Below are 269,399 nucleotides of genomic sequence, written 5' to 3'. Positions count from 1 at the left end.
CCCAACCTTTAGAACCCGTGAGCAACATTCAGAAGTAAAAGGAGTTGGGGAGCAACACAAGCATGAAAAATGTTCTTGGGGTGCCAAATAAGGGCTGTGATTGGCCATTTAGTAGCCCCTATGTGAATTGTCAACCTACATTGAGGCTCTGGCAGTTGGTTTTTATGCAACCAAACCTTGCCTCCAAGCCTGGAATTCAAAAATAAGCTCCTGCTTTGAGGCCACTGGGAGCAACATCCAAGGGGTTGGAGAGCAACATGTTGCTCACGAGCTACTGGTTGGGTCTATGGTCACTGCAGCACAACATCATTGTCATTTAATTCAATGGTCAGCAGACTTTTGAATTTATAGAACATTTGTGAAAAATGTTAGTGGCTCTGAAACTGCCTTCCAAGACAACTACAGTTCACTGGCTAAGTATAATGGCAATGATATCTCGCCTCTGATCAGTAATGCATTTAGATACAGTGGGTATAGAAACCCAGACAAGTGTGTAGCCATGCAATGAGAGGAGCTGTGTATGTTCTGCTGCATTCTCTGGTTAAATGTGGAGGTGAAACATAACCATAAAGTTGCTTAAAACTAGAGTACATACCCGAAATCTGCTCAAATCCACCCAGCTTTACTTGCATTCATTTGGCCACTCACGGGCAGATCTTAAATGCTGATTTGGCCCCATCAGAGAGAGCCTGCAGTGCAAGGGGCAAGCCGACTCATAAATGGCCAAAAATCGCTCCAGTCTGGAAATCCATCCAAGGAGTACATCGGCAAGATGATACAGTCCCTGTCCAACGGGTTTGGCTGAGCTGATAGTTGACCTTAGGCTTGACCAATGGATCAGCCCAATTTATGCCAGAATGTGAATGTCCATATCAGGCTCAGACGGTGTTTACTGATTCTATGGTCACCTTTTCTCTAATTAATGTAATACAAATTATCCATGCGACCATGCCCTTACAGCTGGCACATTGTATTAACAAAAATTATGGAGTTTTTCTCTGGTGGCACCACTCTAAATCGATGTATGGTAATAAATATAATGAAAAAAATAATAAAGGTGAGGAGATATACTCACAGTTCACCCCAGTCCATGGCTACATAGTAGAAATCAAAAAGTTGTAAGTAATTTCTCCAAAATATATTTAAAAGTTCAATCCATTTATTGGGACATACTAAAAAGGCCTGACACGTTTCGTGCCTGTTGGAGCACTTGCTCATAGGCTATTGCCCAACAGGCACGAAATGCATCAGGTTTTTTTTTTTGTGTGTCCCAATAAATGGATTTAACTTTTAATTATATTTTGGTTTGGTTTTTATATTCTTTGGAGAAATTACTCACAACTTTTTGTTTTCTACATGGTCATATGGAGCTGTCGGCAATTTTTGTAGCATGAGAGAAGCAGATCCATGCCCTGCTCCATTGATTTAAGCTTGATCACAAGTTGCCCAGTGCTCCAGACTATTGTGAAGATACACAAGTGAAACCTACAACCACCCAGAGATTTCCCTTTTGCATCACACAAGTTTTTTCCCCATTGCAACACGTCATTGTACCAATAAACAAAAAGCCAATTGATACGTTGCATTGTAGCCTTGTATTTAGGCAAGTGATCTTGAAATCTGACATGGGGCTAGACATATTGTCAGTTTCCCAGCTGCCCCAGTCATGTAACTATTATGCAAACTGTCATTTTATCTTTCTATAGAAAAAGGAATATAGGCATGTGACGGGTAGAACCTGGCCCAGAGACTACCAATCATAACAGTGATCACAACAAGGCCTTTGTGATGGCATATTACCATGTCATGTGATTAGATATATAGATAGATTCCGACTGATTAGATATATAGATAGATTCCGACTGACGTGCATTTCAGGGGGAGCCCACATGCCAATTACATATAGTGCAGCGCACAAATTTAGTTTGAGGAAAGTGCAAAAATCTGACCAAATTGTGTCTTTTTTTCATTTACTTTGCCCCATTTTAGCAAATGAACCAATTTATCACTTCCCAAAGGCCCCTGATAACACTCCAGTCTCCATACAAATACACACGCGGTGGGGGCGAGGCCAGGTTTAGTGATGGGTGAATTTATTTGCCAGGCGTGAATTCGCAGTGAATTCCCATGATTCGGCACCGGCGAATAAATTTGCGAAACCGCTGCGAAAATTCGCCGGCATCAAAAAAAAATGGACGCCAGCAAAAAACGTGACACCGACCCCGTTTCGTGAATTTTTCGCCGTTTCGCAGGAAATTCGTGAATTTTTTGGCGAAGCCTCCCAAATTTGCCCATCACTAGCCATGTTATCTAAATGGAATTCTTCAGGTTTAGTAGGAACAGCCTGTATAATGAGGTACCATAAAACTCTATTGCCTTCGCTTTTGTTATAAATACAAATATTTTCGATATCTAATAAACATTGTATTTCATACAGAGAGCAAAGGCCACTCTCTGGGGGGGGGGGGGGTATGTGTTCCTGAGAAGCCTTTTTTTCCAGAATAGCAAGTATGCCATACAAGTAAAACTTTAAAAGAACTTTATTAGAACTTTTTTTTTTTGCTGAAAGCCGCCACAGTTGTTCTGGGACATGACAGTAGACTAATGCCATTGTAGGGGCTTTAGCCTCACAGTGTGTACCTTTATCTAATACTATTAATGGGGAAGTAAACCATATAGGGTAAACATATAGAAATGCTGGTATTTTGAAATCATTTTTTACACAAATGGTGGCAGCCCAACTACAGGACTCTACCTTGTAGCTGTGAACTAATACCCCTCCCCAATTCCCTTTTTGAGGTGATATCACAATTACTAACTACACAACCCTATAGTGTTGGCTCTCTTTAATCTTCTCTCACTATGTCGCCGGTAATCACAGGGCATGGCACAGAAAAATGGAGAAAATGAACATATAATATAAGCTTCCTCATACTGAAGTAAAAAAACTCTCTACAGACAATCGATTAAATATTCTGCATTGTTTCTGAAATAATCAAGTTTATCTTCACTATCCCCCTCTCAGCATCTGTTTCTCTTCATTCTGTCTTCATGCAGCAGTTGGGTGTCAGATGAATGATCCAATGTATATTATAGGGGGGCTTCTTTTCCTAGCAGATGTATTAGAGCTCACTCAAATAACGGATTCCAGTACAAACAAAATAACTGCCTTTTGCACAAATCCTGCATGTAGAGAGACGTGATGTCTGGTGATTTTAATAGAGTGAGCTCTAATACATCTTGTAGGCAAAAGGAGCCCCCCTATAAGACACATTGGATCTAACTGTCAATAAATATCTGACACCCAGCTCCTGCATGAAGACAGAATGAAGAGAAACAGATGCTGAGGGAAGAATAGTGAAGATAAACGTGATTATTTCAGAAATGATTCAGAATATTTAATTGATTGTATTTAGAAAGTTTCTTATTTCAGTATGATGAAGCTTATATAAAATGTTTATTTTCACCATAGTTTCCCTTTAAAGGGAATAATGTGACACACTCCTGCAATTCACTTCTACTGCACTGGTGGTGCTGGCCCTCCGTTGACCCAGCTAGGTCCCTTAGCAACAGCAAACAATTTTTACGGATCTGCACACAATTCTCTGCAGTTGGGGAGCGTACCCCTTTTATTGTATCATCAACAGTATCAACGTTTCATGGTGGTACACCCTCCATTCATCAAAATGTTTTTCTTACAGATTAAAAGAGAAACCAGAAATGTAGAATCTGCTACTCCGGCACAATTCAGCTATGTCACTTTAAGGGTTAAATCGCAATCCTCCTCCAAAGTCACATGATGTTTGGGGGCAGCAGGAGGTGTGTTCAGGTCATGGCTGGAATGTACACTCCCAGGAGGTCACTTTCTTTTGCTCATTAGTGGCTGACCCAATCTGAAGTGCTTGAGACAAGTGGGACTCTGCTTACCCTGGAGCATTTGCTATTCTCACGTCCCCTATTGTGTCCTGCCTTAATGATGGTTGTGTCCCAGGTCAGACATCGTCACCTTGTTCCTCTCTGTGAATTCACCTCACTCAGCCCAAAGCTGTTTATGAGGGACACTGCAGGGGCTGGCAGCAAGGTCAGGGGCTGCCGTCAGGTCCTTTCCTCTCCAGCAAATTAAGAATCCATGGATGGCTGCCAAATCTCCAATCAAGAATTAACTCTAAAATTCTCTGTGGCACATTTCCACCCCCTGAGAGGAGAACAGATGGACAGATGGGTAAGCCACTGGCGGATCAAGAGAGATTTCTGCAGCACATTGCACAACATTGTCATATCATGCAGAGCGATATGATAACCTGCAGAGCGATATAATAATATAGAAAGTGATATAATAAGGCCTACGCTGCTATTGGGACAGTCAGGATTTGCTGCTTTTATGGACATCATATAACATTAAACCACCAACGAAAGAGGGGCACAGGACACAAAATATGTTGATCACTCAACACGTAGAACAGGTTGTCCAGGTGCACCAGCCCAAGACCCTCAGCTTAGGAAACGGATAAAGCAGCGGCATTCAAAAAAAGGGGTATCGGGCACAAATTCCACAAGAGCTGCCAAAATTAAAGTTAAAATATAATATTTAGTGTAGATTCATTAAAAAAAGGAACAATATCTCCATTGGCCCGACGCGTTTCGTGCCCCATAGGTCACTTAATCATGGGCTTTATGGACATCATACTAACAAGTTGAATGGGGATTCTTTTATTAATTTTTGCACTCGGCTGAATACGGAACCCTTCACAGAACATTTGGGCAGATACTAAACCAGATCCGAATCATCTGTTTTTATATTTAAATTTAAAAAAAAGAAAGAAATGACATCACCTGTGATCAACATTTAGTCGTGCGGATCTTTATAGTGACGTGCCTGTCCAACAGGGTTGGAGAGCGTAGAATAGCCAGTGGACAGGCAAAGGTCAGATTGGAGAAGTCAGAGTAGTCATAGGCAGGCTAGGATCAGGATTGGAGAGATCAGAGTAGTCACAGGCAGGCTAGGATCAGGATTGGAGAGATCAGAGTAGTCACAGGCAGGCTAGGATCAGGATTGGAGAGATCAGAGTAGTCACAGGCAGGCTAGGATCAGGATTGGAGAGATCAGAGTAGTCACAGGCAGGCTAGGATCAGGATTGGAGAGATCAGAGTAGTCACAGGCAGGCTAGGATCAGGATTGGAGAGATCAGAGTAGTCAAGAAGGCAAGCAAGGATCAGTAACCAAAGATCAATCAGGAACCACAAAGATTAAACACCCAGGAACTCTACTAATAGAACCTAACAATGGGCAAAGCACTGTAACCTGCAATCCCCTTTTATAGTTTGAATTTCGCGCCATGCGTGATGACGTCATCACGCCAGCGCATAAACCTGGAAGCGCGCCTCCGGCAGAACGCGCACAGGAGGAGAAGGAGCAACACGGCAGGCGTCCACGCCGAAGGAGCAACGGAGGACCCCACTAGACCACCACCAGTTTTTTGCTCCAGCAATTGTGAATGCTACACTGGCATGTGCAAATTGTGCATTTACAGTTACTCACTGTAGCATATCGCTCACAACGCAACACTTCGGCAGGCGTAGATTCGCCAGGACAACGCTAATTCACTAAAATCGAAAGTTGCATCCAGGGTACTGAACGCTGGCAAAATTCTGCTAGCGTTACTGCGGCAAGCGAATTGAAGTTGCACTAGCGTTGGTTAATTTGCATACAGTGGGAAGTTAAAGTTGAATGGACGTATATGTTGCAGCAAATACATTACACTACACAAGCCCAGGAAACCTTAATAATATAAAATAGAGTTATTATATTGCCCTACACATGAGCCCAGTGTATAGTTTATGTGCCATATGTTAGGAAATGTAGGGGGGGAAGCCGATTACCCCCCTCTCTTTTTCAGCCTATCCCCCTGAAAAAGGAAAAGACGCTAGCATTTTTTGGGAAAAATTTCCAACTATTTTTTGAGGAAGTCCTATCTACTCTATTGCACTTCGCATGGTCCGAGGTGGCGAAGGCAAGTCTGGCGCAAGAGGTAACGTTCAGTAAAATCTTAGTGAATTTGCGTAGTTACGTCCATTCGCCAGAGCGCAAATTCCCAGGCGTTAGGGAGCGAAGTACACCAACGGGCAGCGACCAAAATTTCGCCCGCGTTAGTCACTTCGCACTTTATAAAATTTGCCCCATGGTCTTGCCTGACTGTAGTCAGTCTAATTGACCAGCAGGTTACGCTCTTGTTTCAAACTCATTATATTAGCCAACTGATAATATCTTGAAAACTACAAAAAAAAAAACCTCAATGACAAAATTGTTTAGAGCAGCAATCAGAGCATTTTTTTTTTTAAATTACAGGTTTTACATTTCCATTAAGAGAACCCTGATCTAGCTCTATGGGACGCATGGAACCAGAGATTTGGTTTGTGAGAAGGCCGTATCCCAGGACTTTCTAAAGGACTTGGATTTAGCTGAATCGATGGTATTTAACCAACCCAAATCCAAAAAATAAAAACTGAATGAACTGAAAGCAGCAGACAACATTAACAAGAACACCTTTCAAACATAAGCAGGTCAGAATCACAGGGCCCGGTATGACAACATTTTCTGGGGCCCCTAGGCCCCACCTACCCTACCATAGGCCCCACCCCAAACCCATTGCTGGCCAGGGTCCCCCCTACAAGTAGGGTTGCTATTTTCTGGAAAAAAATACTGGCCTTCCTATATATTTAAATTTTTTCCCTATTAATAACATTGGGATCAGCCATAATTTTTACAGGCCAGGCTGGTAAAATACAGGCCAGGTGACAACCCTACCTGCAAGTTAAAAAAAACATTGGTGGTCAGGGGCCCCATGAAATATAAAAAAAAAGCATTGGTGGTCAGGGCCCTGTAGAAGATTGAAAAAGTGGAACTTAAAGGAGAAGTAAACCCCTTATTAAAAAATACACTACCCTACATAGACCCCCCTCCCTTGTCCCCCCCAGCCTAGCTGCTACCTCAGGCAAATGCCCCATACCTTTTACCTACCCCTAGGTGCAGATCCACGGCATCGAAAAACACGGAAGCCATCTTCTTCTTTTTCGGTCTTCATCTGGTCTTCTTCTGCATTTTTCGTGACTTTCGGCACATGCGCAGTTGACAAAAACGAGAAGACTGCTCCAACTGCGCATGCGCCAATACGAATGCGCAGTTGAAGACAGAAGAGATGAAGATGAAGACAGAAGAGAAGAAGATGAAGACAGAAGAGAAGAAGATGAAGACAGAAGAGAAGAAGATGGCTGCTGTGAACTCCGATGCCGTGAATCTGCACCGAGGGGTAAGTAAAAGGTTAGGGGCATTTGCCCAGGGTAGCAGCTAGGCTGGGGGGGTCTATGTAGGGCAGGGGGTAGGGTTTTTTTTAAATAAGGGTTTCACTTCTCCTTTAAGTTCGTATGTGAACTTCTTCTTTCTCTTCAGCAATGGCAGCTTCTTCGGCAGCTTCCTCAACAGCTTTGGCTCCTTTCAGCAGCTTTGGGTCTTTAGCTGCTTTGGTTCTTCGGACCTTTAGTTCTTCTTCAGTGATGATGCCTTCATTCCAAGGGGGCCTGGCTGATTTTGTAAGGGAAGCACAGCTGGGCCCAGCTTTAAACTCTAAATCTACCGGGTCCGGGACAATTGTACCCCAAGTTCCCCCCTGATGGTGGCCCTGAGGTTGACTCATCAATTACTTCTTAGCTTATGAAATGTACAGTAAGGCTTGTAGTGCAGTTTCTGACTGTGACCACCAGAGGGAACCAATAAACCATAGTAGAAACCATAATAGTGGCATTCAGACCTTTGACTAAAAAGGGACCAGGTTGTTCATTTCTTAACCAAAGGGATAATACAAGTATGAGATCCATTATCATGAAACTCATTATCCAAAAAGCTCTGAATTACAGAATGGCCATCCCTCATAGACTCAATTTTATTCAAATAATCCATTTTTTTTTTTTAAAACTATTTCCTTTTTCTCTGTAATAATAAAACAGTGCCTTGTAATCACATCTGTGGCACAAAAGCACTAGAATTTCAAAAATTGGAATTTCAGCTCTTGACGGGTAATTTAATGACATTTCTTTAACATGGCTATTCTATTTCTAAGAGTAGTTATATCTCCCTTAAGCTTGTTCATATTTTCACTGGTTGGTTATTATTCTGCTATGTGATGGTCTTACTGGGTTCCCCTGTTAATTCAGAGGACTAATAGCGTGTCTGAGGTGCTAGTCAGTAATCCCAAGCGCAGTAAAGCAGTGCAGCCTGGGAAAGTGCTACATTTGTGCTGCCCTATTTAACATTTCCATAAGGGTATAGTGATTAGAAATGAATGTTTTCCCAAAAGGCTTAGGGTTATGCATTAGGGCAAATGGCAATGGTTTTCCTGTGGAATCAAAAAAGTTTATGAAACCAGGTAGCAGCACATAACAGATTTGAGTATATTATTGGACTGAATGAAGCAGTTTTAAGATAAAGTTCACCATATTACCGTGATGCCCACCTTCCGCTAGGAAATATCAGGCAGCTCCAATCGGTTGGACCTTGGGCCAATGAACAGATAATAATTGCTGCTAGGCTGGCAGTTGGATTGAGGACGCTCAATTGGCTCCTAGCGGTGAAGTACAGACCAAGGAGGAAGCTTAGGGGTTAAGTCCAAGTTTGTGGTATCCAAAGGGGTCAGATGTAAGCGTAGTCAAGTTCAGGCAAGAGTTATATAAGGCAGGCAACAAGGATCAGAATCTGGGTCTAGCAGAGGGTCAGGAATCAACAATTTAGGAATTCAGGAAACCCAGGAACACAAGTCAGCAATTCCTATAATCGGGCATTGAACCTGACCTGGAAGTCCTTTTATTTTCGCGCCGGGCGTGTGACGTCCTGCTGGAGATGGGAGCACCATCGGGTATTCCTGACAGACGCACAGATATCGACCTTGATCCGTCAAAGACATCGAACCTGCCTGATTGACACCTGATTGATTTTTGTCGAGATTTCAGTTGGGTGGGCTGTCAGAGGGCCCTTACATGGGCAGATAAGCTGCTGAATCGCTCTGACGGGCCTGAATTGGCGGCATAAATCAGTTCATGTATGGCCACCTTCAGGAAGATTTCTCAAGTCTACCAGTTCAGCTTTGCCTTTTGGATAACACTTCAATGGAAGCTAAGGGGTGAATGTTTACACACGCCCACTAGTGACTTTCCTGCAATGAACAATGGAATAAAGGGGTGGTTCTAGAAAGGCCAATTCTAAGTTACCTTTCGACTGGTTTTCAATTTTCTTCAGGAAAGACACATTACTGATTTCTGTAATTGCAGTGTAGGGATGGATTCACGGGCCACCAGGAAACCTTGGAGCAGTGGTTGTCAAACTCTTTCAGTTTAATCTTCTATTTGAAGGTTCAACATTTGGTTTGTAAACTGGGTACATAAACAGGAAAATCAGTCATTCAGCCCATTATTAGTTTCAAAAATATCCAGGATTACAAATATATATTCACCTTAAAGCTCAGCCTAATTGATCTTCAAGCTTGACTTTCAGGTGTATCTAGGAAACCAAATATCCATTCTCCCCAATTCACATCCTGACATTTAAACCCCTCTTGCCAAGTTCGAAGCCTCCCTTCCCGGGGGGGGGGGGGTGTCAGTCCTTTAGTTTTGGAACCACTGCATTAAAGACCCATCAAGAAAGGAAATAATTCCAAAGAATCATTTAGACTTATATGGTCTCCTTACTTTGAGTTCTGTGACTCCAATACCAGAAGTCAAATATCTCAGTTTCTTTAATTGTAAAATGTTCATAGGGGGGATTATCTGACATTCCCAAGACAATGGGCTTTTTCTTACTTCTTTTTCTTTTAAGAATGTCTATGTGTCCCCTGGCTTAGTTAGTGATCGTTAGTTCTTGTTAGTTTCTATTTTATTTTACATATTCTTACATATTACTTCATTGTAAGTTATGCATTCTGTATAATATGTCATTGTATTAATCTTCTTATTCTGCATACTATTTGTTATCATATTGATTATTATGGTTTATTGTGAAAACCAAATAAAATATTTTAAATTAAAAAAAAAAGAGACCCATCAAGATGTTCCTCTTTGCCTCTTTATTTACCTATATTATTTACTGCCTTGTCCTGACCCACTCATATTTCTCACCTCCTATCCATTTTCCTACTGATTTTCTCCTCTTTTTACACTCCCCATTTTTGTTTCCTTACCTGTGTATTTCCTTCAGGGGCATTTGGCCTTGGAGCGATTCTACTGCACAGTAAAACTGTCATATTATCCCCGTATTGGTCCATGAAAAGCAATAGGGCAAAGTGCAGTATTATCCTAGTTATAGAAAATGTATTTCCAACAGGACTGAAGTGATATATTACATTCACATTAAGCACATAAAGCAGAGTAATGAGAACAGCACAGGATGCACTGCAAATAAGACTAAACAGTTTGCCTTAAATTAAAGATTATAAAAATAGCCCACTGTCAGACACAATGTGAAAACCATTAAATAGGCATTTGGCTTGTGAGAGCAGCTGAGCTGAGTATTTAATATCTGTCTCTCGGTTGTGTTGTACAGCAGTGGAACAGACGTATCAGTGGATGTACCAGACTCTCGCACAATAATGGGTATTTTGAGGGCCCTACTATCCTATTATTAATTGGGAACCTTTCCATTTCTATATATTATCTCCCAGTCTCTCTTTCTCTAATAGTAATAAACCACAGATAGATTTGGGGATACATAGAGGTAGATGAAATGATTGAAGTAGTGCTCATAATGTGAAGTGCAGCAGTGGTAGGAGCTCCGGGATGTTGTTGTTAAAGCAGATATATCGGAGTTACATGAAAAATATACACTATTTCTAACTAGAGCTGCCATTTTTACCTAAGACCACAGTATGTTTGAGGGCATAGATTATCAGGCAAGAAGTAACATTTGTGTGCCTTGGGTTAGTGCTCTCTAATATTTAAATTGAAGGAGGAACTTTCAGTAAGGAAGGAGTTTGCCCCTTTGGGTAAGGACAGTTGGCAAGCATAGGGCATAGCAGCACAGGAGAACTTGTAAGAAATATTTTGGTGCAACATCATGGGATCATTTTCCAGTTCTTCCAGGGACTATGATCTCCTTGGCCCAAATTATATCAGAAGAAGCCTATGGCATTTAGTAGTAAGAGGAAGATACAATCCAGTTTATATTTTCTTGTGAGGAAATAAAATAACAAGCTTATACAATCAATATGGAATTGAGCTGCTATGCTGCCTACTATATCAAGCAGTCCCGTGCCATAAAATACAGTGTTTGTACATCTTTTGGCTAAACAGGTGACTCTAACCTTTGTTACGTAGGGCTGTTGGTCAGTTTCCCCTACAAATATTACCCCCCAAATTCAAATTTGCTTTCTGTGACTATGAACTGAGCTAGAGTCCTGCGCGATTCCATATTTTGGGACCCGTACCCGCAACCTGCCATCCGCAACCTGGACCCGCTTGGAACCACTACCCAACCCTACCTGCAAGTACCTTATCCGCAACCCGGACCCGCGACCCACTGATCATCAACAATTGGGAAGTGCCGATTGTAAACCGGAAGTGAGGTCATCAGAACTTGCCGTGACCAGAAAAAGGGAGTAAATATCGATATAGAGAACCTCCGACCCGCGTCTTTACCCGCACCCAGAACTTCTCCCCTCAACCCGCAAGGTACTGCAGTTTTTTGCGGGTAACCCGCGGGTACCCGACCCACTGCAGGACTCTAAACTGAGCTTATCATTAAACAGGTGCAAGATTGGGCTCTTAAAATAAAATAATATTCAGCTCATTTATTGTTATGGTTTGCTATTTCTTACCAAATCATTTTATTTTAGTTGATTTGGCTTGTTGTTAAATAGATTCTCAGTGGGAGCACCTGGTTGGACAGTAAACCCAACTTATTCCCCAGCTGAACTACAATTCCCAGCATGCTTGGCTGTCTTAAGAACACAGATGGCTGTTGTATAAGGTCTATTGTCAAGATCTATGGTTTAATATTGTTCCTATCATCAACAAAGCTGGAGTGAAAAAATGTTCCCCTCTTGTCCTCTCTCTTGTCTCATTTTGGCCCCTAATTCTGAGGTGCAATGACCTTAAAAATCAACTACTAACAAATGAGCATCGGTATCAAAACAAACCTCACCCCCACTACCCCCTTATATTCTCTAAATCTCCTACTTCTCCTTCTCACTGTATCCACTGCTAGCGATGCTCCCACCCCCTCTGCACAATTATTCTTTCATTTCCCCCCCCCTCAGGGCCTCATCATGCAAGTTAAGTTCTGCTCTCTGCCCCCCGCAGTGAGTTGGCAGCCCAAGCGCCGCTGACAGATGAGCCGCACTGCTGTCTGTAGATAGGACCTGTGTGATGGATACTTTCCCTGTGAATATTATTGTTGCAAATTAGCATGTTTATGGAGGTAGAAGTGTCTGCTGTACTCTCCCAGTCCCTATGTGAGAAGGACCAGCTCCATCTGCACGAGGGAACGTAGCGGGAGAATGATCGTCTCACTCATGGAGTTTGATCGGTGCCTGGGCCCTTCCCTTACGTTCCCTCATTTGCCTTGTGCAAACATTATTTTATCGCAGTTATTTATAGCCTTTGCCTTTAATAAAGGCTTGTGCTTAGCTCTGCAGAAATAAGGGGGGGGGGAGTTTACCAAAATATTTGCTGTGCTACTATTTGTATGTATGACAGCCCATAATCAATGGACAGCACTGGGCCTTTTGGTGAGAGATCAGGTCCATTACTATAGGCAGGTCTGGACTGGGAGTCAAAATAGGCCCTGGCATTTTAGGTACACAGAGGCCCAATCAGCTCCCAACCAGCCCACTAAATAGTGACTTTCTATGGAATCTTATGGCAGCCCCTCTGGCCTTTGCCAGAATTCAAAGATGGCCAGTCCGGGCCTGACTATAGGGGAGCAGGGCTTGTAGGTCTTGAACTGAAGTGGATCCTATGGATAAGCCAGGGGTCCCCAACTTTTTTTTACCTGCGAGCCACATTCAGATGTTAAAAGATATAGTAAGACTGTTATGTTTTGGTAGTCGAGGATGAGTAGAGTATAACAATGCTTTATGAGCAGGTTCATGCAGCCATTACACTTCAACAGTAACTTCAACTCTAACACTTTAAGCAGTATAGAAAGTACTATGTATACACAGTATAACTCTTGTGCACAGTGACACCTACAGGTCATTTGTATAAACACCACAAAGATAAGTATGGAAATAGTTCTAGGTGGTGTCAAATAAGGTTGTGGTTGGCTATTTGGTAACCCCCATGTGGTCTGGCAGCCTACAGCCTATGGTACAGCTGGTTTTTATGCAATCAAAATGTGCTTCCAAGTCAAAAAATGCAAAAATAAACACCTGTTTGGAGGCCACTTGGAGCAACATCCATGGGGTTGGTTGTTGCACAAGCAACATGAGAAACATGTTGCTTGTGAACCACTAGTTTGGGACCACTGCCATAAACAATGACCCTGTAACTGTTCAATGTCCCTGTCTGTGTTACCCAGAAATATTGGTGCAGTTTATTTTTTTCCTTATCCTCTAATTCTTTGTGCACCTTGTTCCCTGCCCTTGGTGCATTTCCAGTCACCCTTTAGTTACATCCCTATGTTTGAGGACATGATTGTTTCTCAATCAATAAGGAGAGGGTATCATATAGCACCAGAGAGAATGTATTTCTAGTTAGGCCACTCCAAGATGTCCAACCTCTGGCTCTTCAGAGGGTAAGGCCATTTCTCAGCATCCTTGTGTAGCCTCAGAGCTGGGTTGTTTAGATGGAGTTTCCCATGCCTCTATTGGGTGCTTTGGCGTATTGGTAAGAAATTGTGGTGACAGGCCAGTAGGCCTTGCCACTTCACATATTGCCTCTCAGTAATAGTGAACATTATTACTAATGTATTTAGTACTAATGTAAATCTTTTTAATTACCTACTTGTAAGGAAGTAAATGGACGAATTAGTACCCTCTAAACTGAGGTTTATATCTTTCATTGAACCAACCTTAACCCTCTCCCAGCACCCCTCGAGCACAGAGCAACCCTTCCTTTCCCTGCCCCACCAAGCCTCACATCAACACGTCTTTACTTGGACCTTGGCAGTCTCCCATCTATAAAACCACTCACTGTGAGACAACCAATGGTGACAATTACTGATGGTAACTGAACTGCTGAGTGCCGGAGGCCTTGCAGCAACATTGCATCTTTGCGATGATGAAAGTTAACTGCTTGGATACGAGCACTTTCCCATGTCTGCTTCACTGAACCAGGAGTAAAGGGCTATCCAAAGGGACACAACATAAACACCCGAGTGAAAAGAGGGTGCAACAGAGAAGGAAGGCTTGTTACATGGAACCAAATAAAGGATGTTGTTTCTGGATCACCAGCTGGAATACGCTTCAAATTTTGTGATTGTGTGACACTGATTCTGCGTTAGTTACATCAGCAAACTGTGGGATTTTCATATTTGTCCTTCTAAACAAATCAAATTGAATCTCCGTGAAATACATGATGGGACACACCTGCACGGCTGTTTGTGCCTCTATGGCGTGGCTTTTTGTGTCAGAAGAAGAATTCGCATGGAAACTAACATATTAACTGTATTGGGTCATTACGTTTAACACTGAAAAATGGCGTTTCATTTTTCAAGGATGACTTTGCATGGTAACATTAACTTCCTGTCTATCCTCTGATTATAACAAAGGGTAATTTGTTGCTGCATTTCTGTAAAGGCCTATGACCTGTGAGTGCAGAAGTATAAGGGAAACAGAAATGTAAAGAAAAGATACAGTATGATTTAATGATATCCCTGTGTTTTCCCCATTTCTGTTGGGTTTCCTTTGGTTCTTCTTGTTTCCTCCCACACTCCAAAATCATACATAATTGCCACCTGTCTGGTTTTTGGATGGGTTGTCCTGGTCAAAACTGGGTGGATTGACTCAACGATCGACCAATTGCAGATTGGCATGTCATAGCCCACCCCCTAATAGCACTGGCCCGCCCATACAATGTCACCACCCTGTATCATCACTGCCCTTCCCCATGATGTCACCGGCAGGTTAAAAAGATACCGTAATGGGAAAACATGTTTTTTTCAAAATGCCTCAGTTAAAAGTGCTGCTCCAGCAGTCTTCTGCACTGAATTCCATTTTTTTAAAAGATTTAATTTTGAAATATGGCATGGGGCTAAACATATTGTCAGCTTCCCAGGTGCCCTCAGGTCATGTGACTTGTGCTCTGATAAACTTCAGTCACTTTTAACTTAACTGCTGTACTGCAATTTGGAGTGATATCACCCCCTCCCTTCCCCCCTCCTCAACAGCCCATCAGCCCATCAGCAGAACAATGGGCAGGTAACTAGATAGCAGGTATCTAACACCTCTGTTGAAGAATTTGTTTTCATTGCTAGCCTCACCTAGTGGTAGACAAGAGAAAAGCACCCAAGCAGGAAAAAGCAGGGGTTTTCCTGCTTGGGTGATATTCTCATGTCTACCACTAGGGTTTATCCTGCTTGTGTGCTATCATGTCTACCAGTAGGTGGGGCTAGGGAGCATGACCTAGGTCATGGTAAAATACAATGGGAAGGGGAGAAACAATAGCCATCTCAAAGCAGTGTCATCCTGAAGTGATGGCTCCTTCTCAAAGCTCAGAATCAGGCACAAAACACTGTGCCTCCACCCCAATATTACAGCTAAAAAAATAAATTTGTTGGTTCAAGAATAACATTTTAAGTGGTGGAGTCAATTATTTGCAATGTAAACAGTGTATTTTAGAAATAAAAAGTAAACCATAAAAATCCCTATAATTGGCTCCTGATAAAATTAACCCTACTGTGTATGAATGAAAGGAATCTAAGCTCCATTGGTAAAGGGTCTGATATGAATAATGTGTAGTCTTTGTAAAGTGCTGGGGAAATGTGTTGGCTCTATAGAAATAAGGTCTGGACTAGGATTCATAATAGGCCTAGGCACTATAAGTACACAAAGGCACAAACAGCCCCCAAATGGGTGCAAACCACCATGTTTGGAGTGTGCAAACTGTACACATGCAGCTCTTTCCGTACCTTCAGCCTATGGCAGGTGGTAAGGACAGCCTCTCAAGGATTCTGAGAGTTGTAGTTTAGCAGCAGTTGGAGTGCTGCAGGTTGGGCATGCACGGGTTAAATCTAGCACAGTATGGCATTAACCCCTTCACTTGCAAATATATCAACAAGTTCTGTATAAACACCTGCAGGACAAGCTGCGGGTTACACATCTTTCCTTTCATTATAGCCTTTCTAATAAATGCCTTGGGGTGAGGCTTTTAATAAAAATCCTGCAGAGGGAGGGGGACCTTCTTTATGGCAGCCTGTTTTAGGGCCGGCAATATGGTAATCTGCAATGTCTTTGCTATTTTATGCAGAGCATTAGCCGAAGCAATTTCATGCATATGGATATAATGCATTAGGTAGAGTCATTTAAATATAGTGAAACTAATTTTATCATGATTAGTTGTAGGATGTGCCGGCACCATCTCATCCATAGAGCAGCCAATTTGCATGAAAATGCCCATGGTTGCTGTAGTAACGGGCACAGCGCTGACGGTCGGGGTCGGCACCAGGAGGGGAGTTTGTATTAAAAATCGGTCTCCAAAGTCCCCCCGCCTTTTAATTCATTACGGGCTGCAAGTAAAACAAATGAATAGCTAAAACACTCATTAGTGTGACGCTTCCCCTCCTGCAGAATGCAACAGATTTGGAAAGAAGGAGAAACAAGGGAGACGAAATAGAGAGGAAGTGAGGGAGAAGTTAGAAACAGAAAGGACTAGTATGCCTGAGAGATTGTCAGGGTAGTAGGCAGATTTATAAGGAGTCCTAATTAAAGACAGTGGGGGCAGAGCTAAAAGGTGGGAGTAAAAGTTAATATAAGAGAAAAATGCAAAATAGAATTAGAAACAGTAAGGTGTATAATGTGAAAGAAAGCTTAGAAGTACTTGGAGAGAAGGAATGATAGGATAGATATGACTGCAGAAGACTGAAGATAGACATTTAAAGATAGACATTTAATAAGCCTGAGAGATAGGGAGGGAGAATACAGAGATCTAGGGATTATTATAGGAGGTTGAGTGAAGTTAGAGAGAAGACAGGAAAGTCTAAGAAAGGAGGAAGAAGGCAGAGGTCCAAGATTGACTCCAAGAGAAAATAAATATCTTAAGATGAGTTTAAGCAAGGGAAAGGGAGTGAAAAGATGGTTATAAAACTAAAAGTATAGAAGCCAAAGATCCAAGGATGAATCTAAGTGTAATGACACATGGGACATTTTGACGCTATTGCAAATAGACAGGAAACACTGGCGGCCCCCTAATCTGCCTATTACCTAGGGCACTCAGAGACGAATGAAATGTGTATCACAAGGGAATGCCTTGTTTCACAATAACTAGTGTTTCATGTTCCTCATTAGGGATGTCGCGGACTGTTCGCCAGCGAACTTGTTCGCGCGAACATCGGCTGTTCGCGTCCGCCGCAAGTTCGCGAACGTCGCGCGACGTTCGCCATTTTGGGTTCGCCTTACCTGGCGCTTTTTTTTGACCTCTCACCCCAGACCAGCAGATACATGGCAGCCAATCAGGAAGCTCTCCCTCCTGGACCACCCCCACACCCCCTGGACCACTCCCCTTCCATATATAAACTGAAGCCCTGCAGCGTTTTTTCATTCTGCCTGTGTGTGCTTGGAAGAGCTAGTGTAGGGAGAGAGCTGCTAGTGATTTCACTGATTTGAGGGACAGTTGATAGTAAGTTTGCTGGCTAGTAATCTACTTGATACTGCTCTGTATTGGAGGGACAGAAGTCTGCAGGGATTTGAGGGACATTTTAGGGTAGCTTTGCTGGCTAGTAATCTACCTTCTACTGCAGTGCTCTGTATGTAGCTGCCTGCTGTGGGCACTGATCTCTTCTGATCTCATCTGCTGACTGCTGTAATAACCCAATAGTCCTTGTAAGGACTGCTTTTATTTTCTTTTTTGTTGTTTTACTTTGCTACTTTAACAGCCAAGTGCTATTAGTCTAGCAGTGTTGGGGAGTGGGACTGGTGTGCTACTGTGCTGCTCCTAGTAGTTCAGCAGCACCAACCCGAGAATATTTTTTTTTTTTAATATACATATAATTTTTTTTTTATTTTACTTATCTTACTGTTCTTTAAGGTGTCCAGTGCTGTTTGCTGTTCTTCATAGTAGTGCACCAATAGTAGTGCACTTGCAGGCATTATTTGCCCAGTGGCCATCTAGCTGTGTGAGCTTGTTCACATTCTGTCTAAATATCAATAATAATACCGTCTCTAGAAACACCACCCGAGTGACGTTTTTCAAGCAGCAATATTATATATTCCGTATCCACTGCTGTAGTAGTGTATACGTTGACCTTGTAGGCATTGTTTGCCCAGTGTGTTCTTCATTTTCAAACAACGGCCATCTAGCTGTGTGAGCTTTTTCACATTCTGTCTAAATATCAATAATAATACCGTCTCCAGAAACACCACCTGAGTGACGTAGTGTGATTTCTGCCCTTTACAGCACAAAACGCAGCGCTGTGTCAACAATGGATTTTTCAGATACATTTTTGCCCTTGATCCCCCTCTGGCATGCCACTGTCCAGGTCGTTGCACCCTTTAAACAACTTTAAAATCATTTTTCTGGCCAGAAATGTCTTTTCTAGCTTTTAAAATTCGCCTTCCCATTGAAGTCTATGGGGTTCGCGACGTTCGCGAACCGTTCGCATTTTTGACGCAAGTTCGCGAATATGTTCGCGAACTTTTTTTCCGACGTTCGCTACATCCCTATTCCTCATGGCAAGTCAGCCCAGCTCCAACACACTATAATGGAAGGTGACTGCTAGTGGCTGATTTTGATCACCACTTGAGAAAGCCAGTTGTATGACTGGTGAAACGTCTTCAATAAAAACACAGCAAGTCCAGTTGAGTTGACTTATTTCTACGGATGACCTGGATGAATGAGAATCTTCACAAACATCACCACTGTTTATCCTGAGCGGAGCTAAATAAAATTGCAGCTAGTACCATTGACCTAAAAGAGCACGAGGAATGGAGAAGAGGCTAAGGATGAGTCTGGCTTTGGAGGAAATAACTGAGCAAAGAGAATTACCAAAGCAGACATCTGAAATAGAAGGAGAATGGAAAGAAGAAGAGATGAAAGAAGACAGAGATCAATGGCTCAATGTAAGAGAGAGTAAGTAAGGGAGAAGACATGGATCAACGGATTAAAAATAAAGGTAAATGAGTAAAATTAAATAAAACTGGCAGTTGAAGAATGGACAATGGAGGGTAGGGATAGGAGGACAACCAAGTTAAAGGGGCGATTCACCTTTAAGTTAATGGATTGAATGGATAATTCTAAGCAATGTATTTTATTTTGTATAATTTTTGAATTTTTTGCATTCTTCTTTTGTCTGTTTCAAATGGGGGTCGCTGAATCCCATCTAAAAACAAATGCTCTGTAAGGCTACACATTTACTGATATTGATACTTTTCATGACTCTTATTTCTATGTTGGCCTTCTCCTATTCATATTACAGTCTATTATTTAAACCAATGCATGGTTGCTAGGGTAAGTTGGACCCTAGCAACCAGATTGCTGAAATTGTAGCTAGGATAAATAATAAAAAAATGAAAACCAGTTGTAAATTGTCTCTGTACATCATGCTAAAAGTTTATTTAAAGGTGAACAACCCCTTTAAAAATATAAAATGCCAAAGCCTAGCCACTGATTTACTTAATAGAAACCTGATGTAAAAGAAAGTAAATTAAAGCAAAGTAAATTACTTTTTTTTTCACAATACTAGGAATTACTACACTTCTGCCCACTGTACCCACCGATGGCTTCCAAGAGTTGTGTAACATGAGGAAATCATGAGTTGGACTGGTTTGCCAGATTGGCTATTCATATAGAGAGAGCTACAAAGATTAGTGGTGCCTATAGTGTCTATAAAGGGTTATTTCCACCCCGGAGTGCATGGGGCAAAATAAATAGGACACCCCCTCTCTTGGCAGAAGAACAGCAGCTTTTCTCCACTCTGTAGTGCCGCTTACAATCTGCAGTAATTAAAACTATCTTCCATTCACTCTCACTCACCATCTGCTGTTTTTTAAAGAAGCGTCGGCATGAAAAGAGTTCTGTGTTTCTGTGTTGAAACTCAGAAACAACAGATTAGGGATGTGTTTACAGAACTGCCTTTCACTAGGTACAAAGAGGGGTTCAACCTATAGTGTAGCACCCACAAAACAGCAGTTGTAACATGGAAGCGTGTAAAAGCTACTGCATGTAGCACACACATCATCTCTTGACTCTTGGATATAATAATAAGAGTTGCTGCCTTTAGTAGCAGTGGGATAATAGTCTCTGGGAAGGAGGTGTGGCTGTGGGATAGCAGGTATAGTAGGGAGAGATGGTGTCTATGGTAGCAGTGGGGATAATAGTCTCTGGGAAGGGAGTGTGACTGTGGGATAGCAGGTATAGTAGGGAGAGATGGTGCCTATAGTAGCAGTGGGAATAATAGTCACTGGGAAGGGACTGTGGCTGTGGGATAGCAGGTATAGTAGGGAGAGATGGTGTCTATAGTAGCAGTGGGGATAATAGTCTCTGGGAAGGGAGTGTGACTGTGGGATAGCAGGTATACTAGGGAGAGATGGTGCCTATAGTAGCAGTGGGAATAATAGTCACTGGGAAGGGACTGTGGCTGTGGGATAGCAGGTATAGTAGGGAGAGATGGTGTCTATAGTAGCAGTGGGATAATAGTCTCTGGCAAGGGAGTGTGGCTGTGGGATAGCAGGTATAGTAGGGAGAGATGGTGCCTATAGTAGCAGTGGGAATAATAGTCACTGGGAAGGGACTGTGGCTGTGGGATAGCAGGTATAGTAGGGAGAGATGGTGTCTATAGTAGCAGTGGGGATAATAGTCTCTGGGAAGGGAGTGTGACTGTGGGATAGCAGGTATACTAGGGAGAGATGGTGCCTATAGTAGCAGTGGGAATAATAGTCACTGGGAAGGGACTGTGGCTGTGGGATAGCAGGTATAGTAGGGAGAGATGGTGTCTATAGTAGCAGTGGGATAATAGTCTCTGGCAAGGGAGTGTGGCTGTGGGATAGCAGGTATAGTAGGGAGAGATGGTGCCTATAGTAGCAGTGGGATAATAGTCTCTGGGAAGGAAGTGTGACTGTGAGATAATAGGTATAGTAGGGAGAGATGGTGCCTATAGTAGCAGTGGACTACAAATCCTAGCATACTCCATACCATAAATTAACTCCTCCACTGAGTGAAAGCATGCTAGGTGCAATAACCCAGCAATATATTCTTAAAACAATATCATCATAATCTGATCTGTGTAAATCTAGTGCAGTTGGCTTTGAAACATTAAATAGAGTTTATCTTGCACAGAACTAAACAGTAGTATTCACTCCTGTCTGAAGTTTGATTAAAGGGTAATATTGGGATGTGAAAATTGTTCAGTAATCACCATTTGTTTCATAATGGCAAGATGATGTTGCTCCGGCATGTAGGATTTTCATTGGTGAATCCTTTTTCATCTGTAATTAGGTTTGTTCTAACTGCTTTGGTGTGCTAGGTGGTGCAGTGGTACAATTTTATGGAGAATTTAGCTACCTTTTAATTTAAAGGCGGATAGGAACTTTGCTATAAACCAGGACTTTGACTTGCTCCAAGAACCTACAAATAAGTTATGCTGGGTTGTTTTGTGACCACTAGATTCAGCCCTAGTTAAATTGTTTGATATCAACACACTTTTGGATTATAACACAGGTATGGGACCTGTAATCTAGAATGCTTGAAACCTGGGATTTTCCAGTTCTTAATTTGGATCTTCTTACTTTGGCTACTAGAAAATCATGGATAATAAATAAAACCCAAAATGCTGGTTTTGCTTCCAATAAAAATGAATAATATATTGGCTAGGATTGAGTAGAAGGAAAGTCTTCTTGCACTTGGGGTACCAAATGTTAGGCACCCCCAAGTGACTGTATTTACTTACCTGAAACCCCGGGCCTGTGCTCCTATCATCAGAAAACTGCACCGGCCTGAGGGTTCTTTCAGTGAGCTCCACGGAGCGATCCTCTTCCTGCTTCCTCTTCATTCTCGCGGCTGTGCATGCAGAGTAGAGCAGAAAGCCAATCTTTAAAAATTCCGCTATTTCGTTCTACTGCACATGCGTCTGCCCCGGGAAATTTGAATAAAGCAGAAGACGGAAGAGGATCGATCCATGGTGCTCACTGGTATAACCCCGGCTCGGGGGTTTCAGGAAAGTCAATACAATCACTTGGGGGTGCCTAACATTTGGCATCCCCAAGTGCAAGACGACATTCATTCTCCTTTAATGGTATCCTGCTCCATGGAAGCCTCGCGTTCACTGGTAGATTCTTTGGTTTCACCACTGCATAACATTAAAGGAACAGTAACACCAAAAAATGAAAGTGTTTTAAAGTAATAAAAATATCATATAGTGTTGCCCTGCACTGGTAAAACTGATCTGTTTGCTTCAGAGACACAACTATAGTTCATATAAACAAGATGCAGTGTAGAAATGTGGAAATTGAAAAAAAGTCTATATGGCACAGATTAAATAGTGGATAACAGATAACACCATTATGTTCTACAGAGCTTATCTGATATCTGCTGTGTAACCTGAGCCTTTTCTCCTTTGAATGGCTGCCCCCATGGCTAAACAGCAGCTTATTTATATAAACAATAGTAGTGTTTCTGAAGCAAACACAGCAGTTTTACCAGTGCAGGGCAACACTGCATTATATTTTTATTACTTTAAAACAATTACATTTTTTGATGTTACTGTTCCTTTTAATGGGAGATTCCAGTGTATCAGCCTTGATGCAAAACCTGAGGTGTTGGTCCAGTGAGAAGATGTGTTCCACTTCCTGTCCATTGCAAGAATGAAAGAGTTAAAAAGGAGATACAAAACCAGTTTTTACACAATCCCCTCAAAGCCACCCTCCTCAAAGCACCCACAGACCGTCTTTCTTTTTATCTCTTTTAGCTCTTTGATGTAAAGCCGTTGTTTGGTTTATTGCTTGGCAAATTAAAGCTGCCATAAGTTGATTGAACTAAATTAATCGGAGAGTTGTCAGTGAGCACAGCCAAGTTCTGAGCTCTTCACATTTGGCGGCAGAGCACAACACAATTATTTCATTTTAGTTAACGTCCCAATTTTATCTCTTTCGCTATGTCTGTACAACTGCATCGCTCCTGCTGAAGCTCATTCCCTCGGATCAGAGGCTTTGTGTGCATGCTGATGAGACAGGGCCGCCATATCTTGCTGCATAGCAATGTAGCAATTCAATAGTGGCTGTTTGAAAGAGCAACTGATCAGCAATGCGATCAAGCTTTGCTTTTAATGCAGAGACCCATTAGTGTAATGGGGCTGAACTTTTGTCTCTACCTTTTTTTGTCAAATCCATCTCCTTACAATGTAAGTCGGAGCTCAGAAGAGCTTGGGATGTGACATGGGTCTTGATAGACTAGTGTCCTAACTACAGTCCCCACCATACACCTTGCTTTACTTTTTAAAGGAATTGTTCCGTTTAAAAATAAAAACTGGATAAAAAGATAGGCTGTGCAAAATAAAAAAATGTTTCTAACATACTTAGTTAGGCAAAAATGTAATCTATAAAGGCTGGAGTGACTGGATGTGTAACATAATAGCCAGAACACTACTTCCTGCTTTTCAGCTCTCTAACTCTGAGTTAGTCAGCGACTTTAAGGGGGGCCACATGGGACATATCTGTTCAGTGAGTTTGCAATTGATCCTCAGCTTTCAGCTCAGATTCAAAAGAAACAGTTATGACCCATGTGCCCCCCCCCAAGTCACTGATTGGTTACTGCCTGGTAAAAAATCAGCAGAAACCAAGAGAGCTGCAAAGCAGGAAGTAGTGTTCTGGCTATTATGTTAGACATCTGTTCACTCCAGCCTTTATACATTACATTTTTGGCTAACTAACTATATTAGAATTTTTTTTTTATCTTGCACTACCTATCTATTTACACAGTTTTTAATCTTATCTGAACAATTCCTGTAAGCACTTTTTTGTAGCACTGGTATATGCATTTTGTCGCAGTGATCTTGGGGTGGAAAGGGTCCTTTTGGGTTCTGCCCCATGCTCCAGTTCCCTCTGTGAAGCTTTGGCAGAACCCAGGGGTTAAGGGTCTCTCCTTAGCCATGAGGTAAAAGAAGAGTCTGAAGTCCCTTGCGGTGCCTTTTGGCTGGGATGTCAGGGAATGGAGCTCACCTGAGCCTTCAGGTGATGGTGAGCCCACTGACTCGGGTCACCTTTAGTGGCTTTTAGCTTGGGGACTTCTGAAATTTGGGAGCCTTTAGGTAGGACTCACAGATGCACCCTTGCACTGTGCACTTAAAGGGCGATGAAAGCACAACCTCATGCTTTAAAAAAACAAGTTCTCCTTACAGCATTGCTCCTGTGCTGACAACCACCTTGCGGGCCCCATGGTAAGTGGGTCCTGTTGCACTTGCACCCCCCAGGATTTATATTCATTTTTATTTGACTTGATATGTGCTTGGTTTGATCTGAAAGTATAACGTATTTCACAGTAATGTAAGCATATGTACAGTATATACACAAGAATACAAATGCCTATAGTCAAAATCATGCAGTAATAAACCATTCAACCTGCATGCCCACTAGTTACTAACTTTTAAGTTTGCCAGTATTTGTGGCCTTTGGCCTCCATAAATAAAAACAATCTCCGCCTATGGTCAGTGTTCCCAAAAGATACCAGTCCAACAAATACTGTCATAAGCAGTGTACTTGGGCTTGGGCTTTATGATCCTTATGGCTCACCAATTATAGTGTTGTGTACCATTGACTTTATTTTTCTAGTTGCAGCAGACTGTATCTTTAATAGGTCATAACTACATGCAAGTATGAGCCAATTCTGTTAGATCCAACTATAGAACTGGAGCTCTATGGCAATGGTGCAGCCAGTGATTTTGGGTGCATGTAGGTGATTCGCATAGAAGTCAACAGGATGTGAAGCCAAGCATGGGGCAAAGTTTTGGCATGTTTGGGCCACCAAAATAAAAAATCTAGCAGCAAAATGGTCCTGTATGACAATGCCCTTCAAGGTACTGCCAAACTTTTTCAACGCTGATGGGAAGACTCTGTGGATTGATAAGAGGAAGAAAAGCAATTCCCGTTTGCTAGTGATGTTTGAAAGTGTCGCAGAGACAATAATGCATGCTACCATAGGCCACGTTTACTGCAGGAAATAAAATGTTTCAGGCCAAGGAATATAAATACAAAGGAATAAACATTAGGGTGAAAATCATTTTACTGCAGCATTATTAGTTACATTAAAATAACCCAAAACATTATAGCAAGCAGCAATCTGATTCTCATTTTATTCCTATATTTATGTGTATTATTACTGTCAAAATGGGTAAAATCACTGCTTCGGAATGCTAATTTCAGCAAGTTTCGACTTTTTTTTTTTATGCTAGCTTTTGTGCTGCAGTAAGTATTGTTTTTATGCTAAAATATATGGATCTGGCTTCCTAACAAATCACAAACAGACCAGAAGGCCCTTGCCTGTGGAAAATTAACCATCCTTATAAATGTGTTCGTTTGAAAATCACCTTCCATAATTACAATTAACCCTGAAGACGTTTTGGAACTACAAGTCGAGTTACGTATCATCAGCTGTCTTTGGATTATGGCAGCAAGGATCATATGGACTATTTATACTGTAGGTGAACTGTTTGCACACACAATGCACGTGGCATGCCATTCAGTACACTAGGAACTTTGTGCCAGATGCTTCAGTTCAAGGGCCAAGTGGAAAACAATAATAAAAATGAGGTGCGTCCTTGCAAAAAAGAAAGCTGGACACCCAGTTGAAGAAAAAAGTCTTATATAATAGATGATGACCCTTTGGCACTCTGACTGTTACAGCACTATGACCATAGCACTGTTGCCTATTATGGCCCCTGGTTTGAAATCTGATGTTAATAATTCCTAATATTTAGAAGAATCAATCAACATTAAAAAAATGCTAATCACGCTTTTTACCAAGGTCAAATTAATCCTCTTCTCCTACTATGTGTGGATATTATCATCAATTACGTAGGGATGCACCGAATCCACTATTTTCCGATTCCACCGTATCCTTGGTGAAATATTCGGCCAAATACCGAACATTTGCAAATCAGGACAAGGAAGAGTTAACGAGACGTGTGGTTAAAAATGTTTGAACTTCCTTGTATGTGTGATGAAAAGCCATGTGATTTTTAGAATTTGGATTAGGTTCAGCCAGCCACTTGGATTCTGCTGAAAAAGGCCAAATCCTGGGGAATCCCAAACCAAATCCTGGATACATCCGTATCAATTAGTGAAGCCAAGCATGGGCCGATTGTTTGTTTGGCAATGTTAGAGACACTAAAGGAAAGTTTATAGGTAAATGGGGAATGAAGACCCCATTATGCTTTCTTGTTGTTCATGATAATTGGGCTACTCTACACTACATTGGCAATGGCAAGTGCCCTGGGGCCTCAAACAGTTTCATAAGCCGGCTGAGTACTAAAAGTGGAAAAAGATTTCCCATAATCTTCTGTTAATATGCTCTTGGACTGAACCATTGTGTAGAGGTATATTGTACATACACACAGCCCTTGGGTAGAGGTATTGGACACCAAGCCTTGGGCTGAGGTACCATACATACACATACAGTTATCATACACACACACGTGGATTATAGTAAGAGGTATCAGGTCCAGAGTGAGGTCCAAACAGCCCCCCATGGGCCCAATAAATAGTGACTGTCTATGACATTTCATTTCAGCCTCTTTGACATTGCCATATGCCCTTATACATACATACATTCAGTCACTGGACAGAGATATCATACACAAAGCCCCTGGGCCGAGCTATCATACATAGAGTTGCTGGGCAGAATTATCATACATACAGCCCCTCTACAGAGCTATCATACATAAAGCCCCTTAGCAGAGTTATCATATATACAGTTGCTGGGCAGAATTATCATACATACAGCCCCTTTACAGAGCTATCATACATACATGTCCAGGGGATGTACATACAGTACATCCCCTGGACAGATCTATCATACATACAGTTGCTGTGCAGAGCAATCATACATAAATACATTAATTCACTGGGCAGAGGTATTACACATACAGTCGCTGGGCAGAGCTATCATACATAGGGTCGGTAGGCAGAGCTATAATACATACATACATACAGCCCCAGGGCAGAGATATGATACATACATGCAGTCACTGGGCAGAGCCATCATACATACAAAGAGGCCCTGGGCAGAGGTACCATGCAACATGCAGACCACAGACGTATTCACTCATGTGACTTATAGTAAGAGTGTTTCATTTCAGACTGAGGTCCAAACAAGCCCCCATGGGCCCAATAATTAGTGTCTGTATATAGCATTTTATATCAGCCTCTCTGAAATTAGCCAGAATTCACAGATTGCCAGTAAAGGTCTGGTATCATCTATACTTGCAGCCCCTGGGCAGAGGTATCATACGTACACACAGTCCCTAAGCACAGATATTATACTCCAACCCACCATCATCAGTAAAACAATGCCGTTGCCTTCCAATAATATCAAAACCGTCCACTTCATTTACTGTTATTGTTAAAATAAACATGAGGCCGTATGAAAGCCCTGTTCCAATTTCGCAGGAATCTTTGATGTTTTTCTTCTCTAGTCACATAATTAAAGGAAAAACGGCTAATGACGTTAACTTTGTGCTGCGTTAATGACAGAGGGAACAGCGCCACAAATTGCTGCCATTAATAAGAAAAATAAAATATTTAAAAGGGAAGATCCATGAGTGTAATTTTAATAAACCAAAATGAGGAGAATGAATTCCTGGGCGTTTGCGGCCATTTAACTCTCTGCTGATATCTTACATAGGGTGTCTGGGTTATTTATAACGGGGCTAAGATTAAAAGGGAACAAAAAAAAACCCAAAGCAACACAAACTATGGTACAAGTTAAACATTGAGCTTTCGTCTTGCCTCGCTCCAGCAGTATTTATTTGGCCTATTAGTCTGTTCTCCCTGCTGTCCTACAGTATATTACACATTAATACGATAGTATATATCTCCCAGCCCTGACACCGCTCAGTATTCCAGATTCATCCCGAGCAGCACCCTATTTCTTCACACAACAGGTACCCGAAGTGGGGTTATTTATTCACTGCCTTGTATTTATTAAGTAATAATTGTTATTCATATTGCTTCCTATACTCTGTATTGTCTAACTTTAAATTATACCAAACCCCAACCCTCTCTCTTATTATGAACTACAGTTCCTAGCACCCTAATACATCAAAAGTTTGTTAGGGTGACGCTGGAAATAGGGTATCAAAAGTCCAGTAACATACACGTTTCATGGGAGAGCAAAGAAAGCCCTGGGGCCCCTGATAAAAAAATAGAACATATCTGATTGGTTGCTATAGGTAAATCATTTTTTTCAATTTAGTACCTATTTGGGTAAACCAGCTCCACCAACTGAACATTATTCATTAGATTAGATTTCCTATACAGGTATGGGATCTGTTATCCAGAACCTGTTATCCAGAAGGCTCTGAATTATGGGAAGGCCGTCTCCCATAGACTTCATTTTAATCAAAATATTCACATTTTAAAAACGATTTTTCTCTGTAATGATAAAACAGTAACTTGTACTTGATCCAAACTAAGATATAATGAATCCTTATTAGAAGGAATACAATCCTATTGAGTTTAATTCATGTTTTATTTTTTTTAGTAGACTTAAGGTATGGAGAGCCAAATTATGGAAAGATTCCTTATCTGGAAAAATCCAGGACCAGCACATTCTGGTTAACAGTAGGGATGCACCGAATCCAGGATTCGGCCTTTTTCAGCAGGATTCGGCCGAATCCTTTTACCTGGCTGAACCCAAACCCTAATTTGCATATGCAAATTAGGGGCAGGAGGGAAATTGCATGACTTTTTGTCACAAAACAAGGAAGTAAAAAATGTTTTCCCCTTCACACCCCTAATTTGCATATGCAAATTAGGATTCGGTTCGGTATTTGGCCGAATCTTTCGCGAAGGATTCGGGGGTTCGACCGAATCCAAAATAGTGGATTCGGTGCATCCCTAGTTAACAGGTCCCATACCTGCACTCCTTATATAAAACAGATATAAACTGTAGTGCATTTCCCTAATGTTGCCACCAGAATGCCCCCTATGGCTTACTCAATAGAATATGGGGTACATTCCAGACCCCTATGGCTTACTAATAGAAAATTGGGTACATTCCAGACCCCTATGGCTTACTAAATAGAATATGGGGTACATTCCAGACCCCTATGGCTTACTAAATAGAATATGGGGTACATTCCAGACCCCTATGGCTTACTAAATAGAATATGGGGTACATTCCAGACCCCTATGGCTTACTCAATAGAATATGGGGTACATTCCAGACCCCTATGGCTTACTCAATAGAATACGGGGTACTTTCCAGACCCCTATGGCTTACTAATAGAAAATGGGGTACATTCCAGACCCCTATGGCTTACTAAATAGAATATGGGGTACATTCCAGACACCTATGGCTTACTCAATAGAATATGGGGTACATTCCAGACCCCTATGGCTTACTAATAGAAAATGGGGTACATTCCAGACCCCTATGGCTTACTAAATAGAATATGGGGTACATTCCAGACCCCTATGGCTTACTCAATAGAATATGGGGTACATTCCAGACCCCTATGGCTTATGAATAGAAAATGGGGTACATTCCAGACCCCTATGGCTTACTCAATAGAATATGGGGTACATTCCAGACCCCTATGGCTTACTCAATAGAATATGGGGTACATTCCAGACCCCTATGGCTTACTCAATAGAATATAGGGTACATTCCAGACCCCTATGGCTTACTCAATAGAATATGGGGTACATTCCAGGCCACTATGGCTTACTCAATAGAATATGGGGTACATTCCAGACCCCTGTGGCTTACTAATAGAAAATGGGGTACATTCCAGACCCCTATGGCTTACTCAATAGAATATGGGGTACATTCCAGACCCCTATGGCTTACTCAATAGAATATAGGGTACATTCCAGACCCCTATGGCTTACTCAATAGAATATGAGGTACATTCCAGACCCCTATGGCTTACTCAATAGAAAATGGGGTACATTCCAGACCCCTATGGCTTACTAAATAGAATATGGGAACCTCTAGACTAGAGTTTTTCCAAACTAGATGGGATAGGTTTGGGTTGGCCCAGCCTTAAAGGGCATGTAAAGTCTAAAATAGAATAAGGCTAGAAATGCTGTATTTTGTATACTAAACATAAACATGAACTTACTGCACCACAAGCCTAATCAAACAAATAATTTATGCTTTCAAAGTTGGCTACAGGGGGTCACCATCTTGTAACTTTGTTAAACATCTTTGCAAGACTAAGACTGTGCACATGCTCAGTGTGGTCTGGGCTGCTTAGGGATCGTCATAAACAAAGCTGCTTGAGTTCTGCATGGCTGGGAAGTAAGGCGGGGGCTCCCCCTGCTGTTCATAAGTATGATTGTTTCCCTGCTCAGCAGTTAGGGACCATCTGACAATTCCTATCCACAGCAGTAAATGAAGGGAGAATTTTACTGCATACAGTCAGGTTTCTTATACAAACGGTACACATTTTTTAATTAAAGTATATTGGAGTTAGGTTTCTTTTTCAATAAATAAAGTAAAAATGGGATTTTATTTTTTGCCTTTACATGCCCTTTAAGGGTATTCATGGTTAATGGTGATTGCCTGTTTGCTGTATTATACATTAGCAGCCTGAATATGAATAAAGTGTTATCTTTGAAAATTCTTGCAGATATAACAGGATGGCTGGTACAAACTGATAAGAAAGTCTCTGATCATAAAGGAGGGCTTGTGTCAGAATTGTGTCAGTAGTCCCTTACACTCAAACAGAACCCTTGCATATGGTGGAGGTTTGTGTATGTACTACCACCAGTGTGGGGCTCTTAACAAACCAGTGACAAATTATTGATCAGACTGGGCCAAATTCTGCGGAAACAGGTTGCTCGCAATAGAATGGGTTGCACAGACACAGTTGCACAGACACAGTCCTTGGTCCCAAGGCCATTGTTGTCACCACCCTTTGTCTTTTAACAAGACAAAACACTCCTCACTTTCGATGTGATACCAAAATCACTGTCTAGCCCTCCTGGAAGGGGGGGGGGGTACAGCAGTGACTGGGGCAAGCTTAGAAGCTAGTTGGGTAAAATTTGGGCAGAATTTTCTCTATCAGATGGTCTTGAAAGTCAAGCTTGGGACATGAACACTTATGTACCCTACTTGCTTCACAACTGTAATGATTCACAACTGTTACCTTGATATGAGTTAAGAATGGCCCGTGACCAAATGCTGGACATGGAGTGCACTTTTAGACACAATCTGTATCTTAATTACTCGCAATGCAGTGTTCCCCCCAAAAAATTCCAGATTATCTGTGGTCACAAGGGAGAAATAGGCCTGGTGCAAACTGTAAGAAAATGGTATTGCACGTTGCCACATATGTGCAGGTAGATGCAAATCTTTGGTGGTGGAGGTAGTTCCAGGGTTCCCCTAGGCAAACTGTCTTCAATTTGGAACAAGAGACAGGACAAACAAGGGAAAGTTGTGCTCACCACTATTTTTCAAAACCATTAGGCGGGGGTGCAATGAGGCTGTGACCACAAAATACATATAGACAAATACAAGAGTCCTCTGCACTCAACCCATTATCAATATATTTAAGACAGCGACATTTTGTGCATACTGCTACTGAAAAATGCCTTACCCTTTAAACAAAACAGGGATTGTTTGTCCATATATTGCAATATATTTAAGCTGGCCAACTACGTCAAAGTCATCCCATATCTGGCCAGTCCTATGCTCAATTTTATCTGATTCATTAAGAATTCTATTGCTTTATTATACATTTTACAAAGGGACTAGGTTTTACCTGCAACTTACTAGCTGCTTTCAAAGTAAAACTCCCAAACTTGGCTGCCCTTTTATTAGACACCAGTGGGATCACCTGACTATAGCTGGGAAGGGTGGGAGCTACAACATGGAGCTGGTCACTGCTCCTGTATAACTATAACAAACAAGGGAAAGTTGTGCTCACCACTATTTTTTAAAACCATTAGGCGGGGGTGCAATGAGGGTGTGACCACAAAATACATATAGTCAACTACAAGAGTCTTCTGCACTCAACCCATTATCAATATATTTAAGACAGCGACATTTGTGCATACTGCTACTGAAAAATGTGGTGAGCACAACTTTCCCTTGTTTGTTATAGTTATACAGGAGCAGTGACCAGCTCCATGTTATATATATATATATATATATATATATATATATATATATATATATATATATATATATATATATATATATATATATATATATATATATATATATAAAGGCATATACATGTCTGTCCTACTGTCCTGTGCTGCATGTGGACTCTCACAGTTGCATATGACCCTATGCTGTATAATGCAGCCTCTATCAGTGAAAGGGTGCGCTACCAGTGACATTACAGTAAAATAAAGTCTATATTATGCCACACTATTCCTGATGCTGATCAGCGGCTGCTGTTTAATGGCCTTTGTTGAATAAAACTTTCCAAGATAACTAAAGATTTATTGGGATGTTTTCTTTACTGTATTTGTATCTTTTTTAATTAAATGCCATTTAACATAACATTAGATTAATTGGATAGAACAAAATGTTATTTCACTGTAGCTAAAATCATAAAAGGGCTGCCTGTGGGATTAGTTTGGGGCAGGGTGCAGAATGTGTTTAACTCATTCAGAGCCAGCTCTGGCAGCACAGACTCATTGCCTATCCTATCATCAGGAGATGTTGGTATATTCGATAGTAAGCTCAGCAGGACAGATACATTAGTCAGTGCTCCTAGATGTTAGTACTGTATGTGCTTCAGAAAGAATAGTCTTACTATATAATAAAACACATTATGTGCTTAACTAAGCAGCAGGGCACTGAAGGAGAAATGCACATTATTAGTAAGGTTTATTTATTTCCTATAAACGCACAGTGAAATATCAAAGCATGGTTTCTTATGGGTCAGAGCAGTCTTTGACTTGGAAACGGTTTGTAGAGAGAGACATTATTCTATATAGTACTCATGAACAGTGCTGGTCTTCTATTATGTACAGAAACAAATAGTATGACAGCACCTACCCATATGGCAATTATATCTGTGTATACAATAAACTGCATTTTCATACATATACAGTTTTATTAGTGGAGAGTATTTGAAGGAAAAGCTCATACATTATGACAACAAAAATGAGCATGTGACAATTACAAATGCACGGAATACATCAATTTCGAGCATGTCACCGTGTTTTTTTACCCACAATGCATCATTTTCCCCATAATTCAAGCACCATTGACCTAACAGGGCAGAAATGCTGTTAAAAAAATGCTGTGCTTGCTCTCTGACATAGATCAAACACAATTGTCGAGGAAATTTTCATTGTTGGGATGTTATTTTCAGCTGGTTTCCTTGCCATGCGTGTGATGTCTACGTGTGATTCTTTAGGCATAAGTACTAGTGATGTGCCAGTCCAGAAAAACTCTACCTGACCCTAACCCGCGCACCCCTGATCCGCACCTGCCCGCACCCGCCTTCCTTTTATAGACCTGCGCTGACCTGCCCTCACCAATTAAATCACAAAAGGGGCGGGGCAGACAGGTGTGCACCTATAAAGCCGGAAATCGGAAGTGTAAGGTCACAAATTGGTCTTCAATTTTTCTTTTCTTATAATTTTTTAATTATTTGCTTTTTTCTTTGGACTCAAAAATGCTCTGTAAGGCCACACATTTGTTGTTATTACCACATTTATAACTCACCTTTTTATTTAGGCCCTTTCCTATTCATATTCCAGCTGCTTATTTAAATCAATGCATAGTTGCTAGGGTAATTTAGACCTAGGGTTGCCACTTGTCTGGATTTGACCTGGACAGCCCAGTTTTCAGAAGGGCTGCCTGGGTCAAGACAGTAAGACAGTCTGACCGGTTTTCCAAAAAAGTAAAATCAGACAGGATCTTCCCAGATTGACATGGCGATCAGCCAATCACTGTTCGCCCTATCCATGTGACATAGCAAGCCCCGTCTGCAATGTCACTGACCCACTATGGTGATGCCATGGCCCCCACCGGTCGGATCTTGAGCCGCACAAAGGTGGCAACTCTATTTGGACCCTAGCAACCAGATTGCTGAAATTGCAAATCACAAATTTGTCTCAGATTATCACTCTTTACATGATACTAAAAGTTTATTCAAAGTTGAACAACCCCTTTAATACAACTTACCATGGGAACTCTGGAATTACAGCCATGTCCAGACTGAGTGGGTTCGTTGGTGCTCAGCGCTCTTAAGCAGAAGTGTTTGGACAATTTTAATCAATAGCATGAATACATGTTCAACTTTGCATTTGTTGACAAAACACTTGGAGGTAGAACTCCAGCAGGCGAGTAGGCAATCACTGACCAACCTAGGCTGTTTGGCATTGGTATGGTTGTCATACTGTATCTGTACAGACAAGCCAGTCATATATAACCATAACGGAATTCCAGTCACGTTACTGTATACAGTACATATACGTTTCAGAAAAACATTCCCTTCCAAAAATATGCAATTAGACAGGGTTTCTTTTAAAACCCATGGCAATATTTTAATTGGGCCACACGAGGGAGCTCCTACATCTGTTAAATAGATATGAATTCAAAGTTGTCTCGGTACCAAAATAATAGTGGAACCCTATTAATCAATGCAGGCAAACTATAGGTGGAATACAATCAATCTATACAATAAGCATTGCTTCATTGGGCCTTTTGTTATTATTGCTTTGCATGATGAAACAACTCAGTTTAGATGCGCAGAAATTAGGAATGCACCGATTCCACTATTTTGGATTCGGCCAAACCCCCGAAACCTTCACGAAAGACTCCAATTCCAAGACAAATCCGAATCCTATTTTGATATGCAAATTAAGGGTTGGAAGGGGAAAACATTTTTTACTTCCTTGTTTTGTGACAAAAAGTCACGCGATTTGCATATGAAAATTAGGATTCAGATTGAGTTCAGTCGGGCAGAAGGAATCGGCCAAATCTGAATCGTGGTGAAAAAGGCAGAATCCTGGCCGAATCCCAAACCAAATCCTGGATTCAATGCATCCCTAGCAGCAATGGATTTTGGTCCCTTTTAATGAACATGCTAGGTATGCAAATGCAGTAGAACCCAATTCCTGGAATTCCTGGAAAAACATTAAAATCTGGCATAGACAAAAAGTCAGTTCGCCTCTATTGGACAGAGAAAAAATGTCATCAGTATTAAGGAAAATGTAAAATTTGCAGGTGTAAAATTGGGGTTAGATTATATATATAGATAAAGATAAAGATAAAGATAATATATATATATATATATATATATATATATATATATATATATATATATATATATATATATATATATATATATATATATATATATATTAGAACCTATAGGGACCACTGGAACCTGAGAGTTGGTGTCATGTTTTTTTTAAACCTAGAGGTTTGGTCGTAGACACACTCCCAGACACATCTCCCAGGATCCTTAGCTCAACACCTGACAGCCTGATATCTCATTTAAAAATGACAAAACGAATAAAATTCACACAGCCACTTTGGGCCTGGACCAAATACAATACTACTGCACTGAACAGCCACAAAAAGATACAACTTTTCTAACCTAATTGGCTTTTGGTAGACAACCCATAACAGCCACCAGGTGCACTTTTGTAACAATTTAAGATAAACAAATAAGTAATTGTAACAATTGGGCAAACTGTGACTAGCAGCTTAAAGGGCAATTTCCCCCTCTGAGGCAAATTGGAGAGGCTTCAGATGGGTTTTTTTGCCTTCCTCTGGCAGTTAGGCAGGTTAAAAAAAGAGTCAAAATGTTGAACTTGATGGACGTGTGTCTTTTTTCAATTTAACTTACTACGTTACCTTCATTAGCAAAACTGTAATAACACATAAAAACCACAGAAATGTGTTCAAACTTTTCATAACCTAATCCTGCATGTAGAAGTCAGATGTCAGATGTCCCGAAGAGATCCTGATTTGTGCAGGGTTCCGAAAAAGTCACGGTATTCAGGCGTCAAATCCGATTTGTTTACGATCTTATCAAGGCTTTTCCCGCACAAGAAATTTGCAGGAAAATTTATGATAAATAGGAGGGGAAAGTCTGTGTGGATTTGGTTGGATTGGCTTTCCAAAAATATTGATATAAATCAGATTTTGATGTATAAGCCCCTATGTGTCCCCCTATACCTCCTGGGCATCTACCTCCTCTATAGTTACACCCCTTGTGTGTGAACCCAAATGGTCAATGACCCCCATGTTCATAGGCAGGTACATACCCAGCTTTTAATGGGATGAAGGGGGAGACCCCAGAATGAATCTGAGTTTGGGAGGGAATTTTACTAGCTCACAGGGTCCTAGAGGTTGCTACAGAGCATATATTACAAGATGATATTACAAATAAGAGCAAGCTGTCAGCACCGCAGGAATGAGGCAGGTTTACATTCAGTAGGGTTATTATATATATCAGGTACCATTCTGATGATTGACCTCTTTTCCTGAATTCGGGCGAGATGATTTAAAACGGAAACAGACTTCTTCTTTCCCTCTGTAGCAATCTGATCATATTACAGCCATAGAGGAACATATTTTACTGTGGGGTTTAATGGTGCCGTTGATCAGTCAGCGATGACTTCATCCTGCCTGGAGCTTAATGAAATCTCCAGGAGTTAATTCAGGAATAGTTGGCAACTCCAGACGGAATATTTAATATCAGAATTTGCAGTTTGTTAGTGATTGTTGCAACCCCATTGGGGGCAATCATATTTCTCATATATTAAAACGAAGCCTTTTTTTTTTAATGTTTCATTTGTAAACTACTTGTGTTTACACCCCTTCACTGCCAGCTGTTAATAGGCCAGGGAGGTCCATCCTTTGCTTGTGATGATCATAAGCTCATGGTGTTGTACAGGGATTGGAAGCTTGCATGGGGCTTGCCATGATAGTGCCGACAAGGACAGTGCACTTCTATGTTCTCCACCAGCCTTGTTATGCTTTCACTCTTCTATTGGACTTTAAATACCACAGGCCATTGTACTGTACATTTTGCAAAGTTTGCAACGTTCTAGTAACCCACAGTGACCTCAAATGTTTGTTTCATTATTCTAACGGCAGGTGAGAAGTGGGGCAAATTTCCCCACCAGGTTTTGCATCATTTTCACTGGAGGCAAAACTGCACTATTGTAAGGCTATTCTGGACTATATTACACCATGATAGGTTATGTCCAGCTATTTACAGTTGAGCAAGGGTTACACTTGACCCTAACACACAAGGCTGTGTGTTAGAAGGTCAGAAGGAAAGGTATAGCTTAACTACAACTCATCTAGGATACTGTGTATAAAAATAAAATAAGGACGCTGGGAGGTTCTTGCAAATTTTATTGTCAAAGACAATGATCCATAGGGTTACATACTCACATATCCACAGAGGCAAAGAATTAATTGCAAGATGTTAAAATGCCAGGACAGTTAAGCAGAGACAACACATTGTGGCACCATGTGGAGACAGCTAGGGAAGTTTAAGGTCCAACTCTAGGTTGTAAATGTCGTGGTCCAGATCCCATACAGCAAAATGGATCAGGCAGAAGACTGTGCCTGAATTACTCTTCAAAGTGCAGAAGCTTTGCTGTAGCCAAATCAGAGCCTAGGGGAGAACTACTCCCTGCCATCAATCCTTGTTGGAGAACAGGCTGCTCGTTCTATCCAACCGTCCTTTCTCACTGTCCTAGAAAGTGCTATTACAATAATTAATTTGTCACTGGCTAAGGCTCTTTTGTGGAGCCCCTGCTCCCCCAACTTTCACTAGAGGTACAGGTCCCTGTAGGGCAGAACAACTGTACTGGGGCCTTGTTGATCCCAGGCTCCATGGAGCACATCTAGCAGGATCAGCAACCAAAGGCCAAAGAAAAAGAGCCCCCCCCTAATCAAACACTACATTAAAGTGTGGCAGGAAGTGGTCATAATCCTAAGGGGCAATGATAAAAGTATGTAAATTAGGTAACTAGATACATGGGCAGCTGCCCAGCAACTATGGATATAAGAAAGTGTATGGATTTAAAGCCATAGGGGCTTACTGAATATATGGGTCCCTACACCAAGAGGCACATTTATCAAAGGTCAAATTTCAAATTCATGTTTTTAAAAAAATTTGAATTTTTCAAAGTCAGTTGAGTAAAATCGACCGGAAAACTCAAATCAAATTCGAATCATATTCGATTCAAATGTAAAAGACTCGATTAGAGTTTTTTCTCCGAAAAAAAAACGTGAATGTCAGGAAGCCTGCAAACAACTCCAAATTGATTCCTGGACGTCTCCCAGTGACTTAAACAGCAATTCGGCAAGTTTTAGGTGGCGAATAGTTGAATTTGAGTTCTTAGAGTGCCAGAGTATGATACATCTCAAAAATCAAATTAAAATTTTTGTAAAAACTCAAATCTAATTTGAATAACTCCCTAGTCGAATATGACAGTTTTGACCAGGAAAAAAAAATCTGCCCCTAATTTAAGAAAAGCACATGAAACATGAAACCAATTTCCACATTTAAGTCTGTGCCCCCAAGTCCCTAATTGTCCTACAGCCCCACAGAATAGACCACCCATGTCTAGATTATTAAGAAAATATATCTGCTGGTGAGTAACAATGTTTGGAAATGTAATATGATGTAACTGTGTAACTGATGTGTTGTTGGCCTGTGTGTAAGGAGTGAAACTGGTGCTATTCTACGTATGAGTCAGGGTGCAGAGCAGATAAGGATCCAGATCATCCTGACACACACGCATGAAGCAAATCCTTTTCAGAAAAAAGATAAACAAAGACTAGAGAACAAGATAGGAACCCAATGACTCACGCAGCTTTCCTTTCCCTGTCTGCGGTCACACCTCAATTCGTGTTGGTTTTTACCCTATGCTTTATATTTAGTGATGGGCGACTTGACTTCAGCCTTTTTCATCAGGGTTTGGATTCAACCGAATCCTTCTGCCCGACCGAATCCAAATCCTAATTCGCATATGCAAATTATGAAAGGGGAGGGAAATCGCATGACTTTTTTTTATCATAAAACAAGGAAGTAAAAAATATTTCCCCCTTCCCACCCCTAATTTGCATATGCAAATTAGGATCTGGATTCGGTTCGGTATTCGGCCGAATCTTTCGCAAAGGATTAGCGGGTTCCACTGAATCCAAAATAGTGGATTCGGTGCATCCCTAACCAGTGTTGGACTGGCCCAGCGGGAAACCGGGAAAGAACCCTCTTCCAATATAGGAATGGCACCAAAAAAAAAAATTATTTCGGTGCTGCGCAGCGCTGTCTGCGCATGCGCACAGCTGTTCGCGCACGCGCGCCTGGGGGCGCATTCATGCATTTTGTCCTGAGCAGTGCCTCACAGTAGGGGGGTGGGGGGCCGGAGGGGCCCCTGGACAGCGGTCCCGGTGGGCCCCGGGGGCCCCAGTCGGACCCTGTCCCTAACCCATATATACACCTTTGCAATTTATGGTCAGTACCAATTGGTCCCATTCAGTCGGCTCAGATGAATGACGCATGTGTATTCACTGACACACGGAAACGCTGGAGTTCTTTCCTGTATAACCCTGGTGGTAATTAGTAATTAGTGGGTCAAGTCAAAAAAGGACTGAAACCCAGTAAATCAGCTGATACAGTGAGGGCATTCCAACAAAAATGCAGGGGTAAAATGACAATAATATGCTTCCATTAAAGGGATAGTTAACCTTTAGGCTAACCTTAAGTATGTTATAGAATGCCTTATTCCTAGCAACTTTTACAATTGGTCTTAATTGGTCTCATTATTTTATTAGTTTTGGAATTATTTATTCTCTTCTAGCTCCTCCAGCTTTCAAATGGGGGTCACTGATCCTGGCAGTCGAAAATGACAGCGATATAAAGCTACTATTGTATTGTTGTACTTTTTAGTTTATTTCCTATTCATATTTCAAACTGGAAAGCTGCTGAACAGAAAGCTAAATTACTGAAAAAAACACAAAAAAATAAAAATGAATACCAGTTGCACATTGCCTCAGAATACCAATGTCTACATCACACACAGGGGGTTATTTATCAAAGTCCGAATTTATCTCAATATTTTCTGCTACAAACTCCGATCAAATCTGCTCGTTTTTTTGCGCTTATTTATTATTAAATTTTCCCGAAAATCTGCTTTGCGGAAAAAAAAATACGGTTTTCAAGTTTTTTCGCATTTTTCATCTGATTTTCACGATTTTTTGGGATTTTTCACTCGAAAACTACAATCTTTGAACGAAAACTCTGAAAACTTCCGGGTATTGCACAAACCCAGCGCACGTCAAAAAATTATTGGGACTTCTCCCATTGACTAATAGGTAACCTAGGCAGGTCTGAGATGCCGGATTTTCTGATTCAGACTTTTCCATCCTCTGAGTTTAATAAATTCCAAAAAAAAATTGATTTTTTTAAAAGTCCGATGTTATATATAAAAAAAAATCATAAATTTTTTGTGATTTTTACATTCAGAGTTTAGTAAATAACCCCCTTAAAGTTAATTTAAAGGTGAATTACCCCTTAAAGGTGCTACATTGCACAAGTTAAGATGGATACAGGTAAGCAAGTGATTGCAATTGTGCTTGAACTCTGCATTATGGGTAAACATTTTGAGTTTTTGCACTGCAATATCCACACATTCTAACCCTACATTGTTACTGTATAACATGGCTGAAGCTTCACCGCCTACTCAGTAACGGCAGAATAGCCATTTTCGCCCCAAAAACAGCATTCCAGTATCCCTCTTCCAATAATCATTAATCATTAAGAAAGTATACATAAAGCTAAGCAAAGGCAGATATGTCATGCACAAGAGGAACATTACAGGTATTGTCACTTGTCTTATCACGTCCATTCCTTTCTCAGTTTCATTACAGGAGAATGACACGCAGTGGAGCAGTAGCTTCAGGTCTGTAACCTGTATAAGGGCCAGTCAGTGGGGGGCTATAGTGCTGGAATATTTTTGGGTCCCTACTAAGCAGAATATTGTTGGAAAATGTTTATATTTCCATATTTAAATTTCAAAGGGCCCCTTGAAGTCATTGGACCCCAGTGCACCTGCGGTACCATTTTTGAGAACACGCAAATAATTTTAAAATACATGTTCACCAGAAAATAAAGGAAGTCTGCTGGTGGCAAATTACAATAACACATGAATTAGACGAGGGATAAGAGGAGGGGTTAAGAATCAGGTATTTACTTGGGATATCGTTTTTGGGGGGAAGGGGATGGGGCCCTGAACCAAAGTATGCACCAGGCCCATTTGATGAGCTAAAGGTGATTTACTCCCCAATTTATTGAAGCCAGAAGTTGACTGTTTGGGGTTGTGACAATGCATGATACCCTTTTGTAAGCGCTATTGGCTTCATTACAGTACCTGGCACCCTATAACCATGTGCAGCAGAAATTGGGAGGTGACGCCACATGGTACCCCCATCCCTTTCAAAATGGATATTCTAGACCAATGATCCACAACCAGTGTCTCATGAGCAACACATTACTCTCCAACTCCTTGGTTGTTGCTCCCAGTGGCCTCAAAGCAGGTGCTTATTTTTGAATTCCAGGCTTGGGGGCAAGTTTTGGTTGTAAAAAAAAAAAACAGGTGCACTGCCAAACAGAACCTCCTGTAGGCTACCAGTCCACAAAGGGGCTGCCAAATAGCCCATCACAGCTCATATTTGGCACCCCCAAAAACTGTTGCATGGTTATGTTGCTCTTCAGCTTTTTTTTTACAATTTAATGTGGCTCACAGGTAAAAAAGGTTGTGGATGACTGTTCTAGGATAACAGCTTGTTTTACTTTCATCCCACCACACACACACACCATCCCTTAACCACATACTAGATGTAGTAAGGGAAGAACAACAGAAGAAAGCAGGGACTGGGTGCACAAGGTCTCACAGGTGTGGCAGTTTGATGCCACTGGTGAATCAATAGGAATACAGTAGGTGGATGATGTCAGGCACCCAAAATTCCACCTCACTATACAGCAGTCATGTCTTAGTCAACATGCAATTACATTTATTTTTATTTACAGCATTTATGGTGAATTTTCAGATGATCCTTTAGTGAAGATATAATACTAATAGACAACTAATACTAAATACAGCCCTTGCATATACAGTATACACACATACTCTGGCGGTTTACATTAGCACATATCAGCTCACAGCTTTCTGTATGTTCAAGCTTAGCAGTATGCCTGGGTCTGTCTATTGTAGACCGTACTTTTTATCTGCCTCTGTGTATTTGAGGATTTAAAGATTTTTTCATCCTTAACAGACCTTTTCAAGATAAGGTAGTCGAAAAACAAGTTGCAGGAATTGAGGCGGCTCCCCAGTATCGAATGTTTATGAAGATCCTGGCCCATCGATCATTAACGTTGTCAGAATCTTGGAACCAAACACTGCGGAAAAATTCTGTACGTTTTATATATCTCACTTTTTACCTAATGGGAACCATATGTGTTTCAAGCTAGAAGCCAGCCTGCCCTTTTGTTTAGCTGCCCCTCTCTTGGGTAACATTTACTCCTTCTGTTTCTTTGGAAACTCATGGAACGTTACCTGAACCCTATCAGGGGCCCTGTATGGTGTGACATGCACAGTATTGGGCAATCTCTGTCTCCAGCTGTATATGTTCCCTTGGGCATGAAGTAGTTAAATTATACCAAACAAGAGTTTTCCATTTCATTTTGCTGGTAAGTGATAAGGGTACAAATAATGAACCTCCAGAAAGAGACAGGATAAGAAGGGAACTATTCATTCTGTTTCCTTGCAGCCAAGCTTACCCACATTGCCAACATATTCCCTGAAAATCAGCATGTGAGTAGTGATAGGCGAATTTATACCGTTTCGCTTCGACAAAAAATTTGGGAAAAATTTGCGAAAGGCATTGAAGTCAATGGACGTCAAAATAATTTTGACGCTCGTCAATTTCGACGCCCGTGACCATTTTTATACGCATGCCTATTTTGTCCAAATGCATCTGAATAATTTTGACGTGCGTCAATTTTTATGCGCGCAACTATTCTGACGCACGCCCACATTTTTTTGACACAGCGGATCTTTTGCCGATTAATTTTTGCTGCAGTTTCGCAAATTTATTCGCCAGAGCCAAAACTTGGAAATTAACGCCTGCCGAATTTATTCACCCATCACTACATGTGAGCTATTACTACAGCTTATATACTGTATACCTGCAACGGGCCCTACTGGATAGACCAGTCACCAAACTATTAAGATAAATTATGGACCTTGAACATGGGCTATCAAGTATGAACCAAAGCCATAAGTTTACAACATACTTTACACTCAGTCCAGTATTTAAGACACCCCCTCCCATGGGCCCAGGTTGGACTCAAAGGTTCACAGTGATCTCTGTCGTGGGTGGTTCACCTTTAAGTTAACTTTTAGTATGTCATAAATTGGCTAATTCCAGGCAACTGTTTAATTGACCTTCTTTTTTCGTCTTTCCAACTTTCCAATGAGGGTCACTGACCCCATCTAAAATAAAACACTCTGTAAGGGCAGGGGCACACGGGCAGATTCGGGGAGATTTAGTCGCCTGGCGACTAATCGCCTCTTCTGCGGGATGACAATCTCCCCGAACTGGCTCACGAGGAAACTTCGGGCGACTTCGCGAGATTGTCGTCCCGAAGAAGAGGCGATTAGTCGCCAGGCGACTAAATCTCCCCGAATCTGCCCGTCTGCCCCTAGCCCCTTAGGCTACAAATATATTATTATTGCTACTTTGTATTACTCAACTTTCTATTGAGGTCCTCTCCTATTCAGATTCCAATCTCCCTAGCAACCATATTGCTGAAATTGCAAATTGCAGAGCTGCAGAATAAAAAAGCTAAATGACTAAAAAACTACAAATAATTACAAATGAAAATCAACTGCAAATTGTCTCAGCATTTCACTCTCTACATCATACAGTACTATAAGGTCATTTAAAAGTTAAGAAACCCCTTTAAAATAACATGGAATGTGAGCTTGCATATTTTGGGGGTGGTTCACCTTTAAGTCAACTTTTAGTATGTAAGAGAATGGCAAATGCTAAGCAATTTTCCCATTGGTTTTCATTTATTTTTTATAGTTTTATAATTATTTTGCTTTTCCTTCTGACTCTTTCCATCTTTTTCATCTTTCTAGTAAGGCCCTCTCCTATTCATATTCCAGTCTCTTATTCAAACCAATGCATGGTTGCTAGGGGAATTTGGACCCTAGCTACCAGATTTTATAACACATTTTGTTTTTAATGCAAATCGAAGAGCTGCTAAATAACTCAAAAACCTTAAATAATAAAAAATGACAACCAATTGCAAATTGTCTCAGGATTTAAATCATATTAAAAGTTAACTCAAAGGTGAACAACTCCTTTAAAGGGTAGAGGGCACCGGCGGGCACGTAAGAGAGAGAAGGAAAAAGAGATGGATGAGGTGGGTATATTAAAGAGTTAAGTGACTGAAATCTCTCAACAATTACACTTTTTTTTTTCAATCAAAATCTAAAAATTAAAAGGGCTTAAATACTCACATGGATCATTAAGTAAAATAAAGAATAAAGGAGATGATTAAAAATGTGCTGTTAGTTATTGCGGAATAAGCACACTTGGCTACAAACAATGAGAAGGATATTTTAGCTGTTGGGCTTATGACTCTTTCATACCCAGAAAGAATACACTATCTAGTTTATTGGGCTTATTTATGAAGTGCCAGAATGGCTTACTGACGACTATTCCCTGCTCGTTACCTTACTATAATAGCCCAACGGCTATTTATTAAAGGGCCACTCCATCGTAGAGACATGACTTTATGCCTCACTATAATTTCTTCTAGTGCAGGTGTAAAATAAATGGAATTGATGCCCTCTGGCTGAAGATCAAGGAGCATGGTTAGATTTCACAGCTTATTTCCTTCAGAATGTTTCAGCAACTAAAACCTGATATAATGCATTGATTCCTATTAGTCCTAATGTGCCCCCTGATCTACCTACACCCTCAACCTTTATAGCAACAAGGTGGGGATATTAATAAAGCAAATAGTGCACCCATTCACTGCTATAGGCAACCAAACCTTGCTTTCTAAGGGTGTGCTATATTCAAATATAAAAATATGGTCACCAGTCCTATGACTTTTCCCTTACTTGGTAGTCCTAAGGCAAGGGTCTACAAGTTCAGTGTATATGGCTAAATATACAAATTATACATACTTTTTTTAACCTCCTATTTCTAAAGCTAGCAATCCTGTCTTACAAACTTTATCAAGGGTCAAAGTGGAAATTTTAATAAAAAAAATTCGAATTTTGAGCTATTTTTTGTGTACTTGACTAGGGAATAGTCCAAATTCGATTCGAATTTGAAGAAAAATAGAAATTTTGACTTCGACCATTCGCCATCTAAAACCTGCCGAATTGCTGTTTTAGCCTATGGGGAACCTCCTAGAACCTACTTGCAGTCAATTGGTGGACTTTGAAAAATGGGAAAAAAAAATTTGTGAAGAAGTTCGAATTGTACGTTTTGAATGCGGTATTAATTTGATTTTTACAATTCGAATTTGATCAAAAACTGACCTATTCGATCGAAAACGAACCTGTTCAGCCAAAAAAAAAGCTTTGATTTAATTTCGGTTGGTCTTTTTGAATTCGAATTTCTAATTCTTTCAAATTCGAAATTCGACCCTTGATAAATCTGCCCCTTAAAGTGTGAATGCTCTGGAATTAATCTTGAAAAGCGACAGCAAAAAAATGTCTTAAAGTCCCATTATATGAAAAATCCAATTTATTACATTACTGCACAATAGTACTTATATGGGTGCCCACTTTTGTTTGGCTACCCGCGCACCCTTTCTGCCTTACTCCAGCAGGCCAGGGTTTCTATAAAGGTTGTTTATATTCATTTAAATCCATGTGAAGTGATTGAAGAGCAGCAGCAAAATAGATGCTAAAACATTTGGTGAACTGAAAAGGGAACTCTGCTACCTTGCAGCACATGCAGTGATTACAATTATTAAGGGTTGTATTACACGTTCTTTAGTCTGGAAGAGCTACTTAATAGATGCTTAATACAAAGCACTATCATAGCCATTGACGTTTGGCCGTAGCATCTTTATCCTGATTCACTGCTTAGGGGTTATGGGCAACACCAAGTCATACATAACTTATTCAGTGCCATAAATTAAATTATTATTCACTTCTGCTTGTTCTGAATTGTAACTTTTAGCCAGAGTTCTGATTTTATGTTAACAAGGCTGACAGTGAATCATACAGAATGGGAGTTCCCAACCTTTATTACCCATGAGGCACATTCAGATGTTAATAGAGTTGGGGAACAACACAAACATGAAAAATGTTCCTGGTTGGTGCAAAATAAGGGCTGTGATTGGCTTTTTGATAGCCCCAATGTGGACGGGTAGCTACAGGAGGCTCTGTTTGGCAGTACATCTGGTTTTATGCAACCAATATTTTCCTTCAAAAAAAATCCCTGCTTTGAAGCAACAGGGAGCAACATCCAATGGGTTGGTAAGCAACATGTTGCCCACAAGCCACTGGTTAGGGACCACTGATGTAGAGGAACAAACAAACACGTTTACTGACAAAGAGAGGACTTACAATCTATTTGAGGCTAAGATTCAGCCAATCACATGGCTTATTTTGCAACCTCAAGAACATTATATACATTAGTTTTCTCCGACTAGATTAGAATTTGGCTAATGGGTACAAAAGATTGGGGACATTGGATGTAGATAGTCACACCTCTGTAGTGCATTCCAGTCCATGGTAAAATAATTTCAGGACACAGATGGAAGGAATATAGCAAGGCTCCTTAGGTACATTGGGTCAACTGGTCCTTCTTCATACAGGGATTGCCTTGCAATCAATATATACAAAGTTTTTAAATCAGATAAACTTATCAGAAAAAACAACATACCTCTTGTTTAACCTACACCACAGGGGTTTCACCATTCCCAGACCTTGGTCCCTTATTTTCAAAGAATTCATTAGATCCCCTTTAAGTTCAAAAGAAGGTTAGACATATTGCTTTGATTTACTATATTGCATCAGCACAGTTGCCTATAAAAGCCAATATGAGGTCTTCTCTCATTTTCCAGCTTGTAGCAGTGTTTTCAAGACTTTGGAGTTTTTTCAACTAATCACATTTTTTTGCACTAAAACTTGTGAATTAGAGAAACCTGTATGTACCATATACAGTATACTAAAATTTTTGTAAAAATGAGTAAAGCTCAAATGTAAAACTTTGCCATCTAAAAGTTGCTGAGGTCATGTAGAAGTCAATGGGAGCTCATTATGGCAATTTAAAAACATTTTTCATAATGCAAGTTTTTTGAATATTGCAACCCATTGAAAATAATAAGCAGCATATTCAATTAATTTATTATTATTTATTTAACAATTTTTTTGTAATCTGATTTGCATCCCCCTTTCTTGCCGCAGGTATGACAGCAGCTGGGGGGGAGGGGGTTATCTATTAGCTATAGAGGAAGCAGACCCCACAGTCCGGGCCCTTCTGTTCCCCGCCCCCCCCCTGCGACTGCGGGGTCTGCTTCCTCTACAGTTACTCAACTGGGAAAATTTATTTTTTTACAGCCTGGGCAAGGGGGCAATCCTGGCCCCTTTGCCACCTGAGGCAGCTTGCTAATGCAGCTCCACTTCCCTCCTCGTACTCACCTTTTTGTTGCTGGGCGGTCCAGGGGCAATTTCACTTTCCGTGCTAGAAGACATTAATTTCCAGTTAGAAAACCTGACATTCAGCTCATAAAGTTACCAGGAGTGGGCATTTTTGCCGCCCCTGGTAACCAGCAGGGTGCTGCCACCTGAGGCGAGTTTTTCAGGTACGCTGTCAACATAAACACCTGATGAAGGATCTTTAATCCGGAAAATGTTGTGCAATTTCACAATAAAAGGATGACCTGCTGATTGACAAGGTGATATCATACTGATTTGTATGGTCTAGCGCAGGGATCCCCAACCTTATGAACCCGTGAGCAACATTCAGAAGTAAAAGAAGTTGGGGAGCAACACTAGCATGAAAAATGTTCTTGGGGTGCCAAATAAGTGCTGTGATTGGCCATTTGGTAGCCCCATCTGGATTGTCAACATATATTGAGGCTCTGATTGGCAGTGCAACTGCACCTGGTCTTTATACAACCAAAACTTGCCTCCAAACCAGGAATTCAAAAATAAGCAGCTGCTTTGAGGCCACTGGGAGCAACATCCAAGGGGTTGGAGAGGAACATGTTGCTCACAAGCTACTGGTTGATGACCACTGGTCTAGCAGGATCTTCTCTGTATTAGGAACCTAGTTACATGTAAAATTAGGGAAATTATGATCTACATCCTGCTGAGATCATTGAGTTTCTCAGCCTGCCTCATTGACACAGCCCCCCTGTTTACCATATAGGCATCCGAGGGCCACCCCTTAAAGCTGCTGCCCTTGGCACAGGCCCTCAAGTTTCTATATGGTAAATACGGCCCTGTTGTCATCCTACTATATTCTTATCCATGTCAGCAACTTGTATTCAGTGGAGTAACTAGATGTTACTGGGCCCCACAGAAATTTAAAGTCAACATATCCAGAGGTTGCCTTGTTTTATCAATGTATATTACAATTGCTCGTTAATTAGGGCCCCCATACCTCCTGGACCCCCTGCAGCTGCAGGGTCTGCTTCCAGGGTCGGACTGGGGGGGCCCAGGGGGGCTGTTACCCCAGGGCCCCCCTCCAACACTTGTGCTGCACCGGCTTGACGTGTATGTGCGCATGCACCGGTGTGCCATGTGTGCGCGCGCATATGATAGTGCGGTCAATGTTTTTGCGCCATTGTGTAGCTAATATGGGTGTGGATCTGGGTCGGTGGGGCCCACAAGAGCTGGGGCCCACCGGGCTGGCCCGGTCTGACCCTGTCTGCTTCCACTGTAGTTATGCCTCTGCTTTTATTATTCTACCCTGACATTTGTCCAACCTCTGGGAACAGTCTGTGTCGGCACTTGAGTCTTTTTCTTTCACAAATATAAACACCAAACATATAAAGAAGTACAGTTATGTCTTTCTATTCTGTGGGGCTACAAACCAGTAAAAGGCCAACTTATAAATATTTTGGGGCCCTAAATTGAATTTGCTATGGGGCCCAGTAACAACTAGTTACGCCACTGAAGAAGGAACTAAATGACCAGATCTGCTCCTATTATTTGTATGTAAACCAAGTTACAAAGCGCAGAACACCTACAAAGATTGGCTAGGTCAGGAATAGCCTGGGTCAGACTGGACCATTGGGGGCCCACTGGGTTACAAACTTCGGGGGCCCGCTCGTGCATGTGTGCATTGCATAACAATGTATGCAATCATTGTTATAGATCAGGGGAGTGGGTCTGGGGCCCAGATTTTTTACCGGTTTCCCCCAGTCTGACCCTGGGAATAGCCATGGACAGCATGTGGAGACATCACAGTAGGAATCAGCAGCAAAGGGGATCATTTTTAAAACTCTATCTGTGGGTATGAAATTAATGATGCAACAAAACCACAGCTTTAACATGAAATAACATCTGAAGTATTGGGCTGAAGCTAATTACATTCTGTGCTGTTGTTGGCATGAGATGGATAAAGACAACTGGGAATAATCCTAAAATGGATTCATTCAAACACAAAAATAGCTTTTTATTCCCCATCCCTGTTGCACATCCTAAAGACTGTATTCTGGCAGCTAACAGTAATATTTGAACTCCCTTGAATTATTTTGTATTGAAGTTGTTTTGGGAGAGTGTGTATTTCTTCTGGTGCCATTTTATGCAGACTCATATGCTCATATACCCCTTTTTTCTCAGGCAGGGCCTTTGTGTGGAGCTCTGTGCTGAAATGGGCTCAAACTGTAAATACACTTTGGGAAGTGGCAGACCATTTGCCAGCCCTATGTGTTCATGTAAGCAAAACTATGGTCAATGTATGTAACCAGACTTGGACTGGGCTGGAGTGACACCAGGAAAAAATCCAGACTCACTCCCTGCCCAAATCTGTTGTTCCTGCCCTGACATCCCTCTCCGGCCCGGTGAGGGGGTTGCTGAAGGTGGGTTATGGCTGGGGTGGGGGGCTTGGCTTTAATGCAGGGGCAGGGGGCCCAGAGGGGGACCCTTGAGACAGGAGCCCTGGTGGGTCCCAGGCTTTCCAGTCTGACCTGTATGTACATCTAGGTTAGGCTACATGGGGGTTACATTTGACCCTCTCTTCACAGAATGGGCCTTTGCTACTTTAAAAAAGGGTGAAGGAATGGTGTTGTGAATCTACACCTCACTTGTGCTGCATGACTAAATAAAAGAATTTTGACAGCAGAAGGTTCTCGAACAACAGTATTCATTCTCTTAAAGCACAAATCAGGGTTTTCAAACTGACAATTATTTGAGGTTTATTACATACATGTCAGGTAACATCACAGCAATTTGGAGCCAGCACCTTGTGGCATCGCTGTGAAGATAGCCTACCACACTGGATAGATGCACCCTCAGGATCTCTGCACCGTGACCTGGATCCCCACACATTGGATCAGAAGGATCACTAAACCTGAATTCCTATTAGGATCAGTCTTTTCTGAGGGGCAAGCTTCCTCCTTCCTATTCCTCCTAGTCGGAGCACAGACCGCTCTTGCTAAACTAGTTCTATCTGCCTGACTTTCCAGAGAAACTACACCTCAATCACAGGGTCCCTGTATTCCCGACTTCACCAAGGGCCTTACCACCCTTTGGGCTTCCCCCATTACTGGGACAAAGTCCCATGCCCCCAGCAGCATCCACACCCTCCTGAAGCGGAAGGCAAAAAAGGAAGATCAACCCTTTGCCCAACACTACATTACAAGTATTGCAGGAAGTGGCCATCAGCCGCTGGGCTAATCATAATAAGAAAAAGTTGATACATAGACTTTTTGGCCAGCAACCAGAGAAAAAGGAAGTGTAGGTATTTAAAGACATAGGGGGGCCTTACCCTATGGGTCCCTACATGTGTTATTCCTTTAGTTTGCCTTTTACATTAAAAAAACAGCAGCAGATGATGATACACTATTGACCTCATTTACAAATTGGAAGCAAAGTGTAAAAATAGGTTGAAAGCACCTTGCCCCATGGAATTTTCTTGTACAGCCTATAGGTGCAACACTTTACACATGGGTGTTTACTGGTACTCCCCTAAATTGCCTATAATTTATAACATCTGCCAAGAAGTTCTAGGTGATAAAAGCACTTAAAGGGATGCTGTCATTGGAAAACATGTTTTTTTCAAAACGCATCAGTTAATAGTGCTACTCCAGCAGAATTCTGCACTGAAATCCATTTCTCAAAAGAGCAAACAGATTTTTTTATATTAAATTTTGAAATCTGACATGGGGCTAGACATATTGTCAGTTTCACATCTGCCCCCAGGCATCTGACTTGTGCCTGCACTTTAGGATGGAACTACTTTCTGGCAGGTTGTTATCCCTCCTACTTAATGTAACTGAAGGAGTCTCAGTGGGACTTGGCTTTTACTATTGAGTGTTCTTGGAGCTGTTATCTTGTGCTAGAGAGCTGCTATTTGGTTACCTTCTCATTGTTCTTTTGTTAGGCTGCTGGGAGTGGAGGGGTTGATATCACTCCAACTTGCAGTACAGCAGTGAAGAGTGATTGAAGTTTATCAGAGCACAAGTCACATGACTGGGGGAAGCTGGGAAACTGACAAAATGTCTAGCCCCATGTCAGATTTCAAAATTGAATATAAAAAAATCTGTTTGCTCTTTTGAAAAACGGATTTCAATGCAAAATTCTGCTGGAGCAGCACTATTAACTGATGTGTTTTGAAAAAAACATGTTTTCCCATGACAGTATCCCTAAACACACGCTTAGGGACTTCATTAAGTGCAGGTATGTGATACGTTACCCGGAAACCTGTTATCCAGAAAGCTCCAAATTACGGGAAGGCTATTTCACACAGACTACATTTAATCAAATAATTAAAATTGTAAAAAATAATTAGCATTTTCCTTGTAATAATAAAACAGTAGCTTGTACTTGGTCCCAGCTAAGATATAATTCATACTTATTGAAGGCAAAACCAATCCTGTTGGGTTTAATTAATGTTTAAATGATTTTTCACTAGACCAAAGGAAATCCCTTATCTGGAAAACCTCAGGCCCCGAGCATTTTGTATAAAATGTCCCAGACCTCCATTTAAACTCTATGCCTTACACCAAAATGCATAGCAAGCCTTTGCTTTAAGGCTCTGATTTGGAGAATAACTCACCAGGAATGTATGTTTTGCAAATGGTAACACAGGTTTATTATACAGAAATGTGGAGCTACAGCAAAAATCTGCAAAGATTAAATTAGTGTAGTGTCCTAGGCCTCTTCTCGTGTTTAACGATTTACATTTTAAAGCAGCAGAAAATGGTTAACGGAACTACAAAAACAATCCCCATAAAGCTATTGTGTGCAAATGTTACAAATAGATGCATTCTTAATAAAACCTGTTTTCAGCCACTTTGCTCCTTCCCTAGGGAGAAAGAACAGCTTGCTGACGCCATCTGAGTTATAAAAAAAGAGATTTCTCTCCGGTTTTCCAGAAATTACTTTAATTTTAGCTAACAGAATAGTGTGTTGCTCATAGTTCATTGACCTGATGCTGTAGCTGCTCCATCTGTAGATTCCTGGGGTTCAATGGGACACCTATGGAGCTGCTTGTGTAATGCAAGGATGAAAAGATCCACTGCACAGCCTTCATATAAAAAACACTGGCAAACGCTCTCCTCGTCGTTACAGCTCTGCACTCATCTGGCCTTTCAGTTGTAAACACAGCGCACAAACGGAATAACTCAGCTCCCGGTCAGAGGCAGAACGATAGAAAGAGAGCAATAAAGGTTTTATATCTTCATTTCTCAGGTACGTTTAACCTTTTTATTTTGCCAGAGAGCAGCTCAGTGACATGTCCGCTCCTTAAACAACAAATATGTGCAGTTCCCAAGCTGGGCACAAAATAAAGTGAGACAATTACCAAGCAAGAGCTGAAGTCCCGAAGCCCTTTGCCAGGTTAATTTACTTTCCATCCCTGTGTTCATTCTTGTTTTCTAAAGAGCGACAGAGTTGGCACTAAATGCAAACACAGATGCAGCCCAAGGGCTAATATTGTACTCAGTGGCGTAACTAGAAGTAACTGAGCCCCACTGAAAAATTCTTTTGGGGGCCACCCTAACCTTGGGGAGGATTAACTGATTTGTACACACAGTGAAGTTGCTTGTCCTACAGGCACTTTATACTCCAGGGCACACTGAAGTAGGCACTAGGTTGGCTTACTCGCATGAGGTTTTCTTTGGGCAGTTATAGTACAACAGAACTTGTCCCATTGTGTGGCACAGCTAAAATATTGGTGTTGCTACTGGAATACTACTGGATTGTGGTTGAACTTCAGCACGATCAGCTAACCATATAGATAAGCTCTACAATAAACCCTTTGTTCCATAACCATACAGATTGTATAATATGGAAAATTACAAATTAACGTCTGACATAATGCTTATAACTAGTGACGGGCGGATTTATTCGCCACACATGGATTTGCGTTGAATTTTCATGTTTCGCTGCCCTTAAAATGTTTTGTTGCGGAACTGCTGCAAAAATTCGCTGGTTAAAAAATTTTTCCTGGCAAAACAAAAACATTGTCGCGCACAGAAAATTGACGCACGTTAAAATTTTCAGACGGCCATTGCATTTGGACAAAATAGTCGCACATATAAAAATTGTCGCTTATGTAAAAACTGCCATGTGTCAAAATAATTTTGATGCCCATTGACTTCAATGCGTTTTCGAAAAATTTTCACCGTTTCACAAATTTTTTTGTGAAACGGGACAGATTCGCCCATCACTATTTATAACATATTTTTCCGATTTTAAACCTGTCTTGAAATTTCAACTTCTAATGCAGTGCTGCGTATATGAATGAATTACTGTACTCAATAATAGACTTTTATTGTCAATGACTGGCATGTATTTCATGTCTATATAGAAGAGATTAAAGGAGAAGGAAAGTTACCAAAGCAGTTTATTGTTAATAGATTAGCCACAATAGTGCAAGCTATAACACTTGTTATTCTGCGGAATACTTTACCATACCTGAGTAAACGGCTCTAGACACTCTCTCTGTTTGTTTAGGATAGCAGCTGCCATATTCAGTTGGTGTGACATCACTTCCTGCCTGAGTTTCCCTGCTCACTCATAGCTCTGGGCTCAGATTACAGCAGAGAGGGGAGGAGGGAGAGGAGCACACTGAGCATGCTCAAGCCCTGCCCTGGAGGTTTATGCTGAAAACAAGAAGTCTGATACAGAAGTCACAATAGAAGGAAAAGAAATACTGTGTTTCTTTTGACAGAGGACTCAGAGCAGCATTACTTTGAGGGGTTACTGGTGTATTTATATAGACCTTTCTGATAAAGCTTACTTAATTCTAGCCTTTCCTTCTGCTTTAAGGAGATTAAACCCAAGTTATTTTTGTAGAAACAGGCATATTCCAGTAGGTTAGAATCCACAACACAGCATGAATTATCAATACAGCAGGATTAGGATTTTCTTTAAAAAAGGGTTTTTAAAGCAACGGCATGGTGACAAAATGATAATGTTTTATTCAGTTTCCTGCTGATTAAATTTAGCATTCTCCTATTTCTGAGAGATATTTGGTTCCAAATCTGCTTCATAGACTCGCGCCAGCATTTTTGTTATAACTAGTTGGCGGCTACTCATGAGAATGAGTTGCGCAGTTACAGAAAAAACAAGTAATAGCATACCTTAAAACAGCAAGTGTAATTTTACATTTTTTCTCTTTATGGAAACAAAATGTCCGATCTCCTTTAAGTACTGTTTGAGATAATATATGATTTGAAAACAATGGATTACCCAAAAACAACTGGAAATGTATACAAAAAAAGTCACAAATAGTGACAAATAAATTCCCATTGTCTACTTTTATCATTTCCCTTAGTGATCCTGTTGCTGTACAGGTATGGGATCCCTTATCAGGAAAGCTCTGAATTACAGAAAGGCCATCTCCCCTAGACTCCATTCTATACAAATCATCCATATTTTTAAATATCATTTCCTTTTTCTCTCTAATAATAAAACAGTTCATTGTACTTGATCCAAACTAAGATTTAATTGATCCTTATTGGAAGAAACCCAGCCTATTAGGTTTATTTTCTAGTAGGCTTAAGGCATGAACATTACGAAAAGGAACTGGAAAACCCCAGGTCCCAATCATTCTGTATAACAGATTCTCCTTAAGCCACAGAAACAGAGCTGAACATGCGCACATCGCTCTGCTGATGCGTGCGCACATTGAATTTTTGCCGGCAAATCGTGAAAAATCGTCAGAAATCGGGAGAATGTGTCAATTTAAATATGGAGGGTACATAAAGGTTATGTGTACGTATTATTATTTATTGCTGGAAGTGGCCACTTATTATTAAAAATGTCCAAAAAAGCAAAATGAAGACAAAAGAGATCCTCTATTATCCTAGACATGAGCCCACCCTAAAACAAATGTGGCATGAGCTTCAAATGGTTAAAAAAGTGTAAATAACAGTTACAATTTGTAAACATAATCCCAAATCAATATATGAAAAAACGTCAGGTTTCGTCTTTTTTTTATAACTTTTTTGGGGTACAGGATATGATGTCACTGACATAATAATGTTGAGGATGTAGCTTCATCTTGTCAAATGACCAGCCAGAACCTGGCTAAAAGGGTAACTTATAGAAACGTTCACTCTTTGATACATTTGGGTATTAACAGAATTTACAGAAAAATCCATGTTATTATTCATAGCAAGAATAACACGGTCTTTTTTAAAAATGTCCCTCAAGGCCAATGAGGGGGTAAGTTTACCACATGCTGAGAATCATTAAAACATAATTTTTAACAAGAATCTTTTGCTATATTTTATGTAATGCAATTATACAAATATTACCTTTACAATTACTGGAAATTAGGTGGCTGCTTAAGGAAGCGGCAGCTCATTAGCTCTATGGCAGGGGCTCATTAATATTTACATTTCCAGTTAACTCCAACTATTCCTGTGGCGGTGGAAAAGTGGGCCTTCTAATTAATATAAATGTGTATCTCAAATTAATATAAATGTGTTTCTGATCTTAGTGTGTAATGATGAAGGTAAAAAAAAAACAACAATTTCACCCGTTTGTAAATTCAAGACCTTTTAACAAATGGCATAAAGATGGTAACCTGATCGGAAATATTCTGCACCTTTAGGGTCAGAGCACAAGCTCAGATTCGGGGAGATTAGTCACCCGGCGACAAATCTCCACCGAACTGCCTCCCGCAGGCTAAAATATAAATCACCGGCGGGATGGCATTTGGAGCACTTAGTTTTCCGAAGTTGCCCAAAGTTTCCTCGTGAGGCAAACAAATCACTCCGAGTGCTACCCTGCCACCGATTTACATTCTAGCCGGCAGGAGGCAGTTCGGGGAGATTAGTCGCCCCAAAGAAGAAGAGATTTGTTGCCGCCCCGAATCTGAGCGTGTGCCCTGACCCTTACACACCCTGACAGGCAAAAGCTGTGCAAACTCTAGGTAAGTGCTCAGTGTGATAGGTAATATTTTTCTTATTTGATCTACTCAGCTGTATTAATATGATGTTTGGTTTGGGGGCTTAGCCACCCTAAAGGTGGCCATACATGGAGAGATCCGCTCGTTTGGCGATGTCGTCAAACAAGCGGATCTCCCTCCGATATGCCCACCTTGAGGTGGGCAATATCGGGCTGATCCGAATGTGGGCCCTAGGGCCCAACAATCGAATCCTAACGATGCCTAACAGGCGGTCGGATCGTGGGACCGCATCAACGAATAGATGTGGCCGCGATCCGACGGGATTTTCTGTCCCGTCCGATCGAGATCTGGCCAACTTTCGGCCAGATCTCGATCGGTGAAGCCCGATCACGGGCCAATACAGCTGCCGACACGGTCTGTCGTCAGCTTTTATCGGCCCGTGTATGGCCACCTTCATGAAACGTATTATGCCTTTGATAGTAAGTCACATGCACATAATAGCATGAAATCCCCACTGACACAATGTCATTTTTAAACACACAAAGAGAATGACAAACCAGACGACTTAGTCATATCATTGCTACATTTCAGGCACTTTCTTATCAAGTGTTTCTGGTGCAGAGCAAAAAGACTTCAGGGCTCATTTATGTCCAATACGTTAGTTGCATTCATGCAAATTTACCGGCGGACAGTTGCGTGTAAAATCCCATCCATAAATGGTTCTTGTGTCAAAGGCTGCTCCTCACACTTCATATAGTGCCATTCAGTCCTTCCTTCCTCCTGTTCTGAATTGAGTTGCACCTATTAACACAGAGGAACCCTACAGTTACTGCCACCTCTGGACCGGGCAATAGCTCCAAGCTTCCCTCAGCACCCTGCATTAATATGCACAGCACACTTGCATTTAAAGAATCACCCGTGCAAGTGCCACTCTCATGCTGAGAACTGGAAATGATGCCAAAAGGACATGGAAAACTTTCAAACTGTCATCTGGTCCCCCTTATTATCAAAAATATTCACAGTTATAAACGATAAATCCCTATAAAGGAAAACTATACCCCCAAACAATGTAGGTCTGTATAAAAATATATTGCACAAAACAGCTCATATGTAAAACCCTGCTTCATGTAAATAAACCATTTTCATCATAATATGCTTTTTTAGTAGTATGTGCCATTGGGAAATCACATACAGTGTTGGACTGGCACATCAGGATACCAGGGAAACTCCCGGTGGGCCCAGGTGTCAGTGAGCCTTTATGTTTCTAAACATTTGGCCTATTTCATGGCCATTCCCTATTTCTATGAGAAAAAGAGGATAAATAGATTGAATTATAGATTGTAGTATTATAGTATGTAAAGAAAAGAGACTAGGAGAATAGAAGTTGAGTGAGGCGATATATAGTACTGAGAGTGGGCCCCTGGTCTAAGGTTTCTGGGTGGGCCCCTGTTGTCCCAGTCCAACACTCATCACATACTTCCCAACTGTCCTGTTTTGAGCAATTTTAACAGCTCAACCCACAGTCCCGGGTCTGTTACTGAAATGTCCTGGCTTTCTCTTTGATCTCCTGCACTGAACAGCCGGAAAAAGATACAAGGTTTCTAAAACATAATTGGCTTGTGGCAGAGAGCCTGAATATGTGACAAGTGCACTTATATACATTTGTAACAATTTAAGATAAGCAAAGAAACAATTGTAACAATTTAAGATAAGCAGGTCTCTTGTGAAAGTTGTGACTTGCATCTTAAAGGACAATTCACTTTCAAAACTGTAATAACACATAAAAAAACTACAGACGTGTTCAAACTTTCATATTTTATAATTTGTAAAATGAACATGGGGGTGTGACCACGAAATGGGCGTGTCAAAAATGTCATCACGCTATGGGCATCAAAAATGTTTGTCCTTCTTTCTATTTCCAACATTTTGGGAGGTATGGAATCGTTAATAGAAAATTGCCATTATAACAAATAAGGGTAATACTCTCTGGGATCCTATGATTCACGTTGCACACAAACAAGCAAACCACATATATTAGGTCACAAGAGCCAATTAACGGGCAAAATTCTGTCTTTTACTCCCACACTTCTTCCTTTTAGGGCTGAACTCCATGGAACGATGAGGAAAGATTAGTCGTGCAGTGATGAAACGCATTTGACGTGTCTTCATCCAACAGTCATTTCTTGATCAGTCCCATTATATTCGGCTCGTCTGACATGTCGCATGCGTTTCATCGACATGTGACAAATCTTTTCCCATCGTTCCGTGGCGTTCAGCCTTAACAGTAAGCGCTGTAGTATTTCTGGTCAGGTGATCTCTGAGGCAGCACAAAGACCATCACAAAATGGGGCTCAAGGTAAAAGATGTAAAGATTTACTTAAATATATATTTCAGTTTAAAGGAGTGGTTCATCACCTTCGATATAAAATGTATTCTATCATGCGATTTAGTGTAATAAAACTTTGCTCAGCACACTCTTGACCATATTTAAAAATAATTTTTAAAATGATGTATTACCCGGTGTATGGCTTGTTCAGCTGCTCTCCTTTTCCCGTGGCAAAATCAGTAGGCGTGATTAAAAACAGTTTTCGCACCTTTCCCACTCTCAGTGTCACAATGTCCGTCCCTGATCTGTTGCCCTTACTGCTCTGCTATTCGTTGGCGTTGTAAAGGGTCTCTGAGCATGGGGGCAAATTTACTAAAAGGCGAAGTGACTAACGCAGGCGAAGATTCGCCAGCGTGACGTCATTTTGGTACTTCGCTGATTTAATAACAGTCGTTGGCGTAACTTCGCTAGCAAAGGAGATAGACTCTAGCAGTATTTCGCTCCCTAACGCCTGGCGAATTTGCACTCTGGCGAATGGATGTAGCTACGCAAATTCACTAAGATGCAGATTTTATTGAACGCCAGACTTGCCTTCACCACCTCAGTCCAGGCAAAGTGCAATAGAGTAGATAGGACTTCCTCAACAAATAGTTGAAATTTTTTCTAAGTCCCAAAAAACGCTGGCGCCTTTTTCAGGGTGATAGGCTGCAAAAGAGCATAACCAGCTTCCGCCCTACATTTCCTAACATATGCCACATAAACTATACACTGGGATCATGTGTAGGGCAATATAACAACTTTATTTTATTTTATTAAGGTTTCTCTGGGCTAGTGTAGTGTAATGTATTTGCTGCAAAATATACGTCCATTCAACTTTAACTTCGGTATGCAAATGAGGCAACGCTAGCACAACTTCGCTTGCCGCAGTAAGGCTAGTGCAACTTCGCCAGCATTCTGCGTCCTGGATGCAACTTCGGATTTTAGTGTATTAGCGTTGTCCTGGAGAATCTACACCTGTGAAGTGTTGCGATGTGTGCGAAGCCGTCGCTGGCGAATTTTTGGAGTTTAGTAAATTTGCCCCATGGTCTTTTTAATAGTGTCGCCGATCCCATCTGAATGAGCCAGCCTGAGCAGATTTTAATGCAGTGGGGTCACATTTTGTCTGCAACCAAGGATTTTAGGTAATGAATGTAAATTTGTAAAATGCTTCATATGTGCCCAGAAATTACATAACGAGTTTTGTTATAAAGGAGAACCACCCCTTTAATATGCCACAATAATAAATTATTTGTTGCTTAAGTGTTCATTTTGGGGGTTTTGTTTTCCTTTAATATATTTATGGACCAGGAAAAATGCATTAAGGGCCCTATGCAAGAAGCCACATGTGTCTCGGAATCAATAGTAAATAATTTTAAATACAACAGTTAGAAGTATATTAAGCTGTTGCCACATGTTCACATAAACGCTACGTCCTTAGAATATTAATAATGGATGAGTGCAGAGGACCTCTTGTTTTTGTCTGTATGAATGTTGTGGTCACAGCCTCACTGCACCCCTTTCTAATGGTTTAAATATTTGTGGTGAATACAATCACCCCCTCCCCCTTTTCTTAATCATATCCTCCATGCTAATATTCTACATCTGTCACTGCTTTAGAGTGTTCATTCTGCAGCCAATTGTATGGGAAAATTATGATGGCATTATCACAATGCACATTACGCTCACAGTGGCAAAATTATGGTTTTAAGCAAATACACAATATTGCCGCAAATATATCCCGGACATATCAACATGGTCTTTGTTGGAGTTAGACAAACTTTAGTTAATATGCTGCAATAACCCATAATTTGCAGGAAAAGCTCTAATAGTCTGATGAACTACCAATTCGAAAAAGCGGAATTCAGAAGAGTGGGTTACACTGAAATTAGAGTAAGAAATAGAATTAAACTGGAGTTAAAAGAATGTCAAATTCACAAAAGCTTTGCCCCATTTTGTGACTACAGCCCCCCCCCACGCTCACCTTTTTGGTGCCAGAGAGGGTCCAGGGAGAGTCTGGGGGGGCCAGGAAACTAGCGCAGAAGAGCTGAAATTCTGGTTCGAAAATCAGAAATTCAGCTCTTAAAAGAGAAGCAAACCCTAAAGTATAAAAAACCCTACCCCCCTACCCTACATAGACCCCATTCCCTCCTCCCCCCCGCCTAGGTGCTACCCCGGGCATATGCCCCCAAATCTTTACTTACCCCTCTGTGCAGATTCTGTCTCTTCGGTTATCTTCGGGAAGTAAGTACCGTATCACCGCATGCGCAGTTGGAGCAATTTTCTGTCTCGCGATGAAACTCGCGGAAATTTCCGAAGCGCCGGGAAAAGACCAGAAGATTTCCGAAGCGGCTGAAGATGGTGCCTGTGAACTCCGCTGGACAGAATCTGCACCGAAGGGTAAGTAACATTTAGGGTAACATCTAGGCTGGGGGGCAGGAGGGAGGGGGGTCTATGTAGGGTAGGATTTTTTTACTTTAGGGTTTGCTTCTCCTTTAAAGTTACAAGGAGCAGCATTTTTGTTAACCAGTGATGCGCTGTCCCCTGAGGTGAGTTACTCAACTTGCCTCATTGTTAAATTGTTAGGTGGCTTCAGAATTTAAAATTTGTGACTAATACACCCTGTTTTAGTGTAACTGTATTTAATTGCAAGAAATAACCTCTCCTAAACTCTGTTTTTTTATATTAAGGATACTCATAGGAAGGGAGGGAGCATGGAGAGGGACCAATGGAGGGGGCCTGGAGTTGGGGTGTGGGTTTTGTTCTCCTAGAGCAACAATCATTTCAGATTTGTAAATAAGGCAGGAGCATGGACAATACAGTTTGGAAGAATAGAGCTGAAATATATAATAATCAGACATTGAGGTTGCCCATGAGTGAGGTGCACAAGGAGTCCGCTTTCCTAAAAGGAGTAGATTTTACACACATTGTATTTTTTAGCTTCCATGGCACCACGCAAGAAAACAAACAAAGTGTCACTGCACTGGGAAACTTGACGTTAGAAATACTGCAGAGAAGTGACAAACCAGTGGCTTTAGTAACCTAGACAAAGGCTTCGCTTTACTGTAACACCTGAACAAGGGGCATCATTTGACTCTGGTTCCACCCTCCAGGCCTCTAGCGTTACCCTGGCAAAAATTCGCCAGCAAAGTGGATAGCCTAGTGCAACTTCGGACCCTAATGCAGGGAAGTTGCACTGTGGCGAAGGGAGCGAAACTACGCAAATTTACTAAGATTTTTTTTTTTGTGAACGTTACCTCCTTCGCCAGAGTTTACTTCGCCAGGTCAGAGCAGGCGAAGTTCAATAGAATAGATAGGAGTTTGTAAATAAATAGTTGAAAAATTTTCTAAGTCCCAAAAAATGTTGAAATTTTGGCGTTTTTTGGGAGATAGGCTGAAAAAGTGCGATTTTTTTTAAGGTGCCCATCTTCCCCCCAAAATCTGTTAACATATGGCACCTTACATATGCTGTGGGCACATGTGTAGGGCATTAGAACACCTATATAAACTTTAATTAAAGGGATACTGTCATGGGAAAAAAACATTTTTCAAAATGAATCCGTTAATAGTGCTACTCCAGCAGAATTCTGCACTGAAATCCATTTCTCAAAAGATCAAACAGATTTTTTTTATATTTGATTTTGAAATCTGACATGGGGCTAGACATATTGTCAATTTCCCAGCTGCCCCATGTCATGTGACTTGTGCTCTGATAAACTTCAATCACTCTTTACTGCTGTACTGCAAGTTGGAGTGATATCACCCCCTCCCTTTCCCCCCCCAGCAGCCAAACAAAAGAACAATGGGAAGGTAACCAGATAACAGCTCCCTAACACAAGATAACAGCTGCCTGGTAAGATCTAAGAACAACACTCAATAGTAAAAACCCATGTCTCACTGAGACACATTCAGTTACATTGAGAAGGAAAAACAGCAGCCTGCCAGAAAGCATTTCTCTCCTAAAGTGCAGGCACAAGTCACATGACCTGGGACAGCTGGGAAATTTACAAAATGTCAAGCCCCATGTCAGATTTCAAAATTGAATATAAAAAAATCTGTTTGCTCTTTTGAGAAATGGATTTCAGTGCCGAATTCTGCTGGAGCAGCACTATTAACTGATGCATTTTGAAAAAAACATCTTTTCCGATGACAGGATCCCTTTAAGTTTTACGGGCTTGTGTAGTGTTCTGTATGTGCTGCAGCATACGCGTCCATTCAAATTTAAATTTGGCGCCATAAGCGCAACTTCGCTTAGCCTGACGAATTATCGCTAGCGCAACTTCGCTACCTTTCGCCTCCTGAGCGCAACTGCGGATTTTAGTGAATTATCGGCAGCCTGGCTGCGCTAGCGCAACTCTGCAGGTTAGTGAATTTGCCCCCTTGATCCTAGGTAATAGTGAGGTTTGTGTTTGTGCCAATGCCAAAAAATATATATGTATATAAATAGGTACTACTCCAAAATAATTGATAATTCAGAAACAAATATTGAAGTTAATCATGGAGGATAAACTCACAATTCACCCCAGTCCCAGGGTGTAAGTCCAAGACAACATTTCAAGAGAGAGAGGTGTGAGTACCTCCAACAATAATGAATCAATCAGTTAAAAAATTTAAAAATTTATTAGGACATAAGAGCAAGACCTAACGCGTTTCGTGCCTGCTCATAGGTAAGTGATTCATTATTATTGGAGGTACTCACACCTCTCTCTTGAAATGTTGCCCTTGATCCTAGGGTCTCACATAGTGACCATGAGGCACATCACGATGGTAGTTAGAATAATTGTAAATTAATAATTTACCAAACACAGAATTTATTATTGATTAATACACTTAAAAAAGGATTTTTTCTTTTGTGCTCTCTAAATCACTCTTCAACAATTAAAGATCTTCATTTATTTGCACGGAAATGACTTTGTTAGTTAAATGGTCCAAAAATAAGAATAGCAACAATTGTTAAATTAACTACTGTTTCCTTTTTTTGTGAACTATAAGGGTTAGTCCACACGAGGAGATTCACGCACTCGCAGCGATGCGTTTTCCGTAGTCGCCCGAAGTTGCCTCACGGAGGACAAGATCTCCCCGAATCTCCTCGTGTGAACTAACCCATACTCACACTATTATGTTATCTAATACAATCTGGATATAATAACCATAATTGGGTTATACCATGCCAGCTCATTTAAGCACTGTATATGATATGATATGCTCTATTCTACTTTAGTTGTGTTTGATTAGATTATTTACTAATCTGAATAGTATAAAGTAATGTGGGTTATTTGACCTTTATCTGATTTACTCAAGCTAATTTGGGTTACCACAGTAACCAACATGACATCACAGTGCTTCCCTTTTAAGTAATTGTCACTTCCTCCACTTTGGTCTCTTGACAAAGCTACACTGGGTAGTGAAACAGCTGAGAAGTGAAGACTCAACTCTGATCCTGTGCACAGAAGTCTCCCAGGAATTTTAAGAAATTGTATTTATTTGTGGTGGACTTTAGTTCAATGTTAACAGCAGTTATTATTTATAGTATTGTGATATTATTACTTTGCAATATAATAATTTTGTGTCACGGGAGGGAGGGGCCCCTCCTCTTTTAGGAGTCTTAGGGGCAGATTCACTAAAGGACGAAGTGGCTAACGCTAGCGACAATTCACCAGCGTTACCATCCGCAGGGACATCGCCTATTCACTAACAGGTGCTGGCGTCAATTCTCTAGCGAAAGAGACCGTCTATATCGTTCGTTCGCACTCTATTGCCAGGTGACTTTTCAACCTGGCGAAAGGTCGTTACTCAGCAAATTCAGTAAAGTGTGGGTTTTACTGAACCTTACCTTTTTCACCATCTCAAACCAGGGGAAGTGCTTAAAAGCAGCTAGATCTTCCTCAATCTTACACTTACATCATATTCTGTGTGCCAAAAATGCATTAAAGTTCAAAAAACGCTGGCGACTTTTCCCTGTTTTTAAGCAGGATTGCCTGCAAAAGTCCTGACTTGAACTTTTTTGGGTAACCGGTTTTCTCCAGACATTTCATAACATATGCATTCATTTTACAGTGGGCTCATGTGTAGGACATAGTATTAACTCTCTTGTCTTTATTAAAGGAGAAGGAAAGTCTTCTTCCACTTGGGGGTGCCAAATGATAAGCACCCCCAAGTTATTGTATTTACTTACCTGAAACCCCGGCCAGTGCTCCTATTAGCAGAAAACTGCACCGGCCCGGGGATATTCCAGCGAGCACCACGGAGCGATCCGCTTCGCATGCGCAGTGGAATGAAATAGCTGTGTTTTTAGTTAAATTTCGGCTTTTCACTCTACTGCGCACGCACAGCCGTGAGAAGAAAGAAGGAGCCGGAAGAGGATCGCTTTGTGGTGCCAAACCCAATCGTTTGAAGGTAAACCAAGGGTAAACATGTTCCTGTATATGAACTGTAATTGTTGCAGTTCCATCATTAAAGGAATAAACAGCATCCTCTAAGCAGAGCTGAGATTCCATTGATAGTGTATGCCACCTGTAAAAGTAAGTATGTGGTATACACGCTTAAAATGTCCTTGTGCAATGCATTAAATGGGAAAACATTAAAAGTCAATACATACATTAAAAAACAGAGAAACAATAGCTGCAATTTTTTGAAAAATGTTAAGATCCTTACACAGATACCTCAGTGTCTAGGCACTTCTTTTCTACCAGATACAGTGTTTGTCAAGTCAGACAGGAGGTGCTACAGACTGTACAGAAGCCAAAGAGGGGGTGATTGGAACAATCTACAGTTACATACAGGGATTTTCCCCTGAGGACGCTTGGACCCTTTAAAATCATTGTAAACTTATCTCTCTAACTCAAAGACAAATGAGGTTACTAAACAAAGAAAATAAATTTATATACAACTTCATGGAAATTAACACGATGCTTAGGTTTAACATTACACATCATCATCTAATCCTGTATTTAAATATAAGTAGCAGTATAAAAATATATGTATATATTTTTATCTATCTGCTTGTAAGCACCCAAAGTGAAATTACTCATCAAAATAACTTTAATAACCATTAACTTTCAAATGTGCAGTCTCCAAAGCAATTCTCTATAGATGATTTTTAAATAATACACAATATCTAAATGATTTTTATGTGAAACTGTTGCTGGGGCATTGTTTCCTGCACTTGCCTGCCCATGGAGATATTCAATACTTGGGTGGAAATATGTCCTGAATCACATTGTATGCCATTGCCCTTAGGCATGAGATTTTGCATTTATTTGCCAAAATCCACGTGTGCCTGCACCTGGGTGAATGTACTTGTTCGAGGTGCAGGCAGTAGAGAAGGCTTGAGCTTGAGGTTGCTCCTTACCAAGAATCCCTTCGCCCCCCGGTGGGCCCCTGGTACCTTTCCTGTGTTTGAGGGGTCGAGGGGGCCACATCACTAGTGCGGAGAGCACAGTTGCACTCTCTTGCACTATAAGAGCTTGATTTCTGGTTTCAAAAATGGAATTTGCCTATTAAAGGTACCAGGAGCACCTTTTTATGATGAGACAGTTTTGGATATTAGTAAATAACCCCCATAATCTGCTTAAAGGAAGAGTAACATCAAAAAAATTAAAGTGTTTTTATAGACTGAATAGATAATTTAGTGTTGTCCTGGACTGGTAAAACTGGTGTGTTTGCTTCAGAAAAACGACTATAGTTTATATAAACAAGCTGCTGTGTAGCCGTGGGGGCAGCCATTCAAGAACAAGACACATGGTAGATAACAGATAAGCCATGTAGAATTACATTGTATACTACTACTGTGTAACCTGAGCCTTTTCTCCTTTTGCAGCTTTAAATGGCTGCCGCACATGGCTACACAGCGGCTTGGTTATATAAACTATAGTAGTCATTCTCTAGCAAACACACTACTTTTACCAGTGCAGGGCAACACCAGGGCCGCCATCAGGGGGGGACAGGGGGCACTGTTGTCGCAGGCCAAGGTGGTTTGGGGAGCTAAGGGGGGCCCGGCTGTGCTGCACTTACTTCCATAGCCGGGCCCCTGCCATCAGTGAGCTGCAGACTTCTGAAGGGAGGGCTGGGTGGAGTTTCGATGGCTGCTTCTAGCTTTTTGCGCTCTGATTGCGCTCTGAGTGCCCTGGCCAATTGTTTTTTTTTTTTTAAATAACTTGTAGGGGCCCTAGCCAATTGTTTTTTTTTTTTATTCAAGTTAAAAGTTTTAACAATATAGAAAAAGAGAAGCATTTACAATCAGGATGACATATCATATGCAAAATATAAGATACTGTATTTCACATACTATCTTTTGTATTTACAAAACAAATAAGTCTTATGTGTATGTGATGATATCATCCATATACGATATGCCCGTATTGGCCTAGTGTTGTGATGTTATAGCAGGTAATTGCAGGTTTAAATGTTCATTTGGGATCTCGACATCTGTTCAATTGTTTTTTTTTTTTTAAATAACTTGTAGGGGCCCTGGCAATTGTTTTTTTTTTTTTTTTTAAATATCTTGTAGGGGCTCTGACCACTAATGCTTTTTAAAATAACTTGTAAGGGGCCCTGTCCACATATGTTTATTTTTAAAAAACTTGTAGGGGGTCGTTGGCCACCAAGGTTTTTTCTCTTTAACTTGTAGGATGGCCATGGGCACCAAAGTTCCATTTTTAACTTGTAGGGGGGGTACTTAATGTTTTAACATTTGTGTCTTGTGTGGCCTTCATACTGATAGGTGAGGGGGGGGCCCAGAAAATGTTGTTGTGCGGGGCCCCATGATTTCAGATGGCAGCCCTGGGCAACACTGCATCATTTCTTTATGTTACCGTTCCTTTAATGAAAGGAAATTCATTCTAAGTACCTTTCCAATATGTGTGTGTTATTAAAGATTGCTGGAACTACAAACTGGAGAGCTGCTGAATAAAAAAGCTATAATAACTCAAAAACTACAACTGATAAAAAAATGAATGAAACCAATTGCAAATTGTATCAGAATATCACTCTCTAACTAAATGTTAACTCAAAGGTGAACAACCCCTTTAAGAATAATGCTCCATTAAAATGTGTGGATACTAGTTAAAGGAAGATATATTTTGGATTTTAATTTATACTTATATACAATGATGACAAAATTGCCTTGCATTGTAATTGTACATTAGGATTAATACTAAATCAATATAAAAGCCCCAACTAACACTTACCTTTATCTACCTTCTTTTTGATCTTTGGCCAACCACCCTGTCCAGCGTGTCCAGACCAGTAGCCCTCTAAATAGTGTCTATGGCATTTTACAGCAGTCCCTGCTAATCCACAGATTCAGAGCTGTCAACTTTGGCTGATGCTTTCCCGGGGGAATCTACGTGGCGCGTGCAGCGCATTGATGACAATTTTCCAGAGACCCAGAAGTGACATCACACACATGCAGATCTCTACTTGCTCATGTGCACTTTCCCCAAAATACATCCTACATCCTGAATAATTACTGCACATGTACAGTTGGATTTTAAAGAGAACCTGATGAAAAATCAGGGGAATGCTTAAAATTTGGGAGAACATGGTAGGATGATGGGAGAACTACAGGCAGCCCTATGAGTTTCACATTGTGGAGGTCATTTTCTAAGACTAATTGATCGACCATGTCCAGGATTTTTGTGGTGTGTGGGGGGGTTATCAAATAGGGTAGTCCCTGTTGTTTCAGTAATTAACTTTGCTTCAAACTGCATTGCAAAAAAGCCACATTTCTCTAATATTACAATTTGAAAACTAGATAACAAAGTAATTTTGACTACTAAAACGGGGTGCCCAAACACTGGACAGCCTAGTCCTGACTTGCCTCTGAGGGGTTTCACTGTTTCACCAAATGACTAAAGTCACTCCAAACGATATTAAACCTTATGTAGTACGAAAACAACAAATCGCCTCTTCTTCAGGCGACTAATCCCCCCAAACTGCCTTCCCGCCGGCTAGAATCTAAATCGCCAACGGGATGGCGCTCAGAGCGCTTCGTTTTCTGAAGTCGCCCAAAGTTGCCTCATGAGGAAACTTCGGGTTGACTTCGGAAAACAAAACATTCCGAGTGCCATCCCGCCGGAGATTTAGATTCTAGCCGGCTGGGAGATTAGTTGCCCAATTTGTTGCCAGGCGTCTAATCTCCCCGAATCTCCATGTGCGTCTCTGCCCTTAATGTTTTTAAAGTGCTTAATGGTTTGTTTAACTACCTTTTATCTAAACTAGAATATACAGTAGAGCGCTACAGCAATTCCAAAAGGAGCAAAATTGTGATACCTTTTATGGTGTCAAGCAGTCAACGTTCACTTTTATTATATCATGTGATCATGTTTATACAAATAGGTAGCCATATTATCTAATACATTCTGTTTATCTTTCAGGAGCAGTGCTTCCATTTACTATGACATTATTCCAATAACAGCCATGTCGGATTCAGTATCTCTTTTTTGCAGGCTTTCTAGACAGAATGTCATCCTACAAGGAAAGGGGGACTCTCTAATGAGTCTCTGTTTCTTTTATCTATAGCACTTCCTGTGGCTATCGTCCTGATTTTTGAAGCAGACCCTAATGAACGGCTCTAATGATTTTGATCAGCATTGTGTCTCAATTTGACAGCCAGCCATGGTTAGTTCAGTGCAGATTATGTGCACACAATTTCCATGGATTCTCTTGGATTGAGCTGGCCAACTTGAGTTCTGGATTTGTATAAAAGCCACTCAGGTCACACAGAATCAAAATATTACTCATGTCTATAAATGTAGAACTGGTTCAGGTCGGTGCACACCAATTAGGCGTCACCAATTAAGTTCTGTAAACTGGTTTAAAAGACAATATCACAAACATTGCAACAAAAATGTTTTCTTTTTCCACACGCTACGTATACCTGTATACTATAAGTTAAAGTTTTAAAAATGTGTTTTGACTTTAAGGGGGTTAGTTATCAAATGTGATGTGATTTATTTTTAAATTCGAATAAATTTGATTTTATTCACAAGTCGAATGGTATGTTATTGATGAAAAAATGAGAACATCGGAAAATTCGATCGAATAGTCCCGACCCAAAAACTCGAATACAATTTTTCCTCCAAAAAAATTGTGACTTTTGCGTGTCAAATGTTTTTTGACTCGCAACATTTTTTTTGCCCATTGGAATTCATGGGAAACACAGCGAAACTTTGCAAAAATTTGGCTTATCACTGAATGTTCGCCGTGCTACTCTCAGCAAAACTTTTTGTCCCTCTTTCTATTTCAAAAATGTTGGATGGTATGTTATATACAGTACAGTGCATAGCACTGAAAAAAAGAAAAGGTGCCCTTTAGGCAAGCATTTAGTATGTAACATGTGTCTGCTGGTAACTTGTGTGCATACTCCCGATGAAGGTCCCTGTATAGGGCAAAAACGAGTATTCTGCATGTTTTTTTCTGTTTAAATAAATCTTTTTTGTTATTTTTCAAATCCTGAGAGTGCAGCAGCTTTGTTTGTTTTTATATGTTTTTGTTGCTGTAGCAGCCAGGCATAGATATATATTATATACAATATCCCCTGTTGGTGGCACCCCCCCATGCCATTGATTAGGTACTCAATAAATCATTCATATGTTATAGAGAGGACCAACAACCCTGGTGGAACAACAATACAACAAAAGTGTTTATTGTAACATGAAGAACAGCTGTTCATGCTACAATAAACGTCTATGGAGTTTTTCATTTGTCCAGGTCATGATGATATACAGTATCTAGTAGAATAAAGTCAAATGCAACTGGACTTTTACAGTTTTCTTAAAAAAAGCAACAAAAACACTGTTTTGTGCCAGGCTTACTCGAATGGGTTAATACACATACTTATGAAGTTCATTGAGACCTGCCAGCCTGAATTAATTTGCATGGTGGAAGGTTCTTAGTAGAATAAACAGCATCCACAATGTAACTAAAGTACATGAGCTAGGCTGATCTGCAAGGTTGTATACAAAGTAACAATTTAAATAGAAACAATGGGGTTGGAGCCGTGCACCCAGCTAGCCGAGTGCATCAGGTCCCGCCCCCCAGCAACCCAGTTCAGAACACCTGCTGCAGTTTAGTGCACTGACAAAGCTTTCTAAAATGTAACTTTTAATAATTCCATTTAAAATTCTATAGACGCATCAAGCGTGAACCACATGACACCCCACCGCCACACTGACACATTCACTGCGTGTAGGTACACAGTGCTGGACCATGTCCATAAAAAACACTCAATTAAAACACCGCAAAGGTGGACAGATGGAAAGAGCTATGTTTAAATCAAAAAGTTAGGTTTAAGTAGTACTATACATGATGGTTAAGTAAGTAGCCAGCAGTACTGGTCTGCCCCCCTCCTCCCTTCCAGTCCCATTCAGAGCACCTGCCTGTCTACGTTGGGAGTGATAGGAGCTGCTCTCACCATCATCCACCTATGCCGCCTTGCCCTACGCGTTTCGCCGCGTCACCGGCTTCCTCAGGGGCATAAGTGAGTTGCGGTCGTGGAGTTACCGTTTAAATACCATCTTGCCGGTATCTCCTAGAGGCACTTCCGCTGTGTTGCGTCATTTGCGGAAGTGTATTGGATTAGTGCGGTTCAGCTTGGTTGCGGTCCTACTGCGCATGCGTGTACTGCGCCAGACTCCTCTATGATTCGCCGTATTACAGGTTCTACTGCGCATGCGTATTTCTGCGCGAATCCACCCGAAAACTATTGCTGGGGGGCGGGACCTGATGCACTCGGCTAGCTGGGTGCACGGCTCCAACCCCATTGTTTCTATTTAAATGGTGGAAGGTTCACCCATTGGATTCTTGAATCCTTACCACTTGTTATCTATGTTGACTTTTACAAGCAGCAGCTTGGCATGAAGATAGTGGGTGTGGCCTACTGAACGATGACAACATCAAGGCTGATTTTATTGGATCTCTTTAGTAAGGAATTTACTTACCAGTCCTCTAACACTCTCAAACAGTCTGCTTTATCTGAGCACAGCAAACACACACAGTGACTCACAGACTAGTCACAACACTCGTCACCCTGCAGACACAATGAGAAAAAAAGAAAGTCGGGTACAGAGTCACTTGTTTATAGAGGAATAATCGACTTAACGGGAAATGCCTTTATTTAAATAAGTATTACCTACTTGCGACACCTCAGATTGTTAATCACACACATTTCTAAACAAAGAAAGCATCATCAGCAAGTTTGCTATATGCTTCAGCCACTGTAGAGGTGTAAAAAGATCTGGGGCACCAACAAGCAAAAGCCAAAAACATTTAGCTGCTGTTATTGAATAAATTAAGAGGATTAGACTGATTTACATAGAGTATTTGTGGGCAAGCAGGTATTTTTTTCCACTTTAATTCGGGGTTGCTGGTCCTCTCTATAACAAATTAATAATTTATTGTGTACCCAAACCTAATCAATGGACTGGGGGTGTGCCACCAACAGGAGGTATATTTTATATACGGTATATATATATATATATATCAGAGGGAAGCTCACACTCACAGGTCTTACAAAGAAATAACGTTATTTATTAGTCAAAAATAAGAACTAACTTTTCGGCTAGCACTCTAGCCTTTCTCGGAGAACCTTTAGTTCTTATTTTTGAATAATAAACACCGTTATTTCTTTGTTAGACCTGTGAGTGCGAGAATCCTTCTGCTATATACCTATCTTTTTGGGTTTTATTTGCACCCAGGCAACTTACACCTCTACATGAGTTGTAGCAGCATCCAGACAGCCATATATATATACATATACAGTGTCGGACAGGGACACCAGGGGCCCACCAAAAACCCTTGGACCAGGGGCCCACCCAAACACCTTTAGACCAGGGGCCCATTCTAAGTATTATTTTCTTCCTTTCCTTACTCAACCTCTATTCTCTTATTCTCTTTTCTTTAATTACTATAACCTATTATTCCATCTATTTAGCCTCTTTATTCTCATAGAAATAGGTAATGGCCATGACATAAGCCAAATGTTTAGAAGCAAGAGGGCCCACTGACACCTTGGCCCACCGGGTGTTTTCCTGGTATCCCGGTGGGCCAGTCCGACACTGTGTGTGTGTGTGTGTGTGTGTGTGTGTGTGTGTGTGTGTGTATATATATATATATATATATATATATATATATATATATATATATATATATATATATATAGTGAAACCTTATGTGATTGATGCTTACTTCTAAACTGCATATAAGTCATGTTTGGATAGGTAAACTCTCAGCTAACAAATGACCGCACCGTGTGCAATTGCACACTGGGTATTTTGATCACTTGTACCGGTTTAGGATCCGTTATCCAGAAACCCATTATCCAGAATTACAGAAAGGCCATCTCCTATAGGGTGGAACTCCACGGACAATTTTAGAGCGATCCGACGCTCTGTGCAAAAATGCAGGTGTCAAATCGGATGCAACGGAAAAAAGGCAAGTGAACGCATTGTCGGATGGTGTCGCAGCATTGATCCAACGCAACACGACTGTCTGCATCCGACAGTCGCGTCGCTTTGGATCAACACTGTGACTTCATCCGACATTTCCATTACTTACCTTATTTTTGTCACATCCGACGTGACTCCTGCGTTTTTGCGCATCGCGACGGATTGCGCGGAAATCGTCGGTGAAGTTCCTCCCTTAGACTCCATTTTATTCAAATAATCCAGAAAAAATGTTTTTGTCAGGGCCGGAAATAGGGGTAGGCAGAAGAGGCACCTGCCTAGGGCGTAAAGATGTGGGGTGCTGGGCAGGTACTTATTCAAAGGTTTTCTGCCTACCCCTAGTCCAGGTCGCTTGCTCCCCTGCTGCTCTCCTCCCCTCTAGCACTCTTTCCTCCCTCTGTCACTCCCCCTACCTACCTCCCTCCCCTGCCCTTCCCCTTCATTACCCTGCCTTATCTTCTTATTGTGCGTGCACACCCGTGCACGCTTGCACTTGTGATCGCGCGTGCATGCAAGCGGGGGAGGGGGCTTGGTAGCCGAGGGCACACTGTCGGCACGGCCCGCCCCTGGTTGTTCTGCACGGCCCCATGATTTCTGATGGCAGCCCTGTGCAGGGCCAGAACCAGGGGTAGGCAGAAGAGGCAGCTGCCTAGGGCGCAACGATTAGGGGGCGCTGGGCAGCTACCTCTTCTGCCTACCCCTAGACAGGACTCACCTGGAACTTCGTGTATGCAATGCGCCCCAAACGTTACTGCGCATGCGCACCAGCACGTGTGACGGGGGAAGGGAGGGGGCGAGCTGGCTTGACTGGCCCGCCTCTGGCCCTGTGTGTAGCTACACAGAGCCAAGGGGAGCAGAGTTTTTCAGGCTCTTGCTTCTGCTCTGTGTAGACCTACAGGCTGAAACTGTACCTTTAAATGCAGATACAGAACATGGTATTAGTGCATTACTCTTTCTTCTCAGAGTGAAGTACTCAATACGCTATGATTAAGTGCCCGCTTTTCTCAGGCACGAAACGTGAAAGGCTTTCTGTGAAGTATTTTACTTAAATTTTAAAATTAAATTGAAATTGTGCCCGCCTGCTGTAGGAGAAGTTCAAAGTTTCTGCAACCTCCTCCAAGCTGAAGGTCTGGGGCAATGAGCTTCTGGGCTCCACATATCTATTGGTGAGTGCACTCCCAAATAGGGTTGCCACTCGGCTGGTATTTTACTGATCTGCTGCACTGAACAGCCTGAAAAAGATACAAAGTTTCTAACTTAAATGTCTCTTGGCAGAGAGCCCAGAACACATACTTAACATACTTTTGTAACCATTTTAGATAAGAACCAAGACTCACAGCTTAAAGGGCAATTCACCTTCGTTAGCAAAACTGTAACACCATATAAAAACCATAGAAATACTTTCATAACCTACCAAATTTTGTAAAATGGACATGGTAATTAGAGGGAGTGGTCAAAAACATTTAGCTGCGCGCCAAATCGTTTTGTCCCTCTTTCTGTTTACAAAATGTTGGGAGTTATGGTTATTGAGATCCCAGCAAACGTTGAGTACAAACCCCAAGTTCCTCAAGCACACTTTTTGTGCAATGTTTTAAAGGAGACATATCGGATAAATGAAAAAAAAAAACCCTAATTTTGTAGGCAATTATAAGTAATATATGGTGTTGCTTTTACATGGTGCTAAACATTAATCTTATCTTTAAAAATAGCCCCTTTATTGGAGCTCCCTATAGATGTTCTCTGGTCCCTGTCTGTGTTTCAAATGTGGGGTGGGCGTGTCCTAACGGTTCCTGCCAGAAACACCGTAGCAGGGGGGCAGCCAATCACAGCCCTGCAGTCACACATGCAAAGACAGGCTTCAGTTTCCTATCAGGTCCTGCTAGCTGCTGATTGGTTCCTGTCCTACAGTACAGTGAGCTGAGAGCCGCTGGCTCCCCTGCACAGCCTGGGAATTCAGGGAGCAGGACAGGAAGGGAGGGATTATTAGGGTTTTTGCAGAAATATTCACTTAATCAGCCTGAAACACTTTTTTTAAGCACAATTCTTCTATATCTAAATGAGTTCAAAGCACTGGTACGTTCTTATTTTTTACACAAAATGTCATAAAATTCAGACTGAATGGTGATGACTGAAAAAAACCCTAAACATTCCGGATAGCAGGTCCCTGTGCACTGCTTGTATTTTGCAGTGACTTTCTCCAGAGTTCATTTCTCCAGAAACATTTATTGACCTCCATTTTTAAATTTTATTAATAAATTATAATAATAGTAATAATAAAAGAAATGAGCGCTGACTGAATTCTCCCGCTCCCAGGCTGTCTCTACCGACAGAGAGCAAACATCGCGAGAGGATGTCGTCATAGGGTCCCTTTAAAGGCTTACGTCCTCCGCAGGAGGAGACATTTGGGGCGTGGTCAGATTCATTCGTCGCATGACGAGGTGTCAGTGAAATTGGGTGGGCGTGGCCTTGTGGAGAGGAGGGATACTTGTCTGAGAAGGGGGTGAGTCGGCGAAGTGAGTGCTTAGAAAGTTAGAGGCGATGAGAAGGGATTGAAGCACAGTGAGGCCAGAGGACGGGCAGAGTGTGCAGAGTAAGAAGAAGAAGAAGAGAGAGAGAAAAGTGTGTAGGAGTCTGGGTGACAATAGGAGCGTGACAGTGTCTGTCCTCTTCTCTGCCCCGCGTCCCCCCCAACTCTTTTTACTTTCTCTCCCACTTTCTCTGTGATCTCCTTCGGGAGGGGACTGTCATGTCCTCGATACTTCCCTTCACTCCCCCCATCGTCAAGAGGCTGCTGGGATGGAAGAAGGGAGAGCAGAACGGGCAAGAGGAGAAGTGGTGCGAGAAGGCAGTGAAGAGTCTGGTGAAGAAGCTGAAGAAGAGCGGACAGCTGGACGAGCTGGAGAAGTCACTGACCACCCAGAGCATCAGCACCAAGTGCATCACCATCCCCAGGTGAGAAGCACACACGTGCCACCAACCTCACTTGTAACACCACCAGCTGCTTTAGGCATACCTCCCAACTGTCCCATTTTTAGAGGGACAGTCCCTCTTTTGACAGCTCAACCTGCAGTCCCTCATTTGTACTGGAAAGTTCCGATTTTCTCTGCACTGAACAGCCAGAAAAAGAAACAATGTTTCTAACTTAATTGGCTTTTGGCAGAGACCCCCAGAACAGCCACAGCTTCAGATAAGATACTTTTGTAACAATTTTGAGATAAGGAAATAAGTAATTGTAACAATATAAGATAACAGGTCCCTTGGAAAAAGGTAGACTCACAGCTTAAAGGGCAATTCACCTTCATTCGGAAAACTGTAATAACTAAAAAAAGACACAAAAATATGTTCAAACTTTCATAATCTGGCAAATTTTGTAAAATGAACATGGTAATTAGGGGGTGTGACCACAAAATGGGCGTGGTCAAAAAGTTTTGCTGCGCTACACGCCTCAACGTTTCCCTCTTTTTATTTCCAAAATGTTGGGAATATGGCTTTAGGCAAGGAATTGGCTAGCCCACCCAACATGACCTCCTAGACCAGTGATCCCCAAACTGTAGCTCTTGAGCAATATGTTGCTCTCCAACACCATGAATGTTGCTCTCAGTGTCCTCATAGCAGGGGCTTATTTTTGAATTCCAGGCTTGGAAGATTTAATTGCATAAAAACCAAGTATAGTGCCAAGTAGGGACTCCTGTAGGCTGCCAGTCCACATAGGAGCTACCAAATAACCAATCACAGCCCTTATTTGGCACCCTAAGGAGTCTTTTAAAGCTTGTGTTGCTCCTCAACTCTTTTTGCATTTGAATGCGGCTCATGGGTAAAAAAGGTTGGGGACCCCTGCCCTAGAGAAACGTTCAGGGCACAAGCTCTGACATCCCTGCCTCCACCTCCTCCGGCAGTCCAAGGAGCTTGTAGTTTAACAGCACGGTAGCTGGAGGCTTGTGGGCTGGATATTTATGCAACCACCCTTCTGATTTGCTCCTTGCAGTTACTCTACAAAACCTATTGGACAACAGGAGGATTTATGTGTCCTATCCCCCACTACAGGGGTCCCCAACCGCTGGACCGGTTCTCAGAACCGGGCCGCAGCCAGTCCTGAAGTGGGCCGCCAAACAATTAACGCCGGCACAACAAATTCGACGCCGACCCCCTCACCACTCCAACCCCCTTCCTGACCCCCCAACCCCCTTCCTGACCCCCCTACATACAAGTGCTTGTTGTAATATAAAGGGAACATTCAGATCCAAATAGTTTCCAACTTTTCCTGCATGCAATTCATTTCCCCAAATATTTGTAACCATATTATACTGTCCATCGTATCACATTTTGCTAAAACCAGGGCCTTCGTTAACAAACACTCATAGAGAGACATTTATTAAATGTTAACAATCTTTATTAAGCCTTGGTTATTATAATTTTGCATATAAAATGGTATTCTTAATATAAGTAAGACTTACACCGGGTATGTTTTTAATTGGGATATATTTTGACAAGCCATAATTCCAGAACTGTGACAGCTTCAGCGGGGAAATTAAGCAAATCTGTTTTTGCTGGAATACCTTGACAACAGCTATGGTTATTCTAGACCTGGTTTAGTTTCATATGGTATGCACATTCCAGACCCAGGGAGTTCATGGATTGCAATCAAAGTTCCTTTTTCCTCAATATATTTGAGTGCATTCTGTTCTGGAAAAAACTACCTGAAAGTAAAAGATAATACAGGTGTGGGACCCTTATCCAGAATGCTTGGCACCTGGGGTATTCCGGATAACGGGTCTTTCACCCCTTAAGGCTACTAGAAAATCATGTAAACATAATAAAATAAATAAACCCAATAGGCTGGATTTGCCTACAATAAGGATTAATTGTATCTTAGTTTGGATACAGTACAAGGTACTGTTTTATAACTATAGAGAAAAAGGAAATCATTTCAAAAAATTTGGATTATTTGATTATAATGCAGCCTATGGGAGACGGCCTTTCCGTAATTTGGAACTTTCTGGATAATGGGTTTCCGGATAACAGATCCCATTCCTGTATTAAAACAAAACAGAGCTCTGCAGGAGGCTCATGCAGTCTTTTAGTGCATTTATTTTTCAGTTTTCCCAGGTCTCCATAGGGTTCTGCTTGTGTCATTAATATTACAATAAAATATGTCCCTCAGACATGGGACACTTTGTGGCCCACAACAAAATTCAAGTCTATTCAACTAGACTGAAAACAGGAGCATAACCCCATTCACTGTATACTAGGCAGATTGTCTTCAAGATTGAATTATAAGCAGCAGCACTTTGGCCTAACCTATTGGAAACATCACTGCCTAGTTACAGTTTAGGTGACGTGTTTATAAAAGCTATCATTATATATGATAGGAGCACAGGATCCAGGCTAGAGATGGCATGATCCTTCTATATATCCTCCTTTGAGTACAAGTATAAGTAGAGGATCAATTATCTAGAATGCTTGCACCTGGGGGTTCCAGATAAGGAATCTTTCTGTTTTTTGGGTTACCATAAATAAACCCAGTAGGATAGTTTTGCCACTAATATGGCTTCATGCACCGTAGTTACCATCAAGTACAAGGAACTGTTTATTATTACAGAGAAAAAGGTTGTTTTTTTTTAAATAAATGTAGAATTCTTTCCTTGAAATTGACTATATGGAAAATGGCCTTCCTGTAATTCTGATTTTTTTATGGATAATGGATTTCCAGGGAAGGGATCCCATTTCTTAATCATACAGGGCATTGTTTGCTTGAATTTTTCATGTTAAAGGGGTGGTTCACCTTTCAGATAACTTTTAGTATGATGTGGAGAGTGATATTTGGAGACAATTTGCAATTGGTTTTTGAGTTATTTAGCTTTTTATTCAGCAGCTATTCAATTTGCATTTTAAGCAATCTGGTAGCTATGGTCCCAATTACCCTAGCAACCATGCACTGATTTGAACAAAAGAATGGAATATGAATAGGAGAGGCCTGAATAGACAGATGAGTAATAATAAGTAGCAATAATAATACATGTGTAGCCTTACAGAGCATTTGTTTTTTTAGAAGGGGTCAGCGACGCCCGTTTGAAAGATACAAAGGGGCAAATTCACTAAGATGCGAAGTTGCGCCAGGCGCAAATTCGCCACACTTCGCCAGGCGTAGTTTCGCCAGGGCTCCGCAAATTCACTAAAAGCCCAAGTTGCGCACAGGGGTAGCGTAAGGTTGCGAAGTTGCGCTAGCATTGATTCGCTATATAAAGCGAAGTTACGCTAGCGAAGGCTAATTTGCATACGGCGCGAAATTCAAATTTCAATGGAGGAACACGTATCTGCACTACAAATGCCTAGAAAACCTTCAAATCAGCAAATAAAAATTTTATTTTGCCCTACACATGTGCCCACTGTCTAGGTAAGTTGCCATGAGTCAGGAAATGTAGGGGGGAGGAAGGGGAGCCCCAAAAAATTTTCGATCTTTTTCAGCCTATCAGCCATCATGTAGAAAACACGCCAGCGTTTTTTTGGGACTTAGAAAAAAAATTTATTTTTTTATAACAATCCCTATCTACTCTATTGCGCTTCGCCAGGTCTGAGGTGGCGAAGGAAGTCTAGCGTAAAAGGTAGCGTTCTGTACACTGCGCAAGTTAGTGAATTTGCGTAGTTTCGTCGCTAGCGAAACTTCGCCTGGCGTAAGGTTGCGAAGTAACACTAGCGAAACTACGCCAGCGTTCGTTAGTGAATTTGCGCAGTAGCGAAAATGCCAAACGCTAGCAAATTAACGCTAGTGTTCGGCACTTCGCGGCTTAGTGAATGTGCCCCAAAGAGTCAGAGGAAAAAGGCATATAACTATAAAACTATAAAAAATAAATAATGAAGACCAATTGAAAAGTTGCTTAGAATTGACCATTCTACATATACTAAAATTTACCTTAAGCTCCCCTTGAGGCCCAGCCTATGGGATCCGTTATCCAGAAACCTTTTAAACAGAAAGTTCCGAATTAAGGAAAGGCCGTCTCCCATGGACTCCATTTTATCCAAATAATCCAAATTTTCTAAACTGATTTCCTTTTTCTCTGTATTAATAAAACAGTACCTTGTACTTAATCCAAACGAAGATATGACTAATCCTTATTGGAGGCAAAACCAACCTACTGGGTTTATTTAATGTTTACATGATTTTCTAGTAGAAGTAAGGGATGAAGATCCAAATTATGTTCAGATCCATTATCCAGAAATCCCCGGGTCCTGAGCATTTTGGATAACAGGTCCCATACCTGTACCTAGTAATAGTTACAGTTACATTGATTTACCAGCCATAGTTCCAAGAATATCTAGTATAGTAAATATGTTTTCACCCCAAATCTCATCCTTACTGACCTTTAAGCTAACTTTTCAGGTGAAATAAAATAGATTTTGTTCCTTAGTTTCTACCTATTTGGCCTTCATGCAGGCGATATTTTAAGCAATCTGGTAGCTACAAATAATATGTAAATAAATAAATACTGGCCTGGTTCTTTGTTAGTGATATGACCCAATAATATATATAGGTGTTGGTATCACTCTAATAAATTGGGTAACTCTTATTATAGTTCATCCTTCCCTTTAAAAAACAAAACCAAAAAAAACCCCCAGTGCTGCTTTGTTTAATCAGGCTAATTGTGTCAGTTTAACAGAAAATATTAATTATATTATGTTTCACTAAGTTTGTCAATCCACATTATGGGGCACATTTACTTAGGGTCGAATATCGATACCCTCGATATTCAACTATCGAAGTTAAATCCTTTGACTTCGAATATCGAAGTCGAAGGATTTACTGTTATTCTTTGATCGAACGATCGAAGGAATAATCGTTCGATCGAACGATTAAATCCTTCGAATCGAAGGATTCGAAGGATTTTACTCCATCGATCGAACGAAATTCCTTCGATCAGAAATTTGATAGAAAGCCTATGGGGACCTTACCCATAGGCTAACACTGTACCTCAGTAGGTTTTAGTTGGCGAAGTAGGGGGTCGAAGTTTTTTTTTAAAGAGACAGTACTTTGACTATCGAATAGTCAAACGATTTTTAGTTCGAATTGTTCGATTCAAAGTCGTAGTCGAAGTAGCCAATTCGATGGTGATGGCAAAAAAAACATTCGAAATTCGAAGTTTTTTTCTTCGATTCCTTCACTCGAGCGAAGTAAATGTGCCCCCAAATGTCAGTAAAATGAGCTGGCATAGCTTTTACATGAAGTGAGAAGATTACCCACACAGCACAGTGAGGTATTTAGATAAGGAGAAAATAAGCACGTTACAAAACAGGCCTGGACAAGAAGGGCATGTGAGTACAGGCACAGGGATGTGTGGGGTTGCATTGGGCTCAACGGTTTTACACACTCACACACACACAGCTGAAAATAGCACAGCATTTTACTTAGATGTAGAGCTAAGAATTGAGCTGTTCTGTAATGGAAGATAATAAATATTCAGGTTCCAGGAATTTCTAACCCTCCTCTTTACACTACACAACGTAGGTAATCTGTTACTGACGTTTCCCAGTGCCTACTATTTTGAAATTCTTTTCCAGTAGTCAGTTCTCTATCCACCATTTTTTTTGAGGAAGTAGTAGTGGAAAATAAAGAATGATCATTTTGTATTCTACAAGGAACAAGTGAGAGTAAAAGCTAGTAGGCAGTGAAGAATAGAGGGCTTTTGAGTTTTTCACATATAGTACAGAGGGGGAGTTTGCTGGAAAGAGAGGCTGAGAAATTCCTGAGAAAACTTGCAAGTAGTAATGTGTTATTGTAATAAGGAGTGAGGGAGGTGGGAAGGCACTGGCTGTTTATATGCCAGGTTTGCCTGTAGACAGATGTGCACCAGTTGATCATACATTTCATTAAAGGAAAGCTAAAGTGTAAAAAAAGATTTTGGTTAGAATATGTATTTTATATGCATGTATGTATTATATATGTATAATACACAAAAGCCACGAATAGCCTATAAATTATATCATTATAATACACAAAAGCCATGAATATCCTGTAAATTATATCCTTATAAACGGTGAGTTCTGATGTCATCAGTTATTAACAGTGAATTCTGATGTCATTTCTGTCACATGACTCACTGAAACGTGTGTATTATAATAAATAAAGTACCCCCAGTTGCAGAATATGAGGATATTAGAAGTTACCTCGGAGTTCCATGACCTGTATAAAAACACAGGCCTCGTGTTTTTATATGGTCAAGAAATTCCTCGGTACCTTATAATATCCTTATGTTTTACAAGATGGGTACTTTATTCACTATATAAAAAACGTTCGACCATTCGATAGTCGAAGTACTGTCTCTTTAAAAAATACTTCGACCCCCTAGTTGGCCACTTAACACCTACCGAGGCCAATGTTAGCCTATGGGGAAGGTCCCCATAGGCTTTCTAACAATTTTCTGATCGAAGGATAATCCTTCGATCGATGGATTAAAATCCTTTGAATCGTTCAAGCTTACTGTCAGTGGCGGAACTACCGGGGGAGCAGGGGGTGCGAGCACCCCACAGGGCCCCCCCGGCAGCCCGTGCGCCACTGACAAATGCGGCCGTACGGAGGGGGCAGGGCCCGGCTGTGCGTCACGCACCAGGGCCCACCCCCCTCTAGTGACGCTACTGCTTACTGTTGTTGCTTTTTTTCTTTCATACTGTGTTAAGTCCCTTTGGGTTTTTAGGTTGAACAGCTGGTAGGAACAGACCTATCAGCCTCTTGAACACATACTATAGTGCCATTTTTTGGACACAAATCACATTTCTTTACTCAGTCCTTCAGTTCTGTTGGCAAATTGATCTTTATATTTTTGTTGTGTTTTCCTTATAGCTACAAAAGTACATGTAGAATGGCCACAGTTAGGACCTGAACTGAACAGCTTTTAGCTCTCCACTGTAAACAGCTGCTGGGCCAACCTTGAAACCCACCAAAATAGGAGCATCTTTAGCCAGGGGTCAACATTTTCCATTTTCCTGATAGTTTTGCCAGAAAAAGTAATCTGGTCTAAATTATGTTTAAAAAAAAATCAGGGTCAGGGCTAATGTTTCCTGTCCCAGTTCCTCTTGGCTTAAACAGTTGGTTTCTGTATCTGTATTTTTTGGCAGAATCTCGAGAAAACCCCCGTTTAAACATGTAGTTTTTATGGGAAAGTGGGCATATTACTATTTCGTGATATGTCTTTGCGAAACAAAGGTGTGTTCTACGGGATATATTGAATACCTCCCAACTGTCCCGTTTTCAGCGGGACAGTCCCACTTTTGACAGCTCAACTGTCATCAGAAACAAAATAATAAAATTACCAGTTGTTTTTTATGGTTTCCTGGTTAACAAAACTGTATCACAGCAGGGCATATCTAGTGGGGTTCTGTCCACAATCAGGTTTTGGGACTTAAGGGGGGCAGCTGGCACAAATATTTAAATATTTCACCCTAGAAGAAAGAATAAGGCTTTGTAAAAATAATTTCATGATGTCTCGTTCAAATGAGGGATATAGGTGAGTAAATGGGGTGGGATTAAGAACCTGGGTATCCCTGAGAACATAAGGAATAACAGTAGGGCTCTGTATCAAATTATTGTAACAACTCAACTCTGCTGGTATAGTGGGCCGGCGGGGACACCCGTCTCATGGTACCTCTTCTCTGTAATTGCTGGTTCCTCAGGCGCGTGGCACACACTTCCGGGTTTAACACAACGTGTGCGTGACGTCATCACGTTCGTTTGGCACGAAATTTGAATATTTAAAGTTCCTTTGGATCCATACTCATTGCCTGTTCTTAGGTCTAACTTGTTAGTATCCTGGGTGCGATTTCTGTCTTGTTTGATTCCAGTTTTGACCCTTGCTTGCCTGACTATTTTGAACTCTGCTTATATTGACCCTTGCCTGCCTGACTACTCTTTGAACGCTACCTGTACCTGATTGACCTTGCTTGAACTCTGCCTGTAACGACCCTGGCCTGCCTGACTACGCTTTTCGTCTACTCCCTGAACTGTTGCCTTCCGTCCAAAACCTTGGAAACTCACGTGCCCCGTTTCTCATTCAGAACATCTGATTTACTCCTCTCAAGTTAAGACCTGGAGGCTGAGTAGCTGAGGGCCCCTCCCGAGGCCAAATTCGGCTGCTACAGGCAGAAAATTGAGCCGTGACCAGGGAGCTTGGCACTTGTTCTGAATTTAGGGAGTTGTACGTGAAAATTATGCTCAGTGGCCTTTAGATCTGTAGCAACACCCTAGCTTCACAGATGCCTTAGTGTCCCTTTTAGTGAAACCCTGCGGAAGAAAAATCTGTGGAATAAATTTCATCACTTTAGCTCGCTATATTACCTTCTGGTGGTTACAGTTCATGTGTTAGTTTTTGGTCTTGGATATTAATGGGACTCAAACAGTTTGCTCTCCATGCATATTACTCCTCTGCAATGATAAAGGTCCTTATGGAAATATGAATTCCTAAACCTTAAAGTATGCTCAGTGAATTTTCATAGCAGATACACAAATCTGTGTTGCTTTTTAGTCATGTCAGAATAAACTGGGCAATAAAGGAATATTGAATGTCAATTTGCATACCATAAAGGCAGAGGGCGCCAACTTTTTTTTTTTTTTTTTTTTTTACCTGTGAGCCTCATTTAAATATGAAAAAGTTGGGGAGAAAAAACAGCATGAAGAAAGTTCCTATGGGGTACACAATAAGGGCTGTCATTGGCATTAGGTAGCCCCATGTGGACAGACTACAGCAGGCTCTGTTTGGCAGTGTGCATGGCCTTTATGCTTCCAAAATTTGCTTCCAAGTCAGAAAATCAAAAAAGTGTATCGCTCTGGGACCACTGGAAGCAACATCAAAGGGGTTGGAGAGCAACATGTTGATAGCAAGTCACTGATTGGGGACCACTGCCTTAAAGGGTTAAGTTTTATGTTATAGAATGGCTAATTCTAAGCAACTTTTCAATTGGCCATCATTTATTCTTTTTTATAGTTTTTGAATTATGGATTAATGACTAAAAAAATGTATAGTTATTGCTACTATTTATTATTCATCTTTTTATTTGGGCTCTCTACTATTAATATTTCAGTCTTATTCATATCAATGCATGGTCGCTAGGGTTATTTAGTCCCTAGCAACCAGAGAGAAGGCGAGCTGCTGAATAAAAAGCCTAATAACTTAAAAATCACAAATTAAAACCAATTGAAAATTGTCTCAGAAATATCACTCCCTAAGGTTAACGGTGAACAACCCCTTTAACAAGATATTAGTAAAGCTGCTTTTCTGAACTTCGTTAGTCCTATAAATATGTGAAAGGCAAAACAGGTGGCCATAGTTAGGCCTAAAAATGCGTGGGAGGCAAAGAAAAGTATTAGAGCAGTTTTTCAAGTTGCTCTTCAAGGTTCAACTTCTCTGTAGAAAGGGGCAAAGGTTTATAAGATGTTCCTCCTAAGTTAGCTTGAAAACAGGTTTAATTAAAGGGAACCAAACAATGTTATTTAGAAGTGTTTGTCTTTATGTATTATATATATGCATGTAATTCTATTTATATCTGTAGTACATTCTTCTACAGACCATACAACACAATTCATTGCATGTCAGACTGGTTTTAGAGTCACACAATATAATTTTTAAGGATAACTTCCCATTTAAAGATTGGTTGTTTTTTCAAAGAACTTAAATGAACCGGATATATTTGTAGTTTGTCTCATTTAGAATGCATTCCTGAGTTTGTTTACACATGCCAGGCATGTGTAGCAAGCACATGTAGCAAGGAGCGGCTCTGTCAGTAAAAACTGGTGCTACTTTCTAAAATCAGGCCTGTCTGATATCAAATTGCATCCGTGTCTTATTTTAAACCCTGTTCACTACTAGATGTATACTACCAGTGCATAATAGACATCACTAGCAATGAAAATAGTTTAGAGGTAGTTCGCCTTTAAGTTAACTTTTAATGTGTTTCCATTTTAATTTAATTGGTCTTCATTAGGGATGGGGAAAAAATTGCGAAACAGTGAAAAGTTGCCAAAATGCATTGAAGTCTATTGGAGACAAAAAATGTTTTTTTTTAAGCGCAACAAATTGCGCAAGAAATGTTTGGCTCATGACAAATTTTTTCATCCATTAGAGTCTATAATCATCATTTTCGTGGCAAAACTCGGTGAAAAACTCATTTGTTTTGAGTTTTTGATTTATTTCCAGCTTTTAAATGGGAGTCACTGACAAAGCCAAAATGTTATTGTTATCTGTTATTACTTATCTTTCTATTAGACCCTCTTCTAGTCTTAAGGTGGCCATAGACGCACATATAATATCGTACAAAACAAATTTTCATACAATATTTGGTGCGTGTATGGTGGGAAAAGAGGCAACCGATATCGGCAGAAGACTTGGATATCGGTTGGCTCATCGATCAGGCTGGACGGAAAATTTTGATCGGGCACCCAAACATCGGCCATTGTTAGTGCTGAATCGTCAGATACAGGTAGAATTCTATTGATTCTATATGTATATCTGACCATTCATCTCTACACGTGTGTATTGAAAGGAACGTTCTTTTTTGGAAAGATCTTTTCCAAGAAAGATCGTAATTGTTATGTCTATGGCCACCTTAAATCCAGTCTCTAAAACCACTGCTCTGTTATTATTGGAAATTGGAGCCTAACAACAGACAGTTGCTGAAATTGCAGGCTACTGAGCAAAAAGCTAAATACAGGTATGGGACCTGATATCCAGAATGCTCGGGACCTGGGGTTTTCTGCATAACTGATTTTTCCTCCATCTTCATACCTTAAGTCTACTAGAAAATCATGTAAACACTGAATAAACCCAATAGGCTGGTTTTGCTTCCAATAAGGAATAATTATATTTTAGTTTGGATCATGTACAAGGTAATGTTTTATTATTACAGAGAAAAAGGAAATCAATTAAAAAAATCAGGATTATTAACCGATACCTGTAATTCGAAAAACATTGCAGTTGCAAATTATACTGTCACTCTTTCCATCATACAGTGACCTGTACCTTTATGGCCTGGAAAATACTAAAAATGGTTTACAGACTATGTACCATCCCTATTTTGCATCAAGTAATGTAAAGTTTTTATTGAAGAATGGGAAGCTGTTTAGTGTTATTTGTTGTCAAGTATGAAACCCCAGGAGAATTTTAAATCAGCATTTTATTCTATAGCGTTCACCTTAAATTGATTTTAGACTTCAAGTCAACTTTGATGTTTTTTCCCCTGTTTACATGCTTCCATAAATGTGGGCCTGAGAGAGGTTCTGATTTACGATCATAGGTGCCTGTAGCAACCAATCAGATCGTTGGTAAGTCTTTATCTACTCTGCTGTGAGATAGGAAATATCTTATAGTTTGCTTGAAATGTTTATATATTTACAGCTTAAATCAAACAACTAATTGGTTTGTCTTCATCTATCTACTATAAGCTAGAAAATGAAAGCAATCAGTTGATTCAAACTGTAATAATATAAGCTTTTCAAGGTGATTCCTTTTTCTTCTCACCCCAAAATACTTGCACTTTGATTAATGTAGCACACTCTTTGTTGAATTTTCCTGTGCAGACCATGCTTGTGAAAATGTCAGCACAAGATTGATGTTTTAGTGTTGGACTTAAAAACCCTGCTACTACTTGATTTATTTTCTTTGAGGATTTTCTTGCTTTCCATTAAAAAAGGCAGGAACTCAAAGTGTAAACTTGTGCATTGCTTTACTATTTTTGTGCATTATACCCATGAAATATTCCAGGCTTTAGCAAGTCCTTGATCCCCTTGGGTTGCCACTGTCAGTGGAAACATTTCTGAGAGTGATCACACAGAGATGAGATGCTGTTATGGAGCAGAGATGCAGTCAGACGAAAAGGTTGAACAAGGACTGGATAAAGCCTGCACTATTTTATGCGTATATCAAAAGGCAAGCTAATAGTACAGGGATTGACCAGTAGCAAATTAAAGGAAAGGGAGGGTATAGCTAGAGGTCACAAGTCAAGGCAGCATATAGGACATGTATAGCCAGATCAAGAGTCAAAACCAACCATCAAGGAACAGGTAGGGGCCAGGTAAAAGGAGAGCTGGACGCCCATTAAAGACAGAGTATCGGGATTTTTACTGCTTTCAGTGATTATACCAGTCGCATGACTTATGTCATGCCTTAAAGTTCTGATCTTGGGGCATTATATAAGAATGAACCTATTGCAAATTCCACATGAAATTTGTGGAAAACCACTTGTGATGACCAAGATTATACACCGCATACTATTCGGGTTTTAATCAATCAATCATGAGTGTTTCATGGAAACATTAGAGAGAACATGTTGCAGATCATGAGCGAGCCATAAGGATTCGCTTAAAAGCAATTTTAATCAGACACGGCATCTATTTAAAGGAAAAGGTCAGTATTTATTAATGCACATCATTTTTAGACTTATTAGTCTATAAACTATAGGCATTTGTAATAATAATGTTAATTATAATAACTATAATATCTATCTACATCTGATTCAGATACTGATGTCAAAACTCTTCTTCTCAAACTTGAAGAACTGTGCCCCCATCATACCGCTTCAACTCAATTTTTCTTGCACAGTGAACTTGTGCTGAGCATTCCTTTTTTTGACTAGTAGACTCATTTTTTTATGAAAGGTTTGTTGGCAACGACTCAAAGTTTTTTGTAGCAGCAATTCGAAAAAGTTGCATGATTCGAATTGACACTCAATTTTTTTGCTACTTTTTTTTGCACCTATTTTTTTGGAGAAGTATTGGTAGATTGAAAGAATTCGTGTTTGGAAGTTTGGTCGAATTTTTTTTAATAAAGTGAAGAAAAGTTGAATTTTAAATAACTTACGTAGCATCTCCCAGTTCACCTATAATTGAGTGCTGAACATTGTAGCTTCACTGCAGGTTGCCTATTCTTATTTGGAGTTCTCATTTGAGCAGGTCAGTGTCTGATCTCCACATCCTTATGGTGTAAATATTGGGTTAGTGTAAATAGAGTAAATGCTCAAAACTGGAGTACATTTGTTTCTCAGTAGTAACCCATAATAACAATTCATAAACATTACTACTGCAATTGACTGATAAAGACTAATTGCTGACTGGTTGCGATGGATTATAACCACTTTAGGGTTTGAAAATTAAGTTAAACTGACCATGCAAAGCCCGAGATTAGGTGGCAAATTGGCTACTCCAGACAAAGCTGGCAGCATTATGGCCCTTGATCAGGCGAGATATCTATTGGGATGGTTTGAAAATTCTGTTTAGTATGGACAAACCATCCAAAGTTGGTTTCCCATTTATATTGGCCTCTAAATTCCCTCAAATCTACTTGTGCTGGATTAATAGATACAATTTTTTACTCAGTAACAGTAGTATTTATGTCTCTGTTTGCAGTTATCATCATTTTTGTAACATTAGTTTCAAAATATTTAGTGGCAGTTGACAAATGGGTGGAAACACGGTTTGGTGTAGGAATCGGATGCTTTCCAGCGCAGTGTCTGTCTCTTGTGAAACGATTTGTTGTGTGGAATAGACCAAGAGCCGTTTATCATGTTCTCTCCCGGACAAGTGCAGTTCATTAGAATCCATTTTTTTTGCCTCCTGAGAATTTAACATAATAACTAAAGGGCTGCACCTTCACGTGATTAAATTCACTATAATTGTAGCCTTGTTGAACTCTTTTTTTTTCCTAGTGTATCAGGTTGCAATCTAGGAGCCCCATTTCACCTAATTTTAACCATGTGTATGTGTGGACTCCTGTATATGCAGATGTTATTCTCACTACGGGGCCCTTACAGACCAGAGAGGAGGGAGAAGCAGCATTGCACACGTGAAACCTCTTATTGGCTGTAGTTATAATCGGACAGCTTATAAAGTACTTGATTGATGTTTGTATTACCTAAGCTGGCTTTTTAGAAACCGTTTGGAATGAAGACATTATAATTGTACAGTATTACAGCAGTGTTTACTTTTACAGACCTATTTCCTATTGATGTTTGTGTCATTGCCTTAAATTAAAGTACAAATTCACAGGTTGCAGTCTAATTCTTAAGACCTGTCCAGCAGCAGCAGGGATCAGATACAGTCAAACCTCGATTTTAAAGGAATTGTTCAGTGTAAAAATAAAAACTGGGTAAATGGATAGGCTGTGCAAAATAAAAAATTTCTAATATAGTTAGGCAAAAATGTAATGTATAAAGATTGGAGTGATTAGATGTCTAACATATCAGGCAGAACACTACTTGCTTTTCAGCTCTCTTGGTTTACACTGACTGGTTACCCTGGCTACCAAGCAGTAACCAATCAGAGACTTGAAGGGGGGCCACATGGGTCATATCTGTTGCTTTTGAATCTGAGCTGAATGCTGAGGATCAATTGCAATTGCCAGGAAAACAAAGGGTAGCTGCCTGCTTGGCCCTACAAACATAGATAGATTGCACTGGGACCGATAAAGATTTTTTAACCTGGCCGATCAATTTTCTGACAGATGTCGGCTGAAAAATCTTTAGATGTACGATCGTTCGAATCCCACTAACCGCACGATAATTTCGAAGGATTGGTCGGACTTCTGCTAAAATCGGTCGTTCGGCAAAAAAAATCTTTGTGTCTATGGGGACCTTTATAGAGCTGAAAAGCAGAAAGTAGTGTCTGGCTATTATATTAGACATCCAGTCACTCCAGCCTTTATACATTACATTTTTGCCTAACTAACTATATTAGAAACATTTTTTATTTATATATAATACACAAAAGCCGTAAATATCTTGTAAATTATATCCTTATAAACGGTGAGTAGTGATGTCATCAGTTATAAACGGTGAGTAGTGATGTAATTTCTGTCACATGACTCACTAAAATGTGTGTATTATAATTAATAAAGTACCCCCAGTTGTAAAATATGAGGATATTATAAGTTACCTCGGAGTTCCATGACCTGTATAAAAACACTCGGCCTTCGGCCTCGTGTTTTTATATGGTCATGAAACTCCTCGGTAACTTATAATATCCATATATTTTACAAGAGGGGGTACTTTATTCACTATATCTATTTACACAGTTTGTATTTTCACACTGAACTGTTCCTTTAAGTTTCGAAGGGACTGCATAAACACAGGGTAAACTGCAGGAAACTGTGAATTGCTGGTATGTAAAATTAAGAATTGACAGTAGGACTATGTTTCAAGTCTAATTGTCCTCACATGCCTTTTAGACTTAGTATCTTGCACCTCTGAAAGACCATTTGATTCTTTGGGTTTTGCTGTTTTGCCCCTGGGTTATTGGGAATTACTGCTGCCCTATGATCAAGTCTGAGCTGGTGCAGGGTGAGTTACAGATTTCCCAACAGAAGCCCTTTTTCCACTGCAGAGGCAATAAATAGTTTTCTTCTTTAACCACAGACCATGTGACTTTGGAATCCGTGCAAAGGGAGTGGTTTCTACCCAGTCACTTCTGTGTGTACAGGACCCATTTCTTTTGCATCTAAAAACTTGTAGAAGAACCTGTAATCTGAAGCAAGTGAAAATACATTGACGATATAAGGTGCTGATGTATACAATATTTGTACTATGTTTTATTTAGTGGCCCACAAATACTGACAGTGCAATTAAATAACTTTTTAAAATAAATATTTTTTTCTGTTTTTAACCTTTTTTTCTGAACTCAGACTTATACTCCTTAAAATGTACCAGCACTCTAGCGCTGACAGCCTTGCAACCTGTATATCACCACTGTGTCTAATGAATGAAAAATCCTCTCAAAGCTGCATTAAATGGAAAAAAACAATATATCCCTGCGTGAATCATAAATAAGACCACAGCCATGCATAATCTATCCTATATAAGCCTCATGAGTGATTGGACCTGTGCTGACCTGCCCAAGTGGGGCATATTTTAAACCATGCTGGAGCTGAGGCAAGACTGCGCACATGATTCACTTTTAGTTCTACATCCATAAAATTAGAAGCGTGGGCTTTAGTGGTAAGAACCCTGCTGATTCTTTAATCTCAGAGGCTCTACCATTAGGTTAGTGCTGAACGTATCATTGATGGAAAATTAATTCCATCATATCCACAAGATTACCAGTTACTATATTGCTACTGGTTCAAATTTTTTTTATCCAATCATACAATCACTAAGAGGGGGATTTTTTTAAAACTCCATTCCCCCCCCCATTATTTTAATAATAAAAATTTAACCAAACTCCCATTCACAATCTGTCTTCATTTACAATTCACATTGAAAATTGTCACCCGTAAAAAACTCAAATTGTTCAGATTATTGAACAAAAATCTTAAATCTATCAGATTATCGTACGAAAACCAACATAAAACAGCCAAAAAACATTTGACAATCATTAAGACGAAAAAACATGTTTCAGTTGTTGAAGGGACCATCTGCCATTGACTTTTATGTGACTTTAACACGTTTTAGCTGGAGTATTTTCAGATTCAAATTTTTAGCATGTTTTCATATGCAAATTCGGATTTGGTTGGCCATGCACAAGGATTCTGCCGAATCTGAATCCTGCTGAAAAAGGCAGAATCCCAAGCCGAATCCTGGATTCGGCGCATCCCTAATATATATATATATATATATATATATATATATATATATATATATATATATATATATATATATATAACGCACAAAAGAACCGCACACACAGGTCTTTTTAGTGAAAAACAAAAATTGTTGGCTTTATTACGACGTTTCGGCTCCTAAACTCGAGCCGTCATCAGGAACTATCTATCTATCTATCTATCTATCTATCTATCTATCTATCTATCTATATATATATAGTAGAACCCCCATTTTACAATTTTACATCCCCCGATTTTAAATTTTCCCTCATTTTACAAATCTCAAAAAACGCAAATGTTTTTCCCTCTAAAAAGTCAATTTTTTTCCCCTTTAAAACTAGACCAGAAAAATGTAAGGCTTTATAAATAGGCCCCTAAATTTCACTATGCAGACACTATAGTACATTAAGGGGCAGAATAGTAAATTCGAATTTTTGAAATTGTGTTTGGTCAAAACTCACAAATTCAAATTGAGAAGACTCCAAACTCTATTCAAATTGAAATTCGAGATTCATCAAATCTTTACCCTGGGAATAATTCGAATTTGACTATTCACCACGTAAAACCTGCTGCGTTCATGTATAAGTCAATGGTAGAGGTCCAGTGACCCATTTGAAGATGTTAAAGTCTTCCTGATTTTCGAATTTTTTTCAGAGAAAAAACTTGATTAGTGTTTTCGAGTCGGTAATATTCGAGTTTTAGACGTTTAGAATTTTTTCTTAAATAACTTCTCAATCAATATCCAGTATATTAGAATTAATTAGAGTAAAAAAAAAAATCACTTGAATTCGAAATTCGAGCTTTGATAAATGGGCATCTAAGAGTAAGAAAGTGTGGAAACACAATCAAAGAGCGTACTTTTTAATTGAAACCCTTTATTGGGTAAACCCAATTAAAAATTACTTCTCTTTGACTCCTTGCTTTCACACTTTTTAAATCTTGAAGTATTCCATCATATCCCTCATGGTCCCCAGAAGGAGCTTTGCTGATTTAACTTGACAGTTTCTCCACAGTTGTATAGCTGCATTCAACATCTAGCTGTAAAATGATCACTCTGCTTTATTGATGAGCAATACACATGGATGGGAGGCCCTACGTTAAAAAGTACCATCGATAATCAATGTGTCAATTAAGTCTCTTAAGTATGGTTAAGAGCCCAAAACGTGCTATGTATTCCTTTTAATCATACTAAAATAAAGACAGATTTTGGTGAGGATGCGGTTTCTTTACATTGCTCACAGAGGGAACTACATGTAATTTCAATATGAAAAAGATTTGTTAATTATGGATCTGTAAGTTTGACATGTGCAAGTGGGAAACATATTTGAAGGTTTCTTACAAGGTCATATTCCAAGTTATGTTTTGGAGACAAGTACTAGTACTTTAGTAGTTAGAATAGTGTAAGTGATTGACTTGTTTCCTTTTACAGTAATACCGTATGTGTATGAAGTGATGCTATAGCAAAGTGCCCCACTAATATTGTTTTCCAAGGGTTTTGATTGAGTGCCAGAGAAAGCATTACTGTAGAAAGTAAGATCTGTTGGGAATATTATTTTAAATAATATTTGGAGTCATTTGGTGGACTTTGAAAAATCTAAGGTTTTTTGGAAAATACTTGGATTTGAATTCGATCAAATACGATCCGAATGTGAATCGAACGATGAATACAGCCTATTCACCTGAACTTAAAAAATTTGATTTTTTAAATAAATTTCAGTTGGTCTTTTTTTATTCTAATTTCGAGGTGATGGGAGTTTAAAAAAACTCCCCATCACCTCGAAATTCGAGCGTTGTTTACCTGACTTTTTTGTAGACTTAAGTTATGAAGATCAAAATTACAGAAAGATACCTTACTCAGAAGACCCCAGGTCCCAAGAATTCTGGATAACAAGTCCCATACCTGTATATATGTGTGTATATGTATAAATCACATCACATGTCTTTACATCTGCAGTCTTTTGATTGTCAGGCTGCATTTCTCAGTCTCTATGCCATCAGACAGACTAACAGCAGCATTTATCACTTGTAATGTTTTGATTGTTAGTAATTATAGACTGGTATATTATATTTAATAACAGTGACTTATGTTTGTATGAAAATCTGGAAAATAAATTAAGGAATCCATAACACGCAAGATTGTCACATCAGGGATCCAATTAATATTATAATTTTTTTTTAAAAAAATTATATTATTTTTATAATATAAACGTGTGGGTTATAGGAGAAATAAAATTAACAAGATTTAATGGACTGAGCGACCATTAATTTTCATTCATTAATTTATTAGTGTAGTTATTTGTATGTGATGAGAGAGGAATCTATTATTCTGCTTGAACTACTCTCTGAAAAAGAACATCATTGAAATCTGATCTTCTATCCTTCCTTTTTTTTTTTTAATACAAATTAATCACCATATTTTGTACAGGTATGTGATCCGTTATCCGAAACCCGTTATCCAGAAAGCTCTTAATTACGGAATGGCCTTCTCCCATAGACTCCATTATAATGAAATAATAAAATTCATTGCACTGTGATGTTCCTTTCCTTATTGAAATCACGTGTGCAGGGAATTGTGGGGTTTGAGGAATGCAGGCTAAGGACAGATGGCTGTTGATACAAAGTAACAGTAGTCAGCCAGCTCAGAAAAGTAGTCAGACAGATCAGTAGGCAAGCAGGGGGCTAGGCTTAGAGAACTGTCAGAATCCATAAAAAAATCATCAAAAGTCTGCATATTTTTTAATTATTTACATGCAAAGTTGCTTGAAATTATGTTTACTTTTCAAAAAGCTTAGGTTATGTTTTTGTGGCGTTCCCCTTTAATTAGGATTCTGGTGCAGTAAGTTCATGTTTATGTTTAGTATACAAAATACAGCATTTCTAGCCTTATTCTATTTTAGACTTTCGTTTCTCATTAAAGTTGTCAGTGTAATTGCTATTGAAATAAGTTGTTTTCTGTGCCTCTGCACTCCTAGGTCAGCCTCTTAAAGGGGCTGTTCATCTTTGAGATAACTTTTAGTATGATGTAGAGACTGATATTCTGAGACAATTTGCAATTGGTTTTCATTTTTTATTATTTGTGGTTTTTGAGTTATTTAGCTTATTATTCAGCAGTTCTCCAATTTCAGCAATCTGGTTGTGAGGCTTCTAATTACCCTAGCAACCATGCATTGATTTTAATAAGCGAATGGAATATGAATAGGAGAGGGCCTCAATAGAAAGATGAGTAATAAAAAATAGCAATAACAATACATTTGTAGTCTTACAGAACATTTGTTTTTAGATGGGTTCAGTGAGCCCCATTTCAACACTTGAAAGAGTCAGAAGAAGACGGCAAATAATACAAAGACTATAAAAAATAAATAATGAAGACCAACTGAAAAGTTGCTTAGAATCAGTCATTCTATATGTAACAATTTATCTATATTGTATTATCTAAACATTTGCCGCAGTGGGATTGTTTTTGCCAATTCTGCACAGCAAAACCAAATTGGTAAAGAACCAAAAAAGAAAAATGAGTATTGAAATTAACTGTATAGCTGTCCACACATCCTGAACCTCTGTCTAAAATACTACTTGGAAGTACATGAAGCTTTTGCAGTCATTGCAGTTAGTTCTGGATCTCTATATACCTACACATCTGGTCACTTCAGGCTGAAAAAAATTGGCTAGGATAGTAAACTTTCAAAACAATTTCTTTACTGATTTTCCAGCTGGTTCGCACATGCCACATTTGAGAAATTATGCTCGCTAGGAACGATCACATCTCTCTGGACTTTTTTGTTTGTTTTTCTTTTTAAAGTTTAATACTCCGTATTTCTGGATTTGTGTGGTGTGATCAACAAAAAGCAAGTCATGAACATGTAAAGAAAAGCAATTTTCCTCAGTGAGGCACTCACATAACTTCAGTGATTGTGGCTTGGTTGTTACAGCTTGCTCTGTTCTTTATACACTGATATAGAATCGCTGCCTAAATTACTTCAGATTCATCTCTAGAGTAATTTTATGCTCCAACCCCTGTCTGTATAAAAGGTGTGACAAGAGCCTCATTGTTCCTCAGCTTAAATACCGCCGTTTGAGTCTGAAATAAATGTCTGTTCACCCAGCTGTGCCATCATATTACAGCCGATGCATGTCGTCAGGTTCAGAAGCTCTGGTGTTGATGCATATGGGACCTATAGAAGGGAAATAATTTGTAAAATCAAAATTGGCTTTCTGTAGGCAATCTGCAGAGGCATTTTATTTTTTTGCTGAACGGAGGGGCTGGGAGTTAGCGTGTCAGTGATTTAAATCATCCGAACTGCAAAACTAAATTTGTGGAAGGGTATGATATAGAGTACAACAGTTATAGAAAGAAATCACCTGTTGTTCACTTCGTAGCTGCGACTTTTTAGTACATAATTAAAGGAGACCTATAGGATAAATGAAAAAACCCTGATTTTGTAGGCAATTATAAGTAATATATGGTGTTGCTTTTCATGGTGCTAAAAATTAATATTATCTTTAAAAATAGCCCCTTTATTGGAGCTCCCTATAGATGTTCACTGGTCCCTGTTTCAAATGAGGGGTGGGTGTGTCCTAATGGACCCTGCCAGAAGTACAGTAGGAGGGGCACAGCCAATCACAGCCCTGCAGTCACGCATGCAAAGACATGCTTCAGTTCCCTATCAGGTCCTGCTAGCTGCTGATTGGTTCCTATCCTACAATGCAGTGAGCTGATTGCCGCCGGCTCCCCTGCACAGCCTGGGAATTCAGGAAGTGGAAGAGAAGGGAGGAATTATTAGGGTTTTTGCAGAAATATTCAATAAATCAGCCGTCTATATCTAAATAAGTATAACGCACTGGTACATTCTTACTTTTTACACAAAAGGTCTCCTCTAAGATGTATTTTGACTACAGGCAAAGCTGGCGGACATGTTCCATGCAATACGCATATAATATCGAAAACCGATCCACGACTGGCCTGTGATGAGTAATGGAGACTGGATTTTCTCAGCATCAGGATCTTTGCACAATTTATTTGCCCGCATGACGGGCCTTATCAGGCTATTCTCTAGGGTCAATGATCGGATCATACAGACCCGTCAGCAGTGTTTTTATATATATCCCATTCATATTCGAGTCTCCAGTTTTATTCATATTCCAGTCTATGAATATTTGCTATGATTTGGACCCTAGCAAGCAGACTGCTAAAACTGCAAACTGCAGAGATGCTGAATAAAAAGCCAAGTAACTCAAAAAGAAAAAAAAAATTAAAGGAAAACTACCCCCAAAATTAACACCCAAGCAACAGATAGTCTACAACAAACCAAGTGGCCCCAAGTTTGTTAACCACTAGAAATAATATATAATATTTCTTGAAAAAGACCGCATTTAAAATAAATAAGCCAGAAATGAATGAAAAAAATATCTTCCTTTTATCTTTATATTAGCTTCTCAGATGCCAAAGGCTTTCTGGTGTAAGCCGTTAATTGGCTTTGGCCTTACCCCGGATTGAAGAGATTCTATAAATAAATGCAAACACTGGTGAACATTCAGAAGGGTATTATCAAGCTAATGTGCAATAAATTAACAAATAAACTCTCTTGACGATTAAAACAAAAACAGTTTTAATTGTTTGCCATGCTGAATCAGGATATGTTTTCATTGCAAGAAGCAGGGCTCAGTGACATATAAATGTAAATAAATATTGCATCAACACAGATGATGTTAAACGGTCAATCTTTTACTCTGCTTCTGCATGGGCATTTAAAGACCAGCTCTTGCACCACATTCATATGGTGAAGTCTGTGTGGTATTTTTGTGTTTTAGAGTCAATTTTTTACTGTTTTTTATTGCAGAAGGGAAACACATCAGAAAACTTTGTATTTGAATAAGGTTTTCCAAGCAATGAGAGAAAAATGCTGTGCTTGGTAAAAGGGCAATAAGTAGGTAGAGACTTGTGTGGACATGTGTAATGTTTGTAAAGCATGATAGGAATTGAAAATAAAGCATTATTATAGGGTAGTGGAAAAGCCATACAGGTAACAATTATATGGGATGCGTCTGCATATCAACACTGAATAGATTTCCAAACAACTCACATAATTTAGTGCACCTGGTACAGGTATAGAATCTATAATCCAAAAAAGATTGGGACCTGAGATTTTCCAGATAAGGGATCTTTCTGTAATCTGAATAACCATACCGTAGGACAGGTCTGCTAAACATCAATTGGACATGAAATAAACATCATAGGATTGTTTTGCCACAAAATATGGATTCATGCACCTTAGTTGGGATCAAGTACAGAGTATTGTTTTGTTATTAGACACAGGAAGGCCAAAGTCTGTGCGAGATTGCCTTCCTGTAATTCAGAGCTTTCCAGGATACTATAACTGTATGTCAGGACTGAAGTTGTTACATGGCAATATAAAGTGGACATAGGGAATCTGTAGGTCTCCGTCGGGCAAATAGTGAATGTAGCAGTGAAAGGAAAATTATGTAGACCCTAGGTGTTTCCATAACCAGTTATGAGAGATACCATAAATTATATACATTTTTACTAAGCATTTAACAAATAAGTGGTACAGGTATGGGACTTGTTATCCAGAATGCTCTGGGCTTTGCAGATAACAGATCTTTCCTTAATTTAGTTCTTCATACCTTAAGGGGCACATTTATCAAGGGTCGAATTTCGAAATGTAAAATTCTTCGAAATTCGACCATCGAATTAAAATACTTCGAATTCGAATGTCGAAGTATTTTTCACCGAATTTGGCCATCGAACGATTTCAGCGATCGATCGAAGGATTTTCCTTCGACCTCTAAAGACTTAGAAAAATGTTGTAGAAGGTCCCCATAGGCTAACATAGCACTTCGGCAGGTTTAATTTGGCGAAGTATTGAAGTTGAAGTTTTTTTAAAAAGACAGTACTTCGATTATCAAATATTCGAACAATTTTTACTTCAAATCGGAGTCCAAGTAAATTCGAAGTCGTAGTATCCTATTCGATGGTCGAAGTATCCAAAAAATTACTTTGAATTTTGAATTTTTTTACTTTGAAAATTCTCTCGAATTCACTTTGACCCTTGATAAATCTGCCCCTAAGTGTACTAGAAAATCCTTTAAACATTAAATAAACCCAATAATCTGGTTTTGCTTCCAGTACAGATTAATTACATAGTTGGGATAAAGTAGAACTTACTGCTTTATTATTACAGAGAACAATCATTTCTGGCATATACAATAGCCTGCTGCAGAACATGCCTGTACGAAAGGGCAATAACTTCAGGGCTGGTGTAACACTACAAAGATTACCTGTCCCTTAAGAAATACTATGCATGAAATAACCTTACAAATTTGATGAAATAGAAGACTGATATATTCTCTACTTCCTAGGACTTATTTACTAATGGAATTCCAAAGCATTAGGTGCAAAGAGCAGGTAGATCATTGTGCTATTTCATGCACAATGCAGCATCTCTTCTTGCACTTAATTTCCCAATGCGTGTATGAATGGTAGCACACTAAAGAAACCCTGCATATATGCTTCTGTTTACAAATAAGCCCTCCATAGTTTATAGGACATGGGTGATTCTGTCATGATTTTTATGGTGTCGTTTTTATTCCTAAATTACATTGTTTACACGGCAAATAATTGACTCTACCATATAAAATGCCATTATTAAACCAATAGGTGTATTTTTTTGTGTGTGTAGGCAGCAATCTCAGGTCATTTTGGCTGGTCATGTGCTTTCAGAAAGAGCCAGTGCTGCACTATGGAACTGATTTCAGGCAAGCTATAGTTTCTCCTTTTCAATGTGTAATGTAAGGTGTTGCAGAGGGACCTGGATTTTTGCTATTGAGTGCTGTTTTTATATTTGTTCTTATACCAGGGAGCTGTTATCTTTTGTTAAGGAGCATCTGGTTACCTTCCCATTGTTCTGTTGTTAATTTTCAGTACAGCAGTAAAAAGTGACTGAGGTTTATCAGAGCACAAGTCACCTGACATGGGGGCTCCTGGGAAACTGACAATAAGTCTAGCCCAATGTCAGATTTCAAAATGAAATATACAAAAAGCAGTTTGTTCTTTTGAAAAAAGAATTTCAGTGCAGAATTCTGCTGGAGTATCATTAACTGATGCATTTTGAAAAAAAACATGTTTTCCCATGACAGTATACTTTTAACCAGTTACAAGTGGATAATCTGTAGTGCTAAAAAAAAATGTTGTTTCTAAATTCTGTATCCCTGCAAACCTGTGGTGCCCCTTCTTCTGCCTGCTAATCTGTGAAATAATCATATGAACACTTTATAACCAGAGCAAACCTTTGGCCTTGACTAATTTCTATTATATTTCCAGAGGACTGTGATGGAGGGCATGTGTGTGTATGTACAGATAGTATTCTTAGAAGCAGAGGGACATTCACCCCTGAACTGTCACTGGAGGGGTTACTTTTGCACAACAATCAAACTAAACACTATATTGTAGAGTAAGAAGTATGAATCCTGGTACTGTAAGGCATATCATTAAAAAGGCATGCTTTGCAGTTTCACATAGTCCTCTGTGTTCTGCTGAGTGAAAGAGGTCTTTGAGACTGTAAAGCCTGTAATCTCAGTTATAATATTGGTGCAATGAAAGACATCGTCCTACTAATTCTTTCTCCCGGGCTCTGCAAAAACTCAGATAAAAAGTCTGGCTCTAAGCCTGCACAGAAAATTACAACTGAAATATATTACTAAGAATACTGCTTGCTTATGTTCTACTTACTGCAGTGTATGCGGTTATTTTTGTTTTTAAGATGATGTCTAGGGCAGTGGTACATTGAGTGCTTTGATTATGGCAATCTTTGTAGAACCGATTTAATTGCAGTGAACCTTTTCAGAAGAAACATTCTCAGTCTGAAGTTGAACCCACCGTAATTGGCTTAGAGAGGTTTCGATTTAATCCCTTTGTACTGTTAGAAGTTGTCTTGTGTTTCTGTGATGCAAGAAAGGAAAAACATGCAGAAATAGCTCACCAACAGTAAAAAGGGAAAGTGGGAGAAGGGTTATTAGTGCATGTGCTCCATGACACGCTCATCCTGTTGTCTCATGTACTGTCATTTTAAAAAAATAAATAAATAAAAAAAGTAGGTAGTGTTTGCAATTTGAGAAACCAAGTCACACTTGTTGCCATAGCTTGCCAGCTAACTATATGGTTTTTGAAGGATTAGCTAAATTTGGGTGTTGACTTGGAGATGTATAGATGTTTTAATAAAAAAATAAATTGGGTTTCATGTTGAATTGGCAAAGGATTTTTAATTATATACATCTTTTTATATGTGAGTGACAGATCCACTTTAACTATATATTTGTGAGTTTTTCAACTTTCCTCAACCTAACATTTTTCATTCCTGGCTGTACCAGCTCACTGTAAGTCACTGACAGATTTCCCCAGCCCTGATTGGCTAATTCAGCAGTCTGCAGCGCGCTACAGACAGCATGACTTCTTTTTACGGCAGGGAAAATGTTAGGTTGAGAAAGTGAACTAATGAACAATTTGTATATTAAAAACTATAAAAAAATAAGCATCCAATTCTATGAAGCTGGCTTTTTAAAAAAGCAGCAGAAACCTTTTGGCAGGTAAAAATACAAACTGAGGCCAGATGATTGATTGTAAGAGCAGTACAGTGGGCATACAAATGGCACAGAATCAACTGATGGCCTAATGTTCCAATAGTAAGATCACTGGGTGGTGGTACACGCTCCTCTTGGCTTAAGGAAAACGATACCCTCAAAATGAATATGAAAAAGCAACAGATAGTTTATATCGTATTAAGTGGCATATTAAAGAATCTTACCAAAATGGTATATATATATATATAAGTATATCCGACCTGGTGCACTCACAACAGTCTAACACATTGCCTAGGTGCTGGTCAAAATAATCATTCAAAGTATCAAAAACAGACCGCACTCCGCACTTTTCACTTAAAAGCCCTTGGAGTGCGGTCTGTTTTTGATACTTTATATATATATATATATATATATATATATATATATATATATATATATATATATATATATATATATATATATATATATATATATATATATATATATATATATATTGCCCTTTTAAATCTCTTGCCTTGAATCACCATTATGTTGTTATGGTCTGTGTGTTGGCTCAGAGATTACCTGAGATGACCAGAAATACTAACAGGAAGAAGTGTTGAAGCAAAAGACAGAACTCTGTCTTTTAATTGGCTCATGTACGGTTTGTTTGTATGCACAGTGAATCGTACGATCCCAGGGGGTGGCCCTTATTTTTTAAAATGGCAATTTTTTATTTATGGTTACCTAATGGCACATACTACTAAAAAAGTATATTACTATGAAAATGGTTTATTTACATGAAGCAGGGTTTTACATATGAGCTGTTTTATGCAATATCTTTTATAGTTTTCCTTTAATATACTGTACAGGTGCTGGCCTTGTTTTAGGTCTGGCTGATTAAAGTGATGATCTGCAGCAGCAGATATTGATGGACAATAGGGTAATGACAGGTTGTGGGTTCTTGCTTTCACATTAATGAACCTGTTGGGATATACTAACACAGTGATGTTAGCATTCATGCCAGATCCCATTGCTGGATTAGAGTTGGGCCCCTCATCCTATCTTCGGGCGAATCCTGAACTTCCTCATTCAATACAGTTGATTTACGATAATTTGCTCAAAAAACTAGGTGCTGTGATACTCCACTGGCTCTGCCTATTTCTGGAATGCTTTTTTGATATGTAAACTGACACATTTTTCCTCTTTTTTGTTTCATGGACTTTTGATTGCTTTCAATAAGGAAACAAAAGTAAATGTGTAATTTTCCTTTCCATTTGAACGTTTGACAGAGTAATCTTTCTTAAGGTCTAGTGTTAGTATTTCAGTGGTATACTGCCTGTAGCCTTTAAAGTATATATCATATAGGCCCCACAATAAATCCACCAGTGATCAAAGTTAGAAAATCAGCAAGCTCATTGTAAGGAGAAGGTACCACTCAGTAATATCTGGGATTTGCCTGTAGTACCGGTCAAAAAAGGAACAACCCTCACAAGAGAATTGTGACACAGATATAATTAGTACAGACATACACTGATACATACTGACAGGTTAATTAGCTACTGATGAAATTGACCTTCATGTGTTTGTGTGAAAGTGGAAGAAATGTTTGTAAGGGTCTGTTACAATGTTGTTACAATATCAAGTTACAAAGAAACAATACTAAAGTACTGCCTTATGGTAATATGGATGGAGTGGTTGTGCAGAAATGCAACGTTTGGTGGCCCATTTACTTAGCTCGAGTGAAGGAATAGAGGAAAAAAAACTTAGAATTTCTTTGGCTACTTCGACCATCGAATGGGCTACTTCGACCTTCGACTGCGACTTTGAATCGAACGTTTTGAACTAAAAATCGTTCGACTATTCGACCATTCGATAGTCGAAGTACTGTCTCTTTAAAAAAAAACTTTGACCGCCTAGTTCGCCACCTAAAAGTTATCGAAGTCAATGTTAGCCTATGGGGAAGGTCCCAATAGGTTTTGCTATCTTTTTTAGCCCGAAGAAAAATCGTTCGATCGATGGATTAAAAATCGGTCGAACGAATTGCGGTAAATCCTTCGACTTCGATATTCGAAGTCGAAGGATTTCAATTCGGCAGTCGAATATCGAGGGTTAATTAACCCTCGATATTCGACCTTAAGTAAATTTGCCCCTTAGTGTTTATATGAGGGGAGCAAGGCAGCGCTCAGCAGACACTTGCTGCATGAAGCAGTTCTGGCATCTCTCGCAAACTCAATGGAACCTTTTTTATCAGTGGAATGCTGGGGTTTGCATGGCTTGGAAGTAGGTGTATGTTTGGTTTGTGGCAGTATTTTGGAGGTGGCAGAGCCCTCAGAATTTGCTTTTTTCTCTCTCTGTCTCTCTCTCGCTTGCTCTCTCTCTTTTTTCTCTACAACAAGGACAGTGTTCATATTTTTTCCCCTTTAGTGTAACGTAGTGTGGATATACATTCTATTTATTTAATGTTTGTTTTTTTTGCTGAATGTTTTGTTTTGTTTATTGCACTAAAACGAAAAATATAAAATAGAGTCCCCCCAGATGTGTGGTTTTTAAGTTTGACCCCACCTTTTAGGTCCAACATTTGATTGGGACCACCCTTGGCTTATATACATGATTAGAGTCACCATCTCACTACTATACCTGCTATCCCACAGTCCCTTCCCAAAAGCTATTATTCCCACTGGTAGTATAGTCACCATCTCACTACTATACCTGCTATCCTACAGCCACAGTCCCTTCCAAAGCCCCCCTGTGCTGCAAGTGGTATGAGCATAAACATATGTTGTGTTCTGCTGAGCATTCCTTCATCAGGGCTCAGTGTCTTCTTGGATCACACTACTAACAGACTTGCACAGGACCCTTTAGTTGTACTTTCTTTTGCCACCCTTCAGATGATAAAACATAAGACAGAAACTAAATTTGAGCACTTGTGTGCAGCTTTTCCCAAAAGAAGTGGCAACTCCAGGGATTGTGGTCATACTCCCAGTCACAAGAACATGTGCAAAAGGGGCTGCAGTGGATTTATCACATTCCGAGCTTCGACAAATGCTCTGTGCATCTTCACCCACAACTATTCCTAGCCTGCAGGCAGAAGCCATTCCTGCCCAGCACTCCTGCCTAGCACTTAGATCACTGTCAAATATGAACCATTTTGATTGTAAAAGAAGAGTGAAGGAGATTAGTTTGGTAATGTAGCAATTTGATATTAGGTCTGTTTAAGTGATTGCATGCCACACGTGGGGAGTGTTCAGACAGCTGTGGGACTAAAGCCCCAGAACAATTTCATTCGCAAAACAATACTCTTAAGCTATTTAGTCAATTCTCTGACTAATATTACACATTAATAATGGCACTGTACTGACAGACTCCCTACAGGCACATGGCTAAAATGAAATATATGATTTTGTAGCAAAATGAAATCCACTTATCTAAATTAAATTATGCACTTCCCAATAATGAATGCAGTGTATTCATTGGAAGCACATGTACACTTTACATCGGGCAGTCCATGCCCATTATAAATAATATATATTCATCTAATTTATCACTGGGCATAACAATATTTCTACCTTTTAAAACAACACCTTTTTAATGCAGTAGGAGTGCCCAAATTTTTATTCCCAAAAAGTACATTAGGATGGTGGCAGTTTTTTTAAATCTCCCCGAATCGCCCAGTGTGCCCCTACCCTAAAGGAACAGTTCAGTGTAAATCTAAAAACTGGGTAAACCGATAGATAGAAAAAAATGTTTCTAATATAGTTAATTAGATAAAAATGTAATGTATAAAGGCTGGAGTGACTGGATGTCTGTAAGTTGTTTACTGGTACAATAAAGATAAGATATTAAAGGTATGGTCTCTATTATCCAGAATACTTGAGACCTGGGGTTTTCTGGATAAAAGATTGTTCCTTAATTTGAAGCACCATGCCTTATGACAAATACAAGGTATAGGTATAAGACCGGTTATCAAGAATGAGGACCTGGGGTTTTCTGGATAAGTGGTCTTTTCCCTGGATCTCAGTGGCGGAACTACTGGGGGAAAAGGGGGTGCAAGCGGGCCAGGGCCCTGCACCCCCTCAGGGCCCCCCTGGCAGCCTGTGCGCCACTGAAAATGCGGCCGTATGGAGGGGGCGGGGCCCGGCTGCTCGTCACACACCAGGGCCCGCCCCCTCTAGTTACGCTACTGCTGGATCTGTTTACCTTAAGTCTAGTAAAAATTATTTAAACCCAGTAGGATAGTTTTTCCTCCAGTAAAGATTATTTATAACTTAGTCGGGATTAAGTACAAGGGACTGTTTTAATATTACAGAGAAAAAGGAAATATTTTTTAAATAGGTGAATTATTTTATTTTTAGTCTGTGAGTGGTAGGTTTCCTGTAATATGGAGCTTCTAATGGGTTCTGGATTATGGATCTCATATCTATAACTGTCTAATTATTATACAGTACTATAAAAAACAGTATCTACATAAAAAAAAATAAATGGCTTGTTTAAAAAAAATTTGACAGTTTGGCCAGACTCTGTCAGCCTTATTTATCAAGACTATAAGGGTATAGACACGCTGCGATTAGGGTTGATTTTTCGCCAGGCGACTAATCTCCCCGAATCGCAGCGTGTGTCTCTGCCCTAAAACAGAAGTGTGCATCGAATATATAAAATGCACACACACATACTGTACACACACAAACACACACCCACCCAAATCTATCTATATGGTTGATAAGGACCAACACTTTTAAAACAAAAAAATCTTAATTCCACTTGTGTCCAATGGTTTGGTCCACATTAAGATCCTTGATAAAGGTCCTTATGGTGTGTATGGTGGTCACGGCAAAAACATCGCACTGGGGCATTGAGGACCGGTTCGTCATGTGGCAATGCCACACATGTGATGTGTTGGACATGCAGAATATAATGGGACTGATCGAGAAAGCGCAGGTACAAACTACATGTATACGACTGTCAGATGAAGACGCAGAGTGCGGTATGCGGTGCAACTGATCCAACAGTCGGATACATATAGTTTGTACCTGCGATTTCTCAATCAGTCCCATTTTATTCTGCATGTCCGACTGCCATGCGACGAATGGTTCCTCAACGCGCTTTCGAGTTCAACCCTTACTCGGGGAGAATCACACTCTTTTTCCCAGCTACACACAAGTACATCTCCTTCCTCCACTCAAGGAGGTTTCCCCAGCCCCTCAGCCTCCTCCACTCAAGGAGGTCTCTAGGAGGAATCACTGAGGTGTAGTCTCACACCTCTTTTATCTGCAGCTCATCTGCAGCCTAATTACTTAGCTACCTTTACCTGGGCAACTGAACACACTTAATGAAGCAAGGAATGGAAGCTCACCCTGCTCTCTACCATTCACTCCAGGGACCCATTATCCAGCTTTAGCTAAGCCGGTACACAACTACAGCCTTGCTTGTTGCAGAAACACTAAATTTTTTTTACCTGGAGTTTTATATCCACCAGTCTAACACTGGTGAAATATACACAAGATTGTGCCCTTTTTTACAAACTTATCTTACAATATAATATATACTTAAAGATACATGAGGTAAGGAGGGCCCTTCTTATATTACTTTGCAATTCAAAAAATCACAAAAAGTAAACATACATGCAGACCATCTCGATACCACTGTTTTCATCCTATTAAAATAAATTAATTTGAAAGCAGAATACTTTACTACATATCTAAAGCTGGTTGTACAATGCTGTGTTTATTATTAGCTTATAAATGGTTGTTTAATGAGGTCCTTAGAAATCGGTGTATTTACAGAACGTGTCTGACACATTTATTCCTAGTTGGCAAGCCCAGGGTACTTAGGGTAAAGTCCAGGCATCTGCTACACCCCAGAATATAAAGCAGAGCTTAGTGACAGGATTGCTTTGAGTTTCCTGGGTTAATTAACATAATAACATTTGCACATTTTTATTCCCCTCTCACCCAGGCTTAGGATACAAATGGTTATGCTAAATAAATTCATGAAAAGCATCTACAGCTCATGGTCGGGGGAACAAACTTTATACAGGTATGGGACCTGAAATCCAGAAAAAAACTATCTTTTTCAGCCTATCACCCATAATAAAGAAAACACGCCAGCGTTTTGTGGGACTTAGAAAAAATGTAAACTTTTTCTGAAGCAATCCCTAACTACTCAATTGCGCTTCGCCTGGTCTGAGGTGGCAAAGGAAGTCTAGCGTAAAAGGTAGCGTTCAGTACACTGCGCGCGTTAGTGAATTTGCATAGTTACGTCGGTTGCGCAAATTCACCAGGCGTAAGGGTGCGAAGTAAGACTCGCAAAGTTACACCAGCTTCCGTTTTGTGAATTTGCGAAGTAACGAAAATGCCCAACGCTAGCGAATTCACGCTAGCGTTAGGCGCTTCGGCGCTTAGTGAATTTGCCCCTTTATATCTGAATTGTACTTATCTGTAGTGATTGTGTTTTTCTGTTTAATTTGTTGTTTCTTGAGCAGAATGTTGTTCCAAATCTCATACAAAGTTAAATTTTCCATGGAGAAAACCCTTATGGTACTTGTCCCAACGTTTCAGAAAGTAGTGGAGATTTTGGACTGAACCCATATTTCCCTCCTTGATAATGTTATTAATTCAGTCATTTTTCTCTAGTGATACTAGATACTTGATCCTGTCTGTAGCATTTATTAAGGCAGTGGTTCTTGACGGTTTCTCTCAGGAGACTCAAATTATGTTGCAGAATAAGCTTTGTGACCCAGAAATCGGTTTAGAATAACTTTCGTTTAATCACCGTTTAATTGTAGAAAAGAAGGTCACATTAGGGTAGGACTACATGAACGTTTTCGGATCAACGATGCGGATTCATCTGACATTTTCATTACTTATCTTATTTCCGTTGCATGCCATTTGAAGCTGGCGTTTTGTTGCAGTGCGTCGGATTGCGCTGAAAACGTCCATGTAGTTAGAAGGTTCATTGAGACCCAACTTAAACAGCATATAATCAGCATATCTGTATTAGGGCAGAGACACGCTAGGGAGATTTAGTTGCCCAGCGACAAATGACCTCTTCTTCAGGCGACTAATCTCCCTGAAAAGCCTTCCCGTCGACTAGAATCTAAATCTCCGATGGGATGGCACTCAGAGCGCTTAGTTATCCGAAGTCGCCCGAAGTTTTGTCGTGAGTGTAACATTAACGCTGCAATGATGAACCTTTGTTCAACACAGTAAATATTGTATTTCAAAGTAAAACTGACTCATGTGCTTACAGTATTTGCTTTAACAAATTTCCCTGATTTTACATTTTCCCAGATATTACATCATTTTTTCCTGGTCCCCTGAAAAATGTAAAATGGGGGTTCTACTGTATAGTGGGAAGGTTACAAAATGCCATTACATGCAGTATTGTTTCAGCTTATGTTTTTGACTTACGAGTGCTTTGTATGGGAGATCTGGTGAACTTGGCAACAGTATATATTATCATCTTCCCTTGCCAGGTTTTGTGAGTTAAGGTGTAATTTAGAGATTCATGTGGTTAGCAAGGAGAAACATGAGCAGGTTCACTGGACAAAATTGTCTTAACATGAACAGAGAGCTATCAAAACACCAGCACGTGAGGAGGAAACCTCAAGCATTTTGAAATTTCTGAGCTCTATGAAGGGTTCCATGCCAGAAACGTCTATATTTATCCATATCAGCAGCACAGAGGCTTGTTTTGCAGCACTTTTGTAAGGACCTGTGTTAGATTCAAAGAAAAAAGTACCTTGAATCTCAGTTTGAATAATGACCAAGAATTGTTAATACAGATTCTGAAGTGCATTGTGTATTAGTCTCTTCTGGGATAGTCAATAGTGACTAATAGAATGGTATACTGACTTTAGAAATATACTGTTTATGGGGAGTGCAAAGAAAGATGGCTGCTTTTGGATTGCAGCAGTATGGTCATGTTATTTTCAGCCTTAGACACATGGTAGTTTCAATAAAATTTTAGTGACCGATAATTACGATCAAGCACACAGCGCTCGTTGTATAAAAATATTTGCTGAGAGATTACCATGTCTGCCTGGCATTCTTAATGGATAATCTTGGATTGGTTAATAAAAGTAAATACGGACGCAGAATCATAAAGTATGAGTTACCATACACGGGCAGATAAAGCTGCCGATATCGGTCGTTTAGACCAATTTGACAGCTTATCTGCCCGTGTATGGGGGCTTCCGACGGGTCTTCCCGATCGATATCTGGCCACGATATCGATCAGGAAGGTTTGATTTTTACCCGACCGACCCGTCGGAGCCCCTTGGCGTATCGTAATCCGATCGTTTGACCGTACGGTAGGCGGCATAGATGCAGTGGCAGCATAGAAAGCAGTGTGTTCTATAAAATGTGTATATTTGGGCTGGCACAGAAACCCCAAACCCAATTTAACAAACAAAACATGACTAGCCTATTTATTCGTTGAACTTTATATCTTCTTTAAAACTGTGGATGTATTTACTCTGAAATGTGAGAACCTTACCAGTAGGATGTTTAAGAAAATCATACATTTTGTTACTATACGTTTTTGAACTGTATGGCTTGCCTTGCTGTGATTTGGATACCTTTATATGAAAATATAAAGTACAGTTGTGCTGCACTGATAAAATTGGTGTGATGCTTCAGAATCTCAACAGTGGTTTATATAAACAAGCTGCTGTGTAGCCATGGAGGCAGCCATTTAAAGCTGAAAAAGGAGAAAAGGCACAGGATACACAACAGATAAGCTCTGCAGTAAACAATGGGATCCTTCAAACCCTATCTGTGATCTACTGTGTATCCTGTCCCCATGGCTACACAACAGCTTGTTTATATGAACGTGTTTCTGAAGCAGTTTTACCAGTGCAGGGCAACAGAACATTACATTGTCATTCATTTAAAACACTTTAATTTGTTGGTGTTACTGTTCCTTTAATAGAATCTGTTGTCTATGTACTTCATAATGGTCCCTTGTATTTGGCTGCCAGGTTTGTGTTGCTATTGTGTGTGCTGAATGTATAATTTCTAGGAGCAGACAGCGACGCTAGAATATGTATCTCCCAGCGAGGGAGTTGTGATTGCTCATTTCCTCTGTTTAGAGAACCAGGTTGTTTTTTGTGGCCGTTTCTGAGGCTTGTGTGGGTGTTAGTAACCAAAGGCTTACTCAGGGGAACTCTGTAACCTCCTCACATGCACAGCATAGGCTTCCAGCGCACTTTCATTCATACGTGGCTTGTGGAATGCTCCAGCCATTGTCAGCTTTTTCCATTTTTTTGGATTTGATATCTAATGTATTTAGCCTGCTACAAGTATAGTATTCAAAGGCTGTCATGTAATGGCAGTGAGATAGTCGTGTGCTACAATGTTTTTATTTATTTTATTAACCTAGATACTAGAGCTCATTTAGGCTCTTATACATGCTCGTAGGAACTTGCAGGGGGACAGTAATTCAAGTGTTGTGTCTGTAGCTGCAGTTACATACCTCCCGACATTTTGGAAGTAAAAAGAGGGACAAATTTTTTTTTCCCACAGCAATTTTTTTGATCACACCCCTTTCTGTGGCCACACCCCCTAATTACCATGTTTGTTTTACAAAATTTGGCAGGTTATGAAAGTTTGAAAATATTTCTCCTTATCTAAACTGTGTTTTTGTGTCTCAAAATTGTTACAAAGTATCTTATTTGCACCTGTTAGCTGTTCTGGGCTCTCTGCTAAAAGCCAATTAAGTGAGAAACTTTGTTTCTTTTTCTGGCTGTTCAGTGCAGAGAAAAGAGGGACTTTCCAGTACAAATGAGGGACTGCGGGTTGAGCTGTCAAAAGAGGGACTGTCCCTCCGAAAAAGGGACAGTTGGGAGGTATGCAGTTAGCGTGTACAAAGTGAAATCGAAGCTTATACATACCTCCCAACATTTGAAAATAAAAGAGGGACAAAAACTTTTGCCATGCTCAGCATGGCAAAAACTTTTGACCCACTTTATGGCCACAGTCCCTAATTACCATGTCCATTTTACAAAATTTGAACACATTTCTGGGGTTTTTAGGGTCAGGTTTTATCTGTTATTACAGTTTTGCTAATGAAGGTGAATTGGCCTTTTAGTTACAAGTCTCAGTTTCCCCAAGAGACCTGCTTATCTTAAATAGTTACAATTGTTTCTTTACTTATCTTAAAGGGGATCCTTCACCCCAAAAAAATTATTCAAAATCCAATTTTATCACATTAGTCAATCAAAATGAACCATAATTACACTATATAAATTATTTGAATCTTATTTCCTTCAGTCTGGGAATTCATAATTATAGCAAGCAGGCAGGAGCCATTTTGTGGACACTGTTATTAAGACAAGTCTTGCATCATCTCAGAATCTTGTTTGTGCTCCAGAATGGGGGACCCGATGTCCATCCCTATGCACTGGCTACACAATTAAATTGTGAAGAGAACGGGGGAATTTGGGGAGTGCAGTGACATCTAGGAAGTGCTGAATGGAAAGTGAAAGTAATTGTCTGCCCCGCCTCTATGCTTAATCCAATCTAAAGACCCTGTTCCAACAATAAAAATAGTGGAATAGCTTGCACCACATCTTTCACAATTTATCAAAACAGAAGTTCCTACAGGTATTTATTTTGCATGGAACGCATCTTGCAGCACATGGAACGCTGCTGGAATTCTGTGGGGGAAACTGCACTTTGCTCTCTTTTTGTAATGAGGTCCCACTGTGTTTCATACTAAATTGTTTTTGAGGTATAGAACTGTCTAAGGATGTCCCCATTTTTATTTATTTTTGGTAGGGATGGACCGAATTTTTAGATTCGGCCGAACCTATGAATCCTTCGCAAAAGATTCTGCAGTATACCAAACCGAAGCCAAATCCTAATTTGCATAATCTCCTTATACTGCAGCTTTGATCACGGTTTTGAATTTAAAGTGATAGTTCCCCTTTAAGTTATCTTTTAGTAGGTTATAGAATAACTATCTTTTCAGCTGGTCTTCATTTTTTATAAACTGAATTATTTTCCTTCATCTCGGTCTCTTTCTAGCTTGCAAAAAAAAAAAAAAGATTGACTTTTTTATTATTCGTCTTTCTCTTCAGGCCTTAGTCTGGTCTTTCATTCAACCCACTGCATGATCTGTTAGAAATTCCAAATTGGAGAGCTGCTGAACTAAAATCGAAATAACTCAACCAACTCCAAATCAAGATTGATGTGTTTCAGAATATCCAAAAATAATTTAAAGGGTAAACTAGCTTTAAATTTGATCAGAAAATAAAGTATTACATGTCCCTGCGGATGATCACTTGTGACTCCCACACAACTATTGAACTCCTCTAATGGTGCATATTTGGGGCCTTTTCCCATCCATTCCTGTGATCACACAACCGTTTGCTAAGCCAAGCAGTTTTGTTAGTGGCCCACACACAATCCATGTTGCCAGTATATTTATGTAAAGTCAGTCTTCTCCTAAAATGCACCTCATCTTACATAGCAACTTGTGCAATCATTCTCTAAGCACCACAGCATTTGTATGCTTCATCATTACGCTATCAAAGTTCTCCAGCCATTGCAGCCGAAGAATGTTAAACAGGAGACAGCAATACTATAAACATTTAGACTGTATTCAATAATGATTTTCTTTTTCCCATAACCTTGATGTCCCATTAACCCTCCCGATATTCCGCTGAGCTGATGATTAATCCATTCACATAGCACTGCAGCAGTCTTTCTTCTTTGTGAATTCTGCATAGGTTCTTAAATGACTCTAACATTTTCTCTGGCAGCATGAGAAATTCCTTTATCCTAAGTACAGTCAAGATTGTATCATTTTATTCGGTGCCCTTGGCTTACTCTATTGCATACCAAGCCACAACTGAAGTGAGAGATTTTCTAAGGAACTTCTGAGAACAGGCTTCAGATCTACCATTATACTGTACTTCTTACTGGTTCTTTTATCCATTTTACTAGTATTCTTAATATAGTGCCAACACATTTGTCAGATTATACATCGTTCACATCAGTCCTGGTTTCAGTGGAAACCCACTCAAGCATGGGGAGAACATAAAAATTCCTTACTGATCCTGATCCTGACCTTCCTGGCCAGAATCGAACTGAAGAACCCCATTTCATTACTCAGCTCTACCTCTGGCAGGGACACAATTACTCCTCATTATTTGAAGCCTAAAGCACAAATGATGCAGTTTTCAACTGCCAATCATATTTTAGCACTAAAGTTCTTGATTCCACGAAATAGTAAAGGTACACTATTCCTGCATTTTTTTAGAGGCTTATTTATAGGTATGCACCGAATCCACTATTTTGGATTCAGCCGAACCCCCAAATCCTTCATGAAAGATTCAGCTGAATATGGAATCCGAATCCTAATTTGCATAAGCAAATTAGGGGTAGGAAGGGGAAAACATTTTAACTTCCTTGTTTTGTGACAGAAAGTCACGTGTTTTTTAAAATTTTTTGTTTAATTTATCATAATTAAAATTTGTGAATTTTAGAGTTTTCTCTTAAAAATTGAATTACTCATTGGGTCTACCAAATAAATTTTGCCTGACTATTTCAATTTACTTCTACATTTGTCAGCTTTTTGATGCTAGATTTTTACATTTGAGTTTTTAGAATTTCCTGCACTTACTAAATCTCTAAGATTCAATCTGTGAGTCTTGCAAAAAAAAAACTTGAGCAGTGGTAAAAATCTGTATTCGAATGTTGACAAATCAGCCCCAGGACTCGCTATAGTGCACATGACACCTCCTAGGGCCAAACAATGAGATTAGTCTGATATTGCACACCTTTGCTGGGCATATAGAGGGAAAGATCCTCTTGTTTGGTGACCTTGCTGACAATGTAGGGGCAACTTTAATAAATGAGACCCTCTGTTTTGAAATGCCCACTCCGTACAAACCCGGGAAATCTGTTCTACGTTTTGATAATACTGCTGAATGTGTTTATTTTTCCTGTTGTGTTTGCTGAACTGTGTGATGCTAAATACAGTTAAATGTAAAAATAAATCACCAACACAGACTTGCACAAAAACAGCCAAACATTCCCTCTATAGAGGAAATGAATCATCCTATATAATTCCCTTGCAGTAAGGTTGGGGGGAAGAGGAAGTGAAAGGGATTGGTACAGGAAGGCTGTGTGACAGAGCAGGTTGTGTTTAATGGGAGAGGGGGTGATACATGGAAATAACACAGGTTTAGTCCATATTAAAAGCATATCCAGCAGGGCTTAGTACATCATTAACAGAATGGAACCAAGAGCTGCATGCCCTTTGCTGAAGATTGATGCCTTCATACAAACTGAATGTCATCGCCTTGTAGTCAAGATGATCTCTTTATATAATCCTAAATATACCCATATAGTCCAACTATTTCCAAACGTCACCGCATACCCCTAATATCATGGGGCTCTATATGCCCCCCCCCCATAGCTGCATACCTGAAATACCATTAAATAGTTAAAAGCTTTGCCCGATCCCCAGAGCATGACTTCAGAGGCACTCCTTCATTTAAATGTGCTGTGTACACCTATGTTTAGCCTGAGCCCAATGAATAGGGCTTGTGTTCACACTGTGTTATGACAACTCATAGCCTTTTATGAATATATATACAGAGGTATCATGGAATCTGATATCCGGAAACCTGTTATCCAGAAAGCTCTGAAATATGGGATGACTATTTTCCATAGACACCATTTTAAGCAAATAATTAAAAATTTTAAAAGAATTTCCTTTTTCTTTGTGACACTAAAACATTACCTTGTACTTGATCCCAAATAAGATATAATTAATCATTATTGGACGCAAAACAACCTATAGGGTAGATTTATTAAGGTTCGAATTGGAAATTCAAATCATTGAGTTGGATTTTTGGAAAAAACTCACAAATACGAATTGAGAATAATATGAGTTCGAGATTTATCATACCTGGACCCTGGGCAGGGTCGGACTGGGGGGCCCAAGGCCCACCGGGGCTGCAGTCTCGGGGGCCCCAGGCCACTCTGCCCTGCTGCGCCACAACGTTCTTCGGGCCTCAGGCCCTTCTTCAGAACGATGGCAGCAAGAAGAATGCGGATCTGGGCCGGCGAGGCCACAAGAGGGGGGCCCACCAGGTTTTTTCCCGGGAGCCCTGTTTGATCCTGACCCTGGGAACAATTCGAATTTGACTATTCGCCTCCTAAAACCTTTCCGAGTTCATGTAGAAGTCAATGGCAAAGGTCCAGTGACCCATTTGAAGATGTTAGTAACCTTCTTAACATTCGAGTTTTTTTCATGGAAAAAACTTGAAATTTGATTAGAATTCGATTTGAGTTTTCAGGTTGTTAATATTCGTTCGAGTTCTAGATATTCCGTTTTTTTCTAAAATAACATAGTATTCAAATTTTGAGGTCATTCGAGTTCAAAACCTTAATAGTCGACTTTGGATAAATTTGCCCCTTAATGTTAAACTGATTTTTAGTTGGCTTCAAGTATGTTGATCCAAATTACGGAAAGATCCATTATCCGAAAGACCCCAGGTCATTCTGGATAATAAGTCACATACTTGTATATAGTTTTGCAGGTAGGACCAGCATACTCTAGATTTATTTACATACTATCCACCTTTCAGTCCTCATTATGACCTTTATCTACCTATATAAAATATAGTTTTTGCACTAGTGATGTGTGGGCTGGCTGAAGATTTCAGGACCCGCTAGTCGGGCCAACTTTTGCACAACGTTTGTGGTCCGCGGGCAGGTTCAACCTGAACTTTAGTCTGTGTCCACCCTCTAATGCCCAACTTCTGCCACCATGTGCAGTTTTTTATATATATATATATATTTGTCTGTGTGCCCCGCCCCTTCCATGACATCGCAGCAGGTATATAAATAGGGGAGCACACCGGGCTAGTGTCTGGTGTGGGTCGACTTTTAATAAACCAGCACATCATCATTACTTTGCACCCCACAAAATCCCTGTTGGAGGATTAGGAATAATGTAGCCCCGCTCCCAGCTACTGAAAGGGGAGAACATATGAAAATCTGGTTATTTTCTGTACTTGTAGTCTATACTAAACAATGATTAAAAGAACATGTATACAGAACTAAAGCACTATGCTTTGAGTTTATTTCGAACGACAAGACCGTGCCTCATTAAGATGTGTGTGATAACGCACTTATTTTCTTCTAATGAGATGTTATAAATTCTTGAGCTTTGGGAACTATTTCAGAACCACAGCAGCAACCCAAGTAAATAATTCATGCCTCGTCAGTTGGATTAAAGAATGTTTCTATTTAAAATATCTGAGGAAAAAAAACAAGTGTTTTGTGATTTAGAAATGTACATTATTTTTGACTGTGTGCAGCAAGACCACCTATTAAGCTAAAAAGCCCCCTGAAATAAACAAACTGATATTAACCAACTGTTCTGTTAATTGCATAGATGTGTGGGCAGAAAGGTAGATTCTTCTAAGCACTAATTGTGTGTTGTAAACTATCCATAGATATTGAGGTAAAAATAAAGTACACATTAAAAAAGCTTGAAATAGCAGCTGTTTATTTCTATTTTTGTTTCTTTTGTCTTTTTCCACTCCCATTGGGTTTCATTAACCTTCTGACCTGGGAAAGCAGAACAAGGTGATATCTAGGGCCCCCCCTCTCTTCTTTTCTGACCCCAACATTCCACATCGATTTTTCTGTAAAACAAGAATAAAGGTTTGTGTTGAAGATAGCTAGCGCAGTGCAATATGCTTTGTCTTCTGTCAGTACATTTATATTATATAGAATTCCAGCTCTTGCTCTTCAAAAGACCTAGACCTAAAGCAGTTCTTCATGCATTCTCCTTATGGTAGATAAATCTAGAATATTCAGGATCGTACTATGTACTGTATGAAGTAATTATGTTTTTTTTTTGCCTTTGTCTGCATTACTTATCTTATCATACCAGACCACGCTCTTGTGATTATATGACCTGCCTCATATCCTGTATGTTTCCTTATTCCTTCCGATTTATATATAGATTCCATAGAGCTCATCCCCAGGGTGTGAACAGAACAGTTATAACTCTGATCAATAATAAACTCTGTTTCAAAATACTATTTCTATTATAATATGACTGAGTAGTGATGGGCGAATTTATTCGGCAGGTGCGAATTCAAAAACGAGACGCCACAGATTCGCCCATCACTACTGAGTAGAGAAAAGTGCAAAGAACAGTCCAGCCAAACCAGCACAGCATTAAAAGGGTCATTCTCTTTTAAATTTACTTTTAGTATGAATCAGACATCTAACATTCTGAGACTATTTCCAATTGGTCTTCATGTTTAATTTTTATTTTTTGTGGTTTTACAGTTATTTAGCTTTTTAGTTCAGCAGTTCTCCAGTTTGGAGTTCCAGTAGCTAGCTGGTTGCTATCGTCAAATTAAGCCTAGCTACTAGGCAGTGGTTTGAATGAGACACTGTATTATGAATAGGAGAGGGCCTTAGTAGAAAAATAAGTAATAAAAAGTAATAATAAAACTGTTAACTGAAAATACTATTTTTGCCAGCCAGCATCAGTAATCCTCATCTAAAATAAACATTTAGACCAACTGAAAAGTTGCAAAAAGGACATTCTATAACATTTCATGGTTCCACTCTAAATTCGTCATATGTTTGTATAAATAACTATATAATACATATATTACAAACACTGAATAAAGTACCCCCTCTTGTAAATTCTAAGGATATTATAAGTTAGAGAGGAGTTTCATGACCATATAAAAACACAAGGCCGAAGGCCGACTGTTTTTGTACAGGTCATGGAACTCTGAGGTAACTTCTAATATCCTCATATTTTGTAGCTGGGGGTACTTTATTTATTATAATACACAAATTTCAGTCATGTGACAGAAATGGCATCAGAACTCACCGTTTATAACTGATACCATATCAGCATTCAATGGACATTGATTACAGGTAATGCTAGAATGCACATAAAAAATAAAACAAGTTAGCGACCGCCATTCGGGGTTTACCTTGACGTGGTATGGTGGCTTATCAATTTTATGATCATAAATTTGTAACAAAATAACCCCTGTTTTGGGTACATATGCAATAGCATTTATTATACTTATATATATACTTTAAAGCCTTTAGAGTGCTCCCACAACCCCCCTGTTTTGATAATATATATATATACTGTATATATATATATATATATATATATATATATATATATATATATATATATATATATATATATATATATATATATATATATATATAATACACAAAAGCCATGAATATCTTGTAAATTATATCCTTATTAACTGTGACTAGTGATGTCATCAGTTATAAGTGAGTAGTGATTTCATTTTTGTCACATGACTCACTGAAACGTGTGTATTATAATAAATAAAGTACCCCTTGTTGGAAAATGAGGATATAAGAAGTAACCTCAGCGTTTCATGACCTGTATAAAAACACTTGGCCTTCAGCCTCTGTTTTTATATGGTCATGGAACTCCTCTGTGATTTATAATATCCTTATATTTTACAATAGGGGGAAACTTTATTCAGTATATATTTAGGTTTATGTGAGGAGGCTAACAGAATACTGTAAAACCTCCCAAACACAAATACAGAACATATTTCAAAAGTACCCCAAGTTAAAAGAGAATGGGGATCGCTAGTAGAGTATAAATTACAGCTTCAACGTATTTGATTCTGTGGACCTCAAAATATGAACCTCTGCAATTTGTTAAGTGTACCAACAATGTTGCAGAAAGTACAATTTACAACAACCATTACAGTTGGCAGTTTCATGTGATTTATACTTTGCATACTGCTGTACGTCTGGCTAGACAGCTCCTTGAAGCCAGGCAGGAAATATATGATAGCCAATTGATAGCCAGGAAATGCCATGGAAGAAAAATCATTAAGAAAAATAAAATATTTTTCAAAAAACACAGCATAGCTTCAGCAAACATTAGAACTGTCTTGGGACCCTCTGGTCATTAAATTTGTGTTTTTTTTAATTATATTTCTTACCTCTGTAACCTGAGTAGAAGGTGCAACCAAAAATGGCGTTTGTAACCTCCAGCTGGAAACACTGACCCAGAGGGAATTCTAAAATATCTCCTGAGTTATAATCACCCCCCACCCCGATTCTATTGGAGTGCGAATGCATTGTTTTATTTCTGGAAGAGAAAATAGTGTTCTAGTAGCAAATTTTGTGTCCTTCCTCCAAGTTCTTAGTTTAAGCAAAAGCCATCCTTTTAGTATAGTGTACTCTTGAAATTCACCCTAATTTCAACACAACAGTGCATTTTCACAGAAAGGTTTGCATTCCATTTCAGAACTCAATACCAAAACGGAAAACAGTAAAACAAATGTTAAGCGTGCATTTGCTTTTCTTGAATTAAATATGTGTACAAAGTTAAAGTTGTTTTGTGAGCCCTAGTAATAATGTTACACATTCATTTTGATTTTTCTGTGCAGGTCTCTGGATGGAAGGCTTCAGGTGTCCCATCGTAAGGGTTTGCCCCATGTCATATACTGCCGCCTCTGGAGGTGGCCAGATCTGCACAGTCACCACGAGCTTCGAGCCATGGAGGTGTGTGAATATGCCTTCAACATGAAGAAGGACGAAGTGTGTGTGAATCCTTATCACTACCAGAGAGTGGAGACTCCAGGTACACACAGACTACATCCCAAGCAGATCAGTATTTGTTGCAGTCAGCAATAAGGAGGAGTCATCAGAATAGCTTACATAGAGCCATTAGGGAGGTAAAAGTTGGGGCCTCCTTGGACTATAAAATCTTTTTTAAGAAAAATAACATTTGTGAAAAATAACATTTGTGAAATGTAAAGGGGTTATTGAATACAAGAAATAAGGGATAGCAATATTTTTGGGGGGGGTTAGGGAGAAGCTGTGCAGTGGAAACAATTCCAAGATGATGATATGGAACGCTACAAGAGATTAGAAGAAAAGGTTTAAAAATAGGCGTAAAATTTAGTGGTAATGGAACAACTTGTGCTGCTAGAAGAGGATGTGGAAAACTGCGATGGGTTTTATATTAATATAATATTGGGTGTCTTGAACGATTATAAGATGACTTAAGCTCCCCATAGATGCGACGATTCTTCTTGCCGAACGACCGATTTTAGGGAAGCCCGACCGATCCTTCGAAATTATCGTGCGGTTAGTGGGATTCGAACGATCGTACATCTTACGATTTTTCGGCCGACATCTGTCAGGAAATTGATCGGCCAGGTCAAAAAATCTTTGTCGGTCCCAGTGCAATCTATCTATGTTTGCAGGGCCAAGCAGACAGCTCCCCTTTGTTTTCCTGGCAAATTGGTCTTTTTGGTTGATGGTAAATTCGTACGATCGTTCGGAGAAGATTGTGGTCTCACAATCAGGATCTGATCTTTTAAAAATCTCAACATCTATGGCCAGCTTTACAGGATAACTCAACATCCCTGTAATCTGGTAGGCAATCGGGTAAAAATAATCATTAAGAAAAAATATATAACAAAATTATTTTTTAAAAAGTTATACATACCTAAAAATTACCCCATTATTGGAGGTCGCCCATAGATTCTCACTACTCCCTGTCTGTGTTTCAAATAAGCGGTGGTCAAATTTGCACCTGGTCAATAACCCATGGCAACAGATCAAAGATTTGCTTTCATTTTTCAACCTGCAGGTGGCTGAAAAAGTCAGTCACTGATTGGTTGCTATGTGTGCAAATTTGACCAGTGTTTATTAATAAGCCCCAGTGTGTCTTATCAGTTCTGGCCTGAAGCACAGTAGGAGATGATTAGTCAATCACAGTCCAGCATTCATGCCTATACATACATTTATATTAAAAAAAAAAACAGCAGCAGACATGTGGGGTAATCTTTTCCTTTTGCTGGTCACCAAAGGTGACAGCCCTACTTATTTGTATATTAGGAACAATTAAACATTGAGATTATGGAGTAGTAGAATGAGCTACATGAGTGAAAGCATAGATTTCAACAATGACTGGATACACAGTTATGGGTTGTTAAGTAAGTACTAGAAAGACTAATACAGATAAGCCATGAAAACCTTTTTTTTTTATAGATTGAAAACTTGGTATACTTGTTGCTAGAGTGCTACATGGATACACAGTTCTGTGCCATCTGACAATTTCAGAAACGGACAAGCATTATAATATAAATATGTGTAAATATACAGAGTGCCATGTGATAAGTCTATTGTAAATCTTACACAGCCACATGTTCACTTCTGTGCTAGTGAGAGTAATAGATGTGTGAAAAACCACTGAACAGTTGTGGAGCAACAGGAAGTTGGGCAAGACATCGCTTGATGTGTTTCAGATGTGACCTGTATGTGGATGTTTGTTTTATTAATTATTGACTGCTTACATAGAAGAGTCACTATACTTAATTTGCTAATCTCGCTTTCCTTTTTTTGTCTTCTAATTGAAGTAATAAGATCTGATTGTATATTTGTTTTCCCTTTTTTCCCCTAAGGGTAGGGACACACTGGGCGATTTGGGGAGATTTAGTCGCCTGGCGACTAATCGCAGCGACTTTTCTCCCCGAATGCTTCCCCTCTCTCTGCGCCTGGCTAAAATGAAAAATCGCCTGCGCTAATCACACGCAGCGATTCGTTTTCCGAAGTCGCCCGAAGTTGAGAGGGGAAGCATTCGGGGAAGATTGGTCGTGGAAAGTCGCGGCGATTAGTCGCCAGGCGACTAATCTCCCCAAATCGCCCAGTGTGTCCCAGCCCTAAAGCTTCTAAGGGTAGGGACACACTGGGCGATTTGGGGAGATTTAGTCGCCTGGCGACTAATCGCAGCGACTTTCCACGACCAATCTTCCCCGAATGCCTCCCCTCGCTCTGCGCCTGGCTAAAATGAAAAATCGCCTGCGCTAATCACACGCGGCGATTCGTTTTCCGAATTCGCCCGAAGTTTCCTCGTGAGGCAACTTCGGGCGACTTCGGAAAACGAATCGCCGTGTGTGATTAGCACCGGCGACTTTTCATTTTATCCAGGCGCAGAGTGAGGGGAGGCATTCCGGAAGAAAAGTCGCTGCGATCAGTCGCCAGGCGACTAAATCTCCCCAAATCGCCCAGTGTGTCCCTACCCTAAGGCTGGCTTATCTGGCAGTTTTACGTTGTCAAAAAAACTATTTGGCAGGCTGGCCAAAAGCTTTCTTATAAACTCTGGTACAACTTGTGTTTTAACCCCATTATGTGGGACTCAATTGTCAGGAAGTATGTTATACACAAGGACACAAGGACAGTCCTTTTTACGTGAGTGAGATACTTTATATTTAGTAATGCACAAGGTAGTAAGTACAATTCCACAGCAAAAAAAACATAGCTACAGTGGTCCTTTAAGAATTTGCTTCCCGCCTGCATAAGAAAATCCAATAGATGTTACTTCTAAAGGATATATCATGTGTATATATATATATATAATTATATACTGTGTGTATATATATATATATATATATAATTAGAAATATATATGTATATTATTTTATTCTCTAAATTCTACCCTGTTGCTTCCAGTTCTACCTCCTGTGCTGGTTCCACGAAACACCGAAATCCCGGCGGAATTCCCATCACTTGATGATTACAGCCATTCCATTCCAGAAAATACAAATTTCCCAGCAGGCATCGAGCCACAGATAAACTACATTCCAGGTTTGGTTTCAAACTGTGACAGTAGCTGGATAGGGCTCTGCATGATCAGCGTCACACATGCTGTTCCTCCCAAGGGAGCACTTAACAAGTTCAGTATCCCTTGAGTTTCTGTGTAGTCACTAATATCAAGGGTCAGAGTACTTAGCTGGATGAATCATACCTCCTGAGGAATCAGCATAACGTTATATTTCTTAATATCAACTAGAAACACTTAGACCTCAACACTGAACAAACAGAGAATTGCTCTGTTAAAGGGTCACCAAAAATTTAAATTTGCTTTGCAAGTTCGGGCTCATCCCAGGTGCAACTGCAAGAGCACTAGGGGTGCAAAACTGCATTTACCTCCTGTGCAATGCCTTCTTCCCCTTGCACTGGTAAGCATTTTGCTCAAGGCATCACAGCTTGGAGCAAGGAAACCTGTTCTTAAAGGGCATGTAAAGTCTATAATAGAATAAGGCTAGAAATGCTGTATTTTGTATACTAAATATAAACATGAACTTACTGCACCACAAGCCTAATCAAACAAATAATTTATGCTTTCAAAGTTGGCTACAGGGGGTCACCATCTTGTAAACTTGTTAAACATCTTTGCAAGACTAAGACTGTGCACATGCTCAGTGTGGTCTGGGCTGCTTAGGGATCGTCATAAACAAAGCTGCTTGAGTTCTGCATGGCTGGGAAGTAAGGCGGGGGCTCCCCCTGCTGTTCATAAGTATGATTGTTTCCCTGCTCAGCAGTTAGGGACCGTCTGACAATTCCTATCCACAGCAGTAAATGAAAGGATCATGTATTTAAAACAAAAATAACCCACACATCTACCTATTGGGGACAGGTGATAAGTATGTATTCACTTAGGTGAACCAGGTAAAACTTTCATTTAGATACCAGATGAAAGGTGAACACAGCTAAAGTGATTCCAAATACATGCCAATAAAAGTGGGGGTTGTGTTTCAAAGACAGTATTTTTACACATGCAGGATAGAAATAGTTCAAATTAATAATTTTATTGTATAGTGTTGGTCTTTTAATACAATCCCATTCCTTGGCTTTTATATATACAGCTTTAGGTTTGTTTTTGCTTTGATGCATTTTAATATTGTTCAATGAAAAAAATTAACGTGAATGAAAACTTTTTAAAGATGTGGTAGTAAAAATGGGAGTCTTGGTGTGACCTTTTGTGCAGTACATTCTATCTGTGTTTTTATCCACAGCCTGTCACTAAAATGATATTGATATTGTATCTCTAGAAACTCCTCCTCCTGGTTACTTGAGTGAAGATGGGGAAACAAGCGACCAAATGAATCACAGTATAGATACAGGTAATGAAACAAAGTGAGTGGTGGAGGAGCAGATAACTGTTTTCTGGGTGCATTTGTGTCAACACAGGTAGAAGTTAATGAGTCCCAAGCAGGATAATTTTACCCTCCATGAATGCTTTAGGATGTATTTCACAAGCATATATGAAATTATCCCCCCAGCAAACACAGGGTCTTATTTTCCATCTTCATCAATATGTGTATATTGGATCAGTAGGTTGATAGCAGATCCAGAATATGTTGGCAGCACAATATACTTCACTGAAACAACAAATGATTCAAATGTAACCTGAAGAATACTTTTTTGAGGTTCATAAGATTGCTACATATATTGCTCCCTACTACATGTGTATGGTTAAATCATATAAATAATAATATTATATTCACCCATTCTACTAGGGTTATGGTTCTATTGAGCAAGCAGACAACTAATCCACACCAATAAGCATATATTAAAGTGATTATATTGAATATTAAATCAGTGGATTGTTTACAATTACAATCAAAGTAAACAATATTTAAACTATTTACAATTAAGAATAATCAATACAGGTACATTATTGTCACCACCGGTATGCCCTTTTTGCTTCTCTCTGGGTCATCTGATGACTCCTGTTCCCATCTTGCTCCCAGACTGCTCCACCATCTTTCCCTGGCTGCATCTGTCTTCATCTTCTCTTCTGGCTGCCCCCAGTGTTCTTTTTATCCCAGTCCTCACTAACTGCCCCCACAGCACACCTCCCAACAGATAAGATGGGGGAGGGAAAACCCCCCAACTTGCCCACATCCTGACTAGCGTGTTTTCTTGCATACAAAATCAGTTTTATGGCTCCAGTAGCCCCACTACCATTCCCAGGATACCGTTTAATATATATAATTTAGGTCAGAGTGTGACTTGGAATGTAAGGTACCTGGAAACCTGACTTTGTAATCTATAGAACCCCCCATATTCAGTGGATAACACATAATTATGTATATGCCCCCAAACACATATATAAGTAAATGTCATACCCAAAATGGCTATTTCTTACACATGCACCTCCTATATTTGCTTACATTTAGATTTTTCTTCATCATGTTCTTGTTCTTTTCAGGGTCTCCAAATTTGTCTCCAAACTCTATGTCTCCTGCTCATAGCAACATGGGTAAGTCTTATTACGTTTTTTAGTATATATTAGTAAGTTCTAGTATATATTAGGTCTGAGATTTCTTTATTAAGTATAGACACTAGGTCACTCACACTCTCTCTCTCCTGGTTTTTGGACAACTGTGTAAATAAAATACCAGTGGCTGAATGGGATCACTTGCAGCCAGGGTCCTATCTGCATGAAGTAATATAAATAAACCCACCTGTAAAAGTATAAGCCTATGTATTGGAATGTGTGATCCAGGCCTAATGACCTAAAATCATTGTCCAACCTTACTTATCCTCAGACCTGGATTATTTTGAATATTTGGTTGTATATGGTATATGTATCTCAAGTAAAATGTCACTGCCAGTGCTGTATTAATGACTTGTAACCATCATTGCTTCCAAAATAAGTCAGACTGTATTTAGGGACTAGGCTTTTGGTGTCTTTGTGCTAAAAAGGGTTGAATAAACAAATACATTCTTTGTTGGTAGCTGTCCCACACTACTAGTGCAAGCTTCCTCTGCACCTACAAGGCACCAGGAGCTTGGGCAACTGCAGTAGAGTCAAATGTCCTGCCTTTGCTTTAATGCACATGCATGAATGTCAGTCTGCACTAGCAATGTCTGGGAAAAGGTAACTCAAATGTAGCTCAGCTATTTCACAGGCTGGTGCAGTTAAGTGAGGAGAAGAATTAGCAATATATTTCATTGGGGGAATGCCTAACATTTTGGCACCCCTGTGAAATAGCCTTTTCTTTTGTTTTAACTACTTGGTTGCCAGGCACAGAAACTGCAGACGAACAGAACGTGGAAATGTATAATTTGCAGCACCTTGCAGTCATGTACCTGACATTTATGGCAAAAGCCATAGATTTTACCTTTTAAAGGGTTAAACAAATGAGAACTAGGCAGTGACTACGAAAAATAAATAACTTCCTTATTTATTTGGGAATGGCAAAACAACCCAATAGCCATATTTGGGCAGCATTGCAGTAATTTTCTTCAACCTTTTATATATACTGTATATATAACCTGCCTAACTGCTTGTTGATCCAGAGGAAGGCAAAAAAACATGTTTGAAGCCTCTCCAATTTGCTTCAGAGGGGGAAAAAATTCCTTCCTGACTCCAAGATGGCAATCGGACCAGTCCCTGGATAAACTTGTACTATGCACTATCTTCCATAACCCTCACTTGCTAAAAAGCCAGCCAACCCCTTCTTAAAGTTATTTAATCAGCTAGAACTACTGATTTAGATAGAAAATGCCACATATTTACAGCTCTCACTGTAAGTAAAACCTTCCAAATATTTAGCCATAACCTCCTTTCTTCTAAAAGGGCCGGCACCCCTAGGCCCGCTGATGTTCGTCGCCCCCTTTCGTTGCGCAAATTATCATAATTTTCATAATCTGGATCGGAGCAATGGGGACTGACACGTGAGAAATTTAAAAAACTATTTTATCTCCTGTGCATCCCCAGTGTTTCTGAACCAATGTGGGTCTGGTTGGGCAGCATGCCACCCTAGGCCTGGGCCTTGGGGGCCTTTCCACAAATCCGGGCCTGCCTACTGGTAAATAAAGCATTAGAGAGATTATTATATGATCCCCATATATATATTTATACATACTTATCATATCATCCCCTAAGTGCCTCTTCTCCAGCGTGAACAACCCCAATTAGGCCAGTCTTTCCTCATAGCTAAGATTTTCCATACCTTTATCAGCTTAGTCTCCCTTCTCTGTACCCTCTCTAATACAATAATGTCCTGTTTGAGTGATGGGGACCAAAACTGTACAGCATATTATAAATGGGGCCTTAAAGTGGAAGAATAACCCCCTCCTCCCACAAATCAATGCCCCTTTTAATACAGCTCAAGACCTTATTTGCCCTTAATGCTGCTGACTGGCATTGCTTGCTACAGCCAGGTTTATTATCCACAAGGACTCCAAGGTCCTTTTCCATTATTAATTTGCCTAGTGCAGTCAAGGGAACCCCTTCAGCACGTCGGGGGAGGGAGATCAGCGGCTTGGGGGAGCCCAGTTCGACCCTGGTGCAGTCCCATTAAGGGTATAAGTGGCTTGCATAGTTTTACATCCCAGGCGCATGACTTTATATTTATTGACATTGAATCTCATCTGCCACTTAGTTTATCAAGATCCTGTTGCAAAGATGCCACATCCTGGATTAATTAATTGGGCTGCATAGTTTTGTGTCATCTGCAAACACTGATACATTACATTAGCCCAGAAACCTTTTTTTTTCTACTTCTTAAACACACTTGATTTATCTAAACGTAGTATCACAACTGGCACCCTTAATCCAGTGCTAGGCTCCCTGGTCTCGGCTTTTGCTTCTGCCTTTAACAGCCGCCTTTCACTTAGGGAGGAGCCCTCAGCTAATTAAATGCAGCCAGGTCTTAATAAGAGAGGAGCCAAGCAAAGGTTCTGGATGAGCACAGCACAATTGTTAGCAAGGTTTTGGGCGGAAGGTACAGTTCAGGTTTAGATAAGAAGCGTAGTCAGACAGGCCGGGTCGGTGCGGGCAGAATTCAAGCAAGGTCAAACAAGCCAAGTCGTTGCAGACAGATTACAAACGAAGTCAGACAGGCAATGGTCAAAACCAGGAAATCTTCAGAATGGTCAAACAGGCACAGGTCAGGGTAAAAGAGACGGGCCAGGATCAGGATTACAGAATTCAGGAAGGTCAAGCAGGCAGGAGCAAAAACATGGTATCAAAACAAACAAATATCGCACCCAGGAACTAATGAACTAGACCTAACAACGGGCAGTGAGATAATGCAGAGAGCCCCTTTAAATATTTGGAACTAGAGCCACTGTGCTGACGTCATGACGCACACGGCACAATAAATTACAGAAGTGTCCGCTATAGGAACACAGCATGGAGGAAAGTCATTGCGGCGGGCATCCCCGCCAGCCCACTAGACCATCAGGGTAAGGATTCCTTACACTTAGCTGTAAAATGCAAATGTTTCAGTCACTTTGGCTTTAGGTTCGGCCTTGTATCTGAAATAAACTCTTGACTCTATCAGCAACAAAAATGTGGTCGTTTCAGAGTGGAGTGAATTCATTCCAGAGTATGGTATGTGTTGGCTGAATTCCGGTATGAACTGTCCGACTAAGACTTTGGTTTTTAAAAACACAGCAAAGTTACCAAGGGAACTATGATTTGAGTCTTTACAAAGAAAACATTATGTGTGATTGTGCTGTGGCATGTAGGGTTGCAGCCATGTGGCCTCTTTGTTGTTCAAACCTATATATAAATGCTTCCCATCTGTTAATAGGTGCATGGCAACCAATAAGAGCAAAATAGGTCTGCAAAATCTCTCTTTATTAAAAGAGAAAAGGTATTTCGGCCTGAATACAGTAGCAGTGTCATCCCTGATGCCTCTTTGTAATGTCACGCCCCATGAAAGCACAGCTGTGCACAGTGATTGCCTGAATATCCATAGGCGAATTCAAGATTACAAAGGAGGATTAGAATGGATACACCCAGGTATAAGACATTTGAAATAACCCACCATACTGATGGGTAGTAGTAGTGACGCTAAGAAACAGAAACAGACTAATCTCCCCGAACTGCCTTCTCGCCGACTAGAATCGAAATCACCGGCAAGATGGCACTCGGAGCACTTCGTTTTCCGAGGTGACTAATCTCCCCGAATATTCGAGTCTGTCTCTGCCCTAAAAGAATGCATTTCTAAACAACTCTCTTGCAAACTGCCACACAAATCCATCATAGTATGAACTAGACTAGAGATCTGGAAACGTTTGTGTGTCAGCAGCCTCAGAGACATAAAGTTATAAATATATTAACACATGGTCATAATATTCACCCTACATTTATTCCAAGAGTATACAAGAATGCATTCCAAGCATTCACTAAGCAACTTAACCTAGTGGTCCTCCTTTGTCCACCCCTTTCATTGTAGGTATCAGTAGCTCAGTTTTGGATGTAGACAAGCTGTACTTGACTTTTGTTTGTAGTCTCCAGTTTGTAGTCTGACCTGCCAACTGGTTTCTAGGACTACTTGCAAAGCAACAAGAGGATTGCATGGAAAATGCTTTAATGTACACTTTTTGGACAAGTTCCTACTTTAATCCGGTGGCATAAGCAGTTTCGGGTGCTTCTCCAGCTGAAATGCGCCCACGTGTGCCATCTATTGTTACTTCCCAATTAGGCACTGAAGAGCTCCTGCTTGTCTTCTGTCTATAGCGTTCTTGCTATGCATATATAAAACTGTTCCCACCCTTGTATAAGGACAGCATGTATGGGAATAACATAAAGTGGTTGCAGAATGCTGGGAGCATTAATTCTATCTGGAGACCAGAAGGGTTTCCATTGAGGGACACAAAGCAGTTCACGTTATATGAAGGGTACTTGTGCTTTTGTGGATTTTACTCCATTTCTTTGTTATTTACATGTACACTTTACAATAAAGCGAATTGTCGGCAGTTTTGTAAAAGTAATATATTATGATAGCACTTTATATGAATATAAACATGCCGCTGAGTGCTCTCCTCCCAATCCGGAGAAAATTGGACGGATGTAGGGTTAAGTCAGGCAGTTTGGATTGGCAGGGGGCCAGGCCTGAGTATGTAAGGGCCCTGTCCTTATCAGCGAGGTTGCTGCCTTAAGGGAGTGAGATTGGTCATTATTTAACTCGGAGCACTCTCCCTCCCCTTGCAGAAACCTATAATTTCTGAAGAATGAATCCATTTGATACTTAGCATTTTGTTTCATTTTAGTATTTCATTGCTAAAAGCTTGTGAAGAAGAGACATCAAGCTGCAGATGATTTTCATTGCCCTCTGAACCAAAACCTTCTGCAGAACGACGTGTCTGGCACAAACATGTACATTTCCATTGGGGTAACGGCTAAATTAAAAAAATTAAGCCAGGTTTTGATTTCTCCGTTTGTGGTTTTATTAGCTGTAAAGCTAAATCTACACAGGGTCTTCTCCTGCTTTGATTTGATGTGTAGGGAGACCTCTTAGAATAAGAGTAATAGCCCTGTCACTGAAGTGAGCATGTGCTGCATTGCTATACTAAACGTCCAGGGCTTTCCCATGGTCCGATTGTAGTGCAGAGAAAGGATTACAGATAGTGATGAGCGAATTTGGGCCAGAAATTTGTGAAACGTGAAAAATTCACGGTTTTTGACACCGCCGTCCATCTTTTTGACGCCGAAGTCCATTTTTTTTTTTACGCCATTTTATTGGACGCCGGCGAATTCTCGCGGCAGTTTTGCGAATTTATTCACAGGCAGTGAATCGCAGGAATTCGCACCTGGCGAATAAATTCACCCATCACTAATTACAGATTTATTGGCAGCAAACTGATGCAAAACTGCCTTTTCCTGACTGAGAATGATTCTTTTTATAGCACCAACATATTATTCAGCACTTTTGAGACATTCTACATCACTCACATCAGATCCAGCCCCAGTGGAGCTTACAGGTTAAAGGGATTCTGTCTTGGGATTTTTTTTTTTAAATGCATCAGTTAATAGAGCTGCTCCAGCAAACTTCTGCACTGAAATCTGTTTCTCAAAACAGCAAAAATATTTTTTTATATTTCATTTTGAAATATGGCATGGGGCTAGACATATTGTCAGATTCCCAGCTGCCCCCAGTCGTGTGAATTGTGCTCTGATAAACTTTAGACACTCTTCACTGCTGTATTGCAAATTGGAGTTATATCACCCCCCCTTCCTTCCCCCCAGCAGCCTAACAACAGAACAATGGGAAGGTAACCAGATAACAGCTCTATAACATAAGATATCAGCTGCCTGGTAGATCTAAGAAAAATATAGGTCCCACTGCAACACATTCAGTTACATTGAGTAGAAGAAACAACAGCCTGCCAGAAAGCAGTTCCATCCTAAAGTGCTGGCTCTTTCTGAAAACACATAACCAGGTAAAATGACCAAAGATGGCTGTCTACACACCAATATTACAACTAAAAAAAATTACACTTGCTGGTTCAGGAATGAAATTTTATGTTGAAGATTGAATTATTTGCAGCGTAATTTAGAAATAAAAACTAAACCATAAAAATCATGACAGAATCCCTTTAAGGCCCCTATGGTCAGTGCAGTGAAGTATAGGAAATTCATGTTATGTTCCCTCTGTCTACTCTTTGCAGACCTGCAGCCTGTTACATACTGCGAACCGGCCTTTTGGTGCTCCATCTCCTACTATGAGCTCAACCAACGCGTAGGGGAGACGTTCCACGCTTCCCAGCCCTCCATGACAGTGGATGGATTCACCGACCCTTCCAACTCTGAACGTTTCTGCCTGGGGCTGCTGTCCAACGTAAATCGAAATGCAGCTGTGGAGCTGACACGGAGACACATCGGTAAATCTGAGGTTTCATTTGCTTATGCAGTGGTAATTTTATGAGAAGTAACAATGATGCCTATGGTGAACTGCAGTATTGCTGCATCTGATAACGTCTGTAACTTCAGGAGAACTTCATTCACTTGACAGCGTGCAACACAGATTCTATAAAAAATACAACCAAACAACAGGGAGTGTTTACTGCTCAGTTTATACAGTTGGTATGGGTGACTAGACTTGGGCCAACCTAATGCCTTGTATTACCCCCAGAACAGAAATCATCTTATGCAGGTGCTTCCAACCTGTGGCCCTCCAGATGTTCAACTACAACAAGTTCACCTTCTGCTATCACTGAGATGCTGTAACATCTGGATTGCCTGTGGTTGCCCATCCTGGCTTTTTTTCTTTTTATTATTCAGTCTAACCAAAGTATTTTGTATGCCGACTATGTAATCCTTGCCAGTCTTTGGTGAGTTACTCTTTATTGGCTGTTTAATGTTTAAGGCAGATGCATAAAGACACATGTAGGTCTCCCTTCATATTGCACCTAATTTATTAGAAATAAAATGTGGGTACCTAACGTTGCACCTTGATTGCTTTATTTTGTTAGAGAGAAAAACCTGTGCATATAATCTGCAGTATTCATTGCACCCCACTAGCTTGTATTTGGGACAGCCATGGAGTCAGGGGCCCCAGATCAGTAGCTATATAATAAGTTAAGGTTGAAACAAGACACACGTCCATCAAGTTCAACCAAGTCTATATATATAACCTGCCTAAAGCTGGCCATAGACACAAAGATATAGTCATATGGTACGAATCTCGGACCATGTGGGGATTGTCCCGACATTTTTCGTAACATAGCGATCAATCGATCGGACAGGTTAAAAGATTTCTGACGGCTAACGATAATTTCTCTATCTAATGATATCAATGGGTGATTGACACTAGAATATGTCAGACATAACTTTCATACAATTGCTCTCTGTGAATTAATGGCCAGAACATCGTCTGATTTGTTCTTTTAATACTTTATTTAATCTGAATGGTTAGTGGCAGGTCGCAAGGTTAGGACACTCGATCGCTTCTCCGAAACAAGGGTGAAATCTGTACGGCTATGGCCAGCTTTACTGCAAGATGATCCAGAGGAAGGCAAAACACCCCATTTGAAGCCTCTCGAATTTACCTCAGATGGGGAAAAATTCCTTCCTGACTCCAAAATAGCAATCAGATCAGTCCCTGGAAAGTTGTTTGTTGGATAGGCACAACCCTGAGCCTGATGCTGCCTTCCCCCTTTCTTTAGGAGAAGAGAATTGTCTGTAGCCAAAGCAACTGGAAGAATTCTCTCTTCTAGTTAAGTCAGCGGTTACCAAAAATTTTCCATTTTGGAGTGAAAACAAAGGACCTCCCACAATATAAAATCGATCCAGCATGCACGGGAGGTTCTCTGCTTGTGTCCTCTTAGCAGCGAGATTCCTATTTCCCAAATATACATGTCACACATACCTTTCAGTAACTGACAGTTGCTTTCTACATAAATATCTATTTGAAAGGATATTTGAATATTGATTGAAGAATATATGCTTTGTTAAGTGGCTAATTGGGAGCAGTTTTCCTTTGTGTTTCGTACGTTCAGGCTTGTGCCACCAATGACTTTGGATAGTGTCCATTACAGGTCATTTATACCAATACACACACAGTGCATGAAGTTTAGAACATTCTGACCTTGAACTGTAGCGTTCTTGTTTTCTGTCATTTGGAAAGAGCTCTGAGATGAAGGGATGGGGAGCATTAGCTCATTACTGGAGGGCATATTATAGCTTTGTCTCGGAGTTTTGGAGTGATCCATAACCGCACCATATGTCTCACTTCCTGCCTTGTGTTCCTGTATACTCATGGGAATGTTTGTGTTTGTAGGAAGAGGCGTGCGGCTGTATTACATTGGAGGAGAAGTGTTTGCTGAGTGCCTCAGTGACAATGCCATATTTGTACAGTCCCCAAATTGTAACCAGCGCTACGGTTGGCATCCTGCCACAGTCTGCAAGATTCCACCAGGTAAGTGTTATCTGCATGGGAATACAGACTTTATGAAAGGTCTTATTTAACATCCCAATAGAAGGCACAACTAATCATATTCCTTCATGTTAGCCCCGTGTGCTACTGGCACAATGCACTAATGCAATAGGCTAGAGTTTGTCACCTTATCTCTTTCATACTGGCCATATATAATCCAGTGCTGGATGCACATTGCAGACTGTACTGGTTTCCAAGCATCTACGCTGCATGCATCGGAGCAAATTACTGATCAGTAATACAGTATGTGGAATTTATATGTGGTATTAACACACAAAGGGGACGTCTTTCGAAGTTATGTGAACTTTTTTTAACTAATAAATTCGAAAGTACTCTTAACTCGAATAGGAGGTTATCTATGAAAAACTCTAACTTCTAATATTCTAACAAATACGAACTACCCGAAAATACTAATCAAATTCTAATTTTTCTCCGAAAAAAAAACTTCAATGTCAGGAAGGCAACTAACTGGTTCAACTGACCTCTGCCATTGTCTTGTACATGAACTCGGCAGGTTTTAGGGGGCGAATTTTCCAATTAGAACTGTTTCCAGGGTCGAGATGTGATAAATCTCATATTAAAATTCGAGTAGTTGAATTAAAATTAAAATTTGTGAGTTTTGACCCCAAAAAAAATGTGAAAATTCGAATTTACCATTCGATCCTTAATAAATCCACCCCAAAGTGTCTGCACTATTAGAGGAATCTCAAACCTATAGCTATGCAGCACTGTTTAAAACCTGCAATCACCTGCAGCCTGGATTTTTTTAATTGGTTGACATATACAGGTTCAACAGCTGAACAGCTGCAGGGTCAGTCAATCACTACCTCTAGCTTTAGGCTGAGATCTTGTTTGAAAAATGAAATGTAAATTGTAATTGATTCTTCATCTTTAAAAAAGTGCAAGAAGTATCCAGTTACACCTTTCTAAACATACTTAACATGGTTGAACAAGCAAACGAGTGTAAGTGGCGGTAACAGCATTTGAGTAATATTAACCAATTTGTGTATTTTTGTGCAGGCTGTAACTTGAAGATATTTAATAACCAGGAGTTTGCTGCTCTTTTGGCTCAGTCTGTAAACCAGGGCTTTGAGGCGGTGTATCAGCTTACTAGGATGTGCACCATACGCATGAGTTTTGTCAAAGGCTGGGGAGCCGAATACAGGTTGGTGCTAAAGATGCTACATTTTGTCTCCAGGCTGTGCATAGTGCTAGTAATGGAGATTTCATTTTGGCTTAAATCTACATTTATTAAATGTTGGTCATGTAAGCAATTTACAGGATGCAAGGACATTAAATAAAGTGTGATGGTTCAGCAGTAGGCACCAGAATACCTAGTGATAATTCTAATTGGAGTAACGTGTTAATTTTGCTACTCTGTACCCTAGCACTATGTAGTATGTTTTGAATGTTGTTATGTTTGCAGCACTTCTGATACAGAAAATCTGTAGAGAACTGCATGTTGCTCTATTAAAATGAAAAGCAGTGCTGTACAAACCAAGAGTTTACAAAAAATAAACAACAAAGGAAAGATGAGCATAGAATATCATAAGCTTCTCTACTCAAGGAAAGGTGAACATAGAAAAACCCATCTTGCTCAACCCAAGAAAAGTTGTGCAGAGAAAAGCCTATGTTTCCCTACCCATGAAAAGATGTACATATTAAAGCTCATGCTGCTCAACCCAAGTATAGATGAACATAGAAAAAAGCCATGCTGCTTAACCCAAGGAAAGGTGAACATAAAATGTAGGGATGCACCAAATCCAGGATTCGGTTCGGGATTTGGCCAGGATTCGGCCGAATCCTCCTGCCCGAATCGTAATTTGTATATGCAAAGGAAGGAAGTAAAAAATGTTTTCCCCTTCCCACCCTAATTTGCATATGCAAATTAGGATTTGGTTCAGTATTCGGCCGAATCTTTCACAAAGGATTCGGGGGTTCAGATTCGGTGCATCCCTAATAAAAAGTCCATGCTCCTCAGACCTAGGAAAGGTGAACATGGAAAAGCCCATGCTGCTCAACCCAGGGAAAGATGAACACGGAAAAGGCCATGCTGCTCAACTCAAGAAAAAAATTACATATAAAAGTCCATGCTTCTCAACCCAAGGAAAGATGAATATAGAAGAGCCCATGCTTTTTAACCCAAGGAAGATGAATATAGAAGAGCCCATGCTTCTCAACCCAAGGAAAGATGAATATATCCCATGCTTCTCAACCCAGGGAACGATGAGTATAGAAGAGCCCATGCTTCTCAACCAAAGGAAAGATGAATTTAGCCCATGCTTCTCAACCCAGGGAACGATGAGTATAGAAGAGCCCATGCTTCTCAACCAAAGGAAAGATGAATTTAGCCCATGCTTCTCAACCCAAGGAAAGATGAATATATCCCATGCTTCTCAACCCAAGGAAAGATAAATATAGCCCATGCTTCTCAACCCAAGGAAAGATAAATATAGCCCATGCTTCTCAACCCAAGGAAAGATTAATATAGCCCATGCTTCTCAACCCAAGGAAAGATGAATATAGAAGAACCCATGCTTCTCAGCCCAATAAAAGATGCATATAGAAGATCCCATGCTGCTCAAACCTGCTGTGCATTACTGCTATAAGACTAGCAATAATGGAGACAAGTTATTTATCCTACAGACATAGGTTTTCAGATGTGTGTGTATGTAGTCTCACTGCACCCTGGTTGTCCTTTTGCTTCCGCACTAAATATGTCTGTGTTTACAATCACCAAAAAATGGTGACAGTGTCCATAGTGTGTCAGTACTGTGACAGATGCCATTATATGAAGGGTGTAGCGCGCACAGCATGCCAAAATGAAATATTCTGCTGTTGTGGGAGCTGCACAGACACCCAGCCAGGATCTCAGTTCTGCATGTTGAGTTCCAGATGTTTGGTGACCGTTGTGCAGTTAACCCATTGGTTCCAGGCTTAAGCGCATGGTGCTGGGGGATAGGACATATTCAGTTGTTATATTGGTTTCTTGCAGAAGAGGTTAATTCTCCTCTTCACACTTGACAGCCAGTTTCAGTGCTGGCTAGGAGCCAGAGAAGCTAATGGAACCCAGATGTGCCTCTGTTTGGCAGTCTCATTACTGATCCTGAGGTTTCACTCTCACATTTCACTCTTTCCTTTCTTAACCTGTTCAGTGCAAAAGCCCAGTAGATTCCCAGGCAAAGCGATTGTCAAAGAATCTCTTACCAAACACCGGTGGTCTGTCAGTTAACTTAATCCAAGGACAGACTTGATCCAACACAAGACAGTTTTACTGTTGTGTGTGTAGTATTGCCAATTCTTTAAATCCACTTCAAGGATTCACTGTCCTATGTGTCATATTTTTTTTTTTTTGTTTTATTTCCATAGGAGACAGACTGTGACTAGCACCCCCTGCTGGATCGAGCTGCACTTGAACGGGCCCTTGCAATGGCTGGATAAGGTTCTCACTCAGATGGGGTCTCCAAGTATCCGCTGCTCCAGTGTTTCTTAAAGAGAAGCAGCTTGGTGACAGGATATATCATTCTGTGGGCCAAGTGAGCAAAGAGACTAAGCTTTAGGAGAAAACAAGTCTGTTGCTTCTTAGTCCATTGTTAACATGCTTAGACAAGAGACAGCAAACGGAGGCCAAGCAATTGACAGCCACAGTCTGGTTAGTTTCAGTAGACAGACTTATCAGTGGGACGACATCTCATTGGCCCAGTTCAAGGACTCTTGATCTTGAACTTACAAGAACTCCGATAAAAGCCGGTTCTAACTGCACACCATTATCCAGGATAATCCAAATGCTGCTGTCCACATACACCTTAATTCCAGATGCACGACTTAGAGCCAGTGGACTTGGCCTGCATTAAAAAATAACCATCTTGGGGTTGTGAATCTGGTCAGAACATTTCTGTTTAATTCAGTGGTGTACCTTGCCCTAAAGTTGCCAAGCTTCCTTCACTACAAAGACAGGAGATCTAAGTATACAGCTAATTTGTATATAGCTGCAGGACCAGGCCCGGACTGGCAATCTGTGGGTTCTGGCAAATGCCAGAGGGGCTGCTATATGGCTCCATAGAAAGTTACCATATAGTGGGCTGGTAGGAGGCTGTTTGGGCCTCTGTGTACTTGGAGGAACAGGGCTTATTTTGACTCCCAGTCCAGGCCTGCAGCGGGACTGTGTATGTATGTATGTATGTATGTATGTATGTATGTATGTATGTATGTATATATATATATATATATATATATATATATATATATATATATATATATATATATATATATATATATAGTGAATAAAGTACCCCCTCTTGTAAAATATAAGGATATTATAAGTTACCAAGGAGTTTCATGACCATATAAAAACACGAGGCCGAAGGCCGAGTGTTTTTATACAGGTCATGGAACTCTGAGGTAACTTATAATATCCTTATATTTATAAGATATTATAAGTTATGGGGGTACTTTATTAATTATAATACACAAATTTTAGTGAGTCATGTGACAGAAATTACATCACTACTCACCGTTTATAACTGATGACATCACTACTCACCATTTATAAGGATATAATTTACAAGATATTCATGGCTTTTGTGTATTATATAGTGAATAAAGTACCCCCTCTTGTAAAATATAAGGATATTATAAGTTACCGAGGAGTTTCATGACCATATAAAAACACGAGGCCGAAGGCCGAGTGTTTTTATACAGGTCATGGAACTCCGAGGTAACTTCTAATATCCTCATATTTTACAACTGGGGGTACTTTATTTATTATAATACACAAATTTTAGTGAGTCATGTGACAGAAATGACATCAGAACTCACCGTTTATAACTGATGACATCACTACTCACCGTTTATAAGGATATAATTTACAGGATATTCATGGCTTTTGTGTATTATATATATATATATATATATATATATATATATATATATATATATATATATATATATATATATATATATATATATATATATATATTTAAGATAATCAGGAAGCCGGCACAACACGTCAAAAAGTCATCGCTGCCTGGGTGCAACACGCTCAAAAATTAAGTAGAGAAGTGAAGAAGCTCGCACTCACAGGACTTATCAAAATCAAAAATGGTGTTTATTTCAATATAAGCAACTATAGTAAATATATCTTTTGTTTTGCACCTAACAAGTCCTGTGAGTGTGGTTTTTGCAGGTTGGTTTACATGAATATATAACCAGCACCCAGGCAGTTGTTTGTTTCTACATGAGTGTTCCAGTTCTACGAAGGATATATATATTTGAAGCCTTTTGGATACTTCAGGATGGTTATAGTGGAGCAGCAGAGACATATGGAATGACTTTTCTAAAGTTAAAAATATTGAAGTTCTCTTCAGCTTACTAATCATCTATGGAGTAGTGCCTTACATGTACCAAGTGTCAAACTCAAAATTGATGTAAGGGCTTGGTTGTCTACAAATGGTTTTCCTATGAAACCCTGGAACTTTTTGGTTAGTGGCAGTAAACACTGAGCACAGTCTCCCTATAAATATATGAGGAACAGGCCCCAATATAGAATGTCCATCCTGCAGCCAGCTGTTGTTATGTTTCAACTCCCAGTATCTCCCAAGCCTTTGAGTTGTACACTTTACATCCCTGAAAGTAGAGAACAATTTGTTAAAGCGGAAGTTCATCTTAAAATATGTTGTTACAGATGAACCTGATGGACTAAGCAACTTTTCAATTGACCTTTATTATATATTTTCTATAATAGTTGATTATATAGAATTTCTCTTGTGCCAATTTCCAGCCCCCCAGCAACCAAAAAACACATAAACTGACTGTGAGAGTTCATTTATTTCTGTTTTATACATAATCCAAATATTTCACAAACCACACAAAAAAATGCCCATTTATTTTAAAATACTGCTGTCTGCATCATACTTATATTTTATTTCAAGGTGAACTACCCATGTAATATATTCCTTTGCAGGGCACACTAAAGACCCCAATATACTTATACATACAATATATGTAATATAAGGTGCAAAGTTTGCTTTCAAACTGAGGACTGGAAAATTGCCTCTTGCTGATTAGTTGCTATAGGCAACTAGACCTGTAGCAAACATCTTTTTGGGTGCTATGGCTTGGTACAGCTGGATAAACCAAGTGCCTTTTAGTATAGGTAGACACTTCCCTGATAGTAATGGTTAAAACTGTGGTTTCATGGGGATTCTGTGCTGCTTTGCCCTGTGTACGACAGAGGAGTCTCCGTTGTGCTTGGGGTCCCTGGTTACACTGGGGACTGTCTATGGATTCTCAATAATCACTGTTCATTGTTGTCTCCAACTCCTCCCTTGAGAATCCAACCTTTGGTCCTGACCTGTGCCCATACCAGGAAAAACACTGGATGCATCAGGCATTCAACCATAGTTCTAAAAAATACCTAGGCCATCAGATTTCACCCCAAATCTTTTCCTAGTTGCCCTTTATTACAGTCAGAAAACACAAAATAACCAATTACAAGTCTGCACGCTTGTTAAATGAAATCCACTGTGATTCATTGCTCTAGGACAATACAGTATGTTTTATAGTTACTGTATCTTTCCCCTTTACATTAAGAAATGATTATATTGTGATAAAGAATGGACCATTAGTGTGTGTGTGTGGGGGGGGGGGGCTTCAGGTTGTCATATTGGTATCAGGCTGGCTCCAGGGTACATGTAGCATATATGGGAAGGAGGGCTCCTGTTTGTAGCACTTTGTTGTTGTAACTAAATGAGTTTTATTTTTATATGTCCTCCACTGCCTAACGGTTCTTCTTCTGTCAGTGTATGCATTTCAGTTTCAGCGTTTTAGCTTAAAAGCGCATTACACCCCTAAATATGCTTCTTCCATCTTACTAATCTTTGTACAGTGTAAAGAAAGCAAGGTCCCTCTTCCTCGGTCTCTCCGATTAGAATGTTAATAGTTACACTGCCCAATAATAATAGTGGCACTTTCTCTTACCTCGTTTCCTTTTATACTCATGTAAAGTTTTATTTGTGAATGTAAATAAATCCTCAAAAAGGCCTTTCCAATTTACTTGGCTGCAAGTGTTTATTTGTCTCTTATTCCATTTACCGCCTATAGTATTCGTATACAGCTTAATGCTCCTGGGTATGGAAGAGAGGGAAGTTAACAAGGAGGGATAGTTGGGATAAATAATGCATTGGTTATCCTGAATATAAATTTACATATGCAGTTAGGTCCATAAATATTTGGACAGAGACAACTTTGTTTCTTATTTTGGTTCTGTAGGTTGCCACGATGAATTTTAAATGAAACAACTCAGATGAAGTTGAACTACAGACTTTCAGCTTTGATTCAAGATTGCTTAAAAATGTGAACAACTAAAGCCTTTTTTAACTCCATCACTTCATTTCATGGGCTCAAAAGCAACTGGACAAATTAAAAAACTGAAAATAAAATGTTCATTTCTAAAACTTAGTTGAAAACCCTTTGCTGGTAATGACAGCCTGAAGTCTTGAACTCGTGGACATCACCAGATTCTGGGTTTCCTTCTTTTTAATGCTCTGCCAGGCCTTTACTGCAGCGGATTTCAGTTGCTGTTTGTTTGTGGGCCTTTCTGTCAGAAGTTCAGTCTTGAAATGAAATGCAGCTCAATTGGGTTCAGATCAGGTGAGTGACTTGGCCATTCAAGAATATTCCACGTCTTTGCTTGAATAAACTCCTGGGTTGCTTTGGCTGTATGTTTTGGGTCATTGTCCATCTGTATTATGAAACGCCTCCCAATCAATTTGACTGCATTTAGCTGGATTTGAGCAGACGGTGTCTCTGAACACCTCAGAATTTATTTGGCTGCTTCTGTCCTGTGTCACATCATGGATAAATACTAGTGTCCCAGTGCCACTGGCAGCCATGCACGCCCAAGCCATCACACTGCCTCCGCCGTTTGCAGATGATATGGTATGCTTTTGATCATGACCTGTTCCATGCCTTCTCCATACTTTTTTCTTGCCATCATTGTGGTAGAGGTTGATCTTGGTTTCATCTGTCCAAAGAATGTTTTTCCAGAACTGTGCTGGCTTTTTAGGTGTTTTTTTAGCAAAGTCCAGTCTAGCCTTTCCTTTCTTGATGTGTCACGATTGGCACCCTAAATCCAGAACCAATGCTAGGCTCCCTGTTCTCGGCTCTTGCTTTTGCCTTTAACAGCCGCCTTTCACCTCGGGAGGAGCCCTCAGCTAATTGGATGCCGCCAGGTCTTATTAAGAGAGAGACTTGGATATCGATACACCAACCTCCTGGAGAGTGTTGTTCACTTGTTTGGCTGTTGTGAAGGGGGTTCTCTTCACCATGGAAATGATTCTGTGATCATCCACCACTGTTGTCTTCCGTGGACGTCCAGGTCTTTTTGCTGAGTTCACCAGTGCTTTCTTTCTTTCGCAGGATGTACCAAACTGTAGATTTTGCCACTCCTAATATTGTAGCAATTTCTCTGATGGGTTTTTTTGTTTTGGCTTGTTTCACCTGCATGGAGAGCTCCTTTGAACGCATTCAAAATCTTCCACATACAAGCACCCCCTCCCCTCAAATCAACTCCAGGGCTTTTATCTGCTTCATTGATTATGACATAACGAAGGAATTGTCCACACCTGCCCATGAAATATTCTTTGAGTCAATAGTCCAAAAACTATTGTCCAGTGATTGTTAAAAAAAAGGCTTTAGTTCCTCACATTTTTATGCAATCTTTTTGTTCAACCCTCTGAATTAAAACTGAAAGTCTGCAGTTCAACTGCATCGGAGTTGTTTCATTTAAAATTCATTGTGGTAATGTACAGAACCAAAATTAGAAAAAAAAGTTGTCTGTCCAAATGTATGGGCCTAACTATATACTGTATTATACTAATGTTTGGTCTCACTTACTGTTTTTTCATCCTGACGACGGCTCCCTGTGAGTCGAAACGCGTTGATGCACCATGCACTAATAAAAATCCTTTGATATACATTTGAGGAGTCAATGCCGTGAGTGCTTTCACTGGACTGATATATACAGTGGTGTGAAAAACTATTTGCCCCTTCCTGATTTCTTATTCTTTTGCATGTTTGTCACACTTAAATGTTTCTGCTCATCAAAAACCGTTAACTATTAGTCAAAGATAACATAATTGAACACAAAATGCAGTTTTTAAATGAAGGTTTACGTTATTAAGGGAGAAAAAAAACTCCAAATCTACATGGGCCTGTGTGAAAAAGTGATTGCCCCCCTTGTTAAAAAATAACTTAACTGTGGTTTATCACACCTGAGTTCAATTTCAAAGGTTATAAAGCCATTTCTCCAGCAAACCACAGTGAGAGCCATTATCCACAAATGGCAAAAACATGGAACAATGGTGAACCTTCCCAGGAGTGGCCGGCCGACCAAAATTACCCCAAGAGCGCAGAGACAACTCATCCGAGAGGCCACAAAAGACCCCAGGACAACATCTAAAGAACTACAGGCCTCACTTGCCTCAATTAAGGTCAGTGTTCACGACTCCACCATAAGAAAGAGACTGGGCAAAAACGGCCTGCATGGCAGATTTCCAAGGCGCAAACCACTTTTAAGCAAAAAGAACATTAAGGCTCGTCTCAATTTTGCTAAAAAACATCTCAATGATTGCCAAGACTTTTGGGAAAATACCTTGTGGACCGACGAGACAAAAGTTGAACTTTTTGGAAGGTGCGCGTCCCGTTACATCTGGCGTAAAAGTAACACAGCATTTCAGAAAAAGAACATCATACCAACAGTAAAATATCGTGGTGGTAGTGTGATGGTCTGGGGTTGTTTTGCTGCTTCAGGACCTGGAAGACTTGCTGTGATAGATGGAACCATGAATTCTACTGTCTACCAAAAAATCCTGAAGGAGAATGTCCGGCCATCTGTTCGTCAACTCAAGCTGAAGCGATCTTGGGTGCTGCAGCAGGACAATGACCCAAAACACACCAGCAAATCCACCTCTGAATGGCTGAAGAAAAACAAAATGAAGACTTTGGAGTGGCCTAGTCAAAGTCCTGACCTGAATCCTATTGAGATGTTGTGGCATGACCTTAAAAAGGCGGTTCATGCTAGAAAACCCTCAAATAAAGCTGAATTACAACAATTCTGCAAAGATGAGTGGGCCAAAATTCCTCCAGAGCGCTGTAAAAGACTCGTTGCAAGTTATCGCAAACGCTTGATTGCAGTTATTGCTGCTAAGGGTGGCCCAACCAGTTATTAGGTTCAGGGGGCAATTACTTTTTCACACAGGTTTGGATTTCTTTTCTCCCTAAATAATAAAAACCCTCATTTAAAAACTGCATTTTGTGTTTACTTGTGTTATCTTTGACTAATAGTTAAATGTGTTTGATGATCAGAAACATTTTGTGTGACAAACATGCAAAAGAATAAGAAATCAGGAAGGGGGCAAATAGTTTTTCACACCACTGTATATATATATATATATATATATATATATATATATATATATATATATATATATATATATATATATATATATATATATATATATATATATATATATATATATATATATATATATATATATATATATATAATAAAGTATCGTCTCAATGATCCGCACTCCTCTTGGCCAATCTTCTCATGCACCCGGGTGCTGCTCCTGGGTTATAGTAGATACACACGGAAAATAGCAGCGTTTCGGCTCGTGTCCAGAGCCTTTATCAAGATCTTGATAAAGGCTCTGGACACGAGCCGAAACGTCGATTACTACAGTGATGAGTTAATAAACTAATTTTGTATTGATGAAATCCCAGGAGTGCGCTGCTATTTTCCGTGTGTATATATAATAAAGTGCATAACTGTACATTTATAAACATTGAGTCTAATCTGCCAATTCGCTGCCCAGAACTAAGGTCCTGATCCCCCCTATAAGGAAGACAGACACGGTTGTTCTGAATAATTGTGAAAACACAGATGTATTGCTACAGTGCCCTCCCACAAGTCGCTAATAAATCACATAACAGTGGACCCAATACAGAACCTTGGGGCACATCCCATAGAACCTCAGTCCAATTAGAGAGTGTTACATAACTACCTGATTCTGTCACAATCATATCTTCTAAATTGAAAAAGGAATACTGGTGTAGGGGCAGCCGATTGCTGGTGTGGCTGCTCACATACAACATTGAGGAGTTAAAGGGGAACTATAAGAAAATGAAAATTTATTATAAGCTTCATCATGCTGAAATAAGAAAATTTTCTAAATACATACCACCCAACTGTCCCTTTTTTCGGAGGGACAGTCCCTCTTTTGACAGCTCAACCTGCAGTCCCTCATTTGTACTGGAAAGTTTCTAACTTAATTGGCTTTTAGCAGAGAGCCCAGAACAGCTAACAGGTGCAAATAAGATACTTTGATCAAAAATTCTGATTTTGTTTTCTGAAATATTCAAGTTAATCTTCACTCTACTCCTCTCAGCAGGTGTCTCTCTTTATACAGGAGCTGGGAGTCTGATTTTGAATGACAGTTGAATCCAATATATATATTTTAGGGGGGGCTCCTTTTGCCTAGAAGATGCATTATAAGTCACTTTAGTAAAATCACCAGAACTCCTGTGTCTCTACATGCAAGATTTGTGCCAAAGTCAGGTAGATTTAGTTTGCACTGGAATCAATTATTTGAGTGAACTCTAACACATCTGCTAGGAAAGGAAGCCCCCTATAAGATATATTGGATCATTCAACTGCTGCATGAAGAGAGAAGGAAGAGAAACAGATGCTGAGAGAGGGATAGTGAAGATAAACTTGATTATTTCAGAAATAATGCAGGATTTTTATTTGGTTGTATTTAGAAAGTTTCTTATTTCAGTATGATGAAGCTTATATTAAATTTTCATTTTCACAATAGTTCCCCTTTATGGTACCTGCCAACCAGTGGTGTAACTATAGAGGAAGCAGATCCCATAGTAGCAGGGGGTCCCAGACCACAGGCTCTGCTTCCCCTATAGCTTTAATTATCCCCCTCCCCAGCCACAATCTTACCTACGCAGCAGTGGAGCGGGACACAATCAGGTGGGCAAGTGATGGGAGTCAGGTAGGTGCCACTCCAAAGCTTTTGTGTGTGTGTGTGTGTGTGGGACAGGGTATGGTGGCTACCCCACTGCTCCTAACTGCTGCAGAACTACAACATGCAACTGTCAGCCTTAAAGCTCACTTGCCTAAAGTCTGAGTGGTACAGCCAATGTGGGTCTAGGCAATATGCCATAGGGGATGTGACTAGTTAAACATTAGTTTGAATATTTACCTTTTAAAGGGCAAGTCAACCCCAAAATAAAAATTTCCATAATAAAAGAAAACATAATTCTAAGCAACTTTGGAATATATAATCATTACAAATTTTCTATGGTGTTTACGTTATTTGTATATGTATTGCTATTAAAAGCAGTGTTTTGTCTGTTTCTGTTCTCTGCCCTGATGTCTAAGGGTAAGGCCACACAAGGAGATTCAGGGGAGATTTTGTCGCCTGGCGAGTAATCGCCTCATCTTCTGAGCGACTATCTCCCCGAGCTGCCTCAGCGTGTTTTCCCATAGGCTATAATGAAAAAGTCGCCTGCGCTAATGCACACGCGGCGATGCGTTTGATGAAACTTCAGGCGACTATGGAAAACGCATCGCTGTGTGTGCATTAGCGCAGGCGACTTTTCATTATAGCCTATGGGAAAACAAGCTGAGGCAGTTCGGGGAAGATAGTCGCCAGGCGACAAAATCTCCCCAAATCTCCTCGTGTGAACTAACCCTAAGACTGTTGATACAATGTAAAACAAGGCATCTGATTAGCAGACCTGTCTTTGCTGGGGAACCATGACTGTTGCAACATTGTTTAAAAAGTAACAACCAGGAGTCAAGCAAATGCTGATTTCAATATAAATTGTTTTTACAAATAACGTTAAAAGCACTGAAAATTTGTATTGAATGTATATTGGAAAGTTGAATGTTTTCTTTTATTACCAAACCAAAAAGAATCACTGCACTCCTTTCAAGGATAAGGCAGGTTTATTACAGACCCCACAGGGATCTCAAGCCCTAAGCGTTTCGGGACTCAATCCCTTAATCATAGGCAACCTGCCTTATCCTTGAATGGAGTGCCGTCATTCTTTTTGGTTTGGTGTGTGACAAGCGGTGGGGACGCTGCAGACAGAGCACCCAGCAAGGAATACATGGAGCAGCGCAGGAGGGGGAAGCTGGGAGTGGTCTAATTGGTGTATTCGTTGTTTTCTTTTATTAGGCACATTTTTATTTTGGAGTGACTTACCCTTTAAATAATGTCAGCTGAACCATTTCCACTCACCACTTCCAAGTATATTGTAATAATGTGATGTTGTCCAGAGCTGGGAGCTGGATGTGCCAGAGGAAGAGTCCGGCTGGAATCCCATTTAAGCATCTAGAACGGTTCTGTTTCCAGTGACATCATATCGTTAGGAACATGTGGATAGAACTACAAGCACCAAGGCTGGGACCGACGTTGTGGAAAATCCTATTCCCCCAAAATGGATTATCAGTCATTGATGGCTTCAACCAAGGTAAGTAAAGGAGGGGGGGGGACCCAAAACTCATAAATAAAGTGAGCTGATCTCTGTGGACTTAGTAATGAAATGCACTGCGGTGATATCATTCCTTCCACTCGCTCACTTTGGACTAATAGATAACAGATACAATTTATATGGCCATGGCTCGTTACCAGCACTTATTAGCCAAATAGCACAGCCTCATTAGGGGCTCCCCCCATTTTTGCTTTCTGTATTTCTCCGTCTTAGTTATTTTTTACGCTCGTCAGGGTAACTATGGTTTCTTTAAAAGGGTTGTTCACCTTTAAATTGACTTTTAGTATAATGTAGAAAGTGACATTCTGAGACAATTTGCAGTTGGTTTTAATTTTCACATGTATTTGTGGTTTCAGAGTTATTTCGCTTTCTTTATTCAGCAACTCTCCAGTTGGCACTTTCAGCTGTCTGGTTGCTAGGGTCCAAATTGCCTAAGCAACCATGCATTGATTTGAATAAGAGACTGGAATATGAATAGGAGAGGGTCTGAATAGAAAGATGAATAATAAAATGTAGCAATGACAATAAGGGGCAGATTTACTGAGGTACGAATGGTAAATTCAAATTGTCACAATTTCAAATGTAAAACCACCAACTCAAATTTGATTTGTCGCCAGGCGACTAATCTCCCTAAATCTGCATGTGTGCCCTGACCCTAAATGTGTAGCCTTACAGAACTTCTATTGTTTAGATGGGGTCAGTGACCCCCATTTGAAAGCTGAAAAGAGTCAGAAGAAAAAGTCAAATAATTCAAAAACTATTAAAAATAATTAACCATTCTATAACATATAAAATATATAAACCACCTGTTTAAGAAAAGTTCTGGATCATTAAAGGGATACTGTCATGGGGGAAAAACATTTTCAAAATGAATCAGTTAATAGTGCTGCTCCAGCAGAATTCTGCACTGAAATCCATTTCTCAAAAGAGCAAACAGATTTTTTTTTTTATTCAATTTTGAAATCTGACATGGGGCTAGACATTTTGTCAATTTCCCAGCTGCCCCAAGTCATCATTCTTTACTGCTGTACTGCAAGTTGGAGTGATATCACCTCCCCCCCCCCAGCAGCCAAACAAAAGAACAATGAGAAGGTAACCAGATAGCAGCTCCCTAACACAAGATAACAGCTGCCTGGTAGATCTAAGAACAGCACTCAATAGTAAAAACCCATGTCCCACTGAGACACATTCAGTTACATTGAGAAGGAAATACAGCAGCCTGCCAGAAAGCATTTCTCTCCTAAAGTGCAGGCACAAGTCACATGACCAGGGGCAGCTGGGAAATTGACAAAATGTCTAGCCCCATGTCAGATTTCAAAATTGAATATAAAAAAAATCTGTTTGCTCTTTTGAGAAATAGATTTCAGTGCAGAATTCTGCTGGAGTAGCACTATTAACTGATGTGTTTTGAAAAAAACATGTTTTCTGATGACAGGATCCCTTTAAAGAAGTTGGATTCTGCTATTGTTAGGGAAAGAATTGATGCCTAAAACTGTCAAATTTTCACTTATTATGACAGAAAACATTATTTGTTAGGGACCCCCGTGATTGCTAAACCTAGACCCTTTGATGTTCCTTTTTACTGAAAATGAAAGTCACAGGCTTATCACTGCTCAGTGCTGCATTTTTTAGCGATATGTGCCTTTAACTTGACCAGGCAATTCCTATTTAATTCAATTTTGAGTGTTTTATGGTCCACTGTGAAGCTGTAAAACTCCCCGCCAACAACACACAACCACTCCTGATGAATGTAGGGATGCACCAAATCCACTATTTGGGATTCGGCCGAATACCAAACAAAATCGTAATTTGCATATGCAAATTATGCCCGGGAAAGGAAAGTGGGGAAACATTTTTTTTACTTCCTTGTTTTGTGACGAAAAGTCACATGATTTCCCTTCCTGCCCCTAATTTGCATATGCCAATTAGGATTCGGTTCAGCCAGGCACAAGGATTCGGACGAATTTGAATTCTGCTGTAAAAAAAGGCTGAATCCTGGGTGAATCGGTGCGTCCCGAGAGAGAGAGAGAGAGAGAGAGAGAGAGAGAGAGAGAGAGAGAGAGAGAGAGAGAGAGAGAGAGAGAGAGAGAGAGAAAAAGGCTTCAGCTTTTGTACAGGCATTAAATTACATGTGCATCTTTCAAATATCAAAACCTGTAGCTTTAATGAATATAAAATATTTTATTTAATTTGACATCCTCTAATAAATATATAATCACGGATAAGTAACTACTAAGTGGAAACATCGTGGGGACTGGCCAGTAGTGATGGGCGTGTCGCCGAAAAATGAAATTTGCAAAACGCTAATTTTGACGCCCACGTAATTTTTGACGCCGTCAATGGACATTCGAATAATGTTGAAACCCAACGGTTTTGACGCGAGTGACTTTTCCGATTTAACATTTTTGAATGTGGGTGAATTTTCGCGCCAGTTTTCACAAATTTATACTGCCGAATTTATTCGCCCATCACTACTGGCCAGCACTGCGGTTAGAATGGGGGATGGAAGCCTGACCAAACCAGGATAGTGGTATTAATGCTCCAGTCTTATTGGAAACAGCAGGTGCTCGTGACTCTCAGCTCTCTTCACCAGAAGACAGACCTTCAATCTCATCCCGGTCTCCTCCAATCGCCATCCAGAAAGCTTTGGCAACCTGAAAAGGGACAAAATAACCTATTAGTACCTTACCCCACTCACTGGCACAGTTACTGTTCTACATTCTGGAACTCAATACATTCAATGTTTTATCAGTCTCGCATCACACAAGCCACTGAGCCAATGAAATACAAACGGGCCTTACCTTTTCTGCATGCAGTTTTCTCTGTTCATAAGGATAAGTGGCAGCTTTATCTAGAGGGAAAGCAAATAAGTAGCACAAGCTTGTTATCAACCCCCTTGCTAGTTTTAATACAGGAACCAAGTATTCCATTTTGTCTTATAAGGGAACAATGGCGTAAATAAAAAAAATATGAAACTGAAATACATTTTCAAAATACAATCCATTAAAGATTCCGACCAATTTCTGAAATAATCAAGTTAGTCTTCACTCTTTCCCTCTCAGCATCTGTCTCTCTTCGTGCAAAAGTTGGGAGTTTGATTTTGATTGACATTTAAGTCTTATATAGCCTTTGGGGGATGCTTTTACCTAGAAGATGTATTAGAGCTCACTCTTAAAACCACACATCAGGTCTGTTCCCCATGCAGGATTTAGGTCAAAGTCAGTTATTTTGTTAAATTTAGTTTGTGCTGTATTTAGAACATTTCTCATGTCAGTATGATGAAGCATTCATTACATTTTCAGTTTTGTGATAATTTCCCTTTTTGAAGATTTCTGAAGCTATAACATGATTTGCTGCAGTGGTTTGGTTTCATGGTCTATAGCTGGAGTGATAGTCCTGTGATTGGTCATTTTCTCAGTCATCTTATAGGCTAACTATAAACCGTGTGTATATAATAAAGGAGTCGCTACACAAGGAACGGCTATTTTCTAGTGTATGGCCTGCTGCTGCAACTACAAGTCATTGAAAAGTAAAGAGATTAATAGGATATGCTGGTTACCTTTCATCTCCTGTAGTTTGGAAAAAAGCCGGCTGAAGTTTTCTATGTCCCCCTCCCCTGAAGTAAGACTGGCGAGCTCTCTAATGTCCAGGTCCAGCATCGGATCTATTGGTGGGGGGGAGATAAGTTACAATATTCACATATAAATATGTCCAGACACTTAGGGGCCCGTTTACAAAGCGCGGTAAATGTGACTACAGTATATGTTTCCGCATGTTATCGCTGTGAATATTTTTCCGCCAAAATATTGGCAGCGACTAAGTTTACTAAACAGGGATGCACTCAGAAGTCATTGCGATCACTTGCGGTAACTACGTTAACGAACCAGCTTTCGTTAGCTGCAATTTTAGCGAGTGCTGATGAAAGCGGCGAGGCTGACGAATCCTTGGACTGCTATACCTGCTGCCTATAATACGCCTCTGAGCTAAAACTGCTGTTGCAGCAGATAGAAGCAGAAGCCAAAACATCCTAGCTACAAATCGCTCTCCTGTCGGCAATAGCTACAGATCTCTCTCCTGTTACCAATGGCTACAGCAAAGAATGATGGGTAAAAAGAGTATTATGGGATATTATCTGTTCCCTTGCGAATTTTCTGCCGGAAAAAATAATTCACCGCCACTATATAGATGGCGGGAACATTTTGTGAATATTCTGGTGTTAATTTTGTTAATTTGTGTATGTAGCGCTATTTTCAGCGAATGGAATAACTGGCAAACACATATTCTGGCACAAGAAAATTCGCAAATTTATATTTACCGCAGGTTAGTACACTGGCGAAAACATATTTGGCGATAAATTTGTCTATATTTTGTGGGCACATTTTTACCACTCTTAAACGGACGCCTTACTCCTGCTATTGATTAGGGATGCACCGAATCCACTATTTTGGATTCGGCCAAACCCCTGAATCCTTCACGAAAGATTCAGCATATGCAAATTAGGGATGGGAAGGGGAAAACATTTTTTACTTCTTTGTTTTGTGACAAAAATTCACGCAACATCCCTCCCCGCCAGGGCCGTTCCTGCCATGAGGCAAGGTGAGCACCTTGCCTCAGGCGGCAGTGAACGGGCAGTTACAAGGGGCGGCAAAAAGCCACCTTCTGTAACTTTAAGAACCGAATTTCCGTTTTTTAAACCGGAAATTCGGCTCTGCTAGTGCAGAAAGTGCAGTACGCGCTCATTGCACTAGCGATACCGCCCCTTTTGACCCACTCCGATGCTAAACTTTTAAGAGCGGAAGAGGGGATCGCCCCTGCTCCCCACCCCTAATTTTCATATGCAAATTAGGATTCGGTTCGGCAGAAGGATTCGACCGAATCCTGCTGAAAAAGGCCGAATCACGAATCAAATCCTGAATTCCCTGCATCCCTACTATTGATAACCCATACAGCCAGATGCTGCAGGCTGGACATCCATGGAAAGGCAGCATATATCTAGACTTGACCCAGTACTTGCAGAAGAATGCTGAGCATATGCATTTCATTAAGTATTCCTACCTACTATGGTCTCCGCTTGTGAATCCTGGGGGTTTCCGGAGTCCTCTCCTCTGCACTGATCTACAGTTCCTTCAGTGAGTGCAGGAGTCTGCTGGTTAACAACAGAGTGTTACTCTGAATCTGGTTTCACCTGAGCACAAGACACAGCAGTAGCAGAAGCAAAGCAGATGTGATACACAGCAAGGGAGATACATTTTCTTACACTCCTCACTTCTAGGTCAGGATGCTGTAATCTATTATGGAAAGAGAGAGACGGAGGGGAAGACACGGCTCGCCACAAATATATGTGCCTGTCAAGGTTTGCTGCAATGCACTGGCAGGATTTTAGTTCTTATACTGTCCCCTTTAGGAGACAAGAGAAGGTGCTGATATTTCTCTTCTAACCAGTAGTTAAATTAAAGGTCAGAAGAGATTAAGGCTGCGCATCAAACAGTATGATTGCCAAGTGCCAGCAGATTGGAATTTATTTTAAAGGGATCCTGTCATCGGAAAACATGTTTTTTTCAAAACGCATCAGTTAATAGTGCTACTCCAGCAGAATTCTACACTGAAATACATTTCTCAAAAGAGCAAACAGATTTTTTTATATTCAATTTTGAAATCTGACATGGGGCTAGACATTTTGTCAATTTCCCAGCTGCCCCTGGTCATGTGACTTGTGCCTGCACTTTAGGAGAGAAATGCTTTCTGGCAGGCTGCCGTTTTTCCTTCTCAATGTAACTGAATGTGTCTCAGTGGGACATGGGTTTTTACTATTGAGTGTTGTTCTTAGATCTTACCAGGCAGCTGTTATCTTGTGTTAGGGAGCTGTTATCTGGTTACCTTCCCATTGTTCTTTTGTTTGGCTGCTGGGGGGTGGGGGAGGGAGGGGGTGATATCACTCCAACTTGCAGTACAGCAGTAAAGAGTGATTGAAGTTTATCAGAGCACAAGTCACATGACTTGGGGCAGCTGGGAAATTGACAATATGTCTAGCCCCATGTCAGATTTCAAAATTGAATATAAAAAAAATCTGTTTGCTCTTTTGAGAAATGGATTTCAGTGCAGAATTTTGCTGGAGCAGCACTATTAACTGATTCATTTTGAAAAACATTTTTTTCCCATGACAGTATCCCTTTAAGTAAAGGCTTTCGGCTCAACTTAGGACTCTTAATCATGAGCATTTTGTTCTGCTCTCCGCTGCGTTCAGTTTCAAAATTGCATTGCACCTGCATTCAGCTCTTACATGCACCTGCAGTATGTGAGTACAGCCTTACAGAATATAATGTGTTTCATCCTGTGTTCCCCTGTGGTGGAACGCATTAAAACTGACCGCAGGACAAAACACCCATGAGTAATAGCTCTAAGAATTAGCTTTAAAGTTAACAAACTATTAAAACGCTGACCTTTAAAGAGAGCTGCTGAGTGAAAAGTCTGCTATTTACAGTCTAAAACTGCTAATATCTTAGAAACCTAGAAGAGGAATATAAATCGTTAAAACTGGTCAGTGGAGCAATCTGAATACATTTACATTATTTCAATTTTCTTTGCTTATTTCAGATCAGGTTTCTTCGTACACCCAAGGTAGGAGTAACCTACAAACTCCATGTCACATAATGTAAGGTACTTGGGTGGCTGGGCATGAAATCACATACTATCCATCTCCTTTAAAGGAAAACTAAACCCTAAAAATGCCATTTTTTATATACTGAACTTATTGAACCAGCCTAAAGTTTCAGCTTCTCAATAGCAGCAATGATCCAGGACTTCAAACTTGTCACAGGGGGTCACCATCTTGGAAAGTGTCTGTGACACTCACAAGCTCAGTGGGCTCTGAGCAGCTGTTGAGAAGCTAAGCTTAGGGGTCATCACTAATTATCAAGCAGAAAATGAGGTTTGTCTGTAATATAAGATAATGCTACAGGGCAGATTATCACATTCAGATGCTAATTGCACTGGTTTCTGTGCTGCCATGTAGTAATTATCTGTATTAATTACTAATCAGCGTTATATTGTGACATTTCTATGTGTACTGTATATTTTGAGTCCGTCCCTAAGCTCAGTAAGTGACAGCAGCACAGAGCATGTGCAGTGAATCAGCAGAAAAGAAGATGGGGAGCTACTGGGGCATCTTTGGAGACACAGATCTTCACTGCTGAAGGGCTGTGGTTGCCTTTGGCTGGTACTTAAGCCCAAAACATAATCTACAACATTTCTAGCTACTTCTTTAGTTTAACTTTCCTTGACCTTTAAAAATGACCATTCATGGCTTATATATCGAGCTGCATTTTGAGTGGCCTACCTTAATTATATATGGTTATATATCTCCAGAAATGGGTAGGATTTATACAATACGGGCATTAAGGAATGTACTTGATAGTTTGTCACCTATTTAGTGTTAGAAGATAATACTTGGAGCAGTGAAGATGTGGCATTCTCTCTCTGAATCAATTGTACAGGCTGATACATTAGATAGCTTTAAGAAGGGGTTGGATGGTGTTTTGCAAGTGAGGGAATACAGGGTTATGGGAGATAGCTCATAGTACAAGTTGATCCAGGGACTAGTCCGATTGCCATCTTGGAGTCAGGAAGGAATTTTTCCCCCTCTGAGGCAAATTGAAGAGGCTTCAAATGTTTTTTTTTGCCTTCCTCTGGATCAACTGGCAGTTAGGCAGGTTAAAATAGAGTTAAAAGGTTGAACTTGATGGATGTGTGTCTTTATTCAACCTAATTTACTATACTATATGATAGCCCCTCATCCACCTGTGCAATATATGGTTGTGTTTCTTCCTTTGTGTACTTTATTCATGGCTGTAGCTGAGGGAGAGGGTGATGAGGTGCAATGAGCAAAGATTTCTAATCTTTGGGAAAACAGATAATCAAGCAGCAAGAAAAGATGGATTGTGAAGTGGGGGTCATAGAGCGAATGCTCGTCAGTTTTATGCCCCAGTCTCTGTTCTTCTATGGTGATCTCCCAGACAGACACAAGATGCCACTCACATCACCCTGTAGATCGTCGCTGGTCTCTGGGGTGTGATTCACTGCAGCCAATGAGCTGAACATCCCGAAGGCTTGTTCTGGAATAACACGGAGACTCAGTTACCACTTACTGCATGTCTGAAATGCAAGCATAGAGTTGATACTAGAGGGAGAACTGGAAATCCTCAGAGCCCAGCCTGTAACGTATCAAGCCTTTAAGATGGATGGTAGTACAATCTTACGTCACATTCCTTTATATTTTCAAGGTATCTCGTGCAATGGCTAAAATCATTAGCACAATAAAAGGGAAGCTATGGCAAACTGTGCCGCATTCCTGCTCTATTACATACCAATAAGTGGGGAGGAATGGAGATAAAGTCACTGCACTGGCTCAGGGTGAAAGAGCTGGATCAGATTCTTACCTCTGTGATCTGTTTCTGGAGGCCTCATATTGCTGTACAGTATTAGGCAGCACAATCCTAGACTGTAGGTTGGTTCTCAAAGGGCCAAACTGTCCCTGAGCTGAGAGAATATCCATTTTAATTGATATTTAAATGAAATGTTTCCAATTAACTGAACTACCATTAGCCAGTGGTGCACAATAGTACAACCTTGTTGGAATCCCACATTAGGTTATTGTAATTGCAATTAAGGAAAACGATGACTTGGTTCATTTTTTTTATCAGGGGTACACAGGCTTAAAGTTCAGTTATATCCAGTTCTGCTTTACATTACAGTGATCATGCTAGTTCTAATGGTATCCCAATTACATATCAGCCTTGTCATTCGTGTTCCTTCAGTCACTTACCACTCTTCATTTCCACATTAGACCACACATTGGCATTCAAGGCCTGGACAATGCGTGTAACACCAGTGGATTCTGGGAAGTCATCTGCGCAAGAGGAAAAGGACCGTTAGCCACCCTGAAATGTTCCCTGAAGGTGGCAAAAGAAAACTGTGCAGATGTTACTTTACCGTCTTCATCTGGCAGATCCTCAGGGTTCAGCTCCACCAACTCAAACCCATGCTTGATGCACCACTCCTGTGCTGTCTGGTGATTCACTCCTGCCAATGAAAGAGGCAACATATACTCCTCTGCACCAATGTATATTGCTCAGTTTAAACATGTCACACACAGTAGTCTATCCCAAATGAAGGGCAGAGGGTCATATAATCCAGACAGCAAGGCTCCAGTTGGACAGCTCAACATAACTTCAATTGGCTTGTCTTGGGAGAAGTAGCATAGTTTTTTTTTTTTAGCATTTTCTACGGTTATTGCTCAACTCTGGGCATTTATATTGTATCCCTATTCCTTTGTGTTCATTGAGGTATGAGACACAGATTATGTGCTATTCATTCTGGTGTATGCCTGTGTATAAAAGTTTGGGAACCCCTCTCAGCCTGCATAATAATTTACTCCAATTTCAACAAAAAAGATAACAGTGGTATGTCTTTCATTACCTGAGAACATCTGGGTATTGTGCTGTTTTCTGAACAAAGATTTTTAGTGAAGCAAATGTGAAAAACTGGCTGTGCAGAAATTTGGGTACGCTTGTAATTTTGCTAATTTGAATGCATGTAACTGCTCAATACTGATTACTGGCAACACCAAATTGGTTGGATTAGCTTGTTAAGCCTTCAATCATGTGTCCAATCATGAGAAAAGGTATTTAAGATGGCCAATTGCAAGTTGTTCTTCTGTTTGACTCTCCTCTGAAGAGTGACAGCTTGCGATCCTCAAAGCAACTCTCAAAAGATCTGAAAAAGATTGTTCAGTATCATGGTTTAGGGGAAGGCTACAAAAAGCTATCTCAGAGGTTTAAACTGTCAGTTTCAACTGTAAGGAATGGAATCAGGAAATGGAAGGCCACAGGCACAGTTGCTGTAAAACCCAGGTCTGGCAGGCCAAGAAAAATACAGGAGCGGCATATGTGGAGGATTATGAGAATGGTTACAGACAACTCAAAGATCACCTCCAAAGACCTGCAAGAACAAGTTGCTTCAGATGGTGTATCTGTACATCGTTCAGCGCAATTTGCACAAAGAACATCTGTATGGCAGGGTGATGAGAAAGAAGCCCTTTCTGCACTCACGCCACAAACAGAGTGCTTTGGACTGGTGACACAGAAATTGAGTTATTTGGTCATAACAACAAAAGATTTGCATGGTCGGAAGAAGAACACCGCATTCCAAGAAAAACACCCGTTACCTACTGTCAAATTTGGTGGAGGTCCCATCATGCTGTGGGGCTGTGTGGCTTGTTCAGGGACTGGGGCCCTTATTAAAGTCGAGGGTCGGATGAATTCAACCCAATATCAACAAATTCTTCAGGATAATGTTCAAGCATCAGTCACAAAGTTGAAGTTACACAGGGGTTGGATATTCCAACAAGACAATGACCCTAAATACACTTGGAAATCTACAACGGCATTTGTGCTGAGGGAGAAGTACAATATTCTGGAATGGCCGTCACAGTCCCCCGACTTGAATATCATCGAAAATCTATGGGATGATTTGAAGCAGGCTGTCCATGCTCGGCAGCCATCAAATTTAACTGAACTGGAGAGATTTTGTATGTACAAATGGTCAAAAATACCGCCATCGGGAATCCAGACACTCATCAAAGGCTATAGGAGGCGTCTAGAGGCTGTTACATTTGCAAAAGGAGGCTCAACTAAGTATAATAATATAATATCTCTGTTGGGGTGCCCAGATTTATACGCCCGTCTAATTTTGTTATGATGCATATTGCATATTTTCTGTCAATCCAATTAATTTGATGTTACTGCTAAAATACTACTGTTTCCATAAGGAATGTTATATATTAAAAGGAAGTTCCTACTTTGAAAGCTCAGCCAATAATAAACAAAAGAATTAAGGTTCCCATACTTTTTGATGTGTATGCCTGTGTATATATATATGTGCCTGTGCATGTGTCATACCAGTACATTAGAAGTCTTCCCAGTAAAGGCCAGAGCACCATGAAGGAGACCCAGTGCAGACTTCTTACCAGTCTCTGACACATGGTCGCACACCAGGATCATCACGTCCAACACCCAATCTTCCAACAGTGGGAGCCACGCAGACACCTTCTCCAGACCCAGTTTCTAATAAAGATTGGTATTTTAGTCTGGTATAGGCAATACACAGTTGTTAGAAATAGAAAATACACCAGAGATGTCCTTCTGTATCAAAAGAGTTTATCCTATACTTATAATCACTTAGTATAACGTAAGAGGAAATAACAATTCTGTAAAAGGCTATGGATAACATAACAGACAACAGTCAAGAGATATAGCTCCATGACATGCTCTATAGTTTACTTTACACTGTTTATGAGAATATGATTCATTATAGATAATGTTACAGAAATACATTTGGGATGTGAAAGAATTCACTGAATCAGTCGTGGCTGTCATGTTATAAGAAAACACCCATTAGTGAAATACAGATTTGATATTTGAAGCAATCCAATGCTGGATATCCAAATAATGTATCCAACTTTTCTTCATCAGCACTTAATCATCAGAGCTTTCCAGTAACCTGAATCTTTTCCAGCATTCCGAGTCAGCAGATTTCATGCCCCTCTAGCTTCATAGAAAACACACAGACATCCGGTCCCTGTTAGTTGCTCAATCCATTTAAATTGATTGTAAAGTTATTTGCTCATGGAGTTCTTGCCCCTTAAATCTACCTTCCTGTAGCTGCTGCATTTACTATATGTCTATTTACAGCCACTGGCTCTTCTAGATCCTGTCTGCTTAAGGAGAAGGTTAAAATTAAGTAAGCTTTATCAGAAAGCTCTCTATAAATACACCAGTAAATACTCAAAGTAATGCTGCTCTGAGTCCTCAAAAGAGACACAGCATTTCTTTCCTTCTATTGTGTACACATGGGCTTCTGTATCAGACTTTGTGTTTTCAGCTTGAACCTCCAGGGCTAGGGCTTGAGCATGCTCAGTTTGCTCCTCTCTAACTCTCCCCTCCTTCCTACCCTCCCTGCTGTAAACTGAGCTCAGAGCTATGAGTGAGCAGGGAGAGACTCAGGCAGGAAGTGATGTCACACCAAGCTAATATGGCAGCTGCTATCCTACACAAACAGACTGAGCTTCTAGAGCAGAATACTGAGGTATGGTAAAGCATTCTGCAGAATAAATATAGTGTTATAGCTTGCACTATTGTGGTTAATCTAATGCCAATAAACTGCATCTGTAGCTTCCTTCTCCAAATACAAGACTGCAGAGTGCCCAGAACTTTATCTGCTATCTGTGTTGCTACTTCCACTATCTGGGCAGGTGATTGGCTTTACTGTATGTTTAGCTATAGGAGATCCATTCTCTCTGTTAAGCTGAGCTGATCTGTGAAATAATGGAAATGGTAATTCAAGACAAGGGTATGGGCTGCAACTAGTTTAGTCCAAATGTCTGGATGTAAAGATCTCCTCCCTCACTGGCTCACCTAAAGAAATATTTTGTGGCATAAGCACAGTGTGCGGGGTCAAAAGCCTTAGTAGCTCAGGGGAAAGCACCTAATTCCCTGAATTTGCACCCATGACACCTAGAAATTTTCACTTGTCAGACCTTGTACCATAGCCTTAAACCAGGTTACATTAAATACCTAAGTATGTATACATAAAACAGATGGAACAGATTTCACTTGAGTAGGGGAGCGCTGAGCTGTTAGAAAGAGCTTCCCTTCTCCTGCTGCTATTATTGACTGCAATGAAGCCCAGTATTGGGGTATCCTGCCATACACCCAGAACTCTACAGAGAAATACTCCTAATACAGAACAGCATTGATGCAACACTTGCCCTTTACGGACTCCTAATGCTTTGTTTTAGTAGAGGCCCTCTATTAAGGTTTCTACCAAAACCCACCATGGAAAACTGGTTTGTCCACTGTGCATCTTCAGCTTCCCTGACTGATAGAAAGTTTTTTGTTTTTTTATGGTAAAGGAAAGGTAAATGTTCCAGCTATCTATAGAGTTAAAGTGGTCAGCCAGTGTCTGCGGACATGTCCACCACAAAATTACAACTGCATCAGGACATTGGTCTTAACATATATATAGTAATCCACAGAATTAGGAATGCAAGCAGGGGACCGAAACATTGACCTGTTTTCTTTTTAAGCATGAACAAATAAAGATAAGGAAATTTTAAAACCCCAGTGTGCATTCCTAATTCTGTGGATTACTGAATATTTGGCATGGAATAGCACCTGGGTGTATTATACTTCATATATATATAGTTATTTATTAAAGTCCAAGTGGAAAAAACTCGAAAAATTTAAGTTTTTTGTACTGTAATATCTGATTTTTTAGTGAAAAAACCTTGAATTTTTTTTGGCGATTTATTATACCCCAGTATGGAAAAAGTCAGAATCCAAAAATTTGGCTTCTCAGACCTGCTGAGGTTGTATAGAAGTCAATGGGAGAAAATCCGGAAAAAAAAACAAAAAAAAAAAAAAAAACACACCACATACGATTGGAATTTTTTACGAGTTTTTTCCCCACACAGGAAATTTTCGGGAAAATGTATTGAAAAATAAGGGGAAATAACCCGTGCGGATTTGGTTGGAGTAGATTTAAGAAAATATTGAGATATTTTCGGATTTTGATAAATGACCCAAAAAGTCATATTTTAAAAGTTTGTAATATTTAAAGTTACAAACAAATATCTGAACATGGGGCTTTGTTCACTGTTATAAGGAAACCCAGTGTGAACAGAGCAGGCAGATTAGCAAGATGCTTCAAATGACACTTACCATTTTGCTGTCAAAGTAAACGATGAAGGCCTGGACTGTCTCTGCTATCTGTGCAGTTACATAGGTTGTGCTGGGCACCACACAGATATTCACATCAGCACAGTAGTATTTGTTATCTATCCGCCAGGGGTACTGCTTTACTGCATTGTCTCCTTGTGCATTGGAAGGAAACTCATCTGTCCCAATAATTTCTGTATAAAACAAACACAAATGGTTTCAAGAAGTGGCTATGAGACAGGGCACATATACGTTACATATAAATGATGCATACACCGCTAACAGGATCTACGAGTTACTTGACCTGTACAAAAGCAAAAAGTAGCAGCCGTCCACAAAATTTCTCATATAACGTGCAGTAGTGGGAAACTAAATTATGCCTCATTTATATACTATGTCTAAAAGACGCTTATATGTCACACCTGACACCCCTATGTTATGCCAAGAGTAATGTAGCTCTTCTATGGCATAGCCCACGACAGCATTGTATTTAATAATGTACGTTGGAGTAGCCATACTGCATATTAATGTCCTATATTGATATACAAGTATGGGATCCACTATCAGGAAACCCAGTATCCAGAAAGATCAGAATTACTGAAAGGCCGTCTCCCAGTGACTCCATTTTATCCAAATAATTAGAAATGTTTTCCTTTTTCTCTGTAATAATAAAACAGTTCCTTGTACTTGATCCAAACTAAGCTATAACTAATCCTTATTAGAAGAGCTTTTTGGGTTTATTTAACGTTCACATGATTTTCTAGTAGACTTGAGGTATAAAGATCTGAATTACGGAAAGATCCGTTATCCAAAAAACCCCAGGTTCCGAGCATTCGGGATAACAGGTCCTATACCTGTACTGTTGCAATTTAACAGTGGATTGGACAGGGTGGGAGTTGTTTGGATGGGAGCCTTCTCTCCCACTGCTTGTGACTTGGGCCTGCAATCCATATATGGGCAGATGAGGTTCCACATTTCCTAATCACTTTCCCTGTCCCCAGTGATGTCATCCTGGGCTGTAGGAAATGAATCACTGCATATTGTCCCAACACCCCCTCTCATACTGTGCTCCTACCTGGAAAGGTAGAGGCTGCTATAACAAAATACAGAATTCAAAACATTGCAGAATTCAAATGAAGGACTACTGTATTTAAAAAATTAAGCCGTTGCTCATCAAGGGTCCAATGTCTCCACAACACATTAACACCAGGATTAACTCCACTGCTAATTCTCTTAACAGCCCTTTTTTTGCATCATCCTTGAGTCCCGCATGCAGAACAGGTATAGGATCTATTATCCAGAATGCGAGGAAGCTTTGGAAAGTAACCATGCTGCGTACTATCCTCAGCGGGATGTAAATTCCAAAATTGTGGAAGAAAATTTAACTATAAGCCATTTTCCAATATGTATTCATTAAAGGACAAGGAAAGGTTTATACACTGGAGGGAGGGGGTGCCAAAATATTAAGGATGTCTGAAATGGTAAATGTATAACATATTGACCCCCCACAGTGTCTGCCTTTCCTTATCCTTTAATATTTATCAGTGCTTTTAAAATTATTTGTAAATGTATCTAAAAGCAGTATGTGTGTGTGTCCCTTTCTGCACTGCTGTTTCTGTGTCTTGAGACAATGTAGCGGAAGTGAACCTTGGATGATTCTTTACATATGTTAGCTGGCTTCTGTTAAATTGTTACAAAAGTCGGAACGACCAGGTCAGAGACTATAGGGATATAAAGATTAAAAGGGAAATGCTGCTTATAAATAACTTTGTTATTCTTTTATTTTGTCATCCACACTCTGGCAACATACAAAATGTATACACGGGAAACAGCCCTCTATGGGAAACCTAGGGAGCAGATTTTCAGGGTCACACACAGGTATTTTGTGTATTAGGGGCTCAGTTCCATTGCACCCGCTCTTAACACAGCTTCTTCTATAAGGTTTCTCCCAGCACAGCCAAACGAAAGAACTGTACAGTCCACTCAGACAGCCGTAAAATACAGAGTTGCCTTTTCAGACAGACTGCTCCTCCAAAACAAATGTTATCACAAGAATGTGCTTTGAACTTGTGCCTCCTAAGCACTGCTTGTGTGAGGAATCAGGGAGGGTGAGAAACAAGCAATAAGTCTTCTATTAGAGACCCTTTTAATCCCACAACATTTACATGTTGGCATTTTAATCTATGGCACCCTGGGTGTCAACATTCACATATTTATAATTTCTGTGCTGGGTGAGAAATGATTTCAGTTAATGAATTCAGGTTTCTTTCCAATAGATTTTCATTACTCCTTTTCAATGGTTTCAAAGTTATTAGTTAAAGGGATCCTGTCATCGGAAAACATGTTTTTTTCAAAACGCATCAGTTAATAGTGCTACTCCAGCAGAATTCTGCACTGAAATTCATTTCTCAAAAGAGCAAACAGATTTTATATTCACTTTTAAAATTTGACATGGGGCTAGACATTATGTCAATTTCCCAGCTGCCCCTGGTCATGTGACTTGTGCCTGCACTTTAGGAGAGAAATGCTTTCTGGCAAGGTGCTGTTTTTCCTTCTCAATGTAACTGAATGTGTCTCAGTGAGACATGGGTTTTTACTATTGAGTGTTGTTCTTAGATCTACCAGGCAGCTGTTATCTTGTGTTAGGGAGCTGCTATCTGGTTACCTTCCCATTGTTATTTTGTTTGGCTGCTGGGGGGGGGGGAAGGGAAGAGGGTGATATCACTCCAACTTGCAGTACAGCAGTAAAGAGTGATTGAAGTTTATCAGAGCACAAGTCACATGACTTTGGGCAGCTGGGAAATTGACAATATGTCTAGCCCCATGTCAGATTTCAAAATTGAATATAATAAAATCTGTTTGCTCTTTTGAGAAATGGATTTCAATGCAGAATTCTGCTGGAGCAGCACTATTAACTGATTAATTTTGAAAAAATGTTTTTTTCCCCATGACAGTATACCTTTAATGCAACAAGTATTTGTTTCTCCCTTTCTGCACTCTTAAAACAAAGTAGCAAAAATCAACTCCTCTTGAGCCAAAACAGATGGATTCTGCTACATTGTTTCCAGAGTCAAAAACCATGTTTTCACCTGAAGACCTGAGAAACATTGTGCACTTGCCTCCTTCTCAAATAAAAGTGGCTATAAGCCTTGCACCATGAATCCAGAAGCTGTATGGACTGGGCACACCAGCTGAATGGTTGGTTGGTATGCTTAAAGGTGTGCTAATCTATGTCTTTGTTCAAGAGTCAGAACCACCAGGATTCAGCACAATAAGGGGCAGATAGATGATATTTTCAACTGCAATTATGTTTAAATCAGGGAACATCTTTTAAAAATATATACTTCAAAGTTGCTTAGAATTACATTTTCTTTCATTAGGAAAGTTCTATTTTTGGGTTGACACCCCTTTAACTCAATACACATTGAAAATTACTCAAATAGTATTAAAAGTAGTAAAATGCTTAAAAATCCTTCTCCTGCTGCTATTTTAATGGACAAGCATCGTTTTAGACTGCTGGTCTCTATGAGGGGTGCTACTTTTATTGCTGTTATGTAAAGCTTTAGTCAGGAGCCAACACAGCATTGGAAAATTCTTGAAAACCAGCTCAGCCTTCTTCCCCCAAGAAGAAAACAACACTATGTACACTAAGCCCACTGTATGTCAGCTTTCCATGCTCTCCCATGACCAGAATCTTTTCCTGCAAGTAATGCCATGCATGGGATCAGTTCTATGACATCCCTTATTATAATGTATGTAGCAACTCGAATAAGTGATGTCTACAAAAATAAGCAGGCAGATTCCATGTAAGTGGCCAACTTGAAGTCTTTGATTGCTTGCTCATTTTTGCTAAAATGAATAAATCCTCTCCCTCTGGCTATAGGTTTGGGGCTTTTGCACTCACACCCAATGTTTCTACTGGTGAGTTGATATACTCCTTACATCTATTTCCTTTTACATTTAATTAAATCACCTTTTTTCCCCCCTTTCTTCCCCTCATATTATAGATTTATCCTTCACTCCTAGGCTACTGCAACATTTTCTCATTTCTGTTGATTCAGTTAGCAGAACTGACATGCGATAGTGTATTCCCTGTAAACTAGGAGACCTGAGTATGTAGCATATTAGTATAATGTTCACGAAAAATCTATAACTGCTGTTGCTTGATCTCACTTCTGCTGCTCCTGCTCTTACAAAAAATTCTGCTCTCATTAAATCATGGCCTAGTAAGTGGCCACTGAGACTAAAGGTGGCCATACACAGGCAGATTAAGGCTCCCGATATTGGTCCTCTAGACCAATCTGGAAGCTTATCTGCCAGTGTATGGGGGCTTCCGACGCAGGGCCGGAACTACGGGTAGGCAGAGTAGGCAAGTGCCTAGGGTGCAAAATTGGGGGGGCGCCAGGCACGTACCTGCTCCATCGCCTACTCCATGTCCGGTCCCTTCTCTCCCCAACTGTGTACGCTATATCCTTGTGTCTTGCGCACGTGTGGTGCTGCCAGCGTCAACTCGAACAGGTGTCCCACACATGCACACGCCAGTGTCAATGCACGCCAGTGTAAACTCGTGCATGCAAGCTCCAACACACGCAAGCGCGTGAGCTCCAATGCGCACGCTCAGCCAGTGCTGCGGCTGGCCAGGTTGCCTAGGGCCCCTGGCCTGGCTTTGTTCCGACGCGTCTCCACAATTGATATCTGGCCAATCGGGGAGGTTTGTTTTTTGGAGATCGAGGAACGTACTGGCTAGTTGATGTGGTCCTTATCCAGTCGGCACCCATTCTCTTCATTGTAATTCGATCGTTCGGCCATTATCGTGTATGGTCACCTTTAGGCTGATTTGCAGGTCAAGCCAGGTCCTGACTGAGCTTTAAAATAGGCCCTGGCATTTCAGACATATAGAGGCGCAAAGAGCCCCCCCCCCCCCCACACACACACAGGCACAATAAATAGCGAGTGTCTATGGCATTTTACAGCAACCCACAGATTGCTAGTCCGGCCCTGTGTCCAATTTAGCAAAATATCATCTCCCAAAATACTGTGCATACTGCTAAGGTACAATCCAATGGGACTTATTCTATGCACTAGGGTTGTGCAAAGATCCATATGTCTCACGTATATTCTCACTCTGTAAAAAAGGGAGACCTTTTTAACTGGGATTTCTTTGTGATCTAAAATTCTAAGCTGAGCTGAAAGAAGGGTCAATTCAGGTGGCATCTCTACCAATGAGCTACAATAAACTACAGGCTTGGGCTCTAGGTGGGATGCTGGGAATATGTGTGAGGCTGCAGCCCAAACTGATAAGAAGAATATGATATGCCAGGCCCTACTTCTATCTCATGCCATTTTTGTATGTTCCGCCCTTCTATCCCAGCTCTTACTTGTAACCAGCTCTTCCTCGTTAAATCCAGGAGCGCAGCTCGTCAGCAGCACACAGGGAAGAGAAGCCATCTCTGCTCCCCTACAGCTTCCGCCCTTCACTTTGCCCCACTTCCCCACGACTACATTCTGACTTTACTTCCGCCAGGCGTCTCAGTTTAAAGGAGGAGCTTTGTTCGCTCCTGCCTTCGTTTTCATTGGCAGAGTCCGGAGCGCGTCTCGTTGTCATGGTAACCAACCAGCTTTGCTTACACGGGAAAAGAATCATGGCTGCAATGTCCCGGGGCTGTGACCCTGTGGGCCGCCTACTGGTGCAGGTAAGGGACTGCAGGCTTAGTTTGCCCAGGCAAAGACAATATGCAAGATAAGAGGTGAGAGTTTTGCATGTATGGCAGGGCCAGAGACCATTCAAGGTTAGATCACTCTGCGCATGCTCTATAAATGGCATTATGGTATAATAGAGTCTATGGGCAATGTTTACTTCTGCATCATAAGCACATGAGCAGCCTAGCTACAGCAGCTCACTCCTTCCTCCACTGAGTTAGCTCAACCCTTTACCACAAGTGCATTACGTACAATCACTCATCATGCAGGTCCGGACTGAGAATTAAAATTGGGCCCTGGCATTTCAGGTACACAGAGGCCCAATCAGTCCACACATATGGAACGCATTTTAGGACATCATCAGGGGAAATCGTTGTCCTGCATGCGCTGTCCTAAGCAGGAAGAATGCAACATGGCATGCTTTTTTACTCACCCATCCTCTGAGACTGATGTCACACCTCGCTCCTCCCTCCTCAGCTATCCATCCTGGGTCCTTGCTCCTCACTCCTCAGCCATGCCTCCTGGGTAATCTTTCCTCACTCCTCCCTCCTCTTGTCCTCACTCACTATTAAGCCCTGCGCCCTGATTATAGTTACTTGTTCTTGCCATTCCTTTTAGCCAATAGGCGTTTTAGGTTTTTAAATTGCAGCAATAAAATTCGAGCTACAGCTGACGGCTTAGGAGGGAGAAGCTAGGACCCAGGACGGATGGCTGAGAAGGGATGAGCGAGGACCCAAGACGGATGGCTGAGGAGCGAGGACCCAGGTCGGATGGCTGACAAGGGAGTCGAGAGGAGCAGGACCTGACAGCTGAGAAGGGAGGAGCGAGGTGTGACGTCTGCTTTGAGGAGGGGAGAGTGAAAAAGCAGGCGACATTGCATTCCTTTGGCATAGGAGATTGCATATAGGAGATGGATTTCCCCTGACGCATGTCCAAATATGCATTCCGTACACACAGAGATGCAAACAGCCCCCACCAGGCCAGTAAATACTGACTTTCGATGGCACCTTACAGCAGCCCCTCTGGCATTTGCCAGAACCCAGAGATTGCCAGTCTGGGCCTGCTACTCATGTGTTCCCTCAATCTCTCCAGCCTCATATAAGCATGTATGTGTTTCCTTATTCCCCCATTCAGCCTCCAACCCTGCCCCTTGGGACACTCATGTACTACTTTGCATACATAGGATCCATTATCCAGAAAGCCATACCTCCCAACATTTAGGAAACAGAATGAGGGACAAAAAGATTTGGCGCGCGTAGCACGGCAAATTTTTTGGCCACGCCCATTTTTGTGCCCACACCTCCTATTTACCATGTTTATTTTACATAATTTGGCAGGTTATGAAATGTTTAACACATTTCTGTGGTTTTTATATGTTATTACAGTTTTGCAAATGAAGGTGAATTTCCCTTTAAACTGTGAGTCTTTGTTCTTATCTTATCAAACTGTTACAAAAGTATGTTAAGTATATATTCTGGGCTATCTGCCAAGACCCAATTAAGTTATAAATATTGTATCTGTTTCTGGCTGTTCAGTGCAGCAGAACGGAACTGAACAGAACTCAGGACTTATCAGTACAAATCTGTGACAGCGGGTTGGGCTGTCAAAAGCGGGACAATCCCGCTCAGTTGGGAGGCATGCGAAAGCTCTGACTTACAGGAAGGTTGTCTCCCATAGACTCCATTTTAAACAAATAATTCACATTTTCAAAAATGATTTCCTGTTATTTTCTCTGTTATATTAAGAAAATACCTTGTACTTGATATGTATTGAAGGGCACCTGTTACCATTAAATATGGGAGAAAATATTTTATTGTGATAGGTGCTCTTTAATCCTTATTGAAGGCAAAACAATCATATTTATTTATATATACTTACCTCACCACTCGGGCTCCTATCAGGAGAAAGCTGCACTGGTCTGGTGGTTATTCCAGTGAGCACCACGGAGCGATCAGCTTCCTTCTTCTTCTTTCTTCAAATTTCCAGGGGCAGATACATGTGTGGTAGAAAGAAATAGCCGACATTTTCTTCTGCATGGACACCCGTACAAAGAAAGAAGAAGCCGGTGCAGTTTTCTGACGATAGGCATATCAGCCCAGGGTGTCAGGTAAGTATATATTGTACAATCACTTGAGGGTGCCTACACCAGGTCCCTAGCAGTCTGGATAACAGGTCCCATACCTGTACACACTAATATCATTAGTTTTGCTTGAAAGCTGGGACAATTGATATCCTAACTTTTATTTTGTGGCTCCTGAGTTCTTTTATTGAAGCTTTTCCTTTATAGTTATAGTTCATCACACACAGTATAAAAATCCTACACTTTATATGTGGGAAAAAATGTAACCAGTAAATTGTGTAAATCTTTCACCCATGTCAGTATTTGTGTGACCTGGGTAGTCATGGGTGTGCCCTGTATGCGCATGCATTCAGAAGCACAACGAAAAAGAGAGCAGGGGCAATGTGCTAAGGGAGCCCTATAATTACCATCTGATCACTAGCACAATGGGCACATTGTGCCATGTGTTATGTATGTTGTTAATAAATAAGCTCTTTTACCCTCTTTATGGACTGAGTTATTTTCCCATTGTGGTTTACCTGTTACCTTTTACCTGCGCAGAAAATGTGAGCGCCGTGAGGAGGGATGGGGGCGGCAGTGGAAGGCCTCCTAAGGCGGCATAAAGGAGTGGATCGGCTGACTAAGCAGGAAAAAGTTAAGGTAAGTCTCAGTTATTTAGAAAGACTGTCCAGTTTGGGGTTGTTTACATTGGAGAAGAGGTGAAAGGGAACGTATGAGAATTATGTATTAATACAAGGGGATCATATAAAAATATATAATATACTGTAGTTCTTTATTTACCAGTAGGTCCGTCCAGCTGACATTCTGATTAGAAAAAATGAGGATCCATCTTAATATTTGGAAAGAGTTTTTTTTTTTACAGTAAGAGACAGGAAGAGTATGGGCAGATTTTTTAAGGATCGAATAGTAAATTTTTCGGTGTCAAAATTTACACATTCAAATTTTAAACCCCCAATTGAAATGTAAATTTGAATGTGAGATTTATCACACCTCAACCATGGAAACAGTCCTAATTCGAATATTCACCCACCTAAAACCTGCCGAGTTCATTTACAAGTCAATGGCAGAGGTCCGTTGACCCATTTGAAGATGTTAATAATCTTAGGAGGAAAATTAGATTCAAATTTGCTTCTTATTCGAATCGAATACAATCAGATTTTCTGGTCATTCCCATTCGATCGAATTTTAGACAAATTGTTTCATAAATAACCTCCCAGTCGAATTGTACATTCAAATTTATAAGAGTAAAAAAAACTCACATAAATTTGAAATTCGACCTTTGATAAATAATGCCCATTAAGTTGTGAAATTCTCTTCCTGAATCAGTCGTACTGGCAGATACATTAGATAGCTTTAAGAAATGGGGGAGTGGCTTTTTAGCAACGGAGAAAATACAGTTTTACTAAAAAATAACTCATAAAAGTTGATCTAGAGACAGCTCTGTCTGCTGTCTTTGAGTCAGAAAGGAATTTTTTCCCCTCTGATTGGAGAGGATTCAGAGGGTTGTTTTGCCTTCCATTGGATCAACTAGCAGTCACGCAGGTTTAAGTTAGACATAAAAGGTTGAACTCCATGGACATGTCTTTTTTTCAACCTATTTCTCAGCACTGTAAAGTAAATGTGTTTATAATGTGTGTAAGTCACTTGAATTGATTTTACTGTATAATACAAAAACTGATTAGACTGTTTGGGTTCGCCCATCCTTTTATGATCCATCAGTCTTCCTGCTGTGTTCTAAAAATATTTGGTGTAGCAAATAAACATTCATGCCAAGTCTCTCTGTGACTGGCCCCCAGATTTGTTCCTTGAGGAACCTGTGTTTTAGGGGATATTTGGTTTATGATGCAAATGGGTGTGTTTCTCCTTATAACAGACTGACTAAAAAGGCTTAAAACGTATTCATTGTTAAAGCAGAGAATTATTTAACGTTTCTATGAATTGGCATCTGTTGAGCTTTGTAACTCCAGGACATTTAAATAATATGTTATGACTTTGTATGCCTTTAGGTTCAAGATGATCTGGAACACGTGAAAAGGAACCTGACTAACACTAGCCTTAGGGAGGATGGAGAGGGTGTGGATATTCAGGATTTGAAGGCCGCAATTCAAAGAACAGAGGTCGGACTGAGGGTAAGAGAGAAAATAGATTCCACGAGACATTCAGCTAATTAAACAAATATGTATTGGCGCTTAATAATTGGAATAATACTTTTCAGATGGTTCTCACTTTGGGTGAGGGGACAATTTTAATTCTGATACACCGTCCTTATACCCAAGACTGAACTGTCATTAAAGGGGATGTAAAAGCAAAAAAATAAAATCCTATTTTTACTTTAATGAAAAATAAATCTATCTCCAATATACTTTAATTAAAAAATATGTACCATTTTTATAAGAAACCGACTGTATGCAGTGAAATCCTCCCTTAATTTACTTGCTCTGACAGCTGCAGATAGGAAACTTCAGACGGTCCCTAACTGCTCTGCAGGGAATCGATCATACTTTACTTCCCAGAAGTTGAGCAGCTTTGTTTGTTTCCCTGTAGAGCAGCTGGAGACTGTGTAGATATTCGTATCCACAGACCCAGTGCAGTCTGCATATTCAGATTTTTATACATATACATTATACATTATACATATCAGTCTTGCTGTATCTTGCTTCTATAGCAGATATTATTTGACTTGTACTGTTTTGATCATTTATGACGACCCCTAAGCTTAACCTCCCAACTGAAGCCCAGACCACACTGAGCATGTGCAGGGTCTTGGTTTTGCACAGATGTTTAACAAAGTTACAAGATGACAGCACCCTTCAGCCAACTTTGAAAGCATAAATCATTTGTTTAATTAGGCTTCTGGTGCAGTTAGTTCATGTTTATGTTTAGTATACAAAATACAGCATTTCTAGCATTATTCTAGTTTAGACTTTAGTTCCCCTTTAAAGAATAATTAATACTTTAAAATAAGTGAATGTAAAATGGATGAGGGTGTTATTTTAAGAAACTGTGCATGTTCATTATTTCTTTTTTTATTCCAATATATTAAGGGATATATGTGCTGTTAATATGAATGAATTTTGTTACAACAACGCCACCTGCTGGTCAGTTTCCGACCATTCTGACCACCAAGTAATTGTCAGGAGAAAGAAAGAGGGCTGCTGGGAAAAAATTAGGAAAACCTTTCCCAAATCTTTCCTAATTAGAAGAACGTCAGAGCAGCTCTCTTTCTTTCTCCTAATAACTTCCTTGACTACTTGATGTTCAGATAGTTAGAACCTGACCAGCAGGTGGTGCTGTTGTAACTCATTTCATTCAGATTAAAAGTACATGTATCCCTTAATATCCTGGAATAAAAAAATAAATAATGAATTCAAAAGTGCTTAGAATAACATTCCTTTCATCAACTCTCTTTGACCCCCTAAGGACTTCTGCATGTATTCAAATATAATTTGTTTTTTTCCAGCAGTAAGCAATTTTTTCCATTTATGAAGTGGAATAGTTTTTGGCAGCTCTGAAGTAGCAAAAAACATTCTATTCTATGGCCAAAATTGTTACAAGGTTATTGCATATTCAGCTTGTTGATTTAGTTGAAAATGGTGTGAAAACATTTCTCATTGTACTTGAAAAATACTTGCAATGAATCTATGGGAACTAGGGTTCATCAAACAGTATATTCACTTGCGTGTGAAAATATTGACTCTACTACTACTGGTACTGCTACTACAGGCATGGGATCCGTTATTCAGAAACCCATTATCCAGAATGCTCTGAATTACAGAAAGGCTGTCTCCCATAGACTCCATTATAATAAAATAATCAGAATTTTTTTGTAAATGATTACTTTTTTCTTGGTAATAATAAAACAGTACCTTGTACTTGATCCCAACTAAGGTATAATTAATCCTAACCGAAAAAAGAACCAGCCTATCAGGTTTATTTAATGTTTACATGATTTTCTAGTAGAGATAAGGTATGGAGATCCAAAATTATGGATAGATCCTTTATCCGGAAAACACCAGGTCCCGAGCATTCTGGATAACAGGTCCCATACCTGTACTAATCATACTACCTATTTTAAAATAGGATATTATAAGTCGTATAAGTAAGGATTTCCATGGCCATTTAAGGCTAGGGTTGCCACCCAGCCGGTATTTCACTGGCCTAGACGGTAAAACACCAGCCAAAGCCAGGTCTGGTATCACAAACTTACCAGCAAAATAATTAGCCAGTAAATTTGTAACATCCTCTCCTTTGCCCCTTGCCCACCCCAATTTATGTCTAACATGCTTCCTTTGGCCCTTCCAACTGCCCCTTCAGTTCCTGATCCTCCCCACTATGTGGCTAACCTGCCTGTGGTTAACCTGCCCCCATATGCCTTTGGTCCACCTTCTTATGCCATTAGAACAACCCTTTACATCATCAATCCACCCCTTCCGCTTCAGCAGCCTGCCCCCTTCATGTCATTGACATGCCCCAGACGATACTTCACATTAGAAAAGATGGCAACCCTAAATAAGGCCAAAGGCCGAGCAGAACTTATTATGATACTTATTATAGTACACAAATTTCAATGAGTTGTGTGACAGAAATAACTTCACTATGCACTGTTTATATAGTGAATAAAGTACCCCCTCTTGTAAATTATAAGGATATAATAAGTTACCGAGGAGTTTGATGACCATATAAAAACACGAGGCCGAAGTCAATGGAACTCCGAGGTAACTTCTAATATCCTGTTATTTTACAACTGGGGGTACTTTATTTACTATAATATGCAAATTTAAGTAAGTCATGTGACAGAAATGACGTAAGTCATGTGACAGAAATTACATCAGAACTCACCGTTTATAACTGATGACATCAGAACTCACCGTTTATAAGGATATAATTTACAAAATATTCATGTTTTTTGTGTATTATAAGGATATAATACACAAAAGCCATAAATATCTTGTAAATTATATCCTTATAAACGGTGAGTTCTGATGTCATCAGTTATAAACGGTGAGTTCTGATGTCATCAGTTATAAATGGTGAGTTCTGATGTCATTTCTGTCACATGACTCACTAAAACATATGTATTATAATAAATAAAGTACCCCCAGTTGCAAAAAATGAGGATATTAGACGTTACCTTGGAGTTCCATGACCTGTATAAAAACACTCGGCCTCCAGCCTCGTGTTTTTATATGGTCATGAAACTCCTCGGTAACTTATAATATCCTTATATTTTACATTAGGGGTTACTTTATTCACTATATAATTTACAGCATATTCAGCGTTCTTGGGTATTATATATATTTATATTAAAACCTTCATGACTGTGCCCCCATATGCCAAATATGTTTGGCATATGAGAATGCTGCTTTATTATTTAATGGATGTTAGTGCATCTAAATACACATTTAATAATTATTGTGTGCAAAATATGTTTGTTTTTCTTAGAGCCAGGCACTGGTGTTCCATTTGCCAAAGCCAAAGGTTATGTGAGGAAGAGAAGGTAATATATGTAGCTAACGTCCATATGCATGCCTAGCATTCCTCCAGATCTCATCTTGCTTGTGCTCCCCTCCTCCTGCTGAAATTCCCGGATACCTGCTTAAAAATCCATATCCCAGGAGTGAACACACGCACCTCGCTACTTATTTGGAAGTAAGTGCTGCTTTGCCAGCTGTTCCATTTGCTTAGCACGATGGTAGGAACACTGTTATTATTAACTAGTTGTCGTTTCCAGCTGGGAAATTGCCACCTATAATTTACCACTTTCTATCCTTCAAACAAGGTAAGCTTCAGTTGGCACAATAAAACCTAAAATACATTTGTAAAGTGTTGCAGCTGTTGGTATAGACTTAAGTCCTTGCGTCATAATGGCCACAACCACTCTTTTGTGTTAACTTATTCTTCCAAGTACCTTATTTGCTAACAACAGAAATTTTTTTAAAGAATTTTATTGTAAAATGGCAAATGGGAAGATGGTACCACTGTGGTGTCCAAACTGATTCCTGTGCATGAGGAAGTGCATTGTCTATGATTGATAATAATGCTGTCCCAAATGCCATAGGCAGCAGGCTTCTTATTTATAGGAATGGTAAAAGGCTGCAGGCAAGGAAAAGTGTTTGATGATTGTCACAAAGTGCAGTGATGTGACATTTTGAGAGCTATGGATTTTATTTTTCTTTCAGTACCAAAACATTTCCTTTAAACTCACACTTTCCTAATATGTATAGTAACATGTTTTCATAGGCTGGAATATTTTACTGTTTGCATATGTACTACAATCTATGGAAGGTTTACACAGCTTCCAGTTCATCCCCATAGAAAGCAGCCTGCTATGCCATGTGCTGCATGTTCTCTTTGGGTGCTTACAGCATTTTAGGGGCATTCTTGTTGCAGCTTTTGATTTCAAGTAATACTGATATGTTTCTACCTATTAGAGTAATGTGTCAGTATCTCTTTAAATGGCCATATGGGCTGATTTATCATTAATCTTTATAATATTTATTTATAAAATAGGAATAAGTATTTGAAAACATGTCTGTATCATAGGATTTGGGCATCTACATCAGAACTTACATTACAGACAAACAAACAGACATTATATTAAAAACCTTGTTTAAAAGTCTCAGCTGTCAATCATATTATACTTGCCCCTCCTGTGGGACAGGCAATTACTTTCACTTTCCAATCAGCACTTCCTAGATGTCATTGCACTCCTTCATCCCTCCCTTCATCTTCATTGTGTAGCCAGTGCTTGGGCATTCTGATGCATAAACAAGATTTTGGCATGATGCAAAGCTTGCCTTTATAAAAGTGTCGACAAAATGGTGACTGCCTGTATGATGTGATTGTGAATTCCAAGACTAAAATAATCAAGATTTAAATACTTGAAATACCGTAAGTGAAGTTTATTTTGCTTGATTAACATCATTACATAGGAGTTTTAATTATTTCTTACTTCTGATGGGATTATGCTGCCCAATATATAAGTCTTAGTGCAGACTAAAACATATCTTATATATACCATAAATATTTATATAATATAAGTATGGTTTCCTTCATTTTTTACCAATATATCCAGGAATACTTATGGTTCTTTATACTGATTAATACCACTTAGAGTTGCTATATGTGTTACTTTGACAAGGAAATATAGCACCAAGACAGTAAGGGGTTCTGCTGCAGCCTGATTCTAAATGATGGGCAAGTTTGGGGACGTGTTGAGGGCAGGTGGGAAGCACCTATATGCCTCTCACTCCTTTCCTTCATGAATACAGTGCTGCCGAATACAGGCAGTATTGTATTAATGGGGTGGCCATATCATGAAAGATGCACAAAAATGGTGGATTGCACTGCTTTTTGCATTTTGCACCCTGCCTTCCACACTGTTATTGGTCCCTACCAACAAAAATAGTAGAATGCTAATTTGGATTTACCAAGCAATAACCTTTTAATAAAGCGACTCTCGGAAATGAAAGACCCTAGTTTTACAGAGCTATAATTGCATCTGTAACCACGGCTATATAATGATCATTCAAAGGGACAACTTAGATTAAACTAACTTAAAATAGCTAAACTATTCTTGAAGGAGATATACACCAAAAAATGTTCTTGCATAATTAAAGAAAATGTAATTCTAAGCAACTTTTCAATGCACAGCAATTAAAATTGAATTCAATAGTTTCAATGGTTTTTAAAGGTATTTGCAAATGTAATTGTTATTGAAAGCGGTATTTGTTTATCCCTTTCTGTTTTCTGGGTCTGACCCTTGAAACAATGTGTCGGTCAGTTCACCCCATAAGTCTTTTAATCAGCTAGCTTCTGCTACATTGTTTTAAGAGAACCTAAATTACAGAGAAGGTTAACTTCCAGACAGAAATTGTTTTCAATCTGAGTTACATTTACAAATATATTTAAAACAATTGACAAACCCTATTCGTTGCAATAATATTGAAATTAGGGGGTATTCTTGCATCCTGAGTCAATGCCATGTGCTGCCTTGACTTTGATAAACAGTTTTTTGTTCCATTTTGGGAAAAAACTGTCAACTATAAAACCAATCTGATTACTTACACTCTGAATGATGCCAAACACACAACTTGCCAGTCCAATGTAAGTGTTTGAATGGAGCTAAAACAAAAAATAAACAATGTTTGCGTATTTATAAAAGTTTTTCGATTGTGCCAAGGAATACAAAATCTGCCAGCCTGTCAGCAGAACACAAAGAAATGGGACTTGATGACTTGGCTGTCACTCACTGGGAAGGTAAGATGCGGCCATAAGGTGGGCATGCTGTGTTTTGTGAGTCCCGCTTACATGCCAGACGTTCAGGGTTCTCCATTTTTTTTCAGAGGGGGGGGTGCTGTAGGAATAACGCACTGTGTATCTGTTACAGCACAAGTTGTTCCTGAACAATCGCATCATGTGAAATCCTGAAAGCGTGGCACACCAGGAGCTGCTCAACCAGAGCCTTGGGATCAGTTTGCCGCTCTTCAGCACCAGGTAGAAAACATCTGTACGTATATTCCCAGCTACTCACCTTGTACTTTGTTATTTGGCTCAATCTCAATAGTTAACCCAAAATCCTTTGAATTTATAATCGTCCAACTGAGAGATTAATGTATCCAAATAAAAGTGAAATCATGGCGGTAGCAACAGCTGAAATAATACAATGGTTCATTGTGATCCAAGATGCTCTTTGCTAGAGAGAAAGATTGTGTTTAGAATTAACCTTTAGCATTAAGTACACTTTGCTGTTCTGGGGCTATTTGCAGTTGATTTTCTATTTGTTATTTTTTTTTTAATGACATGCCTTTTTTTATTTTGCCACTTTCAACACTACGGGGCAGATTTCTCAAGGGTCGAATTTCGAAGTTAAAAAACTTCGAAATTCGACCATCGAATTGGCCAAATTCCATAGTCGAACTTTTCTTTTTGAATTTTTTGGCCGTTTTCGGTCGAAGTAAAATCGTTCGATCGATCGTAGCAATCGTTCGATTGAAACTATTTTCAAAAAAAAAACTTTGGCAAATTTTGGCTCTAGGTTCTTGGAGGTCCCCATAGGCTAACATAGCAATTCGGCAGGTTTAAAGTGGCAAAGTGTCGAAGTTTTTTAAAGAGACAGTACTTCGATTTTCGACACACACACACACATACATACACGCCACTGTCTACATTGTACTAAATCAAATGTCAATTTTAAAGGGGACCCTAAGGAACAATTCCAAATCCTTTTCTATCAGTAGTTGAGCAAAATAAACTTTTGTTAAAATATATATTTTACTTAAATTGTGTTTACTTCATGACTGACACAATCACAGCAAGCAAGCAGGTGCCATTTCTGTGAACACATCACAAAATCTTGTTTATGTGCCAGAATGGGGGACCTAAGGCAAGGCTGATGCGCAGTGCCCTACACAATTGTAGAGCATTAGGATGGGAATGTGAGGACAGCAGTGACATTTAGGAAGTGTTCAATGGAAAGTGACGGATGAGGATCCCAGAACATGGAATAGAATATCCTTAATTCTGCCTGTCTTGACTCACGTCTAGTGAGTGTATCGTGCCACTGGAGGCACTAGGATCCCAGTGGTTATACCCTCTGATTTCTCTTTCCTAGATAAGAATCTTTTCGTCTACCCCTAGGTTACGTGTGATCACTACAATCTGGTGGGGTCACGGAAAAGTTTTTAAAAAGTTTTTTAATTTTTTTTTACACACGGATCGTTTATAGAGTTTTTAATCACGCACTTAAGGGCAAAAGCAACACTGTTGTTTTTGAATCTCTTTTTTAACACTGCTCACGGAAAGTGATCTGTATACACAAAGTGTCACGTGAAAGATTTTATGCAACAAGGCACAAATGTTGTGAATATCACTAAGAAATTTCTTAAGTGTTTAATATACTACACTATATATATAGTGGCGGAACTACCGGGGGAGCAGGGGGTGCGAGCGGGCCAGGGCCCGCACCCCCTCAGGGCCCCCCTGCAGTCCGTGCGCCACATACAAATGCGGCCAAATGCGGCCTTACGGAGGGGGGCGGGGCCCGGCTGCAGGTCACGCACCAGGGCCCACCCCCCTCTAGGATCGCTACTGTATATATATCTTCTGTTATTCCCCTTCCTCAAAATACTTGTCACTTCCTTTGAAATACTTTATTGAAGATAAATAGTAGAGGGCTATATAAATATAAGCTATAAAAATGCAGAATAACAACTCTGTATTTAGTTTGCCAGGATCAGTGCAAAATAAGAACACAGTTCAAAAATCACACAAAATAAATGATAAAGACCAAACAATAACTTGCTTAGAATTGGTATCCATATAACATACTGAAAGTGAAAGGGATGGTTCGCCTTTAACTTCACTTTTACTATGTTATATAATTCTATACAACTTTTCAATTGGCCTTCATTTTTTCTTTTTTTTATAGTTATTAATTATTTGCCTTCTTCTTCTGACTCTTTTGAGCTTTCAAATTAGGGTCACTGACCCCATCTACAAAACAAATGCTCTGTAAGGCTACAAATGTATTGTTATTGCTACTTTTTATTACTCTTCTTTCTATTCAGGCCCTCTCCTTTTCATATTTCAGTCTCTTATTCGAATCAGTGCATTTGCTAGGGTAATTTGGACCGTAGCAACTGGCTGAAATTGCAAACTGCTGAGCTGCTGAATAATGCTCAATAACTCAAAAAACGTCAAATAATGAAAAAGTGAAAACCAACTACAAATTGTCTCAGAATATTACTCTCTATATCACACTAAAATAACAGCTCCTTTAAGCCCTAACAGTAAACTGTTATTACATAAACCCTTTTTAAAAAAAATATGATTAATAGATTTGCTTTATTACTAATTTTACAGTGATGCATTTGCTAAATGCTTGTATTAATTCAGCATGATTTCACTATTAATGGCACATAACAATCATTGTTAGCTGAATTATCTATTTAATTTTTAGCTTTTGCCTTTGATTACCTTTAACTCATTCACATTATACAAAAATGAATGTAAAGGTGAACAATCCCTTTAATGTGTATGCTTTGAGACAGTTTTTTGCAAGACCACTTTGAAGGTTAGAGGCACAACCTTATGTGATACGGTGGGTAACATATGGGAATGTGGGAAGCATATGGGCTCTAAGAAAAGCATTAATCAAAGGACTTTTTTGCTCCTCTCATTACTGCAGACTAGAAGCAAATGCTTTGTGCATAGGGCTCTATGGGAGATCAATCGAAGGCCTGCATTTGTGGCTAGCCCTGTGTAAATGAGTCCTATAATCTGGCAACAGCTGGAGGGCCACCAGTTTAAAGATTCTGGAAACCACAGATCTTTTCTGTTCCTATGTGGTCCTATCAAGCAATCTTGCCCAGTACGGACAGCCATATTGGGGCATATGCATGTGTATAATGAGCAAATGTGCCAGCTCACTTGTTATGCTGGGGCACTCACCTATTTTGTGCCAAGAGATTGAGCACTTGATAGGAGCTGTTCTTATACTATTCCTTCCTCTTATGGTGGAATCACTTTTTAGGTGACAGGTGAATGAAATAATCAGACCCAGTGAATAATATCTATGTCCTTTTATATTATAAGGTCATTTCATTGGTCGGTGTGTGAGTAATGCAGCCAATCAAGCCCAAGCTGGTTAGTCAGTAAGCAAGATTATACTGATGACCTGCATGGACACGTGAACTGTATAGGCTTAGTGGCCTGGATATGAATGGACTGCATTTCTCATGAGCTGGTAAATTAAATCACTGCAAATTGGGCATCAACATGTATTGGATGTGGCTGTAAGGGATAGTTCTGCTATTTCTGCACAGCTGAAAGCTTCACAAATTTGGGACTACACTGTTCTATATGGGATATATTTATCAAAGAGTGAAGTTAATAGTGAAGTTCCGCCACTAGAGTGAAATTCCGCCACTCTCCATTCATTTCTATGGGATTTTTATCGGCGTATTTATCAAAGGGTGAACTGTCACTTTCACCCATTGATCAATACGCCTTTCAAAATCCCATAGAAATGAATTGAGAGCTGCGGAATTTCACTCTAGTGGCGGAACTTCACTCTTTGATAAATTTACCCCCTTGTCTTTGATTACTTTTTGACTGAACTGATATTTATATAACAGTTCCAAAATGCGCAGAGTCCCAGTATTGTATCCGCAGGTTTGTATTTAAAACATGAACTGGTTATTGAGAACTGGAGCAAGCGTCCAAGGCCAGTGAGCACTTCCAGCTTTTTGTGTCTCAGGTTGTTGCAGCAACTTGTATTCCCGTGTTTTCTCTGTTGACCAAATTGTTAATTTCCATTAACAATCCCCCAAATTGGATGAAGGGGAGAAAAAAAGAACATCACAATAGAAGAGGAAAAAAACAATCCAGAACTAATTGTCGGGGGGCTTTAATGCTGGAGCTGATTGGAGTCAGCGTTCCTTACACCTAGAATCTGGGGACGTTCTGATATGCTCCATCTGGGATGACAAGAAGAGAAGAATTCTGCTGGTAAACAAATTAATCTTTGCAAAGGTCACCATTTGTTGTAAGTTTTTATCCAGTGCTTGTCATGTGGAATAGGAGATCGGCTGTCATCTCACTAGGCAGGGGCCCCAACTCTGCTTCTCTACCGCTTAGAAATCCCTGGAAACAGCTCAGTGCCTGCTTGCAATGCCATGGACGGCTGCATTACATCTGTCTCTGGACAGGAAGCGAGGGCCACCTCTGAATTCCAATAAGATAGGCCCATGCTTTTCTGCCTGGCCCTCTGCCCACGTGCAAAGCATTAGGCAGAGTGAGCCAGAGGTAGTCCCCTCCCCCCAAATCATTCTACTATCCTCTTCTCCCTCCCGTCTACTCCACTGCTGTCACCCGCTTCACCAAACAGATGTTGCGTTTGCAAAAGTTCTGCATGCATTCTCTCTTCCACACCTGCCGCTTGTACTGTATCTCTGTCAAGGTCCAAGGACCAAAGTACAAGAGATTCTTGGGCTCCATAACAACCAGTTATTGGGCTGCTTCTGCAAGGTGGAAGAGGCCCTTGCAAAACTCCACACATGCTGAAAGTGTCTTTTGTTACAAGGAGCATAGGCGCCTTTAGCTGTGTGATTGAGTAGTCATTATGGGAGGAAATGAGGTGCAAATGATACATTAACTTTCTGTTCAATGGATGGACATGAGTGCATAGCTGTCACACCACCACCCACAATATCAAATAAGTAGATTTAGTGGTAAGTGAGGCAGGACACAGTTGGGTAATAGTTGAGATATTGTCTGAGTATATTTAGAGACTCCAGCTCACTTGTGTTGTGGCATTGTTTTATGTATATGTATGGCTGTAGGCAAGTTAATTGATTGTATGTTTTCTCAGATGCCAAACTAAAAGATCACAAGAGGCTCCACTGTTAATAATCTCGCTGTGTTACCTGCCTCGAACTGAAGGGATCCCTCACCAGCTCAGCCCCCCTGAACAAGAAGGCTATGCAGAAAGGTAAGTGCACAACATTTACCTTCCCACTGCACCACCTGAATTGCTCTATGGCATCATGTCCTATATTCTAAAGGATTAATAATTCCTATAACAAACACCTGAGGAAGGGATAGTCAGCAGAAATATTGCATGTGCTTAAGGAGAAGGAAACCTTAAAAATTAATAATTCTAGAAATGCCATAATTTATATACTGAATTTATTAAACCAGCCTAAAGGTGCAGCATGTCTATAGTAGTAATAATCCAGGCCTTCAATGTCGTAACATGAGTTTTCCATCTTGGATTTTGCTAGGAGTGTCTGGAAAATTCACATACCCAGGGTTTTTTTTAGCAGTTGTACAGTGAGCTGGTACAGAAGTGCAAAATACAAAATTTCTGCCCTATTTCTTCAGATAAACTTTAGTTCTCCTTTAAAGGGATACTGTCATGGGAAAACATGTTTTTTTTTTTTTCAAAATTCATTAGATAATAGTGCTGCTCCAGCAGACGTCTGCAGTAAAATCCATTTTTCAAAAGGGCAAACATTTTTTTGAAATCTGACATTGGGTTAGACATATTGTTAATTTCCCAAGTCACTCATGCTGCATTGCAAGTTGGAGTGATATCACCCCTCCCTAGCAGCCCATCAGTAGAACAATGGGAAGGGAATCAGATAACAGCTCCCTGGTAGATATAAGAACAGCATGTAAAAATCCATGTCCCACTGAGACACCTTTAGTTATATTGCATAGGACAAACAATAACCTACCTGAAAGCAGTTCCATCCTAAAGTGCTGGCTCTTTCTGAAAGCACCTAATTTAAATTTAATGGAATTCTCTCTTTTAGGCACGTGGGATAAGTAACAATAGTATAGCAAGATGTCACAATATCTTGTTTAGTATGGCAGCAGTTTGTTTAGCGCCAGTCACCAAGAGAAGGCACATTAATAATAACGTTGATGTTTTTTAAACCTTAACCTGTGTGGGTTGTGCAGTTGATCTTAGGGCACCATGTTATATATAGATTATTACCTACAGTACCAATTCCCAATAATATGTCATTATTTGTTTGTGTTTGGTGAACTGACAACCCCAACCCATACCCATGTACTATGGATGTTTGCACCATGTTGGCCAATGCATGGATAAAGTAGTGAAGAGGTGCTTCAGCTCTTTGCATAAATGATCAAGTCAGCCATATTGTGTATGGCCCTGTATGCACTGTCCATATGCATTACCTCTGGGCAAATCACTCAGAGATTATCCTGTGTATGGCTGCAGTAACAGAACAGTGACAAATTCTAATATGTGCTGCATATACCACTCTGATGCTTGAAACTAATAAACATGTGATTTCTCTGAAAGATTGGACAACCCTCCCTTTATAGTGTTGTTTTGCCATTAAGGCCTTCAATGCCCTTGTATACATATACAGAGTCTGAAGAGCAGCACACTCACCCCGAGAAAAAGGCAAAAAAGCCCAGATGCTGCCGCAAAAAGTAATATCACAAACAACACGGAGCACTCATCGGACTTAATTTATGTGCAAAGCTTTACTGGTGTGCAGGACTGAAATGTCGACTTACACCATTAAAGCTTTGCACATAAATTAAGTCCCATGAGTGCTCCGAGTTCTTTATGCTGATATAGGTATCAGTCTAAGTCTCCGTGGTAGATTAGTATTGGCAACTTGCAGCTGGTTAGTAAAAAATGTCATTGTTTTCTAAAGAACAAGAAGTCTATTATGAAATAAACCTATTGTAGCCAGCAACATGTAGCAGCTCCTGTGGGTCAGAAAATGACTGGAGAGCATAACAGTGATGATAGTTGTTGCAACATATCTCTTATTAAACGCTATTACTATTTGTCATGCTCTTCAGTAGAGTTAAGTTTGCTATATGTAGCTAAGGAGAAGCTGCTCTTTTCACTGTTGGATTGATCCAGAACTGCATACATTGGGGCTCATTTATAAACACTGGGCAAATTTGCACCTGGGCAGTAACCCATAGCAACCAAATCAAATGGTTGCTTTTAGTGTTCACCCTGCAGCTGACTGAAAAAAAGCTAATCGCTGATTGGTTGCTATGGGTTACTGCCCAAGTGCAAATTTGCCCATTGTTAATAAATGAGCACCGGCTGTTTTCAGCTGGGCACCTCAGGATTTTAAAGGCAGAAATACATTATTTGGAATGGAAATACTGTTTTATCTATGTAATATATAATAATACTACGTTATGTATCTATTCTAACTCATCAGGATCCTGGAGCTTTGAAGTGGAAACATTTAGAGGCAGTAACAGTTCATTTGGAAAGTGCTAAACAACAAGCAAGGTCAGTACAGAATGGGTTTGTTGAGATGGGAGTATAAGAACTTGACTGGCCTGCAGGCAGGGCCCGAACTAGGGGTAGGCAGAGTAGGCACATACCTAGGGCGCAAAGCTGGGGGGCGCCAGGCACGTACCTGCTCTGACGCCTACCCCATTGTCCGGTCCTGTCTTTCGCCGTCAGCCACGAATAATTTCTTGTAATTGCGCTTCTGCGCATGTGCGCATGCAGTTCTGCGCATGTGCGTTCGAGCGCAGTTTCGCGCATGCGTACCCAAGCGTGCAATCAGCCGGCGCCGTGCCCAGCCAGGTTGCCCCGGCTCTGCCTGCAGGGTCCAGACCTCAACTCATCACCTGTGGGATACATTGCAGTACCAACTGTGAACCACACCTGATCAGTGCCCAGTGCTCTTGTGGATGAAAGGAATCAAATCCCACTAAAATCTAGTAGAAAGCCTTCCCAGAAGAGTAGAGGCTGTTATAGCAGCAAAGGGAGCACATATAGTTTATGTGGATACAACACCATTACAAAGAGAGAAATGGAAGCACGTCCTGCTAATAAACTATAGCTGCAGTGCAGATTCATTGAAAAGTCACATTGCACAGTACATATACAAATGGGGTCCAGCACATACAGAAATTACTGCTAACCTTTTTATATCTATATATCAGCTAAACATATCAAATGTTCCTGTGTGTTGGACCTGTTTTTTCATTTGGATGGTGCAATACCATTGTACATTGTTTTTTGCTACTACTTTTATTGTTATCCTTTTATTATATAGAACCAGGATATTATGCAGTTCTTCACATAGATTCATCCTTCACGCCAGTCCCTGCTCTAGTGGAGTTTAAAGTTCTAGGTTGTTACCATGCCCACTCACACTGCGGTCAGTTTAAAGGGATTGCTCACCTTTAAGTTATAAGTATAGCCTTACTGAGCATTTGTTCTTTAGATGGGGTCAGTGACCCCCATTTGAAAGCTGTAAAGAGTCAGAAGAATATGCTCTAAAAAATAAATAATGAAGACCAGATGAAATGTTTGTTAGAATTGGTCATTCTGTAACATACAAAATGTTAACTTAAAGACGAACCACCACTTTAACTAGCAGCCAAGTAACTTGCCTGTGTGTTATGGAGTGTGTAATGAAGCAGAGGAGTTGGGGAAACTCACACATTCACAGTGAGCACATTTAAAATTTCTTGCAGAAAGCACCAATAATCATACTCAGGACCCAGTGCCGCAGAGCTAATCCCTAAGGTGTACAAAACAGACACACAAGGGGTCTGCATTTTGGCTGCATTTTGCGACAACATAGCATCTAAATAACATAAAACTAAATAGCACTAAATAGCATTGTACACAGGTTTATCTGCGTGTTAGGCAGGTTTGGCTGACTTCCACACAATGTGTGGGTTTGAGCTGAATGTTACCCTACACCCACCTCATGACCTTACTGTGCTCTGCTTCTGCCTCCAGTTGCGACTTTTTATACCCTTGCGCCTGCATGTCCCTTCAGGCGCAGGTTTAGAAATAGGGAAACACACTATGTTAGGGCTCTTACACATGGCCATTTTTACCTGCACTCTCCTGCGTTGCGCTTTCTTCCGTTCAGCTGCAGGGGTAGACGCAGTCAATTATTTTGAAGGGGGCTGTACTCACACAGATGCATGTATGCGCCAAACTCAGGTTGGGACACAGCATGTTGCATTTCACCTGCATTCGGCGCGTACATGCATCTGTGTGAGTACAGCCCCCTTCAAAATAATTGACTGTGTCTACTCCTGCTCTCCCCTGTGCCCATTTTTTGTACTCTGAACCCTGTCTTCCTGTATGCATGTAATATAAACAAGGCATTAAATTATAGATTATTACATAATTAACTCATTTTGCTGTCATATCACCAATATCTTGTCATTATTAAGTGGCCTATGAGTAAGTGCCCATTTGGCATGAAATGCGTTAGGCTATACATATGTCCTAATAAAGATTTTTTTACTTTTATAATTATTTTGGGTACTGCATTACTGGGCTTCCTCTAATCTATAGTGTCATTAGTAAGTGGCCCCTTTCTATTATGCTAAAGTAAAAGCTTATTAGACAGCTGGCATAAAGTTTCCCTCCAATAAGTACATTTACAGAAGCAGACTTTGTTAAAATGGAGTGAGGCTTCTTGTTAAAGAAGACGTTTCGAGGCTAGGAGCTCCTCTTTAGGTACAGTAAGCTTTAGACCGAGATACAAAAGTGTGTCTCCCACATATATAGGGCAAGACTAGGTAACATGTACATCAGAAACATCCAACCTGTAACTCTCTGGCAGCTATTGAACTACAACTTTGAGCAGTGTGACTGTTAGGATTTCATTGGGGGTGTTGTAGGCCAGCAACAGCCAGGGGGCTGCCGTTGGCATACATGTTGTCTATGTTTATACAGAATCACACTTCACCTCTTCTTCAGGGAGACTGAACACCTCTCTCCTGTCATTGCTCCATCAGGAAGTATTTAACACGGCCTTTTAATTAGTGTGCACCATTTAATTTATATTTGCAAATCACAGAGAGAGCTGAGAGAAAGCAAACGAAGAGGCAGAACTTGCTGCTAAGTGCTCTTTATTGCACACAACATGTTTCGGGCCCAAAGGCCCGAAACATGTTGTGTGCAATAAAGAGCACTTAGCAGCAAGTTCTGCCTCTTCGTTTGCTTTCTCTCAGCTCTCTCTGTGATTTGCATATATCCTACACCTGGAGCGGGGGTGCTTCGCTGAGATTGAGAGCATAGCTGCCAGTTCCCCAGTCATCCTGTTATATTGTTCATAATTTATATTTGCATTACCTCCCACCCGCCCCCACCACACACTTTCTGTGTTAATTCATATTCTTTTAATTAAAGCGAATACGGCCTTAATCTCCCCTCACCAGTCACATCATGCAGCCTCCTAATTAAATTAATTGGGGGGGGGGGAGGTGAGGAGATGTTTTTAAAGCATATAATTAAATCAATTAATATAATTTAAGCTTGGATTAACCGTACGGCAGGATGAAGGAAGGAAGCTTAAGACCCCCCTCGCCCTCTCCGATAAGTGTGTTCCAGACTGCCTCTCTCACTCATTGCTCTTCCTCTTGATTTTTTAGCATCTGGCATCCAACTGGAATCACATCAGGACGTGCAGGAGGAGCATTATCCATATCCTATCATTAGGTAAAGAGCTCTTAGCCTCCAGATCTATCAGCCACCTCTATTACCCAGCACATTACGCTTCTCTGATTGAGTTCAGCGCGGGGACCTTCTCTTATTCAGATGGGTCTCTGCAGGAAAATGTTCTCGACATGATGAGAGTGATATTACCAGGCCCACGCTGGAAGTGGCGTTTAATTCGGGGAGTTAAACAAATAAACTCATTATGGGATGTGGGGGATAAGGAGGGAGATGAGCAGCCAAGGGGCCGTTTCCTCTAATTCGCTTTTCATCTGTGTGAAATGAGTTAAGAGATTTCTATGCATGTGTGTGTGTGACTGCGGGGGGGGGGGGGACCTATGTTACTACATGTAAAGCATTGAGTATAAATGTTAGATTGTATGTATATTTGATGCAGATACATAGACATTGACATATCTGGTACATATGTGAGTGTGTGTGTGTGGTCAAACTAAGGTTGTAAATGCGTGTCTGCATTTTCCATGATATTATTGTACACATGTAAATGTGGGGTGCTATGTGCACATTTTTTAAAACTTACTGATCCCTACATGAGCGAATATTTGTATTTTTGCATGTTGTGCCATTCAGATCTGTGTGTACATTGGTATGTATGTCTCATACAGTCTCTTCATCTAACCACAGGTTGTGTCCCCGTGCATTCCCTCCCTGGGCCCTTGGTTGATGCTGTTGCTCTGGGATATTGCCCATACACCGTTTTTAATGTTTTTAATCAAATGTGCAGTCAAAATGATAAGCTACATTGTCGGAAATTATTTAGTTCTAATTACCAGCAGATGGGCTGCTTTATCTGCACCTAGGGCGTGCAAGCGAAAGGAAATGCTGTGTGAACAAGAATAATTAAGAAGTTGAATAGTGTTTTTTGCGCTTAAATAATCTGCAGTTTCATGTTAATTAGCACTAATGTAATTATTTAATTACATTTATGAATCAGGGGAACTTAAAGAGAGGTTTTGTGCAAAGTGCAGGCAAAAAATGTGTACTTGGACCCCAGGGAATTCCTGCAGCTCTGCATGAGTTGGAGGTGACAGCAGTATTGTACTAAATTATGTGTATAAGGAATGCTGACTATGAGTTTATCAGAAGGCACCATTGCTGTCATTAACTCTGTCACATCTACAGTTTCAGAGGTGAAATTGTATCAATTTACATGCAATTAATTGTGTTTTAGGATTCAGACTGGCTGATTAATAATAGTGACCATACAAAGTCTAACCTTGAAGATATTTGACCAACCAAGCTGCAGATCAAACAGAATTTATACATGTTGTTAGCCACACTCATCTGTTCTGCAACAAAGTGTAGCCTGAAAGACCAGATCTGGAGCTTCAGATCCTCTCCCTCTACGCTGAACCCATTAACAAGGTCAAATATTCCATTTGAACAGATCAACTGAGCTCTATTAGGATACCAAGCTGACACACTTGTCTAGACAGTCAACAGAATGTTTGAACTGCCTGACTTTAAGAAAATCTATACCCCCAAAATGAATACTTAAGCAACAGATAGTTTATATCAAATTAAGTGACATATTAAAGAATCTTGCCAAACTGGTATATATATTTAAGTTGATCTTGCCCTTTTACATCTCTTGCTTTGAACCACCATTTCGTAATGGTCTGTGTTCTGCCTCAGAGATCACCTGACCAGAAATACTGCAGCTCTAAAGATGGCCGTAGATGTAAAGATCTTTAAAATATCTTTTCTTTATCATGTGACCACGATTATCTCAAAACGATTGTTTAAATGTACGATGTGTCCATCAACTAAAAAGACCATTTCAGGCAATATTGCCAGCAAAACTGAAGGGTAGCTGCCTGCTTGGCCCTGCAAACATAGATAGATTGCACTGAGACCGATAAAGATTTTTTAACCTGGCCGATCAATTTTCTGACAGATGTCGGAAGAAAAATCTTAAGATGCATGATCGTTCGAATCCCACTAACTTCACGATAATTTGACGGATTGGTCGGATTTCGCTAAAATCGACGTTCGGCAAAGAAAAATCTTTGCGTCTATGGGGACCTTAACTGTAACAGGAAGAAGTGTGGAAGCAAAAGACAGAACTCTGTCTGTTAATTGGCTTATGTGACCTAACATATATGGTTTGTACCGTGAATTGTAGGATCCAAGGGGGGCGGCCCTTACTTTTTAAAATTTTCTAATTATGATTACCCAGTGGCACATACTCCTAAAAATGTATATTGTCGTGAAAATGATTTATTTACATGAAGCAGCGTTTTACATATGAGCTGTTTTATGCAATATATTTTTATAGAGACCTACATTGTTTGGGGGGTATAGTTTTCCTTTAAGGTGGCCATACACAGGCAGATTTCATCTGTCGTTTTAAACTGAATTAAGAGGTTTATTTGCATGTGTGTGTGGGGATCAACAACGGCCCACCTGACCAATATCTGGCCATAAATTAGACAGATTTTGAGTGGGCAGGTTTGATTTTCCTGTTGGATAGGTGATCACATCAACTAGTTGATGTGTTCCTCACTCCGACAGCTCATGTTACTGCCATTGTAATCTGATTGGATTAAAGCCCCATATTGCACAATTTAGATGGCCATATCGGGGAAAGATCTACTATTTGGCGACTTCGCTAAACAGGTGGATCTTATAGTGTATGGCCACTTTTATGCCTGACTAAATCGGGGCATTCATAGCCAGTTTAAGGATCGAGATTTGGCGCAGTCCTGTACCAAATTCTGTATTAAACTATTAGTCCAGAGTTTATCATATTTTTTTCTTGACCCAAGAAACACCTCTATTCACTCCTAAAAGGCACAGCAATAAATTGCTTTATATCATTGTAGATGATACCTATTGTACAGTCTAATATATATGGTGTTGGTGGTTTGTGTTTTTCAGGTTACGCATGCTTGCACCCATGACCTGCATATCCTGCAAAATATGCAAATAGGACAAATAACAATAGATGGGGTATAGGGTGAGGAAAAAAGATACATTTATTCCTTATACTGTAAATTGCACTAGATTATGCACAAACACGATTTATGTTTGGATCCTGTACTTCCACCGTGGTGTATTTTTCTACATTCATTTTATAGTCCCAGGTTTCATTTCAACTCACACCACTTGCCACCAGTTTTACCCTACTCTAGTTTTACTTTAATTTACCATCTTTTCTATGTGACTATAGAAGGCATGTGATGTAGGCTTGAATATATCTCTCCTATTGGTTGGAATCCTTTGTGGACATAATAATTTTGCATGCACTAAATAAGGAGATTAGAAGGCACACAAATAGCCTGTTATGTGTGTGCTATAGACTACACACAGTACAGAGTTTTAACTCCAGGTTGGGGCTTCTGCAACATGGAAACAGAAACATTAAATATGCAATGTTGATATAAAATTGATTGAAGGACCCTTTTATATCATTGAGTAGATCAATTGATGAATAGGTTGGCAAAGATTTATTTTTATAGTTATGCTGTATATGTGTGTACACTATTCACACCTGCAATATATCATGTCCATAGATTCTACTTCTTAATGTAGCTGCCCTCATCTGGTCCTTCCATAATGTCCACCCAAACAGCATTCCATATCGTTGGTGGGTCCTTTTCCATCACATATTTATGGGTATAATTAACCAGCACAATCAAAACCCTAAATGCATAAACTTACTTTTTTCAGTTAAGCTTTTTAAATTGTCATATGGATGACTGCTTTAGTAATATTTATTTATATAGTTTTGTATCATCTTTAAAACACCCTGCATGTCACTACTCAAAGTTCCATTCACTAACAATCGAATTGCCATTTTTTTCCACGCATCGAAAAAATATATTTTTCCTATTTTTCTAAAAAGCTTTAAAAATTGTAGATTTATCAAGTGAAAAAACCATGAAAGCCTTTCATGCCAAGTAAAAGTTGTCGAAGTGCTACAGAGGTCAATGGGAGGAGCGATGATCCTATCGGACCATTTTTAAATCAGAATGTTAGAGGTTTTCGGATTTTTTCCGAAGAATTGTCTGTTAAACTCAAAGTTTTAGAGCTTTTTGTGGTATTTGCCTTTTTGTTATGGATCATTCAGTGCTTTTTTTCTTTCTTACATTTTATTATTTGAACTTTTAATAAATTGAATGACAGTCATGGTTTTTGTGAGTTTAGTCGTGGTTTCAAAACCACTAAAATCCGACCTCCAATAAATAAGCCTCCATGTGTTTTCCCAAGAAAAACTTCTGTGCAGGAAAAAAAGGTAGAGTTCCTCAGCACACAAGAAGCTCCTCAGCACACAAGAAGGAACTGGTTTATAGAAGCCAATAGGGGTTTTTTTTAATTTTTTTAATTTGAACATGAGAGGTGCAGATGGGAGAGGAGCCAGTCAGCTGCAAAAAAGTGTTGGGGGATGCGCCTGTGGAGAACACTGCAAATGACTTGCCAGCCATTTATGAATCAAAGGTACAGAAGGCTGTGGTACACCCCTTTAAGGCCAATTTACATTCCTATATGTTTTTGGAATGTGGGAGGAAACTGGAAACAGGGGCTTCATAAAAGCTGCTTGTAGACAGTGCCCTGGCTTGTAAATAAAGCCTTTGTGTAGTAGAAGGACAACCCAAGTTGTACATAGGGAATGATGTGTGGTATGAGAAGTTGGGAAGTTATAAATAGGAGGTACCAGTATTAAGAGAAAGAAGATGTATAGGTGAGAATAGGACAGTGTAGGAGACATTAAATGGTGAGCATTATATGGATAAGGAACAATTATGGGGGGGGGAATTACTTGTTGTAAAAGAAGATAAGGAACACTTAGTCAGATTTATAGACAAGAGAGTTACAGATAGTAAGAGAAGGAACAGTTATGCGGAGTCAGCAATAATTGCAGACTGATTTTAATGGACAACAAATCTTACTGCTCTTTGGAAAAAGAGTCTTTTCTTGGCCTTATACCACATACTCTACTTAGATAAATCACACATAGTAAGAGAAGGAGGACTGTAGGGAGGGAGTTGCAGAGTTATGTATAGTTAAAGAAGAGGGAGTTATTGGAGAAATGTAAATGGAGAAAAAACTCAGCTTTACTGTAGGTAAGAAGTTATAGATTGCAGCAATAGAAGGCCTTAAGTAGTAATATGGGTTATATGGGGGTGATGCAGCTCATGTACTGTAATTTACATATGGTTTGTAGTCATTTAGGGCTCAGAGAAAATATCTGTAGCTAATTAAACTTAAAGGCATACTATCATGGGAAAAATTTTTTTTCCAAAATGCATCAGTTAATAGTGCTGCTCCAGCAGACCTTTGCACTGAAATCCATTTTTTCAAATGAGCAAACAGGTTTTTTTATATTTCATTCTGAAACCTGACATGCGGCTAGACATATTGTAATTTGCCCAGGTGCCCCCAGCCATGTGACTTGTGCCTCTGTCACTCTTTACTGCTGCACTGCAAGATGGTATCATCCCCCACCCCAGCAGCAGAACAATAGGAAGGTAACCAGATAACAGCTCCCTGGTAGATATAAGAACAGCATTCAGTAGTAAAAATCCATGTCCCACTGCAACACCTTCAGTTACATTGATTATGAGAACCTGTCAAAAAGCAGTTCCATAGTGCAGCACTAGCACATTACCAGGAAAAATGACCTGAGATGGCTGCCTACACACCAATATTACAGCTATAAAAAAAAATACAATTAAATATTACAGTATTGGTATGTTGGTAATAGAGAATGCCTCCAGTGCACTCACATGCATACGTTCAAGAGAAGCAATGGTTCATGCACACAGTGAGCTATCCCCTATTATGTACTGGCTAAATAAGAAAAAAATACATAATATTCTGCTACAGTTCTATCATCCTATTAGACCTATCTAGATATGGAATCAGTGCCAGACTGTAATATATTCACATGCCGAATCACCCACAGTGCAGGCAGATTGGCCGCCCTATCTACCTCTCTTGAATACCGAACCCCCTTCTTTCTCTTTATGGCACCAATTGATTTTCTCCCAGCTATACGACTGGATTGTGAGCCAGGAGGGAGGCATGGGATGAGTTAGCGTTATACAAAAGGCTGGCAGCAGCTTCTCCGAGTGACAGAAGGATAATTCTGCGTGGATCAAATAAATACAGATGTGTAGTAATTAGTTCTATTCCCACCGAGGCCATTTCCGAGGCACTAAAGATGTGAGCGATTATAGTATCACCTCAACAGCTTTTATCAATTTAAACAGCTCGACTACAACAGAGGTCACAACCCAGCTGTATATTAATCATGGATTTTTTGATTGGCAAATCATTGCAATGAAGTCGTTTGAGTAATAGGGCTATTTGCAATGAAAATATTGTTTTTTTTTGTTCATCGCTAAATGATTTAGAACTGTATTAAGATGCATGTACATTTATTTAAAACACAATTTAAAAAGAAAAAAAAAAGTCTTTAATCCAAGTAACCTTATTTGCCAGTTTGCGTCTTTCTAGAGATTCAGGGATTGCTTAATTCCCTGTAACTATACTTAAGATAATATCATTATAATGGTAATTATAATAGCACTCGACATTTTTCACTTGATGCTTAAAAAGATTGTTGATGATATTAAAGGGGGTAAAATGAATCTGCTGAGTTGTGCAAATTGAGATAGATGAAATATAGTTATATATCCCTCACCCTCAGCAGTTCCGTGTCTCCATTCATCCAGCACTGTTTAATTTTGTCAGTGAGATTGCAGGAGCCCATGAAAACACCAGGCATAATCCCTGGGCTGTGAATATCGCCCACTTGTGGTATAAAGATGTGCAGCAGGAGCTTTAAACTCTTCTGTCAGCCTAAAATAGTTACTGATTCTGAAGAAGAATATATTTTATAGCTGTTTCGTTTTAAAAGAGCAAAGTGTTACATTTTGTTAATGAAAGATGTTTGTCAGGGACGTTCTTTGATTTAAAGAAACAGTAACATCAAAAAACAAAAGTGTTTTAAAGTAATGAAAATATAATGTAGTGTTGTCCTGATATTACTGATCCTTCTATTCAGGCTCTCCTATTCATATTCTAGTCTCTTATTCAAATCAATGCATGGTTGCTAGGGCAATTTGGACCCTAGTTACTAGATTGGTTAAGATGCAATCTAGAGAGCTGCTGAATAAAAAGCTAAATAACTCAAAAACCACAAATAATAAAAAATGAAAACCAATTGCAAATTGTCTCAGAATATCACTCTCTGTCCACATCATACTAAAAGTTATCTCAAAGGTGAAGAACCCCTTTAAAAGGAAGTACATTTATTTATAGTTACAATTCCTGTTACAATTTTTTATAAATGGCTATAACATGAATAGGTTGTTCTGGAATGAGATTATCATTTATTGGTATTGGATACTGACAATGTTAAGTGGGCATTGCTTGGGAATATGTATTCCTATCTAACATAACCATAGCCAGAGCATTACATACATTTTCCATGTGATTCTTTATAAGGGTACAGGGTCATTTTTAGAATGGTATTTCTATATTTATGTACTCCTGGTATACACACAAAGATATAAAGGTCAATTGAAACCATATACCTTAGCTTTCACTAACGTATATATAAACACATGTTCCTGTGTGGATGTCAGACTTGGTTTATGTGATATGTGCATGTATGTTTAGCATTTGTCTTTTGTAAATGTGTCCAACTCTTTCTTTCCATCAGGATCCATTTTATCTGCCTCCAGCCTGTGGATACCTACGGTAGGTACTGAATAGTTTTTGTGTTTTGATGCTATGTGCATTGTGAAGTGTGTTCTGTGAATATCTGTGTTGTGGTTTTTTTTCATTTTGTACTTCTAATGTAATACCCTGTATGTTACAGTCACGATGTATTTTGTTTGCTTTTTGTTTGTTTGGTTTTTGCATATACCCGAATGTATTTTATTCTGTATTTCTGTTCTTGTGCTGCTGCAGTTTTCGTTACACATTGGTATGTGTTAGTGTACTGTGTAGTTTCTCGAGACACACAGATCCTATTGTACGAATCAAAGATTCGTACGATTTTCGGATCGTGTGTGGCGTGTGCCAACAGCTTTCGTCCGGCGGAGATCGGTCGTTTGGTCGATCGGTCAGGTTTGATTTTGACCCGACTGATCCCGCCGGAGCCCATGGGACATCGTAATTGGATCGTTTGGCCATGCGGCCGAACAATCAGATTACCCCCGATATAGCCATGCTCGTTAATGGCATATCGGCGATGTCGCCAAACGAGCGGATCTTTGCGTCTATGGCCACCTTTACACCGAGCCATACTCCTTTATCAGAGACCATTATCTCCACTACTACTATAGGGACAATCTCTCCCTACTATACCTGCTATCCACTGGTGTAACTAGATATTACTGGGCCCAACAGCAAATTATTTTTCAATATTCTCCAATATTTATTGAAATTGTATATGAATTAGGGCCTCATGGGGCCCCTATACCTCCTGGGCCCCCCTGCAGCCGCAGGGTCTGCTTCCTCTATAGTTATGCCCCTGCTGCTATCCCACAGTCACACTCCCTTCTCAGAGAGTATTTTCCCCCACTGCTACTATAGGTAGTACTATATCTACTATACTATACCTGCTATCCCGCAGCCACAGTCCCTTCCGAGAAGCTATTATGCCCTGTGCTACTATAGGCACCATCTCTCCCTGCTGGAATGTTCACAGTTCCTTCCAGAAGTTAATAACCCCACTGCTTATTGCTGTAGTTCTTCCTGTTCAATCAAGAGGAGGATATTTGGTGCATAACTAGGATTTCTACTAGTCTTTCTCCCAACTGGGCAATGGCAGGTACAAAGTACAAGCGTCACTTGTGCCTCTGAATACTGTCTTTTGTGCCCAACGCCTCATTCACATAATAAATGCAATGTGTGCAATGGAACTTAAGTGCACTTCTTGCATCCAGAGCTTATGTTAATAAATGAGGCCTGTGCTGAGATGGTACTTTACCATTATATATGCAAATACATATTGTATAGTGTGGCTATTTTTTGTGAGTATGTCATTGACCACTTAACTGCATCTTATTGTTTGCCAATAAATAATGTGATATTCTTCTTCTTGTAGTTCCTGGAAGCTCTGGCAGAAATGATCATTGACAAACTCATGGTGACCGGTTGGCTATTTAAAGTGGACAGTGAGTTTGGAGGTAATGGCACTGCTTTTTGTGACATTGCTAAATACCTGCCAAGCTATGCATGGGCTGTGAGCGAGAACCAGAGATATGACCCTGATATTTGGAAACAGACATGGGCACAGGTGAGTCTCTATGCCAATTCGGCAAGCAAGGGGTTGACATGACTTGTCAGCACAGATCTCTGTAATAACAATTTTCAAGCCTCAGGTTCCCACACACCGGCAATGCTTTAATGTCCTGTTATTCCCCGACCTGTTCTGTTCCTTAATGAGGACAATGTAAGAGCGGCGTCGGCAGCGGCACAGCCGGTGAACGCTGGCAGGTTATTAAAACATTACAGCATCTTGATGAAAGACTTTCCTGCAGGCTAAGAACGACAGAACAAGACTCCATTCCACCACGATGATTAGAAATGAGTGTATGTCTCTGAGCGCTAAATTATGTTAATAGTTACAAATTGAGGTATTTGCATAACAGTTTATGATACATAATGACAAGTTCCCCTTTCACTGTGTGTGTCACATCTCTGAGACCTGTGCTGGATGAAGCATATACATATTTGGAAAACAGCATTTCTATCTATTTTTTTTAATAGCCTTGCTCCTATTCTAGTGACATCTCAGCAACCTGAATATATCCTGGAGTTGTATGGCTTTGGGGTGTTCCATTTAACTGAATAATAGCATTTCGGCAAATTAATAAAATTGATTAAATGTCAAGATTAAAATTTAACTCACCTTATTGCATCTTTCTATGCGTCTGTGACTTGAAAGCTTGCATTCAAATCCTGAATGAAATAGGACAGATATATAAATGAGCGAATATTCCTAATAAATACCATTTGTTATCCTCTATATATATATATACATATTTAGTTGAATGCATTAAAACACTGTCTGCATGACAAGAGCTAGTTATTCTAGCACACATGCCCTATTTCTAAGTAGGGTTTATATTATTTTTTTTTCTTTAAATGCTCTGTAAAACATATTCCCATAGGTTATCCTCAACAGGAATCTTTCCTTTCCTGCATATAATATCAGTACAAGTAGCCATGATTGCGCTTACTGATATAACCTCATCCACAGAGTCTGATAAAAGAGCGCCCTCCAGTGGCTATATTATTTGTGGCCAGGAAGAGAACCCTTGCAAAACATGTATTATATCCTATATGGATAATTGGTCAGCTTAATGTGCTCTAAATACAGCTTTTTCTTGGGATGGATCATGTGGCCCAATTATTGCAAGATGTTGATTGAGCCAGATCCTTTACCCTTTGCTTAAACCACAAATACAAATAAGTTTAATCGGTGTATTTATATTTTAATAAGAAAAAAATATTCAAAATAAGAAATAAAAATAATTTTGTGGTGGAGTGAAGATTTGGTCACAAAATTACATATTTGGCGCATTTTCAGTGCAAAATGTGAAGACCTATTTAAAAAGAACAGCTGCAAATGCAAATAGGAAAGTTGATATCACTAACAAAGGTAAAGGAAAACAATTCACTGGCTGTAGATAATAAGGATTTCATAAAATTTTAATATGTTGATGCTCTTCATACATTTCAACTGTTATCACTACCCCATTTAATTTTCTTGCTTTCTCTATGGCCATACATTTAATTGCATTCGCCCTGTATACATTATTATCTTTATCAACAATTCAGGCCAAATAACAAAAATGCTCTATTTAAATTATAGACACTATGGCATGTGTTGCAAATAGAGCACTTTTTTTGTACTGTGATGTTCTCAGTGATTGGTCCTCTGTTTTTTAACAACTGTCAAGTCTTTCTGTCAGATGTCTGCAGGTCTGAAAGTGTTAAGTAATCTCTCGCACTGTGGGATTTTGGCTTCTTTCCCCATATCTGGGGCAGTCATCAGACTCCCGCTGTTCAGTGTTCTGCTGACAAATGACGAGTGTGAATTCCTTATGGCATCCCCTGTTTGTAGTAAAATCAGATCAGACTCAGACAGACCCTCCCCTGCAGCCATAGAGAGATATTAGAGATATGGCCAGAACAGGACCTGCTTTTTAACTCCTTCACTAAGAGTGGGTTACATGAAGACTATGGAAGAATGAGCCACAATAAAGAATGTAAGAAAAAGAAGACCAACTGGCAAATATAAAAAAGTCAGAAGTACAGGGAAATGCTCTGAGCAGTTATAAGGATGGCAGACAATGCCCTGAGGAATATTGTGAACAAATGTATGGATGGCAGACAATGCAGAGAGGAAATCACTGGGTTCATAGATGGATATTAATCAATGCAGGCTCATAGGCATAAGTGAGTGTGTGAAAGGAATTGACTTCAGGGCCTAAGAATACCTGACATTGCAAGGAGAATGGTAGCGGCAGATAATACAGAGAGTCACTGGCTGTGAAAGGTACTGGACATGTATATAACTGGACATGTATATAATAACAGAAAAGGCACTAGCCTTGTGTAGGAGTGGCGTGAAATTCAGGGCCATTTGTGCAGGGGTAAATGCATTAGGCATGTGTATACATGGCAGGCAGAAGAACAAAAGCATTATGTTTGTGTTTAAATGGCAGATGGTAGAAAAAACAATTGGAATTTGTGATTGGTATATAATACAATGATCAAGGCACTAGGCATGTGCATAAACAGGCTAGGATTTGTGGAAAGGCCACCAAAGCCCGGGTCTAAGGCAGCAGAATTTTAGGGGGCGGCACAGTGTTGGACTGGGACACCAGGGGCCGACCCAAAAACCTTTGACTAGGGGCCCACCAATTAATCTTAGACCAGGGGCCCACTCTCAGTACTATGATTCTTCTACTCCTCACTCAACCTCTGTTCTCCTAGTCTCTTTTCTTTACATACTATAATACTATAACCTGTTATTCCATCTATTTAGCCACTTTGTTCTCATAAAACTAGGGAATGACCATGAAATAGGCCAAATATTTAGCAGCATGAGGGCCCACTGACACCTTGGCCCACCGGGAGTTTTCCCCGTATTCCGGTGGGCCAGTCCGACACTGGGGCGGCATGTTGCCTAACCACACCCACATTGGATACGCAGATGTTACAATCGATTTAAAATTCCCCCTGCACCAGTCCCCATTGCGCCAGTCCTGATGATGAAAATGTATGCGAATAAAGGGGAGGAGGGCGACAAACGGCAGTGGGCCTAGGGGCACATGATATGTAAATCTGGTCTTGTGCATAAATTGCATAGAGTATTGTGGGAAGGGCAATGGGCATTTGTATAAATGAAAGGCAATACAAGGAGAACCACTCTGGGCATATGTAGGAATGGTGTATATTGCAGGAAGAAAGAAAGTGAGCTTGTGCTGAAATGGCAGACCATGCAAACAGGGAAAGGAGATTCTCCCATAAACAGGATGTAGAATGGAACTTTCGTTTTCAAAATTTGCCCTGTTTAGTGAAAGAAATAATGAAAACCATAAATATTTTATAATTAAAACAATAGCAAAATATATGCCCTGCACTATACCTTTTTTTTTTAAACTCATATTGAGAAAGGGGGTGTTCCACCCCTTTTAGCTGTGAATAAAGTTTCCCTGAACTACCACAATATTGCAACATGATGTTTTGGAAGATAGTGCAGATATAAACAGTCTTGGTTGTGCTTTGGCTCCATTTCCTATATATATTCTGAAACAGCCCCAGGGCCACTTCGGGGCACCCTTCTGCTCAACAAGCTGGTACCCTATCAGCCAGGGCCCTAACTGCTGTGCAGGATTAAAGGCTTGATTTGCAGATGGACTATAATTACATGTTATTTGGGAAAGCATTTAAGTCTCTTTGTCAGGCTGCTGGTAAAGGCAGTGTAAAAGCTTCTGCTATGGGAAACTATAATATATTTGCTAATCCACCAAAACATTGAAATAAAATGGCACATCACATTCAATCCAATAGTAAAAACATGTGATATCACTTGTTCTATGCAATAAATAGCCTGAATGCACATGTACTACTCAGATGATGAATAAGGAACATGGGTAGCTTTCTGGAAACTCAGAGTAGGTGTGTGTACTCCTGTTATTATTATCATTGTTAGTATTTATCTGCTAATTATATGCATTCAGTAAAGGGGTTGTTCACCTCCCAAAACATTTTTTTCAGTTGAGTTATTTTCAGATTGTTCACCAGAAATAAATACTTTTTTCAATTGCTTTCTAATTTCCAAAATTGAAGTCTAAAGTTTATTGTTTGTGTCTCTGGTGTTTGAGTCTGGCAGCTCAGTGATTCAGGTGCAGACATTGAACTGTTACAATTTGCTACATTTAGTTGATACATTTTTCAGTAGTATCAACAGGTGCCCTTTAATGAAATTCGGGGATTCTGCTCAGCAGGGACAAAGATAAGAAATGTAGCAACGAATGTATCAATTTAGAATAGTTACAAAGTCTTCAACCCCCCTCGAGCAGCTTTAGAAAGACATACAATGAAACTTTACATTTTAATATTAGAAAAACAGTCACAAACAGAAAGTAATTGGAAAATGTTTCTGGTGAACTATCTGAAAAAAAGTGTTTAATGGTGAGCAGCCACAAAGCTTACTGTTGTGTAGTTAAGCAGCATATATATATATATATATATATATATATATATATATATATATATGTGTATATATATATATATATATATATATATATATATATATATGTATATATATATATATATATATATATATATATATATATATATATATATATAATATTAAGTGGCAAATTAAAGCATCTTACCAAACTGGAATATATGTATATTAAAGTAGATATTACATATTACAAATTTTACCTTGAGCTCCCATTTTATGAAATTCTCTGTGCTGCCTTAGAGATCACCTGAAATACTATAACTCTAACTGTAACAGGAAGAAGTGTCGAAACAAAAGACACAACTCTGTTAATCGGCTCAGGTGACCTAGAATGTATGGTTTGTTTGTGTACACGATGAATCGTACGATCCCCTTAGTTCTTAAAATGGCAAATACTATTTAAATTACCCAATGGCACATACTACTAAAAAAGTATATTATTATGAAAATGGGTTATTTACACGAAGCAGCGTTTTACATATAAACTGTTTTATGCAATATTCTGTATTTTGATACCTACATTGTTTTGGGTTATAATTTACCGTTATGTTACTAGTAGATTTGTCTAAAGTCTTTTTTTTTACTGTTAATTCAAATTTAGCCTAAAGATAACTTGCTTTAAATTGTGGGGCTTCAGCTCTAGCTAGGGTTGCCACCTGGCCGGTATTTTACAGGCCTGGTCAGTAAAAATGATGGTTGATCCCAATGTTATTAATAGGGAAAAAAAGATTAATATATAGGAAGGCTGGTATTTTTTTCTCAGAAAAGGTGGCAACCCTAGCTCTAGCCATAAGACCCAGAACTTTATGGGGGAACTCAGCTTGAAGGCCAGAATGCTTGGAATAAATGCCTATTTACTGTCGTACATACTCCTTAAACCTGAAATATTTGACAGTAGGCTGTATCAGCAACTAAGTAAGGATATACAGTTATTCTATTATGCTTAAAGCTGTATGAGATCTGTACAATGATACTTGCATCAGCTGACTCTGTTAAAGTGGAAGGAACGCACCCAATCCATACCATGACATGTCTCACATTGCAACATTGGCAGTGCCTCATTGTGCACCTGTGCCCTTTTACTGGAGTTATCAGTGCACACAGGACCACCATCAGAAATCTCTGGGTCATCTCATGGGCCAACAAATTTTCTCGGCCCACTACCATATGCCCTGCCTCAGACCCCAATCACCCCTACACCACAGTAAAAAAGCCACACAAACATGGGTGCTAAAACATAAATGCTAAAAACCCATTGGTGTTCAGGGTCCCACCTACAAGTTAAAAAATATCAATTGATGGTTAAAAAAACTGCATTGGTGGCCGGGGCTGCCCCTTACAAGTTAAAAAAACCCATTGATAGTCAGGGTCCCCCTACAAGATAAAAAACTAAACAATTAGTGGTCAGGGGTCCCCCATAAAATGTAAATAAAAATCTTCATTGGTGTTCAGGGCCCCCCTACAAGTTACAAAAACCCACTTGTGGCCAGGGTTCCCTTACAAGGTAAAAAAAAAAACATTGGTGGCCAGGGAGCCCACTAACAAGTTAAAAAAACCTTTGGTGGTTATGGGCCCCATAGAAATTTTCTTTAAAAAGGCCCACTCACACGTAGAAACTTCGGGCCTCCCCCCTTGCAAGTTAAAAATACTATTGGTGGTCAGTGGCCCTACAGAAAATTTAAAAAAAAACACTGGTGGCCATGCCCCCCTTACAAGTTAAAAAACAAATTGGTGGTTTTTGGAACTTTTCGAGGCTTCATCACCATTCGTGACTTCAGGTCTAATTTGTGACTTCGGGTCTTCGGCCCTTTCTGTCTTCAGATCTTTGGCGATGTCCTGCACACTCTTAAATAGGCTTAGCCGGTAAAACATCTGCCAGGGCCGGGGCCGGTATTACAAATTTACCGGCAATGTAGCTGCCGGTAATTTGTAATACACTTAACAAAAGCCCTTGCCTTCCGGTGGAAACGTACTTTTTCTTACTGATCTTGCCCTCGCGCAATGTGACCCCGCCCCTTTTGTGGCATGTATCCGCCCCTTTTTCATCATAGCTCGCCCCTTTTTGCGTCACGGCACGCCCCTTTAGTTTAGGAAGGCAGTTCAGGGAGATTGTTGCCTCAAAGAAGAGGCGATTAGTCGCCAGGCAACTAAATCTCCCTGAATCTGCCCGTGTGCTAAAACCCTTAGACTGCTTGCCAACACAGGGGCTACTAAATAGCCAATCTCAGCTCTTATTTGGCATCCCCCGTAGCTTTTTTCATGTTTGTGTTGCGCTTCTAGTGTTTTCACAGTTGAATATGGCTCATGGGTACAAAAGGTTGGTAATCTCTGCCTTAGAGAGAAAATCAGCTTCTGTAAGTGGGACTATCAGTTAACCCAATGCAATACAGATGCATGCAACACTGAGCATAGAAGGATGATGGCTATATAAATTTTAGGCTATTGGAACACGATAGGAAATGCACAATTGGGAAAGCATCTGTCTTTGGTTTATGGTAGGGGTGCCAAAGTCACACTTGTTTTTCATGCTGACATCTTGGGGTGTTCTATTCCAGTATCACAAGGTCAGGTAATCCAATCAGAGGTTTGCTTTCAATTTTTTTAATGGTAAAGGTGGATTGATTGCTATAGGCCCCTAGACCTGGTAGAAACTTTGTACTTGTTTATTACTTTCCTGGAAAAGTGTGACTATGGCTAGGTAGACCCCTTTCAAGAGAACGATATCAAGGGCCCAATGCAGTCTTCACTTGATTTATTCCCAATAGATATTTGGCTGATCCCCCAACCAGATAAGGTGGCCATAGACGTTAAGATTTTTTTCGTTATCCTAAGACCAAGCTTATCTTGAAACGATTGTTTACATGTACAAATTTGTCCATAAACTAAAAAGACCATTTCAGGAGATATCGTCTAGTTGAAGCCAGGAATAATGTGGGCAGGTCTGGACTGAGAATCAAAATAGGCCCTGGCATTTCAGGTACACAGAGGCCCAATCAGCCCACATAGAGGCCCAAACAGCCCCCACCAGCCCACTATATACTGACTTTCTATGGCACCTTATAGCAGCCCCTCTGGCATTTGCCAGAACCCACAGGTTGCCAGTCCGGGCCTGACTGTGGGTAGCCGCCTGCTTGGCCCTGCAAACAATTGTTCAATGGATACATTTCACTGTGAACCATGAACATTTTTGAACCTGGCTGATCAATTTTCTGACCAATGTTGGACGAATAATCATTTCGGTGCCTGCTAACCTCACGATAAATATCTTAATGTCTAATCATGTCCCATACACAGTCTTACAATGTAATTTCTCCTACTGCACACCTGTAGTTCACCAATCCTGCAACTGGTAGTGCGTTTCCTCCGTTGACCCGGCCGGGTCCCTTAGCAACGAATATGTATAGAAAACGGATCCGCACACACACTGGTTAATGCAGTCGGGGAGTATCCAGTTTTATTCAGCCACCAAACATTCAAATGGGGGATACTCCCCGACTGCATTAACCAGTGTGTGTGCGGATCCGTTTTCTATACACATTCCATACACAGTCTTAAGCTGGCCATAGACTCGAAGATCCGCTCGTTTGGCGATGTCGCCAAACGAGCGGATCTTTCCCCGATATGCCACTAACGGCATGGCTATATCGGGGGTAATTCGAACGTTCGGCCGTATGGTCGAACGATCGGATTACGATACGCCAAGGGGCTACGACGGGTCGGTCGGGAAAAAATCAAACCTTCCCGATCGATATCGTGGCCAGATATCTGTCAAATTGGTCTAAACGACCGATATCGGCAGTTTTATCTGCCCGTGTATGGCCACCTTAACATTAGCTGCTGACTTTCCCACTCCAGACCGCCTGAGTAGCCAATGTCAGCATGTGTATTTCTGGCTTTAAACTCAGTGTGAAAGACAAAGGGTCAAATCTAAAATCCCTGGCATAAAGCAGGACGAAATGGTTATGCTTTCTTTGTTTTTATTTATATATTTATTTATTGCAAGATATAAGTACCTGTACAGATATGGGATCCGTTATCCAGAAAGATCTAAATTATAGCCCTTCTTAGACTCTATTTTGATTCAATAATGCAAATGTTTAAAAATTATTTATTTTTTTTCTGCAATAATAAAACTGTACCTTGAACTTGAAACTAAGATATAATTAATCCTTATTGGAGGCAAAAGAATCCTTTATTTTATGTTTTAATGTTTTATGGAGATCTAAATTACAGAAAGATCCCTTATCCGGAAAATCCTAGGTCCCGAGCTTTCTAACAGTCTCACTATAATATTCTTTATGTTAAAAGATCATTATTTCATTTCGTTTATTTATAAGATAGATCTGGTTAATCAATTAATAAATAATAAATCAATGAAAGCTACAATAGCAGAAGCTCACTTACTGATATATATATTTATATATTTATTGATGTATTTAATCAGATAGCACTATGTATGAGTGCATTATTACTAGATCGTTACACCCCCAGGTATGAGGCTCACGTTCTGCATGCTATCGATTTAATTCATTTGTTTCCCCTCCATGCTAATTTTTCATATGCTTGCAAAACAACCCTTTGATTTTCTGTCGCTCGTTAATTACGCTGTTTTGCCATTAAATAGAGGGCTTTGTGTAAACTAATTACTAGGTAATCATCGTCTACCGCAAACTCGCGGTTTGTACCTTTTTATTCAATCTTACAATCACTTCCCCGTCTGTGCCTGGGCTCTCTCTCTGCTCGCAGTCATTAGCTCCTACTAATTCACAGCGTTAGTGCAGGAGAAAAGGGGACTTGTAATTGTGGCCATATCAGTGCTGTTAATTACCGAAGTAGAACATTGAAATGATGCCAAGGACCATTGTTAGAAGCAAATAAAAAAAAACACACACACACAAACCAAAAAAAAAAATAGGTTTGAATGTTATTTCCACCATCTGGGAACTGGGGAAGAGGAAAACAGCAGTGACAAAATATCCACGTTTCTGCTCCAGGCCTCGTAGGCCAGATGGAGGAGAGACATTGTATAACATCAGTTGGATGAGGAAGGCCAGGTTCCATCAGCAGTGCTCTGACATGTGAAGGAGATACAGAGACAGTAGCTGTGCGCTTGCAGTGTGCCCAATAACCCTTCACTGCCTGCCCTAGCCCAACTACATTTATTTTCTTATTATCTTTTATTGATGAACCTCCATAACCCAAAAAACAATTTTTACAGTCAGATGACTAGTTTAGCAAAGCTCATCTGAAGTAACTTTATTATAATCTATGGTTTGGTCATTTTCCAGTTACCCTTACTGTAAATTATGACTTCAGAGTGTTTTTAAGTGACACGCACACTATTGTGCTTAAATACATACCAGAACCCCCCCATTGCCCCTCTTTTTTTAACCTGTGCCTTCGCTACTCCTCTCTCGCTCACCTGTGCACCCCACCCCCTCTTCTTAGAGATCACCTTCTAAAAGCTTTGTAAAATTAAAGTAGGATAAATGAGATTGTGTGGCCCACATGGACTGGGGCAGCATGGTGGGCTGGGGTCATAGACTTGATTCCAGACAGGACATTATCTGCAAGTAGTTTGTTCCGCCAATGTCTGTGTAGCTTACATCCAAGCTACTTCAGTTTCTTCCCATACTCCAAAAGCATACAGTCAGGTTAATTGGCTCGTGATAAAGCTAACTGTAGTGTGTGTATGAATGTGATAGGGACCTTAGACTGTAAGCTCCACGCTGTACAATATGTTACATAGTTACATAGATAAATCGACAAAGACAAAGTCCATGAAGTTCAACCCCTCCAAATGAAAACTCAGCATCCATACACACACACCCCTCCATACTTTCACTTAAATTCTATATACCCATATCTATATTAACTATAGAGTTTAGTATCACAATAGCCTTTGATATTATGTCTGTCCAAGAAATCATCCAAGCCATTCTTAAAGGCATTAACTGAATCAGCCATCACAACATCACCCAGCAGTGCATTCCACAACCTCACTGTCCTGACTGTGAAGAACCCCCTACGTTGCTTCAAATGAAAGTTCTTTTCTTCTAGTCTAAAGGGGTGACCTCTGGTACAGTGATCCACTTTATGGGTAAAACGATCCCCTGCTTTTTTGTCTATAATGTCCTCTAATGTACTTGTAAAGTGCAATCATGTCCCCTCGCAAGCGCCTTTTTTCAAAAGAAAACAACCCCAACCTTGACAGTCTACCCTCATAATTCTTCCATCCCTATAACCAATTTAGTTGAAAGTCTCTGCACTCTCTCCAGCTCATTTATATCCCTCTTAAGGACTGGAGTCCAAAACTGCACTGCATACTCCAGATGAGGCCTTACCAGGGACCTATAAAGAGGCATAATTATGTTTTCATCCCTTGAGTTAATGCCCTTTTTATACAAGACAGAACTTTATTTGCTTTAGTAGCCACAGGATGACACTGCCCAGAATTAGACAACTTGTTATCTACAAAGACCCCTAGATCCTTCTCATTTAAGGAAACTCCCAACACACTGCCATTTAGTGTATAACTTGCATTTATATTATTTTTCCCAAAGTGCATAACCTGCATTTATCAACATTGAACCTCATTTTCCAGTTTGCTGCCCGTTTTCCAGTTTAGACAAAACAATCTGCAAAGTAGCAGCATCCTGCATGGAACCTATAGTTCTGCACAATTTAGTATCATCTGCAAAAATAGAAACAGTACTTTCAATGCCCACCTCCAGGTCATTAATAAACAAGTTGAAAAGCAAGGGACCTAGTACAGAGCCCTGCGGTACTCCACTAACAACACTGGTCCAATTAGAAAATGTTCCATTTACCACCACTCTTTGTAGTCTATCTTTTAGCCAGTTCTCTATCCAGGTACAAATACTATGTTCCAGGCCAACATTCCTTAATTTAACCAGTAACCTTCTGTGTGGCACTGTATCAAATGCTTTAGCAAAGTCTAAGTAAATCACATCCACTGCCATCCCAGAATCAAGGTCCCTACTCACCTTCTCATAAAAAGAAATTAAGTTTGTCTGGCAAGATCTATTACGTATAAAACCATGCTGGCACAAACTCATAGTATTATTTGCTATGAAGTCCAGTATCTTATCCTTTATTAACCCTTTGTTGACTCTATAAAAATGCTAATATTAATTTGGTACAAGTTGTGAAGGGAGTTAATACTGTATGTCTGTGTGGGATTAAGCAAGCACTCTATAAACAAAAGGCAGGTTAATTAGCTCCCAATAAAATTAATCATAGTGTGAACATGATATGGACCTTAGATTATGAGATCCACTGGGTCAAGGACTGATGTGAATGATGTATAATCTCTGTTTGTGCAATATAAATAAAAGCTAGTAGTAATAATAAGCAGCTGCTAGGGAGCTGCACACTCAATAACACTTATCAGTCGGTATACAGTCCCTTCCTCTTCCACTATCCAGACAGTATTAATTTTATTTCATGATTATTTCTTACATTGGTGGTTTCATGTGTTAGTTTTCTCAGGCCAGCACGGTAAATCAGTGCAGTTGAATGCCTTTGGTGATGTAGGCCTTCTAAATTGATAAGGGTCAGACTTCATATAAAAGATAATAGGAGCCCAAGGCCAGCCGTGGCCCACAGCCTGCCAGCTGGACCACCCTGCTGTAAATTTTAATTGCTTTGTCGCACTTTGTGTTGGAGGGTATACATGGCTTAGAGCTTTCTTTTGTCTCAGCTCCCTGTATCATGGCCGTGTTTTCATTGTCTGTAAAAAAGGATGGAATTTTATTGTACTTCACAGGCTTTGCACAAAAATATACATTATATTTAAAGGGATGGAACTTACTTTGCACGGAGAGACTATTTCTCACACATGCAGAGAGAATGTCTTTTGAAAATACACTGACTAACTAGAGAAACATTACATAGTCTTCAGGATCATCTAAAGGAGCTGTAAACCCTCATATCAAAATTGACATAAAATAATAGGGTGTGTTCAATAACCCTGACGCAGTGAGAAAGTGCAAGTTCCCACAATGCATTTGTTTTCTCAAGATTCATACACAATTGTACTGTGTCTGACTGTTGCGTGCTGCCTATGGCACAAATGTGACCGATTTATCAAACCAGATGCACCTGCATGTCTGATTTCCAATTTTTAGCATGCAATTGACATCTGCGTCTGATTCTTTAGGCACAACTGGCTTGATGCATGATGCTGAGGGAACACTGGAGCTAATGCCTGGTTATGAGATTACGGTAGCTCCAGGGTTCACACAGCTCCATGCGTCAAAAGGCGAAGTGGTGCTCACAGGGCCATTATCAGAAACAGGGGCGCTCTGCCAATGAGGCGAGCTGAGCTGCTTGCCTCAGGCGACAGCGCCAGAGAGTATTCCAGGGGCGGCAAAAAGCCACTCCTGCACCTTTAACAGCTGAATTTCCGTTTTTTAAACCGGAAATTCGGCTGTACTATTGCGAGAGAGTGCAATTGCGCTCTCCGCAATAGTGTTCCTGCCTCCCCTCTGCTGGTGAGGGGGGAGGCATTGCAGGAGCTGCCTCAGATGGCTCCTTAGTCAGAATCGGCGCTGATCAGAAATCACAGGGCCCGTACAACAGACACAAAATGTTCAGGGCCCCCTGGACCCCGCCCACCCCAGCCCCCACCCCAGATCTGAACCACCCCACAGTAAAAAGGCCACAAAGACATCGCTAAAAACGGTAATCCTTCACAGCTTCGGGTCTTCAGCTATTCAGGACTTTGGGACGTCATCTCTTCGGGACATCAGATCTTCAGGACAGGGCCGGGCCAAGGTAGTTTGTCACCCTAGGCAAGGGTTCCAATCAGCGCCCCCCCCCTCCTATATTAGCATTTCCTACCTTACCATTCCGTTTTTTTTAATAAAAGAAAACGCATTTTTGAATGAAACTTTTAAATGTATATAAATATGTAATTTTAACAAATAAAAATAAGGTACACCAAAATAGAAAAACATCATAAGCCCAAGCCCCCCCCCCCATCTGTACCTGTGCCAGGCCAGCAGTCATCATAGGCCCAAGCCCCCCAAGATTAGTCCTACAATTACTCGCATTGAGCAGAGCAACAAACGATTTTTCACAACTCAGTCAAACTGAAACTTGTAATGGAGCAAAAGAACTCTTCTGCTATATGATGACGTGTTGATAAAGGGAGAGTTAATATACAAGGTGTCGCATCAAATTTTGCTTTGTATATATGGATAGTAACCAGCAGGCTAAAAGGATGTGACTTGTGTTAATCTAGTTTGCCCAAATGTTGCGGAAGAGGGCATCCTCCTCACAATGAAGTTTATTACCAGCTGCTGATAAGCATGTCCCTCTCCCTACTGGAACAGATCCTTCTGATGACAGATTGGATCTTTAATAGCTCAGCAGATTCCGCCAGTTGGGCACTATGGAATATCTCACCACTGATTCATTTAGAGGACATTTCCTTGTGAATATGATGTAGAAATTAGCAGGAGTTTAGCAGGAGACTGGAACTTGCTGACCTCTTAATAATATTATAATGATGCCATTTACTATCCACTGCTTACCCCACTGACTTGGCTCAGTGCTGGCAGAGCAGGCTCAGTGCTGACAGGTTACTCAGGGAGGGAGACAAGAAACCTTTCATAACATCAAGTCCTGATCAGAACAGATGTCTGCACTGAATCTCACATCCAACTTCACTCAGCTCATGCCCTGGGAGAGCTGCTGACTCCTAAAGTGAGACATGTGTTCCAGTCCTGTGTCACCTTGTGAAAGTCTTTTGCAATTTGTGTATTTGGCCTGGTAGGCAAAGTACTTTGCCATTTAAAAATGATTTGGGTTGAATTCTAGAACTTGATGCTTTGTGATGTATATAAGGGATTGAGAATACATGTATTTTGGTAGAATTCTGCATTATAACGATAACTTAAAACCTGAAATGCCCACATAAAATTCTAAGGGCAAGGGCAAATGAAGCGTATTCAAGACTTACCTCCACCTGCGGTATTTAATGAGGCAGAAAGAAGCAGATCGACTGTAATCAGTGGCTTCCTGTAGCTGCACTGCCAGGTACAGTTTTGGCCTGAGAGCAGCTACACTGAGTGGATTGGAGTTTTTAAAACATTTGAAAATGCCTACTTTCACGTTTTTCAGCTTTGGCTCCGCTGCTCCCAGCCTGTGCTTTTTCTGCAGACAGAGAGAAGCAGATCCAAAAAGCCATATTACCAAAAATGTCGGTAATAAGTGCAAGACATCCCCCTCTAAATAATGCTGTTGTATGAAACTTTTCTCTCTTCCTTTATTAACTTACATTTGCGCTACAGGTCTGGATGTGTGCTACAGTGATCAACTAGCAATGACACAGTCGTCTAAATGTGCCACTTGTACCCAAGAAAATTTAACGCTTTAAACCCGTGCTCAGCAAACAGAGTTAAGATTGGCATTAAAGGCGAACTAAAGTCTAACTAAAAAAAGTAGGTAGAAATGTTGTACATTATGTTTTGTGCTTCTGTACCAGCCCAAGGCAACCACAGCCCTTTAGCAGTAAAGATCTGTGTCTCCAAAGATGCCCAAGTAGCTCCCCATCTTCTTCTCTGCTGATTCACTGCACATGCTCTGTGCTGCTGTCACTTACTGAGTTTAAGGACCCACTCACAATATACAGTACACATTGAAATGTCACAATATAAAGTTATTAATACAGATAATTACTACATGGCAGCACAGAAACCAGTGCAATTAGCATCAGACTTTAATAATCAGCCTTGTAGAATCAGCTTATATTACAGACAAACCTCATTTTCTGCTTGATAATTAGTGACGACCCCTAAGCTTAGCTTCTCAACAGCTGCTCAGAGCCCACTGAGCATGTGAGTGTCACAGACACTTTCCAAGATGGTGACCCCCTGTGACAAGTTTGAAGTCCTGGATCATTGCTGCTATTGAGAAACTGAAACTTTAGGCTGGTGTAATAAGTTTAGTATATAAAATATGGCATTTTTAGCCACATTCATTTTTAGGCTTTCATTCTCCTTTAATTTCACTGCCCCTGATCTTAGGTCTCACTGCCAAAATTAACCAAATTGAACTCACTGGGGCTTATTTATTAACATTGGCCAAAGGAATTAAAAGGTTTGATTGGTTGCTATGGGCCCCAGTGTTCAATAAATACCACTGGTACGCCAATACACGTTGCTTTTACATCTTTTCATGACTGTTTGTTTCTGAGACTGGTACCTGATGCTCACACACAATAAGGCTCATTTACAAAGCACAATGGCAATGGTGGTTGTGCGAACATGGGCACAGCTGATGCACAAGTCGGCACCGTTTATTAAAGCCACTTGTGCAGCATACTTGTATCTAAAGAAACGGGTGCCGGGATAATTTTGAAGTAAATTATCGGAAATAATGACATCCCAACACAGAAGAGTTCCTGGCTCACACTGAAGCACATGGGTAATTGTGCATGACATTTCAATCGTGCCAAATACCTTGCCCCTACACAGCTGCAATTATGCTGGAATTCTGGGGGAATTGCTGTATTGTAGGTACAAAATCATTGTAACTTGTGTCTGAAATTGCACTTTAATTACTGCACTTGTGCCAGTAAATGGCATCTAATGTCTCCCGTAAGTTTCTGTCCATTGGTACCAAACCCATTTCAGTGTTGCTCACTATGCATGCCCACAGTGGATAAAGCTATTGTAGACTTCATCAGCAGCAGCGCAACTAGAGGGGGGCGGGCCCTGGCGAGGGACGTGCAGCCGGGCCCCGCCCCCCTCCGTACACCCGGAAACGGCCGCAAATACAGTCGCATTTGTCTAAACACAGTGGTGCACGAGCTGCTGGGGGGCCCTGAGAGGGTGCGGGCCCTGGCCCAATCTCACCCCCTGCTCCCCCGGTAGTTACGCCACTGTTCATCACTCACCTGACTTTTTCTTGGTCAGTGCTCTCAGTAAGATGAACAAGCGTCTCTTCATCATATCCCACTTACTGAGCTTGACCACCCTATGCCCCCCACTTGCTCTGTTTCTGAATGTTGTTCAGTAACAACCCTCTTTAAACGAATACATTTCGTTAGTGCTGCTGCTCCTGTAATTATGTACAAAGCTAATCACTCATTATCTGGGAGATAGATGAGGCTAAATAAGCACAGCATTAATAATTTACAAGGCTCTTCATTATGCCAGTGTATGGGCTGCGGAGACCCAGCAAGAGCAATTCTTTCAGTCTGATGCCAACCCTTAAACAATGGCGCTCCATCACCACGGTCCCATCCTGCTTCACGCTTGTTAAACAGAGACATGGATTATTCTATCAAACGCTCCTCTAGTTTCAGCTCCCCCACTGCAAGGGAATGCTTTCAAAAATGGGCCTCCTCTATTACTCCCCACCCCATGCACATGTTAATGACTCAAACGATGGGTGATATTAATTCTGCAAATATTATGAACATGATTAGCTTGCAGTCAGTGATTTATTGCAACTGCCTCTTCTGAGTGCCAACTCTCTGCCACCACTGTGAGCACGGGGAGAGGACACCTCCTGTTCATCCGAGGGGGCAGATGAGGGAAGGGTGAGAAAAAGCCCTACAGGGATGGTGTTACAGTGTTCAGTAGTCAGAATGTTGGCTCATGAAAAGATACGAGGCTAAAAAGAAATCTGATTCCATCACAATTATATCCGCACCAATTCCTCCCACCCGACACAAATCGTGTGTGAATAGATTAACTGCCAGTATGTGGTTCGGTCTGGGTGAGGACCTATAGCTCATTGGTGGCAACACACACACTAATGTGCAGGCAATTCAGAACAAGTTGTAAACCTGTGTCAAATCAGTGACCAAATGAATTTATGATTGAAAACCTGCTAAAGACTGACATGATTTGTACAGGCTTTGCTCTCCTAATTACAAGCTGTGCTGGAGTGTTGTACAACAGCCGGAAGGTTATATATATATTATTTTAAATGTTTGTGTATATTTATATACCTATGTACATGTAGATCTTGTATTAAACCTCTGACAGACACACACTGTATAATATTTGCTTAGAAACAGTACTATCTGATGATATTTGTGTAATACATTGTATCTCTTACATTAGCGATCACCTTGGAGTTCCATGACCTGTGTATAGAAAAACCAGGCCTACTATTGGCCATGGAACTCCTTGGAAGCTTATAATAATTTGATGTTTAACAGATGAAGGTACATAATCTTTCTGAAACATAATGATTTCTGATGCAGGGATACATTGTATGAAGATGTGATGGGAGGGGGTCTATTGGGAATAAGGTGGTGCTGTCATGCCACACAAGCTCCAATCAAATTAACTGGGTTATTGATTGGCTTCTAGCAGTGTTCATCAATGAATATTTTATGGGGATAGGCCAAATACCCATGTTTTTTATTTAAACAGATCAGTGTGTATTACAGGAGGCTGTATGAGGAGGATATTGGTGGCAATTGGGTACATGAGATGGGCTGTCTGGGGAGAAAATGTATTATCAGTGAAGAGTGCTGTTAAATATAAGGATATTAACAGTTACCTGTAGGTAGCCACAAAGAAGGACAGGTACTGGGTAATACTGCTAGTACAGTGGTGCAGGTAGGGAGTGGGTTTAATGACATGGTCTGGCATGAATTCTACTCTTTTCTCAAAGCAGCTCCTCCCAATTCTCAGGGCAGGGAACAGGTTTGGGGGTAAAGCTTTTGCAGATCGGGTGTGGACAGCAGCACCACGCAGATTAAAGTCTGGGTTGCAGAATTGAATTCTAATATCCTTATATTCTGAAGTAGGGGGAGCATTATCTTTTATAATACAGTTTTCTGGTGAAGTGCTGTACTGTGTGACAGAGTTGCATGGAGATCAGTAGTGCAGGGAACTGCCGGGCTTCTGGGTCCACAGTTAGATACATGCGGCAGATCTGTCTCTCTGGAGGAAGACAATATTTTTAATGAAAATTATCCACACATTTGTCACTCTTACTCTGATCAGATAACAGATATAAAGATGTAGCAATCCATAACACTGCTGTTAGGTCACAGGTCTTCAAAAGCAGACTGGAATCAGATCCTCTGCTATGTGGCTAAGTAACCTTACTCCCCTGCTTTTGAAGAATGGCGCATGCCAGCTTTGTAAACTGATATACATTACATATATACATACCATACCTGTGGCCTTTGAACTACAGCCTCCCACCGTCCCTGGATGACAAACGCTCTGATTTGCAATTCCCAGCAGCTGAATATAATTTGACATCCCTGATATTTTTACATCTTTGTAGTATGTGTGCACAATTGAAGTTGTGCTTTATAAGACCGCTACCATCTCCTTTGGTGATATGAACTCATTCATGGCAAAGTCATTATGGCCTTTTTAAGGAACATTTTAAATATTAGGTATTTTTAACTACCTTGGAAACACACCATGTCCCCCATGGTTCAATGTATTCTTTTTCATGCCACATCCCCAGGTTAGGGTGGTGTGGATATATATATATACATATATATATATACACAAATACCAGACCTGCTATAAAATGGATTGGTTCCTCAGTGTTCTTTTGAATTATATGGAGATGAATCAGAAAACCATAAACGCCAGTGCTTACAGCTCATCTCCCTGGGACTCTGCTCCATAACAGCTTGCATTTATATTTTTCTCTAAAAGTTCCAGGTTATCATTCATTTTGCACTGTGACACACAGACAGGGAGTACTGCCTTATTTCGTATACAGAAAGGTGTGTTTTTATTATTGGAGGCCTGTGGCACTGAACTGGCATTGCCTTCTACTGCAATGGCAGCCGAGAGCAGGAGGAGACATCCCGCAACTGCACAGCTGTTGTTGAATCACAACTCATATTACCCACTGGCATTTATCTGATGATGAGAAATTCCAGACAACTGTGAGTTTCCTACACATAGAACAACAATAGCCAAGCTGAGTGACTGTTGTTCATTTAAACTTGATCATTAAGTTAAAGGCTTTATGCTTTTTACTTAAAGGGATACTGTCAAGGGAAAAAAATGTTTTTCAAAATGAATCAGTTAATAGTGCTACTCCAGCAGAATTCTGCACTGAAATCCATTTCTCAAAAGAGGAAACAGATTTTTTTATATTCAATTTTGAAATCTGACATGGGGCTAGACATATTGTCTGTTTCCCAGCTGCCCCAAGTCATATGACTTGTGCTCTGATAAATTCAATCACTCTTTACTGCTGTACTGCAAGTTGGAGTGATATCACCCCCCCCAGCAGCCAAACAAAAGAACAATGGGAAGGTAACCAGATAACCTCCCTAACACAAGATAACAGCTGCCTGGTAGATCTGAGAACAACACTCAATATTAAAAACCCATGTCCCACTGAGACACATTCATTTACACATTCAGAAGGAAAAACAGCAGCCTGCCAGAAAGCATTTCTCTCCTAAAGTGCAGGCACAAGTCACATGACCAGGGGCAGCTGGGAAATTGACAAAATGTCTAGCCCCGTATCAGATTTCAAAATTGAATATAAAAAAAATCAGTTTGCTCTTTTGAGAAATGGATTTCAGTGCAGAATTCTGCTGGAGTAGCACTATTAACTGATGCGTTTTGGAAAAAATATGTTTTCCGATGAATCCCTTTAAAGGAGAAGGAAAGGCCTGTTTACTTGGGTTGCCAAAAGTGAGGCACCCCCAAGTGAGTATATACTGTATATATACTTATCTCACACACTTACCTTGCTCCTATCACCAGTCCGGGGTTTTTTCCAGCAAGCACACTGAGCGATCGGCTTCCGGCTCCTTCTTTCTTCAAATTTCCTGGGGTAGACACATGTGCAGTAAAACGAAATAGCTGGCTTCTTTAAATTTCGGCTTTTCGTGATACTGCGCATACTCACCTGTGCGAAGAAAGAAACCAATCGCTTTGTGGTGCTCACTGGAATAAGCCGCAGACTGGGGCAGTTTTCTCCAGATAGGAGCACTGGCCTTTCCTTCTCCTTTAAAAAAGTTATGTTTATTGGAGCAAAATAGTGTTGTGTTTTAATCCATAGAACTCAATGGGCAACATTAGGTTTATTGCATTAGGTTTAAGCTCACAAAGGAGACTCCGGTATCACTCAGGTTGGGAAGCAAATAGCTGTGGGAGTTCATTTAATTTTAAGGGCCTAACATCCTGACACATCAGCCACAAAAAGGGTGAATATTTCAGAAGTGACAGAAAGCAGCGAATATAACTGATGATATGACTAAACACCATTTATAATGATATCATTTACAGGATATTCATGGCTCTTGTGTATTATATACAGTAAAGTACTCCTCTTGTAAAATATAAAGATGTTATAAGTCACCAAGGAGTTCCATGGCTGTATAAAAGAACAAGGCCAAACATTTTTAAACAGGTCATGGAACTCTGAGGTGACTTCTAATATCCTCATATTTTTCAACAGGATGTATTTTATTTATTATAGGTGTGAAAGGAGATGTTCGCCTTTAAAACACATTCATTTATTCAGATGGAATACAAGGTTTCCATTTAATTTCTTCGCTGGTTATTCTCTTGCAGACCAATTGTGCCGTGATGCAGTTCTCAGCTCTCGCCTAATGCACATAAACCTCTTGTGTATTACAATGTTTTCTTCCAGACGTGCAGAGCTCAAAGCATCGACTATGATGTGAGGTTAAGACTCAATATGCTGTTTCACAGTCGGGAAGGGTAACAAAATGTGGATCATGGAGACATGATCACCAGGTGCCCATAAAAAAGGTAGAAAAGAATAAATATGATGACATATGCTTCAGCCGGAACGTTATGAAAACAAATAATTTTATATGCAGTAGGGAAAGGACATTATGTGGGAAACCACTAGTAGGGAGAGGAGCAAATATTCTATTTGTACTGGGCCTAGATTTCAAATAGAGTCCCCACATATGTAGACCCAGTCGGATCAATGACCAGTGTATCTGGACTAAGTTGGGCTTCTCATCAAACGGGAGGCCTGGCAGAGAAAGGAAATCTAAAGACCAGTTCCCTACTTCACTGATACCTAGGTATTTGCTATCCAATCAAGGACCATGTTGACGTGGTCCTTATCTCAACGACCTCCATAGCAGCAAATATGATCCAATTGTTGACCAGAAAGCCAAATGATTGGGCTAGCCCAGTATCGCCCGCCTCGAGGTGGGCATATCAGTTAAAGATCTGCTAATTTGATGAACTCAACAAACAAGCAGTTCTTTAGATGTATGTCTATCTTAAGGCACTACCAGATGCCAGGTTTATTGGATTAGCAAGATAAATTATGTGTGGGGGGTGGTCAAACTACAGGTGTGTGGCCAGAAACAAGATGTATGGTCAGAGGACATATTTAATGATGGAGCACATTGTCTTGCAATGCATGTAACTGCAGGAACAAGTTTCTATCTGCATTGTGGCATCTGTACCGCATCTGCATTTTTGCTAGGCACAGTGGCCCATACTGAAATAATTACCTGTATAAACCAGTCAGATATTTAACTCTTCACCACTTACACTAGAGTCTTGCATTATGTGGGCTTACAACACAGTCCAGTGGGATGTTGAATAATAACAGATTACACATATTTTATAAGGAATCTGTCTCAGTTAATAAAAATTGATTCTTTCTATGAAAAAGATCACAAGGTGATACAATTGGCTTTTCCTGTCAGGAGAAACAAGGGACAGTGTTTGTTCTACTAGAAAACCAGAGGAGCCACCGTCTGGGGATGTTGTGAGTAACAAGGACACTCTGTTGACTTCTGTCAAAAGCCAACGCTAAGGGCTAGTCCACACGGGGAGATAGCGACACGTTTGCGGTCGCGGCGACAAAGCGCCGCGCCAGTCGCCGCGACCGGCGCAGGCGACAGTTTTGTATGGGCGCCTATGTAAAAACGCCTGTGCTAACCACACGAGGCGATGCGCTTTTCAACAGTCGCCTGAAAATGCCTGGCATCGCCTTTGTCGCCGCGACCGCAAACGCGTCGCTATCTCCCCGTGTGGACTAGCCCTAAGTCAGTAAGTCTGATATGAGATCTACTATAAGTGCATTTGAAGTGGCTTTATATCAACCTGGAGGAGTTTAAGTGGGTGGTAATATAAAGTTACACAATTACCTGACAGGTCAGGGACACCTCTAATGCATATTGCAGGGCTGCATTTATTGTATTTAAATTGCATTTCAGTCAATTAAGCTCTTCTAGCTAGATTTTCTAGACTTGCCTGAATATTCAAACAATCTGCTAACCTTATGGTAATAGTCTACATGGGGATCTTGTAGAGATGAAGGCAGTACCACTGCACAGCAATTTTTGCAGACACCAATCTAGTGCAGTTAGCAATGTGCCTGCATGATACAAAGAAATTCATTGCTGATAAAACTAATGTCATTGGCCCCAGGGCTGGAACTAGGGGTTGGCAGAAGAATCACCTCGGGTACAATAGTGGGGATGCCCTGTGTTGATTTGTGATGCTGACCAATCATGAATCTGGGGGGTGCACATCTTAACTATTATTCTAAGTTTTAGTTTTAGAATCTTGTCTGTCCTCTGTTTTTCCCTTGCACTTGCTGTGAACTGTAGTCTCTCCCTTTCTGTCCCAATCAGAACCCCTGTTTCTCCAGAACATCTCAGAGACTGCCAGATCATTCTTTTATCTGTGTCCCTAAGTCACCTTTTAGTATTAGTTAAAGGCTCCTTCCTTTTGTACCATCTGCAGTAAGGTGACCGGAATTTCAGAGCGAAATCCAGGGACAGGCGCACTCAGTGAGCCACGGCAAATTTTGTAGACCACACCCACTGTGCAAGACACCCCCTCCACTAACCACTCCCCATTTTACAAATACACCCTCTGTGAATATATAAATGAACGCAGTGGCAATTCTGTGTATAATAACCCTAGAACTCATAGTAGGTTGGCACAGAGATTATTTCATATATAAATACCACCAGAATTCATAGCAAGATGGCAAAGAGGAAATTCCATGTATAAATACCCGAGAACTCATAGTAGGCTGACAGTAATGACTAAGTAAATTATTTTGAGTGTTAGACACTTAATTATGATAGACAATTTTGAGTGAAAGACACCCCAAGCACCTCAAGGCATAAGTGACACCTCACAATGGCATTCCATGTATAAATACCCCAAAACTCATAGCAGGATCATAGCAGGCAATTCCATGTATAATACACCCAGAACCCATAACAGGGAGAAACTGAGGCTAAAGAGCCAAATTGCAACAAGATAATAGTGATAAGGGAGGTGAAATGCAGACGAAGTAAATAGTAAACACCACTGAGTAGCAAGAAGTAGTTGTTCTTACCTGTCCTCTCTTTCTGTAAAGGGGACGAAGGGGGAATTGCAGAGCAGCAGCAGAAAAATTCTCGCCCTCCCCTTCACCAGTAGGAACCAATAGGGCGGGAAATTCAAAGCACTGTAAGCTTCGACTGCTATGCCCTTGCTCCCCCTACTGGTAGAAAAGCTTTATTATGGGCCCTGCTTTACGAAACTTCTCCATGCTCTGCACCGGGACCCAACTCCTGAAACAGGGTGACTCCCTGTGGAATGGGGGTGAATGGTCATCTTAACCTGCAGGGGTTGAGGTTAACCAGTACTCAATGTCTGTCTGCTTGCAGATTTCGGTTGCCATTCTTGCATTCCATCGCTCCCTCTTGCAAGGTTGGTAATGCTCTTCCGCAAGGATTCACTGCTCTGTAAAGGTTGCCAGAGAAGTGACAAATGCCCTTGTGTGGCTAGGGAGTTCCAGAAAAGTTCAGTTTAAGGGGTGAAAGGCTATGGCACTGGCCTAACCATACGCTAGCAATTGATCCAAATGTAGAAAAAATGCCAATACCTTCGTATGCTGCAACAGGAGTGATCCCAATGTATTCCATAGTGCTGCCAGACACTGCAGTTACAATCAAACGTTTGTAACTGCAATGTCTGGCAGCACTTTGGAATAAATTGGGATCCCCCCTGTTGCAGCATACCAAGGTATTGGGTTTTTTTCTACACTTGTGTGGCTAGGTACACAAGAAACTGAATTTCTTTCGCACACCACTTACTTGAATCACCAGGGTGCATTCACTTAATTGGCTGCTCCCAACCGGGTACCTTTGGCAATTGCTATATAGCACATCCAACCAAGGGCACCTCAATCCAAATTAAAGAACACTTTACTTTACTTACAGTAGAACACCCATTTTACATCCCCTGATTTGAAGTTTCCCCTCATTTTACATTGTTGTTTTGTTGTCCCGCCTATATAATATGCATAATGCATTTCCCTGATTTTACATTTTCCAGGATTTTACACCATTTTTTTCTGGTCCCCTGAAAAACGTAAAATGGGGGTTCTACTGTATTTAATAAAATGCCCAAGCAAATTTGTATATGTGGGACAAACTTCTAGAGCGATACGTGTCTGATTAAATGAACATAAAAGACACACCTGAACTGTGAACTGAACTTTGTTTCACACTTCTGTACTTTACACACCTGGACTACCTTAGAGACACTCTGATCTTACTTTTACTTAAATCTTTCTTCTGCTGACAAAGCAATGTTAACACTTTTGCACACATTACATCTACATTTGCATTGTTGCTACTTTTTTCACAAACCCTGTAGATTATATGTCCAGACTCCTTTAATACTTCATCTACTGTTAATTTGTTTGCACAATTCTAGAAGTTTACACATGTATAGATTCAATTTCTGCCAATATATTGCACATTTCAAATGTTTACTTATTTATTTATTGTGTATTCTATGTGCCTTTTTGTGATCTGTACTAGCTGGAGTCATGAGATGACAATAAAGTTTACTTTGACTTTGACTTGACTTGAATATATGGAATTATACACCAGCAGGGAGTAAGATTTGAACAAATGTCAGAATTATCAGCTGCAAAGCATTTTTATTATAATAAACATACAGTAGCCCAAATAAGAGGGATGGTACTACAACAGCTAATTTTACCTAAAGTAGGTAATATACTGTACAAAAACAACAATTGAGGAGGGAAGTGGAATAGATAAAGAAAATAGATTCACTTTCCCCAATTGGATTAAATGAAATTTTTACCTTACAATGTTTTTTTATAATGCATTTATACATTTTTGTGATGGACTGGATATCGAATTTAAGTTAATATTGTTGTATTTTTCTAGGTAATGGACAATAATATTTATCAGCAAGATTACTTATGACATTTTGATGTTGGACTGAGGGTTGGACTAGAAGCTAAAATAATGAAGGGTTAAGATGGTTGTGTCACATGTTAAGAAGGGTATTTAAAGATTTGCATTCACTAAATGTGTACTGCACCTGAGGAAGGGGGCACTCCCCGAAAGCTTGTGCTGTTTCTTGCTGCAATAAATGGATTGAAAAGGCAATTGCCGGTGTACAGGTGTGCTTCTTCCATACAAAGTCGATAGGTACAAAAAACAGTTTTAGTTGAGGCACCCACTTATGGCTATAGCTGCATTTAATGCCCTGTGTCAACTCAGAGGATATCCATGCACTTTGCGGTCCTAAATAGTGATGGGCGAATTTCTCCTGTTTTGCTTTGCCGAAAAATCCACAAATTTCCAGCGAAATTCGCGAAACGCCAAAAAAATCTCAAAATGCAAATTGACACTGGCGTCAAAATATTTTTGATGCCAGCGACAATTCTGACGCTGGTGACAATTCCGACGCTGGCGACAATTCTGACGCCTATTAAAGTCAATGGGCGCTTCGACTGTCGCCGGTTTCGGACTTGTCGCCGGCGTCAGAATTTTTGCCGGAGAATTTTCTTGGCAATTTCGGGAATTTATTCGTTGGCGGTGAAACTTGGAAATTCGCATTGAATTTGCTCCTGGCAAGTCTCCTATCACTAGTCCTAAAGCGGATTGCCACAGATTTGCCCTTGATCTAAGAGCCACGTTCTAGTGCTTAGAAATAGGCTGGTGTGTTTTTGACTTAAAGTTGTTCCCAAGAATTTTCACGTTGATGTGTGTCCAATATGGTGATTTTCATTCATTTCTGGCAGTAGTGACAGGAGCAATTTGACAAAAAACCCAATGTGCCATAGCCTTAAGTGCCAGTAGTAATGCCATTATTAAAGGGGTTGTTCACCTTCTTTAAGTATGATGTAGAGAGTGATATTCAGAGACAATTTGCAATTTTGTTTTCATTTTTTATTATTTGTGGTTTTTGAGTGATTTATCTTTTTATTCAGCAGCTCTCCAGTTTGAGATTTCACCAGTCTGGTTGCTAGAACTCAAATTGCCCTAGCAACCATGCATATGAATAGGAGAGGCCTGAGCAGAAAGAAGCGTTATAAAAAGTAGCAATGACAATAAATGTGTAGCCTTGCAGAGCATTTGTTTTTAGATGGGGTCAGTGACCCTCATTTGAAAGCTGGAAAGAGTCAGAAGAAGAAGGCGGCAAATAATTAAATAAACTATACAAAATAAATAATGAAGACCAATTGAAAAGTTGCTAAAAACAGACTAAAAGTTAATGTAAAGGCGAACCGCCCCTTTAACTCTTGCAGAAATAAGTCAATTGTTTTTCAAAAGGCAGGCTGCTATGAATCAAAGATTATACAGCCTTCTTGGCTTGAAACTAGCCCAGTTTCCTGATTGCATTTAGGTAATGCCATGGGGCACATTTACTTAGTTCGAGAGAAGGAATAGAATTAAAAAAACTTTGAATTACGAATGATTTTTTTGGCTACTTCGACCATCGAATTGGCTACTTCGACCTTCGACTTCGACTTTGAATCGAATGATTCGAACTAAAAAACGTTCGACTATTCGACCATTCCATAGTCGAAGTAATGTCTCTTTAAAAAAAACTTCTACCCCCTACTTCGCCAAGTAAAACCTACCGAACCTCAATGTTAGCCTATGGGGAAGGTCCCCCATAGGCTTTCTAACAAATTTTTGGTCGAAGGAAAATCGTTCGATCGAATGAATCGCGGTAAATCCTTCGACTTCGATATTCGAAGTTGAAGGATTTAACTTCAACAGTCGAATATCGAGGGTTAATCAACCCTCGATATTCGACCCTAAGTAAATGTGCCCTATGTGTTGCTATGCAGAAAGCACTCTCATATTGTAAAATAGCACGGAGGCTACCATGTGTAACAAAGAGGCATAAAATAAGTACAGACCGGCGCTACACTGATTTGTTTATTAAAAATATATATTTTTATTAAAATAATGCATTTATATTCAAATACATAGATATGCAAGTTGATTTAAGGACATATTTACACACACACATAATGATGAATCCCCTGTAAGTGGAGATGTATTTTGTGTAGATGAATGGAAGGAAAGCTGCATAAGTGATGGAATGGTATGAGGGGTGTCAAGATGCTGGGCACATAGAAGAGAAAGACACTTAACTGGATTTTTTGTGAATCTCATTACCAGGAGCATTGCTGAGGATGTTAAGGGAGCACTTATGACCTTTGCTCGCAATTTGTTCATCATTCATCAGGAAATATCAGCCCCTAATATGCGGGGAGACTCTAATTTCAAGGAGAGCTGTTAATTAAGTAATGATTTCAGCTCCATCTCAACTGTCACAAGCAAATAAAGAAGAGAAAGAAGCTTCACTCTTCATAGACGCATCTCTGGTGTCCATTAATTGCTGTCCTGCATGGGTGTTGCATGCTAACAAGAGCCCTGCAGAGAAAGTCACAAGTAGAAATTCAAGAAAGATTTATAGAGTAAAAGGCATTTTACAGAATATTGGCAGCAGAATGGCAGGCAGTACTGAAACAATATGAAAACCAAGAACAGAAATAGTGATTTTTGAGGGGTTTGACACTACATATTTAGCATGGAAAAATATCAAACCTGAAATTGCTATCTGTGCCAGGGGCACAAATGGCAGCCTGCATTAAAAAAAAAAAAAGTCCAAGTGTATAATAGAGCTTCCTTCGTTAGGGCTGATCCAGCCAAGAGTTTTCCACTCAGCAAGTGGCAAGAGGGGTCATTTACCAAGACTCTGGTTGCAAGTTCTAGGGCATTGTCCTCCAGCCTGCTTATTATGAATACAGGACTGATATTGTGGTGTGCAAGGGCCTATGCCCATGGGTGCTAATGGCGGGCAGGGTGCAATGTGCAAAAAAACATAGTGGCTTGTGTCTGGCTTTGCACTTTGCACCCTACCCACCATTCATAAATGACCCCTGAGTTCTCTACCCGGAGGCATGAGATATTTCCTATGCAAATAAAATGATCAATTTTATTACCAAATAATTTGATCTAGAATGTGTTTGGTCTCTGCATGTTTGGTTAATTGGTTAATGATCGGATAATTATATGAGCACTAGTCTTTAAAACAGGGATCCCCAACCTTTAGAACCCGTGAGCAACATTCAGAAGTAAATGGAGTTGGGGAGCAACACTAGCACGAAAAATGTTCCTGGGGCTGAAATTCTTTTATTATGGGAGTTTTTGTCCTCTGTTTTGTCCAAATTTATGGGTATAAGATGCTCTCTAGCTATTGTTTGCCACAGCTAAAGGTGGCTAGATATATAATTCCTCTTGAGTCACAGTTGATATAGTTGTTAATGGGAAATGTCTCTCCTGTTGTATTACTTTTAAAGGTGCTCTGAACTAATATATGTTTACATACTTTGCACCTATTTTTTCCACATCTGTAAGATCCTTTATTTAGTAACCAATTTGTTCCATCCCTTTTTGTTTGTCTAATTTTAGGTTGATATTGGCTGGGAGATGGTTCTTCCCCTTCTATTTTTTCCAACATTGTGTGATTTTAAGGACATCTATCCTTTTATCAATGATTTTTCTTATCTCTTTACTATATTTTGTAATAAAAACATGTGAGTTTAAACGTTTCTTTATGCCATAGACACTTCTTTAATTTAAGGCAAATCACCTACCTGTACATAGGAGAATATTTTCAAGACCTGATGGTCATTTCAGGCACCAAACTTCTATGGGGGCTGTTAAATAAAAAGTGCACTTCAAACACTTTTTCCAGTTTAGTTGTTTTCAGATTTTTTCTGAGAGTGCATCACTTTCTATCTTCTATTTGTGATTGTGTTTCTAATACTTATAATTGATACAAAAGTTGCTAATATTCCAAAGACACTGCTGATAAATCAACTAATTGCATCAACTAAATGTATCCAATTGTAACAGTTCAGAATGCTCCTGGATAGAGATGTCGCGAACTGTTCGCCGGCGAACTTGTTCGCGCGAACATCGGGTGTTCGCGCTCGCCGGAAGTTCGCGAACGTCGCGCGACGTTCGCCATTTTGGGTTCGCCATTGTTGGCGCTTTTTTTTGCCCTCTCACCCCAGACCAGCAGGTACATGGCAGCCAATCAGGAAGCTCTCCCCTGGACCACTCCCCTTCCCTATAAAAACCGAAGCCCTGCAGCGTTTTTTCACTCTGCCTGTGTGTGCTGAAGAGATAGTGTAGGGAGAGAGCTGCTGCCTGTTAGTGATTTCAGGGACAGTTGAAAGTTTGCTGGCTAGTAATCGTTTTGATACTGCTCTGTTATTGGAGGGACAGAAGTCTGCAGGGGTTTGAGGGACATTTAAGCTTAGGTAGCTTTGCTGGCTAGTAATCTACCTTCTACTGCAGTGCTCTGTATGTAGCTGCAGTGGGCAGCTGTCCTGCTTCTGATCTCATCTGCTGACTGCTGCAATAACAGTAGTCCTTGTAAGGACTGCTTTTATTTATTTTTTTGTTGTTTTACTACTACTACTACTACTACTATAAGAGCCCAGTGCTATTAGTCTAGCAGTGTTGGGGAGTGGGACTGGTGTGCTAATCTGCTGCTCCTAGTAGTTCAGCAGCACCAACTTTAATTTTTTTTTTTAATATTCATTTTTTTTTATTTTACTTTTTTTATTTTACTACCGCTGTAGTAGTGTATAAGTTGACCTTTTAGGCATTATTTGCCCTGTAGGCATTATTTGCACACTGTTTTCTTCAACCCGCCATCTAGCTGTGTGACCTTGTTCACATTCTGTCTAAATATCCATAATATTACCGTCTCCAGAAAAAACACCGGAGTGACTTTTTTCAAGCAGCATTCATATATTTTACGTAATCCGTATCCACCGCTGTAGTAGTGTATACGTTGACCTTGTAGGCATTATTTGCACACTGTTTTCTTCAACCCGCCATCTAGCTGTGTGAGCTTGTTCACATTTTGTCTAAATATTGATAATATTATCGTCTCTAGAAAAACCACTTGAGTTACTTTTTTTCAAGCAGCATTCATATATTTTACGTAATCCGTATCCACCGCTGTAGTAGTGTATACGTTGACCTTGTAGGCATTGTTTGCCCAGTTTTTTTGGCCGCAGCCACTGAAGCACAGAGGCCAGAAAAAATATGCCATATAAATGCTGAAAATAGTCATTTTTTGCCATACGTTGACTCAACGTATATGGCAAAAAATGACTATTTTCAGCATTTATATGGCATATTTTTTCTGGCAACTGTGCTTCAGTGGCTGCGACCAAAAAAACTGGGCAAACAATGCCTACAAGGTCAACGTATGGCAAAAAATGACTATTTTCAGCATTTATATGGCATATTTTTTCTGGCAACTGTGCTTCAGTGGCTGCAACCAAAAAAACTGGGCAAACAATGTCTACAAGGTCAACGTATGGCGAAAAATTACTATTTTCAGCATTTATATGGCATATTTTTTATGGCAACTGTGCTTCAGTGGCTGCGTCCAAAAAAACTGGGCAAACAATGCCTACAAGGTCAACGTATGGCAGTTGTTTAAAGAGAACAGTAGATTACTAGCCAGCAAAGCTACCTAAGCTAAAATGTCCCTCAAATCCCTGCAGACTTCTGTCCCTCCAATACAGAGCAGTATCAAGCAGATTACTAGCCAGCAAACTTACTATCATCTGTCCCTGAAATCACTAACAGCTCTCCCCCTACACTATCTCTTCCAAGCACACACAGGCAGATTTTTCAGATACATTTTTGCCCTTGATCCCCCTCTGGCATGCCACTGTCCAGGTCGTTGCACCCTTTAAACAACTTTAAAATCATTTTTCTGGCCAGAAATGTCTTTTCTAGATGTTAAAGTTCGCCTTCCCATTGAAGTCTATGGGGTTCGCGAACCGTTCGCGAACCGCTCGCGTTTTTGCGCAAGTTCGCGAATATGTTCGCGAACTTTTTTTCCGACGTTCGCTACATCCCTACTCCTGGATCACTGAGCTGCCAGACTGAAACACAGGAGACACTCACCTTACATTTTAGGTTTAAATTGTGGAAACACGATAAAAACGAAAACAGCTAAACTGAAAAAAGTGTTTGGAAGGTGAACAACCCCTTTAAACTAATAATAAGACGTGTTTGAACTGTGAACCTGTAGATCAGTGTTGCCACATGCTTCGTATATACACTGTACTTACACTTCACTTACACTGCACAAAAGCTCATTAGGCTGCTCAGGCTCTTACCTGCCTCTTTATCCCTACATTACACGGCTTGTCGCATATATTAGCAGAAAGCAATATATACACGGTCTGCCATATATTGGAGAGCTTCGTAGTGCCACACTCATATCCAGACCTCACAATATTTGAGACCTATAAAGAGGGACAAAACATCAGGCATGGGTAGTGCGGCAATTTTTTTTAATTTTATGGCAGGTTATAAAAGTTTGAACCCATTTCTAAGAGTTTTAGTGCCATGTTGTATGTGTTATAGCAGTTTTGCTGATGAAGCTGAAATTGCCCTTTAGGCTGTGAGTCACAGTTTATCTTAAATGGTTACAATGGTTTCTTTGCTTATCTTAAATTGTTACAAATGTATCAATATCAGTACAGGAGACATTTCAGTAAGAAACCCGGGACCTTGGGCTGAGCTGTCAAAATCAGGACTGTCCCACAGAAAACGGGACCCTTAGGAGGTGTGCATTTCTGTATCTCACCCGTTATATAACTATGGCATCTCTTAAAGGAGAAGGAAACCCCCAGGGCGCTAAACCCCTCCCCCCCTCCCCTGTGCTGCCCCCCCTCCCTCCTCCCCCCTGGCCTACCTGTCCCCCTGGGCAAATGCCCCTAACTTTTTACTCACCCCTCTGCGCAGGTCCTGTCCACGGAGTACGCAGTCGCCATCTTCTCCCACGCGCGTCTTCTTCCTGCTCTGATCGGCGTTTTCTGGCGCATGCGCAGTAGGAACAGGTACGGTGCGGCTCTACTGCGCATGCGCCGAATGTCACGAAGTGAAATCGGAAAACTTCGTGACATTCGGCGCATGCGCAGTAGAGCCGTACCGGTACCTGTTCCTACTGCGCATGCGCCAGAAAACGCCGATCAGAGCAGGAAGAAGACGCGCGTGGGAGAAGATGGCGACTGCGTACTCCGTGGACAGGACCTGCGCAGAGGGGTGAGTAAAAAGTTAGGGGCATTTGCCCAGGGGGACAGGTAGGCCAGGGGGGAGGAGGGAGGGGGGCAGCACAGGGGAGGGGGGGAGGGGTTTAGCGCCCTGGGGGTTTCCTTCTCCTTTAAAGTAAGGCTGCGGGTACACAGAGCATTGGCTCCACTGCTCTCAGCCTTTGGGAGAAAATAAGCTCTGGCATTTCAAGTACACAGAGGCTCAGACAGCTTCCACCAGCTCACTAAATAGATTGCCAGTCTGGAGCTGAACCTGGTTAATAAATACTCAGGGAAAGCCACAAGAAGGGACATATACATGAGCACAAAAACTGCAGACTCTGCTTGAAGGGGTTAAATCGACAGCTTAAATCTGCCCTTGTGTGCCAAATGTGACTCTCCAGTGGTTTAAAGTTTCTTCTCCTTTAGGGCAGTGGCACACCGAGAGATTAGTCGCCCACAATTTGTTTTTTGCTTTTATAGCGAAGCAAAGATATCATGTGATTTCCGCTCCCAAGTGATTTACTACCCATGATGCCACAAGTTACTTTTCTCCTCCCACAAAATCGATAAATTGATTAGTATCGAAAAAATGCTTCAGAAATGGCATTTTAGTACAAATTTTGTTTTCTCCGGCATGATTTCCTTGGCATGTCTTTATGGTGATGCTGGGACAAAACAATTCAAAACCGCCGTCCCCCCCGGGAATTGATGTATATCGCCAATGCGTGAAATTTACATACAATCGTGGCTACTAATCTTCCAGTGTGTTCTACTTTGGTAGATTTCAATACTTGGTAATGGAATTGCTATTTCAGTGAGTCGCTCAGAAAAGTATCTCTGTGCTTTATGGAATGATGTGATTAAAGGGCAACTAAAGTCTAAAATAGAATAATGTTAGAAATGCTGTATTATGTATACTAAATATAAACATGAACTTACTGCACCAGCAGCCTAATAAGACAAATGATTTATGCTTTCAAAGTTGGCGCAGGGGGCTGTCATCTTGTAACTTTGTTAGACATTTCTGCAATATCAAGACTCGCACATGCTCAGTGTGGTCTGGGCTTCAGTTGGGAGGTTAAACTTAGGGATCGTCATAAATTATCAAAACAGCACAAGTCAAATAATATCTGCCATAGAAGCCAATACAGCAAGACTGATTAATAATCATAATATAGAGACTGCACTGCGTCTCTGGATACAAATCTCTACAGGGAATCCAACAATGCTGCTCGAGTTCTGGGAAGTAAGGTGGGGGGGCTCACCCTGCCATTTGAAAGTATGATCGTTTACCTGCACAGCAGTTGGGGACCATCTGACAATTCCTATCAACAGCAGTAAAAGAACCACAACCATGTGGTAAAAAAGTATAACATTTCATATAAATACATACAAAAACATTTCAGACCCAAGTCCCCATGGAAGATGATTCACAAAGTCCTTTGGAGTGAACTAGTGCAGTGCAAAAAAGGCTGTTTTGGCTGTGAAACACAGTAGCCTAAAAACAAGATAAAAACCACAAAGTGGCAACAATTTCAATAATAATAAAAACAGTATCCACCACTTCAAAGGTAACATCCCTACCAGATAAGGAAAAGAAACATTACCTGTTACTGGGGGGGTAATCAAACAAAGCTTGTTATCTCAAAGGGAGAGGAGTTGAAATTACTTAAAAAGATAAATTGTATCAGGAGAGCTGAAAGCAAGATAAACCTTAAATGCTACAAAGATCTAAATATTTATAAAAAACATGACATATTGAATTCCTCGTTAAGGCCCCTCGGGGACCCGGTTTGCAACTGCCAGATCCAAAAGCATTCTCTCTGTGAGAGAACCCTTTTAAGATCCTGTCCTTGTTTGCCCGGTATTCTCTCTAGGATCTGCCAGCGAAGTTGCGCAACCCTATGATTATGTGTAAAAAAATGTTTCGCTACCAAAGTTTCACGTTTTATTTTCACCAATTCTTTTTCATCTTTTGGAGGGTGTAAGGATGCTGCTGGTGGCTGGTAATTTCTTATTGCAGACTTATGCTCATACAACCTAGTCTTGACAGATCTGGTTGTTTGGCCCACATAGGCCAAACCACACGTGCATTTTAAACAGTAAATGACATTACTAGTATCGCAAGTAAAAAAACCTTTATGGGATATCTGGAGCCCTGTAGTGGGTGTGTAACATAATCTCCAGCGACAATCCCATTACAATGTCCGCAGTTACGGCAAGGAAAGGTACCCTGTGATCTTATAAAAACAGTACACATTTTTTAATTAAAGTATATTGGACATAGGTTTCTTTTTCATTAAAGAAAGTAAAAATGGGATTTTATTTTTTTGCCGTTTCATGCCCTTTAAGGAAGTTTTAAAATGTAATCTGCTGATCTAGCAAATCTTCCAGTGTATGGTGCATCGGCAGATAAGGATGTTATGAGGCAGCTTTTCTGGTCGTTCACGCCAGGCATGATAGGTCAGATAGAGATTGAGGTTGGGCCATATACAATGGCCAAAGGTAGTGATTTAAAGTGAAACTGCCCACACAGTGGCTGATTATTTGTGCATACCAGTTATTTTTTTTATTTTTATTAATAATCCCTATCTGATTTGAGTCAATTGATGACTAATGAGGGAACCATAACTAAATACAGGAACGTTCTGAGATTATTAAGTCACAAGTGCAAATAAGACTGTTCCCTATCAATACGTGCCACCAGCACATGGCTTTTAAATATATGCAGTGCAAAAGCTTAAAATTGCCATTTACGGGAATTACAAAGGAGCTTAATGTATTTTAGCCATTGACGTTTTTACGTTTAAACGGTTACATTTCTAACTAGATCAGAGTCCTGTTACCATTGAGTTAGTTGTCCTTCATTTGGGGCAAAGAGACACTCCTATTATGAACAAGCTCCAGCTACTACAGTATATACTAATTTGCTTCCATAAACAGCTTCCCTGTCAGAGAAACGAGCAGGACATATCGCTTTGCTTTTGTTGTCGGTTGTTGTGATTTCCGGAACTCGCTGAGCTGTGCAGTCAAAGCCTGATAATTAATCAGCTCCCTTCTTATTTACTGCACTAAAATGGCAGATGCTGCTATTTATTAATCATATGCAGATACAAACAAGGCCAACATCGCCCCTGTAATTAATAGAACAGGATCCTTTTCTTTGTGTGTTAATAAATAGGACTGGAGACTGTTAACAAATTTTAACGTTTAGTAGAAGCTTCAGAGACACTTACTGTGCAGTAAATTAGCTCTGCATTCCTTTAATCTCTCTCTAATGATTCCTCCACCACTGTAAGCCCCAACTGGTGGGAAATGCAGTATGGCCTGGGGCAGTGATTACAGTCACAGAGCCATGTCACGTGAATAGTGGAGAAGTCTAATAACATGCCATGATCCTTGATCGGAGATGGCAAACTTAAAGGGATACTGTCATTTTTTTCAAAATGAATCAGTTAATAGTGATGCTCCAGCAGAATTCTGCACTGAAATCCATTTCTCAAAAGAGCAAACAGATTTTTTTATATTCAGTTTTGAAATCTGACATGGGGCTAGACATATTGTCAATTTCCCAGCTGCCCCTGGTCATGTGACTTGTGCTCTGATAAACTTCAATCACTCTTTACTGCTGTACTGCAAGTTGGAGTGATATCACCCCCATTCCTCCCCCCCCCCCCGCAGCCAAACAAAAGAACAATGGGAAGGTAACCAGATAACAGCTCCCTAACACAAGACAACAGCTGCCTGGTAGATCTGAGAACAACACTCAATATTAAAAACAAATGTACTACTGAGACTCCTTCAGTTACATTGAGAATGAAAAACAGCAGCCTGCCAGAAAGCATTTCTCTCCTAAAGTGCAGGCACAAGTCACATGACCAGGGGCAGCTGGGAAATTGACAAAATGTCTAGCCCCATGTCAGATTTCAAAATCGAATAAAAAAAATCTGTTTGCTCTTTTGAGAAATGGATTTCAGTGCAGAATTCTGCTGTAGTAGCACTATTAACTGATGCGTTTTGAAAAAAACATGTTTTCTGATGACAGGATCCCTTTAAAACCTAGCAGCTGAACATTAGATGCCTCTACATTGTCTTTCCAGCAGCTATACGTCCATGTGAGACTCTCATATACAGGCACATTCATCCTTCAGCAGTTGTTGAACAAAAAGTCCAAGAGCCTTTGGCTTTCAATGGAGGCTAAAGGTTGTAGTTCAATAACAGCTGTAGCGGTTATCCACAGCACCACATGCCTGGGGCTAAATTGTAATAAATGATATAATCAATTGAGCCAAAAAAAATAAAACAATTCTAGAGGGCCCCATCTGATCCATTTGCAATGGATAATTTTAGTCAAGGCCGTAGTGGCAGATTAGTCCAAAGTCTTTTTTTTTATTGTTACAAACAATGAAAACTAAGGAATATAAAGGGTGAGGAGATAGTATGTGCCCAACCAAATGACAGTGAGGGTGTAGTTATGTGTATGTCTGTCTATATCAGGTATTTTGTGGATGTAGTTTGTGTGTGTTGATTAGCATTAATCCTGTGCTCTTTCATTTGTTTTCTGTGGACCTTATTCCTTGGCCCCTGTGTGCTGGAACTTTTCTTCTGTCATCTCATGATCTTTAGGATTAGTATCTTCACCCCTTTTCCAGACATGCTTTTAGCTAAAACAGCCCGTGGGGTGTTGCTTTGCCTTCTAGTTTTCCCAGCAGGCTCTGGGGGCCACCCACGCCCTAATGCAGCAGAGGTTTTAACACAGCACCTTCTACAGCAGAATTTGACTTCCTACTGTATTAGGTACAGTTCTTTTTCCAATGACCAGTTTGCTCTGTCCAACTTCAACTGGGAACAGGCTGCTTCCCATTCATTAAATATCACTGGTCCCGAGCTGCCCCCCAGGACCAGAGGGTCCACAACTTTTTTTTTCGCGACACTCAAAGCCATAAATCTAGGTAAGTGATGGAGAGATGCTGTAATTACACCCCACACACTCCATCCTGCCTCCCACCCAAGGCTTATTAAATATTTAGCTTTATAAAGGCCATCAATTGTCTTTTCAAACAGAATATGTGGAGCGTGGCTTCCTGTGGCTGCTTATCCATATGGCTGGGATTAATTACTTTGCTTTATTATCGCAGCTTATTAAAATCTCCCTTGCTGCCGTTGGTTAGAACAGCCCATTATGTTAGCGGGTTATTATGGGTTTCATATTAATCGCATTATTATCTCTCTGGCTGCCTTTCATTAGCAAAGCTGCAGAGATGCTCCAAACATAAATAAATAAAATAAACTTATCCTTTCACTGCCTGCATAGAAGAGGGGAGCCAAAGACAACCGTATCCGAATGCAGAAGAAAGGAAATTTTGATGTTGTAAAATCTTCTGACGCTTACCTGTCCTGTGTGCCCCCTCTCTGCAGGCACCCGACACTGATGTATGGCTTGGGGTCCTGGCTGTTTGCCCGAGTCACTGAGACTGTCCCAAGCAGCTGTGGGTGAGTGACTACAATATCTACTTTCTCATCAAGGAGGACGAAGGAGCCTTGTTCTGAGATAGACTGCAATGTGGTTCTCCAACCTTCTGTTCAAGCTGTCCCTTGGTGCCTTCGTTTTCATTTCACTCACCTTCAGTCCAACTCACCACCTCACATTTGTGTAGTGCTTACTTTCACTCTCCCCTTTAATTTCCCTTCATTTTCCATATTTCCACTATAACTAATGAGAATCAAGTTGGATTCTGCACATTTGTTAGAACTATATTTATTTTAGTAATATGTATGACAAATATAAATGAAGGTTTTTCTTATTGTTTTAACAAGTGTTTTTTTTGTATCCAGGGGGCCTCCAATTGGTGGTCTTCCAGACATCACTAAACTACAGTTCTCAGCAGCAGGGTTTAGATGGAGGGGTGAACACAGACATTCCTGCTCTCACTTATCCAAGGATAGAAGACCATATAACCCCTTAAAGTGGACCTGTCACCCAGGCATAAAAGCTGTATAATAAAAGACCTTTTCAAATTAAACATAAAACCCAAATTCTTTTTTTTATTAAAGTGTTCATAGCTGTTGTAAGTTCATTTAAAAATCTGAGCTGTCAATCAAATATTGTCTGCACCTCCTCTATGCCTTAGGCATTACTTTCACTTTCTATTCAGCACTTCCTAGATGTCACTGCCCTCCACACATTCCCCCAGTTCTCTTTAAGGGTCTTTAAAATAAGTAAATATAAAACTGATTAGGGGGCTGTTCTAAGCATTTTTGCAATATACATTCATTATTTATTTTGTTTTTATTCCAAGATATTAAGGGATACATGTACTGTTAATATGAATGAATTTTGTTACAACAGAGCCACCTGCTGGTCATTTTCCACCAGTCTCACCACCAAGTAGTCAAGGAAGTTCTCAGGAGAAAGTAAGAGGCTGCTCTGATGTTGTTCTGCTTAGGAAAACAATTAGAAACCTTTTTTCACATCTTTCCCCCTCATCAATTTTATATTCACTTATTTTAAAGGTTTACTTATCCTTTAACCATTTAATTGTGTAGCCAGTGCATGGGGATGGACATCAGGTCCCCATTCTGGTGCACAAACAAGATTCTGAGATGATGCAAGGCTTGCCTTAAAGGAAAACGAAACCCTTAAAATGAATAGGGCTAAAAATGCCATATTTTATATACTGAACTTATTGCACCAGTCTAAATGTTCAGTTTCTCAATAGCAGCAATGATCCAGGACTTCAAACTTGTCACCATCTTGGAAAGTGTCTGTGACACTCACATGCTCAGTGAGAAGCTAAGCTTAGGGGTCGTCACTAATTATCCAGCAGAAAATAAGGTTGGCCTGTAATATAAGCTGATGCTACTGGGCTGATTATTGAATTCTGATGCTAATTGCACTGGTTTCTGTGCTGATAATAATAATTGCTAATAATCAGGCTTATATTGTGACATTTAAATTATATGTGTACTGGATATTTTGAGTCTGTCCCTAAGCTCAGTAAGTGACAGCAGCACAGAGCATGTACAGTGAATCAGCAGAAAAGAAGATGGGGAGCTACTTGGGCATCTTTGGAGACACAGATCTTCCCTGCTAAAGGGCTGTGGTTGCCTCGGGCTGGTACAGAAGCACAAAACATCATGTACAACATTTCTTTAATTTAACTTTCTTAGTATTTAATAACAGTATCCACAAAATGGCTCCTACCTACTTGCTATAATTATGAGTTCCCAGACTGATGGAAACAAGATTCAAATCATTTATAAGGTGTAATTAAAGTTAATTTCAGTCCAACCCACATGTCACTCTTTAATAGGCAGTTAATTATAATACAGTGATTTCACACAGAGAGCGCCATGAGGATCTTGGCAATGTTTTGGGCCATAAAAATCTCTTGGAGGCTCTAAACCTGCCTTGGGCCTTGAAGGTCAGTCACAACTGGACAACCTTTGTCTATGTTAAAATACACCCATTGCCATATATACTGCGAAAGTGTTTTTTCAGTCTGTAGATCAAGCAGAGATCAAGTTAGGGAGAGAAATTCTGTTTTTTTTCCTTTTTTGTAGACCTTATTCTTACTACCTTGCATATAAGGGTACAAAGTTGCATCCCCCCCTTTTTATAATGTCAGATCTAATCATAAACAGTCTTTAAAAATCAATTAAAGGGCATGTAAAGGCAAAAAACTAAAATGCAAGTTTTACTTTCTTTAATGAAAAAGAACCCTATTTCCAATATACTTTAATTAAAAAATGTGTACTGTTTTTATAAGAAACCTGACTGTATGCAGTGAAATTCCCCCTTCATTTACTGCTGTGGATAGGAATTGTCAGATGGTCCCTAACTGTTGAGCAGAGAAACAATCATACTTATGAACAGCAGGGGGAGCCCCCGCCTTACTTCCCAGCCATGCAGAACTCAAGTAGCTTTGTTTATGACGATCCCTAAGCAGCCCAGACCACACTGAGCATGTGCACAGTCTTAGTCTTGCAAAGATGTTTAACAAAGTTACAAGATGGTGACCCCCTGTAGCCAACTTTAAAAGCATAAATTATTTGTTTGATTGGGCTTGTGGTGCAGTAAGTTCATGTTTATATTTAGTATACAAAATACAGCATTTCTATTCTTTTATTCTATTTTACACTTTACATACCCTTTAATATGTGTCTTTGTTCAGACTGGTATTGTTTTGGCCATGTAGTTCATGACCTTAACATTCCGTAAATCAATAAAGGTTCTTTCATTTTGGACTTTATTGCTTTGCAGAGTGTTAAGTTCTGCTCTCTTTAAGACTATGATAAAATGGTTTTTAATTACCCAAGTAAATGCTGTTTCTCCATGAACCCTCATTCCTTCTCCCCCCAGTCAGGAAAGCTTTGATTTCAGATAACATGTACTGCTGACTCTGCGTACCTGATTTTCAATAAATACAAATAACGAGGCTCCGTGGCTGATCAGCAGCACAGCAAGCTCCTCTGAGAGGGCCCCTGACAAACTGCCTCATCGATCTGGCCGTTGTGAGCTGCGAGCTGCATTAAACAGACGTTTGATTTCTTGCCTAACACTGTCACTGTGTAACAATTAGGCAAATGTAATATTTTCTTGTATTACATGGAAATCAATGCACCTTTTGCTCCCTCGGAGGTGATCACGGTGAGATATGAGCTGTCAGGGTTCAGAGGTCAGCATAACAATATCATTTCTCAGCATGGATAAGTGGCTCTTCCATCTGTCACTAAGGGTTCCTTCACATTTATCAGTACATACTTCTACTGTGGGATAATATGTATGTACAGCATGGAGAAGATAATTATTGAATACCGATGCAAAATAGCATCAGAAACAACTCGGAGATTAGTAGAAATATTATATTCAGCAATAACAGGGGAAGCTGCGAGTTGTAGTTCTCCACATCTAAAGGCACTCAAGTTCATTTTCCTGCTGTGGGAAAATGAATACTTTTCCGTAAGTAAATACAGAATCAGATGGAATAGTTCCGTTGGCACAGAACAGGTTAATGGTCCCTAGCAGTGACTGTAACTGAAGCTCAAGCGCTCAGATCAGATCTCTGCTACCTTTCAGCTTTCTTTATCTTTCTGTCTCCTATTGTCACACTCCTAGGGTCAGAAAGATAAAGTGTCCCTGATATTGCGCTGAGAGATTCAGGCAAAGCCAGGGTGAGAAGCCTAGAGGAATTACTATAAAATTTGCTTTATCACTATTCTAAGGTCAGAGGTGAGTCACATCCCTACTTTATGAGCCTTTAATTATCACCTGCTGACCTCTGTAAGACAATAGGGGAAAGGACCAATGATAACTGGGCACCACACCAACATGGCTAAATTCTTATTCTACAGAAGTATTGAAAGGGATATGTTATTTTATTGATTTATGTTTTCTCTTGCATAGAAAGAGAATTCCCCAGTACTTGTGACTGTATCTACTTACTTTTTGTCATATATTACAGTTCTGCCTTGCCTTATGAATAAGACTATCATAATAAATATCTGCATGGGTACAGAGAACTCTGTAGTCAGATGTAGCGATGGGTGAATTTATTTGCCAGGCGCGAATTCAGGGCGAATTTGTGTAAATGTGTAAATTGTGTAAATTCGCGAAACGGCAGCGAAAATTCATCGGTGTAAAAAAAAAAAAATGGACACATTTTTCGCCTTTTTGAGAATTTCACAGGAAATTCGCGAATTTTTTTGCAAAATGGCGCAAATTCGCACATCACTAGTCAGATGCTAACTCATAAACAGGCCCCATAATTCACAAGAGGTACAGATCATCTCTTTGAAAGACTTTCTAATAAAAAGAATCATTGTAAGGCCAGATTCTAATACAATTATAGGAGTCGTTATCCAGGAAGCTCCAACTTTCTTCGATTCAGTACTTGTACTTGATTCTAACTGAGCTATAACGATCCTATTGGGTTTATATAATGTTTAAATTATTTTTTTTAGCACTTAAGGTATGGATATCCAAATTACGGAAAGAATATCTAGAAAACACCAGGTCCGGAGCATTCTGAATAACCGGTTCCATACCTGTATTATTTTTATTTAGACTGGTTTTGTTTATCAACTACCCCATTGTTAGGACCAGTGGTTGTGGCTTAGCTATCAAACTGGAGAGCTGCTGAAAAAAGGGTATTTAAGAACAAAATAAATTATATATATACAGTGTATATACACATACATACAGTACATCCATACACTGAACAATGCCAGAACAAACATAACCTTAGATCAGCTCAGGAGTATAGAAAGTCTAGTGGAGCCCTAACACATGAGCTACACAGAAAGCTTTATAACGTGGAGGGGTTTGTTGGCTCCAGTGAATTAAATAATTAAATTGTGGGAAAAGAGCCGACTGATATCAACAGAAGACTTGGATATCGGTTGGCTCGTCGATCAAGCTAGAGGGAAAATTTTGAAGGCACCCAAACATCGACCATTGTTAGTGCTGAATCGTCAGATACAGATAGAATTCTATTATTTCTACTTGTATATCTGACGATTCAGCTCTACACATGTGTATTGAAATGAACAATCTTTTCCAAGACAGATTGTAATTGTTACGTCTATGGCCACCTTTACTCTTTCTTCCATGGGATCCCTTGAGTCCTACTAGACTTGGGCATTCACAGTATTGTAGAGTTGTAATATTTCCTGTACTGGGCAGGCACAGGACTAGAAGTCTGACATGGCAGTATAGAAAGCAGTGTGTTCTGCATCAGAATTATTAATACTCATCCCTGTTGCATCAGCTTCTGTGAATGATTTCTAACAACCCATAAACGTAACTCCTAAACAGGCCAAAGCCCACTGATGTATGTGCAGTGCTACTAACACTCAAAAGATGGCCTAAAAAAGATTGGGTGCTTCTCTGTATAATTTTAAAGGCACAGATCATTACAGGTGAACCCGAGGGGTAGTACATTAAGTTTAGAATCTAAAACCCAGTGTTTTTAGCCAAGTTTTTTATGGTTTTAGTTCTCCTTTAAGTGATTTGACCTGATTTGGCTTCACCTCCTATATCATTTTGTAATCAACTCTCTCTAAAAATTAAGTAACCCCATTTTCATCCAGGAACATAACCAAGAGTTGCAATGGCTCCACAGGGATCAGATGTAATCAGAGCTTTTTATATTAGGGAGATGAATCGCTGACAGGAATACTCTTCAGGATCTCTTTAACATTGGGTGCCATTAACTGCTGAAAGATTACCTATCACAAGCCGATCAATAAAAGAACAATTGCAATCAGCATATCTCAGTTTGTCAATCCCACTAATGGCTTTTAATGTTGGGAGGTGTGCAGAGGCATGAATGAGTTAACCCCTCATTTTCCTCATTTTCCTAGTAATGGCATCAAAATGCAAATGACGTCTCCCATCTCAAAGGAAATCTATCACCTGACCAATAACCAAAAGAGAGAACTTAATTGACGTGCTCTAATGTCTTGATTTCAACCTGCCATAATAGAGCAGTAGTTAGAATAGCAGCACTGTATTGTAGAAATACTCAACGTCTTCCTTGTATTTTAATATTCTTTTTCTTGTGCTTTGGGTGGTATTCTCTTGTTTGTAAGCCTTTTTATACACTGTTTTTTTGAACTCCCAAATTCGAATTAAAAAAGAGCAATTGAAATTTATCAAAAAATCGAAGGTTTTTTTTGGCCAAAGAGGTCTGTTTTCAATGGAATAGGTCTGTTTTCAATCGAATTCAAATCGTACGAATAACTCCCATAACTTCGAAATTCAAATTTAAAAAGACCAATTGAAATTTATCAAAAAATCAAAGGTTTTTTTTTGGCCGAATAGGTCCTTTTCAATCGAATAGGCCCGTTTTAGATTGAATTCGAATCGATCAAACTTCGATTTTTCAAAGTCCACCAATTGACTCCCATTAGGTTCTAAGAGGTCCCCCATAGGCTAAAACAGCAATTCGGCAGGTTTTAGATGGCAAATGGTTGAAGACAAATTTTTAAAGAGACAGTACATGATAAACTTTGATATTCGAATTTGCGAATTATTTTCAGATTTGAATCGAATTTGTACTATTCCCTATGCTCGAAGTACACAAAAATTAGCTCTAAATTCTAATTTTTTTCATTCTAATTTTCACTTCGACCTTTGATAAATCTGCCCCTGTGTGTTATCTTGTATTATTCCTAGCGTGAAGAGCGATATAGACCAAAGGAGAGGTAATCTGGGGCCTAATATCTTATATCATCTGTTAAATAATGGGTGGCAGAAAGCTGTAGCACAACAGTAGTTGCAGGGCTGTATGCCCCTTTCTGGGGTTACTTACAGATGAGCGATTTTACCTGCTCTATCCTGCGTTGCACTTCTGTTTAGCCGCAGGGGAGCACAGGAGTAAACTCACTGAATTATTGTCAATGGAGCTGTACTCACACAGACGCATGTATGCATCGAACTCAGGTAAAACGCAACATGCTGCTTCCCAACCTGCGTTTGGCAATTATATACGTCTGTGTGAGTACAGCCCCATTGACAATAATTCAGTGCGTTTACTCCTGCGCACCCCTGCGGCTAAACAGAAGTGCAACTCCTGCACTCCCCCGCGGCTGAATGGAAGAAAGTACAACGCAGGGGATCGCAGGTAAAACCGCTCGTCTGTAAGAGCCCTAAGAGTTGCATTTTTATGCAGTGGCAAGTTCCAAAGCAGCCACCCCTAGACTTGTATGTGAATGAAATGACTGCACTTCCAAGCAAATATTGCCTGATAAGTGGTAATACAAGCACTTCTCTGACGATTTACTTTTAATTGTATTAGGGCTGCTTTTGGCTCTGTGTATTCAGGCTACTGATAAAATAAGATGTAGCACATGTGCTCTTACCCTTAACAAGGGAAAGACATGGTGCCCCCATTCATACGTTGATAGCAAATATGCAGAGAAGGAATGACCTGTTTTATAACAAAGACAAAAATCTCCATATAAATCTCCATATATACATATGATATTTAATTTCGGTTGGTCTTTTTGAATTCGAATTTCGAAGTTTTTCAAATTCGACCCTTGATAAATCTGCCCCTAACAGTATATTTCTAGTAAAGACAGGGATCTAATTCCCCTTAGGTGCAGATGCACTAGGCACTTTTGTGACCTCACCATAAATAATTTCATAAATAAAGAGCAAGAGACACCACTGACAAGGAGGTCATGGGATTATTTTAAAAAATCAACAGTTTAGAAGCTCTCGGAGTTCATTATCATGCAACCCCCTGACCTTTTTCCTGAAACTGAATGTCTGTTCTCTTTTTGGAATGTCGCTACATTCAGTTAGCGGGGCTTAGTATTAAAAAAGTACTTGGTTGTCAGGACTTTTATATATGTGACAGTAAAGGGCAGATCTATCAAGGGTCGAATGGTCAATTCGAATTCAAATTTTAGAGTTTAAAAATTCACACATTCGAATTTTCATCCCCCTATTCAAATGTAAATTTGAATGTAAGATTTATCAAACTTCAACCATGGAAACAGTTCTAATTCAAATATTCATCACCTAAAACCTGGCGAGTTCATGTGCAAGTCAATGGCAGAGGTCGGCTGAGCCATTTGGAGATGTTAATAAAACAGCCTTCCTGGCATTCAAGGGTTTTTTTTTGGGAGAAAAACTTGATTCGTATGAATCGAATATGATTCGAATTTTTCGGTCAGAGCCAATATTAGCCATTTGAATTTTTTTCTTAAATAACGCCCCCAGTGGAATTGTGAGTATATTTGAATTTTGCAGAATTGGGAATTCATCCTTTGATAAATGGGCCTCTAAGCTGTGTAAGAGACACTAAGAAGTGTAATAGTGCAATAACTCTCACAGGGTAGCCAATTTTAAAATATGCAAACATTCCATAAAAACAAGGTGTTTCTTAAAGGGGTGGTTCACCTTTAAGTTAACTTTTAATATGTCATAGAATGGCCAGTCCTAAGCAACTTTTCAATTGGTTTTTATTATTTATTATTAATAGTTTTATATTTATTTTCGCCAGCGAATGTGCGGCCGGCGTCAAAAACGAGACGCAGCGCAAATTCGCCCATCACTAGTTAGGTGATAATAACACTACAGGAAGCCTGTTGGGATGGTGGGAAACAAAAGGTTGCTAGCCAGCTTGGAACAATGTTTGTCACTGTGTATTATTACAATAAAACTTTAAGACGAGCTGGTAGTACCTAAAGTGTAATACCAAGTACCCAATATACGATATAGTACTTTATACCCTTTTATTAATGTATTTAATTAATATTTTATTCGGTTAAACCCTTTGGTTATCTATGGCACCAACACAGAAGTACCAGTGCATATTGTGTTTAAATTCTACATTTCCCAGTTACATTTTATACAGAGCCTGCCAATTAACATTCCTGCTTCAAAAAAAACAAAAAAAAAACACCTGTGGCTCAGAAAGGATTGGATTAGATAGATGGATCAGAAAGGTCTACTGTTCAGCACCATGGACAGCTCACCATCTATGCACCATTCAACCATTTGTGTAAAGGTCAGGGGCCATCCGACGGGCTTTCTCGATCGATATCTGGCCGAAAATTGGACAGATCTCAATGGGGCAGGTTAAAATATCCTGGCGGATCACTGCAGCATCTGTTCGTTTATGTGGTCCCTCGATCCAACCGCCCGTATCGGATGCATTGTGATCCGATCATTGGGCCTTGGGCCCACGATCGGATCAGCCCGATATCACCCACTTCAACGTGGCATATCGGGAGAGATCAGCTCATTTGGCGACATTGCCAAATGAGTGGATCTCTACATTTGTGGCCACTGTTACCAATAAACAGAAGTCCATGTTAAGGCCCCATACACGGGCTGATAAAAGCTGCAGACAGACCGAGTTGGCAGCTTATTGGCACGTGTGTGGGGCCATCCGACGGGCTTCCCCAATCGATATCTGGCCGAAAGTCGGTCAGATCTCAATCAGGCAGGTTAAAAAATCCGGCCGCATCTTTTCATTAATGCATTAATGCAGTCCGATTGGCCTCCATTCTGATCCGATCATTGGGCCCTAGGGGGCATATCGGGGAGAGATCCAAAACGAGCAGATCTCCCTGTGTATGGCCATCTTTAGAGTCAATAGCACCACCTTAACTCAAAGAAATTCCCCATGTGGATTGATAAAACCTTTGGTATTATTGTCAAGACCGCCAGGAGCGCGAAGAGACGCGTCTGCTCCAGGCGGCGTAGAATCCAAGATGGCGGCGCCCAGACGGGCCACGTGGGTGCTAGGACGCCGATGCCGCAACGCCGGTGTAAGGACGAAGGCGATGACATCACTATGGCGTCAAATTCAACTATAAAAGAGCGCCCAGGACACCAGACGGGGCACCCAAGAATAGGATTTGCTGCCATAGATCCTGGGTTTCTGTTGTGTTTTCTGATTCTAGCCTTGATCCCTGCTCCAGCCTTGATCCCTGCTCCAGCCTTGATTCCTGCTCCCTGGCCGTGTATCCTGATCTGCCTGCCATTGAACTCTTGCCTGGACTCTGACCATCCGCTTGCTTAACCCTTTGGATACCACGACCTTGCTCCCTCAAGAGGGCTTCCTCCTAGATCCTGACTACCTCCCTGGAGGGAGCTTCTGGCTCCCTGACAATTATTTATTTAGTGTGCAAAATGCAAATATCAATTGATGAAAGTTGGTAAAAGCCAACAGAAAACACGTGTGTGTGGTAAAATGATAGTATCTGTCTGATACTGATCAGCCCAATTCAGGTGTCCAACCTTTTTCAGGTCTAAGAAGAAATTGGCACTTAACATTTACTGGTCTACTATTTGAAAGAAACACATTTAATATAATGTGCTGTTGTGGTTTACTAGGTCTGGAGCACTCCAGTGTAGGTGTGGTGAAATTGATTTTGTCCTGCTCTGTTTCCATCTACTATTAAACCTTCTATATTGTTCTTCTGGGTGCAGGGTGCTAATGACTAAGATGGGAATATCTCCAAATGCTCTCTACAGTACTGCTGGAAATGGCATCAAATATTTAAAGCTGTGACACTAAGAATGATGCCAAAAGCTTAAGACTCACACTGAGATTTTAAACTGGGAAGGCTATTATGACTCTTTATAGTGAACAATGTTGTCTGTGCCATCTGAACGCTACAGGACATTTTTGTGCACAATGATCTCCATGTACCAACAGGAAAAACATTGTGTTCTAAATGCTTCTAGCTATTTGGCATGGACCCCTTGCCTGTCCTGGAATATTATGCCACCCTGCAAAGAGATGCAAGCTCCACATTAAAGAAAGCTACATAAGCTAAGGCTGGGCTAGTAGCTTGTCCAAATGGCACTTAGAATCTTGGGGGCAGATTTATCAAGAGTCGAATTTCAATTTAAGGGAGTTTCTCTCATCAACTCCCATAAATTCAAGATTAAAAAAAAATGACCAATCAAAATATATTTAAAAAAAAATCCAAATCGATTTGAGTTTTTTCACCAAAAAAAAAAAAGTAAAAAAGAAATATTTTTTTCAAAGTCCACCAATTGACTCCAAATTGTAGGAGGTTCCCGTAGCCTAAAACACAAATTCGGCAGGTTTTAGATGTCGAATAGTCAAATTCTAATTCTTAAGGGGACAGTACATGAAAAATTTCAGAATTCGAATTTCCAATATTTTTTAAATTCGAATCGAATTTGGACTATTCCTTAGTCGAATTACACTAAAATAAACTCAAAAATTCAAATTTAAAAATTCAAATTTTCAATTTGACCCTTGATAAATATGCCCCTAGGTGTTTCAAGAAAAAAAAAGATATTTTAAAGGCTCTTTAGTTGATTAAAATAAATAATTAAATAGTGCAATACTACTGAACCTTGATTTTATAGTTACCAGTTTGATGTATATTAAAATTACCGAACTGAATCCTAATTTGCATATGCAAATTAGGGGTGGGAAAAGGAAAACATTTTTAACTTGCAAGGACACCAGTGTAGCATTCAGAAATAAACTACACTCCATGATTAACAGCTACCTACAAATACATATTTCATCCATTCAATTGGACACTGAACACTTTACCATAACTTTATTTTCCCTATTAATGTTTTGAAAATTTTTCCCTAAATAAACATGGTGATCTTGAGTCGCAAGACATAATTTTGCCCTATTGCAATATGGCGTCTTAGTGTATTGCCTTCCTACCTACCGGCGCTATAACGTTTGGTTCCTAGGCTAAGCCTCGGGACATGGATAGCCAAGCTCTGGTTATTTGGACACCAATACCTGATGGGGGCACTGTGACTGGACAATACAGCCGGCCACTCAGTTGCTGTTCCGGGATATCCTGGTAAGAAAAGACCACAAGCAGCGCAAAACTCCTGTCATAATGACGCTACGTACAGCCCTCAAACCGTTTTTGTGAGTAGCGGGACGTCATTCTGCATGCCAATGAACTTGTGTGGCACTTTGAATACAGTGGAACCCTACATCTGTCATAATGCAACACCTAAAAATATTTGTTTCTATTTTTTGTAATGGCATTATATATTTTTAGTACTGAGATTTTTAAAACTGCCAGTGTGTTAAAGGGGTGGTTCACCTTTCAGTTAACTTTTCAATTGGTCTTCATTATTTTATAGTTTTTAAATTGTTTGCCTTTTTCTTCTAATGTTTTCCAGCTTTCAAACGGGGGGTCACTGACCCCCATCTATAAAATGAATGCGCTGTAAAGCTAGAAATGTATTGTTATTGCTACTTTTTATTACTCGTCTTTCTATTCAGGCCTCTCCTATTAGGGTTGCCACCTGCCCGGGTCAAAACCGGACAGGTGGTAACCCTAATAGGAGAGGCCTGAATAGAAATAGACGATTTTAAAGGGCTGCCTGGGTCAAAACCTTTTGCCTGGTTTTCCAAATAGGGAAAACCGGCAGGATTTCCCTTGATTGACACGGCGATCAGCCAATTGTCGTTTGACGTGTCATAGCCCTGCCCTGACATCATGCCCCCGCCCATCTATGTCACAGTCCCGCCCCCCGGTCTCAACCCGTTAGAAAGGTGGTAGCCATCTCTCCTATTCATATTCTTATTCAAACCAGTGCATGGTTGCTAGGGTAATTTGCAAATTAGAGAGCTGCTAAATAACTAAAAAAACTGAAATAATAAAACATGAAAACCAACTGCAGATTGTCTCAGAATATCACTCTCTACATCAGGGGTGCCCAAAAGGAAGATCAGCATCTACCAGTAGACCTTTAGCTGGTGATCAGTAGATCTCAAGACACGGTCAACAAACAACTAAATTTATTATGTTTAGGTTACATAAGAAATAGGTATTTGTTAAATATATCAATATACATTTTCTCATAAATCAATATTAAGTAATATTTTCCATGGAACAGAATGCTAGCAATGCTTTTATGGATGTAGATCATAATGGGACAATATCACTTGCATTAGTAAAGTATGGGCACCAGGGCCGCCATTAAAAATCACGGGGCCCTGAACAACAAAATTTTTGGGGCCTTCTGGGCCCCCAACCACCCCGGCCCGCAAGCCCCACACCAGATCCAGCCCACACCAAAGTTAAAAGACCACACAGACATCAGCACTAAAAAGGTAACCACACACACAAGTTATAAAAAGCCATTGATGGTCAGGGCCCCCTTATAAGTTAAAAAAACTGTGGCACCAGTTGGTGGTTAGGGCCCTCCTACAGGTTAAAAAAATAATTGGTGACCAGGGCCCCCCCATAATTTAAAAAAAGAAAAACATTGGTGCCAGGGCCCCCTTACAAGTTAAAAAAAAACTGGGGAATATTCTTTTAATTAAACATTGATGGCAGGGGCCTATAGATTATTAAAATAATACATTGGTAGCCAGGGAATTAAAAAAAAAACACAAATTGGTGTTCAGTATAATTGAACTCATGGCTTCAGGACTTTAAAGTGGACCTGTCACCCAGACACAAAAATCTGTATAATACAAGTCCTTTTCAAATTAAACATGAAATCCAATTTCTATTTTTTATTAAAGCATTCATAGCAGTTGTAAGCTCATTTAAAAATATCAGCTGTCAATCAAATATTGTCTGCCCCTCCTCTATGCCCTGAACATAGAGGCGGGGCAGACAATTACTTCCACTTTCCATTCAGCACTTCCTACATGTCACTGCTCTCCCCACATTCCCCTTCTCTCTTCACTGTTTAATTGTGTAGCCAGTACATGGGGATGGACATCAGGTCCCCCATTCTGGTGCACAAACAAGATTCTGAGATGAAGCAAGGCTAGTCTTAATAAGTGTCCACAAAATGGCTCCTGCCTGCTTGATATAATTAAGAATTCCCAGACTGAAGGAAACAAGAATCAAATAATTTATATAGTGTAAATAAAGTTCATTTTGCTTGATTAATGTGATAAAATAGGATTTTGAATATTTCGCCTGTTTTCATGACTTCAGATCTTTTCGCTGCATCGGGACTTCGGCTGTTCTGCATTTCCGCATTTCGGCTGTTCGGCGTGGCTTTGGTGTTGCTAAAGGGCATGTAAAGGCAAAAAAATAAAATCCCATGTTTACTTTCTTTAATTAAAAATATATTCCAATTAAAAAATGTGTACCGTTTTTATAAGAAACCTGTATGCAGTGAAATTCTCCCTTCATTAACTTCTGTGGATAGGAATTGTCTGACTGTCCCTAACTGCTCTGCAGGGAAACAATCATGATCATGAACAGCAGGGGGATCCCCAGCCTTACTTCCCAGCCAAGCAGAACTCAAGTAGCTTTGTTTATGACGATCCCTAAGCAGCCCAGACCACACTGAGCATGTGCACAGTCTTAGTCTTGCAAAGATGTTTAATAAAGTTACAAGATGGTGACCCCCTGTAGCCAATTTTGAAAGCATAAATTATTTGTTTGATTAGGCTTGTGGTGCAGTAAGTTCATGTTTATGTTTAGTATACAAAATACAGCATTTCTAGCCTTATTCTTTTATAGACTTTACATGCGCTTTAAAGGGGGCCTGGCTGTTTCAAAAAGTGTAGCACAGCCGGGCCCCCCTTCAGGCCCGGGCCCGATACAGCAGTACCCCCTGTGCCCCCCTGATGGGCACTCTTGCTTTACATCATACTAAAAGTTAATTTAAAGGTGAACAACCCCTTTAATATGAAAGAAGCAATAGTGAATTGTTCGGTCTGTCACACATGTGGTGCATGTGCAATTGCACTACTGGCATCTTGATAAACAGCACGAATAAGTTCTTATAGTGTATTTCGTCAAAAACCACTCCGAAAGTGCCCAAAGGCACTTTCAAAATACCATTGGGTCCCCATGCTGTTCATCTTGGGTCTCAATGTCTCTCCCCTTCAGTCAAGTGAAATGTGCTGCTACAAGGGTCAATAATAATTAAATAAGATGTGGAAGCAAATCAGAGTCAGCTCTTTTGGGTTACAAAGCTGGCTCCCAAGCTTTATTTGGGTCCCTTGAGAAAAGATAAAAAAACACTGCTGTAGGGCAATTAATTTCTAGCCATGCAGGAAGTCATTATCAGAGCAATACCAAGGTCACGTACCAATCAATATCTCCGGCACAGTCAAGCAGAACATGGGACATTCCCTGTTGTTATACTTTTTAAACATTTATTTTTTCGAAAAAGGGGAACATATGAATGCAAACGTTTGGAAACCCCTTGCCAGATTACATATTTAGTTATTTTGTTAGTGAAAAGTAGAAAGCAACTGCCGCATGGACCAGAATCTTAAAAACAACATATTTGCAAAAGTTAAAGGGGTAGTTCACTTTAACCTTAACTTTAAGTATATTTAACTTTCAATTAGCCTTTATTTTTTATTTTTCTTATAGTTTTTGAATTATTCGCCTCCTTCTGACTGTTTCTAGCTTTCAAATGGGGGGGGGGGCACTGACCTGCAGTAAAACAAATGTTCTGTAAGGCTACAAATGTATTGTTATTGCTACTTTTTACTACTCATCTCTCTACTCAAGCCTTTCCTATTCATATTCCAGTCTCTTATTAATATCAGTGGATGGTTACTATGGTAAATTTTGGAGCCTAGCAACCAAATTGCTGATACTGCAAACTGGAGAGCTCATAAATAACTCAAAAACACAAATAATAAAATAAGTAAAACCTTTCTTTCATTTCATGAATTTTAAAACATAAAACATTAAAACATTTATTGTAAAAAAATGACCGACCATTCGCCATCTAAAACCTGCCAAATTGCTGTTGTAGCCTATTGCATCTTGGACTAAGTGTGTAATTGATCCTTTAAAGACCAAGACCTCTGACTATTGCTCTTACTGATATACATTCCTTTTCTATTCATTGTGCTGCTTAAATTCATATCATTAGTGCTGACATACTCAACTCTGCGTATTCATTCACTTTCCTTCTCATTATATTTACACCATCCATTTGACCTTGCTCCGCCACGCTTTGGTGGTTATTTAAGTCCGAATTTATCTCTATATTTTCTGAAAAAACTCTGACCAAATCTGCACGGGTTTTTTTTGGCTTATTTATTAAAAAACTTTCCCGAAAATTTTGTTTGCGGGAAAAAAAAATCAGATTTTTACAATTTTTTTGGATTTTTCATCTGATTTTCACGATTTTTTAGAATTTTTACCCCTGTAAACTCAGAATTTGGTATTGCCAAAAACTCAGCACACATCAAAAAATCATTGGGACTTCTCCTATTGACTTATATGCAACCTCGACAGGTCTGAGATCTGGATTTTCAGATTCTGACTTTTCCATCCTCGGAGTTTAATAAATTCTGAAAAATTTGTGATTTTTTTAAAAGTCCGATTTTATAAAAAAAAATCGCAAATTTTTCGTGATTTTTGCATTCAGAGTTTAGTAAATAACCCCCTTTGTGTATGCCACTTAACACACTTCGCCACCTGCAATCACAGTTCCCCTGCTCTTTACATATACTCCTCTTTGACACTATCCTTAGTTCTCTTTGATGTAAATCTTTTCTTTTTTATTTTATTAATGCTTGAAACTTTATAACACAAGTAGGCAAGTGGAATTATGTATGTAGTAAATCAAGTAGATGTATACATTTATCTTTAATAATTTTTAGATTACAAGGTTTCCTAATTCTGCATTTTTTTTGGCCTAGAGATTAAAATGATTGTAGGGGTCACTAAGCCCCCCCACCCCAATAAAAAACAAATAACCTTACTGATGCTTCAGTTTTATTGTTGCTGTTTTAATTAATGTTTTAATGCATATCTTTATATTCAGTACTTCGGTTCCTTTCTGACTTCCTAATGCTTGCCTGCTTGTAAAGCTGGCCATAGACGCAGAGATCTGATCGTACGAATCATCGTACGAACGGACTTTCACATCTCCCGACCCGCCACTAACCATTCAGATCAAAGTCTTACCAGTCAGATTAGTAAAAGAACAGATTAGCAATGTTCTGCCCCTGACAGCAATCGTACAATATCTATGTCCAACCAAAGCTAGTGACAGTCTCCCACTGAAAATCGTATGATCGGCAATACACGCAGAGATATTATCGGCAGCCAACAGAAATTTTCTAACCTGTCCGATCGACCAAACGACCGATCTCCGCTGGACGAAAGATGTCGGGACTCTCCACACACCGTTCGAAAATCGTACGAATCCTCGATTCGTACGATCAGATCTTTGCGTCTATGGCCAGCTTTAGGGTAATTAAACCACCATTTTTTAGTCACAAGCTCTTCTAGTGGCATTCACTCTTTTCCCATTTCCTCTTCTAGTTCTCTATACATTCCTCTCTTAGTTGCGTACAGTTCCAGTTACATTAATTAAATTTAATTCCTAATTTTGTACATTGGTTACCTAGTTTCGCTTCTTTTATACTTTCATTTCTAATTTACATTTTCATTTACACTTTAATTTTAATTTGCATACATTTCTCCCATCATTACATACACTATTATCATGGTTATAGACACACTACTCTGCTAGTAACTTTCTTTCTTCTCTTTTTGTATATGCACTGTTTGCTGCCTGCTCGCTTCTCCTCATTGAATATACTCTCTCCTTCGTTGCATGTAGTCTAACCCAGCCTACCCTCTTATGCACTTGAATCCACTTCAATATTAATAGTTATTAGCTTATCCTGCTCTTCACTCCACTATACAAAATTATTTAAATCTTGTTTAAATCTTTCTCGTATCGAGACGTATCGAACGTCTCTGTATCCAGGTTCTGCCAAATGTTCCTAAATAAAGGCATTTCATCTTATAACATTTGTGCTGCTGGACTCCAAATATCCCACAATATAAGAATAGATAGCGGCCATTAACGGTACGTGCACCAGGATATCATAGAGCAGAGGAGCTAATTCTGGCAATTTTGCAAATCTTGTTTTTACTCTTGGATTTCACAACACATCAAGCAGACAGGTGCCATTTTTTAGACACTGTTATGAAGGCAAGCTTTGCATCATGCCAACATTTTGTCCTTTTGCCAGAATGGGGCACCTGATGCCCATGCCCAGGTAGGGATGTTTAAATGAAAAAAACATTTGGGTCTAATGTTTAATTTGAAGAGGTCTTTTATTATACAGCTTTTTATGTCTGGGTGACATGTTTGGCGTTTACATGCGTCTGTGTGAGTACAGCCCCCTTTAAAATAATTTACTGTGTCTACTCCTGCGCTCCCCAGCGGCTGAACTAAAGAAAGAGCAACGCAGGGGAGCGCAGTCAAAACCACCCGTGTGTAAGAGCCCCAAGGGAAGCCTAGTGGTTCTGACCTTGCACATTATCCAATTGTAAGGTTATAAGGCAGTAAGTAAGTAGTAAGTTGTGAGTAGTTCCAGGTAGGGATGATCTTACTAAATTTATTACCTACCTTATTTTTGAAAAGTTATTGTAAGGTGGCCATCCATGGATGGTTTGTAAAAGCTGCCAATTAGGTCGTTCCAGACTGAATTGGCAGCTTCCTGGCCTGTGCATTAGGGCCCTTAATGGGCCTGCCAAAATGATATCAGATTGTCCAGATATCAATTGGCAAGTTTAAAAATGTTATTAGGACGAGGTCTGCCTCGGCTCAGTGATGAGGCCCTCATACCAATGGCCTGCATTTACAGTCGACCCAATATCACCCACCTCAAGGTGACCTGATTGTGGATAGATGTGCTCATATGGCGACCTCTCCAGGCAAATGGATCATTAAAGTATGGCCAGCTTTACTTATAGAAGAGCATAGGAAGCATACTGGGAACTCTGTGGCCCTTTTTACATTGCATTTCAGCTCGAAATAGAAACATCCAAGCTGTGCTGTTTGACATGCCATTTTATACAGACGTATTTTGTTTTTATTCAAGTGATGTCAGACTTGCAGCTCTCTAGATCTGGTTATCAGTCTCTCTGTCCCGCAGCTATTGTCAAGTCCTAGGGAAATAAATGATCTTCAGTGACTTGGAGGGTTGGGGTCTCGCTTGATGTTTTTTAATGTGAGCTTCACATTAGAAATAATCTCTCTTAATGACTTGTGCATTAGGTATCGTGCCGGATAAATGAACTATCAATTTCTTAGCTTTTTTTTTTATGCAGTATTTAAAGTTACGGCTCATTGCTAATTAACCCCCTCCAGGTCGTCAGCTGCCTCTCTTCCTTCTTATCCTAGTGGGATTGTTTTTTTTCCTCACCGGTTTATCTAAAATGTTGGGCTCCACTAGAAATGAATAGAAACCAGGAACTGAAATCTCAGTACAGTTCACAATGATACATAAGCCTGGTGCGCAGATTTTCTCCAACTTTGCATGTGAGTTCAAGGCCCAAGCATGTGGGAACATTGGGTGGATATGATTATGCCACTTTACACATCAAAAATATACTCTTTTGCTGCAATGCAGAAATTAAGCATATATGCTTGATTCATTTTAATGTCTACATTAGGCCGATAACTTGTATATGAAGCTTTATATGCTTGCACATGCATAAATATTTAAACCTGTACACGGGAAGCAGACATGCCTTTATATTTATGCTTGCATCTTTACTTGAGCAGATACAGTTGTGTTTGTGTTGGAAATAGCAGGATGCAATTATAAAGATACAGCAAACATATTAGAAGGCTAGGTCTTGTCTCACCTTAGATAACTATGATAAAATTTGAGAGTGTTGCACTTTGAGCCATACAAAGAAACTTTATGATATTTGGGGTAGCTGCAGTCACAAACAATATCCCAGCAACTAATCTCATAGAAGGCCAAAGGTACTGCATAGTATTACTACCCACCATGTACAGCGCTGGTTGTAGGTGGGGTGCCAAAAGCTCGGGTGACTGGAAACCAGACTTTGGAGCATCAAGTGTGATGTTGTGCCAGTGTGGAGCATGAAAGGAGCATTCAACCCTGGATTAAAAAAAAACGTACCCCCCACCCCAGGTAGAGCCCCCACCCTCCCCCCAGGCTAACTACTCACCCCCGGGGAAATGCCCCATACTTTATACTTACCCCTTGGTGCAGATTCTTGACGAAGATTGCCAATCTCCCAGTCATTTTACCGAGGAGCTGGAGGATGCGTGCAACTCCCAGACCTGACTCGAGAAAATGTATTTGTTTTACATTTTAAATCTCTATCACTCCTTAAATCTAGTCACTTCCATGTATATTACATAGGGGCTACTTCTCCCCTGAGCTGCGCAGAAAATGGGCTGGTCTGACTCTGGTGCCTGCCCAAAGTGTGGGGTCCTAACAGCAGATATCTACCACTGTCTATGGTCTTGTTCTTTGATTCAACAGTTTTGGGAAACGGTCATATCCTATTGTAAATCCAAGTTACATATTCAGATACATCCCAGACCTCTCTGGGCAATTTTTGGAGATACTACAAAGGCAGATAAGACATTAGCAAATATTGTTTCGGCAGTTAGTAGAAAAGCCATACTTCACTGTTGGATATCAAGCCTGCCCCCATCACTTAAAATTATGCTTACTAAACTTGATTTTGCTTATCATATGGACTGGTTGGAAGCTACTCTTAATAGAGAACATCAGGTTGCAACCTTTTTTGCCACTTGGGCAAACATTACCTCCTAGACGACAGCAAGAAATCTAAATGTGTTTGGGCTCACCACCTGGTAAATGTCAGAAGAGTTGGCGGAGAGGAATCTAAATGTAGTTGAATATCTATATAAGGCTCTGGTGTTGTCTATATTTGATGCAGTCTTGGGTGGTACTGGGAGTAGCCCGGGGGGGGGGTGAGTATGACTTCACTAATGTCTAGGGGGTGTTGATGATTACTGTGTGACCTTAACCATTGGGGTAGGTTGATGAATGTCTGCAGACCTACTCCAATTTAAATATGTGACCCCATTCATGACTGTATGGCATGCTTCAATCTGTATTGTATATTTCTTTTTGGTGCTAATAAAAAACGTTTCTTAAAAAAAAAAGAGATCAACCATTCCACTTTCTGGAAAAAAGTCTACAAGTGGAGGACTTACAAAACAACTGCCAACATGCCCAGTTCTGACTATCCAACAAAGTTCACTCTGAGAGCAGACTGCAAGATGTCTCCAAAAACCCTAAAATGACCTCACGGACCTACAGCATGCTCTTGCTACTGTTTCTGTGAAAGTGCATGCCTCTACAATCAGAAAGAGACTGAACAACTTTAACTTGCATGGGAGTTTTGCAAGGAGGAAACATTTGCTCTCTAAGAGAAACATCAGGCCAGACTGAAGTTTGCCAGAGAGAACATGGACAAAAACCATGACTTTTCGCATAATGTTCTTTGGACAGATCAGTCTAAAATGTCATTATTTGGACACCAGAACAGAGAACGTGTTTGGCATAAGCCAAATACAACAATCTCATACCAGCTGTGAAGCATGGAGGTAGAAGTGTCATGATTTGGGGATGTTTTGCTGCAGCAGGACCTGGCCAACTCACTATCATATAATCCACCATGAATTCCACTGTGTATCAGAGGGTGCTTGAGGAAATGTCAGACCATCTGTAAGAAAATTAAAGCTGAAGCGGAAATGGACCCCGCAACATGACAATGACCCAAAACATACCAGCAAATCCACCAAGGACTGGCTGAAAACTAAGAAATGGAGAGTCCATGGGGCAGATTTACGAAAGGGTGAAGTGGCCTTCCCCTGCGACATTTCGCCAGAAATCCCATCCGCAGGGACATTGCAAATTTACTAACAGGCTTAGAGGACCATTTGGTAGTGAAAGAGACCATCGCTAGCTGACAAAAATTCACCCCCTGGAGCAGGTCTGGACTGAGAATTAAAATAGGCCCTTGCATTTCAGGTACACAGAGGCCCAATCAGGCCACATAGAGGCCCAAGTAGCCCCCACCAGCCCACTAAATACTGACTTTCTATGGGACCTTACAGCAGCCCCTCTGGCATTTGCCCAACCCACAGATTGCCAGTCCGGGCCTGCCCTGGAGTGGCCGAGTCAAAGCCCAGATCTTAATCCCATTGAGGTGCTGTGGGTGACTTAAAATGGGCTGTGCATGAAAGAAAACCCTCAAACATCTCACAGCTGAAAGAATTCTGCATTGAGGAGTGGGGCAAACTTTCTTTAGACTGATGTCTGAGACTGGTAGATGGCTACAAGAAGTTTTTTTTTCCTATTACAGTATCCCTTTAAATAAATAGGTACCCCCTATAGGACATTCAGCTTGTTCGCTGTGGTTACTCGCTAGGTTCCTTAACATGAAGTGCAGTATCCTGCCTGACAAGCATTTGTGTACCCATTCCGCAGCAACAAAGGCAGAACGCCCTGAACCTGTTCCCCCACCGCCCACACTGATACATTACTTCACATCTTGCTGCGTTGCACAAAGGCTTATTGATGTGTGCAGTAATTATAGAGTGTGTGACGATTGTTAATAGCTGGGGCACAGCACACTCTCCGCTGACACAGCAGGGGTTAAATATGCATTCCACAGAGACAGAGCAGGGGGCAAAAATTTAATTCTTTGCTTCAAGACAATCCATCAAAATTGACAGTGACTTTAACAACAATTTGTGACGCGCAAGGGACGTGAAAAGGGAGCAGCCTGCTCTGTGTGAGCCAAGACCTGTGAGCGCTTTTTATATTCAGAATAATCATGTTGATTTGTCATGTAACGGTGACAGAGCTGCCTATGAAATTGTGCTGAACTAATGAAAGGCACACTTCTCTCTGTGTTTTGCATGAATTTAATGGAATTGTACGAACACTAATATTTATCTAAGAGTGAAGTTAGAAATCGCTGAGTGAAATTCTGCCTCTTTCCATCCATTTCTAAGGCGTATTTATCAAAGGGTGAACTTTCACTTTCACCCATTGATGAATATTCTTTCAAAAATCCCATAGAAATGAATGTAGAGTGGCGGAATTTTACTCTACTGTGGTGATCTCAGACTTCCTAAGACGAGAGAGTGCGACTTTGCAGTAACTTTCTTTGTGCATGCTAATATTTGTGTTCTTGAGGCTCATTTCTGAAAAGGTGAGAAAGGGGAAAGACTGCCAGGGACAAATGTTCCAGTGTCTGTTCAGCTCTTTGACTGTAAAAGTGCAGCACTGTGTGAAATAGTAAATATGCCCCCCATCAGCATTTGTCTTGGTGGTGCTACAGAGTTATACTTTCTTGCCTAAGTATCTTTGCAGTTGTCTAATGCCTGACTGGTGTTACAGAACAGTTCAAGCAATTTACCATTGTACATGAGCAGTTGGGTTTAGTCCCATATTTTTGGTAGCCATTCACATTATCATATAGTGCCAACATATTATGCAGCTGTTTACAGAGACTGTATATCCATTCATATCAGATCCTTCGCAGCAGAGCTTGCAATCTATTTTTTCTGTGCCAGGATATGACACTAAGATCAACTTCATGAGAAGCTTGTTTTTTATCTGTGGGAGGAACCCACATACAAATTCAAGGAGGAAGAAGTGAAATTAGAGGGTTTCTATCATGATTTGTATGATGTAATTTCTAATTTCTAGATTACACTATTTACACTGCAAATAATTCACTCAACAATATAAAATGTCATTCCTGAACCAGCAAGTGTAATTTTTTTTAGTTGTAATATTGGTGTGTAGGCAGCCATCTTAGGTCATTTTACCTGGTCATGTGCTTTCAGAAAGAGCAAGCAGTTTAGGATGGAACTGCTTTCTGGCAGGCTGTTGTTTCTCCTACTCAATGTAACTGAGTGTGTCACAGTGGGACCTGGATTTTACTATTGAGTGCTGTTCTTAGATCTACCAGGCAGCTGTCATCTTGTGTTAGGGAGCTGCTATCTGGTTACCTTCTCATTGTTCTTGGCTGCTGGGGGGGTGGGAGGGGGTGATATCACTCAAACTTGCAGTACTGCAGTAAAGAGTAACTGAAGTTTATCAGAACACAAGTCACATGACTGGGGGCAGCTGGGAAACTGATAATATGTCCAGTGTCGGACTGGCCGGAATACCAGGAAAACTCCCGGTGGTCCCAGGTGTCAGTGGGCCTTCATGCTTCTAAACTTTTGGCCTATTTCATGGCCATTCCCTATTTATATGAAAACAAAGAGGCTAAATATGTGGAATAATAGATTATAGTATGTAAGAAAATAGACTACGAGGTTGAGTGAGGAGAGGAAGAATAATACTACTGAGGGTGGGCCCCTGGTCTAAGGTTTTTTGGTGGGCCCCTGGTGTCCCAGTCCGACACTGAATATGTCTAGCCCCATGTCAGATTTCAAAATTAAATATAAAAAAAATCTGTTTTCTCTTTTGATAAATGGACTTTGCAGAATTCTGCTGGAGCAGCACCACGACAGTCTAGAATAGAATTTAACCCAGAGCCTCATGGGCATCACTATAGAGAAAGTAGACCCTGCAACTCGTGTAACACTCCCAAGGTATAAGGTACCTAAAACGATTTCTTTGTGGGGCCCAGTAGCTTAACATTGTACCCACTACTTGGTTCAGAGTGGTCATGTCGGTGGAATATTCTTTTTTGCGTTTCACAAGTCAAAATTGACATTAAAATATATACAGTAAACATAGGCCAAAAAAAAGAGTTGGCTCTGGAGACTTTGTTCAATTGCCTTGGTTTGACTAGGCCTATTCAAGAACACAACAATTGTGCCACAGGATACAATAAGGATCCAAGTATAAGAGGCGCATTTATCTAAGGTCGAATTTCGAATTCATGTGAGTTTTTAAAAACTCCCATAAACTTCCATGAACTCGAAACTCGACCAATCGAAATTTACATAAAAAATCAATTAAATGGACCCAAAAAACTTGAATCAAATTCAAATCTGATTTGAATTTAAAAAACTCCATTCAAGTTTTTTCTCCGAAGAAAAACTTGTATGTTAGGAAGGCTGCAAACATCTCCAAATGGATCCCTGGATGTCTCCCATTGACTTAAAAAAACAATTTGTAGATCATGAAGAAAACTGGAGAGTCTTCAAATCTGCAAAAAATTTTGTTTTTATTTACGCACTACGTGTTTTTCAGACCCCAAAGGTCCTTCCTCTGGCACCAGAGGAAGGATCTTTGGGGTCCGAAACATGTAGTGCGTCAATAAAAACGAATTTTTTGCACATTTGAAGACTTTCTAGTTTTCTTCATGATCTATGATACGGCTGTGGAGATGGCTACTCCACTAATCTGTTGAAGGGTCTGACTATTAAGTCATTTGGAGAATCGCTTGTGAATAAATCCTGTGTAAAAAGCAATTTGGCAGGTTTTAGGTGGCGAATAGTCAAATTCAGGTTTTTAAAGGGCCAGAGTATTATAAATCTCAAAATCAAATAATTTTTTTTTTAAAACTCGAATCGAATTTGAATAACTCCCTAGTCGAATTTTATAGATCATAAAAAAAATTTGAATTTCGTATTTGAAATTTCAATTCGACCCTTGATAAATCTGCCCCTAAGTGTGGTCCACACCAGGGATGTCAATCAGAGCTTTCTGTCAGTTGTGAGTTGCAATAGAGGATGCTAGGAGTTGTAGTTTTTCACAGCTGGAAGCCCGTGAGTTTGATATTTCCAATCTACATCCTTCCTAGAAAGGCCTGGAGACATTGCCTAGTATGCTGTCAGTTTATAAGGTGCCTTGCACAGCCATGCAGTAAATTTCCCCTGCAACTCTTTAGATTGCCATGCTGCAATTTTCTGCTTGCCTGAGGCTGTTGACTAGATGAAACATCCAGCCAATGGGCCCCATTATGTTTTCCAACCATATTTTCCTTCTCTGTAGATACCTGACCTATAATCAGAGAGGGGTTTCATCTAAAATGGGAAGGGATTCACTGCTGTCTCTGTGCAGTCACAATTTAGCAGCTGAAGGTTTCCCTTACTGTGGTTATAATAGTCGTTGTCCGTGGGTCAATGTTATTTATACCTGTATATCGCTTCTCTCCGTGGTGTGAAATGAGCCCAGACTGACCTTTGCAAGAGAGATATTAGGATCATTTAATAACAAACTGTACAGTGTCAGGCAGCATGTGAATCCTGAATATCGATACGAATAGGCCGCCTCTCCTATCAAGGAATTCCCAGGATTTCTGCACCTGCTCCGGAATATGGAATTAAGGGCAGCACACAATCAGTTTTCGCTTACAGTGTGTGTGTGTGTGTGTGGTTTTTATTAAGTGTTTTAAGCAGAAATTAGAATTTAGATGAGACGGTGTCAGGAGGGCCTGTGCTTTCACAGAAAGGATCCTGTCTTCTGGGACCTCTCTCACTCGCCTCTGAGAGCCTCTCTTCAATCATTCCCCGCTGCTAATTTTGGTGTCACTCTCATTCCTTTTTAAACGATTCTTTTTAAAGGAAAAGAGGGGGGCGGGGTGAGGTTGGAATTGTAAACCGTCTCAATGTGATCTACAATTTAGTCTATTACTGTTGCAGCCTGTAAGCCTCCCGGGAAGCGGAACATACATGGCCTCAAGGTAGGAATTTCAATAATTGTTTCAGTAAAGTTGGATGGATCTGAAATGCTGTGTTCCACTTATTGAAATGTCAGGGAAAAAAAAAAAAAGCTGCAGTTCCAGCAGTGCTGACAAGCAGGGTTTGCATTTCCCAGCCACAATTACAGGGATACTAAGAGAAACACGTGGATTTGCACCTCTGTTTTGCTGTATATGGGCAATGTCATTAGCAGCAGTGATGGGCGAATTTATCCCATGAAACGGCGAAGAATTCATAAAACGTGAATTTTGATGCCTGCGTCAATTCTGACGCTGGCGTTAATGTCAATGTTGACGCGTGACGGTTTTGACGCAAACAACTCTTCCGATGCGCGTCAAAATTGTTTCGATGCCGCTGAATTTTCACGAACTTATTCACCAGTGACGAAACGTGGAAATTCGCACCTAACGCATTTATTTGCCCATCACTAATTAGCAGCTTTTGTTATCGTTAACCCCTTTGCTACCCAAGCAGGGTTAAGCCATCTTTATTACCTACTTTAATCATCCTAAGAAGGGTACAGTATTGGACCTGTTATTCAGAAAGCTCAGACCTGGGGTTTTCCAGATAATGGATCTTTACATAATTTGGATCTTCATGCCTTAAGTCTACTAGACAATCATTTAAAAATTAAATAAACCCTATAGGCTTCCAATAAGGATTAATTATATCTTATTTGCAATCAAGTACAAGCTACTGTTTTATTATAACACAGAAAAAGGAAATCATTTAAAAAAAAAAAAAAATTGGATTATTTGGTTATAATGGAGTCTATGGGAGACTGCCTTTCCGTAATTTGGAGCTTTCTGGATAATGGGTCTCCAGATGACGGATCCCATAACTGTATGTACATAATGTCACATATCCTCCTGCTTTTCGATATGGAAAGTAGGATGCAATTTTTTTGGTGCCTGCAGCCCACAAGCACAGGGAGCCAAATTCACTTTGGACAGTGGGGCCAAATTTATCCCCATAGCATTTTTTTAAACTCACAATGTAGATTTTCAGAATGATAACATCAAGTTATCTGATTCTTTTCTTTTTTGAAACCAAGGATGTCAAACTCAGAGCCCTCTAGCTGTAGTAAACTACATTGCAAACATACTAAGCCTTATCTAGTATCTGGTTGTCATTAGAGATGGTGGGACACCCCACCATAATTACATTGACTTTGGTAAAGATAATATCCACCTCTTAAATTCTTAGCTTCATAATGGTTTCCAGATTAACAACCTGACATTTGTTCTTCCTACAGGTGAACACCAGAGCCTTCTAGTACCAGCAGTCCGTCTGTGGCAGACAATATTTCCAGCAATAGGTGGTGCATACACGTGGCAATGTGCATTCAGCTGTTTGATGTCAGAGCCTTGAAACCGCATTATCCTCAGGCTGTGTGCGGGAAGTGTCACTTCCTATTGTTTCCCTTACAGAAAGCACCATAAAGGGGCTGCAGTGGGTAAATGCATGTCAGCAAGTAAACCAGCATTACTTATTTAGCATAAACAAATCTCCTTTAAAGTTTCTGACTAGTGATGCGCGAATTTGCGTCGAATTCACGCGATTTGCCACCACCGAAAAAATTAAACGAGACACCGGCGCTGTTTCGTGAATTTTTCGCCATTTCGCGCGAAATTCGCAAATTTTCCGGCAAAGCAAAACGCCGCAAATTTGCCCATCACTATTTCTGACACATATTACACAATGTATTTAGAGAATAAAGGAAATATATTATTTTTCTTATCTATTTTACTCACAGAGCCCTAAAGATAAATGGGTAGAAAGCACCACACTCCCTAAATATATCCATTGAATGTATGGGAGATTTCTGAACTACGTCTTTACAGCTGCAGAAGCTTCGTTTTTTTTCACCCTAATGTGTGTTGGAAGTTGTAATTGCCACTTTCAGCAATGCCGACTTCAGACATCAGTTAAAGGGGACCCGTCACCCAAAAAAATTATTCAAAATCCTAATATTTGATTGACAGCTGAGATTTTTAAATGAGCTTACAACAGCTATGAATGCTTTAATAAAAAATAGAAATTGGATTTCATGTTTAATTTGAAAAGGACTTTTATTATACAGATTTTTGTGTCTGGGTGACAGGTCCACTTTAAGGTGGCCATAGGCTTTTCCTGCAACCACTGGTTTTCAATACGTACTTGTTAGAGCTGAATTGTCAGATAAACAGGTAGAAACAAAATAATTCTACCTGTATCTGACAATTCAGCAGTTACAGAGGCCAACTAGGTCTTCTGGCAATATCGGTCAGCCTGTCTCCCGCCATACATGCACCGAATATCATACTATATTATTGGTGCACCTTAAAGGACATTTCAACCCAAAAAATTATTTTTTTCCTAATAAAATAAAGAAACTTTCCAATATGACTTTATTAAAAATTGTTAGCTCTTTAAAAGTTATTTGTAAATGTAATTGCTATTGAAAGCAGCATTTGCTTAAAGGGGAACTACAAGTTCCAACCAAAATTTGATAAAGAGGCCCACATAACACAGAAACCCCTAATATACCCATCACAGTTACCTGTTTCTTCAAAAAGTATGAATAAATGCCATTTTCTATGCTGAAATCCAGCTGTTTAACAGATCTTCTCTTTTTGCATCATTTGAAATTCTGGCAGGGAAGGAGGGACTAAACACTGATGTTACAAATTGTAACAACTTCTCCGCAGCTTACAGACAACATGCAGGAACTACATAACCCACAATGCATTGCACTGTGATGTTCCTTTCCATATTGAAATCCATGTGCAGGGAATTGTGGGGTTTGGAGGATGAAGGCTGAGGACAGCTGGTTGCTGATACAAAGTAACAGTAGTCAGTCAGCTCAGCAAAGTAGTCAGACAGATCAGCAGGAGAGAAGGGGGCTAGGCTTAGGGAACTGTTCCAAACCATTAAAAATCATGAAAAGTCTGCATATTTTTTAATTGATGTATATTGCAAAGTTGCTTGAAATGGTGTTTACTTTTCAAAAAGCTCAAGTTATGTTTGTGTGGAGTTCCCCTTTAACTCCTGGCTGTTACTTCAGTTGGTTGGATATAAATGAGGTATCTGCCATCTATGGCCTGTCAAGGTTAGAGTCAGTTGATCTGATCAATGCTGAAGGGAGATTGTTATAAGTTAAATATGACTTAGGTTAATTTCACACATCGCAGTATTCCCACCACTGTATTTGTTCCAGCAGTCAAAAGCCACCTCGTAGTCGTAGAATTTAATGGCAACTGGCTGGTATAGCCAGTTTTATGCCTGGAAACGCACATTTAAGTGTTTAGGGGCATACAACTGAGTGTACCAGCTTTGGTATTGCTATTAAACTCAATACCAGGCCATATGAGGGTGATTTATTCTTTTTCTGTGGGCAGAGAAAGCTGCCAGGTGTAACTTTAGCCATATAGCCTGACAGGCTTCAGAGCTGTTCTCTTACCTCTAGTTGTTCGATGTGCCCATATTTAATATTAATATTTAATGTATAGATATACACAGATAATAAACTGAGCATATTTTTAAGAAAATATATTCGATTCGATATAAACCTTGATGTAGTTAGTTAGTTAGACACAATCAGAAAGTGAAAGGATATAGGACATGATATGGGTGTCCTTGGAATTTAAGAACTAGATCTGGAACAGTGTAACATGACAAAGACTAGATCTGGAAATGGACTACACTGCATCAGGTCAGTATTGCAAATGTTTAATATATTGTATTTTTCTTGCTAAAACCCTTATTTAGTTTAAAGAAGTCCTCTGCTGAACTGAAGAAAATTTTAGCCAATGGACAAGTGAGTTTTGTTCTCTTGAAGCCGGACTAGATGTGCCTGCCAACATTAGCCACCTCAGACCTCGTCTATAGGGCCAAAACAAGGTTATTTTTAAACTCTGTCTGGCCATGTATTGTCCAGATATCTTTTGGGCAGGTTTAAAACAAGATGTTATTGGGTAAACTTTGCATCAGGCCATTGATCCAGGCTATTGGTTTCCATAGGCTACTAATATGATCTGATTGTTGCCCTGGAGGCCAACTGATCAGATTAGTCAGATTTGTAATGTAAGTGATTGACTGTCTCATCATTACAGCCATAATAATTCTATGCGGTAGTTATGTGTTCTGTAATGTAACACGCTAAAGCTGGATGATAAACGAGTACCTCTTCCCATGGAGATGAGACAGCAGCTTACTCAGTGATAATCCCATTACAATGTCTGATTTTAACAGACAATTATTGCTGATCTCTGACCTCTCTGAGACGTGTATCCACTAACTTTAAAGCTGTTGTAGAATAAAAAAAAGAGAGAGAAAAGAGTGGAAGCCGTGTGGTCATGGTGTATCTCTGAAGCCCCAGTTATAAGGCATTATGGCTTAAATAAAACAAGCCCACACCAATCCATTTGGGTCATTAAATAACTTTGTTTTTCTCAACTTTAGTATTTCGATTTTTCCCTGATTTAGCATTGTAAAGCTGGCCATAGATACAAAGATCCGATCGTTCGAATCCTCGAACGATCGACTTCCTCATCTCCCAACCTGCCATTAACCATTCAGATCAAATAAAGTAGAAAAGATCAGCCGATGTTCTATCTCTGACAGCAATCGTCGAAAAGTTATGTCCGACCAAAGCTAGTGACTGAAAATCGTACAATCGGCAATACATGCAGAGATATTTTCGGCAGCCAACAGAAATTTTTTAACCTGTCCGATCGACCAAATGATCGATCTCCGCTGGACGAAAAATGTTGTGACTCTCCACACACGGACCGAAAATCGCACGAATCCTCGATTCGTACGATTGGATCTTTGCATCTTTGGCCAGCTTTACAATCTTGAACAGAGTCTGCTGTCTGACCTCCATCCTCTAAAGTGAATATCTTACTTTCACCCCTAAATGCTTTTTGGGAATTTTGGCAACTCTTCTGGTGTCGTGTGTGATTTTGTGATATCAACCATTTTTTTTTATACTAGCCCTGAGGATAGTTTAAGTAATCATAGCCACCTTTTTTCTAATGTAAATAAATCTATTTATCAAGCCCCGTAACCTCAGGCTGCCACAGGGCTATTGTAGTGAGATTCGCATACTGAAGGTTACTGATCAAGCTTGTAATATAATAGTTTCTGTTCCCCTTAATCATTTTGCATCTATGTTTTCAACCGCCATAATGCCCACAAGGACAGAAAGGCTAATGTTTAATTAAAAAAAAAGAAAAAACCAAAAACATAAAATTAAGATCAATTGTGTATTAAAGGCAACTCTCCATTTCAATACAGTTTATTTAGCTTTGCAACCTGGTGGGACCTGTTAATATTTGATACACCCCCCTCTCATCTGCAAGTCCATGAGGCTTATTTCAGACTAAAGTGCCACAATTGTGTCTGTTAAACACCCTCCTCCCCCTCCTAAAGTGTCAGTTTAGCATGACAGACATCTGGACCTGACAGTTTTGATGTGCACGTGTGTGTAACAATTGCCGGCCTGGCTATGTTGCCCTGTGGAAGTTCAGTGTGGGATCTGGGCATGTGATAACCAGCAGGGTCCCTCTTGCTACCCTTGGGAGGCAGCTGCCTGATGCTATCAAGCCTGCCTATTAGGATCAATTGGCCAAGACATCTGTGTCACTGCAAATAAAAGGGTCTTATTGATTTCCTAACTGCTGCTCACTTCCCCTCCTTGTTCAGATGCTTGAAATCTTAATTATCTCAGCGTCTTCCCTGCATGACCCCTCCAAGACTCATCGGCATTTCATGAATCAAGTCGTCATAGCTGAGCATGTCAAGAACACAATTAAGCAGTTGGCCCTTTGCCTCCTCTCTTA

At 40.1% G+C, this 269,399-nt stretch overlaps 2 protein-coding genes and 1 long non-coding RNA gene across 8 annotated transcripts; 2 read left to right on the top strand and 1 right to left on the bottom strand.

Moving 5' to 3' along the window:
• Positions 1-76,140: 76,140 nt before the first annotated feature.
• Positions 76,141-139,517, top strand: smad3.S (SMAD family member 3 S homeolog). The gene is made up of 9 exons (XM_018255244.2): positions 76,141-76,677; positions 121,315-121,508; positions 124,388-124,522; positions 125,770-125,841; positions 126,933-126,983; positions 133,133-133,345; positions 135,244-135,381; positions 136,420-136,564; positions 138,769-139,517. The coding sequence occupies exons 1-9, from the start codon at positions 76,472-76,474 to the stop codon at positions 138,890-138,892; spliced, it is 1,278 nt and encodes a 425-aa protein (XP_018110733.1). The 5' UTR covers positions 76,141-76,471; the 3' UTR covers positions 138,893-139,517.
• Positions 139,518-151,132: 11,615 nt separating this feature from the next.
• On the bottom strand, positions 151,133-168,250 carry aagab.S (alpha and gamma adaptin binding protein S homeolog). Its single transcript, NM_001091624.1, is given in 10 exon segments — positions 151,133-151,625; positions 151,773-151,822; positions 152,531-152,635; positions 154,027-154,114; positions 157,006-157,082; positions 157,793-157,876; positions 157,960-158,049; positions 159,995-160,091; positions 162,747-162,937; positions 168,122-168,250. Coding segments are annotated over 10 exon segments (930 nt in total). The 5' UTR covers positions 168,192-168,250; the 3' UTR covers positions 151,133-151,547.
• A 7-nt stretch (positions 168,251-168,257) lies between these two features.
• Positions 168,258-237,684, top strand: LOC108712303. 6 transcript variants are annotated; one of them, XR_005966601.1, is made up of 14 exons: positions 168,258-168,436; positions 170,430-170,550; positions 171,064-171,162; positions 172,530-172,652; positions 175,966-176,020; positions 178,913-179,032; positions 182,867-183,033; positions 183,896-184,015; positions 186,252-186,325; positions 189,451-189,517; positions 197,208-197,245; positions 198,600-198,791; positions 237,078-237,152; positions 237,495-237,684. It is a non-coding gene; the product is annotated as an uncharacterized LOC108712303 (long non-coding RNA). The 6 variants fall into 6 exon arrangements; XR_005966602.1 differs by having other exon boundaries at positions 178,913-179,019; positions 182,867-184,015; XR_005966603.1 differs by having other exon boundaries at positions 182,867-184,015; positions 198,600-198,681.
• Positions 237,685-269,399: the final 31,715 nt, after the last annotated feature.

The sequence above is a fragment of the Xenopus laevis genome, chromosome 3S (assembly GCF_017654675.1).
Source record: "Xenopus laevis strain J_2021 chromosome 3S, Xenopus_laevis_v10.1, whole genome shotgun sequence".
Lineage (NCBI taxonomy): Eukaryota > Metazoa > Chordata > Amphibia > Anura > Pipidae > Xenopus > Xenopus laevis.
The sequence above is the reverse complement of the archived record's forward strand: the minus strand, read 5'-3'. Positions and strand labels throughout refer to the sequence as shown.

Coding starts and splice junctions, on each gene's coding strand:
- smad3.S (XM_018255244.2), top strand. CDS start 76,472: ATGTCCTCGATACTTCCCTTCACTCCCCCCATCGTCAAGAGGCTGCTG. Junction 76,678..121,314: donor AAGTGCATCACCATCCCCAG/GTGAGAAGCACA, acceptor TTTTCTGTGCAG/GTCTCTGGATGGAAGGCTTC. Junction 135,382..136,419: donor AGTCTGCAAGATTCCACCAG/GTAAGTGTTATC, acceptor ATTTTTGTGCAG/GCTGTAACTTGAAGATATTT.